At 39.1% G+C, this 286,162-nt stretch overlaps 19 protein-coding genes across 22 annotated transcripts; 10 read left to right on the top strand and 9 right to left on the bottom strand.

The window, feature by feature from the left end:
- Positions 1–413: 413 nt before the first annotated feature.
- tmc2b (transmembrane channel-like 2b) lies at positions 414–12,228 on the top strand. Its single transcript, XM_087795415.1, has 20 exons — positions 414–456; positions 547–588; positions 1,848–2,238; positions 3,196–3,342; positions 3,769–3,859; positions 3,943–4,024; positions 4,091–4,197; positions 4,257–4,355; positions 5,683–5,825; positions 5,900–6,047; positions 6,129–6,323; positions 7,213–7,392; positions 7,708–7,866; positions 7,940–8,068; positions 8,946–9,013; positions 10,334–10,573; positions 10,638–10,763; positions 11,666–11,744; positions 11,812–11,938; positions 11,997–12,228. Exons 1-20 carry the CDS (start codon positions 414–416, stop codon positions 12,218–12,220), a joined length of 2,820 nt encoding a protein of 939 aa, XP_087651541.1. The 3' UTR covers positions 12,221–12,228.
- A 57-nt stretch (positions 12,229–12,285) lies between these two features.
- On the bottom strand, positions 12,286–18,156 carry LOC148088252 (aldehyde dehydrogenase 1A1-like). 2 transcript variants are annotated; one of them, XM_087795434.1, is made up of 14 exons: positions 18,005–18,152; positions 17,534–17,688; positions 17,005–17,109; positions 16,712–16,852; positions 16,497–16,626; positions 16,370–16,431; positions 14,914–15,042; positions 14,731–14,844; positions 14,568–14,670; positions 14,308–14,492; positions 14,084–14,248; positions 13,861–14,018; positions 13,062–13,136; positions 12,286–12,702 (listed from the first exon to the last, which is right to left on the bottom strand). In XM_087795434.1, the coding sequence occupies exons 1-14, from the start codon at positions 18,069–18,071 to the stop codon at positions 12,630–12,632; spliced, it is 1,662 nt and encodes a 553-aa protein (XP_087651560.1). In that variant the 5' UTR covers positions 18,072–18,152; the 3' UTR covers positions 12,286–12,629. The 2 variants fall into 2 exon arrangements, with proteins under 2 accessions (XP_087651560.1, XP_087651552.1); XM_087795426.1 differs by having other exon boundaries at positions 14,308–14,670; positions 18,005–18,156.
- A 17,873-nt stretch (positions 18,157–36,029) lies between these two features.
- Positions 36,030–40,479, top strand: anxa1a (annexin A1a). Its single transcript, XM_087795444.1, has 12 exons — positions 36,030–36,100; positions 36,604–36,680; positions 37,086–37,176; positions 38,039–38,133; positions 38,228–38,341; positions 38,438–38,528; positions 38,603–38,682; positions 39,380–39,524; positions 39,639–39,734; positions 39,810–39,868; positions 39,952–40,074; positions 40,149–40,479. The coding sequence occupies exons 2-12, from the start codon at positions 36,621–36,623 to the stop codon at positions 40,206–40,208; spliced, it is 1,014 nt and encodes a 337-aa protein (XP_087651570.1). The 5' UTR covers positions 36,030–36,100; positions 36,604–36,620; the 3' UTR covers positions 40,209–40,479.
- A 1,294-nt stretch (positions 40,480–41,773) lies between these two features.
- Positions 41,774–61,752, top strand: slc33a2 (solute carrier family 33 member 2). The gene is made up of 6 exons (XM_087795402.1): positions 41,774–41,837; positions 42,251–43,038; positions 50,478–50,625; positions 53,765–53,865; positions 56,650–56,759; positions 59,292–61,752. The coding sequence occupies exons 2-6, from the start codon at positions 42,333–42,335 to the stop codon at positions 59,496–59,498; spliced, it is 1,272 nt and encodes a 423-aa protein (XP_087651528.1). The 5' UTR covers positions 41,774–41,837; positions 42,251–42,332; the 3' UTR covers positions 59,499–61,752.
- A 77,767-nt stretch (positions 61,753–139,519) lies between these two features.
- On the top strand, positions 139,520–158,556 carry rorb (RAR-related orphan receptor B). 2 transcript variants are annotated; one of them, XM_087795391.1, is made up of 10 exons: positions 139,520–139,878; positions 152,016–152,101; positions 152,170–152,311; positions 152,385–152,816; positions 153,721–153,842; positions 153,926–154,058; positions 154,145–154,252; positions 154,338–154,448; positions 154,518–154,630; positions 154,716–158,556. In XM_087795391.1, the coding sequence occupies exons 1-10, from the start codon at positions 139,872–139,874 to the stop codon at positions 154,878–154,880; spliced, it is 1,419 nt and encodes a 472-aa protein (XP_087651517.1). In that variant the 5' UTR covers positions 139,520–139,871; the 3' UTR covers positions 154,881–158,556. The 2 variants fall into 2 exon arrangements, with proteins under 2 accessions (XP_087651517.1, XP_087651509.1); XM_087795383.1 differs by lacking the exon at positions 139,520–139,878 and adding an exon at positions 151,496–151,514.
- A 16-nt stretch (positions 158,557–158,572) lies between these two features.
- trpm6 (transient receptor potential cation channel, subfamily M, member 6) lies at positions 158,573–174,858 on the bottom strand. Its single transcript, XM_087795371.1, is given in 39 exon segments — positions 158,573–158,803; positions 159,469–159,578; positions 160,429–160,480; positions 160,571–160,776; positions 160,852–160,934; positions 161,094–161,392; positions 161,465–161,530; positions 161,593–161,646; positions 161,734–161,759; positions 161,850–161,914; positions 162,032–162,078; positions 162,153–162,243; positions 162,319–162,407; positions 162,823–163,808; positions 163,879–164,011; positions 164,084–164,280; positions 164,351–164,465; positions 164,738–164,912; positions 164,974–165,225; positions 165,320–165,448; positions 165,528–165,683; positions 165,749–165,901; positions 165,986–166,214; positions 166,344–166,615; positions 166,732–166,851; positions 166,937–167,071; positions 167,372–167,425; positions 167,825–167,959; positions 168,874–168,974; positions 169,139–169,211; positions 169,293–169,416; positions 170,854–171,028; positions 171,105–171,276; positions 171,360–171,484; positions 172,581–172,794; positions 172,894–173,077; positions 173,462–173,500; positions 173,698–173,777; positions 174,834–174,858. Coding segments are annotated over 39 exon segments (5,781 nt in total). The 5' UTR covers positions 174,837–174,858; the 3' UTR covers positions 158,573–158,741.
- A 449-nt stretch (positions 174,859–175,307) lies between these two features.
- Positions 175,308–177,043, bottom strand: LOC148088247 (uncharacterized). Its single transcript, XM_087805304.1, has 2 exons — positions 176,623–177,043; positions 175,308–176,113 (listed from the first exon to the last, which is right to left on the bottom strand). Exons 1-2 carry the CDS (start codon positions 176,971–176,973, stop codon positions 175,961–175,963), a joined length of 504 nt encoding a protein of 167 aa, XP_087661430.1. The 5' UTR covers positions 176,974–177,043; the 3' UTR covers positions 175,308–175,960.
- A 297-nt stretch (positions 177,044–177,340) lies between these two features.
- Positions 177,341–180,504, bottom strand: carnmt1 (carnosine N-methyltransferase 1). The gene is made up of 8 exons (XM_087805170.1): positions 180,367–180,504; positions 179,432–179,627; positions 179,205–179,368; positions 178,952–179,092; positions 178,692–178,870; positions 178,487–178,600; positions 177,994–178,097; positions 177,341–177,913 (listed from the first exon to the last, which is right to left on the bottom strand). The coding sequence occupies exons 1-8, from the start codon at positions 180,498–180,500 to the stop codon at positions 177,710–177,712; spliced, it is 1,236 nt and encodes a 411-aa protein (XP_087661296.1). The 5' UTR covers positions 180,501–180,504; the 3' UTR covers positions 177,341–177,709.
- A 704-nt stretch (positions 180,505–181,208) lies between these two features.
- LOC148088245 (alpha-1-antitrypsin-like protein CM55-MS) lies at positions 181,209–184,835 on the bottom strand. 2 transcript variants are annotated; one of them, XM_087795351.1, is made up of 6 exons: positions 184,817–184,835; positions 183,064–183,684; positions 182,928–182,998; positions 182,668–182,861; positions 181,529–181,676; positions 181,209–181,450 (listed from the first exon to the last, which is right to left on the bottom strand). In XM_087795351.1, exons 2-6 carry the CDS (start codon positions 183,674–183,676, stop codon positions 181,256–181,258), a joined length of 1,221 nt encoding a protein of 406 aa, XP_087651477.1. In that variant the 5' UTR covers positions 183,677–183,684; positions 184,817–184,835; the 3' UTR covers positions 181,209–181,255. The 2 variants fall into 2 exon arrangements, with proteins under 2 accessions (XP_087651477.1, XP_087651485.1); XM_087795359.1 differs by lacking the exon at positions 184,817–184,835 and adding an exon at positions 184,436–184,537.
- Positions 184,836–185,662: 827 nt separating this feature from the next.
- LOC148088244 (dual specificity protein phosphatase 26-like) lies at positions 185,663–187,383 on the bottom strand. The gene is made up of 3 exons (XM_087805049.1): positions 187,171–187,383; positions 185,947–186,158; positions 185,663–185,878 (listed from the first exon to the last, which is right to left on the bottom strand). The coding sequence occupies exons 1-3, from the start codon at positions 187,347–187,349 to the stop codon at positions 185,682–185,684; spliced, it is 588 nt and encodes a 195-aa protein (XP_087661175.1). The 5' UTR covers positions 187,350–187,383; the 3' UTR covers positions 185,663–185,681.
- Positions 187,384–187,983: 600 nt separating this feature from the next.
- Positions 187,984–192,465, bottom strand: bag4 (BAG cochaperone 4). The gene is made up of 5 exons (XM_087795336.1): positions 191,662–192,465; positions 190,424–190,543; positions 190,084–190,314; positions 189,272–189,538; positions 187,984–189,199 (listed from the first exon to the last, which is right to left on the bottom strand). The coding sequence occupies exons 1-5, from the start codon at positions 191,662–191,664 to the stop codon at positions 188,750–188,752; spliced, it is 1,071 nt and encodes a 356-aa protein (XP_087651462.1). The 5' UTR covers positions 191,665–192,465; the 3' UTR covers positions 187,984–188,749.
- A 115-nt stretch (positions 192,466–192,580) lies between these two features.
- On the top strand, positions 192,581–195,211 carry lsm1 (LSM1, U6 small nuclear RNA associated). The gene is made up of 4 exons (XM_087804922.1): positions 192,581–192,712; positions 192,826–192,894; positions 192,998–193,113; positions 194,739–195,211. Exons 1-4 carry the CDS (start codon positions 192,667–192,669, stop codon positions 194,907–194,909), a joined length of 402 nt encoding a protein of 133 aa, XP_087661048.1. The 5' UTR covers positions 192,581–192,666; the 3' UTR covers positions 194,910–195,211.
- A 1,334-nt stretch (positions 195,212–196,545) lies between these two features.
- grk5l (G protein-coupled receptor kinase 5 like) lies at positions 196,546–229,363 on the top strand. Its single transcript, XM_087795322.1, has 16 exons — positions 196,546–197,000; positions 217,587–217,682; positions 217,757–217,869; positions 222,350–222,427; positions 222,693–222,790; positions 223,871–223,963; positions 224,437–224,500; positions 224,584–224,724; positions 224,792–224,982; positions 225,551–225,588; positions 225,668–225,757; positions 225,819–226,027; positions 226,093–226,230; positions 226,353–226,490; positions 227,229–227,360; positions 227,433–229,363. Exons 1-16 carry the CDS (start codon positions 196,949–196,951, stop codon positions 227,514–227,516), a joined length of 1,755 nt encoding a protein of 584 aa, XP_087651448.1. The 5' UTR covers positions 196,546–196,948; the 3' UTR covers positions 227,517–229,363.
- A 3,042-nt stretch (positions 229,364–232,405) lies between these two features.
- On the top strand, positions 232,406–235,244 carry star (steroidogenic acute regulatory protein). Its single transcript, XM_087804807.1, has 7 exons — positions 232,406–232,494; positions 233,148–233,255; positions 233,330–233,460; positions 233,545–233,703; positions 233,771–233,955; positions 234,742–234,835; positions 234,956–235,244. The coding sequence occupies exons 1-7, from the start codon at positions 232,431–232,433 to the stop codon at positions 235,073–235,075; spliced, it is 861 nt and encodes a 286-aa protein (XP_087660933.1). The 5' UTR covers positions 232,406–232,430; the 3' UTR covers positions 235,076–235,244.
- Positions 235,245–237,426: 2,182 nt separating this feature from the next.
- elmod3 (ELMO/CED-12 domain containing 3) lies at positions 237,427–248,228 on the top strand. Its single transcript, XM_087795309.1, has 13 exons — positions 237,427–237,480; positions 238,783–239,373; positions 240,551–240,622; positions 240,695–240,769; positions 240,853–240,922; positions 241,833–241,895; positions 241,966–242,054; positions 242,191–242,314; positions 242,392–242,514; positions 243,076–243,206; positions 243,944–244,020; positions 244,118–244,245; positions 244,315–248,228. Exons 2-13 carry the CDS (start codon positions 239,338–239,340, stop codon positions 244,542–244,544), a joined length of 1,218 nt encoding a protein of 405 aa, XP_087651435.1. The 5' UTR covers positions 237,427–237,480; positions 238,783–239,337; the 3' UTR covers positions 244,545–248,228.
- A 4,220-nt stretch (positions 248,229–252,448) lies between these two features.
- aebp1b (AE binding protein 1b) lies at positions 252,449–265,836 on the top strand. The gene is made up of 22 exons (XM_087795297.1): positions 252,449–253,089; positions 254,243–254,404; positions 254,474–254,524; positions 254,584–255,201; positions 256,245–256,319; positions 256,690–256,749; positions 256,945–257,028; positions 258,949–259,020; positions 259,098–259,207; positions 259,798–259,937; positions 260,011–260,095; positions 261,672–261,816; positions 261,882–261,970; positions 262,519–262,642; positions 262,706–262,902; positions 263,641–263,817; positions 263,883–264,046; positions 264,103–264,617; positions 264,715–264,854; positions 264,924–265,023; positions 265,079–265,245; positions 265,313–265,836. The coding sequence occupies exons 1-22, from the start codon at positions 252,876–252,878 to the stop codon at positions 265,679–265,681; spliced, it is 3,858 nt and encodes a 1,285-aa protein (XP_087651423.1). The 5' UTR covers positions 252,449–252,875; the 3' UTR covers positions 265,682–265,836.
- A 105-nt stretch (positions 265,837–265,941) lies between these two features.
- On the bottom strand, positions 265,942–270,196 carry pold2 (polymerase (DNA directed), delta 2, regulatory subunit). Its single transcript, XM_087795271.1, has 11 exons — positions 270,104–270,196; positions 269,794–270,026; positions 269,603–269,724; positions 269,423–269,546; positions 268,623–268,737; positions 268,360–268,558; positions 267,545–267,625; positions 267,308–267,465; positions 266,383–266,510; positions 266,216–266,317; positions 265,942–266,127 (listed from the first exon to the last, which is right to left on the bottom strand). Exons 2-11 carry the CDS (start codon positions 270,017–270,019, stop codon positions 265,967–265,969), a joined length of 1,416 nt encoding a protein of 471 aa, XP_087651397.1. The 5' UTR covers positions 270,020–270,026; positions 270,104–270,196; the 3' UTR covers positions 265,942–265,966.
- Positions 270,197–271,333: 1,137 nt separating this feature from the next.
- nono (non-POU domain containing, octamer-binding) lies at positions 271,334–272,893 on the top strand. The gene has a single exon (XM_087795283.1). The coding sequence runs from the start codon at positions 271,417–271,419 to the stop codon at positions 272,707–272,709; it is 1,293 nt and encodes a 430-aa protein (XP_087651409.1). The 5' UTR covers positions 271,334–271,416; the 3' UTR covers positions 272,710–272,893.
- Positions 272,894–273,230: 337 nt separating this feature from the next.
- On the bottom strand, positions 273,231–285,740 carry npc1l1 (NPC1-like 1). The gene is made up of 21 exons (XM_087795258.1): positions 285,623–285,740; positions 284,471–284,632; positions 283,515–284,396; positions 283,144–283,437; positions 282,855–283,078; positions 282,694–282,794; positions 282,449–282,621; positions 281,190–281,318; positions 280,784–280,966; positions 280,587–280,701; positions 280,242–280,507; positions 280,075–280,164; positions 279,812–280,002; positions 278,529–278,656; positions 278,102–278,231; positions 277,977–278,032; positions 277,755–277,905; positions 276,423–276,654; positions 275,162–275,275; positions 274,933–275,095; positions 273,231–274,004 (listed from the first exon to the last, which is right to left on the bottom strand). The coding sequence occupies exons 1-21, from the start codon at positions 285,662–285,664 to the stop codon at positions 273,805–273,807; spliced, it is 4,026 nt and encodes a 1,341-aa protein (XP_087651384.1). The 5' UTR covers positions 285,665–285,740; the 3' UTR covers positions 273,231–273,804.
- Positions 285,741–286,162: the final 422 nt, after the last annotated feature.

Genomic DNA, 286,162 nt, shown 5'->3' with positions numbered 1-286,162 from the left:
TTGTCATTTAGTAAACACAACCTTGAGTAATAAACTGTTTTATGAATCACTAACAAAACAGTCCATGACAGAGACTGGACTTTAATTATGTTAAAACCAGTGGTAGAGTCGACAAAAATGAATAAATATGATCCATTATTGTGAGAAATGTGTATACAAATGGACTTTAATGATGATTCAGGGTCAGCTAATTGATTCTCCGTTTATCATCCGAGCCAGATCCTTATCTAATAGAGTCTTTTGTGGTTGTCAAGGAGTCAAGTCGACTGAGCCAAACAATGGAATAGTGTGTGTGTGTGTGTGTGTGTGTGTGTCAGTTTGTTTGAGTGAGATGGAGAACACGCACCTCTCCACAGGGACTGATGGATTAACAGAAGAAAATACCAATCTAAGATCAATTTAATCAAATCAAGATGCCTCCCAAGAAGAGAAACGTCATAGTCGATGTTGAAGACGGTGAGAAAAAGAAGAATATTGTTTTTTTTTTACATTTTCTTCAGTGAATCTAACTGCATATTTCTAATGTGGATTTATCTTTAACTTCAGTTGGGATGGAGGTTGATGGTGGGGTTGACAGTGGCAGCGAAGGTGAGTCATTTTGATTATTACCTCAGTGTATTTGTAATGACATCTTTAATTATTTTATGATCAAAATTCCTTTGACTCAGACCACATTATAAAAACCTTTTTAGTTTAGAATAAAACAAATTTAGCTTTAACATAATGGCAATATAGCAAATCTGACTGTCATTCTTCCAGTTTAATATAAATGATAAATGTAATAATATGTGTTTAAATCTTCTTGACGGTCTTATGTTTTTTTTTCAATTGGTTAATGGTAAGATATTGCTGTGTTCTATTAAAACTAAATTGCTTAAGTAGTCAATCCATTCTAAAAGGGGCATGAATGTTGGTGTGCCTTGACTATGTCCCAGGACTCCACTATAGAGGAGTTGCATTAGTTGATGCATTAGTTGATGCATTAGTTGATGCATTAGTTCATCTGCCTCTATGAAGTCCATCCATGATGTTGTTCTTTAGGTTTCGACACAAACCTCACAGCTGAAGGTTGGAACATCGATTGACCGATAAATAAAGGGCTTTGCTTGTTAGCTTAGCCATATCAGTGGTCCTGAACCAAATGTGTTTTGAAAACAGTTACATTAGTCTCACACTATTCACGCTACTTTGGTCTAATTTACAAAAAAGGCGCCTGTAATCTAGCGAAAATGAGTCAAACAAAAACTCTATATAGTTGTGGAGAATCCAGTCCAGATTGATTCAGCATTATGGTAACTGTTTGTCATTAAAAAGACAATGTCTGTATAAAACTGGTGTTTCAAAAAGGCTGACACACAATTAAAGTAAATTCTAATTCACTGTTTAATAGCATCATGAGGGTCAAAAACAGAAAGTGTCTGAAGTTTCATAGCAAACTACGATTATTGGTAACTTCCAAAAAATGCACTATGGACTATCTATAAGCAATAGATAATGTTAGTCTCAATGGTATAATATCTGTTTTCATTTAAGAAGAGGTGCCACTTTAGACAAGTACATTTGCTTCAGCCTGTGACTTAGAATATGAACACTTTGGCCGCTTTGGGGATTGAGTTTGAGACACAGAACAATACCTTAAGATGCTTCATCACATGTTGGATCTCTTTAACCTGGACAAGATATTGGATCTTTTTTAGTCTTGTACTTGTGATTCTCTAAGCTGTCTCTGACCAAAGAGGTCCTTATTTAATGAAGCGAACATGATGACAACATTGGCATCAAGCGAGCACAAGGCAAGTGACTCTTACATCTAACACTCTTGTCTGCCGTGCGACTCCTTGTCCTAGATGAGGCCAGGAGGAGAGCTAAAAACCGAAGAGCCAAACCCCAGCGGAGAGCCAAAAAAGCAGTGAGCGATGACGAGGAGGACGAGGACGAAGAAGAGGCACCGAGAAGAAAAGTGAAAAAGAAGAAGGCAAAGGTCATCGACAGCGACGATGAAGACGAGGAGGACAGGAAGAGCGTGAAAAGTAAAGGGTCCAAAGCGTCCAGGAAGAAAGCAGCGAAGGATGAGAGTGACGAAGAGAGCGAGGAGGAGCGCGGGAAGAAAAAGAATGGGAAGAAGGCGACATCAAAGAAGGACAAAGAAGTGCAGAACAAGGATAAAAAGCGGATGTCTAAGGACAAAGGCAAGAAGGGAGGGAATGGTAAAAGTGGAGACAAGAGGAAAAAAAGCAGGTGCAGTATTCTCTGACCTCCACACACCAGCCCTCCTAGACACACTTTTCTACTGCCTCACTTGTGTCAGATCTTTAATAAAGTATGTCTTTTTGTAAACCAACAATGAAGTCAATGAAACATATCTTAATCTTTTTCTTTTCATTTTCCATTTCTTTCTGCCATTGTGGCTCAGTTTGCAATACTTTTGTTGTTGATTTTGTATAAGCCTATTATTATTATTGTTATTATTATTATTATTATTATTATTATTATTATTGTTATTATTATTATTATTATTATTATTATTATTATTATTATTATTATTATTATTATTATTATTATTATAGTCGCAAACTCAAGGCCACCAGTCATTGTGACCTATAAAGAAGTCCAGTGTCTAAAGTAAGATAAGGAACATAGCAATCAACTCCAACAATTATACAGATACGTCCAATAAAAGTCAAATTGTTGTTGAAAATGAATTTGTTTGGATAGTGTTTTATGAAGGAGGACAAACATTGTTATTGAGCCTCAAAAAAAGGCAATATTGAAATTACAGTCATACATGCTGGAATATATAAATTTTTTTGGCCCAGGAGTGAGACACCTCAAAGGATTAAGAGTTTAAGCTTGACATCTTTTTGAATGTTTGCCCTTTAATATCTGTTGATCAATGTACTGATAGTATCTTTAGCTTATCGGCAGTACTTTGTTAAGAACAAATGGTAATAGAAGAGGGAACTTCCATTTCCACTTTTCCTGTTATGCTTATGTCCTAGAAGTCGACATAAATCTTATTTATTTTCTGTATTTGTTAGCCCTAATAATGTACACAAAAGCTTTTCTATCCACTTTTTTTTTTAATTTCACCTTATTTAATTGATAGGGAAACATTAGAGAAACAGACATTACACATGTACTTTCATGTTGGCGTGAATGTAGCCACTGCTACGTGACAGATTTCTGCTTCATCAGCTCCTCCTCATCCTCCGAGGACGATGAAGACTCTTTGTCCGAGGGGGAGATGGCAGCGTTGAAGGAGGAAGTGGAAGAGAAGAAGAAATTAATCGCTACGTTGAGGAACAAACCCTGGCGCATGAAGAGGAGGCTCGTGTTGCTCAAGTAAAGATTGGAAAACAACTTGTTTTTTTGTTCTTCAAGCTCTATGTTTTTCGCTCAATTTCCTGAAGCTCGCCATCACTTATGTCCTGTACATGTGATGATAACTGTGACATTAAAGTTGATTTTCTGATGCTTCACCTGCTTCTTCATATAAACTATGATTCCAACTCAAAGTGGACTCTTATATTCGAGTGCAATTCCTTCTCCAGTCAAAGAAACCTGTCACACGTCACACTCATGGCTGGTTCTGACTGTAAATGTATCTTCTCTGTGATTGAAAGAGAAGTGGCAGCTCATCCCTCCTCACTCTTTCATGAGCTTGACTGTGTTTAATGTTACAGTAGCCAACCTGTCAACTCCTGTCATCCATCATTCCTACCCTCACTGTAACGGCCCACTAGAAACAAGAGCTTCTGCTTCTTCCAGGGAGGCTCAGGGGTTTGTCGAAAGGTTCGAAGGTGCTCTGGGGAAAGGACGAGGCAGGAAGTTGTATGCCTTCAAAGTCATGATGACCAAAGTAAGACACATGTTTTACACCTTCTAATGCTTTGTTTGTAGTAGAGCGTGGATTTATTTATCATTAATTTAATTGTTTTGCAGAAACTAATCAAGTTCAAACGGGACTTTGAGAACTTCAAAACAGCATGTATTCCCTGGGAGAGGAAGATAAAGGATGTGGAAAGTCCGTGACATCATTGTCAGAAATACACATTTTTTGGACATTGATTTAATTGTTGTTGACACACAGGTCACTTTGGATCATCCGTGGCCTCCTACTTTATATTTCTGCGCTGGATGTACGGACTGAACCTGGTCCTGTTTGGATTCATGTTCGGACTGGTGGTGCTGCCCGAGGTACACATGTGATCAGTATGTGCTGTGGGTTCAACCTCTCAAATGCCTTCTCGTTGTAGCTTCTAATGGGTCTTCCATACGGATCACTTCCCCGGAAAACTGTGCCACGAGAAGACCAGGCAAAGGCCATGGACTACTCTGTGCTCTTCGACTTTGGCGTGAGGACTTTTTATCTTTCAGTTGTGTGTCTGTGAAGCAGCATGATAGGGGATTTGTGAGATTAATAAAATAGAGTTTATTCAAAAAATAAAGTTGAAATAAAATGGCAAATTTATTGCATCCAGAGTTGCCCCCAATTCACTTTTGAAATTTAGTTTTTTGTAAATATCAGCCACCGTCTTATTTGATTTATAGATGTCGAGCAAAACTGAAAAAGTTGTGTTTAGATTTTCATGTTTGCGTTGCTTAGTGCTTTGATTTTAATGGTAATACGGATCAATGTCTGGACACAGGAAGGATTTAAGTTATTTATCATTGACTTGTATGGCTGCTAGCAGCTGCTGCTGACATGCCATGCTCCATTCACAAAAGAAAAAAACCCCAACAGAACTACAGAACAAAACATTAACCAAAAAAAATACCCAAATATGTTGCCGATCGCTTCAATTATTTTGGGAAGACATTCATCACTATATCACTTGTTGGTTTGATTCCTGGTCAGGGCACCTTCTTTTTTTCTGGGCCAAAAATGTGACAGTGACGATGCAAATCTTACCCTATAAGTTATTTAATGATTTATATGGTATAATAATGATAAAAGTCATAATTATGTTGTTTTTCTTTTACGATTTTGATTATTACACTTATATAGCTTGTAAGCAACCAAAAATGTAAATATAAGAAAAATCATATCTACGGTGGCTGAGAGGTGCAAAACAAAATAAACAAATTCAGAAATATAACACACACTCGCTCAAACAACTTGACAAATTCACAAAACAAAACACAAAATCAATGAACAACAACCTAAACAATTCACAGTAATAAATAAACTCAACTGTAGTAACAAATTGCTTCATTATTCATTCAATTCAATTCAATTAAATTGAAAACTAGATTCCATGGTTGTGGATTTTTGACCCAAATGCATGTGGAAACACCAAACAACAATGGAGCTGTTCACACACTAACTATTAAGAAAAACAAAAACAAGTCCAGAATTTCAAGTATTCAACTGAAAATATAGAGAGAGTGATGGTGAAGGCAAACACACACATAACCACCAATCAAAAAGGCACTAGGTGAACCAAAAAACAACAACAAATGTACTCCAGATGATCAAACGAGGGAGAGATTGAAGGGAAATGTTCTGTATTCCAATAACAGTATGATCCGCGACATTCGATGGAGGTATCCGGTCACGTGCCTGACACGTCCATTAAACTAAACGAAGTTGTATGAAATAGTTTAACTTTGTGACACAGCTGTTTATAAAGTTCTATAACAATGTAAAATGTCGTCTTTATTTTTACAATGCAAAACCAGGGCTACTGCAAGTACTCCTTCCTGTTCTACGGCTACTACAACAGCGACCGAACCATTGGAGTGCTGCAGTTCAGGCTCCCGCTGTCGTACCTTCTGGTGGGCGTCGGAATATTTGGATACAGCCTGATGGTCGTCATCAGGACGTAGGTTGCACACACACACACAACCTTGCTGTCTCTGTTGGAAGCTTTTCAGTGTCTTGAACAATGGCGTGCAGGATGGCTCGGAACTCAAACGAGGGAGGTGATGGAGCAGAGGAGGGAGAGTTCACCTTCAGCTGGAAGATGTTCACCAGCTGGGATTACCTGATCGGCAACCCGGAGACTGCCGACAACAAGTTTGCTTCCATAACCACAAGCTTCAAGGTGTGTTTGTTGATGAATACTTCCTGCTTTCCTTAGTTCACGCTATAAAATAAAGGTGCTTAACTTCTCCTTTAACTCCAGGAATCTATAGTGGACGAGCAGGAGAACCAGAAGGACGAGAACATCCATCTCCGTCGCTTCCTTCGAGTTCTTGCAAACGTCATGATCTTGTGCAGCCTGGGAGGAAGTGGATTTCTCATTTATTTTGTGGTGAAACGTTCTCAGGACTTTGCCAACATGGAAAACGACAACCTCTCCTGGTTTGAGAAGAACGAGGTGCGTCCATGTTGAGGTTTTAAATATAAATAGTTGGAACTTTAATTCAATTCTTGATTAGATTGCGACTTATATTAAAGTGCATTCAAGTTTCAAGGAGCAAGTAAGTAAGTCAGTAATTATTATTTATTAAGTGCCTTTCACAGACCAGGGTCACACAGCACTTAAACAACTAAACAAATTTAAAAACTTTTAAAGGTCAAAACAACATGGAGACAAACACAGCAGACCCAAGTAAATTACAGAAAAGCCTGCACAAATAAAAATGTCTTAAGATGTTTCTTGAAGGAGTCAGTAGATCATCAAACACAGAGGAAGATCGTTCCAAAGCTTAGGAGCAACAGCCTGGAAGGATTTCTCTCCTCTGGTCCTGAACCGTGTTCAGGAACCATAAGTAGATTCTGATCCACAGACCTCAGAGCCCGAGCTGGGGTGTAAGGCTGGATGAGATCACTGATGTAAGGAGGAGCCTGACCATGAATAGATCTGAAAGTAAGAAACAGAATTTTAAAATTGATCCTCAAAAGAAACTAAGGATCGGGGAAAATGTGAGTCCTCCTACTAGAGCACGCCAGAATTCTTGCAGGAGCTGATTCAAATTGTGCTGTTTTTCTCTGCACACTTTACTTCTTCTTCTGTTTTGTTCTATTTTTTTTAAATCTTTGTTGCGTCACTAACAATTAATAATAATAATAACATACAAATAATACACCAAATATTTTAGGCTAACTTTATGTAATTTCTTATCAGAATTATGTGCCATCGAAAGTATATAATCAAAGATAATTCTAGAATTAAACTTAATCTTGGACATCAAACTTCCCGCAATTGGTCCAAGGGCTTCAGGTTTGAGACCTCTGCTCCACTTCTTATTTGTCCTCTTTCTTAGGTGGAGTTTGTGATGTCTCTGCTCGGCCTGGTGTGTCCTCCTCTGTTCGAGACCATTGCAGAACTGGAAGACTATCACCCTCGTATCGCCCTCAAGTGGCAGCTGGGACGAATCTTTGCTCTCTTTCTGGGAAACTTGTACACGTTCCTGTTCGCCCTGTTTGACGAGGTCACGGCAAAGGTACAGCTTTAATACGATTGTTTACATAGATCGACAGGCCAAAGAGAACTTATATTATATTTTCATAGTTTATGTATAATCTATTGTATTTAATGAAGCAACATTTTGCAATCTTGTCTTTGTTCAATTTCAAAATATGTATATTTTTCATTGAACATTTAAGGTCTGTGTATATTTTTAACTTGTGTATATTTATTTCAAACCAACCGTACACCTTCTCAGGTTCTCACCGACCCATATACTCATGTATCTTGTTAAATAAAACCTTAAATCGAATACATTTGCTTTTTCTAATGACATTTTTAATCCTTACAGTTGGAGAGCGAGAAGGCCATCAAGAACACCACAGAGTGGAACCTCCAGCAGCACTATCTCAACTACAGCTCCTTCTACAACACCACAGACGTCCCACCGCCCAACATCCACCCGGCTGATGTCATCAGAGGACCGTGCTGGGAGACCGCAGTGGGAATCGTGAGTGGTCGTTCTGCTGTGACGGTCAAAGGTGTAATAATGCTTATACACATCCCTTATGTCTTTGATTCAGGAGTTTGTGAAGCTGATAGTGTCGGACATGCAAGTATCGTATCTGACCATCCTGATCGGTGACTTCGCCCGAGCTGTCATTGTTCGCTTTCTCAATTACTGCTGGTGCTGGGACCTGGAGGCGGGATTTGTGAGTCGTCCGAGCTTGTCAAGGGTCGAAGCAAAGATATAAGCCTTCATCAGGCTGGACTTTTTTTCCACAAAGAAAAAACATGTTTAATCACGATGTTCCCTTTTTTGAAAAAAGTTTTCCCTTTTTTTTCACACATTTTTGATAACGATAAAGATAACAATGACATATACTTTTTTTTCAACGTCTTTTACTAAGCTGGTTTTCCATGAATTAAATAATAATCAACATTTAGAGACAACAATTGAATGCCCTTTTTAGTTATCTTATTTATTAACGATTTAATATTGTTTTGTCTGTTTTAATTGTTGTTTTTTAATTCTCCTTAAAACATTTGCAAAAGTTTTTTGTTCGTTAGTATACTATTTACTTTTGCTTGTATTTAAAGTTATTCAGAAATATATATTTATGTAGTATTTAGATTGAGTCAATTGTTGATATAGCTTCATGTGTGAATACTTAGTGAATGATAATATGATATTTTTAATTTTCAATAGTGTTTAAATATATCAAATGTACTTTTAAAAAAAAGGAATCCTGAAGAGTTTACTGTTCCAAATAAATGCAAATCTAGGCTATGATGCTGTTTGGAGGCATATAGTCAACTAATTGTTTTTCTTTTAAAATGTAGTTATTTCAGTTGCATGATCTTGGTTGGACTGTGAGAGCCTCAGGGAGTAGCTGGTTTATTTTTCACCTGTTTAGGTACAACTGCGTCTCGTTTGGATCCGAGTCAACCCGATACTATAGAAAGACATCTGGTCAGACAGATGATCCTATGAGCGAAACACGACACACGCGTCAACTTAATTACAGGAAGTCCATTCTTGTCAGACCAGCTCATTAATTCAGAATAATCCTGTTGTGTGGATTTCAGCCGTCCTATGGAGAGTTTGACATCAGTGGAAATGTGCTCGGACTCATCTTCAACCAGGGAATGATTTGGTGAGTTAACATCGACACAATACAACTCAGATGCTACATGATACACAACAACATAGTTAAGAACAACATAATGTCAACTTACAGTAACAGATTTTTGTGTTGACTTCGGTTATTATTATAAAACACAACAAAGATTAACAATACATATATCAAACATATCACAACGAAACTCTATGCAGCATATTACAGAACAAAACTAATAAACACAAACAATACATGAGTAAGCACCAAACCAAAAAACAACAGCAGGGGAGTGAAGATAGTATTATATGATCTTGGACATTCATTTAACTGTTGAACATCTTTTCATATTTCACTTGTCCCTGATGGAACCATAGAAAATGGTTCATATCAGCGAAAAGACACATGTTTAGTTACTGCAGTTGCTCTGATGCGTGACGATCAATTATATCTGATGTATTGAGTTTGATCCTTTACATTCCAATCCTTTAAACCTAACAACACTCATGCAACTTGCACAACTCATCCCTTTTATTCGGCTAACTGATAAAAAAGTCCTGATACCTGAAAAACTCAAATGTACGGCTTAGAATGTATGTTACTGTTGAACTTTCATTTAATCGTTTAATTGCATGTCAGATGAGGAAGTAACACAAAGAATAGAACTCAGATCTGATTTAAAGTCACTCATTTTACTTGTAAGTGAGAAAGAAAAACACAGAGTTTACATGTCTTCCTGAATTCTTTCTGAAGCACAGAGCTGTTTGTCCACTGTTGTATCCTTATTATTTTTACTTTATTCATCTAACTTCAAAGGTTTCAACCAAACAAAAACTTGTATCAGTTAATATCGCTGAAGGTCGGGGGCTTAGCGTTTACTCCTTCAAAGATCGTACCTGGCACGGAGACATCTTTACTCCCCACATTTCTTTTCCACACAAGCAGCGAAAAAAATTAATTAACATTATATGTGGTACATTTTATAAACATACTTTGGCTCAGGACTTTTCCACCATGATTATATTTACTCAAATGTACAACTTTAATAACCAATGGAATTTATCTTGTCTTGTATTATATGGTGTCACTACCGTGCTGTACTAATGTACTGTGTATTTTTCTATTGAACGATGTTTATTTAGTTGTGTTTTCATGTAAATCAGCTTGTGACTACTGAATTTCCAAAGGTGCTTCTCTAATTCCGGAGACTAGATGAAGTGCACATTATTGCCCCCCACAGGTCACAAAAGGAAATGAAAGTTTTACATCACCAAGACAGCCTTCATTGTACACAACATAATTACAACACAATAAAACACTTTGCAACACGACATTAACCTGGTGCTGTGTGTTCTCCAGGATGGGAGCCTTTTATGCACCAGGTCTGGTGGGTCTCAATGTCCTGCGCCTGCTGACCTCCATGTACTACCAGTGTTGGGCGGTGATGTCCTGCAACGTTCCTCATGAGCGAGTCTTCAAGGCGTCGAGGTCCAACAACTTCTACATGGGTCTGCTGCTGCTCGTGCTCTTCCTCAGCCTGCTGCCCGTCGTCTACACCATCATGACGCTGTCGCCATCGTTCGACTGCGGACCCTTCAGGTCGGTCGGAGACACCGCGTCTCCACAGAATCTACCTTCATGTTCTGAATGTCAATCATTTCAGTGGGCAAGAGAAGATGTACGACGTCGTCATGGAGACAATAGATCAGGATTTACCCGCTTTCATTGGAAACATTTTCACCTACGCCACCAATCCAGGGCTGATCATGCCGGCTGTGCTTCTCATGGTGTGAGTGTTACATGTCAGACACAATACTACAGTGGTTTATGTTCTGATGTGTCGTACGAGTGGGTAAACTTTTCGATTTGACAGATTTTGTTGTGAGAATTAGAAACCGATTTTTGTACATGATAGTAATAATAATAATAGTAATAATAGTTCTGTGATATATTTTCAAAAACAGGTGGAATAATCCAAAAAAAAAGTTGCTATTCTTGATTAAAGATGAATAATTAGTAATTCACACACACTTTTTGTAAATTATCAGATTTCAGTACAAATTATATCAGAGCTTAATGCTTATTGTCCACTTGATGGCGCAGTAGAGGAAATTAAGCCTCATAAAGATTTGGCCCAAGGATACTACTCGCAGTCAGATGGAAGGCTTCAGTGGTGGATTAAGTTTTATCGCGTCAGGAGTACTACAAAGCGACCACTGTAGTTTTTACTTTCTTAAACATTCGTCTTGGTTGTTTATTTTGTTTTATTTTTCCGTCATTAACTTTGCATATCAAGTGCCATTCCTTTAGACAACCTTCTCAGTATCGGTGACTTGAACAGCTCTGATAATACTTTGCCGCCCAGCCAACCAACACAGCTGTCGATCACATAGCAACATGGACATAAAATTGTAAATACAGTATTATAGCGACCAATCATGGTGCTTTGTAGAAAGGCACCATGGGAATTCACAGTTTTGTTGGCCCCATAAGTAAGGTAGGTGTTGTAATTGGTGTCCCCCCACTAGGCTTTATGGTTGTGTTGTAGATTATCCACAAAGTAAAACAGCGACACCGTGGAACATGGTAGTTTTGTTTCAAGATATCATAGTCATTTTAATTACAGTGCTGGACAATCAAACGACAATATTTGTGGTAACTTATGTTGAGCTTTTCTATCCTGGGCTTCAGGCTGGCGCTGTACTATCTTAATGCAGTGTCAAAGGGTTACCAGCAGGCCAACTCTGACCTGAAGAAGAAGATGCAAATGGTTTGTTAAAGATTAATTTCATCCTGTCCTTAAATGAACCGCTAACTCACCTAATATGTCTCCTTAGGCTCGAGATGAAGAGAAGAACCGCCGGAACAACAAGGACAGCACGAACCAGGTCATGAAGGACTTGGAAGACCTGATGCCAGACAAGTCTCTGCAACCACCACCCACCGAAGAAGAGCCCCCTCCTGGTACTGCTAACTCAAACGACCATTTTTCTCAATAACAAAAATGATCTTCTCCTTTCAGAAGTAGTGGTTGAAAAGCCGGGCAAGTCTCCGAGGATGAAGCCGGGCGCGGCAGCGAACGGCAAAGGAGTTAACCTCCAGAAAGAAGTGTCGCTGGCTGCTTCAAATCCAAGAGGACCAGTGACCCGTGCACCCGGTGCCAGGGGGGGACCACCAGGGAACCCCAGGGGGCCTCAGCCGGGAGCTGGCCGAGGTCGAGGACGAGGGGCGCCTCCAAGACGTTGAGGTCAAATTCAATATTTATACCAAGTTGTAAATTTATCATGGAAGAACATGTGAACTCAATTTATTTTAACAAAGATCAAATGTTTCTGTTCTATCAGAAGGAAAACAACAACAATAATAACGTTTTAAATGTATCAAATTGTGTAACGTGAGACATTTATTGACAAATGTATTGATTTCTTTCTGAAATCTGTGTAAAAAATGTAAATTGTGGAATCTTTTTGTACAAATGACAAAACAATAAAGTTGTAAACATGTATACAGATATATGTCTTGTTCTAAACAGAAAAAAAACCTCTCCAAAAAAAAAGAAAAAAAAGGTATTAGGTGTCAAATTTGACAACATACAGGGTAGAGACATAAGTTACAAATGAAATAAAAGGAAATAAATTAGCATCCATGCTGGTTTTTATGAGTTCTTCTGGGAGATCTTAATGGTGACAGCCTTCACCTCAGTGTATTCCTGGAGCGCATATTTCCCCCTAAAAATGATGAATACTCGGTTAAAAAGTACACAAACTTATATTTATAATACCTTTTTTAAACTAATGCAGCGCATAATAAGATTATAGGAATTCACAAAACATCAGATGCTGGAAAAATAGACATATTGTCTATATGTTTATGATTTCCTATATTTTACTTTACCAAGTTAAGACCAGTAAAAAAAAATAAAAAAAATAAAAATCAATCCATAAAAATATCGGTCTGGGTATTCTTTGAGGATTGCAATAAGATCAGAAATGTCAAGATGCAACTTCAATATTATATTCTTACATTCACTTATTGGACACTGTTGGCTGAACAATTTCAAATTGATCAAACATCAATGATCACTCACAGTTCTCTTCCGTTTCCAGACATCTTGAATCCACCGAACGGACACTGAACATTCATGGCATTGTAGCAGTTCACCCTGCAGGAAACCATCGGTTATACTCATTAGAAACAGTCTCAGAAGTTTACGATGTTTAATCCGGAACACATATTTAGTTTTAATCTTTCACAAGGATGTTAGCTACTGCTGTGCATTGTGGGTAATACTACATCAGGCAAGACCAAGATACTATCAAGACCAAGACCTTTTCAGACGAGGACCAAGAGACCATAAAAGTATTACTTAACACATAATATTCACAACTTATTATATTATTATTGGAGTTGATTTTGCCAACATTATGTCAATAAATATCAGTGTAGTGAACAATTGTGTCATGTTAATTATCAATATTATGAAAGTAGTTGTAAATATTCACAGTCCATTATAACTCGAGACTGAGTCAGACAGAGAGAATCCCAGACCAAGTCAAGTGGTCTCATGACCAGAACGACAATAATAATGATAATGATAATAATATTAATAAAATATGTCTTCTTGATTTTGTACGTGTATTATTGTTTGACTGTGTAAATGGAATTGTACCACCATAAAGATTTGCTTCATACTGTCTCAGAGTTACCCTTGTGTTATCTATGGGTCAAGGTGACCCAAAGGCCAGAAAACAAATGTGTTTGAGGTATCCCTTGTGTCATCTCTTCAGGCCTTCGGGTCACCTTGATCCTGAGATAACACAAGGGCTGAAGATACTTCACAACTTTAGATAGTTCTTGTATGAAATGCACAAATGTGAAGTGCTCACCAAACCATGCCAGCCTGAAGAGCAGAGGAGACTCTGAGAGCTTTGTCGATGTTGTTGGTGAACACTCCAGCTGCCAGACCATAATGTGTCTCATTGGCTCTTCGGATGACCTCGTCGACGCTATGGAAACGTAGGATCTGCTGAACTGGACCGAAGATCTCAGGAGGAGATAAATTCTGGTAAGGAAAACCATCTGGGTCGGTGATCTAGAGTTGGTCAGTACCTCTTCCTGAGCGACGCGCATGTCATCGGTGACGTTTGAGAAGACGGTCGGTTCGATGAAAAGTCCAACGTGACCCCATGCGGACCCTCCACACTCCAGCTTAGCCCCTTCCTGTTTCCCACTCTCTATGAGATCCATGATCTTATCAAACTGCCTCTTGTCGATCTGGAGAAGACATCAGTGTCAATCAACAGTTGAGGATGGTCCGAGTCATCCAGACAAACCTGAGGCCCCTGGTCGACTCCATGCAGCAGCGGGTTCCCCAACACTCTGGCTCTGGCTTTCTGGACGCTGCGGTGGACAAAGTCTTCGTAGATAGGGTCTTCCACGTACACCCTGGACCCCGCGATGCAACATTGGCCTTGGTTGAAGAACAAACCACTGTGCGCCTGCTCCACGGCGTAGTCCACTGCGACACACGCGTGTGCGACTGGATGACTCTCCGTGTCATTAAATACATGAAGATCTAGACGTAGATACTCACGATCACAGTCCGCAAAGACGATATTCGGGTTTTTCCCGCCAAGTTCTAAAGTGACTCTTTTTAAATTACTGTCACCTGCAGCCCTTTGGACCAACTTCCCGACCTAGAAAGAGAAAATTAACAAAACAAAGGGATTTTTTATTTATTTTTAATTCATACTAACTTCAGTTGAACCGGTAAAAGCGACTTTGTCGATGTCCATGTGGTGAGCGATGGCACTGCCCGCTGTAGGCCCATAACCAGGAACCACGTTCACGACTCCCGGAGGAAACCCGGCCTGAGTACAAATGTGTCGTCAGCATGTTGGTTAGCTGTACCGTAGATGAACTGAAATACATCGATATACCTCTTTAATGAGGGCAGCCATGTGGAGGGCAGATAAGGGCGTCTGCTCGGCTGGTTTGATGACAACCGTGTTTCCACAGCAGAGCGCTGGAGCAATCTTCCACGCAAACATCATCAACGGAAAGTTCCACTGCAAAACATCAAGAGGCTTAAGAGACACAGATGCATATTTGTTTTGCTATTCGGATGATAAAAAGTGTCTAGTTTTGATGGAGCTAATAAAAGATAAACAGAAAGGACATTTAATTTACTTCACCTCTCTTGTCACTTTTTACATTTTATTTTTGTGTAGTTATAGATGATATTAGTCTAGATTGCAGTGTTTTAATACCAGCTTTATAAAAGTTATCAAAATAAAACACAGTAGGATAAGTAGAATGAAGTAATAGAAGTGGAACACAGTGTCAACACAAAAAACAATGTTTTTAAACACTCTGGACAAACTGGAAAAAATAACATAAAAAAAATGTGTTTAAAAAAAATGGTCGTGCACAGAGATGCACCTTTAATTAAGGGTTGCCAGGTGTGAACAAAAACCAGTTCAACAGAACAAAAAACAACTTCCACCATGAAAAAAGTTAATATTATAAAATAAAGGCTAATTTTCTACTCTTTTCAGCATATACTACTGCCGAGATCAACCAAGTATCTTCTCACATAACATTCAAAACACTGCTTGTTCCCTGGGTCTGGTGACAATTGTACGCACAAGAAAGAAAAACTCAGCCAAAATTTACTGCAACAAGAAAATGTATATAGTATGTTTAAAATGCGTTTAAAGTTTCACAAAGAGTGAAATTAATAATGAAAGATATTATCTTAGATCATTTAACTTCACTTTTTGCAGGAATTTAGACATAACAGGGGATTGATTTATCTTGGAGGACTGCAAAATGTCAACGATGTGATGACCAAGATGATACATTTTAGGACATGTCGGAGAAATATTCTCATCATTATTCATTATTAGTTGGTTAACAGTGAGCAATAAGTGAAGAAGCAGAATCAGATGAGTGAAAGCAAAATATAAAACAAATGTTTGACGTGTTATTCTGGTTAGAAACCATCGTGCTTTCAATGTTTATTTTCCATAAATGAAATGTTCTTTTTATAAAGATGTGGTTGGTACAGTTTATCTACAAAACAAAGTGCTAGGGAAATATTGCGGTGTAGGGTCTGAAGTAAAGATGTGGAAGAGCATGAGACACAAGAAAGTTTAAAGACAAATGACTAGCATTTTAATCTCTTCACATTAATATTCATGCTTGATATGTGAATAACTTGGTCCTGAACAAACCACCAGTTGTGTTATATTTCAAAATTGTCAGGATAAATGTTAACAGATATGGAGCTATTAACTTTAGGTAACACATTATTTTATTCTCACATTAGTTGTTCTCTTATAACTACTAATATATGGCTCCGTGAAATGAACTGAACATAACGTAACGACTCACCGGGATGATCTGGCCACACACACCAATCGGTTCATGCCGAGTGTACGTGAAATATTCTCCATCTGAGAATATAATTTATACTATTGAATGTCAAACTGCAGAGATGACAAATAGTTGCACAACTTACCCACTGGGATGGTTTTTCCGTGGATCTTGTCCGCCCAACCGCCGTAATACCTCAACGTTTGAATGGTGGCCTTTAGATCCACGAAATACGACACGAGGAACACTTTGCCAGAGTCCAAAGATTCAAGTGTCTGTCGGTCATATTTAGAAATGATTCAAATTAATAACTCATTTCATAGAAGCAAATTTAATGTGAATATTAACGTGTTTGTTTACAGCCAAAAGTAGTCGATCCCTCTCCACCAGATCCGCGAGTCTGTTCAACAAGTGCCCACGATACGAGGCGTCCATCGATCGCCATGGTGACCCCAACTGGAACGCCGCTCTGGCACTTCTGACGGCCTTGTCCACATCTTCCTAAAACAGTTTGAGAGACGGCTTTTGTAAAATACATAAAAAGCACCACATTTCAAGACAAGTACAGACATGTTTATTTATATTATTATCTTATTAAATGGACAATTATAACATGCTGTTATCAAGACTTTTGGCGATACTGAAATACGTACTGTGTCGGCCTCCTCCACCTCACACAACACTTCACCAGTCGCTGGGTTATAAACAGGAATCTTTCTCCCGCTGCATGACCTCTGCCACTCATTATCTATGAACAACTGGAATACAAGTGAAGCAGATGTTTCATTGATGAGCACAAAATTTAACGTACTACTAAAGCATACACAACTTTTGCTTTTGCCTTTTTCCGCTCTGTCTTATATTTTATCCCATTTTCATTGTCATAATATCTTTGCTTTTAGAGTATGTGTCCTTTTTTTAACATTGTGTTATTACTGTATAATAGTTATCCACCTTTCATCTCCATTGCTGAAAGACTGATTCAGGACAGCTCATTTCTTTGCATTCTCACTACTAATAGAAAAGGTTTAAACATTGATCATTTATCTGTGAATTATAGTATGCTATATGATATAACTCTTTTTTTTAATCTTAAAACATATAGAGATTTAAAGAGATATGTGAAGAATTATTTCAACTTTTGTTTCTTTGATCTCTCGATTTCTGGTTAGGTTGACTTACCTGAGTGTATTGAATAGTAAGATCTGTTACCGGTACAGGCAACACATTTATCGCGGGTCCATTTTCATGACTTGTTCTCGACTTGTTGTATCCGATGTCAGACATCTGATGATGGCCGCTGCAGGGCTCGTGGTTCATGGAGGCATGATTGTCGTCTGGAGGAACACACATCAGAGACAGCATTTGTTTTAAGAATTTTTTTCTGCTCATATTGGCATAAGCCACTGTAGAATCAAGTGACTAATATGGGTCTTAAATGAACTTTTCTCACATGAATTTATCAGAAATAAAAAATCCTATTCTCTATTACAATTTGTTGTCCATGAAATTTTGTAAATTAAAATAAATATATACTGAACAAATAATTGAAATCAAGTAGGAGTATCTATGTACGTCGAGCCTGTGGTTAATATTTTCTAAACGGACTACTTAGAATGAAAGTTTCTTAATGATATGGAAATAAAAATGTACCTGTGGAGGACGATGGGGAGACTCCGAGGGTCTGGTGTGGTCCTGTGTTGGTCCCAGGCATTTGCATGAGCTACTCCGACGACTGAGACTGAGCTGAGGAACTCAAGGTGGGTTTTTATGTTCCGATCAGTGTGAGAAAACTAAAATCGGCAGCATGGCTGAACCCTGCCGTCGCCCCGGGAGACCACCCCAGTCCAGGAGACTACACACGCTAACACTGTGGAGGCGGAACCAATCTCCAGTTCACCCCACGTGCCCTCGATGCCATCATTGTGACCACAAAAACCTTCAAAGCAGAAACTATGCAAGGTCCTAAATATTCTCTGGTATAAGTCATCTTTTTTTTTATTGAATAATCTTCCTGAAACAGCGTTCGTTGATACACCAGAGATCTGCAATAGTTTAGTAACATCACACACCAAGTTTCAAATGACCGTTTGAAGTAACATGTGCAGAGACACTAAACAAGTTGTAAATATTCTTAATCTTTTCTCAGAAACCTGTTATCAAGGGGTCTGGCATGACATTTGATGTGACATTTTCAAATAAATGTGCCTTTATTTGGAGTAAATTTTGTTTATTCTGTTCAGACAGGTAGTCTAAAACGTATCTTTACCGTTTAAAAATTAACTATACTATGGTATAATTTACAATACAAAGCGGAATGAAAAGATAAATAAACAACTAGGATAAGTTATGAAATTGTAAATCAATGTTTATATATTTCAGCACAACCCAATACATTTTATGATAATGATTTTATGGCTTTAATTATTGTGATTGAAAACTTTGATTACCACTAAGTAAATTTTTAAGGTAAAAAATACTTTTTGGATCCTACCTTTAATCGAAATATAATACAGGCCTATGAGAATTTCCAAAAAGTCTCTCTTTTATGTAACCAAAATGGATTTAATCTTCTTCTGTAAATTAGAAATAGGCAAGATTGAAAATGTTGTTGTCATTGCAATGTCGTGGCTCCTCTCCTGCGCTTTTGCCCCACACTGTATGTGCATTTGTCCCAATAAACCCTCATTTATTTTCCTTTTACTTGATATGAAAACCCTTTCTTTGACCCAGTGTTCCAAAACGAGTTTGGTTGTCACATGACACTCATAAACTCTACAGGCAAAGTTATGTAGTAAAGAAAATCTTTGAGATAATAGCTAGAGAGTTCTTCTACATGAGCCATGACTGGTCATAATTAATCTAATCATAACCGAAAATATGAAAAACTCTAAAAAGTCAACATGTTATATGACGCTGCTTTAAGGCATGGATCTGATTCTGATATTTACTAAATTATTAAACATTTAAACTTTTGCAATAGAACCTTTTTTTTCGAGTTATGGTCCCTTTATTGTCGCCGTCTCTTCAAAGCCTCTACACAAGCATAATTGGGAAGATGTTTGCTTTGATAAGAGACCTCCTGCTGCCCCACTGTCTCCCGGGAACAATGTGATCACATAACTTTGTCTGGTGCGCCTATTTTGATCCAGGATGACTGGAAATACACACAGCCCACTGAGAATAATCCAACCTCTGTAATTAACCCCTCGGCTCAATGAAAGGATCAGTGGGGAGCAAAACATGGAGGAAACCATCTTCCCATACTAACGTGTATCGCCGCGCTGGAGCTCGTAGCCAGCAAGTCTATAGAGTAAATAGTCTTCATTATGAAGTGATTGATTCAGACTGTGCAGCCGTAGTTGACAACAGGAGACTTGTGTCTCAGTGGGAAATTGTGACTTTAATTATCGTTTGATTGAGACTTCATTCATCCGACATTTAATTCAGGGGCCGCCCAACTTTTTTTTCAAAGAGGGCTGAATGTAACGCAACTGTTCTCCCCAACCATTTTGAAGAAGACGAACATCCCGATGTTTTCAAATGAGAAAACAACAAGATAAAACTGTTTGTAACTAAACTTTCATTTATGTTGTTTATGATCCCATATTTATGTTAAATGTCAATAGTGACAAAACTATCCTCGACATAATCATACGAGGATATATCTTTTAAGAAAACCACTTAGAACCTCTTCAGAGGTATCTTGGTGGTCTTGCTCCCCAGAGTCATCAAGAAAATGCATGCCACAGTAAGACCCCATTGGTGGACCAGCAGGTCAAAGGAGCTGTGGCCGGGCCTGACAGGAACGGGTGTAAAACAGGTTGAGACTGAGCTACATTGACGGCCAGACTAATAGCAGAAGGTGCACTGACATGGATAAGAAGGAATTCAGACCTAAATAGGGAACTTTTCGGGGAGGAGCAAGTGTACAGAAGAATAATCTAAATGTTTTGCGTTGTTTAAAACTGTATGGAGTTTATTTTCATATCTTTGACATCATTTTTTAAGGGGGTTTAAGGAATTTAGAAATGTTGATGAAGCAATCTTTGGAGAGAAAACTATCCTAAAGTTGTAATATTAACAAACACTTCAATGCAATAAACTGTGGTTGTTTTATAAAGCGTGTGTCTGCTAATGTAAGCTTACTTTTGGCTCGTCCTATATACAAATACATTTCAAATAAGTATTATACATATAAACCATTCATAATGAGCTCATATAATGAGAGAAAGTTCAGAGGCTTGGCGGAAGTCTGGGCTTTCTCAGCCTAACAAAAGAATTGTCTGAAACTTAAAACTAACTAACTTAAACTAACTAATTTTCATTTCTCCAGAAATCTGTATCATCCATCACCAGACAGAAAAGAGTGCCCCCTTGTGTCAAATAAAAGGTCGGTCCATTAAAAATGTTCAAACCTTGATGAAATCTGTTGAGAAAAACAAGTTATTGTTGAAATAAATGCCAGTCTTGTCTGTTGTGATGTGTGTTACTTTTATGAAATTGAATTTCATTTCTACGACAGAAGCAGCTAAAGGAATCCAATATTTTCTTTCACAGGAAAACTTTTTTTTTTTTTTTATTTCCCTGGAAAATCAAAAACTTTCAGTTTGTCTGGGATTGGATTCACTATTCCAATTGGGGTTAAAGAAACATGGGAACAACACGTTTTTGTGTTATTCTATTTTATACAATCAAATTTAGAAACCAACAATATCTTTAATGTTCTTTTATAATCAATATCTTTAAATATCTGTTGTAATTGTGTCTATATGTATCCAACTTCTGTTATATGTGGTTGTAGAAGGGAAAGTTGGTATGTGAAAAAAATTAAATATTATGACTTACACAAACGATTAAAAAAAAGTGTGCTTTTTGGTAGTTTTAAGGATCAGGGAAATGTGAGTTCTCCCACTAGAGCCAGAATTCTCATGTTTTGTAACTGTAGGCGAGACAGCTGCTTCTTGTTTAGACACCAAAATAAATAATACAATAGTTACAATAGTCTAAACGAGAAGACTCAAACGCATGGATTATAAGATCCAGATCGTGTTGTCCCACCATTTTCCTTAGTTTAGAGATTTTTCTCAGTTGAAGGAAACACTTTTTCTGGTCAATTTTTGCAATAGAACTGTGAATAAGTTTAAACAGATTCCTTTGAGCAAAAATCTTTGTCCCTTAAATAATAAATGAAGGAACAAGCTTTACAAAGACTGTGGAAATATTTTCAACCACATTCATCCTTTCTCTTTAGGTGATGCTTCGGCTGATGTACATGCCAGAGTCCCATCATTGGAAAGTGTCTGAATTACTCTAAGTTTGGTTATGAATTTCACGCTGTACTTCCCCACCATTGATCAAAGGCACACTCGTAAGATATAGAATCTTATAGTCTTCTTGTAATCCAGAGGTGACCTGTGTCACATGATCAACAGAGGCACAAACCTTTAGTAAAGGATCTGGTACAAGAACAAAGGAATTGTGAAGGCAAAATGCCAATACATTTTTGAATCAAACAAAAAAAGAGAAGTAAAACACACTAATAGAAATCTCTTTACTGCCTCTCAGTATAGGGGAAGATTTCAGTTTACTGGCAGGCTGGGTAATGTGATCTGTCGGCAGTTGGCAGACACACTCCAGCCTCTTTATTGGAAGAGCTGGACAAAGACAGCAGCTAATAGATCTGTCATCCCTTCACTTCCGGGGTGATTTGCATTTCTGGATGAATCTCCTTCCTCTTGTTGACACCATGAATACGTGTCATCACACTTTGTAGGTGATAAATGAAACAGGAAGTGTGTGTTTATATATAGAGCTGCAAGTCTAAACACACATCCAGGTTAATTATGGTCTCAACTGTCAAAAGGAGAGACAGGTTTTCAATAGAGTGGATCCTGGCTTCAATTGCTTCTAGACTAGACATCCAGAGGAAGCACTAGAACATTTCAGTCACACATTCTTTCAGTGTTACTGTTGTCTCGCAACTACAAATTAAGAATTTAACCTAAACACAAAGCCTAGATCTCTTGAGGACACACACTGGTGTCTCACAAAAGATCAGCAGATCACAAAGATATATTTAACACACTTCAAAACATCATGAAGGTACTTTGAATTCCGTTTCTTGTTGGAAAACCAAAGCATTTTTGTGGTTTTCCAACAATGGTTCTTGAAAGGTCACTGATGCAATTTTTTTGTTTTGATTTTTTGATTTTTTAAACGTCATCACTTGCCTCTATCTAAGCAACACTACAGGAAATATGTGTTGAACCCACCCACCTTGAATGTACTGGTCTCAGTACTCAAAACTAGTTTACTTTAAATGATATTTGTGATGTCATTTAAAGCAACATTATTTTGGTAAAACGTATCATATTTCGTTGTCACCATAAATAAACATAAATAAATAGGAATGTATCACTATATCAATGTATCCAATGTAAAGGATCACATGATCCATTTGTTCTCCATATGAAAGACTCAGACGTCCTCCTCGTCCACGGTTTGTCCGGACCTCAGTCTCATGATGATCTATGGATGTAATTTAAAGGAATCACGGCTTAAAACCTAATTTCGAAATTTTAGTTCTAAATGTGTATCTTACCTCTTTCAGCCGAACAATCTCTTTGCTTTCAACATTTCTCTGAGCACTGTTGCTAATGCATTTGACTCTTGTGGCGTAACTGTTGAGGTAAAACATGGAGAAAATGTAAAAAAAACAAACGTAATTACGAGTGATTGATGTCAGACGTTTACATCAGCGACGTGAGAGTTTCCTCAAGGTTACACTCTGATGGAGCGACATTGACGATCATGAGGGTTTTGGAGTTTCCGCCCAAAGAATCCTGCATCACCTGCGATAAACACACACTGATAAAACATCTCAATTCCAGCTGCATGGCAACTACAAAACCTGACTTGTGTGAGTTTGCTGTTCCTGTACGGAACATGAGGCAGCTCAGCTGACAGAGCGGAGATGACGTCGCCCAGTGCACTCAGAGACTTGTTGATACAGTTGGCCTCATGCAAGAGAACACATGAGGCTTGACTTATAACCACTGGAGTCAGATGTATTCTTTCACTCATGACAAACCTTCAGCTGGTGGTCTTTGGCTCCGGTCTTGGCCGCCCTCTCACTGCCCGCCAGGTCGACCAGACTCAGCTTCCCTGAGCTCACGCTCCCATTGGTTAGATTCCTGCTCTCCACCGTGACGCCCACGATGAGGTGAGAACGAGAACTCTCGACATTCATTTCTGAAAAGAAACATTTTGCTTTTGGATCAAAGTGCACTCGGTACTCGGATGTGAATTTTCATCTGGCATTACTAATGTATGTAGACAGCAAGTTAAGAAAATATAGAAAGCCAAAAATCGGACTTAGATAAACAAACTCCAAGAAATAAATAAAATAAATAAATCACCTTTCATGTGACTGCGGTGACAAAATGTAGAATTATGTTATTGTTGTATAATTAACAGTCAAGGACTTGAAAAAAGTCAAGCTACTATCATTGGTGGCTCAGTGGTTAAAAACCCTTCAAGTCGCAAGTTCCAGTCCCAATCTGTGTTGTTTAACATCTTAAGGAAAACAAAGTTATTATTCTCTTAGTGCACCATAAACATTAAAGTCTAAGGTGAAAATATTTCCTTTAATACACTGGTAAATAGGCAACGACGAAAATATATTTTTAAATAGATGAATGCAAGATATTTTTTCTGATGAAACAAGTGAAAATTCAGGAAATTCAAATTGCGGCTTGTTGCAACTAGTGTTGGGCAAGTTACTCAAAATGTTATTTTTTTACTTATAACTTATAAGTGATTATTTACATTACAGTGTCTTTAAATAGTGGGGTTACACTAAATGTATGTTACTTTTTCATTACTTTGGCAAAAATATATTGATTCAATATAGCAATATGACGGCTGCAAGTATGATTCAAGGCAATAGTATTGTGAAAGAGATACTGTAACTGATGACACATAACACGTTAAATCAATAGAGCTATGACCTATTAGTATTGGTCATTCATTCGGACTCACATGAGAGGAGAGATGTGGATGCAGGGAGGATAAGAAACCGCCAAAAGTAACATCGAATAAGAACAACCTTTTTTACATTTCCCTTTTTCTCTTCAGAGAATCCAAGCAACATGCCCTCTTGAAAAAAACAAAGATTGGTCCTTAGCTTCCAAAGAAAAGTACAAAGAAAGACGTAATAAATGTCATATTTTAATGAGGCGAAAATGGGCATTAAGTTGAATCAAATTGATTTGGTCCACTGGCAGACTTTAAACAAGTATATTGACAGATGTAGAATCCAAACTAACAATCTCCTTATTCCTCAAACTTGTTCCTGAATCTTAAGACTTGACTGACCAATGCTCACTTAGTTTGCTGATTCTTTGGGAACCACTCTTGGTAACAAGTAGTATCCCAAAATGCCTTGCGCATCAAGACTGAAATCAATGGCGGCAAAAACCAGGAAAATACAGAGTTACACGTTACTTTATTTTTTATGTAAAATGACAAAAACCTCGCAATTGTCATAGTTTAATTTCATTTTATAGATCACATGCATCTTTGTAGCTTCACTTTTTGTGTAGTCAGGTGTGGACAGCAATGAGCTATGACCTATATCTCACTGAAATGTAACTCTTCAGGTGACCATGTATTCTGTTACGTTTTATTAGATATATTGACCAGAAATCAAGAAAATACTAGGTAAAAAGTTGAGTATTTGCAGTGCAGAAGCCTCACTTGAGCTCACTTAAATTGTCTGCCGTGCTACTTTCATGAGCCTGCACTTTGTTTCCTTCAAAGCTCCTTCACCTCTTTACTGACTGTCACCAGCATCATTCACGCAGACTATTCAACAGGAAGCCGTTTAGCTCCGGCTGCACAGCAGCGTATAGTCGATGAACTCACTGGTGGCAGAGCTGTGTCTGTTGGCGCAGGCCTGCTGGAACAGAGCACTGAGCTCCTCAGGACTGGAAGCCTCCCTTGTTTCTGCTCCTTGTGCAAACACAAAGCCTTTTCTGTTCCGTTTGAGCTCCACCCTCCTGGACGCTCCGTGGAATGGCTGCTGTGCTTGGAAATCATCCGACGGTGGGACCAAAAGATCCCCGAGCCGGTCGTTGTAGAGCTCCAACATGTAGACGGAAACCTGGAAGACACGGAGGATGAAGGCGAGTGAGGACATTGCTTTTCGGGTCTGCAGACCTTGAAGAGAAATCTAGTGGAGTTATCTTGAATGATGTCAAACAACATGGTGAAAGCTTTTGGTATGATCCCAGGCTGCTTCTGATCCTTGTCTCCAACCATAGTGTAAGTCTTTCCAGAGCCAGTCTGTCCATAAGCAAAGATGCAGACGTTGTAACCATCAATCGCTGACTGGATCAACCTGTAGAGATCAATGACTTTGGGTTTCCTCTTCTTATACCTGTGGACAAATGTTGTTCTCACCTGCTGGTGTCCAGAAAAAGGTCATCTTGAGAAGCTTCAGGACCAAAAACCTGGTCAAAGAAATACTCTCTTGGGCCTCTTGACGTCTCTATTGTGACGGTATAGTCGTCGATTTTCTTCAAAATCTCCGCACCGCCTTGTGCACCTTCTGCAACAGTCGGTGGTCGAATCCGGCAAAACACTCTGATTTTACCTGAAGATATGAAACTATCACCACATTTGTTTATAGTTAAACTTCTTTAGGTTTACCTTTCATGTCTTCCACCATATTGTAGTATTTCTTCCTCATGGTCCTTTCAGAAGTGTAGTTTTCAATGATCTTCTTATTTTCTTCTTGTTCCTGCCTCAACTTAAAGATTGGTTGGATTCATTAGTGACAGTAAAGGAAATATTAATAAGATACAAACATTGCTGAAATGATTGTGCTTTCATTCATTCATAAAAAAACGAACCATTGTGTGCATCTCTTGTGCATCCATTCTTGACCTTCATTTAAAACGTAACCCTAATTTTATTGTGTTTTCATTCTTGACCATAATTCAATAAAACCTTTTTTTTTAATCAAATAAAATAATTCAACTAATTTTATTTAGTTCAACTTAATTCTTGACTTTGGTCCAATCAAACCTTTTTCTTTCTTTTTTTTTAAACATAAACATACTTTAGTTGTCCTTTAATTTTTTTTACCTTGTTCAATCAAACTTTGTTTATAAAAAAAAAACCTTAACCCTAATTTGATTGTCTTTTAATTTTTTTTTTAAACTTAGTTGTAATCTTTATTTGTTTATAAAAAAAGTTTAGTTGTGCTTTGATTCATGACCTCGGTTCAATAAAACTTTATTCATAAAAACATTAACCCTCGTTTTCATTTTTCACTTTTAATATGTGTTCAAAAAACTTTGCTTGAAGATTAAAAATAATCACACATTACAGATGGAACTAGATGCAACAATAATAACTAATATTCATATTAGTAAGGACATATCAGAGGCACCGAAAAAAAGAAAAGCCACTGATAAAACATCTTACCATTTAAATATTAGACATCAGATCTTAAAACTATGTCAACAGCTTCAACTGCTGTTGTACATTATGGGTCATGGGAGAGTTGGGCACTTGGTAAATATATCAGATGCCACATATGGCTCACAGGCCTTGAGTCTAACAGACCTGATCTTGCAACAAAAGAACTTGATGTCCGAGGCGCTTTGCTCCCTCTGTGGTCCTGACAGCCTCCCAAGGTTCAGACTCTGCTTCACATTCTGTGTATGGGTTTATAAGTTGATATCTAAACTGCGATCTTACTTCAAAACACTGATATTGAAAGAGATTATTACGTGTAAAGGGGCATTGTCCAGTTTTGATGCACTCCAGGGCCATTTCAGAGACTTCAAACTCCTGCACAGTGTCTTGTAGAAGAGTCCGATTCATTTCAAATCCATTCGAACTGTAACACGGTGGGAGAATATTTCAACATATGTTGGGTTGATGTCCATGATATCTCACCCAGAATCGGTGGCGTTCACTATTTGATCCAGCTTCTTTCTGGTTTCATTGAGAATGACTTGGTTGTTGACGACCATCTGGTTCAAGAGAGCCCTGGACTCTGACACTGACGTGCAAATCTCATGAGACTGGAAGTGAAAAAACAACAACATTTTAACCAGAAACATTTCAGATGTAAGCATTTGTGTTTACATTTTTGGTGTGTTAACATTCACCTTGCTGATGACGGCGGACAGCAGGACACCACAGGAAGGCTGACAAGTCCCTTGTGTGTTTTCTAAAACCAGCATCTGAGTCACTTCTCGCTCATTCAGCTCGTCCAGGCTAGCTCTAGCTCCCTCTAGCGGTGACTGTGGTTCAGCTTCACACTGGTGACAAACCAGTGCCAGCTCAATATAACCACAATGTTTTTCCATTACAGACAGTTGTGCTTTTAATACAAGTGTTGGATTCAAACATATAAGAGCAACAGTGACAGCATTACAGGTCTTTGCTAACACTGGCTAAGGATTGTTCTGCTGGTAAATTCAATTTAAATAAACACAACAAGCATGTTTTAAACACAGATAAGATTGGGATTTAATGACTTTACATGTAGTAATGTTTTGTGGCTCAGATGTAATTATATTTTTCAGTTTTTATCCCTTTATACTAAAACTATTTTGTGTTTTTTTTTTTTGTTTGTTTTTTTATAAATATCTGTTATTTAAAACATATACACATGTTTGTGTACCTACCTAGAGAGAAAATAAGAAATATAAATCAATTAGAAATGCTGTCTGGCAGGTCTTTTGTTTTGAAAAAAGTAAATTGTATTTTCTCTGAAATAACATTATCCTGTGATTCTTCACATGGCAAGAAGCTTGTTTTAGTCAAGTTAACTAAAAAATAAACCTGTAAACTAGTATAAAAATTATTTTATATGAAGGTGGCTCCGTGAATGTAATGCTCAGATTAAACATTCGCTGTGATAACAATGTTAGGAGTCCTTGTTTTATCATTATTATTTAGTCATATGGGCAGTTATAGAATAGAGCTGGTTACTATGAAGACCCGTAATGTTAGTATAAAAAACTACCATCTACTATATTTGACATACATTTGTTTGCTAATGCTGTATATATATTCATACTGTATGGAAAGTCAAATAAAATGTGTGATTTTGGTGCAAACATCGCTGTACAAACATCTTCTGTGTTGTCCTCCTCTTCAGGGACCACCAGGGCCGAGCGGATCAACATTTCCTGCACTCTGTTGAGTTCCTGTCTGGCCAGCTGGAGCTCCTGTAGAGCTGTCAGAGACTGTGTGAGATCACACTTGAAAAAAAAACAACAGAACATGCACACTTACTGGAAGTTTGCTGACTATAAAGGAGGTCCAATCTGTTGGAGAACATCTCCGACAAGTTAGCCTGAAAAGAGAGTTCAACTTGAACAGTTCCACGAGGTGGCGCTGTAGCGCCTCTGAGAGCTCATGATGACTCAACCTTCTCTTTTTGCCACAGCTGGGCCTCATCTTTACTCCTCCTCCTTTCTTCCTCTTCTTCCTTTATCAGCTGCTTATTTTGGTCAGTCAGTGTCTGAGGGAGCATTTCAGCTAAATCATCCAGAAGTTCAGTTCAATGTTTGAGTGAAACTAACCTGGATCTTCCTCTGCCACGCTTCACTCCTCCTGTCAACCTTTGCCTGGTAAAGGTGCAGGATTCTCCCAAGATTGTTAAACTTGTTCTGATAGTGAGCTTTGATCCTCCGCAGAGTCCACTCCTGATCACACGTAAGAGTCTCTCACCCCCCTGCATGCATGTGGACTCCAGGTGTGGTTACCTGGTTCTCTTGGACTGTGATGTGGAGGTGCTCCTCCAACTCCTGCATCTTTTCCAGGTGTCTGCTCTTCATTGCTTCCACGTCTTCTGCTATCTGTGGTAGATAAATCAACAAGAGGTGCTCGGAGAAAAATATAATGTCTTCAAGCACAGCAGGAGAAGAACCATGGCAGGCATGTGATGGGAAAACAGTTACAGTGACTTCATTGTGTGTCTGCTGACTGAGAAGATACACAAATAGTTGGTTCAAATCTAGATACATTTGTCCTTTCGTTGCTAATAATGTGACTTGTTTATTTGTCCAACCCAGGGCTTTTCTTCATGCATGATCTCACCTGCGTGATGCAGAGTTCAGCAGATGTATAGGGGATGTAGATCTTAAGGTCTGGTGGTGTCATGTGATCTGCTTCACTGCTACCTGACAGCTGAGATTCTGACTGGCCTGCAGACGAAACACCACAGCTGTCATCAACACGCCCCTCAAGCAAACACACACATCATCCTCCTGCTTGCATGTTTGTTTAACTGCACCTTGCTGTGGGCGATTCCCCCGATCAGCTCCGATCCAGCGCCTGAAGGCCTCCCACCTCCTCATCAGACGGCTTTTGTGTCGGACCACCACTGGACACAAGAAAGGTTTCTGGATAAGTCAGCCGGTAGTAACGCCGGTCCCTCACTGCGTTATATCTCAAATTATACTTTATTATTTCATAGACATTTTTGTGAATAAATTATGTATTGTGTTGACCAAGATACCCTTAGGAGCTTTAGGAATGTGTTGTGATTGGCAGCTGTTGTGTAACTACACTTCAGGAATCTTGATGACAACGTACAAAGGAACCAAATATGCAGACTGATGATCATTTCCTGTTTGCCTCTGACCCAGGTCAGATGTTTCAATTTGTTTACATTTTCATATAAAAAAAAGGATTTTATTTTGATTTATTTATACATAAAAAAATAAATTCTTATCCATAGGCCTGTTTTATCTGTATCCAATATATAAATTGAGCAAAACAGAAAAACTGACAAAGAAAAGCAGCCTTCATATGATTTTAAAAAAGTTCTACAAAAAAGCAGTAATTTTATAGATTTTTAAAATTATTATATTATAATTTATGATTTCAATAAATAAAATTTAAGAATGACAAAAAAATCATTTCAATTTGATTTAGAAAAGGATATTATTTAAAAAACATTTTTCTTTTGATTTATTTTAGAGAAAAATAAATAAAAATGTATACCATTGTATAGCTAATAAATACTGATTTTTAAAAGTAAATAACTAGTTTGTGAATAGTCAGAAACAGTTCTATATTTACTTTAGGTTACTCTATGCTGCACTTTACCCAGGTCTGTGAAAGAAATGTAAAAAAGTTTCTCTCTCTTTTGGTTATTATGTTGTGATTTATATTTGCGTAATGATTTTTCAAACCACTGTCATTAGGATGTTTCATAATATATAGGAGGTCTAATAAAGGAAGCTGCATTTCTTGTACATAAAATACATAAAAAGTGCATTAAAAGAAGATTAACAAGGATTATGAAGTATATCATAGACACATCTTACTCGAAATACAAGATCAATTATTCAGATTTTTTTTTAACAGTTATATTTATTAAGTATATTCTAGTTAATTTATTAAAGCAAAAAGACCAGTTAAGGAAGACAACCACGGTGGTCAATAAGGACATGAGGAAGGAAGTGTTTTTGTGGCAACCTCTGATGGGAAATGCCAACAGAATACCTTAAACAATGCCAATGTAAAGGAAACTTCAACAACAGAGTTCATTTGACTTTGGAGAGGTTGATCAGACAGTAGGTATTTACAGGCAACAAAACTTAGGCCTGAGTGACAATCACCTTCTCTACAGATCTATCTTCAGATCTTTACAATAAAAAGCAAATGTCCAACAAATTACACATGAAACAACAAACATTTTTGATTTTATTCTTCAATAAAAACATACATCGCTCAGTCACCTTATTTCCAGTGGTTATGAATTATTATATGAGTATAATTTACAGGACAAGAAATCTTGACACATTCCATGAGTTATCAGCGTCATCTTAATATTTCATCACCCTGTGTCTCGTACATTCCCATCCCACCCTCTCCCTGCTTTGTTTCCTCTGACAGGAATGTGGGCGTGGCGTCATGCTGCCACTTTTTTGCCAGAAACACCTTTTAAAGGAAACAGGAACATTTGGATTTTTTTAAGAGATTCAAAACATTGTTACTGGAAATGTTTGACCCACAATGCAACAGTGATTATGGTTCATTGCTGAATGTTTATGTGAGGTGTTGCTCTTCCTCTCTGACCTGCTGTGTTGTCCTTAAACTGTGACGGGTGAGTTATGATCCTCTCGGGCCTGAGCTGTGGGACGCTACCTGGTAACTCATCAGGCTCACAAGAGATTATTTGATCCTGCCGAGACTTCTGGGACACCACTGGCTCCTCCTCGCTGGCAGGAGCGTTCGAGACCTCCCACGCACCTGACAAATAAAATACACATATCAGATGTATGACGATACAAAATGTATGCATGTATGGTGATGATTGCAGCAGGCAACCAGATGGTGATAGAAGCTGCTACAGTACTTACTGAATTATTCAAACAAAAACAAAAAAGGAATAGATTTGGAGTTTCATAAATTTGAATGTACAGGGTTTTTCTGCTCCGTAAGAGATGATAGATTTTTTTTCAGGACATCTAGTGGATGCGCCTCTGAATGTTTCCAACTGAGAAGAGGCAAATCTTAAATGCAAAGAGACAATAATACCTGTTGTCCTGTGGAGAAGAGATAAATCTTGGCTTCCTAGTTTAGCATGCTAACCCTTACCTATTTTACAAATTAGTAGCCTATGAAAATAGAAAATATACAAGGTTTAACAAATTATTTACGATCATAGGAAAGCAGGCTATACTTTATAGTTACACTGTTCTGACACTAGAGGGAGCTGGAAACCACTATTTCAATCCTACATATTGGGGCTATAGGTGGCATAATAAATGGTTGGTGAATTGGGTTGGAAATGTTAAATTTAGACACCAAATTAAAGTATTTGCATATTTAATTGTATCATATTGACTTGACATGAGTGGGCAAATCACACATACATTAAAAAAAAGTTTAAATTAATACATAATAATCAACAGCCATCTTGAAGAGCGCTAAACTTATCTATGCTGTGTTGTGTCTACAATGATTGGAATGTTGTGTGCTCTACAACACATACTATTATATTCTTGTGTGACAACAGTGTGTCACTGTTGTTCTGATACTGATCCACAAAGGCAGCTGAAATATTTAAACCACATCTGGTTCACATGTCTACTCACCGGCGCTCCATCCTCCTGATACCTTATTGACCGTCAGGCGATAACGTTGATATAATCACTGCGAAGATTACGTAATACAAACGTCTTTGGTTGACAGCTACTCACGTTGCTTGGCTTTGGGGGTGACAGCGTGATGTCTTCCCACTTTCTTTCCCAGGAATGTTAACGTGTAGGAGCCATGGTTACCACCAGCAGGGTTTACATACATTTTGTTGAGAACTTTTTATGCAAATGGTAACTTTGATTTGTCCGGAATCTAAAAATAAAAAGAAAACATTTTAAAATAAACAAGATTTTGCATTTTTGCCAATTTAACTAACAGTTGAAGATCAAGAAAGTGTCAAAGACTGATTAAATAATTTTCAAACATTTGGGGTGACCTACATCTATAAATAAAATATAAAAAACAAGATCTAAAATGATATTTACCTGTGGTCAACAAGATGACTCCTGAGTTTGGGTGCTGCCTGTATGACCAGTGTGACCAGGATGACTCGATCCCAGGCTCTGACGGGAACCAAACTCTCGACAGTCTTTAAATATTAAACTTACACAGATGAGGTTTCAGCACGTCCTGGCTCAAAAGCACGCTGGTAAAAGCCTGTGCGTAGCTATTGATCCATCCTCAGGTTTCCTGTGTGTAAGTTGGAGATTGTAACTGGATGCTGCCAAACTAGGATGTTTGTTTTTGTTTACATGGAGATTTAAGATATTTAACATTATTGTGACAAAGTAGCTCCACATATAAATGAAGAACATTTGTTTTGTCAAAAGAAATATCATTAAAGATGATTGTTGATGTAGACGATGTGACAAGAAGACAAGAACGAACGTGTGTTATTTAAAGAAATAAAAAAACAACATGATGGAATAAAATTTAATTATTTAAAAAATACTATAGCTATAGTGCAGCCCATCGACACTGTAGTCGCTTCTTTATCATCATATGGATTCACAGCATTAAAAAAATAATTTGGAAAAGTTAAAAGTAATAATAGTGTCACATTACTAGAGAGTGTTCATTTTTCACTATTCCTTTTTACAAAAATAAAACAAGAATAAAATATCACTCTGATGGGTGCAACTTCATGATTCCAAATATGTTTTTTAGGACTCCCTCATTTTTCTAGAGTCCTTGGACTCCTAATACCTCCACATGGAACACCGAAACTATCTTATTTTGCAAATCAAACCAGTTTTATACAGCAAACAATGTTTGATTTAGAAGTAAAACATTGACACACTTAAAACACATTTGACTAAATGAATGGTAGCTAATAATTACCATGTTGAAAAAACTCGTCTTTTCCAGTGTTTGGGTGTGTGCTGAGGGCATTACGTTTGTGTGTGTAAGAATGTGTCAACATCCTGGCTCTTTTGTGAGAAAGTCGTCCACTCTGTTGACATACATGTAGCCTACAGGTAGAGTCAAGTCCACGCAGTCGCCGTAGCAACATGTCATTCCTTGGATGTATGAAGTTTCTTAAAGTGTGGACCTTAAAACTATAAGCCCAATTTGTTTCACAAACATGTTTTTAAATATATTTTTTAGGAATATTTTCTTACGACTTTCAGTAGTTATTGTCATTTTATTCCAAATTTGCATTTAAGTTTTTAACGCTTTAAGTCTTGTGTAATCTCAGGGTCAAGGTAAGTAAGTAAGTAAGTAATAGTTATTTGTAAAGTGCCTTTCTAGAACCAGGGTCACAAAGCGCTTGAACAATTAAAAGCAATACACATTTAAAAATGTCTACAAATTTAAAAACTATAAAAGGCCAAGACAACATAGAGACGAACACAGGAGTCCCAGAAAATTAGGAAAAAGCCTGGAAGGATCTCTCTCCTGTGGTCCTGAATCGTGTGTTCAGGAACCATCAGTAGATTCTTATCCACAGACCTAAGAGCCCGAGCTGGGGGGTAAGGCTGGATCAGATCACTGATGTAAGGAGGAGCCTGACCATGAATAGATATGAAAGTAAGAACCAGAATTTTAAAATTGATCCTGAAAGAAACTGGCAGCCAGTGAAGAGATTTAAGGATCGGGGAAATGTGAGTTCTTCTACTAGAGCGGGTCAGAATTCTCGCTGCAGAGTTTTGTATTAACTGCAGGCGAGACAGATCCTTCTTGTTTAGACATGAAAATAAACTGTTACAATAGTCCAGACGAGAAGACACAAACGCATGGATTATAAACTCCAGATTTTGCTGTGACATAATTTTCCTAAATTTAGAGATTTTCTCAGTTGAAAGAAACCATTTCTGGTCAGTTTTCTGCAGTGTTGAACAAGAGACATGTCTTTGTCAAATACAACACCCAGGTTTCTCAGGCTCAATTTGACAGCTTGGCCTCAGTCACCAAAGTACTGACCCAACCCTGGAACCTTATCATGAGGAGCAATAACCAGAGTTTCTGTTTTTTCTACATTTAGCTGCAAAGTATTTTCGCTCAGCCATTGTTTGATCTCTATCAAGCAATTGACTAAACTGTTCAGCTTCTGGGGCTCAGGTGACCCAAAGGCCTGAAAACAGTTGTGCGTTCACCTTGTGATAACACAAGGGTCAAGGAATCAAAGGCCTATTTCATTTTTTTTAGGTAGGAAAACTGATAATCTCTTCATCTAGATCAGTAAAACTTCCACTGAAACATGATCAGTTGACACCACTTGAACTTTTCAATGCTTACACAAGTCTTCTCTGTCTCGCTGTGTCCTGGAAAAACACCAGGAGCTCGTCACAACCCAGTCTGCATGACTTTAAGTGACGATCAAGAAAGGAAATCAACATCTTTGTTTTTACGATTGAGCCTGCAGATATAACCCACCAAAGCCTATGAGGAGCAGAAGAAACTTCCCTGCATTCCTAACTCCTTTAGCTTACATGACCGGATGAATAAACCTGTTCAGGTCTGGTCTGATAGCGGAATACCACACAGGGCCGGTGGACTTGAAATTGGCTTGTAAAGTGAAGGTACAGGGTGACCCAAGAAATGTTTATTTTATTTATTTTAGATATAAGCAAATCCTTCTTTTTATGTCCAAAAAAATAATGTTAAGCATAATTTATGTCTGACCTATCAGTCATCCAATGTAAAAAATATTTAATTTTGTACTTTATTTGGGACACCTTTCCTTTTACATCCATCCTGCCCATCTGTTGGCTCAACAACATTAAAGCTGCTCATGCTTGTTGAGGCAGATAGACATGATGTTATGGCTCACCTGTGAGCAGTTAAACTAACGGTTATCGAGGAAACCACGTGCAATTACAACGATGGTCCCACCCTTTAGTTCTGTCTATCATAAACGTGACAGTGTCATAAAAAGAAAGAGAGATCACGTCAGCTTCTGTGTCTTCTCGTTCTAACCTGCTCATGTTAAGTGTTGCAATCGTCGCCTGCTTTCAATCGGCGGTTTCTATCTTTTACAAATCTCTCCTCAGACACATGTGCAAAAGTATGCAACTCCTCGTCCAATAGCAGATGTGGAGTGGACAATGGGCAGGGCTAAGTACTAGGTGGAGTTTAAGTCCTGTATAAATGACCGCCCTCTGCCTCAGCACAGCCCCTGGAAACTCAGAGCTATTTTTTCCTTTTCATTCTTGAAGCTTCACAGTAAGTTGGTTTTTTATCATTCTTTTAACCTCTACTACTGCTTACAGTATCATTTGAAAGTCATAGTCTGTTCCTCATTGCGTGTGTGATTCATTCTTTTCTGTAAACATTTGTGCAATCCTTGTGGGTGTGGCTGTGACACTGCACAATGAAAGAGTGATTTGAAAGGAAGATTATTTAACAGAACAGTGATGGAACACTGGGGGAAAAGCTATAAAGCTATTTATGTATGTGTGTATTAACTTTGAATGACGATCCGTGTTAGTTTTTGGATGAGGGTGTGGTCAGTTGTCTCCTCATTACAGCTTTCATAATGGTGAGTAAAAGCCAAAGTAAATATTTTAGGACAGAGAGTTACTCAAATATGTCTGCTACAGATGTAAACAAGAAACCAGAAACAAAAACAACACTTTTTTTTAATTTGTTTGTGTTTTTTTTTTACTTGTATATCTTTTTTTGACTTGTGTGTGGATATTAAAACAAAGCTTTCTACTCTTTTACAGACTCCAGATCTCCCACCATGTCTTTCATCCAAGAGTTCATGAGGCAGACCGTCTATCTGGGCATGCCTGATGACTCAGTACGTAACTGTGTTCTGTTCTTGTTGCTAAGGCCAACCCGTGTTATTTTTTTTCCTTTTTTCTCTCTTCCTGTGGTATGCTTGGGTGGAACATTTCCATCAGGCGGAGTTTGGAGTAAAGGAGAAGTGTGTAGAACGGTATGAGTGGGAAGTTAGAGAAGGCAGAATGAGATTAGAAGAGGGCAGCCATAAAGAGAAGGCAATAATCATTTACGCTGTGAGAAACCATCCAAAGTCTTAAGTGGGTGACTCATAGAAGCAGGACTGCCTGACTGCTACTGCTCATTTCTCTTAGTCTGGAAACAACCAGAAGCAAAAAAACATGATGTTCGACAAGCAGAAAAGAGGAAAAGGAAGTGGTATCTAAAGTGAAAACTCTTCTCTTACTTTTATTCATTCGTTTAGCTCTTGAAGAACGAAGGAACAGTGAAAGCTGCTGCCAACTTCAACGCCAGTGCTGATGTCGCTGCTCTTGACAAGGCCATCAAGACAAAAGGTGACCCCAAGAAAGACCCATGGCTTGTTGACGCATGTTTGGACTGAGCTTTTATTGAAAAGTTCAAGAACGTTGCGCCATCTGCTGGCCGAAATGTAGTATTTCCACTGCAAATATATACAATTTAATACATTTCCTGTAAAACGTATAGAAAATAACAGGCAAAAAGTTGGCAATAAAGTGCCGTAAAAGTTAGTCGAAAAATGAATGAAACATTGCTGGATACTTTTTCCCAATTTAATTTTTTTTACAGCAATATATGTGGGTTTTAAATGCAATTTAATGTAATTCATTTTTAATTCATTTACAGTTCTTTCACAGTGCTTTACTGGGAACTGTTTTGTTTGGTCTTTTTCTGTGAATTTTACAGAAAAAATAATCACAGTGGGGGCTAATGCAGGTCGCTACCGTTAGCTTAACTTAGCATTGCTAACATTAGCAAAGCTGTGGAGTACATAACATTCGGTATAAAACATGATTAAGATAAATGAAACAATGTGAAATACAGTCAAACAAACAGGGAATGAAATGTAACTGTATTGTTTTGGAGCTTTCTCTTAAGTTTGACACTTAGAACTTTGGTCTATGACAATTCTTTTTTTTAACGTGTATTCTACTTGAATCAGATTTTAATATTTTAAGTTAATAACTCACCTACACTTGACTCACCTGCAGCATGTCTTCGTCTTAGCCTCCAAATAAACAGATAAATAATATGTATTGTTTAGAGTAATCCCAATCGTCCTCCAATTACTTTGACTCACCCAGAATGCAATACAAAGTAACACTATAAAAAGGGTACTGTATTAATGTTACTTTAGAAATGTGTTACAGTGAAGCTAAACTGTTGGCATCTGTGCAGGTGTGGATGAAAACACCATCATTGAAGTTCTGGTGAAAAGAAGCAACGAGCAGAGGCAGCAGATCAAGAAGACCTACGAACAGAAAGAGGGGAAGGTAAGCAGACAGTGTGCTAGAGAGTGTGCCAGAGAGTGTGCTAGAGAGTGTGCACGATATGTGGTAACTGGTTGAACTGGTCGCTCCCTCCCAGCCTCTGGATGCAGCCCTGAAAAAAGCTCTGAAGGGAGATCTGGAGGATGTTGTAATGGCCCTGCTGAAGACGCCCACCCAGTATGACGCCGAGCTGCTCAAGATGGCCATGAAGGTAAGCAAACATACTACACATTTTTCCCCTCCTCCCATTTACCTCATGTGTCACCCACACTGTGTAACTATCGACGTGCTTGAATATTCACTCCAGGGTCTGGGCACAGACGAGGACACTCTGATAGAGGTCATGGCCTCTCGTACCAACAGGGAGATTCTGGACATAAAGACTGCCTACAAGGAAGGTGTGTATTCTTGGGATTGTTAATGCAACTAGCTGAGATATGTTCATTCAAAACGATCTCTTTTATTATACAAGAGTACAAGAAGGATCTGGAGGAAGACATCAGGTCTGACACCGGAGGAGAGTTCAGGGCCGCGCTGATGGAACTTTGCAAGGTATGTTGTCACTTTAACTGTCTTTTCTTACAATGGAAAGGCCCTCCCCGACTTCTCTGATCTCATTCTAGGTGTTTTCAACCTTAAAATAAAACTGAAACAAATTACAACTTGAATATACAAAAAATGGGAACACATTTTTACAATCAATATACGTTACTGTACGCTTGTACAATAGAAAGAATAAAAGTTATCAGACAATTAGATGACAATTCAAAATAACTTCCTATTTGTTAGTAATCACTTCTTTCATCAAAATGGTAATAACAATTTCATAAAATAATAACTAGGGCTGTAAAATAATATTCAATCAATTTTGTATGTTAGCACATAGATGAGCAATTTGTTATTTATATATACGATATTATTAACTGTGAAAATAGCTTCAGTATTACACAACAAGACGCTTTATCTTGCAAACAAATGTAAATTCTGTATTTGTCGATGAAGCAATACAGATTTAGGGCATTGCGCATTACACTTTTCTGACATATAGGGGCGCTAAAAACATTAATTTTTAATCACACATATTGTTGCTTTATCGCTTTGTATGATACAGTGTCATTTTCAAATAAATGAGTGATGTTAAGAACAAAAATGTTTCAAAGGACGTCTTACAGAGCTAATTTTAAAAACATTTATGGTTAAAATAATGATGTGATAGAATATTGTTTAGTAACTTTTTCTGTCCTCACAGGCTGGCAGGACTGAGGGAGTGTGTGACCAACTGGTGGACAGTGACGCTAGAACTCTGTATGAGGCAGGAGAGGGAAGGAAGGGAAAAAACTGCTCCGCTTTCATTGAGATCCTTACCAGCAGGAGTGCTGCTCACCTTCGTCAAGGTAAGCTCACATGCTAAGTTTGTGTTCATTGTTTCTTCGGATCCTTAAAGACAGTGATTAATAAAAATGATATGGAAGCTAAAGTTTTGTTTTCATCTTCTTGTTTACCCTCAGTCTTCGAACGCTACGGAAAGTACAGCAAAGTGGATGTAGCCAAGGCCATTGACCTGGAGATGAAGGGGGATATTGAGAAGTGTCTCACAGCAGTGGGTAAGTATCACATTTCTTTTAAGTTCAATCTCCCGAGAAGCTAATAGAATGAGCTAACGGTGTAAATATTTGTAGTGAAGTGTGCCGGGAGCAAACCTGGCTACTTCGCTGAGAGGCTCAACTTGGCCATGAAGGTATACTATTAAAAGCTGCTTTCAAAAATAATATATTATCAAGAGTTAAGCAAATTTATAATGATACTATTGTTTCTTCCCAGGGGTCGGGAACCCGCAAAAACATCCTGACCCGCATCATGGTGAGTCGCTCTGAAATTGACCTCAAGAAAATCAAAGAAGAATACAAGAAGAAATTTGGCAAAACACTTCATCAGGAAATTCTGGTAAGAACCAATAAGATTGACGGCTTAGACTAAACCAAGAGATGTGTTAATCATATCATTCCATTTGTTTCCAGGATGACACTAAAGGAGACTACGAGAAGATCATTCTCGCTCTCTGTGGGTCAGAGAACTAATCAGATTGTCTGACTGCTCTTGATGTCATGCAGCTGACAAATGAAAAAGAATCTCTTGACACATATTGTGCCTTAAATACTCTTGTGAAGAACCACAATGTTATGAATTAACAGCGAGACTCTCATAGCGCACTCTAGTATCAGCGGCACTTCAGTATTACATAGATATTGTCCTTTGTTCAACACCTTGACCAGATATACTGTATGATCTGATGCCCGTTGTTCATCTTTAGGAAGGAAGTTTACATGCAATAAATGCCAATTTACTGTCTCTGTGTTCTTTATTTTATTATGAAACTCAATATTATGGACTTTTGTTAAGTCCAATACATTTACTGCTGCTTGAAAATTCCAATTTCTGCATCCTCACTAGCATTCCTCTGCTGGTCCTACATTGTGAAAGGTGCTTTACAAATGAAAATTACTTACTTAATCACTTAGATTATAACATCCATGAAATATATTTACATCCAGTTCCAACATGTTCCAAACCTCTTTCCTCTCCGAGCGTTTAGCAATATGTTGTAAGTGCCATTCAATTAAATAATGAATTCATTATAATCTCAAACATTTATAAAATATGTAATTATTTTTACATAGAGAAGAGAGAAATACAAATAAAAATAAATCATCGAACACTGTGATCACAAGAGTAGGAATAAGTTACAGTACTAAAGTAGTGCCTATTTCTACACAAATAAAAAGATATATATACATATTATACAGTATAAGCACTCATAGCCTATCAGAACCTACATAAAAAACATATAAATTGTCTTGTCTCATATTATCTGTATTACTCAATATTAGAATCAGAATCAGAAATTACTACACAAAACTTTATTGTGAGGAATGTAAATAACAAAACAGATATGGTAAACACGATTTAGTATAATATCAATCCATATACTAAACACATTTTAATACATAATATATACACATACATGCTAGATTATTATTATATTATTATCCAAGTACATTTATACCACATGTTGTTTAAATTGCAATACAACCATCAATACTATTTCTAGATGTATCGCTCTGCCTCAAACTCAAGTATCACACATCCTCCTCCATATTCTTGTTTAAAAAAATAGATTTATTTTACTTTGTTTTATTTCGGTCTCCTGGATATCATTGTTAATTCAAAATCAGATAATGTATACAATTGTATCGTTTAACGTTTGTTTTCCGAAGAAAAACAACAACAACAACAAAAAACCTGCATATTAATAAGCAAGCATATTGATTTAATATAATCATCATTATTAAATATCTTGGGGAACTAAAATGGGAACTCAGGATGGAAACGTCATAAGGGGAATTGGAAAGAAGGGCCGACTCACAGTTGCCAGGTACGTTAAAATACACGGGATCATTTTTGCTCAAATTGCAAACCTTATAATTTACAAACATCTAATTTGAGACACCAGAATACTAGAAAATTCACTATTTGGGTCTATTTTACTATTGAAAAGTTTCAGTATCTCTGTTCATTATGTTACTTTACATCACAAACGGGGGATTTTCAGTGAGGGCTATGGCAACCTCCAGTACTACCCGGCCACGACTGTAAACAAGCTAAGTTTGCAGTTCCTCACCGTTCAGACACTTACATGTGATTTCGCAGTACGTACATTGTTATTAAATATATTGTAAAAATGATAACTACTGTGTAAGATAAATGTGTCAATGCAATTACACAAAATAATTTCTGATTTCGCTTGACAATATCAGTGAGATGTTAGCGGTTGTAGCAAGTGTCCTCGTGTCATTTTGACTATACGTGGTTGCAGGTGAATTTACAAATGTGTGTCAAAGTACCTATAAAGACTGTAAACATTCTCACTCACGTGCAATTAGCAGTCATTGCGTTGACACGACATGAAACCGGGAAGCTAACGCTAGCATGTGGCTCTCAGGTGAACCTGATAGCTCCCTGACAGCACTCCTTGTATAGATCTGAATGGTTTGTGTTTATTTATATTCAAACACTTTGAATCTCCGATTTATTTCATCTACTTCTTTTTCCTTGTCCCTAGGGCAATATATTTTCAAGAAATCTGTCAACTCTACGATGACGTGACCAATGAACCTGCAGTGTCCATCACTACCTGCCTTCTGATGTGGATCATGAATGATAAACTGGTCTTCTTGGGCCTGCTGTACTTCGTCCAAGGCATCCCCTATGGTCTCCAATCTTCCTTGCTTCCCGTCTACCTGCGTGGGGCAGGTCATTCTCTCACCCGCATAGGTTTTACGAAGATCCTCTATTTCCCCTGGGTTCTAAAGGTTCTCTGGGCCCCTTTGGTGGACCGGGTTGCAACCAAACGTCGCTGGTTGGTAGCGACGGTGTCGGGATTGGCCCTGACATGTCTCTCCAGTGCCGCTCTGGCCCCAGAAGCACATATATGGGGGGTTGCCGGGACCCTATTAGCCATGAATACTTTGGCGTCGGTTCAGGATATCGCCGTAGACGGTGCAGCCGTGGGGTTGTTGAAAGGTCGCGGGGAACTGGGTCTGGGTAACACGGCCCAAGTTGTGGGGTATAAAGCTGGATCTGTGTTCGCGGGAGGGGGACTGCTGGCAGTGATCGACGTTGCAGGATGGAGCTGGATGTTTATGCTGTTGACGTTCGTTTATGCGGGCGTAGCACTCTTTGTGTGGGGGGCCCCGGTGCTGGATGATGAAGCGCTAAAGGCCCAGCAGACAGATGGCAGCAGACGCGGACAAACCCTTGATGCCATGAGACCATGGACAGTGTGGAGAAAGCTCCTTGCTGTCCCTGGAACCGCCTGGACAGTCCTGTATGTGCTCACATACAAACTAGGTGAGTATGGAAAAATCGGTACACAATGACGATGTGAATCATAACGGCAAATATGATAATATTTGACATTGTAATCACACTTGGATTACAACATCAAAGCTTGTTTGATGTGCATTTTTCCATTCTCTAACTGTTCACCCAAGTGTTCCACCCTTTTTCTCAATTTGTTTATGATTTAAAGGTGCGTAAAGGTCTGCTTATCCATTTTTAATTGCAAATGCACAGTTTTAATTTTTAAAATCAGTTTTATTTCATGTTCAATACATTACAATGATAATGTGCAAGATTGCAGGTCAATTTCCAAAATTTGAGTCAAAAAACTTTAGTTATTTTAGTTTTATTTTTGTGGCCAGCCAGATGTATTCAATTAAAAATATATATATTCATTTTTGTGACCACACACATTTTGTAGTCACATATTTTCTCCTTTATAATTTAGAATCAATAGAGACGGTAAAGATGAGGTTGGTTTGGACTAATGAGGTGAGTATGTAGGGTTCAAAGTCGACCACTAGATGTCTCTGTTGTCGTGTATGTGAATGCGGTTCAGCCTCGAAAAGTTTTTCGATACTAAATATTCTGTTGTCTATTGAAGCTTTCCTCTTAAAGTTTCCAAAACAAAAAGTAGTACAACAATAGTTAACAAGTTACACGCATTTCATCCGTTCCTGCAGCCATGATTCTGTTCCAGAAGAGGATCTAAAAGTAAATGTAGATTATGAGGAGCTGTGTAAGTGTGTGTGTTTGTGTGGGAGAGAGTTAATATGACCAGGAGTTTGGTGTTTGGTAGCAGAAGGGGATTATGACGGGATTAGACTCTTTGTGTCTGTGGTGCTGAAATGCAAGAGGGTGCATCATGGTGGTGTTAGTGTATGTGGGTGGGTGCAATATAATGGTCTCTTCACATATGCATATCATAGACGTGTGCATGTACGTTGATCTATATGCCTTTGTTTTTAAGTGGTGAGTGCATGTGTACGTGGTGAGGGTTCTGTAATCGGATGAGCCCCGGCAGACAACACCACTAGACAAAATATGAGGGCTGGCTGGAGCCCCTTAATCTGTCTAGAGAGCACCCCCCTTCTGTCTCACAGCACTCTCTCCCTTGTACTTAAGCACAGTAAGAGACTGATGCTGCAGATTATTATTTTTGATTTGTAATGTCTTTTTTCCTGTGTGTCAGTGTCATCAATTGTTTGCTGTCACACTGGCCCGAATAATTCACCACACTTGCAAAGACGCTGTGTTATATTTCAAATGAGACCAGGATGTCCCGGCGTTGTTGCCAATGTGAGACAGTATTGTTTTTGTGCAAAGGGGTGTGTGTACGGGTGAATCTGGTGATACTGGTGATGGCCCCCTCCCTATTTTGGACACGAATGGAAGACACCCCCCCCCCATGCTCCATCATGAACTTTTACTTTGCACCATGTCTAACATCGTGAAGCGCCTTGCCTCTGAACTCTGACCCTTTTGAGTCCACAAGCATGATGGGATACTTGTCTTGTTAGGGCAGCTAACCAGGGATGATCGACAGTGACAAAACTTAAAACAGAGTTTCAAAATATTACAGTTTTTAAATATCTTTGTTGCTACAAAGGTATTTTTTGTCAGTGAAAACAGCAAATACACAAAGCAATTAAAGTTTAACCTTATTGTCTTTTAAGACACTGCCGACTGGAGTGTTGATCATTATAATAAAACAGCATGAGTGATACAATTTAACTGCTCATCAAGTGCCTTTGAATTAGAAGCCTTTGTGGCGCCAGATCTCAATTAGTGTCAGAGTGAATGTGCAAGAATCCAGACTTAAAGTCTAGGCCTGGAAGGTGTGAAACCTTCTAAATCGTTTCATAATTTGATTAATATTGTAGAACATTCTACCATGTGATATTTACAACTAATTTTCTAAATATTGCTCATTTATAATATATAAAAAGGTGAATGTTCTGTGTATTATCTTGTAATTTTAATTGTAACCCATTTATTGATGAGCTATATTCTAGACAAGTCTTGCAATGTGGTTTTGGGGGAAGGTAGAGAAGATTGAGAGGAAAACTTGGGTGAGAGGGTGGAGGGCATTTTCCAGAGGGGAAAAAGCAGGAAGCTGATGGAGGGAATGAATTAATGAACAACCGCCACATGGTGCTCTAATAGCACATGGCCAAAGATATAAATGCATTTATCCTCACAGTCCAAAAGAAGATACATTTGGTTTGTGATTTTGAAATGCAATTTAAAGTGTGAATCAATTTATCATAGTATAGTTCTAGATTTACCTGCTCAAATCGGATCAATTTAACAGTTCAGAGTTTCAACCTTTTCTTTTGGCTCCATATCTTGTATGTATCAAGTTTTCAGCTTCAACCTTAGGGACACCAATAGATTATAGAATCTGTCTCTCTCTATTTTATGTACCAAGGCAAGAATAACTTCGCATTAACATGGTATTTACGAGAAAAAAAAAATTGTAAATGGAAACCTTACCACAGGGCGGACCAAACACTGTTATACCCTGTGATTGTGTTTTTGTCGCTCTCTTTGTTACTGGTAAGGGTAGTAATATTAATAATACAACAAGTCAAGCTACGTGTCATATTGGAGCAGGTCGTTTTTTTTTTATCTCAGCCTGTCAAAAAACTAAAAAACAAACACATTTTAATTAAGTTTATGGTTCTGATAATGGAACAGAAAAGATTATTAAATTGTTTTTAAATGCAAGACAAGGTATCAAAATATATTAATACCGTGGGACAATAATTTTCGGTAAAAAAAAACGTTATCTGCTTTTTTAAGCTGTATTTTGTATTTTTCAAGAACAACTTGGTAATATTATTTGACAGTATTGGTCGGTCTTTAAGATGTGCATTTGGAATTCTCAAGTACTGATCAATGCACAAAATCTAAAAGGATTTCAAATGGAAAATAAAAAAAACTCAAGCTAATCACTCATACCAGTTTAACTTTACATTTAGTGATCAGCTTAATTAGTTGTCGCATTTTGAGATTCACAAATCTGAAAATAAATAATGTTATGGACATAAACTCCTTGACATCTGAAGTGAAGGAGAAGGTGAAAAAACTGATATTCAAGAGCCTATGGGCACTTGCATTGTTTACTTTCAGGGAGCCTAAGTTGTAAGTGTAGTGGGAGGAGGTGTGTGTTTTCCACCATGTAGTATGTATGAAGAAGCCTGTGTGTTCAGATGATGTAGTTGAGCCGGTGTGTCCTCAGTGCGCTTGCCTGAGTTGTTTTCTAATCTGCAGCCTGGACGAGATGATTTGACCCCACTGTCCTCACCGACCTCTTACCCTCGCCTCACCCTTATCCCCCTCTGTAACACCCAGCCCCCTCTCACTGCACCCAAACACACACATGCACACCCAAACACACTCAGGACATCTAATCTTAACTCTCTCACCCTATCACAGGATTAACTCCGTCACACATTTAATAGCAAAAGTATCGTTTTTTCTTTGTCTTTTGACTTACAATTGGGTTTAAATTTGGTTCGAGTAGTAAAGTAAAATTTAGAAGTGATTTAGATTTGATTAGACATAATATTTGGGATAATTCTGCGACTTCCCTAGAACATTTAACTACATTACTAACCTGCAAGGTCACTGGGACGGCACGTCACACTTTTAGTCCTAGTCTAGTCGCAATCGCAACGACTACTAGGGGTGTGTATTGGCAATAATCTGTTGATACAATGGGTGTCACGATACAGGGGCAACTATAAAATATATTGCGATATATTGTGATACTATAGGAACAAGGATATGTTTGTAGTATTGTCTGAGTACTTGACTCTTGTGTTGCAGTTTTTGAAACTAAAATATGTCCAAACATCAGCTATAAAAGTCTAATCTAAAGTCGACCGTATCCTCTCATCCTCAGTCATCGTTTTTCAATGTTCCTTCAACTGCGGAGGATGTAATGACTGCTGCCATCTAGCGGTCGGAAATTATTTTAACAAACGATTAACCATAAAAGAGCTATAGTAATAGATAAAATATAATTTCAAAGCCAAAAATGAAAAAAATCGATACAGTGCTGTCTAGGTTCCAGTATTGTGGAAAATATTTTTGCAAAATGTCGCCATTTTGACATTTTCCAACACACTTGCCTTGATTTCTTTTCCTTTTTTTTGTTTTTTTGTGTGAAGTGTCTTGTGTACACTGTTTTTGTCAAGAGATATTATTTATTGTAGGAGTTAACCATCCACACTACAAACTTTGTTTGTTTTCAACTTGTATTTTCACAAGCACTTCTTCACCAACAAAGTCTGTAACCAATCTTCCTCATCTCTTTCCTCTAATGTCTTCATCCTGCCTTCTCTCTTGTAATTGCCAGTTTTTGCAGCGTTGTGCATTTTTGTTATCCACCTCTCTTGTTAACCAATGCTCCGTGTTATCTCTCCCTTTCTAATTTTCTTTTTCTACACACACAGGCCTTCCTTTTCTCTTGTTCCATGCTTTTCTCCTTCCCCTCTAATCCCGCTTGTTTAATCTTAGCGGATGTCTAATGAAATCCCTGCTGAAATGGACAATTGGTGCTTTGAGAATATTTATAGAAAGGAATAATCAGCCTGGTTGTGTTTGTCTGCACGCGCCCCCCCCCCACCCCCTCTCCAACTCCAGTCTTTAAAGAAATAATTAGTTGAAGGCAGGACGCTGAAAGCACCGAGCTCTGAGCTAAACATGCAGATGTGCACAGTTGCGAACAGCCATGGGTAAACAACCCGGGCATCATGGGTACCACTGCTGCCAATGTTTACCTTGTTATTGCTAATATGGTTTCAGCAGATTTGAAGCGACTTGAAACGGATCCACACAGAAATCTGTAGCGATCCCACGTTTTTAGCATCCAGCTATTTTTCAGGGTATGTTTATTAAACAGTGTTGCAATTACTATTATTTTTTCCTAGAAAGAAATACAACTGTAAGCTGGGGATGTATATTTTCAAAAATCTGGCAATACGATATGTATCACGATACAGGGGTTAACAATGGGATATATTGCAATATATATTTGATACTGTATAGTATATATTTGTAATATTGTCCAAGTACTTGACTGTGGTGTTGCAGAATTTACAGACCACATGACTCTTCAAAAAGTCATAACTGCTTTCATTTGTTTTGAAGCCAAAATTTGCTAAATATACATTTTAAACGCTCCTGGAGTCAACTGTATCCTCTCGTCCTCAGTCATTTCAGCAACTCGCAGGATTTCAATGTTCATTTAACCGTAGAGGATGTAATGAAGATTGTAAATTGTAAAAAATAGAATTATTTTATTTTACACACACATTATTGAACTTTAAACCTTAAAAACTATGGCAACATCTTAAATATGAGGTGCAAGCCACATTCACAGCGATTCAGTTCTCTCGAATATTGATGCAGTATCTTGGAAAAGATTATCCGGATATGTCGCCATATCGATAATTTTTAACACTACTGTAGGCTACAGAAGTAAACTGAGACTTTTGTTTAAGAATTAAATTAGGAACATTCAAGGCAGTAGATCTGTAGAGAAACATTTCTGCGATTATCTTATTGGGTTTTTAACAGTGTGACAAAACAAGAGGGGTTTTGGTTCTAAAATATTGAGAAATGACACAGGTTACCCCCAGAAATAGTAAATAACCAAGGGTTGATGAGGAATCAACATTAATTAATAAATTAATTCAAGAAGTTGAAATAACCTAAAGGAAAGCAGAATAACACTTGTTGATGGATAGTTTTACAATAAAAAAATAACTCTACTTTCATTTTAATGCATACATGTTGCCCTTAAAGTATTTGTTAATATTTATTTGTTTTCAAAATCCACAAACGCACACAACCATCTAACTATATATTTTCTTTCACAAGTGACTACAAAGTACCTGTCCAAATGTACTTGACAAACATGGGTTTCACTGCTTTGCTTGTAAACTGCCAAGACTGAAACACAAATGACACGACTGAGAGGAGAACAAGTGTTTCCTTTTTCAAAAATCCTCACATTTCCTCCTCCTTGCTGTTGCCGGGTTGTCACACACGTCTGTGACACTCTTGTTTCGGCTGCTGCACTCCCAATCACCGGGAGCTCCTCAGTGTTCTCTTTTATTGTTTCTTTTTTTCACCAGAGTCTGTTTCATCTTCTCTTCTCTTCCTCTATTTTTGTTTGTCTCCTGGCTGACTGAGTGAGTGAGTGAGTCGTCGGTTGTGTTGCCTCGTCTTTTGACAGCAATCTGGGAGCTGAGCTGTCACTCACAGGCGCTCCTTGGTCCCACTGTCTTTCTGAAGTCAGTCTCCATTAATATAATAATGGCGTATTGTCTGCGCCACTGAATATTTTACTGTAGTGTTCAGCAGAACATTACCCTCACGCACAACACCACACAGAGAAAGTCATAGCGCCTGACAGAAACTTTTCATTCTGACTGAAATGTCTTTGAGCAGTCTGATTCATCTTTGGAACTTTTTGGTCTTTTGTTGTGTCGTGCTAGGCCTTCGTTTGATAAAGTGACTGAGGGTTTTTTGTTCTTGTCATTATGTATTATTGACACTTTCCAGGAATAGGTCTAGGTGTGTCGAATGTGCAGTTTTTCTGATTCACCAATCGTCACGTCAGGAAAAACCACCTCGTTCCAAACAGCCTCCTCATCAGACTGGAGCGCTCAGATGCATCTGTGGAGGCGTCTTTCATTGTTACTGTAAAAGACACATGCTTAGTCAGAGACATCCCGGCAGTTGTCAAATTAACGGCAAAAGGGCTGAATAAATGTAGAAAGAGATCTTTGTGGAAGTGAATATTTGGATGTGAATGAGGTGAATCGCATGTCAGGCTTTGTTTCCACCTGATCTCAGACCAAAACAACACCACGAATGTGACAGAGCTTCCTGGATATTTTACTCACAACCGCCAATTATGTTTTCCTCGACTGCTGAATATGCTCTCTACACTTGAGAGGGGACTTTGACGAACACGATCTAGAATTCACACTAAAGTCTAACATTTTCCATTCCATCCCATCTATAGGTTTAAATAATGACAGTAGTTTAAAGTTTCAATCAAGTATTTCTCAGATATAAACTATGAATAAAGCAACAAACAACAGAGCAGGGGTCTCAAACTCGACTGGCCACCAGAGAGCAATTCTTGCAGGGACTGGGACATAGACTGGGGGTCTTTTAGAAGTCTTTTAGACAAATTTGATTTATATATATTTTTTAATTAATGCAACACTGTTTTTTCTGGATTCATACTTGTTTACCTGCTGTGATTGGTTTCTCAGCATCTCAACATTTGAAGCATGTGAGTTAGTCAGGAGAGTTGAGTTTTCACGTTGGTTTAACCACCTGATGTTGAACAAAAAATGAGTCCCTTGCTCTGCCAACTCCCTTAAAAAATAAAACTTAATACTTGTCATCCTTCCCCCCAGGTGAGCAAGGAGCTGTGACCATGTTTCCTCTCTTCCTGTTGGATCATCACATGACTGCCAGGGAGCTCGGCTTCTGGAATGGCGTCGTCGCAATGGGTTTCTCCATCTGCGGTTCGTCTTTGGGAGGTTTGCTGCTCGCCCAGTTCAGGTAGTCCTTTTTTTGTCTATCATCATGGTTTTACCAATCTCTTGAGCCTCAGACTGCGTACATTTCAGCCATTACCCTTTTGTTTTGAAAACAGGAAAGATAAAATAGAAACAGAATCTCATTAACACTTAAATAGAAACTGTTTTTTGTTTTTGTATTTAACCCTAGTGTTCACTGAGTCAAGGTGAACGACCTATATGTATTTTTGGAAGACACGCAGGTCGTTCATCTTGACCCAGAGACAACACAAGTGATATGACAAGACATTTGTTTTCAGACCTTAGGGTCACCTTGACTCTGCGATAACACAATGGTAAAGATATCTTAAACTATCCGATTTGTTGTAAACCAATTGAAGATGGTTTTATATTTGAAGATGTTTTGTTGAACCAGAAATTCAAGATTACCAAAACACTAGCACAATGAAGCATAAACATTGACACAGGACACACCACGATCTATTTTCTTTGTAATTAATTATTCAAAACTATCTCTACACAACAATCATTTCCGGTTCAATATTTTCAGCATAAAATAAAACACCAAGTTTCTTTTAAAGACTTTTTCTCTCTAATTATCTGTTTATATTATTATTTTTAATTAACTGATTAATCACATCAGAAAAGCCGATAACAAATTGATTTTGTTGTTTAATTTTACTTGTTGACAACTGTCAAAGGCAAACGGGTCGATTTCTGTTTCCTGTTTTCAAAAATAAAAATCAATTAGCCGCCACAAACACGGACCAACGTCATTTGTGTGTATGAACGCCTTGTTCACTGAGGACACACTATACTTTTGATGCAATTGTTGTGACTTTGTCCACATAGCTTTGTTTGGTTGGTAATATTTTGATAATTCTAGATTGGTTGTCCCAGCACAAACGTAATAATGATAAATAACACACACATCTAAACGTTTCATCAGTGTTAACCTCAACCATAGTTAATAGTTGCATAAGCTGAAGTGCTCTTACCTCATTATGGTCTGGCCCATGGCTAGCATGACATAAGATAACTATAAATAACATCATGCTCTAATGCAAAATCATATAGTTGCTCGTTCTGCAAGAAAAGAACGTATTTAATTGATGTGGATGTTTTAAATAAAACCAGCACTTATGTGGCTGCATTGCTTTTATATCCACAGCTCAGAGTTTTCTCTCGGCAATCTGCTTTTAATCCTCACGTAAGAGTGAAACAGACAAACACAGAAGATAAAACGCCTCTTCAATGGAAAGCGCCTTCTAAAGACATTTCTGGTTTTACCTGTCTTTTATTAGTTTAACAGAATAAGCCTTTAATGTGTTTACTACGATAGCTTACGTAAGAAAAGTGCAACATCAGTGATTGTATTAGTGTTTGTTTTACATTTTTTCTAGGTACACACACCACAGCTGTGCTTCGAGTGTAAAGAAATTCCTCTCAAATCCCTTTGAAGCATTTCTTCCCTATACTTGCACACACACACACACACACAAACACACACAAAGGTTTATCCAAGTGTACTTCTACCTTATATCTTAGTCGAGGGTTTTTCCTCCTTTTATAAAAAACGGCTGAGTTGTCAGCGACCCTCTTTGCGAACAGAGCTGGCAACTTGAGAACGCAACTATTCTTATCTGGGCCCGGCCCGTGTGCGGTGGCAGCCAGGCGGCTTCTCTTTCTCACACTCACGCTCCCCTCAGCATCTCTCAAGACCGTGATATGAATGGCTGTCATTGAGAGGAGACACACAGGAGCAGCAGTGAGGAGAAAGTGTTTAGCATGTGAATGATGCAGGATTGGTTTTCCTCGACTGAGGTATGGAAAGGTTTGAGGAAGAGGAGAGGGATGAAGGAGGTCCAGGGAGGTTGTAAATTACTGTAACAAGACGGTTCTTTTTTTCTCGCCTGTAGAAGTCTAGTGCATTTTCTATACATTCTACTGCTTTTATCAACAATAAAATATACCTTCTCAATTTAAGAACTTGCTCTAGATGACAAGATGTTAAATCAAAATCTCGCTTGATATTTAAACATGTTTATTAGACCTGGGCAAAGTGTGGCTTCGGTATTTGGCCCTCATGATGTATGAGTAATACTGAAGAACCGAAGTCCTGACAGTTTTTTTTATTCATTACTAACTCTAAAAACATGTTTGTTCAGAGAGAATATTAATTTAAAAAAAGTTTATATAAAATAAATTAATATCCAACTGAATGATGATTTGGGGGTAATTAAATGTTATGTCATAATTATACTTTTATATATTTTATCCCTCCAAGCTTTTACGTAATATTAAGGCTCTTGTATTGGTCCCGATGGCCCCTCATCGCTGTCATGGATTATAATGTGATCTTTTTAGAACCGGGTTTGGATTGTGTAAGGCCCTGACATCAACTACATCTTTCTTTATTCCTGTCTCTGGGTAATGAAAAATACACCTTTTTTTTTTTCTTAGAGGAAAGCCCTGAAAATCTCTCATTTTATTTATTTTATTTTACTCTTTCAAACCCAAACTAATGCCATTTAATGTTGTCATCACAGACATTTTATGGTAGAAGCTACTGGCGCCTTTAAATGTTTTTTCAGGATTTCACTGTGAGGATTATATCTGGTTAAGGCAAGTCTTCCTGTAGTGACTGACTCACAATCCATTAGCATGAGAGAGTGATTATGATAACTAAGGGTTGTTTTAACTGCTCCCTGAGACTATTTCAGACACAGTCGTTTTCCATCGTCTGCTTTTTTTCTCCACCTTAGTACAACAGTAATTACATGCAGAAATATAAACAAACACTCTCAGCTCTTTGAGTGGCAGGTATCCTCTGGGTGATTGGCATTAATCCCTAATGTCACACAACAGTGTGGGTGTAAGTGTGTGTCTAAGTGTGAGCCATCAGTGATTAATTATCTTGCTCATGCTGCGGATTCCTCAGGTTATTGATTACGTCATGAACCAAACCCAGAGGGGGATGATTTTCTCACCTTAACAGGGAATCAATTAGCGTCTGGGGACTTGTTTACTCAAGCACGTGTGTGAGCGCTTGGTAGTGTGTGTGTGCATGCTAATGTTCGTGTACTAAAAAGAAACGCACAAAATGAATCAATGCAAGAAGTTGTTGATGGTCTTTTTTGTGTCTGCTCATCTGTACCCAGCATCGGCTCTATGATGCGACGCGTGTTTGTGTTGAGGACCATCAGCATGGTGTTCCAGAGTTCCCTGCTCACTGTCCTAGAGCCTTCTCCGTTAATGAAAGGTGAGTCTGTGTTCTACACACTAATGATCTTGGGGTCGACATGACGGCAAATGTGAACGGGAAGCTTCAGAGACAAAGCTTAAGGAGGTCAGGCTCGGAAAGTTTGGACATGTGCAGAAACTGGGGACATGTGGGACGAAGACTTTAAAAAAAGTTGATGCCAAAAATGTGATCTGACGGGAACGTTTTTTTTTTCCCTGTTTGTTATTAACTCTTCCAAGCAGGCAATTTTTTGGTTGTGCTACAACGTATACCAGACTGGGGAGGGGCCGGTTCCTCGGAAAAGAAACCCCCAAAATTGTAAGGAAACGTTGATAATGGAATAAGGAACATGATGAGGTAGGGTTAGTCAGAGTCATCGTACACTTGTTTGGATTCTAATCCTGTTCTGAACAGAACAGTAGATTCAAGTTAGGTAATCTCTTAGTTCAGTTATCCAACTCAATTCTTGATATCAATAAGTTGTTTTAATTAATTAGTTATAAAGTCATGTGGTATGAGTTCCTTGGTGGAGGTATACATTGTCTAAATGCTTTTCCCCTTATTTTTGCACGGGTATTCCAAGTTAATTGGTGTACATCTTTTCTAAAATGTACACGTTATTGTGTGTCTGTGGTGTCTCTGTTGCCTGATATTATTATACATATTTTGTCTTAAACCGGTTTGCTCTGCCAGACTTTTTGGCACGTTTGTAACAATAGAAGGTGAAAACAGCTGACGCAACAGAGGATTTTCTTACCTTTAGAACCTTTAAATCTTTCTGAACAGTTTTGGACAACCTCTCCGTCCAGTTATTTAGCCGTAAGAGTCATGGTTTGTCGAATCCTGTTTCTACCTGGGAAAGAGCAGTTTTAACCAAATTATTTGCCCTAATCTGAATCTTGTTACACCATTTTTAAAGTTAAGTTAAAGCCAGCTATAATGACATCTTGCAGCATTGATGAAACTAAGTGGCTGCACTCAAAGCAAGTCTTGCATATTTCTAAAGAGCTGAGACAGCGAGCCACAACATGCTGGAAAATGCATTTTGGTGATATCGCCTGTGGCATGGTGCGGAGGCATTAAAATAGAAGTAACACTTACCTTAAGTGGATGGCTTCTGTGTATTTGGATTGGCTAAAGCTAAATAGCTGTGGTTTCTTTAGCCTTAATTAAACTTGTGTAACTGTATCAAGAGAAACAGAAAAGTTGCCAGGGTTTGTTTGTCCAAATGAACAGTGTTGCTCATAGCTTCAGCTCTTGCTAGCATCTTCTAATAAACAACAAGCTAGCTCTCTACAGGATCAAACTTTACACATGAAGCTGGAAATGGAAAACAAATCCACTTAATCTGTTCACTCACTCGATATATTAAGATATTTTGCGATATTGTAGGAACAATGATATATTTGTAGTATTGCCCTAGTACTTTCTTCTGGTGTTGTAGAATTTACAGTATGACCCTTGACAAATTCTTCACTGCTTTAATTTTTTGGGAATTCAAAATATGTCTATATAATATCAGCTTCGTAAGGTGCTGGAGTCACCTGTATCCTCTTGTCCTCAGTCATTGTGGGAGTTCATTGTTCCTTTAGCTGCAGAAGATGCAATGACTGCTGACATTAAGTGGCCGTAAGCTTAATTGCAACATAAAAATAAATGAATTTACACACTCTTAATTGAACAATAAATCATAAAGGAACTATGGTAACATATAAAATATGTTTTGCACGCCAAAAAGGAAAAAACAATTCTTAAAAAAATAAGATACAGTGCTGTTGAATATCAATACTTTATCGTGGGAATAGGGTATTAATGTGTAGTAACGGTTGCATTTGTATTCTTAATGAGCGAGCTGAGGTACATAACACCTAGACACCTTTAAGGGTTTGGCTGTTACTTCAAGTCTTAAGCAGACTGGGAGTCTAATCCAGGGCCCTGTGGAGACGTCTTAATATCTTCAAGTTAGACCTTCATGAGGTCCTTAGTTCTCTTGTGATCAGCACAAATTCCAAATATCATAAACATTTGGTGGTAAAATGTCACGACTTTGAGACGAGTCTATGCCTTGATGAGTGGGTTATTTAGCGTACAATGATTGACAACTTGTACGTTCCTCCAGAGAGACGTTCAGTGGTTAACGCGTGAATGACACGTCTGATTTCGCTGCACAGCCACTCACAAAGCACTCGAGATTCACAATCCTGCCCTTCATCTCCGCCGGAGGTTTCAGTTCTCCGATCAGTCCTTTCAGACTGAAAGTTGAGGCCGACCCTCCCCCCACCCCCCCACTATATACGCAGAACAAAGATTTCAGGGAAAGTGAAGTGAGGAAAAGAAAACAGAAAAACATTCAGTTTGAGAATTTTCAATATTACATGATAACTCTCCGCTTGCCACTATTCTAGTCGGATCAGTCGGCGTTATCCGTGTGACTCCCACAGTCTGGTGTCGCTGACTGAAGAGTCTTATTCTGCAAAAACTCTGGCGGCTCGAGTGAATAATTCAGTGCAAGCAGGAGCACAGACAGATCGGCTCTGTGGTTCCTCTGTGTTTCCCACTAACAGCGCTCCGCCACTTCCCCTCAGAGGATTCACTACATGTGTTTTGGGGATGAGGCGGGTGGTAGCGCAAGGAAACAGTTGAGACTTTTCATCAGCTCGCTTTTTCCAAGTGCTTTGTCTCCTTCCTACTTCCTACAAGAGCGTCAGTCGCGAGCTTAACTTGTGAAATTCTCTTTCAGCCGTTTTCCCTGTCACACTTTCCTAATTTCCGCCTCTGAATTAAACTTTTTTGTGTCCTCAGCCATGGCCGTCCTGAGCATGGGCATCCAGCACTTCCTGGGCGGACTCATCACCACGCTTACCTTCACCACTATGATGCACTGCACACAGAGGGCAGAGGAAAGCATTCAGGTACAATTTTTGGGTGTTGAAGGTTTGACATTACTTTTATGAAACCAATAAAAATGGTTTGGTAACTCTTTCTATGATGGTATAGGGTTTAATCCATATGATTCCTTTTGTAAGAGTGTCCTTAAGGCGATCACTTAAAGCACGTTTTTACAACATCTTCAATAAAGTCTTATCAAGGTATTCATAATGTATTATACACAAGAATTTCATAGCAAGTGGTACAAATGTTTCTTTTTAAACTTAATTACAATATATTCTAGACACTCACAAGAAAAACAAATTAGAAATTAGTTTGATTAAAGGCTGAACGGAAAGCATTGCTCACGGAAACGAATATCAAGCTCAAGCACCAGACAAGAGGGAACAAGTGACTGAGAAATGACATGACTAATAATCTATAATTATGATGGTAATTAATTAATTTTTATTTATTTCATAATGTTACATAGTTGCTCGTGCCTATATATATATATACCTGTATATATATATATATATAAGTAAGTAAGTAAGTAAGTAATATTTATTTATATAGCGCTTTTCCAGACCACGGTCACAAAGCGCTTTAACAATCAAAACAATACTCAAAAAAGTATATACTTTAAAGATCAAGATAATACTGAGAACAACACAGGAGTTCCAGAAAATCAAGGAAAAGCCTGAACAAATAGAAACGTCTTAAGATGTTTCTTAAAGGAGTCAGTAGAATATATATATATATATATTTTAATTCTGACCTTGTAGATTAAACGTGACCATTTGAGCTGCATTATTCTTGATGTTACACAGACTTGTACAGTCATGGTTTATGTCTTTATATGCCGATGACGATTCTTGCTTCAATCACGCTATTTCGTAACGTTCGGTCAGTCCCTTCAACGCCACACCTACGATCACGTACTGTCGTCTCCTCTGCCTGTCACTTCTCATCAGCTGTTTCCACCTGGAAAATTTCAAAAGCCGTCGCAGACCCACTTTCTATTCAGAAAGTCTTTTTTCGCTTTTGTCCCCCGATCTCTCCATATGTGCCCCCCCGCCCACCCTCCACGCCTTTGTCACGCCGTGGTCCTTCTTTCCTCACCGACTTTCTCTTCTGCTCTTTGGGTTCTCTCTTCTTTGACATAACTTCTTTTGTCCCCCGTCGTAACTGGGCCATCTTTGCCTGGAGGTGGTCGCGGTCGGCGCAGTCGCTCACTCACTCGCTCCCTGAAGGTGACAAATTATCATTTAAATTGCTGTCACTCCTAAAGTGGCCTGGGCTGCTGCACACATTACAAGGATCCACCAGCGAAGTACGCGAAAACCGGGACAGGTTTAAGACGTTCTCAGGACACATGTACGGGTTAGCTTAAGTCTGTGTACGCGCATGGAGAAGCATTAGCCTCCGTGTATTGAACGCGGTGCTATCCAGTGACAGAAAGCTGATCGTGTGAGTGCTTGTTAACGATCCCCAGGAGAAAGAAACCAAATCTGTTAAACAAGTTGCTGAGGATAAAGGCACTCCACTTAGATGTGGTCACGCAGGATCTGGGTGTTCTGTACCTGGGCGGCTGCGCCACAGACAGTCATCAGTCCAGAGAGGTCCATGATCAACACAGACTTAAAAAAAACACTGAATTTAGAAATGAACTGGTATGAGCCTCTGATTCTCTTGAGCTTGTTGTAGTGCCTTTGGTGAGAGGAGGTAACAGGTTAGGTACGATTAGGTAATATCGCTCCTCCAGTCTTTAAAAAAAAAAAAAAAAGCTCCAGGCCGAGATCAGATCTTCGTCTCCACTTGGCCTTCGTCCATCGTCTCATGTCCCGATCTCACGCTTTCTCTTTCAGATCTTTTGTCAGTTTTTCTGCATCACAATCATTTCCTCTTCGCTCTGATTTCAAACATTTCCCATGAGTCTGCGAGCACGAGCACGTCTGGGGAGAGTGACATACTGCATTAAACATGTTTATTGCCCGGGTTACGTTCTAAAAAAAAGAAAATTTAACAAATACAATTTTTCACTTTCTCACTAAATTCCCAATATTCATTGGAATCTCAGGAAAACGATGTCACAACACAATCCGATGCTTGTAATCCATGCGTTTGTGTCTTCTCGTTTGGACTATTGTAACAGTTTAATTTCGTGTCTAAACAAGAAGGATCTGTCTCGCCTGCAGTTAACACAAAACTCTGCAGCGAGAATTCTGACCCGCTCTAGTAGAAGAACTCACATTTCCTCGATCTTTAAAACTCTTAACTGGCTGCCAATTTCTTTCAGGATCAACTTTAAAATTCTGGTTCTTACTATAAGAGCAATTCATGGTCAGGCTCCTCCTTACATCAGTGATCTGATCCAGCCTTACACCCCAGCTCGGGCTCTGAGGTCTGTGGATCAGAATCTACTGATGGTTCCTCGCACACGGTTCAGGACCAGAGGAGAGAAATCCTTCCAGGCTGTTGCTCCTAAGCTCTTGGAACGATCTTCCTCTCCCTCTGTGTCAAGACCTATTTCCCTCAGCTTCATTTTTTTTTTGAATGATTTTCTTTCTGTCCAGGCGACCCACTACAGTTTCCTGGCCACCCTGGAGGTCCTGGGTAAGCTGACGTTCGGCGTTCTGGCCGGAGGAGTGGTGGACATGTTTGGCTTCCAAGTGGCCTTCCTCTTCTTCCTCACCCTCTCGGCCGGCACCGCCCTGCACGTGTGGACCGCCACCTTCACCGGAGCGCTGAGGGAGCATCAGCTCAAAGACCAGCCCAAGTGAACCAGGACAAGGCTTTTCTTTTTTAGGTGCTCACCGTGGAGATGAACGCTTCATAAATATGTTTACTTTTTTTGCCATATTTAAAGGATTTCAGCCATTTGCACATTTTTAAGTTTCTTAGCGCTGATTTTTAATATTAAGAGCAGGGAAAGTTGATGAATATTTGTGACATACAGTATAACAAGGGAAATGTAAAATATTAGAAATGTACACTATAGCTCATCTTTAGAGGATAATATAAAGGGAAAAGGATCACATGTCATTTATTTTATATGTACTACTTATCATCAGGTAGAGACAAAGATAGGGGTAATAGAAATATATGATTTATTTACTTTTTATTTTCATATTTAGAAACATTAAGAATATTTATTTTTCTTAATTGATTATATATTTTTCACACAATTTTTTCTTTCTGAAACTTTTTTTTTCAGTTATAGCAAAAAGTCATTATAAAGAAAGATGCATCTTTTTTTCACCTGTAAATAATCATCGTCACTCATCTTCCTCCTCTCGCGTCCTAATAACGATGCATCTGAGCCTTTATTAGTGTTTGAGCAGCAATAAGAGCAACTACCATGAGGTGCGCTGTATGTGAATGTTTCAAGGTTTACAGTGACTCCACTACCTCGTATCAGCGTCGTGTGGTGCGATAGCAGGTGAGAAACAACTGTCACGACGATGTGCTGTGCCAGCTGTGATCCAGCAGCTAATCCTGCGCCATGCTAAATGTTTTATCAACATGTGGATGTATTTACAATATCAACAGCTGTTCAAATGAATGGGTAGTGATTAGGGGTGTAAGAAAATATCCGTATGCCGATATATCGCGATAATCTTTTCAACGATACTGTATCGATTTCTTTTTCTTTTAAAAAATACATTTTCTTTTATCATTTTCTGGCCTGCAAATAATACTTTATGTGCAAGTCCAATCAGATGTGTTTATAATAGAATAATTCAATTACATAATTTTTTTATTTACACATAACATGCAAATATTCATACAGCGTTTATTTTTGTGTTGCAAATTAACCTCTGGCCGCTAGGTGGCAGCGTTCGTTACATCCTCCGCAGCTAAAGCAACAATGTAATAATGTGAGATCGTGGCCATGATTGAGGACGAGAGGATACAGTCGACTTCAGCTTCTTTTAAAGCTGATGTTTGGACATGTTTCAGTTTCTAAACAAATGAAACGGTAACACCTTCGTCAAGAATCCTGCGATTTGTAATTTATGCAACACCAGAGTCAAGTACTCGGACAATACTACAAATATATTCTTGTTCCTAAATTATGGCAATATTGAATCATTGTCCAAGTACTGGATAAATGTCATCGCTAGAATTTTGCCAATATACACCCCTAGTAGTGATAAGAAATTATGATTAATAACATAATAGTGGAAATTAAAAGTTAGACTCGACTGAGATCAAATATATGTAGATGTAGCTGTAAGTAATATAAAATAAAATGTTGATCAGAATTAAAATGAAAAACTGTTTTATTACAACTGTGTTGAGTGAGAGCTCCGGATGATGATGCCAGTGACTCATATTAAAAGCTAAAGTACAGGAAATGAAACCGTTCAGAAAGTTTCCATTTCTAGTACTGTGACGATGAGTCAGTCTTTTGCAATAATCATTTATCTCATGTAAAAAAAAAGACTAGAAAGTACACTGTAGCTGTTGATGGAACTGTATATGAGATGCATATTTAAGGTAGACGGCACAAGACAAAGCTGTAGCTGAATGTATTGAACATAGACTGCACAGATGTAGACTTCAGTTTGAATTCACCTGCACAAATAGAAGGACGCATCAACTCGGACGGACTGATTTGTCCCGACTAGTCCAGCACTTGTTGCAAAGCACATGTATTATCTCTGTCACATTAAAGAAAAAAGCTGCTGAGTGAATGTGAGTGTGTGTGTTCTTGTGTCTGCGTGACCTCTGATATTTGACCGCCGTCACCGGCTCCTCCATCCCCCGAGGCAGGGCTCTGTCTTTAAGGACTGTCTCACCTTTGAAAATCCAGCCTGGATTATAGTGGCAGTGAACACAACACTGGCTGTGAGCGGAGCAGGCTGAAGGCTAGCGAGGTGAATAGACCGTGTGTCACAGGATCCAGCAGCAATCCAGCTCTAATGACACAACAAATGCTGTGAAGGGGGATTAGGGCAGATTACACAGCCCCTGAATACACCTCCACTTTACACTTTCTCACCAGGCCTCATTATTTGGGAGGGATGTTTGTATAGCGAGGAGGGCCAGAAGATTTACTCTCATCCCTGCAGCACAAGTCCTCGCCGATTCTATCCATTTGTTTGTCTTCAGGATTAAAACTTTCAAAAACAAAAAGTGTTTTTTTGAAAGTGCCATTTCATGATCTTTATTTGACAACACCTCATAGATGAAACCTGGTTCATGTGTGTTGAATTGTATTTAAATATACATATATTAGAATCTAATTAATCTTCGTAATTTATTGATCGCTCTGAACCAGTCTTTTTTTTATCCATTAACTAAACGGACCCATTTTTCAAATGGTGTTTAATATGGTTTCTTTAATAGATACTGAAACCAGAGTGACGTTCTAAATGTTGTTTTATCCGTCATCCTAGCTAAAGACAATGACAAATCCACTTTGCATTAATAAAAAATATACATCCATTATTTAAGATACAGAAAAAACCGACGTGAACCCTGTCCAAATTTGTTTTATTGTGACCTATGTCCAAAATTGATGTTATAGTAAATTTTGTTGCATATTTACAGAATTGTGATACTTATTCTAAACCAAGATTACTAAATGTAACCGTGTGGTAGGTTTTCACCTCAGAAAGACTGCAGCTAGCACTGCTAACAACAAGCTAAGCTAGTAACTAAAGTGTTCAGTTTACAAAAGTTACGTTTACAATCCAATCTTATGGTGAAACATATTGTATTTTAGATCTTAAAAGTATTTTTAAAGGTATTTTTATAGTCCAACTTGGAAAAAAACCCATCCTATTCTTGAACAGCACCAGTAGCTTAAATGCTAACGTGCGATGATAATAAAGAAAGTCTAATATAAGGTAACAAATCCCTCTTTATACATGTTTGTAACATGATGGTTCTTGTTGCTAAGTGATCGTTGCCTCATGATATACATCAATTGCAGCGTAATATCCGTCTCCAGATCTTAAGTTTCAGTCCCTAACAATCGGACCGGGCCGTGTGTCTGGTCCGGTCCAGACTCTAATCCTCGATGAAATGAAGTCTTCACAAAGTGTTGATTCACCTGCGCCAGCCATGATCTGCTAATCAAACTATCACACACACAATGACACACACACAAAAGATCATAGGAATAAAGAGGAATATTTTATGATCTGCCAAGAATGGAGAGAGCTCGCTGACAGCTTCATCTCTCACCCGGTAGAGTTACCTCTGGGGACCTGAGAGAGAGGCGAGAGGATGGGAAGGACGCGTAGAATGCAACATGTTTTAATCTCGGCAAACAAAGGTGTTGTATCGCTTTTTTCCTTCCTTTGTCTCGCAGCTCCTCCAGGGAGAGAGGTGTTGGCTTTTTGCGCTGCTTTTGTCCTTCCTGGCCGGCAGAATGGCCTTCTGGGAAACCTGAGTGGGCAGGTGGAGGAGCCACGGTCGGCATCCAGTTTCACCGTGTTTCCTCCGCTGGTGTTTACTTTTTTTGTTTATTTGCAGAATGAGAGACATGAAACCTCTTTCTCTATCTTGTCTCCCGAGCTCAAGTCTTCTCGCTGGTCCCACAGCTTTGTCTCTTTGTCTCGTCCTCGTCCTTCACGCACGGATCAGTAGATGTTGCTGCTGAGCTTCATGATAGCAAATCGCGTCACGACTTTTAATCACTGATACAAACTCATTCTTGATTGAAAAATATCAATAGTCAAATCTCTACTTTTTCAATGTCTATGAAGTCCTAAGATTGGTTGATTGACATTCAAAAGATGGAAGATTAGAAAAGATAGAAGTTTGGCTTAAAGGTCAAATGTTGTCAAGAACCAAACCCAACTCAAGTGTACTTTAGTAAATCCTGTAAGTACCATGGCCGAGATAACTGACAACCTACACCAGGTATAACTAAAGTCAGGGCTGCCATAAACTGTATAATTCAACCAGAGATGTTTCAAAAGTAAACTTAAAGATCACATATAATCAAAAATAATCACATCATAAAGCTTCTTATTCCCAAATATTTTTTTCCTGTCTTCAATTCTCAATTTTTTGTGTAAACAGTTAAAGATATTTCAGCTTTTCATTTTAAATACGAAAATCTTAGTGAGATATCACTGTGTAGATTTGACCCACACTCTTTCTCTGTTTTTCTTTCGTTTCTCTGAATCAAATGTCCTCGAAAACATTCTGGACACCCCTGACCTGTACACACCTTTCTATACAGCAGTGCTTGCCTCAAAATCATCCATCACAGGTTGGCAGTTACATTTCCAATGAGTTTGGGGGCAGGAGCAAAGTGAAAGGATGATGTTGATCTATGTTAATCTTTGTATTCTTTTCTTTGTCTTCTATCCTCTGATCGATGTTTTTTATATTTTCACTTTGTCATTATTGCGCTTTGTTCTTTTATTTGCGCTTTGTTCTTGTTCTTGCTTCAATGTAACAATTGTCTGCTGTGTACTTGAAACACAATTTCCTGAAGGAGATCTCCGGAGGGATTGATCAAGTCTAACTAACTAATTAACTGACTAACTAATAAATATGATGAAGCATTATTATGGAGAATAAATTAATAAATAAAAAAAACCATCTCTATATATATATATCTTTTAATATCGTCAAATGCATTTTTCTATGCATTTAATAATATTTCTCTCTTTATATTTTTAATATTTTTAATTTAAATACTAAATATAAAGGTTAATGAGTTACAAACAAAAATATAAATATATAAAATATATAAATTATACATGTTTTTTTTTTCATTTTAAAGGGCAATACAATTTCACTTAAAGGTCAATGGATAAAGAAATGCATTCCTTGTTAACTCATTGTTTAACCAGAGAAAGATAAAAAAAAAAAAAAAAAAAAAAAAACAGAACTTATATTTGTAGTTTAAAGAATAGTAATTGATCAACAAGTACAAAGTAAAACTGAAGGAAGGCGTTTAGCTGCAGGAAATTTGATTTTAATAGCTTAATAAATACAAATAAAGGGACACCAAGCCTTGCTTTGTCAAGGTCTGTTTCAAGTGTGTAAATGTATCGATCCAACCTGAACTTGATGGATTGTTAAGGAGGTCGCGGAGCAGCTCGGACTCTCTGATGAACGACTCTGCTTTGAATCCATCTTCTACTCTCAGGACTGTCAACAAGGTCCAAGAGACACTAGGACCTGTAAGTAGCTGCTTATGTGTAATAAACATCTGCTCAAAGCAACACATGATAAAAACACTTGATCTCGTAATTAACTTGATCTCATCTCAACTGCATCATAAAGAATGTGTTTCTCATGACAATAACATCCCTCTGTGTGAAGCAAAACTGTCATCCATGGTTCTTAAGTGAGCACCATCCATTCTTCACTTGCACTGAGAAGTCACAAGTTCATCAGAATCCATGTGTAGCGACTCTAAGCCCTCGAACCTGAATAAGTCAACTTGAGAATAAATTGTATGTTCTGCGCTTGTTTCATGAATTATACACCGCTCATTTTTCATACAGCTAGTAGCTAACGTAATCATCATTTATTTTTAGACGCACTGGCTTTTAATTGGCATGAATATTCAACCGGGAGGCGAAGACGTGTAGGTTGAAGACGACGCAAACAACTGGAGGGTAGAGTGCTGCGCAAGCTAACGATACTTCGCGTTATCGCCAACCGCAGTCTCACCCTCCGTTCCTTGTGTCTGCTCGAACAATATACTTTTAATAAAAGTACTGAAAAGTATGATATTTGATTTTTGTTGTACATTTGTTTTTGTGAGTGCTTGTCTGTCCGTAGGTGTCCAGTACCAGGCCTCCTGTCCAGGGTGTCCCTGCCTCTGTAAAGTACTTGTAGTAAATTAATAAACTGATGAAGGGAAACTTTTGAAAGGAATGTGTACTCATGCCACAATTACTAATATAATCATTCATTTTTTTTATTAATACACCATATTAACGTGTGTATTTGCAAGTAGTATTTTCTTGTCTGTAAAAATGTCGAAGAAATAAATAACCTCCAATAAACTAAAATAATGTATGATTGACTTATATTAGAAAATGACTGTGATTGTAATATTTATATAATATAACAAGAAATACATAAAATTAAAACCCTTTCAATTTGACACTGAGTTTTGCAACTGACCTGTCTTACCTTCTCATCCTCCATCATTATCTCTAAAGTTGAAAAGAATAAAAGTGTTTCTAGTTACCTCTGCACAGTCAAACTCCACATCATGTGAGTGAGTTGTTGACTATCCTGTGTGTTGGTGTCTGTTTTCTTTACATTGAATATCCATAGATAAAGTTTTGTCACCTGAAGAAAATGTTTTATTTTGTTAAAATATTGTGTTTGTCTGGAATCTGGTCGTAAGTGATGGACTGGAATGTGACAAGCTGCCAGCTCATATGGTGCTGAGTCTGAGTCACTCAGCTCTGGTCTCCAGCTTCATAGCCCTTCAGCCTGCTGACTGCATCCCCCTTCTCGGCCTCCTCCCCCCGCCTCCCCCTCCTCCCCTCCGATCCCCCCTCAGCCTCATTTGGACCATTAGGGCCACGACAGACGACGCCTCGGTCCTCTGCTCACACCCCACTTCTTCTCTTTTTATTTTCTGGCTATCAATTTGCTGACACTCTCCATCCCTCCGTCTCACAGGCGGACGACCCGTCGGGACTAGTTGTTGACGGGGGAGTTAACATCGCGTCGTGATGGCGTGTAAACGTTCTCCATGACTGTCTGTCTGACTCCAGGGCTCCTGGTGATCCAGCCTTTTAGGTCATTTCCCCTCCTCTATCTATCTATCTATCTATCTATCTATCTATCTATCTATCTATCTATCTATCTATCTATCTATCTATCTATCTATCTATCTATCTATCTATCTATCTATCTATCTATCTATCTATCTATCTATCTATCTATCTATCTATCTATCTATCCATCTATCCATCTATCCATCCATCCATCCATCCATCCATCCATCCATCCATCCATCCATCCATCCATCCATCCATCCATTCCATCCATCCATCCATCCATCCATCCATCCATCCATCCATCCATCCATCCATCCATCCATTTTCTCTATCTTGCCATCATCCTTCCATCAATAAATCCATCCATCCAATTTTCTCTATCAACCCATCATCATTTCTCCCCCATCTATCCATCCATTCATCCATTTTCTCTATCTTGCCATCATCCTTCCATCCATAATCCATCCATCCATTTTTCTCTATCTACCTATCATCAATCCATCCATCATCTTTAAATCCATCCATCCATCCATTATTCTCTATCTACCCATCATCATTTCTTCTCCATCCATCCATCCATCCATCCATCCATCCATCCATCCATCCATCCATCCATCCATCCATCCATCCATCCATCCATCCATCCATCCATCCATCCATCCATCCATCCATCCATCCATCCATCCATCCATCCATCCATCCATCCATCCATCCATGCATCCATTTTTCTATCTTTCCATCCATCCATCCATCCATCCATCCATCCATCCATCCATCCATCCATCCATCCATCCATCCATCCATCCATCCATCCATCCATCCATCCATCCATCCATCCATCCATCCATCCATCCATCCATCCATCCATCCATCCATGTTGAGATCCATGTTTCTCTGAGCTGCATTTGACAGACGGTGTTGTGTATCAGCAGGATATCATTTTCAGGATCTCTGAGGAATACAGTTCTTTGGCAAACTTTGTTAGAGGACAAACCCCTTTGTTTGGCGGATTGGAGCGACACAATGAAGTCTCATGTTTCTTTCAGTCTCCTATCAGAGGCCCTTTGGTAGGAAATTAAGGCTTTATTTAAGTGGCAAATGTCAAATTTGTCCTGCTAATATGAGTGACAACAGAATTGGAATATTATGCCTTGTTGTTGTTATGTGCTTCTGGAGTGTTGTTGTTTGACACTAGAAAAGCACCAATATACACACTTCTGCCAATATACTTGATTTTATATATAAAACATAAAATTAAAAACAAAATTTATCATAGTTTATTTATTTATTCACTTATTCATTTATTTATTTTTCCAGCTCTAAAAGTAGTCAAGTCTATGAACAGAAGCTGTGAGAGGCCGTACAAGTGAATGGTGATCATTTAAAACCTTCTCATAACATCATCAAAATGTTGTGATCTGTTCCTTTGCCTCATTATTAACATTTTCTGAAATTCATATTTAAAACATTTAACCTTTGTGTTGTCTCTGGGTCAAGATGAACGACATCCCAGGACAACGGACAGACAGAAATAAAATAAAGATAGAAAACTGACCAGAAACTGTTTCCTTCAACTGAGAAAAATCTCTAAACTTAGGAAAATGCTGTCACAACATGATCTGGAGCTTGTAATCCATGCGTTTGTTTCTTCTCGTCTGGACTATTGTAACAGTTTGTTTTCATGTCTAAACAAGAAGGATGTGTCTCGCCTGCAGTTGATTCAGAACTCTGCAGCGAGAATTCTGACCCGCTCTAGTAGAAGAACTCACATTTCTCCTGTCCTTAAAACTCTTCATTGGCTTCCAGTTTCTTTCAGGATCAACTTTAAAATTCTGGTTCTTACTTTCAGAGCTATTCATGGTCAGGCTCCTCCTTACATCACTGATCTGATCCAGCCTTACACCCCAGCTCGGGCTCTGAGGTCTGTGGATCAGAATCTACTTATGGTTCCACGCACACGGCTCAGGACCAGAGGAGAGAAATCTTTTCAGGCTGTTGCTCCTAAGCTTTGGAACGATCTTCCTCTCTCTTTGCGCTTGATGGAGTCTACTGACTCCTTTAAGAAACATCTTAAGACGTTTCTATTTGTGCAGGCTTTTCCTTGAATTTCTCGAACTCCTGTGTTGTTCTCGGTGTTGTCTTGATCTTTGAAGTATGTACTGTTTTGAGTATTGTTTTGATTGTTAAAGCGCTTTGTGACCCTGGTCTCGAAAAGCGCTATATAAATATATATTACTTACTTACTTACTTACAGATAAACACTGACAAACAGAAAGTCCATCTTGGAGGCTAAAAAATGTATTGTATAATGCACATTTGTTTGTATAATCAAATATAAACACAATTCCAGGCCTTAGAATCCATCCAGTTTGTTTGGTGAAACAATGGATTTCAATAAAATCTAAAGGTTGATTTTGTTGTAGGAGTAAATGGTTCTGTTCAGGTGCTATTATTACAATTGTTCCTCATTTAAGCAGGATATAATGTACGTTACTTTCTATTCTTGTTCTTAACTACAGACCAGTCCAGGTAGTCTCATTGAAACTAGGGTTTTCTAGTGTCCATGTGACCCTGGCTTTCCAGGAAGAATGTAGGATGTAGGATATACTATTGCTTTGGATGTCATCTCCCAAATGAAGGTATTATTAAGTTATATCTATCCTTCCATGAGTTGTGTGACGCTGTTTTCACACAAGGTCTACTGGTCATAGCGAAAAGTGTGGAGTAGTCAAATATTTGACAATGGAGGGAGGGAAGCAGAGCAGCCAGAGGAGAGTCGGTGAGGATAGACTACAGAACGGAAGAGGGAATACAACCATTACTTCGCTCTTTGACATCATCACAAATTCAGCCCCGGGCCTGAGTGGCTAATGGGGGTCTCTCTTCCTCTCTCCACATCCCCCACCTCACTACACACACCAATGACATTCAAACATGTAGAGATATGACTTCGTGCATGCTCCACTGACCACAGCTACACATGTAAACATCCATCTGCACACACACACACACACACACACACACACACACACACACACACACACACACACACACACACACACACACACACACACACACACACACACACACACACACACACACACACACACACACAGCACCATGTTCCGTCCACTTAGTTAAAATAACAAATCAATACTTCCTTCAAGCCGAAACCTAAGATACCTCTGAACCGTAACTCTTCATCTAACTGGGTCTCAAACTACAGACCAGAGGCAGCGTGAGGTAGAGAACGTGCCACAGTTTTGGAGCAGAGCTGTGCCGACTGACTCAGAAAGCCGGACATGCATGTATTAATCCAGCTAAACGGGCTCTGCCCAAAACATTTTCACCAAAACAGCAGCTCCCACACAGAGGTTGTGACAACCCGAGACAACATGGGACAACACTGAGTCTGTGTGTGAACACGCCGCTAGAAACAGACGTGTAGCAGAGTGGAGAAGACAAGCAGCCCCAACATTCACACTTTGAGTGGACGTGAGTTTTTTGGGTTATCTTGACTCTGAGTAAATTAAACTTGGAAGTCGGACAAATTCTCCGTTTGGTACAGAATAATCTGACACATTTTCTGATAAAGGATTTATTTTGTATTTCTTAACTTTCCAGATATGAAGATTATTGTTGTCTGTTTGTCCTCTGATTAACCCAAACCCTAACCCTAACTCCTACCCTAACCCTAACCCTAACCCTAACCCTAACCCTAACCCTAACCCTAACCCTAACCCTAACCCTAACCCTATCTCTGCTATTCTAACCATGACTCTTACTCTAAGCCTAACCCTAACTCAAACGCCTACTTTAACCCTAACCTTAACCCTAACACTAGCCCTAATCCTAACTCTAACCATAACCCTAACTCTGACCCTAACCCTAACCCTAACCCTAACCCTAGCCCTAGCCCTAGCCCTAGCCCTAGCCCTAAACCTAGCCCTACCCTAACTCTAACCCTGATAAGCGTAAGCCCTAAGCCTAGACTAACCCTAATGATAACCCAAACATAGTCACCCCAACTCTCTGCTCTGTTGTTTCAAACTCTATTCTTTTTTAAAGTGCAGGAGAAATATTTTTTTTTAGTTTAGTTTTGTTGTTTTGTGGTTTGCAAAAAATATTTGTGCTATGATAGTGCAGCCATTACTTGAGGCTACAGTGGTTAAAACTGTACTCACAAGTCAATGAAATTGCCCCTTATTATGCAAAATTTAGGAAAGCTGATGAACAAGTTTTTTAAAGAATTACAATTAGATTTATTTTTTGTCTTTGTGTGTAGGTGATTGTCAGTCTTTCTTCAACTGCCCTCAAGTAGACACTCAATGAACTGTGGCTTTTGGTTCTCATTGTCTTTGTTCGTATGCCTTTTCTACTCTTTCTTTCCACTTCATTGCAACACAACAAGTTTTAAAAATACACAATCACATGAAGCCAACAAAATAAATTAAAATGTAGAACCCTGGACAGCACCTCCGACCAATTATGTTGTTGAACAGTATATAATAACAGGACTGGCTATAAATAGAATACATTTCACACGAAAAACAATCAGAAATAAGAAGTTTGGTATCAACATTAAGATTAAATACGTTGACGATCAAGTGAGAGCAAAAAAGCATGAAAACTACATACCTGTAGTCCATTTGAAAACACTTAATATCGTTTATTGTGCGAGTAAGAGCAATCCATTTAGCCGTGTTTTAATACATGCAAATGAATTTTACCAAAATATCTACATCACAGCCTTGTTCACTTGGACCTTCTAAAATGTTTCATGTCACCTACAACTGCTGTATGTAGAGTAGAGTTGAGATTTAATTTTCTTACAGTACTTTAAGTCAAGTCCAGTATTTCAGTGTTCCAGAGAAGAAGAAATAGATTATGGATGTTAACAATAATGCATAGACCTCCAATAAGAGTAGAACTGATGTTTAAGTAAAGACATTTGATGGTAATGTTTGATAAAAGAGGACAAACAAATAAATAATTAAGATAAATTGAGACACAATAATGAAAAGAAAAATGTCACAATCAGACTCATACTTCCTGCAACAGACATTTTAGTTAATATACATTTAGTTTGGCTTGAAACAAAGACAGATTTCCTTGAGGCAGCTTAAATATGTGTTGTTATTCATTTGGCAATGAACATGAACTATCTGTCACTTTAAAATTTTTGTTTTCTAAAGATGTACATGTAATATAATTTTGATATCCTATTGATTCAAGGTGCTCTAGGTTCTCCTGTCTATTCTTGGTTTTATAATTGATACATCTGTGCAGAACTGAGTTGTTGGTTGAGCAGCTGCTTTGTTGAACATTGTAACTAGCAGCAAGTACTGATTGATTGATTTGATTGATTTGATTGATTGATTGACGTCTCTTGAGCAGAGTTACACACATGATACTCACAAAGTCACCTTGAAATAGACAATTATGATATAAAGACAAAAAAAAAAGCTTATTTAAAACCTGAATTAGAAATGTTTACTAAAATAGTAAGAGTACCATGAATAGAAAAACAAAATTGAAATAAAGGTGGAATTAAATAAGTGAAAATGCATGTAAATATAGAAAAAAATAGAAAATACACTAGATTCCCATTTTATTTCTGAATTGAGGCAAAATCAGTATTTGATAATGTTGCGTGTACTTCTTTAGTAAATGTTACTATAGAAAGGTAGGAAAATGAATACACAAACATATACAAGTCGTATGAACAATGATGTCATTGAGCCACTGGTTATTTAGACGTATTTGAAATGGTGGCGCCTCCGTGTGTGTGTGTGTGTGTGTGTGTGTGTGTGTGTGTGTGTGTGTGTGTGTGTGTGTGTGTGTGTGTGTTTGTGTGTGTCTGGCTTGACTGGTCGTGTCACGCAGGACGGTTGTCGACTCTTTCAGACAGGCGGGCCGGGCTCTCGGGGTCCCGGGACCCGGAGCCTGTGATGAGAACGTTGCTTAATTGGGGTAATCGCTGCGCTTTTAGGGACCAGCCTATTACAGGAGACACCCCTGCACACGGACGGACACACACCATCTCCTCTGCAGGGACCTGAGGAAGGCAAAGTGACAGATCCAGCTCTCCGACCAGCGCCACGTCCGATGCCTGGGTATATAGGCTGCTGTGTGTGTGGTTTAATGAAGACGTTGGATTCATCGCTCTCCCTTCAGCGTGATCCTCAAAATAAGACTCTTTCTTTCACTTATTGTGCTTCTGGTTCGAATGTGGAGCATGCTCAGTGCGAGAGGGCCGACAATGAACAACACTTTTATTCATTGTCTTTGACAACAATGAGCGCGACTGTTTTATCTTGTCTCATCCTGTGTTATTGTTTTTTTAAGAGGGAGAGGGATGTGAGGATTAGACAGTGTCTGCCCCCAGACTCACACACACACACACCAACACACACACACACATACGCACATTAACTCAAATCATATACAAACTTTTTTTTAAATCAATTTGAATAACAAATAAACGAAGATATTTTGTTGTTATTAAAGTGTTTCTGATCTCATGATGCTACAAAATTGTCTATTGTTTTACACACTCATGATTTATTTATAAAAAAAAAACTTCCTAATTACTCTTTCAGGAGTTGATGGGAATGTGGTTTCCTTCTCTCCCTCCTCACACACTCACCCCAAGACAAAAGGCCTTTTATGTTTTTGGGGTGTTTTCCGCTGGTCCGACACGTAGAGAGGTGGCTGCGCTCTGACTCCGGGTCAATACATATTGTTTATGAAAAACAAAAGGATGATGACGTGATGTCATGTCTAGACTCAATGCTAATGAACAAGGTTGAGAAGACCTCGCACCAGCTAGCGTACAGTATTTTCATGTGACAACAACACACACACACACACACACACACACACACACACACACACACACACACACACACTGACAGAGTGGCAGACAAAGTAGGAATGATTATGGTAATGATAATAATGGTGGTTGTCATGATCGTGTCTTCCACCATGTTAAAAATTAATCTGAGTTAACGGTAATCCACGTCTACTCATTAGATTACTGGTGTGTGTGTGTGTGTGTGTGTGTGTTTGTGAGCGAGGGGGCGCTGAAGGGGGCTTATCGGCCATCTGTACATCATTAATAGAGTCTCTGTGACAGCCGCTCCTCAAACTTACTCCGTTTCCATCTCGAGTCGTAGATTCATCAGCCTGAGGATCATCAGAGCTTCTACATACATCTCTGCAGGTGGATGAGGGTCAGGTTCTCTTAAGGCTTCTGCCTCAAAGCTGCCGCACTTTTACTACTTGAACTTGAAAGTGAAGTCACTGGTGTTTTTATTTGGTAAATAGTGTCTTTAATTGTGTGAGTTGATCATGATCTCAATCATTAACAGTCCGAGGTGGAAATTAACAAATCATGTTATACCAAGAAAGTCTATTTTTTGTTTAGTTTGAGTGGATACTGTACTAAAGTCACACAAATAATGTAGACATTATTCTTTTGATATAAACAACCAGATGGATTTATATAAATCTCCCCTTGAACTACATTAAACTCCTTAATGTTAGTTTAAAAAATCAAATTTTACACTAAATAAATTTTAAATCATCCACTTTTTTGCTTTAGTTTCAGATCTATTTCATTACTTTGCCTCTTACTTGAGTAAAATGTATTCAGTACTTTTACCTGAGTAGATTTGTAGGTTGGTAAATTGACTTGGTGAATGTATATATACTTGCACTTAAGTTAAATTTCATCTGAGAAATAGTACTTTTACTCAAGTAACTTATTTTTTGTAAGTAAAACATAATCTGTCTAATAATACTAGCTAATGTACTTGTGCTGTGATTTCTGTAATCATATTTTCAGTTAATCTCTGGGTCAAGGTGACCCAAAGGCTAAAAAACCAATGTTTTTGTGGTATCCCTTGTGTTTTCTCTGGGTCACGGGGACGGACCTCCCTGGCTTCCATTAATACATATGCAGCGGTAGAGGTCGTTCATCTTGACCCAGAGACAACACAAGGGTTAAGTAGATTTCAACAGTGATTCATATACTTGTACTTAAGTAAAGATTCAAGAGAGAGAGTAGAGTTATTCAAGAGAGTAATAGTTATTTGACCTGATTAGAGTTATTGGCTCGTTAATTGAATTTACTTAAATACAATGTTATCTTTAAAATTGTGCTTTTACATGTGTTGATTTTCTTTTTTTGTGTTACTTTTTTGAAGTAATATAACATCAGATTTACTTGAGCAGATTTTTAGACATTTAAATTAACATATACCTAAAAAAAAACTTTTATTGATATCAGAATACTTTTTCTTAACCCTATTTTCAGCTGGTGAATGTACTTGTACTTACGTAAAAGAAATAGTACATTTAGTACTATAGTACGGTATTTGTATTTTTTTGTAGTACATTTCACTTTCTTGTGTATTTACTTGAGTAAAAGCTAATCAAGTGTAGAAGAAGTTTATTTGAGTATATTTTTAGGTTAGTAAATATACTTGTGCTTAAGTAGAAATGCATCCAAGAAAAAGTACATTTACCTGATTACCTCATAATTAAGTAAAACTTAATTTGTGTGATAATAGTCGTTTTTAAAGCTCTTACATGTACTTGTATTTAAGTAATGATTCATTAGAGTAATCGTTATTTAACCTGTTTTTGGCTTGTTAATGCAATTTATTTAAATACATTTTAATAAATGTTCTTGAGTAAAACAACATCAGAGTTACAGTACCTTTACCTTAGCAGATTTTTAGACTAGTAAATTAATATGTACCTAAAAACATTTAATCAGTGTCGGAATACTTTTCCTTTAATCCATTGTTGGGCTGGTGAATGTACTTAAACTTTAAAAATACAACCAAGTATAGTGCATTTACATGTGTATTTCAAGAGTTGTATTCTTGTTGTAGTACATTTTACTTGCTTGTTTATTTACTCATACTTTAGTAGAAGTTCATCAGCATAAAATAAGTTTTCAGGAGTATATTTTAAGCTTGATAAAATTGAATGACAGTACAAGTACTGTGTTCGAGTCCACGCTCCGTCGTCTGCACAGAGGTCGGGGGTCGGCGGCTGCAGCTGGGAGCTGGACGGGGAAGTCCAGCAGAAGGACGTTGTTTTCGCATCACCTTCAGGCTGCGCCGCTGTCAGGAAAACAAACTAGCAGCGGCAGAAAATAAAGCTGGACACGTTCGTCATCGAGTCATGTTGTACACATGAGTGGAACGAGCTCAGACAGGAGGGAGACGAGGAGGAGAGCGAGAGGCTGAAGGGCATGAGGAGGAGGACGAGGGGCATATGGAGGTGCAGGTGATGGTGCAGCTCTAACAAGACTCTGTAATTAAAAGAGAGAATAGACTGCGAGGCCCGTCATAATTGATAACATCTGTGCTGCTCCTCTGTGTGTGTTTGCTGTGGGCGAACATTCTTTTTCTTCAAACCTGCTTCACGATCGTTTCGACAAGAATATCAGCTGATCAGCTGATCGGTCGACGCTCCCAGAGATCCTCCCGGAACGTTCGCCTCGGAGGAAACAAACGCAAAAGTTCAGCTGCTTGTCCTCTCAGGCCTCTTTGTGTCCGTCACGACCGGATCGATCCCTCTCTCCGGGCTGACTTTGAGGACCGTCGGGAGGTGGAGCTCGCAGCGGTTTGGGTGTGTGTGTGCGTGTGCGTGTGTGTGTGTGTATTGACAGATGGTTGTCATTGGTTGAGAGCTGGTTTGCACATTCATGTAATGGAGGCAGAGAAACACACAAACATATGTAGCGGACAGCAGGACTCGTTGACTGGAACTAAAACATGCACGTTCACAACACACGCCACACACACTTCCTCGGCGTCAATCACATGCGTTTGTGTGTGTGTGACGCGGGGTTGTGTGATCCGTGTTGTGTAACAGAAAAAGTCGTTTTTTTTATGTCTAGATCTTCAGAAGGTGGTAAAAGCAGGAGCGATCTCACAAACATGGAGTCGGGAACAAGTGCTAATTTGTCGTCACCAGCGTGTATTTGTGTGTGTGTGTGTGTGTGTGTGTGTGTGTGTGTGTGTGTTTGTGTGTGTGTGTGTGTGTGTGTGTGTGTGTGTGTGTGTGTGTGTGTGTGTGTGAGTGAGACTCCCACCCCTCCGCTCACTCCCACTCTCTTTTCCCAGCAGCCTAACCATTCCTGACAGCCACTGGCTCATTACTGCTGTTCCCTCTTTCCACCTCATTCCGCCCACTCCCAACTTCCCTGGACCCCCCAACTCAACGTGTGTGTGTGAGTGTGTGCGACTCAATGTGTGTGTGTGAGTGTGTGCGACTCAATGTGTGTGTTTGAGTGTGTGCGACTCAATGTGTGTGTCTGTGTGCAACTCAACGTGTGTGTTTGAGTGTGTGCAACTCAATGTGTGTGTTTGTGTGCAACTCAATGTGTGTGTTTGTGTGCAACTCAATGTGTGTGTTTGAGTGTGTGCAACTCAATGTGTGTGTTTGAGTGTGTGCAACTCAATGTGTGTGTTTGTGTGCAACTCAATGTGTGTGTTTGAGTGTGTGCAACTCAATGTGTGTGTTTGAGTGTGTGCAACTCAATGTGTGTTTGAGTGTGTGCAACTCAATGTGTGTGTTTGAGTGTGTGCAACTCAATGTGTGTTTGAGTGTGTGCAACTCAATGTGTGTGTTTGTGTGCAACTCAATGTGTGTGTTTGAGTGTGTGCAACTCAATGTGTGTGTTTGAGTGTGTGCATATTATGTGACTTTATAAAGCACATCATTGAATAAAATGTTGCCCAATGTTTAAGAACAATGTTGTCTCACAACAAAAACTATGTTTACTGATGAGTTATTAGTTATTGACTGAACAAAAACAATACATTTTGATTTGAGCAGCGGTTAGAGGCCATACAAGTGAACAAAACTGTTGTGTTTCCCTTTAGGTTTTACTTTGGTTTTTCACTTCCTGTCGTCTGTTCCTTATGAGTTTGATGGATGACACACAGCTAAAGCTGATCAAGAAATCAAATCACCTGCAGTATTTCTACCACCTGCTTCTAGTATGTCTTCCCAAAAAGTTTCCTAGCGTTGGTAACTGGTTGGGTTTCGTCCTCTAGTGTTCTGTGTTTTCCTGAACTTTGTATTTTGCTTCTCTGTCCCAGTGTCTGTGTGGGTTTTTATCTTCTGTTTTATTATTGTATTGTATTATTGTATTATTATTAATAGATTCTTGTTTTATTTTCCTGTCTTGTAAACTTCTTGAGTTTTGACATTCTGTAGAGATATTGGACCCTCTGTGTATCAGATGTTAGACTCTTGTATATTGTGTATTTGGACCATGAATTGTTTCTTTATTGTGACTCTGTTTGAGAGTCTCACCTGCGCTTAGGTTTTCCTTTTTTTAAGTCCTTCAAAAGCATCCCAAATCCATCTAGATCTTATAATATTAGAATTTTTTTTTTTTTTTTAATGTATTGCCGTGTACTTCGGGCTTCATTCAAAGTGTTTGTTAATTTGCTAATAACAGACTTATATTTTTACTTACGCCTTTTTTTATTTATTAAACCTGTATGTAACCAAAATAAATTTGAACGGGTAAACGGCTGACTTTACCTTAATGAGGAATGCAACATTTTAAAAATAATCAAGGTTCATAAAAATACATATATGTACCACAAACTGTTTTTACACACAAAGTAGATCCAATAAAGTCATAGTTATGACAATGATATAATGGCAGTGAAAAGTGATTCAGCAGATCAGAGAAAAATAAATCATTTTTTAGTAATGAAAAGTTAAAAGTCCAGTAAAGAAAATGTCATGAAGGCCGACCTGCTGCTCTTCACTTCAGATGTTCTCAAGTTGCAAACAAACATTTTGAGCGACAGCTGGACATCACAGATGATTAAATGATCGTCCGGCTGATCAAGAACATTATTGACCTTAATCCTCTGAAGAAAGTGAAGCAGCGACTGAACTTACAGTCACAAGGATCTTCACAGAGGTGTGTGTGTGTGTGTGTGTGTGTGTGTGCGTGAATGTGTGTCAGCTGATTCTTCCCCCCCGTGAGTCAATGAGTCATCGATCACAGTGACAGTGGGACAAACATCAAGGACAAACGACTCACGGATCAATAGTTGCTGTGTTTTTATGTGCTTCTCTGTTTTCCACACTAAAAAAAAAAGTCTGGTATAGAAGTGGTATCAGTCTCTTTGAAGCACCTCCGCTCCTGACTGAAGTTCGGTGGGAGAGAAGTTGGAGTCAGAGGAAGGTTGTGAGGTTTGTTTGTTTTTGCACGAAGTTGTCGTCCTCTCGCCAAACTCCAGCCCTGTTTTTGAGGTTATCTTCTGTAAAGTTGTGCCTTTTGGCAGCGAGCAGCATTGTGGTTTGGGAGTTTGATGCTCGGTTAAAGATAAACTTCAGGTCTGACTGAAGAGTTCACTCTTTCTCGCTCCTCTCCTCCCTCTGCCTCGCGCTCGCTTCCCCTCCCATCGCTGGCGTGGCCCCCAGAGTCACAACAAGAGGCAGCAAACAGCTTGTGCATCCGCCGTACCAAGAGAAAATGCCCCATTTTCATCTGTTTGAATCTGACATTTTTGGCACATTAAATATTGGACATTAATAAATTAAATGTAATGAACTGACATGAAAGCGGAAAAAGTCCGATGGTACAATGCAAGAAAGTATAAAAGGCAAGAGTGGGAAAGAAGAAGCACAACAACAACAAAAAAGAAGAAGAAGCGCAAACTTCTTTCTTTAATTCCAATTAACTATTGCCTTCTGCAGCCATTGGAGATTATTTTTCATGTTCATTTATTCAAACAAATATTGAATAATTTATAGATGCGGGGAGAACAACACGAGAAATCACAGGCACTCGGTGCCAGTGGAGGGACCGCGGTCCTTCTGTGAGGGGAGTCGTGGAGGAACCGTCTTAATAAGTTTGACTTATTGGTCATTTAATCTCATTAAAACCTCCACTGGGTGTTTTGTATCATTGAAATAATCATAACTGCTTGAATGCAGAGGCATGCAGCTGATCTGTGACCAGCTAAGATCGGGTTAGTCTAGTAACTGGACTCTGTGTAACTACTGTTTTAATAAAAGAATGTTTCTGATTCCTTAAAAATCATCTTTATTTATTGTACCAGGTGTGTCCAAAGCTTTTCAGGAGACGCTCACGCTCGATGATGTGAAAACAAGCAGAGGTCAAATGTCTAAAGTGACATCAAAGCACCTCATTCAGAAGTTCAAAATATAAAACACCGTTATCATCACTTCAAGACAACATGGACGAGTTCCTTTTTTTAATTTACACTTCTTTTAATTTAGATCATATTGCTCTTATGATCTAAAAATGTTTGTATTTCACATTCTTTGCCCCTATGAGTATAATATCCAAATAATATCATATTTAAAACTTTATACTATTGTATTTTTTTGACTTCACTAGAAAGATTTTACCTCGATGGTGAATATTCATTTTATTTTGATTTATTTTTCTCTACTGAATGTTAATGTTCTATTATTCTTAATAATACAACTTTTTCCTTAAATTGATGGTAACTGGTTCTGTTTAGTTAGAACAGAATTCCCTCTTTTTTTCAGTACACATCACTTGTTTTAAATTAGTTGTGTATATAATCTGAGCCGTGAGTGTTGTCCATGATTCCCCTGTCTCTCACCCTGAGTAGCTGGGAAAAATCACCAAAAAAAAACATTAGTTGACACCTGCTGTAGTCTGCACAGAAAGTCCATCTATCATTTTTTTCAAAGTTACATTTAAACTGTTAAAATAATAAATACTATAATATAATACTATAATGATATCATTATGTTAAACTATGGATCCTGAGAATATTTATTAATCAATTGACGAATCTCACTTGTCAGAGCGTAACGTGACAGTCAGATGTACAAGAGTCTCATCATTTTCAATAATCACAGCCTGATAATCTTCTGCAGGTCATTACTGTAATTGATTGTGTTTCCTCGTCGACAAAGAGAACTCTGAGTGTCTCAGTGGATGCGACTGATCCTGTTACCACCGGCCGCATGCATTTTTAACACCTGCACCTACTCTGTGTACGTCGTTGAGCCTCATCCGTGTCACGGAGTGTATATGTGTCATCGGCCTGTATGCAACATGTAGGTCGCGGTAAGTGATACTCAGGGTCACACCCCACGATTATGTTGCATAACACGTCCACTTCCGAACATCTCGACGTACATACTGACAGTGTGAGGAATTTAAACAAAAAAAAAAACCTTTGCTCATAGATTATATTGGATCCAAAAGCTGATTTGAAAAACCATAGATTCATTCTATAAATCGTTTATTAGGATCTGATGACATTTTGTTTATCACTTCATTACCTTTTCACTTTTTAGAAATAAATGAAAACATTTTCATTCTGCTAGAGTTGAGAATCTATTACTTCAGAAAAGTGGAAGATCTGCCGGCTGACCACAGAGCTAATGGCTACAAGACCACATGTGTGATTCTTCCATCTTTTCATTCACATTTGATTCCTATTATCCTCTCCTTGGCAGCAAACAGGCTGTATCTTCTTCAGTTCATAAATGTATTTTATCCAACAGAGTAAAAGCATCAACACTGTAAAGATTTCCAAGATGCTCTGAAGTCATATTTGCATCGCGTGTCTAATACCGCACTGTAAATGACGCGGAAAAAAGGGAAAAAGTATTGTTAATGACATTGTTCTTAGATTTAGAGGCCTCATCTTACTTATTTAGACAGTTTTAGATCTGGAATCATAAACAGTCAAACTCCTGAGATTCAGCTATTAAATCAGTGAAAGACTGAAAAATCAACACTTGTTAAAATAGATAAAATAACTATAAATACATGTGTAAATACATGTGTAACTATAGTAAAGTGATATATTTAAACCTTGTTTTTTTTTCTGTGTTAAGGGTTATGTTTTCACTTTTATTTTGTTCTCTCGCTTCCTGTTCTCTCCTTTCCCATTTCATCCAGTCAACTAATGGTAGACGGCCGGACCGTCAGCAATCAAGATCCCGACTTCAACCACCTGAGTCCAGACCTGTAAGTCCGGATCAAAATGTTTAATGTGCTGGTTTATAATGGTTTCCTGTTGGATTTCTGGTGTTTTTCCTCTTTTCCCTCAGTTTATTCTTTATTAGCAAGTGTTTTGATCTCCTTGTTTTATTCTCTGATTCAAGGTTCCCTGTTGTTTCCTGTTTTTTGGACATTTTGACATTTCAAGATTTTTAACCGCAATATAAAATATTTTCATGATTTGTTAAAGGTTTTCTAAAAATGTTCTTGGTTCAATTAACAGCTCCCTGAGAGACAAACCTAAAGCAGAAAACACCTTTTTGTGTTCCAACCGTTTTTATGCATCTGGAAGGTTTCCCAGTATTACCTCTCATGAACATTCCTGAAAATTTTTATTTTTAAATATTGTGGTCTGTAAATCAGAATCCTGATTAATGTTATTTCTTCAGCTTGTTGTCTTTGGATTTTCAAAGCTGTAGAGCAAGTCCCGGCTTGGGAGAGGCAGAGGACACCATCATGTCACAAAAATAGTATTCAACCACTTGTACAGTTCTACGCCAATGCTGCTCTGCCTCGAATGCATTCATAGAACCGTGGTTACGTTTGGTAAACTTGGGTATACGTACTCATGGTCTATGGGAGGAAACCCTTGCAGAAAGGACTTAAATTTGCGCAAATGTGTTAGCATTAAGTGAAGCAGTCTACCATCACATCATCTACTTTAGCACAGAAGCTGAAACATGACGCTGCCAGATATCATGACGTCTTCTGTGCTCTCATCAAAAATCCAATCTCCATTGAACCAAATCCATCCATTCACGAGCTCATCAGGATTGATGTCAACACACCGATGAGAGCAGAAGAAAAACATGCTCACCTGAGTCCTTGTTTATAGGACAAAGATCAGTTCTGTTTATGTAATTAGGTTTGAAATATCCGCCGCACATGTCCAAACATCCGAGGAAAGAACTCATTCACAGGCTCTTAGAGAGACGAACAATAAAGCCCACAATAGCTGACAACACAACAATATCTGAGTTTGTTTCTATGCTGATGATTGATGGTGTGGGTGGAGTGGATACATATCAGACACTTCACACTGTTTTTGTTGTGTGTTCCATACCACACTTGCATCATACGTTTTTTTAAATTGAGATTAGAAATCACATGTTTTGGTCTTCACGCCAGGGGTGTGGGGGGATTGAAAGATACACCTATAGCTGGTGAGAAATGTCATATACTTTTAATAGTTTAACGTTCTTAGTCCATATCAGCCCTTTGTGTAACTACAAGTCCTAGTTACTCATTGAAAGGTTCTTCATGTCAGAAGCTTATTTTAGCAAGTCCAGCGAGAGTGTTGCTAGTTTTGCAACCACACAGATTTTCTTTTTTAACTTTTAAAAATGAAACACCTTTTATCTACTTATATTTTTTGTCATTTCAACTTCAGGTTAATACTGTGATCCTCTGTTTTTTTTCTTTTCATAAAATAATGTATTCTATGAAGGAATAATCACAAAGAAATGGTTGATAATAGATTTAAAAACCAACAGTAGTTAAATTTTCATGAGTTCTGGATTACCATCTGGAGCTAAGACTCCTTTGAAGTATTTGTCGCAATGTGTAATGTTTTGTGGTATCAAAGTTCGAGACTCACCATTTTAGAAAAAGTATTTGTTATGTAGATAAATAAGACATATTTTGAACAATAATCTTGTCTTATCAAAACATGGGTGGGATCAGTTAGATGGAGGTCTGTGTTTTCTGATGCTTTTTTAAATTGTATTTTGTCCTCATTTGTCAGTGTGGTGGTTTCTGTGGTTCATTTTCTCAACCAGGAGGAGATTGTGTTGGTAATCATGTGTTCTCCCTCTCTCACGAAACAACACTGCAAGATATTCTTCACCACTTCTCGCTGCCATTAAACAACACGAGGTGGTAATTCTGTCTCTCTTGTTAGATTGAGGAGGTGTGAGACATTAGAGAGGCTGATGTGTGCGAGTGTGTTTGGACCAATTATCAGTTCCTTGTCATCCTCAGAGGTCCATGAAGACATCACGGATAGAGCGGAGACCAATTAGACGTCCCTAAACTAATATCAGCAGGTAGAGCGGTGACAAGTCTCAGGTCCATCTGCATCTCGCGGCGACGGTGCTGGAGAGATAACGCGAGTCTAACGAAGCCCTCAGGTACGCTCCGGAGTCAACTGTGACACCAGTGAAGTGGACCGGGTCGCCGCGGACTCGCAATGTTTCTGCTGCTTGTCAGGAAGTGTGCTTTAATAAAACAGTGAATATGATCAGATAAAGGTCATTGGAAAATGTCACGTTTGTTGTCATCATAAAGACTGTTACGAGCATTAAAAAAAGTAGATTTATGCAGAGGCTGCTTTGTCAGAAAGTCTGCTTCAATTCATTGAAGTAATTTCGTCTGCAATTTCGAAAAAGGCATCTGAGAACCATATTAAAGCCCAAAACACTGCCTTAACTTTCAGGTTTCTGAGACTGTACGTCACCATGGGCTGACATGAAGTAAACTCATAGTAAGGACCACTGAGCTGTGAACCAAGACACCACAAAGATGAAGACCCAATTAAAAATCACAACATTAGTTTTCAGAGTAATCTTTTCCTTTTTTAGAGTTAAACAAAAATATAAATCCATTTAAAAGTAGCAACTGGTGCTCAATTTTTCTGCACCCAAAATACCTCCTAGGTGCTCGTCTGTAATCCCCAGGAAGAACTCTGGATAAATATTGTAGCACTATGACCACCGACCACCAAGACCATCGACACCCAAAACCATAGACCACCATGACCATTGACCACGAATACCATCGACCACCAAGACCATCGACCACCAAGACCATCGACCACTAAGACGAACAACCACCAAGACCATAGACCACCATGACCATCGACCACCAAGACCATCGACCACCAAGACGAACAACCACCAAGACCATAGACCACCATGACCATCGACCACCAAGACCATCGACCACTAAGACCAACGATCACCAAGACCATCGACCACCAAGACCATCAACCACCAAGACGAACAACCACCAAGACCATCGACCACCAAGACCATAGACCACCATGACCATCGACCACCAAGACCATCGGCCACCAAGACAATCGACCACCAAGACGAACAACCACCAAGACAATCGACCACCAAGACCAATGACCACCAAGTCCATTGACCACCAAGACCATTGACCACCAAGACGAACAACCACCAAGACAATCGACCACCAAGACCAACGACCACCAAGACCATTGACCACCAAGACCAATGACCACCAAGTCCATTGACCACCAAGACCATTGACCACCAAGACGAACAACCACCAAGACAATCGACCACCAAGACCAACGACCACCAAGACCATTGACCACCAAGACCAATGACCACCAAGACCATTGATCACCAAGACCATTGACCACCAAGACGAACAACCACCACGACCATCAACCACCAAGACAATCACCAACATAAACTTGCACAGTCCTATAACCCGACAGAAATTGCAAACATCTTTTGGAATGTAATTTAATTTTAAATAAATGTGAATTTAATTTTTTTTTTTCTTAAGAATCCACCATCGTTTTTGCAATGACCTTTTAATGATTTTACTAGAAAGGAAACACAACATAACCAACCTCCAGTTCTAGTCAATACATCAGCCAGATCTAAGCTATTGCTCCAAGGCACTACAACCAAACCAGGAAGCTCGTGTGTGTGAATGCGGAGAATAAGTGGTTTCCAGAGGAGGAAACCGGGAAGAACTACAAAAACAACAACAGCAGTGGCAAAACAAACAAGTGGAAGAAAGAAGCGCGAGAAGAAGAAGCACCCAAGGTCCTCAAACTAATTAAGATGATTTGCATTTATGTATGAGCTTTAATGAGCAGCGTTTCAATAGTTTGTTTTCCCCTAATATGAATATTTCCTTTTCATTATGTTACATCGACGGAGAATCTCATTCTTTTCAATAATCACATCCAGGATTCTCTCAGAGTGTTGGTGTCGGCAACCTCTCGCTCCCTTGCTCACGCCTGAACAACAATATCTGCTCTTGAAAACTGTGAAAAACTCTCATCCAAACTACAATAGAATCATAGAGTATAACGCGCACACAGATGTTTATTTAGTAAAAATGCTTTCAGAAATAACGTGGTACACACAACATTATTTTACAAAATTTTGTTTGTATCAACCTGCATACCTGCTTGTGGCGACGTTAGCATTCAACGAACCTATGTCTGAAAAGCGATGTTGCCAGGTTGGTTCGTTTTTTCGCCCAACTTGCCTCATTTTTTAACACGTTGTGCTGGAAAAATAAGCTTTTCTTGTGTCCTATTGTTAATTCTTTTTGCGGGTTTTTTTTGGTTGTGTTTGGCCTGGAAACTATTATTGAGATCTGGCAAGTCCAAATTTTTTTCTGCTCATCTACTCAAACTGTGACATTTTAGACAAAGAAAATCTTGGTTCTCTCAGGTTATAAGAAGGCCTTTTTTTAGGGTCAAATAATTATAGATAATAATATTTGAGTTTCTCTTAAATAGATCTTGGACCTTTATTGTACTCATCATCAAATGAAGTGTCTTTCTTGAATTCTCTTGTGTTATTGCTGGGTGAACCGAAGACAAATGTGTAAGCGGTATCCCTTGTGTTGCCTCAGGGTCAAGATGAACGACCTCCAGCACTGCATATGTATTTGCATATGTGTCTGTTTCGTACAAAACTCTCTTAAAAAAATACTAACATTAGAAAATGTGCTTAAGCCCCGCACAATGAAAACAGTTTTTCTGTAGAGATGAAATCTCTTTAACCATAATCACACCCACTCTGCTGTGATTGGTCAAAAATCAAGGTTTATCACTGTGCGTCACCAATCCCGTAAGTCTACACCTCCAAGGGACTCATTGTGTAAACAAAGTGGGGAGTGATTACAGCTGGCTGGAGGAGTGAAGACCAATATTACGTCATAATAGACTCTGCTCTCGTAACCTCTCGTTCGCCGAGATTTCAAACGGGCGAGAACTTTATAAAGTAATAACTTAAAAACATCATCATGATGAGAGACTTACTGCATTCTGGAGATGAAGACTTTAACATTTGAAACATATGAGTGAGTCAAGAGAGTTGGGTTTGTATGTGTTAGTTGCCCTTTAAAGGTTCTATGCAAATATCGTTTTAGATGCCACTTAGTTTTTCCTTATTTTAAAAGTAGCAACACACCAAGAATAATGGTTAACCGCTCTGGTGGGTCATGTGTTTTTAACACCAGGATGCAGCACAAGGTAAATTCTCCGTCAGTGTTCAACAGCCAAGCAGAACCAACAGCAAACAGTAATGCTCTGTATGTGACACCTTTTCTCTGAGAACCAGTGTTTTCAGAGGGGATCGTATGGGCCGGTCCTCTTGCATCAATGAGCTCTGGCTGACAAAGACCCTCTCTCTGTTCAACAATCAAAAGGGATCAAGTTAAAGAAACACGGCCGCAAAAGGTCACGTGCAGCTAGATATGCTGCTGGTGACCACGAGTGTTCGGAAACAAAAGAGAGGATGCGACAAACCCTGAGATGATAACGTAATATTTGATTTATAAATGTGTTTCTGTAGATCCAAGATCGAAGAAAGGACCTCAGTTCTGGGTGAACCTCTGTAGTGATGTTCTTTTCATGCAGAGGAAGTGTTCCTTTGGAGGCTTTGATCCGTTTCACATTCCATTAGAAGGATGTCTATTTTCATACTTTCCAGGGTGTCCTTCTTGTTTCACCTGATGACCATACGTCCTCTAAGCGAGAACATCGCCAGAGAACAGGCTCCTGAGTCAAGAAGAAAACAAGAGATGATCCAAAAATCTATGACATGGCAAACATGGTTGTGAAAAAAAATTAATGAAAGGAGACAGCTTAAGTAATGAGTTTAATGAGAGGGAGTCAGACGATGCAATAGGAGTGCTGGACTCTGAAGATATAGAGTTTTTAAAGGCTGTTTACTCAGCTAGAAAATTAGTCGTAAAGTTGTTTATTTAGCTATGTAGCTAGTAACTCTGTAGCACACCACCTAAAAACACACACATTTTGCAAATAACAAAAAGTGATCAAAGGCCAAGTGTGAAAGTCAAAATAAACATGTGATATACTTTCAAAGTTAACATTTTCATTTAGCTATTTCCAGTTCTTCCCATGTTGCAAACTAAACTTTTAAACAGCAGTTAAAACAGGAACATAAAAAAAACAACTATAAAAGCAACAAAAGGACACTCACTTCACTCACATTCGACTCCATTAGATACCAATTCGACCGTCATTAAATTAAAAAAACAAACCCAAAGCTACCGTTGTAGAAGTAAAAGATAAGTGCACTTGGCTTATTTTTAAAGCTGATTTTACATTGTGATAATGATAGAGTAACGTAGACTATTAGCAGCCATGATTCTCCGCAGCTACTTTCATTCACAAATCAGATTGTCTCTGTAGCTTTGTTTTGTCGATATGAAAGTCAAAAACACCCTCAACTCTCTCAGCCTGGAGTGATTACTTCAGCATCATAATCACCATTAAAAAAAAAAAGGAGACAGAATCAATGAGCAATTCCCAACAGCTGTTAATCAGAATCCTGTTTACCTCCTGCTGCATCGTGGCACAATTGTCTGATGGTCATTAACAAAAGTCGCAGTAATCCAGCCACGCTGGTGCGGCCGGATCTCACCGGGAAGCCCCGCGGCTGCTCACACACATATCAATCAATGATGATCGAATGAATCCACAGCTACGCTATCGAATGTTTATTCTCCAGTGTGTGTGTGTGTGTGTACGCCTGCGAGTGCTCGCAGTCTCAACCGCCATATGGTGTTATTAAGTGTGCGTCGGGAGAATGTTAGTGTGTACTTGTGTGGGTTCCCTCATGTAAAGACAATTTAAACACCTTAAGTGAAACACACACGATACAATAAATAAATTGTCTGCCATATTCACCTCTTAATTAGAGGCCTATTTTATATTGTGAGTTCCAAATACCATCACAATTCTATTACAGAAGCACATCTGGAGGTTGTAAAATAATTATAGTTCTAGTATATCTTGTGAGTTCAGCTCAACATGTGATGATACTGACATGTAAAAGTGACAAATAATTAAACAGAAATTAAAATGATCTTTTAATATATTTCCTACTATAGGGTTCACAGATATAAACTACAAAAAAACAAAAAAAATCAATAAGACAAATAAAAATTCACCATTAGGTCACTATCATGTCTTGATTTGTGTGTTTTGACGTATTTATTTTTAATAACATTTGCATCTTTGAAAATCTTGTAATCATCCTGATTGTATAAGAGTGTGTAGCTGATTGTTATGAATATATAAGCGAAAATAAAATCTTACTTAGTTAAATTATTATTTGTATAATAATAGATTAAAAAAATATAGCAGTCATGGTTTTGAAGGTGGATTATTGTCTTTAATCAATTATATATTAACGCTAAAAATTAAAAAAGAAAATCAAGCGTCATACAATTAATTAATTTGGTCAATTATAGGCAAATGTAAAAAATAATAATATTATATATACAAATGTAAAAGAAGGAAACTATACGCCTTAGCATATTATTTGTATTAATATACACTGTTTACTCTCACATGATACATTTTCTTCAGATGATTTTATTGCAATTTGTTCGCCTGTTTTGACCAATTTTCCGCACAGAAAATAAAAATAAAAACCCATGTCAGTGTCTATGAGCTTGAACTCTAACAAGAGTGTGTAGATCCACTGTAGTCTTGTCTGGGTGAAGATGACGGTTGTGGTTCCTCAAAGTGGTGCAGAGGCGATTGTTGAAAACGTGTCTCACCTCCGTCTCACCCCGAACCTCATGATGTCATCACGCGCTCACATATTCATGCGCAGACCCACGTGTGAGTTTCTGAGATATGTATGAGTGCATATATTTTACACAACTGTGTGTGACCACGAGTGTGTGTGTGTGTGAGGGAGATGAGTTGTGACAGGTGTTGTGGCCTCTAGTGCTGCAGGAGGAAGAGTTGAGGAAGAGGGAGGGAGGGGGGAGTAAACGAGAGCAACACAGATGATTATTTAATTACTGTCTAATACTGTGTAGTACCCTTTCCCCCCATACTCACCCCCTCTTCCCTCTCCTCCCACTCTTGCCCTTCGCTCGCACACACACACACACCTCAACCCCACTTTTTCATCCCTTCTTTATTAATGAACAATCCGGGCCTTTCTACAAATCTGCCGCGGCTTACTCTACACCCCAGATAGTGTGTGAGGTTGTGTGTGTATGTGTGAGGGTGTGTGTGTGTGTGGGGGGGGTGGCTTCTCTCTGAGGAGGGTAGCCCTTCCCCACTCATCTCACACACACACACACACACACTAGTGAAGCACCATAGCTGTACACACACATTTCCAGACTAATCAACGAGCTGCTTCTTTCAGTCTCACTCCTGCATTGTGTCTTTTATTTATGTCAACACACTCATGCAAACTGTGTTGTGTTGTTATGTACACAGTTGTGTGAGAGAAGACACTGCTTATGAACCTCTCGGTGAGCTTCACTTCATGTTGTGAGTCCAGACCGAAGGAGCGTAGCAGATGTTTTTTTTTGTATTTGTGTTGCATTCTTTAGCATTTACACTTGTCCAGAGGGGCCTGAGGAGAGAGGTCTGCAAGAGACCTGCTGAAATTGTTATTTACGCAGTTTATTGTTTATTATTCAGACATTAGCGATGCTTCCAAAGAAATCACTTTAAATAGTTTGAAAGTATGAGTTGTTCTTGATCTTTTCTATATATATTTTTGTCTGTTCTGTCAGTATTATTTTGTGGATAAATTGTGATAAAACATTTGCAACATACCTTAACGTTGCAAATGCCTTGAGAACTTAATAATTAAAGACTACAAAGTGTTTGGAATGTGTTTTTATTGGTTTATTTGTGTTTCCATCAACTTTTTTTAGGTAAAGTGATTGAAACTCTGCCTCTGATCCCCACATACTCACGTAATGAAATGTGTCAATTATATTTAAAAACGTATTTTGTTTATTATTTTGCAGTTTTAAGAAAAAGATCATTCATTTTTTTGACCGTCATAGTGTAGAACTTTATGAAAACATTTGTCAAACCCAAGTATTTGGTTAACCCCTGTCAATGGGATCTTAAAAGAAAGAAAACACACACAACGCTCACTCTTTTAAAAAAAAAGAAGCGGATGCATTCAAAACACACATGAATTTTGTAGTTGTGCAGATAAAAGATACACAAAAGAGGGAAAACTTAATAAATAAACATCAGCTAAGCAAATACACATCAAATTTCCTCTCTTTTCCCTCACAGTTCTTTACATGGAGCCCTGTTCTGTTGAGGTTTCTGCCTGTTAAAAGGACGTTTTTTCTTGCTACTGTCGCTCTTTGTGATTTGCTGGGACCTTCTTCCTCTTCTCTAATATAGTGACATTGAAACTGTGAGCTTTCTTTAGATAACTTTGTTATGATTGAGTTAATGTGCACAAATAATAACTTAGAGAGCAAAATAGGTACTTAATTATACATATCAAAGATGAAATACACAAAAATACAAAACTAATCATGCAAAATGAATACGGATATCTGAACACTATAACATTAGTCGTAAGAGTAAAGTGTTTGAATCTGATCTTCCCGGTACTGAATATTTGTACACAAGTGTGACGAGGCGGCTCCTCACGAACCCATTATCAACGAGATTCTCCCAAGAACTGAGAGGTTTCATTGTCGAGGAAGAGATTCCGAAACCTTTTTCACCGTCCAGTTCACTTCCTGCTCTCATCCATCATTCTTCCCTCACCCCGGCTCTCCACTCTTCTCACCTACTTTCTCCTGCCTCAGCTCTCCTCTCACCACTCCAGCACATCTCCACACCTCCTCTCACTTCTGCTCTCACCTCCGTCTCCTCCTCCTCCTCCTCCTCCCGCTCTTTAATAATTCAACAGCCGAGCACACATGAGTGGTCATCGCGCGGCTTCACAGGGGGGATCTGGAGGACAAATCAAGCATAAGGGTGGAGGAATTAAAAACTTCCCCACGGCTCGACTACAGGGCCGGAGGAATCTGCCGCCTGGTCGCCCGGCTGCAGCCCGTCTGTGCGTTCCTCAGACTCTCTTCCCCCCACACCGCTAAATGTTAACACGCCTGTTCCAGGGCGGGCTGGCTTTAAATGCTAAGCATGCCCTGAGTGGGGAGGTGGCAGAGTGGGGGACCGCCTGGTGACATTTTGTTTCTTCACACAGCTCTTCCATCAGAGACTCTTTGTGTTGCTGCGGACGCTGTAGTTGAAGATGACAAAGAGCAAACACTAAATGTAGCACATGTACATTTTAAATCCACTTCCTGATCTTCAGAGTAAATGTGTAACAAAAATAATTATCCTAAAAGAGTGACTGGTCCAGAAACATGAACGTCTCACTTCACTTCTAAGACTTGATTCCTTCTTACGGCTTGTTTCTATGTTCTTCCTGCTTATACAGGTATTCTAGCACTCTGATTTCCTCCCACGCTTCATCTACTTTTTGCTTAATACAACTAAATGTGGACAAAACTGAAACTCTGGTTATTGCTCCTGATGATAAGGTTCCAGGGTTGAGTCAGTACTTGGGTGACTTAGGTCAGTCTGTCAAATTGAGCCTGAGAAACCTGGGTGCAGAAAACTGACCAGAAATGGTTTCCTTTAACTGAGAAAAATCTCTAAACTAAGGAAAATGGTGTCACAACATTGGCTCTGAGGTCCGTGGATCAGAATCTACTGATGGTTCCTGAACACGGTTCAGGACCAGAGGAGAGAAATCCTTCCAGGCTGTTGCTCCTAAGCTTTGGAACGATCTTCTTCTCCCTCTGTGTTTGATGGATCTACTCCTTTAAGAAACATCTTAAGACGTTTTTATTTGTGCAGGCTTTTCCTTGATTTTCTGAGACTCCTGTGTTTTCTTGACCTTTAAAGTATATACTTTATTGAATATTGTTTTGATTGTTTAAGCGCTTTGTGACCCTGGTCTGGAAAAGCCCTATATAAATACAAATTATTTACTTACAACTCATCATAAACAAGGCAACATTTCCAATATTTTTCCAGTTTTAGTGATGGATTTGTACAGGGTAATCAGATACAATTCTGTCTGGTAAAATAATTTAAGAATAAAGTAAAAAACTATATGACCAAGTCTATGGATGATAAACAAAAGGTAATACATAGTCTTGTGATGACATATCTTCGACAGTCTTAAGTGGACGGCATGTGAATGAGACGTTGCTGGTTGAATCCCTGCTCCAGACATCATTGTGTTCATGTGCACTTAGCTCATGCATCGCAGCCTACTGCCATCAATGTGTGATTGTCTGGGTAAGCTAAGTGTAGAGCATAGTCAGGATAAGCATAAAAGCACTTAAAAAGTAGAACCATTCACAATAGTTAAAAAGCGATTATTTTTTATTTGATATAGGTTCAGGTCTCACGACTATATTTTGGTGGATGCAGCACCACAATCTCAATAGCGGGCTGTTGCACACACATTTTTAAACATTGTATTCTGAAGTAAAAAAATTATAAATCAATAAAAAAAATTGAATCTACTTGGAGTCACTTTTACTTACAACGCCCCCAAAACACCACTATACCATTCGAAGAGAGTAATACAATTTCTAATCATAGGCCGGTGGGTACTTTTAAACCCACCTCTGACCCTGATACATTTTATTCCTTTTAATTGAGGGGTTTTTTTTATTTAAGAAACTCAGTGAAAACAATAAGTTTATTGTTTTATGGGTGTTAATGTTGCTCGGCGAAAAACAAAAGTGTTACTCAAAAGAACTCAAGTGTAGTTTCTGTCAAATGATCATAGTATTTTTTTAAATTAAATAATTGAATTTTGAACAATTTAATTAAATTGAAACATAAAGAAGCTAATTGACCACTATAGCATATGAACAGTGTTGATGTCTACATGTGTCTCTGTCCAGGTCGTCACTCCTCACTTCAGATTATCCAGGAAAAATCATTTTTTAAAGATGAAATCAATATTTCCGTGTCCATGTCTCTGTGAGCGAAGGTCGTATTTCTCTTAGCGCTGAAAGTGGCAGTTGTTCTGTGAACTGGACCCTGAAGTGAGAAAGTGTTGTCAGCTGCTGTCGACAGCATCCAGAAGACATATGAGGAAAAAAACGAGACAGATATATGAAAAGGTTCCATATAATAGTCTCCATGAGAATCTTTTGTCGAGCAATTTGTTGGATTAGTCGATAGTTTAAACTGCAATTACTTTTTACTCAATATTTACAATATTAATATAAAAACAATACATTTGATTTAAAGGCAAGTTTCTAAGTTTACAGACTTCCTTACATTTTCATTCTACATGTTGTGTTTTTATGTATTAGATATATTAATTTCTTTGATTCATAAAACCTTTCAAAGAGAAAACATTTTGTTTATTTTGAAATTAGTTAATGCAGGTTATCATATGTTAATTTGTTCTACCAGGCAGAGTGAGCAGAAAACTGACATCTCCACAATGAGCAAGTAAAAGAATAGAAGCTGCAAAGGTTCAATGACGCCTCCAGATAAGACCTTGGCAAAGAGTGGCCCCGGGGCCACATGCAGCTCTTTGACTGTATTTATAAAGACTTCCTGACCTCGGAGTAAAACCACACGACTGATCATGTACAAATGTTTGGGGGCTAAGTCACGTTTTTACAATTATTTGATTTTACAATTCAACTCCACATACGTATTTTACAAGATTTATTTTTTATGTTTTATATTTTGACTTGCTTGTCTTTTTTCCCCCCTTTTTTTTCATCCATTTCTAATGTGAGCAGCAGTTGTCACTCATAACACAGTGTTTTCAAACTGTTTTATCGCTGGATCAAGGTGAACGACCTTCAACACTGCATATGTATTTATGGAAGCAGGAAGGTCATTCACCTTGATCCAGAGACTCACAAGCGATACCAAAAACACATATATTTTGGGACCTTCAGGTCACCTTGACCCTTTGATAACACAAACATTAATGTGTTTTGTATTGAGTTCCCATATAAAATATATTTCAACAAAATAGACTATGTATAATTAAACAATAAAATGTTTTGCTTTTTTTCAGAATGTCATTTCATATATATACTTATTCAGAGCCATATTAACTAAGCTTTATTTTATTTTATTTTTTTGTTACTAAGGTTTATTTACAGTCACAGTATATAATGCGGACAATGAGGGAATGCAATTGTCCACCTTTGATTTACATTTATTTCAGTATTGATTGCATTATATATATTCTATTTCCAGTCAGCTGTTTTTTTGTGTTTTATTTAAAGGTTAATTCTGAGCATCCATTATTGGTTTTCTTTTTTTTTTCAATCCTTCATATCTGGACAACAATTTGGGGTCCTGTTGCAAATATGGTCTGGATTGAAATGGTGGATAAGGATTCATGAAGCTCCTGCTTCACTAGGTCGCAGCTCCAACATATTTGTCGCCCTGTACTCAAGTTTTGTGCGATGTGTTTTTTGTGTGAAGTCAGGTGTGAACTCTTGCCAGCTGCTACCTGGGTCTGACTGTCGTCTGGTGAGAATAAAAACAATAGAAGAACATCACCTTCTGCGCAGTGGACCATCACACGTGTTGCCTTGAAGACAAACATGTTTTCTTCGTTGTCTTCTAGCAAAACATTCAGAAGTGTACCGACGACTGACTGTGAATTGCCGACAACAACTGGGTGACACACTGTCCGATGCGCTCAGGATAATTCGTCCACACATCACCACGGTAACGGGGCTGTCAGTCAGGGAGCTGAGGAGAAAGACATATGTCAGTGCACAATCACTATGGCGATGGTGAGTCTGCCCATGACTCATAGTGACAACGGGAAGGACAACAAACAGACCTCTGGCATGTCACGCACACGAAAACACACACACTCAAATAGTGTGAAGAGATGGATGAGATTATTTTCAAATCCAAATATGTCAATAGTATCCTTTCAAAAATAGTAAAAGGTGTTTTTTAACAGATTACTGTTCAAAGCTAAAATTCTAATGCTAACATGTTTGTCCACAGAGGCCACTAATATTCCTCATGACTCATATCACAGCTCCAACACAAGGACGGATGAAAGATGTCGCTCAGACTGAAACTCTCTGCAAGGACCAGCAGTCGTCGCTGAGTCTTCCATTTTGAACCGTATGAATCACCGACATCCAGGAATTCCCAAAAGAGCCGCAATGTTGAAGGTGCTTCTTCTCAGTCGGCACAATTTGCTTCTCGTCTGAGTTCTGCGATTCATTGTCTATTTCTGTCTCCTTCCAATTATTGCCGTGAGAAGGAGACATCAGTGAAAGACGATTTTTTTCATTTTATTTTGAATTCCCAGACAGCCGGCACCAGCACTGGACTGACTCAGGTGTTCATAATGAACTGTTAGTGATGTTCACGATGTTTCTCATGACTCCTTTAAATTATCACAGGAGGGAACGCAGCTGTGTTGCATCAGGTGCTAAACTATATTAACCTAGTGCTTTTGTGTCTCTACAAACTTGCCATAATATATATACATATATATATTACTCAAAATGTACAACAAAAAAGATGGTAGAAATAAGTTACGTCAGTAAGACTCAAGTTTGGTTCAAGGGACGTTTAGATCTCATGAAGACGTTGCTTAAAAGTGTATTATGTAATGAAGGAAGTTAAAATAAAAAGTATAAAAATGGTAAAAAAGATACAACTTTTTAAAATTCACACAGGTAAGGTAAGTGTTGATGCTAATAAATGAAAAAGGTTTTTTGTCTTCATGTTTTCCTTCTCTCAGAGAAACTATTCTTGGTTTATTGTGAGGACATCGATCAAGCTGAACTCTCTCTCTCTCTCTCTCTCTCTCTCTCTCTCTCTCTCTCTCTCTCTCTCTCTTACATTTGCGATTCAGAATTTGTGTTTGATTTCAACCAGATTTAACGTGAAATATTCGAGCTTGTGAATGAATATCAGAGTGAGAAGTGAGAACAGATGCGTCCAGAAGAAGTGGCTGAAGAAAAAGATCCAATTGTTACTGGACAAGTTAAGAAGCTCTTAAGCACTTGGATCTTCTTCGCGTTGAGATGACCCACTCTTAACATCCTTCTTAGAGACCAAATGCTCAGTGATCAAGTCGCGTCAGTTATTTACTTTTCCAAGTAATAAAATAATGAAAAAAAGTTTTATTGAATGACAAATTTACTTTTTCCGCAAACATCTGTGAGTTTATAGTATTTCTATGACTTTACCATCTACAACCCTTGGCATTTACGCACTGCAACAATTCAACATGTATGAATTAAAAAACACATTATAACTTGACAGTTTCTACTCCAATAAACCTAGTAAAACATGTACCGCTACAAACGCTCCCACTAAGAGCTTCTTACAAAGCTTCTTTGGCTTGATCTTAAGATATAAAGATGTAAAGAAGGCGGCTGGGAAACACCCATATCGTGGAGCTTCTTCTTAGCCAAACCATTTTTAACAGTGTCCTTATGTCCTTGAAAACGATCATATCTGGGAAACCAGGCCATTGTCTTTTCCTGAGAGGGTGTGCGGGTCAATGGTTGGCAGCGCCATGTGTGGTAGTAGAATTTGGCTGCAGATTTCTGAGATAATCTGGCTTGTAATATAAGTACTTACACACCTGCACCTTTGTGGCTGAAGTGTAACAGAGAGAACGGTTCGACTGTGCCAAAGAGGAAGTATCACGCAGAAGATACCGGTGCTTTCAATAGGAAAGTGCTTCTCTGTAACATCCTTCCCATAAAGGTCTGTTTACTCCGAAGAACATATTGAAACTTACTTGTCAGGATGACTAATGGACTCATCTCAGGAGCTTTCTCAGGAGACGTGAGGATTTATACTGGGAGGAGCCCTCGGGTCAGACCAAAGGCATGCTGGGTACATCATGTCTATCAGTAGATCCTGATAACTTCACCCACAAATCAACTCCTTTAAACACATATTTGGGACAAAGTTGAGGTCCCATATCAAACCGTTTTATAGCTTTAGACAAAGTCATTGACACCTTTTGGATTATATTATAAAAACCGTGTCATCGCTAAAACACTGGACATATTTAAATTTTAACTGCAGGTGTTTTGAACCGCCAACATATTAAGTTTTATATTCTTATGTAAAGATGAGTTTAACTGTATATTTAGAGAGTCGTTTACATTTTAGTCAATTATATTTAATGGTTCACATTCTTGTTCATTCAACTCTTTTCCACTTCACTCTCCTGTTACTGATACATCTAGAATGTAAACTCATTCATTCATTCATGTTCTATCAGGTTTTCAATACTATGTGAACTGAAAGATAAAATTCAGAACAGAGTGGCCTCAGGGCTTCATGTGGCCTTCTGTCTATATTTATCTGCCCCTCATCAGGAAACTGAACATGTTTCATGTGACATTCATGTTGTAAATTATTTCTAATTTAAATGTTTTATTCATCAATTATATTTGTAGTATTTATAATGAAAAAAATATTACAAGGTTTTCTTTTATTTCTATGCATTCGTTTAAATTAATTCAATTATTTTAGGGAATTATGCATATTTGAGTTTACAAGTTGATGTTTTTTTTTGAGAATAACATGTATGTTATCTTTATTATATAGTTTATTATTATATCTGTTTTCCTTTAAGTGCTACAGACTTATTGTCAGAAGGTTTATTCCAGTTTGAAGAAACTCCTTTTGAATTTGTATATACTCCCTGAGCTTGGGTTTTCTCTGCTTCTCACTCCGGTTTCTTCCCACAATTCATAGCATAGGGAGTACTTTGCGTCTCTACCAAAGTAGCTGGGATTATTTTCCGTTGTTCATGTAGTGTTGTCAGCAGCAACAATGTGTATTTTCTCACTGCAGTAGTTCAGGCTTGTGTATGTCATGATCATTTGACTATAGTTATAACTGTGTAATGACTGAGGGGGGGGGGGGGGGGTGTGACCTATTTTTTGTCCAAAGATTATGCGTAGATTAAGATCTCTCCACTTCTTTTAATATTTTGTGTAAAATGTCAATTCATCTTAAGGACTCTGTCAGATAAACTAGCATATCACGGGACCTTTTACATGCTTAACTGGCTTGGATAATTTTGAGGCGTAAAAATGTCGAAAGAACATTCGACATCAAGCCGAAATCCTCGCCAAGGTTTGAAGCGAGGCCTCATTTAAATTTGATCACATCAAAGTACAGTAGGAGCTACTGTACGGCTCAGGGAGGGAGAGATGGGGGAGTCTCGGGGGGAGAGAGGTTCACATAAGAGCATATGAATGAGCTCTACATGGAGGTTTGTCTAGACACTCAGGACACCTCTGAGCACAGATGGAGCACTTTGCAAGAGAGAGAGACACGTCTTCCAGTCTCATCCTGCAAACACGCATACATTTCTCTCGGCAGATCTGTCTGTTTTAATCTCCTCCTCGGGCCACGAGAGGAACCTAAAAACATGTTAAACTGCAAATTTTTGGATGTTTTTCACAGACCAAGTGTCCGGATGAACGCGTGGGACGGACGAGGACAGTGTGAGGGAGACATCATCCGTCGTCACCTGAAATCAAGCCTAAACGTGGCCGCACACAAAAAGTGCAGATGTTTTGTGAATTCATTTGCAATTCAAATCAGAAACATCCAGACTACCGTCATGAGGTGTCTGACGAGAGATGCGTGGATCGAACGGATTGTGTCGTGTGCAACATTACCAACATGGAAGTGTAGAAGAAAAATATATTTGTATATTTAAGACATTAATGTTGTTACACAAACCTACTCGTCGTGCATTGTTCAGAGAGTGAATGGAATCAGTGAAATTCTTTTTTTTTTTTCAAAGAGCAACTAATCTGTTGATGTAAGTGTGTCTTAAATAGATGTTGGACTCTATTGTATCATCAGTATGTGTCTGTTTTTACAAAACTCTCTTTTCATTGAAATATTTACATTAGCAAACGTGATCAAGCCCCGCCCTATGAAAACACTTCAACATATGATCAAACATATAGGTTTGTCACTGCGTCTCTTCAATCCTGGAAGTCTGCACTTCTAAGGGACTCGTTGTATAAACAAAGCGGTGCGTGAATACAGTTGGCTGAAGGAGTAGTGAAGACTATTATTACATCATAATGGACTCTCGTAACCTCTCATTTTCCCAGATTTCTGACGGGGGAGCACTTTGTAAAGTAATGAGGTCAAAACATGGTCTTGATGAGAGACTTACTGCATCTTGGAGAGGAAGATTCAATGTTTGAAAAACGTGAGTCAGGAGAGTTGGGTTTTCAAATTAATTGACCTTTAAATATGTATTTATATATAATATAAAGAATGTATAATATATAGTCGCAGTGGAAATTGTGTGCCCTGCGACCGACTGGCGTCCTGTCCTGGGTGTCCCCTGCCTCTCTCCCTGCGACCCCGACTCCAGGATAAAGCGGTTGTCAATAAATGAATAAATCATTTTTTTTTTTTTTTTTTGTGAATAGATTTTACGACACTTTTTATCACACATGAAGTATTGATATTAACAGAAAACTATTTGTAAATGGGATCATTTTCCAAGTCTGTTATTTTTGTCACTTCCGTCATCACTCAAGAAACTGTATCAACTTTTATTAGACAAGTATGCAACAGTATTTGTATTGTATTGTTAAGTTAAAGATAAAAGCAGCAAATATGAAATAGCTTGACATAAGTTTAGTCCATTAAAAATGCATCTTATCATAACTCTGTATTTTCTGCAACAACAATATGTTTCCATATAGAGTTTCTCTTCGACCTTTTTCGTAGTTTAAAGGCTTATTCTTTCAGTAAAATCCCTCAAAGCGAGAGTCACAGGTTAATGTGACAGTAGTAATCGATACAACGGAAATTATAATAGTTGTTTCTTTCTGTAAGGGCCTGTCACTATTGCCATATGTACCTGTATTGGGCCCCGGTGATTAGCAACCACTGGTCCAGTCTACTTCGCTGATGGCACCAATTGGCTGACATGAAATAAATGTCACTATTGAAATGTCTTTCGTTTCTTTGCCGTCCGGGCCTGGTCGATCCACCCTGAAGCAACGAAACACACTCAGCCCAAAGTAGTCGATCTATTGTTTGATGAGTTTTCTCCGCGCTGCGGCTCAATTAGATCATTTAAGAACGATCAACTTTCATAAATATTTTCTCGGCGGCAACAGAGGAAGGAGACTCACGGCGCGACGAAGTGTCGGCGTCGACACAAAACTGATTGAACTGCAGGGTTAAATCGTGTCATAATTGTTTGTGACAGTGGAGGTGAGTTGTGTGGATTACACTGTGTGTGTTGTTGGCATGTGTGTGTGTCGCAGCACCATGATTGAAGTGATCCATTATTGATGATGTCCTGATGAGATCAATCAAGCCGGAGTCTTCACGTCTTTTGGCTGCTGAAGCTGATAATGCCGTTATGACATACTAATCGTCATGTCATGAATATTAAAATCACACAGAATAGACATTCCATATTCATGACCTCAGTGTTTTTGTTTTGCTTTTCTCTCTCCAGTCTGGAGCCCCCCCCCTCCATCACAGCTTCCTTGTTGGGTTTATTTGTTAGTGTATTTGCACCACAGCGATGGCCTCCTTCTCTGTCGCTTCACGACTGGAGATTGTTCTTACAGAATCTCACACGTCTGTGTCGGCGTGCCTGCGCTCGCCCCCCCGTACCCCCCATCAGCCGTGACCAGAGGTCCACAGAGAATCCAATCACATTTCCGTTGGATCTCTTCTGTTCTGCCTCTCCATTGTTGTTTTATTTACCTCAGAGACAAACACTATATTTATTCATGACTCCACACAAAGTGCTGCTAAAATAAACATTTGTTTCCTCCTAATGAAAAGCTTGTTTCTGAAATGAGATGTTTTGTTTTCCGTTCGACCCCAAACCACTCGCTCTCAATAAAAACACAAGTGCATTTGAAAATAAAAAGGTAATAATGCGACTGGTTACAGTGTAAATGCATTTGTTCCAGCGATGATCCAGTGGAGGCGGGCGGAGCACTAATAATTTATAAACAAAAGAGCTCGCCGTTTTCATTATTCATAGCAGGAGAAACATATACGCCAGCCATCGCTAATGCGCCGCGGAGAAGACTTAAAGAGCAGAAAGCACTTTTTGACTCTTTGAAAACCAACATTTGAGCTTTATTTGTATGGAATGAACTTATTCTAGGTTTGTTTCTTCATCTTGATGAACATCTGCTCCCTTCATATATTCATCAGGAAACTCCAGATCTACCCGACTCCCAATGCTTCTTTATCCATCCATCCATCCATCCATCCATCCATCCATCCATCCATCCATCCATCCATCCATCCATCCAGCCGTACATATGTCCATTCAGGTGCTGCCGTCCATTCTTCTTTATGTCCATCCGTCTGCCTGTCTTACAATCCGTCTGTCCATCCATCCATCTGTCCATCCGTCCATATATGTGTCCATCTGTCCATCCATCCATCTGTCCATCCATCCATATATGTGTCCATCTGTCCATCCATCAGTCTACATGTCCAACTGTCTATCTAAATTTCCATCAGTCCATCTGACCATCAGTCAATCCTTCCGTCCATTCATCCACCCGCCTATATGTCCATAGATCAGCCTGTCAATTTGTCCATCCCTCAGTCCGTCCCTCTGGCCATTCAGCCGTCCTTCCACTAATCATCAATCCATTTATCTATCCGACCCATTCTTTCTTAAGACTAGAAATATCCTCTAGCTCTTCTGAAAGAATACTGACCAATCCTTGATACTTGCCCTATCCACTGAGTCCTGGACCTGCCCTGGTTTCTGCTCCCACAACACAACATGGTAAAGGTGTCCAAGAGGACTCCTGAAAAGGTGCCTGAGACACCTCAGAGGGATCCTAACAATGTAGAGGAGCCGCAGTTCAAATTCTTTGAAATTCGTTTTCTTTAGTGTTTGTTAATCAAAACAAAAAGTTTGTGAATATAGATGAAAATAGAAAAATAAATAATTTTGATATTTCTATTCATATTTGACCTCTCTGTCAAGTTCTGGAACATTTAAAGCTAGCAGACCTCCTCAACTTAATATCACTTCACTTGGAAGGATTCACCACGGTTTCCTTAAGAAAAAAAATCATGAACAAGCCTGTGATAGGAACGAGAGCATTTGTATAAAGATGGATGTATAAAGATATATATATCTATCATTTTGAAGGCCATAACTACCATCCTGAGTAGCTAAATAAACCTTATTTATTAACCTTGTTTATACTTTATTGAATATTGTTTTGATTGTTTAAGCGCTTTGTGACCCTGGTCTAGAAAAGCGCTATATAAATAAGAATTACTTACTTACTTACTTATTTATAAAATGTAAATGTACAGGTGAAGATGTTTGTGGGTCGACATGAATGTTAGAATCCAACATACAAACATGCAATGATAATGCAGTATGATGGTAAATACAAGCTTTTCATCTACAGATGACGGAACAAGAGCAGCACGAGTTAGCTTGAGAGTTAGTGACGGAGGTGTAGGTGGAATTACATCACTTTACAAACGGAGATCAAACATGAAACATGTTGAAAAAAACTGATACGTAATCGATTCATTATTTCTGATGTCATGTTGGTGTATTTTGACCCACCTCGCCTCATCTGCCTGTGCCTCGTCTGCACAACACACACACACACACAGAGCAGCATGCTCGCCTGCACGATCACCCCCTACTTTTGATAGGCCAGAGGGGGTTCCATTAGCCCCCACCTCCCGCTGAGACACACACTCATCCTCTCCACCACTGCACACACACACAGTCGTCCTAACATCTCTCGCATGTGTCTGGCCGACAGGAAAAGACACGAAGCCAGATGAACTTCATGTTGTAAGAAGATTTGAGAATAAGTCAGGAGCAGGCTTTGGCGTGAAGGATTTACCTCGTGTTAAAAATCTTTGGCAACATATTTTTCACGTGATTGAACCAGAAATATTAGATTTTTATTCGGTTGATCTTAAGTCACAGCGCCACCTGGAGTATCAGAATGTGTCGAGTGGGAGTATCACACTTTCATTAAGAATTCATCCCCTTTTCGAAAATTCCTTTTTCGTGAAATTATCGCCCCTTAATGCACTTCCTCGCCCCCTTCCCAGCCCACCCTCCCCCCCGATCCCACACCCTGCGCTGCTCACTGGCTGTGGCGAAGACACGGCGACGCGCCGCAATTACTCTAATTGGTTGTGACTTCTTCATTTACATGACAAGTGCGCGGCGGTCCTGGGAACCAACGGCCTGCTCTCTGCTCCCCGCCGCCGCTGTGGTCAGCCCGGGCCTGTGGTCCTGGAGGTGAGGGGGGGGAGGCAGGGGAGACAATGGGGGTCTGGCCCTGTCCGATGGGTTCTCCTCAGGGTTCCAGAGGTCCCAAGCTTCGTGATAGAAAAAAGCATGTTTGGATAACTTTAGATAAGAAAGGAGCGAGGCCCTCGTGGGAAGATTGATTGTATGCAGACGACACCACGATCAGAAGTCAGATGGTTTGAGTCCCCTTGAGGGTCTATGAGCGTCAGAACTTTTAATTTATCGTTGTTACTAATGGACATGTTATGATGGATTTAATAGAATAAATAAAGATAAAGAAGCATTTGAGGCAATAAACTTGAAAAGTGCTTCCTGAAAAGATGAAATGTTCTAACAGGCAGATTTTTCACTCCAACATACTGGTTAGCTTGACGTCAATGACCATGCAGAGGTCTTTGGTTATAATCCCACTGAAGTTATCAGCCTTAGCCCTTCGGCAAGGTCTTCTCCGTTCTGGATTGAAGTGCTGCTGGATGACGTGTGATGTGACTGGTGAGGGCATCTTTAACCCACACTTCAATGTTAGCAACTCCCTCTCTTTATCTAGTTACTTTAGTAGTTAAAGTAAGTAAGTAAGCAATGGTTATTTGTAAAGCGCCTTTCTAGACCAGGGTCACAAAGCGTTTGAACAATCAAAAACAATACACAGTTAAAATATATACTTTAAAAGGCCAAGACACATAAGACAAACACAGGAGTTCCAGACAATCAGGGAAAACCTAAAATGTGTTAAGATGTTTCTTGAAGGAGTCAGTAGATCCATCAAACACAGAGAGAGAGGAAGATTGTTCCAAAGCTTAGGAGCCACAGTCTAGAAGGATTTCTCTCCTCTGGTCCTGAACCGTGTGCGAGGAACCATCAGTAGATTCTGATCCACAGACCTCAGAGCCCGAGCTGGGGTGTAAGGCTGGATCAGATCACTGATGTAAGGAGGAGCCTGACCATGAATAGATCTGAGAGTAAGAACCAGAATTTAAAAATTGATCCTGAAAGAAACTGGCAGCCAGTGAAGAGTTTTAAGGATTGGGAAAATGTGAGTTCTTCTACTAGTTAAAGTAAGATTGTTAGCAAATATATTTAAAACAGGAGAATGAATCTTATGTTAAAAGAAATTAATGATTTCATTGTGGATTTTGGAGAATATTTGGAATATCATCTGAATCAATTAGCTTTTGAAAGGTTCGTTGGTAACTGTGTAAAGAGTGGTGCTGTATGTGTGTTGTGCAAGCAAGTTCAGGAATGCCACTGTGACACCCTGTCCTGTTGAACTCATTGCTTTGTACGATAATTAAAGTGTTTCGAAGTTATTATGTAAATAGTCGTGTTAATCTTACAATTGGTATTGAAATACCAGCAGCTTGGCAGAGGTCTGCACTCTTTTAAGTGCCTTTCTGGGTAGAACATTATTATATATATTGACACAGTACATCTAGACAATAGCTGAGTTACTATTTTCATTTTTCACCAAATGAAAGTGATTTTTCTTAAATGATGAAAAACAAAAGTTCCATTAAAGGTTGTTTTTAATGGAAATGTTCAGAACTCCCTTGATCAGCTCAAATCCTTTTTGCCAGGCAGTTGCTTTCACTTCAACAGATGAAAACTCAGGTAGAATAAAGACCGCTTGTAAAAGATATCTGTGAAAGGATTTGTAAACACAGTCAACTTCAAATGCTGTTCAGGCTTATTATCTATATCTATGAAGGGCACTTGAGTCTGGTTAGTCATCGTCTCAAAGGTCCTACAGAGATCTTAGGCTCAAAATGATTATTGACTAATCTATGTCTGGACTTAACATGATTTCTCGTTCTCGGCCTTGTTCTTCCGCGAAGGCCAAAAAGGCCGAAACAGTCGTGTGCTGACTACTCCCTTATTATTATTGCTACAATCGGCTCATTTTATTCTCATTCTAGTACAGATTTTAAACTAAATTAAAGCTCTGTAGCTCAAATATTTAACAAGGTACAACCCTCTTTTAGCCCTAAGCAACCCTCCTAGTGATTTTTTCGGAACCGGCCAAAAATTGTCGACACCCATTTTAAGTCCATGCAAGCATTTCAGAGGGACAATTAAATATTTAAAGCTAGATTACATGGCCATGTGGTTTTATATCTTATAAAAGCCTCAGCTAGTTTATTATAAAGGTTGTTTTTTTTGCAATACAAATTTCAATATAAAAAAGCCTGGAAACCTCATGAACGAGTTTTTATTACATTTTTTAGACTTTTAAGAGATTGATAGACATTCTTCTGCATACATACGATCCATCAGTATGTCACTGTAATCCACTGGATTAGTTTCATTGGATCACAAGCTATTTACCTTTGATATGTTTCAACAAAACACGACATGAATGGATTTTTTCATCGGACGATTCTCTTGTGAACCGGGAACTCAACTGACCTCACGACTTTCTCTTCGTAATAGTCTCACAAAGTCCAACAATGATATCTTTTGACTTCCTTCTCCAGACACTTATTGATGTTAAGGTTGTGTAGACGAGACTCCACAGAGGCTCCTGGGAGTTTTTCCAAACGTAGACGACTCGTGGGGGGTTCAGGGTGGTGGGAGTACCGGATGGACGCTGCAGAACAATATTGTCTGCTTTTCTGACATTCCTCCTGCTCAATCGTCACGGTGACGCTGTCACCACAGCCGACAACCCGGACCGGGCAGCAAACAGTGAAACTACTCATTAGTGTGTCGGGGGTGTGGGTGCACACGCACATGCTTGTGTGTGTTCGGCGCTGTTGGTTTAAGCATTATGAGGGAACTCAGCTGAGCCATTCTCATGCTAATCCAGGAGCTAGGTACTCAATCGGGTGGGCGGCTCCGATGTTTGCCTTGCGAATAAAAAGGCTTTTTTATTGCCAGCTGAAGTTCACTTGTCAAGACTAATCTCATTTAAACAGCCGATCCAGGGGAGACAAAGGCCAGCGGAGACATTTGGACGTCAAAGCAACACATGCTGCTGCTGCTGCTCACACTGCGGCCAAGAAAGTGAAAGAGTGATGTTTGAACAGAAAGAATCATTCAAGAGATTAGTGCGGATCAACAAGTGGCTAAATCGTATACACGAGTAAAATAATTCAAAGTAAATCGAAGATAAAAGTACCTACATTACATACGCAGAAAGGAGAACAATATATTATTCCTTAAGCTTTTGTAGACTTTTCTATTTCACTGAATAGAATGTTTACTTCATAATAAAACACAAAGAAAATCTGAATTTTTTACCAACATTTAAAATAAATGTTCATCCATTCTATTACCAGTGAAAAACAATAATAACAATTACCTTTTTTCTTTTCTTCTGTTGGACGGTTAGTCTTTCTTTCTTCAACTTTTGTATCTAAGTTAAGTGTGTTGAGGAGGAAATATTGTCGTCAACGAGCCTTTATCACGTTACAAAAACGAGTAGAGTAAGAGTAAAAAGTAAATGCTTGACATGTGATGATAACTATGATGAAGGAATTTTTCCCAAGGGATCAATGAAGTTCTCTCTATAAATACTAGATGAATTATCTCTTAATTCACATTGACCAAAAAAAAAGAGAAAACATAATTTAATTTTGTTTAAAACAAGTTGAACACACTTTCTTCTCATGTTAAGTGTGGTGTGTTTAATAAAATTAATAAGACAATACTCACAGAAGATGACTAATTCATTACATTTTTAGTATAATCTCTTGGCGAGATCTGGACTAAAATGTAAACAGCTGTCTAATAGTTATTGACTGGGACATTAAAAAGGTACTTTAGTTCAACTGAAACTGGACTAAAAAGAGGATGGATATGACCCAAACCAATCAAAAAATTAAAAAAAAAACAACACTAATTTGTAATACAAGGTCTGATGTTACTGTAAGGCCAGGAAGTCCTAGCTTCGCCCCTGGACCCGGGCAGTATATAAATACAGGACCTGGTGTGAGCGGGTCTCATGTGCATCACTGGGTGATGATACGTGATGACATGGAGGTAATTTAAGGTCACAAGAATAATAGATCAAGAAAAAGTACAGGAAACTTCTCTTTAACTGAGATACTATTTAAATAAATGATAAAGAAATTTAATTATAATGTTTATCCTGGTGATCCTGCTCAACGCAACACACTCCTGTTGCCATTCATTCTTCACGTTTATTCAACACCGAAAACTAAAAACTCACTAAATCTTTCCAGCTCACGAGCACCGACTCTCAGCGCTCGTGTGAGTCGCACAAAAAAGCTCAAGATTGACATCGACCCCACTTGTTTTGTTGGCTCCGTGACGGTGTCCAGGGGGTCTGACCTGCAGTGGGGGTCAATGATGTCAGTGCTGACCCCTGTTGACCCCTGCAGGGGGATCATGACCCGAGCAGGTTCGTGGGTCAGAGAGCGGAGAAGAAGTGGCGATAACGAGTCGTCTCTTTCAACTTGATGGTCTGATGGATCACAGGAGACACGTCGAAGCAGAGATATCAGGAGCGAAGGAGACGGAGAGAGGAGGGATGTTACCTCGCATGTGATCGGCGCTCCATGTGACGAATATCTCATTAGACTTTTTTCAATATACAACTCCAAATCCAATTAGTCCACACAAAAACGGAACATTATTCTCCCAAGGTGGCGATGGATTAAAATAGATTGGCAATTTCAGCTGATCCTTTAAAACATCCTCCGTCTTACTTTTTCTCATTACGGCTCTGCTGTCAAATCAAAGCGTCTCTTTCCAGCCACCATCAGCACCATCAACCGCCCTGACGCTCCCGAGGAGACACAACTTTTGGCTTTTCATTTCACACGCGCTTTGAAAATGGATCACGGACCGAAGACATTAAAGAAACTATAAGATGTCGCTTTATTATGAACAGGAGTGTGTCTTATAGAAAATGTATATGCAGTCATGCGTAACACTCCAATCACCAATTCTGATAAAGACCATATGCAGTCGGATAAGTGTTATTTGGACACCGGAGATGAGTTCTATCCACTGGTACCAGGTCTGGACATCAGGAACAGCTTCCATATAAACAGGAATAGTTAAGAATATTTAAATTTAGGTCAATCTTATCAGTTGATGAATGTTTTACTTCTGAGTTTTTTAAGTTTAGGCTTGGTACTGGTATATAAATATTTATGAATTGTGACCAATTGTTTATTTTGTGTGACCTTTTTTAATGGTTCTCAAGGTCCTGCACAGTCTCCCGTTCAAGGTCAATTCAATACAGTAAATGAGTAGCAAGTAATATTATAAAACATAATTATATCATTATAAACAAAAAGTGTTTTGAAAAGTTTCCACTTTGTATATACTGTAGGTCTCGTTAATTATGCATTAAAACACATTCATAAGACAAAATTATGCATTTATAAGGTTTTGTATAAGAAGTTGTTTAATAATATTTTTTTCATCTAATTATTGACTTTATTAATTACAATGTTTATTAAGTAGTATAAGTGATAAGTGACAATGAGAGGTTTAAGTAAAGTGGGAACATTATCTTGTAATGACATTGTAATTACAAATAATGGTGTATTTAGTGGAGTCGTGGATCTTTTTAGAATCTAATATATTTAAATTGCAATTACAGTGTTCTCACTTAATTTAATTTGTATTATACGTTTCCATACATGACAATAACATACACAGTCATACCTTCTTCTTTAAATTCTTGCAAATGCATTATAACAACTAATTAATGTGTTAATAATGTTTTATTCAAATACTGATTTGACTCCTTAAATAATATAATCAGTAAGAACTAAAATGGAGAAAATAATTAAATCTGATATTGATAGATTCATACCTGTAAACCCTCAGGTGAATCTATCTAATGACTTCTACTTTCAAGGTCAAGAAGGGGTTCAGTAGAAAGAACAGTCAGTGTCACCAGAAATGTGTTACTCTGTAAAGTTTGTTTAAGTGTTCTAATCTGAGATCATCCAGGATGATCCAACTGTCCATGTTCCCTCGTAGAAAAAGCCAAGACACAACAAAGTTCACACATAAGAATAGAAAGTCGATCAACAAGTCTTTCTGGCTCCTGCGTCCTTTTATTTGTGTGCTAAAAAAAATAATAAAATAATAATCTAAATCCTTAAAGAAGTTCAAATTTGAAACTAGTAACATCTCTAACTTGAATATCCAATTAACTGGTTTCTACCTTTTGACCCTTGTGTCGTCTCAGGGTCAAGGTGACCCAGAGGCCCTAAAATAAATCAGTTTGAGCTATCCCTTGTGTTGTCTCAGGGTGAAGGGGAACAGGGCAAGTGTTCAGGGCAATGCAAAGGATACTACAAACACATTTGTTTTTGGGCCTACAACAGAGACAACACAAGAGTTGAATACAATTATTTTTTTAACGTCAATAAAGACAAAAAATGTATACGTCAGCAGAAATCGTAAAGATCTCAGGCATACCTTTAAATCAATCAAACCAGTAATCACATTTCAAGTAAAAATAATTTCAATGGATACGTCTGGACGATCTGTTGGAACAGCAATCCGACAAACATCTAGTAAACAAGCTGTTTTTATTGGCTCATTGTGATCATGTGATCACAAAGACTCCAGCGATAGCGCTGAAATACACCTGGTTTGTGCGACAAACATGAGAAAACAGACCATAATTGGACCACAGCTCATGAGCTCGCGCACCGACGGGACCCTCAGAGGCGCGACGGTGATCTGCTCGACGACACACATCACCTTTGATAGCTGCCGTCTGACTGTGACCTGCTTGCCAGCGGTTTGCCGTTGCGCTGAGGTTGCATCAGCGTTTGCGCGCCTTCCTCACTTTGAGTTAATGCAGCCATCAAAGACGGCGGCGCAGAAACTCTCTTCTGAGAGAGTGTGTGGCTTCGTTCAAACAATCACCTTCAGGTCGCACTCGTCACCTGCATCTGATGAAGACCCAGACGCTCGCCTGACAAAAGCACAATAGCAGCCTCACCTCCTGATGCTGTGTGAGGTGTGTGTGTGTGTGTGTGTGTGTGTGTGTGTGTGTGTGTGTGTGTGTGTGTGTGTGTGTGTGTGTGTGTGTGTGTGTGTGTGTGTGTGTGTGTGTGTGTGTGTGTGCGTGTGTGTGTGTGTGAGGTAGAACACTGTGTGACTTCTGTCTTGTTGCCAGAGTGATAAAGTTGCACATCCTCAGAGAGAGAAACACAACGAGGGGAGAGTTAACGACAAAACTGTGAGGTACTCACACGTGATGATGGACGCACAACAACAAACGCACACTCACACACACACACACTGCACCGACTGCCAAAAATCCCTGCTGAGGGAGCCAAGGATGAAACCTAAAGCTCAAGTGTGTGACCACAGCTGCTCCGCTCTCACGCTCCCGGAGGTGTGTCCCCGAAATACAAGTCTCACCCCACTTCTCTGGCCAGTATTAGTTATATAATGATGAGTCATCGATATATTTTATCAAATTATTCACAGTAACCATGTGTGTGAACGTCGCTTGTGTTGTTTTTTTTGTACTCTGGTTTCTTCCATTTAGGCCTTAGTCTGTCTCTTCAGGCCCTGTTATTTCCTAGCAAGCTTTCCAGCATGTCCCTGCCTTCAAGTTGACTCTTCCATTGACCATGACTGTTAAGTTAATAAAGTCAATCATTTTTAAAGAAAAAAATAGTAAATATTGAATCAGAGGTTGCTGGTGTCAAGTTTATTGATGCAATTGTCCCTGTTTTGAAATTGTTTTATATCTGAGAAGAAAAAATAATATAAAACAAATAAATAAAGTTTATTTTTATTTTTATTCTGATTTTGACACAAATAAAAACTAAAACTGTTAGAAAATGCTTACAATTTTTGAAAGAAAACTTGAAAAACAATAAAAGCATATTTAAATGTTATATATATACTATATATTTATTTTGTTTTTAATAAGGAGAACCTTTGAATTCTCATGGAATAATTGTACGAGGGTAATAACAAAGTACTCTCCATAATTATTTTTTTTATTTTAAATAGGAAAAGAACTTATAGATCATGTAACATGATTTAAACTACACACATTGGGCAAATTAAAAACCAGTTAGAAGAACATACTTGAGTTTTTTGATTTACTAAAACAGAATGAATGAAAAATATACTGTAACAGTTCAATTCAATTCAATTTTATTTAAATTTTCTTATCATAAAGTTTTCTCAAGACACTTTACAGTTTAATTAAGACTATATTTGAGAAAAGAAAAACATATCCCAGTAACTATGAATGAATTACAGCGAGGCAGAGGCGAGGAAAAACTTTTAGAAGGCAGAAACCTCGAGCAGAACCAGACTCAGTGTTGACGGCCTCCTGCTATTAAAGTCAAAACAAATGTAAATGTAACCAAAAACATCGGTGTAGATTTTGCATCCTTTGTCTGCTTCCTCGTTCCTCCGCACGTCCTCGTCACAGCCAGCCAGGGTTCAGGGCAGCTTCTCCTGCGACTTGTCTCGGTGGAGACCCGGAGTCGTGTGGTTCCTAATTGCCGCGAGCCGGAGAGACCTGGGGAGCCAATCAAAGTGGCCGATCTCTGAAGACGAGCAGAACTCATTTGTGGGCGACATATTCCGGCGTGCACCTCTCACTCCGCCGCCCAAAGTTCATCCCGGTGCCACGCTGCTGGTGACCTCTCCCCGTCTCACTCCCCGTCCCTCGTCCGGTGTCAGCGAGAGTTCACGCTCACCTCTCTCCGGTCCTGACCCGGGTCTTGAGTCGGGAGGTGATGAAGAGAGGAGGAACGTGACTTTGGATCCCAATTAACGAACACATCTCTTTTCTAATCATTTTGAATCAAATGTTATTTTCTTCAACCCTTTTCCCTCTGAGTCACACTTCCCTCCCGCTGACTGCAGCTTTATCTCGCTTTGCAGCGCAAAATGGGTGTTGAAGGTGATGCATGTGTGTGTGTGTGTGTGTGTGTGTGTGTGTGTGTGTGTGTGTGTGTGTGTGTGTGTGTGTGTGTGTGTGTGTGTGCGCCACTTGCTCATTTCCCGTCAGGGGCTGTAGGGCATCAGTGTGTGGTCACTGCACCCTGCCTCCCCCTCTGTCCTCCCCCCCTCGTCACCCACCTCACCCCTCAACAAATCTAACGCTCTGTGACATTTCCACTCTCCAGATTTATAGACACCATGAAATGAATCAATCTGATCTCGTCTCACTGCGACTCAAATGGGACACACGTAAACATGGTCGATCCACATCGAGTGAAGGGTTCGGCAACATGTTTAAAAAGGGAAAAGATGTATTTGATAATGAGATTTAATGGTAGTTGGTTACACTCTTGAGTTATATAAATATATTTGTTGCATAATATGTTTGCTTTATTCACGTTAAATTACCCATGAATGTAAATTTCAATCCGGTTTCAGAACAAATAGAGTTCAAAATTAAAGATTTGCTTGAGTACAAACAGAAGGATTATTATTATTACTTTTATAAACTTCGAAACAAGAGCATCTGCACAAAAATGTAGTAATATAATACGATTATTGATCTTTCTAATTATTATGATCATACATATGAAAAATAAATGCAGTTTGTTTATATTGTTTCTGTTAGGAAATTCAACATATATGTTACGAGTCAAAAAGAGAGATTAAATGCATTAAATTGATTTATTAAATTCAAAATATGAAGTATGTCATGTTAAATTTGTTTGATTTCAGGAGAAATTAATGAGTTTCTCTCTGCTCATCATTAGCATTTTGGATAAATAGTTTCAAACATTTTCGACAGAATATTGAGTGACGTCGAAAGTTAAACTTGTTCATCTCAGCAAAAAGTTCTCTGCATCGCGAAGAAAGTTGTGGAGAAAGTTCCTCTGAATCCGGTGACATGGGTGGCTTTTTAAGTCTTCTTTATTCATGTGTTATTTGTTTATGCGGATGAATAATTAAAAGTTTGGTGCGTCTTACAAAGGTTCAAGTCTGCAGATAATGATTTCTCTCCGTTCTCTCCCGACGGGCCGTGTTTGTAATTTTCTTGAATATAAAAGTTGCATAATTCATGTGTATCGGCGGGACATATCTATTAATTATGTCAGTCTTTTAGGTGTTCGTGTCTTTAGTGCGTCTTCTTCCCGTTTATTCTCCGCTCCCTCGCTCCGTGTCTTCCTCTTCGTGGAGTGAGGAGAGCAATAAAGCCGGTTTCTCTCCCCGTGAGTCTCTCTGATTAGGCGGTTCACGCAGGTCAAATGGACGGCGTCCAAGTTTGAACTAGAAAAAGATGAAAGGCGGAAAGAGTGGGGAAAAGGAGAAAAGTTTCGACGCTGCTGTGATGTAAATGCCCTTATTTAGTAATTTATAGAAGAGGGAATTGAGCACAACTCTGTGGAGATTCATAAACTATTGATGTGTCTAATCTTTTAGATCCTGCCAACATGATGATCATGATCTGTGTTAGCGTGAGACGCTTCAGACCCCCCCGCCCGCCTTCTGCTTCCTCTCGCCCTCCCCTTCCTCTCCTCCCAACCACTGTTGTCACCCCCTTCTTCTTCTTCTCTATCATCACTTTCTCTCAAATCTTGACATTTTATCAAGGAAGGATCTACCCGTTTCAGTTTGTATCAGAGCAGCGAGGCATGAATAATCAATCGCGGATGAGAAGATCGATAACAGTCGCGCGGGGATGAGCCCGAAATCTTGGCTTGGGACACCCTGGACAGTTCATCGAAGGGCATAGACAGACCACCACTCACACACACACACACCGAGACAATAAAATGATACATTTCTAGAACCCAGAGGAGACATACAAACTCCTCATTTGCTCTAAATCAAAGGTTTATTCAACCTGAATTCAAAGTTTAATAATGTAGCAATAAACACCAACATCTTCAGTAACTTCACAGAATTCAGAATATATTAAATTAGTTGTATAACATAGTAACGTTAAAAATATAATTACATGAAATAAGATCTTTGTATTGGTTGTTAATATCTGAAATGATTAAAAGTCAGCAGAAGATGGAAAATGCTCCTTGTGGCATAAAAAAAAGAAACAAAAAAAAAACAATACTTTTTTAACAGCAACTAAAAATTTAACGTCAAATAATTCATTTATAAGATGATGGTGTTGATGTTATTTGTTAATATTGAAAAAATATAATTTTGACAAGAGCAAATATCATAATACATATTATTTATGATGGTTGTTATTAATATAATATGGCAAGAGGTGAAGGGGTCAATCTGAACAGGTCAGAGGTCAACAGGCACCAACATTACTTCACATTTACATTTTTTACTGCTTCTCCAAAAGTTGATTAATAAAATAATTTAAATGAATCAAGTATACATATGTAAACATAAGCTTTTTTAAAACACAGGGGAATATAATTTCCTTTATAGGCTCCACACAACAATATGCAGAAGTTCATCAGTCTCAAGTGGTATAAATTCCAAAGAAAAGAGAAAATAGATATAATAAATATAAACAAATGGCAATCAATGCATTCTTTTTTGCATTAATATATCATTAACTTTTATGACACGTTGAGTTTTAAATAAATGTTGCTCTTTTAAATGGATTCCAAAAGGATGAAGAAAAAAATCTGTCTTATAATAGTAGGACATTTTAAGAGGATTTTTAAAAATTTAAACTGTTCTATTGGAAGTCAGGATTGAGAAGTTAGTGATAAAAAACCATAGCAAGTCTTCCAAGTTTTCCGCGACTTCATTATGTTTTTAAAATCTACAGCTGTCGTGAGTTAAGAATTCTTTCATCCATCCTTCTTTTTAAATAAAACTTTAATTATTCACGTTTGTGTTGTTATGCAGAGGGTGTACTGATCTTTGATGCATGGTAAAAAAGAAAAGATAAAAAGGATCATAAAGAAAGGAAAAGTAAGTTTTCACCATTGATCTCGCCAACATTCAAAACTGGAAATGAAAGACACATCCTCCTTCTCTGACCTCCTAACCTCAGTGGTCTGAGAATATATGACCAACAATAGCCTCAGAACAAACGCTTTGAATCCAGAGAGAAAAGAGTCTTTGCTGTGAGAAAATCTGTGCAGGAAAATGATACTGTATTGACACGACCTCTGACCCCGGACAACCCTACACTTCCTCCGATCACGTCTCTGCAGATAAACTCTCTAAATATACATTGATGCGCACGTGTGTGCAGGAAAACTCTGACGATGTCAATATGTTTTTCCAGGCCTGCGTCTCTCGCTCATTATAAATCCTGTCAGATGCGACAACAGCGGCACAATCAGACGCAGCGACACGAGGAAGGAAGAGAAGAATCTCTGCACGTCTAAATAATACAAGCGTCAGTATATACGCCAACTCTCCCAGGCTTCTATCTCCCCCCTCAGGGCGCACGCCGAGAGCTGATTTGTATACAAAACAAATCTAATGTATGCTTTCAACACATATTTAACATATGCCACTCACTGATGAATAATTCAGGAGAAGAAAACGATTAAATTTTAATAACCGATGATTCTTCTTCACAATAAGTGGTGGGGAAATGGGAGGACAATAGGTCCGAAGAGAGAGACGTTGAAATGTTTTGTTGACATGAATTAAGTGTAACAAGGATGTCATATAATCCACTAAGAGATAACATCTAGAGTTTCTGTTTTTCTTGATGATTCCTGACACTTTTTGCATTTGTATGACCCATTTCTCTGCTTCTATATCTCCTTACATACCAACCATACATGAGGACTCTGATGCTGGTGGACTTTCAAACTGTACCGGGGGTCGACTGACTCAGAAGGATGAAGGTTAGTCGTGTTCAGGAGGTGATTTGTAACACGGATGATTCACCATGTTCTCCAGAGTCATGTTCTGAACTCAAAAGTGTCGCCTGGAACCTTAAAACTAGTTCAAGCGTCTGTTGTTCTATTGGTGAAGCTAATAAGTTCTGGTGATGGTCAAGATGTCTCCTCCTTGTGTGGCTGGATTTTAATTCAAGTTAAGATTCATTATATGTTTGCATTATATGCCATTAACTATTAATCAGCTTTTGCAAGTGCAAAAAGAAAGATAGAATATCTTGCTTTTCCTTCTATTGAGGAGACTGATTGCTAAAAAAGGTGCATCAAACAAAAAAAAACCTTTGACTACTTCGACTTCTACTACTATAACAGGCTAAATCTTAACTCTCTCTAAGTCTCTGGGTCAAGGTGAACGACCTCCTTAGCTTCCAGAAATACATATGCAGTGGTGGAGGTTGTTAGCTTGACCCAGAGACCACACAAGGGATAAAACAATTACATTTGTTTTCGGGCCTTTGGGTCACCTTGACCCCGAGATAACAAAAGGGCTTAGCAGGTGTTTTTTTTCCACATTGGCCATGTTTCAAGTGTAAGAGAATTTGCTGTAATGATTTCTGTCAGAATTATTGTTAATTTGAACGAGTGAATAACAGGCTTTACTCTGTGAGTTCAGCTGAAAGAATATTTCTTTATTTCATTATTTATTAGGTTGTCACGATACTAACATTTGAGACTTGATGCAGACAAAATACTTGATACTGGAAATCAATTTCTCAACACAAGGATAAAAAAAACAACTAAATTAAAGATAAATATTCTAGTTAACGAGAAAAACGCTTAATAACCTCTGTTACATCATGTCATAATTAACAGATCCACCCATTAAATATTTATGTTAAAAAACAGTTGTGCGAAACGAAACTGCAGCTATGATTTTAGGTTTGAGTAGGAGAAAATTACCTCAGACAATATTTTGAAGTGTGTATGTCGTGCACATACAAATATTTGGCGAGCATAACTGGTGGTATGGATACTTTCTGAAAATGAGTTAAAAATGGTTAAAAATATATATATATATATTGTGGCCACGAAATGATAAACTAATAATTATTCATAGGTTCTGTTTGAATATTCAGATAAATAAAAGAATACAATATAATATCCCTATTAAACGAACAAAAATGATAACAAATGATAGAAATTTTAAGGTACTTAAATATTAAGGTACATTCTTCAGAATAAACTCCAAAAATGACATTAACTAGATTTTTTTTTACCATGTCATGTCGGGGGCTTCGTTCCATTAAGATTGGTGCCACTCTCTGCCTAGGACTCCATTCGAAAGTTCTCAATTTTATTTTTGAATTTCTCGTGAGAGACTCATCAACTCTGTGTAGAAAGAAAAAGTTGACATCATCGTTGAAGTGTCAAAGGTTTCAACTTTGGTCACACATTTTACATGATCGGTTTGAACAACATGCAGCTTCTGTCCGTCCCTCCGACCACGGCATTCCGCTCACGTGACGCATCACCGATCTCTGGGGTCCCTCACAAAAAGGGGGTCCACATACCCCGAGGGTCTGTCATATGGTTCGTAGAACCAGGCACACCTCCAAATGTCCTCACGGCGAGCCATCCCACCACTGCCACCATATGTAGTAAAGAGAAAATAACAGTTTGGACCAGAGGCGGTAAAACCTGCCCACGGTCCGCAGAGCCAAATATTTGATGACGCTTTCCATCACCGATCTTCGTGCTGTTCATAAATGCTCAAGATAATTTGCCCAAAACATTTACGGACGGCATAAAAAAAAAGGTGATTTCTATCAAATGGTGTGCGTGTCAGGTGAAGGTGAGCGCTCGGTGTCAGAGAAGCCGGAACCTTCTTCTAGTAATTTGCTAATTCAATCTCCAGGAGGAGCACAAAAGGTAAAAAATGAGGATCCATTCTTTGTTCTAAGCTCCCCCCGCCTGTGTTATTACCTCCACCCTCGGGGACCCTTTTGTCATTCACTCTCTCGCTAACTACTCTCGGGGTCTCTCCATTTGTACCTCACTTCATGTCACTCTCTCTTCTCCGTGCCCTCGTCTCTGTGGGTGAGAAGAAGGAGCAGCAGTGCTATTCAGTCTGGTAATTATATTTCTGTCTTTTGTGGCGGCAGAGTGTTATTATCCATTAATGGTGGGACAGATTATATAAGAGAGTCTTTATGGGGGGGATAATGGTCGGGGACGAGCTGGTGAATATAACAGTGTTGCTCTTTTCACTGAGGGGCCACGGCGGCGCTTTCATGAGATCCTTGAAGAGTGCACACCTCACCCTTCCACACACACACACACACACACACACACACACACACACACACACACACACACACACACACACACACACACACACACACACACACACACACACACACACACACACACACACACACACACGTGTTGAAGGAAACCTCCTGGATCAATCCGGTCCATCATGCTATGGGAATGACATAAGGAGTGGCTGGACTCATTCAGGCCATTCACAAAAGTGCAGAAGTAGGCCACGGTGATATGCTGATGCAGAGGTTATGCCCACTTTCATGACATCATTTATTCATCTGTTGTTTGCAAAATGCTGCATGAAATATAGATGGTCTGAGTTTGGCTTTAATGTTTAACCATGACGGTGGGAGGCTGGGAAACGGCGGGGACGGACGGACAGCGTTTAATGTGTCCACGTCGGCTGTCAGCGAGGGGCTAGTTACATATTGTGTTTTAATAATGTAGCAGGCGCTGGTTCTCAGCTGGACCGACACATGCAGCTTAAACACACATCGTCTGAATTCATGTTTACCTTCACACAGGATGATGTCTTTAAGAAGACAAGTTTCTACCTCTTTCTACACTTAAAATCATTATTCCCACTTAGGTTTTTCCTGCGTTACACAATTTGTAATTCCTGAATTTACAAAACATACTTTCGTGTCTAACAATTTCACAAACTCAATTCATTGTAAATATAAATCTGAACATTTATTTGTATTTTTTTATGTAGAAAAAAAACTGGTTTTCTGTTTTTTTCAAACAAATCTTCATTGTTAATATTACACTCTTCAAAGGTCACAAGCTGTCAAATTTTATTTGATTTATTCTCTCGTTTTGGGAGTTGGAGACATAAAAGGTGAAGGACATTTCAGGCTGAATGTTACACTTGCAAGCTTAGCTAGACGGTAATTTACCATACCTGAAAAACACTTGAAAACTTGAACAATTAAAATTGTGAAACTTCAATTTCAAAAGTTGATTATTTTTTTCTTTATGAATGTAAAAAGATATAACAATATTGATGTTGTCGTTGACAAAGTTGAGCAGTTTAAGCTTGAAATTAGAGATTAAATCCCTGTTGTAATTAAGTAAGTAAGTAAGTCATTTTCATTTATATAGCGCTTTTCCAGACCAGGGTCACAAAGCGCTTAAACAATCAAAACAATATTCAATAAAGTATATACTTTAAAGATCAAGATAAAACTGATAACACAACAGGAGTTCCAGAAAATCAAGGAAAAGCCTGAAAAAATAAAAACGTCTTAAGATGTTTCTCAAAGGAGTCAGTAGATCATCAAACACAGAGAGAGAGGAAGATCGTTCCAAAGCTTAGGAGCAACAGCCTGAAAAGATTTCTCTCCTCTGGTCCTGAACCGTGTACGAGGAACCATCAGTAGATTCTGATCCACAGACCTCAGAGTCCGAGCTGGGGTGTAAGGCTGGATCAGATCAGTTGTAAAATGTATAATAATGTAACTTTTTAAATACATGTGATTCTGTCTCCTACTAATAAATGACTTTTTAATGGTTTAATCTCTCTTTTACGAAAATGAAAGTTTTTTTTTTTTTTCTGTCTGGTCCAGGGGTCTCTTGTAGTCCTAGAGTAGATTCCCTGCAGTTTCACTTACAAACTATGTAAATGATCATATGAAATTCACAACAGCTTCTCAGATCCAACAAGTCAAAGTCAAACACCACAAATTTACCTGTAATAATTTACTTCATAAATAGTGAAGGTGTTTTTTTCCATGTCCCTCTGACTCATTTCATGTTGAACTGGTTGACGATATAGATATTTAAATTATTTTAACTTCTGAAAGAGATAACTCTTGGTACGCTGTCACATTTGGCCCCCGCTTGTTTTCATCAGACGTGTCCCTCAAAAGTTTGGATATATATTTGACTTTATTGACACTAAAGTTGAGCTATTGCAGCGACTCCTTACACACACCTAAACACACTTGAACAGCGAAACTCTGAGAAAACAGAACGTGTGTAAAGACCATGTTTGTCGCCTGTTACGATTCAACACGATGACTCGAGGTGAACCATCTGTGGGTGTGTTTCTGCGGATCTAAATGTAGAGACGACTGTTCAGCGGGACGATGACTAACAGGACGCTGGGATGTATGGTTGGCTTGTGAATATCATTGATTGTCTGCAGCTGTAGTTTTCCCATCGGGGATCAATGTGCCAGCGAGTCGGAGGAACCTACAGCTGCTGCAGCATCTCATGAGTGACGCCGGCTGGGGAACTCCACGGTTGAGAATGCTTTTAAAACAACATTGGATAAAAACTATAGTGGAGAGACTCACTTATACTGGCTGGGAAAACAAACATAAAGCAACAGACCACAAAGTCATGTAGCATCTCTTCTGTAACATGAGCAATGCATGATGGGAGGTGACAGAGCCGCCCGGGGCGAGAGGGAGGAAAGAGACAGAGATGAATAGAGCGAAGGGAGTCAGTGTATGAGCTGTACTGTTACATCAGTGTACGTACAGTAGCAACACACACTTGCATTCGGCCCATTACAGTAAATGAGGTTAGAAGGGCAGAGGACGAGTGACGAGGAGAGTCGACGCTGAGGGTTTTCCTTCTCAACACTAATACAAATAAATAAAACACTCTAAACCAGAGGTGAGGAATCCATTTTTCTAAGGACAAATAAAATCTTTAATTTTAAATGATATGAAAATGTAAAAGTTGTCATAAAAAATGACATCAAACTAAGCTGTCGTTTATATATTTCATATTCAAAATACTACAACAAGGTATACATTTAAAAACGAATGATCAAAAAGTACAAAATTAATTCAGGGTTAATAGTTTTTAGATGGCCTGCACTTAGCCCAATACCTTGTTAAAATAAATCAAAATGATAATCAAATTCAACCAAAAATGTCATGATAGTCCTGAAATTACTTTTTGATTAATCATTGGAAAACAATAAAAATAAAAACTCTAGACAGGAATATAAAGAAGATCTGATGTTAGTCTTTATATGGTCTAGAAAGGCGCTATATAAATAGAGATTATTATTATTATTATTATAATGCTGGCATAAAAAGTCAAAAATCCGGAAAAGCCTTACGAAGTTTTCAAGTCTCCTGGGTCCATTATGTTTGCTGCTGATATAGTGATTTGTTGTTTGATGACACATTTGTAATTCATCAACTATGACCCTGGGATTTGGGAAAACATTAAAACAAAATTCCGATATCTTCACTAAGCATGGGTTTGTTTAGATTTTTCAAATGGTGCTAATGTTTAAACAGTGCCCAAAGCCCAATTTAAAGAATGGGGAAAGTAGTTTCTCTGTCACAAAAATTAATATTTTTTGCCCAAAATATGTTTTGTTTTTTTTATTTTAGCTTAATGCTATTAGGCACAGCTTAGCTTATGCATTTAAAGTGTAACTTTTTTAGTCACAATAGATTATGTGTAAATGCTTCCCAAAAAATATATAGTATAAAAAACATTACTCCATTGTGAAAAATGAAACCAACATTTTCGTTGCTGTTATTTTCTATATAAAAAAAAAATCTTCATAAGCATTGTTGTTGTGTTTGTTTCCAAGAGCTTCTGTGTGATTATTTGATTCTGCCGCTTCCAAATGAAACCTGAGAATCTGTCGACGCCTCGGATCCTAATCTGCCAAAAATCTGTTTAAAAATAGGGAGAGTGTGACCTTTGTTTGCTAAACATTACATATGCATGACGTGTAAGTGAACATCCACCCATGCATGTGTGCATGCCTGTGCAAGCGTGCACGTGTTTACAATATGTGTCAAAACGTGGATGAACTCAAAGCTAAATGATGGTCGACAATTATGTTCCAGTACAGGTGATCCACACACACACACATGATAATTAACCGCCGCACCATCACTGGAGCGGCTTCTGCTGTTTTCTCAACACATGGAAACAAATCTAACAGCGGAAATATGAGCCTTGTTAGTCACCTCGGTCACATAATGGATCATCGACTTAACCAATTAAATTAATTATTGAGGACCTTCGGATGATTTCAACAATGGTTAAGCATTCATAGTAGACATTAAAAAAAAACTTTTCTGGACACAAAAATAAATTCAGGGTAAGGTTTCGCTTTGTGCAAATATATATTTATATAAATAATTTTTGTTTTGTAAAACACCTTTCTAGACCAGGGTCACAAAGCGCTTGAACAACGAAAACAAAACACATTTAAAAAATATACTTTAAAGGCCAAGACACGTAAGAGAAACACAGGAGTCCGAGAAAATCAGGAAAAAGCCTGCACAAATAAAAATGTGTTAACATGTTTCTTGAAGGAGTCAGTAGATCATCAAACACAGAGGGAGAAGAAGGTCCAAAGTTTAGGAGCAACAGCCTTGAAGGATTTCTTTCTTTCTCTCCTCTGGTCCTGAACTGTGGAACCATCAGTAGATTCTGATCCACAGACCTCAGAGCCCGAGCTGGGGTGTAAGGCTGGATCAGATCACTGCTGTAAGGAGGAGCCTGACCATGAATAGTTCTGAAAGTAAGAACCAGAATTTTAAAATTGATCCTGAAAGAAACTGGCAGCAAGTGAAGAGTTTTAAGGATCGGAGAAATGTGAGTTCTTCTACTAGAGCGGGTCAGAATTCTATTAACTGCAGGCGAGACAGCTTCTTTTTGTTTAGTCACTGGTGAGTTAAGAAATACATTTATTTTTAAACACTGATTACTACAGTCAAACTCAATAAAAGTTTGCTTAAATTTAGATTGTATCACTTAGAAAGCCTGGAAGCTATATACGTTTTTTTCTCTCCTCACATCAAACGATTAGTCGTCTTTTTAATCTTTAGGGTTAGAATTGCTGGCTGTGTACCTCCCTCACAAAAAGTAGAACTTGAGTAAAATAAGGTGAATTTTGTCAGTAGATTATAAACATCATGATCTCATTATAGCTTTAAGATACATTATTAGTTATATTGATGGTGCTGCAGAAGTACAGCTAAATGCAAAGGTGTTTTTTTTTGTAATTTCTGCTTTAATTTGAAATATCATTTAATGTTTTTTAATGTATTTGCATTATTTATATTCCTATTATGTGTGTTGTTTGTACACACATTTTTTGATTAAAGTCAAGCACATAAAGGCCCAAATATGAGTATGATTCTGATATTATCTTTGCATTTCTTTAACTTAATTTATCTCATCGATCTCTCTGTTTGTCCTTCTTACCCAAACATGTTTATTTTCTTTTAACATCACCTATTCTTGCTAGTATCCATATAATAATAGTCAATTAATTATAATATAATAATGGTCCTTATCTTATCTTAAACACTTAAACACCAACATGAACATTGAGCTACTTTTTAATTTTGAAAACAACTGGACCACTTAAAATAAGTTATAATAAGATTTGGGCCTTTAGTTTGACACATGTATGTGTATTAATTCAAACAGCTGACGACACTGTAAACACTTCTCACTCTTACACATATCATCCTGAAAAAGAAAACCTTCCTTGTGTAAGGAATAATCTTGATACAACAGGATCACAAATAAAAGAGTCGTTCTTCCAACTCCACCTTGTACATGTGTTTGTCATGAACGCCGGAGTTGAAGTTGCCAGCGTGTCGTCTCATTAGCGGAGAAGAAACGTCTTTCATACTTTTAACCCACCAGACTCTAAAGATGAAGAAGACAGGATGACAGACGAGGTTTCCACTCAGACTGAATCCACATGCGAGCGCGTCAACGAAGGAGGAGGGTAAACAGAAGAGAGAGCAGTACGAGCGAAGAGGTCGAGGCAGACGGGCAGACAGTAGGCATCACATTATTTATGGGCTGGGAGTAAAGAAACATGAAGCTTCATCACAGATTGGATTTATCTTCTAAAAAGCCGAGGCGAAGGCCCACTCCACTCCTGTTCCCCTCTTTTCTCTCACACGCCGAAAAGCACATACATGCTGACAACACACACACACGGCTAATCCCGTTCATCTATCAATATTTCAGCGGCGCGGTAAAGCCTCTGTTACCGGGCAGACTTGGAAACAATTCTTAATAACTCATAATTAGGGGGAAATGAAGGGATCAGACGATGGTATCATGCAGACTCTCAGACTGTGACCAAGCAGAGTTTTTGAAGAGAGGATGGAGCGACTAAATGAATCGGTATCCAGGGAGAATCCAGGGGGGGGGGATCACATCTGGACCACGGGCTGTAAGAGAGTAAGTGGGAGACGGAGGGGGAGGAGCCTCTGATGAATGAATCATTGCTCACACACACACACACACACACACACTCGTCACCCCATCTACCCTTCCCCACAGCATGTTGGACCCCACAGCACCCACTGCCATACAGCTGCCCCCCCACCCCCTTACTCGTGTAGTTACACCACACACGTTTATCTGCCTTCTGGGATTAAAGTACTGAAGTCGATATTATGATGTAGTATTTGATTAAATCTATGTAGAGATTAAAATACACCACAATAAAACAATCAAACGTTTCTTCTTTAAAGGAAAACAAACATGAGAATGCGGTGTTTACGGAATACTGTTGAAAAGGTTTAAGAGGAATAAAATATCACTGAGCGTCAGAGATCATGGTCAAGAACGGTCAGGGGGTCACATGTGGCCCCCCGACTGAATTAATGAAGCCCTCATAAGCTCAGAGTAAAATATTAAAATGATCATTTATACATTTTCTGCCGGCGAACTTTAGTATTTAACTCACACAAGATTATATTTGATTTCCTTGTTATTCTTTTCTTTCTTTTATCTATCTTTATTTTGGGGGGAATACTTTTGAAAATGTAGTTTCTTTATATCCTATTTGAAAATTAAATCAAACAATAAAATAGATCATTTTGAAGTGTTTTATGATGGCAAAACTACAATGCATCTTCATTGCATTTGGTCTTATAAAATGATTAAATATAAAAAGGTTCTGTTTAAATAAAATTAAAAGCAAATTATATAAAAGAAAACCAGACTATTAATTATACAGAATACTAATTGTATTTTTTGACATATTATTATTATACATCTGACAGGTTTTCCCATCATATTGACACTTCTTTTATTTGTCACTTTATTGACCCCTGAAGAAATCGAACCCCTCTTCAAGTGCGTTAAATGGTAAATGGATAGATGAATTGGAATTGGGGGCCAAATCCGGTCTGGAAAAGTCGTTTTGTGTGGCCCCCAGATGCTCAACATTAACCATCTGTAATGTTGATGTTGGCGACCTATTAAGATGCTGGTGTCTAAGATAAGATAAGAGACAGAGATTATGGATGACAACAAGAGAGAGAAAAACTGGAAAAACAGATAATAAAGACAGATTGAGCCTCAAAGAAATAAAAAAACTAGTTGGATTTTATGTCGTTTTAAGGTAAATATACGTTTCGTTTTGTAGAGCAAATCTCGACTGAAACACTGAGCGATCAGATCAATCCAAGATGACGCCTCTGGTCATCCTGCAGTAAATACCATCTCCTCACTAATGGCATTTCCTCTGACATTTCATCAACGTCGCACGACTACACTCGGAGCGACGGAGCATTTATGTGAAGCCCGGTCGCGGCCAAGCCTCCTCAGAAGCCCCTCAGCCTCCAGTGCTGCGTCCCACACAGAGCAGTCAATGGAGGCGGTGATGGCGCTGGTCAATGTGCTGCACTGTGTGACTGCATGCCCCCAAGACTGAGGCTGAGTCTAGACACGAGTCAGCCAAGCCGCCCTGCTGACCTATATCCTACAGTTACACTAAGTGAGAAACACAGAGCGAGAGGACGTGGAAGAGGAGAGAGAGAAGGATGGGGGGGCAGGAGGATGCGGAGAGTGAAAGCCTGCCATAAAGTAAAAGAGTAAATTGAGAGATCGGGAAGAGACGGAACAAGAGGCAGCGTGGGCTAACATGAGGGCAGCGGAGAGGGGGATGGAGGGGAAAGCTAGAGAGCGATGCGGCTATGGATAATTCAGAGTGAGTTAAAAGGGGGGAGGGATGGAAGAGGAGGAGAGATATGAAGTGGCAGCCACTAAAGCAACGATGGCAAAGTACAGTATGTAAAGTAAAGACGCAGGAGAAACATCCCAGGAGGCAGATCGTCTCATTATCAGCCCAATATCAGCGTCCACTGCAGACGTGATGGTATCTGCAAACTCTGAACTTTTGAACTCACTTTTCCGCTGAACTCGGCTCCACACTGGGGGAAATTCCGCTCCGAAAAAAATTTAAGAAAATCAAGATTTTTTTGCATGTAATAAGTGAAGACAACTGCAGATGGAACAAGAGGAAATTCTCTTGAAATCATACAATATATTTGAGCCTCGCGAGATCATGAACAATAATCACGCTGAACTTAAGATACTCTATTGTAAGTCATTATAATGCACCAAGCAGTTACAAGTACAGTCCATGACTACCAAGTGTATTTCTTTGAAACAAGATGATTCTTGTTCGATTCAAAAAGCTTGATTCGTCCGAGATGTGACTATAATAAATAAATAAGATGCTTACGAGAGTTTACCTCATTGCATACTAAGGATGCACCATCTACAAAAATATATATTTTCACTCAAATATTACTCTCCAGATGGTTTTGTCTTATTAAGTATGAGATATTTAGAATAATTATAACGATGATGAAAAATCTGAATAATATACTATAATAAATAATTTGAATTTTTGCTGCTGGAATATACCAAGACTACATTTTAATTCATCAGGAAGTTTTAGTTAGTTTCTTGTGACTCCAACTTGACTGGAATTGGCCCCCAAAATAATTTTGATTCATGTTACGACTTAATAGTACAACATTTTATTAAGGCAAGTGCTGCAGCATCTAAGCAAGACAACCATAAAGCACGATACCTTCTATTTAAAGTCCAGTTTGAAGGACAAAATTGTTGGTTCTTTACAGTATCTGTATATTTCTCTTTTCTTGTTTTGCTCACACAAGTATACAGACAAAAAAAAACATGTTTTTTAACATCGTCTGCCTGAAATGTTTCACAAATAAAAAGTGTAAAAAAAAGTGTCCATGACAACAACAGTAAAATCCATATACATTTAGCATGAGATTTTCTTCATTCCTCAATATTTTTTTGTTGAAATTAGATCGATAGATATGAATATATTGGTCCCTTGGTAATTTTCCTTTGGGAAAATATGAATGGGAATTATGAATTAGAGCAATAAATAAGCGAAAAAACGACCCTAAGACAGCGCTTAATGATATGTCGAACAGAAGACCTGTCATTAATTTTCAAAAAACTCTCACACTTTGTATTTGCTCCTGTGATTCTTAATCCCTGTTCTCATTCCCAAAAGTTCATTTTAAATTTCAAACAGATTCTTCTGTACGATACTTCATAAAGAAGCTTCTTAGATCAGGTTTCCCCAACCATTTTTGCACAGCGGACCAGTTAAATGTCGGGATTATATTCACGGACCAACCTTGAGATAGAAAAAGTAAAAATACAATAGCATGACCAGCAAAAAAGTACATGAAAAAAACCATTTCACCATAACGCTGAATCAGCAAGAGCTCTAGACTGGTTACAACAAGACGTTGTATTTGCTTGTATGTATGTTTGTTTGTATGTTGACGATGTTGGTCTGTATGTGTGTCTCTCTTTCTTTAAATTAATTTTTTCTGCGCGGCCAGGTAACTTGTGTCTCAAAGGCCAGGGGGTGGAAAGCACCGTCTTAGAGTATCACATAGTAAAACACGGAACACGATTTTCACCAACTTCTTAATAGTTTTTCACCTTCTCAGAGGTTGGAAATCATCGGACGATATCAGATAATTTCAGAATGAACATTAAGGCTACACTTTTTCACTGATCTTTTTACGCTCAATTTAGGTCTTTTCTTGTGTTTTCTCTTTAGATGTAACATGTTTCTGTAAAATATGTATTTTTAAAAGGGACATTATTCAGGTGAAGAGTGTAACAAAAACACAAATCGTATTTTGGTTTAAGTGTCTTTAAGAGAATTATCTTCAGACAAACTAACTGAATTATCAGGAGAACGAACACATCTGGCGAGTTTTTGCAGAAGAAATAACACATTTAAAAAGAACGTAACACTGAACATGATGTGCTCAGATAAAAAGTAAGAGGACACTATTTTCTTATTGCAGCTGAAGTGACCTTGAAAAATGTTGTCAAGTAACGTCTACTAGAAAATGAGAAAGAAACTCTTTATGTTGTCATTAAAAAAAAGTTTAAAAAAAGAGAAGTTATGTTTGTCTTAAAGACCTTTCTCTAGATTTCTAATGTTTTTGATTATTTCCAGGTTGCTCCCCATGGAGCTCTCTGGTCACCCCTGAACCTCAATGGTCAAATCATCACGTATGTTTCCAATTTTCCTTCTTTCTCTGTTTCCCATTACTGTTCCCTCCATCTATGGGAGAATGAATAAGCCCAGACAGAAGAGGACAAAGACTTAACATGTTTTTCTCTCTTTTCTTCAGTGCATTGAGAGGATGAGCTGGACTGTACTAATAGTCTTTGTGTGTGTGAATGGGACAGAGGGCTTTTTGTGTGTATGTTCCAGACAGCGGCGCATAAGGCAGGACTTAAGTAGATGTTCGCCAAAGCGTACGTAATGCCAGAGAAATATCAACTAATCCCTACACTCTTCTATCGTAGACCCCTCCCTCACCATCCATTCTTATCCTCCTGCTCCATCATCATCTCCAGCATCAGCATCAGCCCGGTGACCGACGGGAAACTGTTTGTTTTCCAATCATCACTCGCTTATCGACAAAAATCAAAACTCAAAGATGGGCGCCACACACACACACTCACACACACACACTCTCTCTCAATCACTCACACAACACAAACTCACACTCCATGGGGGATTTTTGTTGTTTCTTAATCCCGGTGGATTAACAGACTAACAGACTCATTTTACCTCAGTCCAAACAAAGAGAGATGTCAAATCATCCAGCCAACGCTGAAGGTGATGATCGTATTAGCATGATGAGGCTTTACGTGGCGACATGCAGCAACAACAATAAGTGAAACACTCCAAACACCTGTTAGACCGTGTCCCCGAGTTCACTGCCTCAAACTACAGAGACGACGTCCAGGGGCGTCATCGAAGCGGAGTCTGGCGTTCTGATGGCGGCGCACGTCATTAGCCGACATGCTAACAGTAATATTCTCACTGAGCTGTGAACGTAAACTGCTTAAAGACGTAATCGTATACACTCTGTAGGAAACTCGGCGCTCTGTCAAACAGTGGTGCTGCACTGTCCACTAATCCACATGCTAGACTCCAGATTAACGGGAGGGGATGGAGAAGTGGACGAGGGAGGGGTTAAAAACATGCCGCCCCGGACCCACTACCCCCCACACCATCATCATCATCATCATGGCACGCACACACATACACACAATCATCCCCCCTTCCATTCAGATTATACTGCTTAGTGCTGCCCCTGCACCACAGACAGTAAGAGGATCTCTGAGTGGCGTCCCCCAGGGCACCGTTATTGGTCTTCTTGAAAAGCCCCCTGCACTGGACACCTACATATCATCTGCAGGTCAAGGGCTGATGGCGAGGGGAGATGAGGAAGTTATAGAAGATATATCTGTTTGTTTGGACAGGAGGGATTAGTGGGATCCAGCCCCGCGGAGAGGGAATCAGAAAACAGCTTTAAATTCACTGATTGAAGTCTGATTAGAATTAATTCTACGCAGACATAACTTAAACACAGTCAACATGGAATATTCCGCCAACACGACACGTCTACAAATCAAAACAAGCAAATATAAGTGCAGAGAAAACATGGCAAATGACAAAATCTCTCCGAATTTCACCAACCTCCCGTGAATGTTAAATGAAGATGCTGATGTGCAAAGCTGTTGCTGTATTCTCCGTTGGGTTCTATCATTACCAACCGCTTCGCAAAATCAACATAACTATCAAGTAGCCTTGAACATGAAAGCCGCACATGAGTCCCAGTTTGCAATTTGCTCCCCATTTCAACGTCGGCGTTTATTACGCTCTCCCAAAGAAATCAACGACGAGTGAATTATTTTGAGAGAGCGCCTCAGGCTAGCAGGCATGTTCAATGTGGCAGCCAAAAAAGTATATATTAAAAGGAACAAGGAGAGAAAGGGAGGGGTGACTGAGTCTAAGTAAAGCTAGATTTAATATCTTAATGGCTTTTGTGTGGAGGAAAAAAAACAGATAATAGAGAAATCCAATTAAAATCTGGTGATTGGCACTGTGAGGTGGAGACATGTCTTTTTGACTGACTTTTCTATTTTTAGTTCTGATTAGACGATTCTTAATGACAGACGGCCAGAAGGTATGTTTTAGTTTATTTTTAAAAACACCCAATGCTGAAATTTGAATTGATGTTGATGAAAAAGTACTTGAAAAACTACAAATTTTGAGTGTCAACTTCCAAAGATTCTAGATCCTCATACTTTCCCTTCTTTTGCAAACTTAGGGAGACTAGACACCCATCCTGTTGGCATATACAGTTTATTTATTATAGAGAAAGAAATATGGAAGCAAAAAAGAGTTCTACAGTAGCAAATCTATAGTAAAAAAGGTTTTTTTAATTTTAAATAGAAAAACTTGAGTAACATAAGAAAGTGTTCAAGTCACAATATAAGCTATTGTTGTAATTAAGCAGTAATAAGCTGACCTGAAATTCAAGGATATTAATTCAATTTTGCGTTTTGGAATAAATTGAAAGTTACATAGTCAAGTTTGATCTATCACTCTGTTGCTTTATTCATGTATCTACTTTATTCAGCATCATTTTAAATGTTGGTTACATGACCGTTTTAGGGTGCGGTTCAGGTGAGGGGGGCTTAATCATGTTTTACCCGGTAGTACTTTTACACTTGTTTTGAGATAAACATTTTTAATCTTACTGTCTAGCGTTGTACTGTTGTGTTTTTAAATTTCTTAATATTCTACTCTGTAGCACCTTGAGATTTGTTTTCAGATATAAAGTGCAATATAAATAAAATATATTATTATTATTATTTTTATTATTATGTCATTAATAGTAGTGAAGTTATCGGAAAAGCTGGATGCTAGTACTGTTCCATAACTTGATTTCACAACACTCACAGTACGAGCGAGCAAGAAAGGGAGTGATTATAGCATCTGTCAGGATGATAGACACAAATCAATTCTGATCATCATATCATCTTCACTAGTTTTGTCTTGACACACATGAGACTGTTAACCAACCCTCGGTCTGGTCCACACACAGCCCTGAATCTGGTGTTGCTGTCCATCCATAGCTTCATTCAACAGTCCGAAAAGATTTTTGTTAAACTTTAAACACCTTGAAATGTAAGAAACTTCTTCTTCTTCTATAACATTTTTAAGCTAAATTTCGAGTTTTGTTTGATAATAAAAACTACTCCATTCCCGCAAGTATAGCACTGTAATGAAGGTCTATGTGTATGTGCATGTGTGTGTGTGTGTGTGTGTGAGCGTCTCCTTTAATGCCTCTCAAGGTGACTCGGCCTCCCTCCTTCAGGGCTTTCCTTTCAATTCTTCTCGGGATTGGAATTATGATGAAGTAATTTTTCTACAGAAATTGCCTATGTCACTTGTGGTATCTCTTGGCAAATTTCTCAAGTGTATTTCCAATCACTCCCTCCCTCTCTCTCTCGCTTCCTCATTTGGCGTCCTTCTACCTCTCTGATCTCTCGCTCTCCACGTGTCAATGTGTCAATGTCAAATTACAGCCGAGCAATATACCTGTTTGGCTGCAGGAAGTAGAGGAGGCGCCTTCCTGCTCCACGCAGAGACACTGGAGCTCCGAACAGTGGTAGACGCGTTTGTGTATAAAACAACAAAATATACACGGCAATGGGACAAAAATACCACGGCACCGACACGCACAGGGATGAGCGGATGGTAAAACAAAAGCACCTGCTTGTTTCAGGGGGAAACAAGAATCAGTGTGGGACTCGTCGTTAGATTGAAAAGGAAGATCCCTCAGAGACCTGTGGCCTAATTTCTTATTTTCAAGAGGAAACTAATTATATATAAGTTAACTTCCTAGTGGTCGATTCAAGGGCAGCGTTCAATGATAGAAAGGATAAACCTTTAAAAGAAGCAGGGCGCCTTGGTGCCCCCCTTTTTGACTTGTCTTATCTATTTACCAGACCATCACATCCCCGGTGACTGTCTCGCACAAGATGCTTGATCTCTCCTCACGTGGCGGAGCACGCCGCCGCCACCATCATCCTCCAAAATAATTGCTGCGTTCAAGTTTGTTAACGGCTGAGATGCTAGTTTTGAAGATTTTCTTAATTTCAATTTGTTTTTTTTATTATTTTTTCTATGGCAATGATGGTCAGTCAGTCCTGGCTTGGTGTGTATCTCTTTACATCCTGAAGAACAATGGATGAGAAGTAGGAAACCACATGTGGCTACTCTAAAACTAACACTAAAACATATATTTGTCAAGTAAGCACACAAATGTTTGTGTCAAACTAAGGGGCGGTTAAATCGTGTACTTCACCGTTATATACATGCATTTTTTAAATGTGTTTAGGAAAGAGAAAAATACAATGAATATATTCACCTAATTTTTTAACCCTTTAATTTAGAAATGTCTTATTTTTAGCAAAGTTTCATTGTATGTACAAACAATTTAAATGTGATATTAATTGTAGAGAGAAAGATGTATTTGGTAATTGGAAGTGTCTGTCTTGGGCATGTATAATAAAGCATTGAACCTCAGTCTGTCCATGTATTTTCTGTTGGCATAGACATTTTATAGCTTTTGTTTAAAAAAACAATAATATTAATTGCATTAACCACAGTTTAAAACCTGGAAACATGAAACGATGAAAAAAAGAACCAAACAGAAACTGAAGTTTTCTCATTTATGAATCAGTTTAATGTTTAATTTGTGTATTTTTCATGACTCAAATGCTGCTAAATATTACCTTTTACTTGCGCTGTCCTTGGTCCTACAATCACGGAGAAAATTATTAGCCATGTTTTCCTCAATTCTACTAAACTAACGGTACATTTATTTTTTCTCATAAAATGTTTTCATGTTTCTTTTGCATAATAACACTTCAGCTTAACCATTGTGTTATCTCAGGGTCAAGGTTATCTGAAGGCCCAAAAACAAATGTGTCTGTGGTATCCCTTGTGTTGTCTCTGGGTCAAGGTGAACGACCTCCCTGGCTTCAACAAATACATTTGCAGTGGTGGAGGTCGTTCACCTTGACCTGGAGACAACACAAGGGATACCTTAAACACATTTATTTTTGGGCCCTTGACCATGAGATTGCAAAAAGGTTAAAATCAATAGCTCAAACATTTTTCTGCCAAAAATGGCATTAGAATTAGCAAGAGATGTGTTAGTCACATGGTACTGGATCTATCAACCATTTTTTGAAGAAAACAAGTGTGGTCTAGTTTAGTCCACAACGATACGTTGTCTGGAATGGCTTCTCAAGCTTGTGTCTCTCAAAACTGGCAAACACACAATGGTCCATTTCATTAAACGAATATTCAACGCTACATGTAGACTTTTTTAATCGGAAAGAAACCGACGTTAGCCCCTCTGAACATAGGGCTACATAGCCCATGCTACTCAAAAAAAGGGATGTTAGTTCATCTCAGACTATCAGCACATGTAAAGAAACATTTTTATGGTTTTAATCCACATACAAATATTTTCCCGTCATATCATATTACAAGTAACAATAAACAGTTTGGATTTTTTTTTCTTGGTTATATGGATGAAGGCAGTATGTAGGTTTTGGGTTTATGGCGGTCTTGAACATTTTCAGATTGATATAGAGTTAGTAATGTTTTTTGTTTTTTTTACAATTGTAACTTTGTAATTGTGTCTTGGAAAATTTTACATTGTCAGGAATCCCAGCATATCTACTCCCATCAGACAAAAACAAGCTGATTGATAGATAAATATTAATTCTCAGACTTAACTCTGTTATTGTTGAACATGAATTTACCAGATGTTGCATAACAAGGTCGATAAAAATTGAGGAATAACTGGTTTCAGGGTTAACTTCCACTTACGCTTGAAACCCTTCGACATAGTTGTTTGACAAGGCGACAATTACTTTGACGGGAAGGTAAATAGCCATTATGACACTTTGCTCGAGCATAATCATAATTATCTGTCATTACATTACAGGTTTGTTCATTCATTTTCATTGATGTGAGACTCAGAGACATTAAGGTCATTGGAGAGAGAACACAATTGTTAGACTTGAATGCATTAAATTGTCAAACTTTTTAGTGAACTTGGATACTGATATTTATAGTAGAGATTAAAAACATAGACTTAAGCAAATGTGATGATAATAAAAGTAGTGATAAATGCTTCTAAGAATATATCAATACTTGAGTGAGGAGTCTTGGTTATACTAGAAGGTAAATCCACGTCCGCCTCTGTGTTCTTTGATACATCAACGGTTTTCACACTAAAATCACAAGAGTCTTGTGTTCTCAGCTGGGGGTCAAAGGGCCATGTCGAGAAATCCCATCGACCAATAGAAGCGCGAGGAGCAAGTGAGCCGAAGGACCTGCAACAGCTTCCCTGTGCGGAGCTCCGCTCTGCTCCCTCCATCACCTCCCTCAGGCATGGCCTCCTCGGCCACTCCTGCTCCCTCCCTCCACCATATGGAGCACTAAGCTACTCCCAAGTGTCTCTTACATACACCATGTTTGTCATGTTCGCTATTCTTAATCAACATGTACATTTTTCATCGTGTTTGAGTTCCTTGGCTGTCGCTGCAGTTCCATTGACTACACAGATTTTTTTTTTATTCAGGTCAATACGTACTTAAAACCATACATTTGAATTCATTATCATCAAATCCTAAGATAAGTAAAATGTAAACATTTAAAACGTCGTCATTTTTTAACTGGTTCGTTCATTTTCCGTGGAAATCGTCATATACTTATGATGGTCCTTTTGCATCCAAAGTAGTGACCTCACACTGAAGTCGGCCGAGCATCAGAAGATGTTGGGAATTTTAAAATAAAGTGATTTAACGAAACATAAATAGTGGAAGTTTTGAATAAATGCTTAACGTTTTCCTTAAACAGCTCTAGACAGAGAAAATCGAACATTAATCCCCAGTCATGAGACATAACATAGTCTTAAAAAATAATAACAATAATAGCAATATATATCATCTAAATTAAAAGTTGATTACCATATTTCAATTTTGAAAAGGATTAAAAGGAAAAACCTTCAAACTAGAGAAGGATTCAAAAACCAACAAGAAATAAGTAAATAAAAGTTTGGATGAAGCCAAAATAACCATCGGTTCAATTTTAATTTTTGAAAACTATTTTGTTTTTATAATAATACATGTACTGAATACTCTAGTAATGTAATCAACACCAGTCTCCACACCTTTATTCAAAAGTAAACTGACTAAAACAAGAGTTAGTGAAAAAGAAAATGGGATGATTGCATTAGAAACTATTAGCGAGCCCCCTCCATCACTTTAGCCTCATGTCAGTCACTCACTGTCTCGCCTCCATTGTTCGTCTCTGCCCGTCTCCTAGTTTCATGCTGACCAGTCTGGGATTTGCTCACGCTTGCTTTAGTCATTACATCACAATTACGGGGATGTTGGTACAGGAGAAATAAGAGATGAACAAGGGAGGAGTGGAAAAAAAGCGACAGATAAAATGTAGGTCAGTGGAGATGTGCTCGGGGCAGTTTCCCTCGCTGCCTCTCTTCCTCCCTGGGCCAAAGCTAAAGAGGCTAAAGAGACCGCGGGTGAAAGTGGTCGTCTCTCTCACACACCTGCCTCCACGCTACCTCGGACTGAACCTCCACGCTGTCCCTTTGAAAACATCTAATGACAGACGCTTCAGCGGCGCCGCCGACGCTAACCGTGCGTGACAGCGATGACAACAGGAAAGACTCTTTTCTGTCCATTCATGACTCCATCTTTCTCGTATCACTTTTTATTTGACCGCACACCAACGATTATCAAGTCACTTATAGTCTACTTTAAATCCCCAACCAGTAATTTAAACTTGTGAACATTCATTAACTAGTAAAAAGTTGTTTTTCTAACCCTTAGATCTAGTGGCAGTAGGTACAACCCAATTTTTTTTACGAGTGTCAGGTTTAAATCCAGCTTTAGGAAGCCAATGTTTTTTAGGGTGAATTTTGGTGTTTGCATCTCCAAGCAAAAATGCTGAGTCTGGATTATCTCGCCTGTTTCTCTCCTCTTCCCTAGTTAGCTGGGATAGCTCCAGACCCCTGATAATTGATAAGTCAATCAAAGATTGCTGATATCTTTAAGATATTTTATCTTCCATCTTGAAAACGTTCGTCTTCTGATAACGAAGATACAAGTCTCCGATCTCACGAGAGACCGTTAGCATAGTTACATCTTTACCAGTTAAAATGTGTGCGATGTTAGCTACGAGCTAGCTATTGCTTGTACTAATGCTACCTTATATTCGGACTGTATTAAGTGAATGGTACGCTTTTCTGGCAACAAAGTTATTTTGCGTGAATTGTTTAGTTTTTTTCTGAAAAGAATATTTGATGAAACAGCCACCATGGGGATGATGTCCTTAAGGATTAGATGTGGGGGTATTGGTGGGGTGAGGGGCCCTCTCTCAGGGCCAGCCATGTACATCTGTGCTGGCTTTGTCTGGCGACGTTGGCTATGAATCTCATGTGTTGTGCCAAGTTCGATCCTGTTTTTTATAAACAATTCTTGGTTTGCCGGTTGATTAGGGTGTAGTTGTAGTTTTGAGAAACCGTATAAGTGGGACCTCAGTCAGGGGTCAAGAGTCGGCCCGTTGAAATAAGGGTGGCATAGTCATGTGACAGGTGTCCATCACACAACTCCATCCACTCATACAGAAATCTTAGTTATCCACTCAACCAATTGTCCACCATTGAAAATTCTCCATCAATGTACAGTGGTTTATCAATGGCCCAGTGTTCTGCTTATTAAAATACGCTGAGATTGGTTACCATGGTTTCCCAAAGCCATAAACATGGAGGATGATTTTACTGACTTGACGGAAAACTTTGCTCGATCTCTACATATGTACAGAACCATCTTGAAATGTTTCAATAAAACATGACAGAGAAGGTTGAATTGAATCACTTATGCCATCAATAAATGTTGTTAGCAAACATCTCCCATCATGCACTCTGTGGGTGATTGTTCAGCACCTGTAACTACATCACTGGGTCAGCCTTTTGTACAGTGGACTGGTCCAGTGTGAACTTCTTTTCCAGGTCACTATTTCTCAGAGGAAGCTCGAGACCCCACCCTGAAAACCATCCTAAAGACACTGGAGACGTATCCAGTCATTGGATCTGTTCTTCTTTCTGTGACATAAGATCTTCGTACATTTGTATGTGCAGCTATTTGAAGACGTGTGGGATAGACTTGGACCTACAATTGATCGATATCACATCCAGAGTAGAAGTTGTGGAATTATGACTTCACTTTTGATGTCATAGACAGAATGTTTTAACGTATGTTTTAAAAAAATATTCTACCAAGAATTTTCAGATCAGCTTAGATCGTTGTACTTATTGTTAATTTAAGAATATAGAACACCAGTAAGTTACTAAAATACATTTGCAAAGCGCCTTTCGCAGAATAGGGTCACAAAGCCCTTACAAAACAAACCATATACAAAAACAATATGGTTAAAATACATACAAATTTAAAAACTTTAAAAGGTGAAGACAACAGAGTGACAAACATAGTAGCCCCAAGAAAATAAATAAAAAGCCTACATGAATAAACAAGTCTTAAGATGCTTCTTGAAGGAGTCAGTAGACTCCAGCAAATGCAACACACAAAAATGAGTTTTGGCTTGAAAGACTTTATTTAAAAAAGTTATTAAGAAGGAAGTTCTGGAGGTTTTGTCCACACACATGTTCCGCTTCGGGTGGACTTGTCCTTCTCGCCCTGGACTCGGTTCAAACCTGAATCCTTGAATGGATATTATAACTGTATAAAACATACTTACGTTAACAAATGAAAAACAATGAAAAAAATAAACCAATAATCTTTAATTCGTTCAAAGTTATGTTTTATTTTGTATAAAACTTATGTAAATATCATTTTTATTATATTATTATTAAAACTGTCACGCAGTGATCAGATTTTTCCTTTTCAGTTATAACCTTATAGTTGAATCATTACACTTTTTAAATTAATTTAAATAAGTAAAGAAATGTACACAATTCCTATTTTTTATTTTAATAAACCAATCGACCTATCATATAGTATTAAAAAAAAAATTACAATACAAATACAATTTCTGCCCAACGTATGAATGTTGACTTATTGCGTATTCTTTAAAATATTTTTAAAAATAATGGAAGAAAGATTAATGTTTTAACTTGATCAATCCTTTGATTTAACACTTTTTTTTAAATTATTATTTCTATTAAAATGAGCGCAAAGTTGTTATTATTGTTTCGTTTTCTCTTCTTAAAAATGACACAGTTGTGATTAAACGTGAGGTCTGATATTAAAACATGGTGAGTGTGTGTGTCGTCAGTGTGTGTGTGTGTGTGTGTGTGTGAGCAGGAGAATGGGAGGAGCAGAAAGTGCTCCAGTCCAATCCGGGCCGGCGGGTAAAGCCTCTCTTCCCTCCCTCAGCCGGCAGAAAACAGTGAAACCCTCCCGCAGAGGTGAGAGCGCAGATGTCATGAGAACAGCGAGCACACGACCACCGACGCACCGACGCACCGACGCTCCTCCGCCCGCCTCCTCGCGCCCCAGCCTGGGATGCTTTTAGCGCACAGACGCCGTCAAAGCCGGGGCAGGACGCCGCGAACCCACCACACTTTTTTTTGGCTGTCATTTTTCTTTTTCTTTTTTTTTTTTTAAATAAGAGAAGCGAGGAATCCTGAGCCCCGAGACGAGCCCCGTGTTATCCCAGTGTTTATGTTTGTTTCTTCATGACTGCTGCTCCGGGAAGCGAACCCTCACCACCATGCGAGGTAAGACCACCACAGTGCCCGCGGACTTCACCCCATCACACACACATTCAAATCCTATTTACAAGTTTAATTTTGCCACTTTTTAAAACATAAATCACCTGCTTTAATATCTGCGCTTCTTTTTAATTTCCCTTTATAATTAAAATTTCTGACAGCAAAAAGTTGTGCTCGTCAGAAGACACACGCACGATATAATGTCGCGCGCACGTTGCGGTTTAATAATAATGCTGGATTAAGTTTTGGGATCATTACGTCTGAGACAAAAAGTTGTAACACTTGCTCTACTGGATGATCTGCTGGAGGAGCTGTGGCCCTGGCGCCTTCTCAAAAGTTTCAACATGAAGTCGAGGAATTAAAATCACTTGAGAAAAAAAAAACCAAACAACATATTTGTAAGCGATCCATCATCCACGTCTGTGACGTCACGCCGTTCGTTAATGACATTATGATAAACGCGCATCATCGTCTGCTGTGTAATGAGTTGAAATGTCAAGAGCTTCCTCAGCTCCAGGCCCTCGAACTTCAGGCTCCTTCTCTCTCCTGCTCGCCCTTATTCAGCAGCAAAAAACTTCTCAGTCATGCGTCTTGTATTTTTCACCACTTTTTTTAAAGGAGCATGGCGACCACTTTAGTGCACGAGAGGCTTTGGGGTGCATTGGAAAAAAAGCTCCCACTTTACAGCCGTGGTGGGCAGAAGAGGCCCCTGCAGCGTCTCTCTCTCTCTCTCTCTCTCGCCCCTCTTTCTCCATGTCTCTCCTCTCTCTCCCTCTCTTTCCATCTTCCTCTTTCGCTCTGCACGCCCCAAAGGGTTTTGTCAGATAGAATTAAATCAGAGTGGGCCGCGCGCCCCCCACTCTCAACCTGTGTGTGTGTGTGTGTGTGTGTGTGTGTCTGCCCTTACAGAGAAATGTGCTCGCCACCACAAGGTTATAAAAAACAGAGGCCCCTCATGAGCCGTGGTAATTATCATTTAACAATAGCCAAAACTCCAGAAGTTCTGACCCGAGATGATGTCACCCCAGCGCCCCGGCTGGAGAAGACAACAGGACCATCAGCAGGGTCTCAGTCTGTCCATAAAAAGAGCAAAAGCTTCCTCTCGTTCCACAAGGATCAGATTTGTTAGAAGATATCAACAGTGTAGTGAATTTAATCCATGTTTTTATAGTATATTTTGTGTTATTAATACTCGTGGGCTGCAACTCGTATACAAGAATTAAACAAAGTACAGTTTAATGAATAAGATTGTATTATAAATGAAATTACAAAGATAAAAATGATTAAATAAGTCACATTACTGGTCAAATAATTAAGGAGGACGTTTGAAATAAGTTGGCATTCATCACTTGTCATAGTGATGATTCGTTATGACATGTAAAGGTCAACTTAATGGATTAAACAAGCATAATTGGAAAAGTGTATGAACTGAAATATAAACTAAAACAATTAACATTTAATTTAAAGAAATGGTGACTAACTTAACATTGAACCAAAAATAAAACATTGCCATTTGTTCTATATTTTATAAAACTCCTAAAAAATGTTACAGGTGAGATTCCAAGAGTTGGTTCCATGCCACTGGTTAAAGATTGTTTAAACGCCCACTCATTAGCGCGAGCACTTGTTTGTGTTGGTGGTAAAGCCGACAAGTTTTGACACCCACCCAGCATCGCCGGGGTCAGACAGGTCAGGGAGTTCAGCGCAGGGAAGGAGGAGTCGAGGGGTGGTCAGAGCGCCATTTGATCTCCTCCGTTTGCAATATGTGTCAATCACAAACTCCCACGCTCCTTCAGCCAGGAGAGGATGGGGTGATGACGGGAAGAGGAGGAAGGAAGTGAGGGAACAGCAGGACTGGAGTGATGCTGCGTCCCGAACATCCACAGTGGAATCAACGGCTCCAGAGCTGCTCCGTGGCCTCCAGCCAACAGAATTAGTCCCATCCTGCTTTGCGTCGGCGGCTTGTGTGCTCATTGATTTGCCCGATTTTAAAGCTTCCCAAATCAATGTTTAGTCAAAGCCGGTGGAAGCAGTCGCTTTAGATAAATCTGTGGCACATTACTTCACAGGCCACAGATAGAAAATAGAGGAAAAACTATCTAAATCTATCTTCATCTGGAAAAAGGGTTTTTTTTAATCTCCCCAAAAGTTGCATTAAAGTCTAATGACAACTTTTATATGTGTTTAAAAATTCAATCGTGTTTGTCACCGTTCACTGGAAGAACATCTTTAATAAAAGTTTTTAAAAAATGAACCATAGATTAGGCTTTAAATAATCACTTTAATAACTTTTTATTTAAGTTTTATAACTGAAATTGTAGTGAACCATATTTAATTACCATTTATAAATGCAAATAAAAACGTTTTTCTTCATGTGAAAGTCTTTAATAAAGAATAAATATTAATTACAACTAAAATAATTTATTATTTTATATTATAATATACTTTATTATGGCAAGTACATTCAGTTCAATACTACACAACTAAAAGTAGTTTTTTCAGATTAAAAACGAAAATTAGTTTGACTTTTATTTGATAAAATGTAGTAGCTGAGCAAGAGACTTTTATTAGAGCTCAACCTGTTGACACTGGGAATTGAACCTGCAGCCGTCAGACTCGTAAACCTTTTACAGAGGGAGGTAAAATAAAGTGAGAGGTTTAAACAAACATGTGAAATGATAATGCTTCACCAACAAAAATAATTATCGCTGACCATTTAAATGTGAACAAAACTATTTTCCTTCGATTGTCGCTTTTAAACTTTCGAGACAAATGAAGGATCTTGTCTTCCCCTGATATGTTCATCTCTCTATCCATCCCTTCATTTCTTGGACGTTCAACATCGGTCAGATGAAGAAATCACTCCTGCTTTTAGGGATTTTCGGGTGAAAGTGTGCGCTCCGGGTTGTTCATTGTGTTGTTTTGTGTGTGTTTGTGCTGACTAATGGCCTGGTGTTACGTAAGTGGTGAGGAGAGATTACGGCGAGCCCATGCAGGCCACACTGTTAATCCGTCCAAGCAGCCCTACTGACTGCTACACTTGCAACACACAGACACACAATCTCACTTTCAGGACTCCTACTGCTCCTGCACGAGTCCCCACAGTCTGCTCTCCGTGTCCGACATGAATGTGGCCCGAGAAAACTCTTGAGTGTGTGTGTGTGTGTGTGTGTGTGTGTGTGTGTGTGTGTGTGTGTGTGTGTGTGTGTGTGTGTGTGTGTGTGTGTGTGTGTGTGTGTGTGTGTGTGTGTGTGTGTGTGTGTGTGTGTGTGTGTGTGTGTGTGTGTGTGTGTGTGTGTGTGTGTGTGTGTGTGTGTGTGTGTGTGTGTGTGTGTGTCGGCCATTCAGAGCCACTGAGCTGCTATCATGGCTCGTGTTTGTTCAGCCAGAGCTGGACGCACAATGTTGGTTTTATCCTTTTGTGGCCGTCTGGGGGAGTCTCGGCAAAACCCATTCCCTTTTTTCACTCTTTTCGCTTTTCCCTTTTTTAATCTTTGTGCACACAAAGCGTGGGCTCGGCGGCACGCTTGGGTTTGTGTCTACACTTTATCTCAGCCGGGAGGGATTTCAGCCTCAACCACTCCCTAAACTCTAAATCTGCCTTCAAGTCATCAAGTCCTCCGACGGCTTCTTCTTTCCCCGTCTTGGCGGTCCCACTGATCCATGAAGGCACCGCGTGTCTCGGCGGAGCCGCGAGGACGCTCACGTTTTGGATCGAGGGTTTAACTGGCGGTGAAGTGAGGAGAGTCTTGGTTATGATAGACGGGAAGTGATGTCACAGCTCAAAATTTCGAGTTGGCTAAAAAAAACTGTCACGTTGACAACAACCACCGTCCACAGGTTACGACTCGAGGAACACTGATTCCAAAGTTCACTTGGTAGATTTCAGTTACAAGCAGATTAGTCCACATCCCTGAAGGTGTGTCGGTGCGACAATCCTGCCAGTATTTCACTTTGAATCCAAGTGCTTCAGAGAAGCTGCAGCTAGTGCTGCAAGTCGTTGACGAGAAGGAGTTATTCCACCTTTTCTTAATGACATATACCAGCCCGTTTTAGCGCTTCTAATCCCATTAAAATACTCTTATCAGGTCGGCTGATTCTTCCCTTCCAAATCTGAGTCACCTCCTCTGACCCGAGTGCGTCAACAGCTGCTCGGGTCCACATGTTCATCTCAGGACACGCAGTCGAATCCGTCGTCTCAGAGAATTATGAAATCTTGCTCGTTCAGGTTTTTTTTCCGCTGGTGCAGGTGAAGAGCAGGACAGGGGCCCAGTGGTTTTCGAGTCCGACTCTAGAGCTCGTCTTTGTGATCAATTCGCCTCCGTTAGAGATGCCCCTGGGGCCACTTTGGGGAGAACCTTGTTAGGCTGAGTTAAATTGTTGCCCGAGGCGAGCTATTAGCGGCCCGTCCCTGGGAGAGGGACGCACACACACACACACACGCACTCACACTCCACGGAAGCGCACACATGCATCCCGGAGCCGTTAAAACGGAGACAAACTCAAACAGACTCTCATTCATATGCTCCTGTTCTCTCGCCAGCAGGCAGCCCGGCTCACTAGAAGGAATACATAAACTCATAACAAGTGTCGGAGGACTCATGAGCCGTGCTGATAGTCTGAAAACACCAATATGCAAAGCTAAAAGGCAGCATTAATGTATGCATGCCGCCTTTACTTTTTCAAGATTAGGGAATTCCCGAACAGCCAAAATCCGTAGGAGGCTGAATCATGCAAAAATATTACTACAGGCCTTTCAGAGTTATTTTCAAACGATACATTTTTGGGGGGCTCTTATTATGCAGGAGAGCAAATGTCAGGCTAACACGGCGAATTATAGATTCATGTGTAAAGAGCGTTTCAATGTTATCCTCGATTAAAGTGGCTCTAAATTATTTACCCGTGCTGTAGATTAATCTATTGTATCTACAAATCATGAATTATTCCCGGCTCACATTAGACAAATCAGATCAGGTACGGTGGGAAAACCTCTCAACAAACGAGCGCTCGTGTCGCGAAGGTTGTTCGCTCGTCATGCACTTTTTTTCAAGAACTCGGAAAATGTAAAAACTTTTAATTACGCCTTAACTTTTTTTCGACTTAAATCGACATCGGGATTTAAGAATAATCCCAAATTTCAAATCGCAGAGGCTGCAATTAATAGGAAATAAAACGCTTACACTGACTCTACAGTAGGTGGCAGCAGAAACAAAAGTGGACCGAGACGAAGCGCTTTACACATGTTTTTTTGGTGTTATTTTTCACCATTATTAAAAAGTGCAAAAAAAATCCATTAGTGTAGCCAGTTTTATTTAGATTTTAGCAATTTAAAATTGTTTGTCGTTAACTCAGAAGATAACATTGTGTTCAAATCAACTAATAAATCTTATTTTATCAAAAATATGCAGGTCTCACCTATAGAAAGTATTATATAGTTGATTCTATCAAACGTTACTTCGTCATACTTTACAATAACTTGAATAGCATAGTGTAGAAAAAAGAAAATCACAATCGTAATATTTAAAGAAAAAGATCGTTCAGCCGTACTTTTATTAAAATGGACACAAATAATGAATCTAGAGGAAAAAAAAGCAAACAAAGCATTTGCGTTTTTAGTGTTTAATAATGCAATAACTCAAAAGTACTTTCTGTCTTTTGATTTAAAACGTCATTATTCAAGTCCAGACGGTTCTGCCGCGTGGCTCCGATCAGTTATCGACGACCACGAGAGCATGAGACTGTGGCGGAGTCTGAATAAAAGAGCACAATTGTCCGTCTGTGTCTCCACGGATGTCCCACTCCTTTTATTTTTCTCTATAACCTTTGATGGCCATCTTTTCTCTCCCCACCCCCTCAAAGACTCACACACGCACACACACTGTCATCTGCAATTAGACTCAAGGCCGAACTCTGTGAGAGGAGGAGCACCGGAGGAGGATGATGATGCAAACGCATTATTTCATCGGCATATAGAGATATCGTCGCCCTCGTCCCGACGACACTTCGACCCTCCCTCCTCTTTTTTGTGTGTGTGCACACATGCATGTGTGCTGGCGTGAGAGAGACGCAGACAGCTTAAAGCCATCGTGCTTTTTTTTGTGTGTACGTTCCAGTGTCTCCTCGTAATGACCAGATGCAGACCTCTCACACTTGGACTTGTTTCTTACGCTCCGATGCACCCGCTCAATCTTTCAGGGGAAGAGGGCAAAGGTTGCCAGGGTCCTACAGGTCACCCAGGGGGTTGCAGTGGACGAGAGTGTGTGTGTGTGTGCGTACAGTGACCATGAGAGGCAGATCTGTGTAGGCAGATGGGCAGACTGGGTGTGTGTGCGTTCAAGGTTTGGGTTTACCCTGTGGATTTTTTCCCACGCCTCCTTCTCTTATCCATGTGAGGACACATGCTGCTGCGCGTGGGTGGGTGTGTGTGTGATGGAGACAGAGGGCGAGCACACATACTGTAAAGTCTGTTTTTTTTTTTTTATAAAAGCAGTTTACAGTAATGTATGCATCCAAGCATGTCTGGAAGTGTTGCGTATGTGTGTGTGTGTGTGTGTGCGTGTGAATCGATGCACTGGATGGCAGCCAGAGGCCCCCTTCTGTTCCCTCTACATGGCGTCCAATCACGCCGCTGCACAATACTCTATGAGCAAACCGCAGCTGATCCCAGACCTGCTAGCTGAGCAATTACCCAGAGTGCTTTGAGGCCGCATGGCAAGCTGGACGAGCTCATGCCCTCTGACATGAAGCGCTGGGGGAGGGCAAAGACTTTTTTTTTTTTGCCCTGACTGTTTGTACGCGAGTGCACGTGTGTGTGCGCACACTGCAAGTGTGATGGGGCGCTGACAATAGACTGATAAGAAGATTGAGGGGGAGGGGGCGGAGTCGGTATTGGTTTATGCCAATGCAACTATTGCAAAGTGGACGATGAAGTGAGTGGGGGAGGGGAGGGGGTCCAACTACATGAAATTCATCAGCAAGAAAAATCAATCTTTGAATGACGCACAGTCAGTTTAGATGATAACGGAGACGTCAAAGGTGTTGTTCAGAGATACAAAAACAGAGCATCTCTCAGAACGTTGACACCAAAGTCACACATTTGAACAGCAAATGTATTCAAGAGGAAGTAACGCAAAATGTAAGACAAACTCGCAGGTACACGAAAAAGTACGACATTTACTGTAGCGTTAAAATAACTATTAGTCTGGAAATTGTGCACATTCAAGACCTAAGAAAAAAAATCAAAATGGGTTTAAAAAATAATGACCACCTGTTTGGATTTCCAAACACAAACACTAAGAATTGTGTTTTATTTTGGCCGTTTGTTCAAAACATTCCATGAAAAAAAACTGTGGCTTACAACCCAAAAACTAACCCAAAATGTACCGTCCTTATACAGGCCTTATAATAATAGATACTGCATTCAATTTTACCAGCTTTTCTTTCACTCCAGTGAAGCGAAATATTTGTATTGTTAAAATAGCCTAAAAATATTGAGCAAAAACTTTAACGAAAGTGACAGAAATGGGATTTGTCTTATTAGGCAGCGAAGACGGACCAGCATCCCTGAGGACGGGAGAGATCTGACAGTACACAGCTAAAGTCCATTTGAATACAGCAGCTTCTTTTTTTCATTGATTCTAATGGGAAAATATGAAGCGAGAACTTGACAGCGGACACAAGGGAGACAAACCCAAACACTGGCGCTACATTGCTATTCCCAGCTGTGTGTTAATTCAGTCGGCAATCACCAAAAGTTTCCTCGCTGTTTTTCATCATCGGCGGGGAAGAATCCGGCTTGTTCCTCTCCGAGGCTCGACGAGACAAGAAAGGCTGAGGGTTGCACTGTGTGCGATGGAAATAGATCATGAAATACAGAAATGATTTCCAAGTCGCACTTACAGACAGCAGCAACTAAAGAGGAGGAACTCAAACAGAGTGGAGAGTGAAGAGTGATAGCATAATTCACAGTGTGTAGACTTCTAACGCGAGCGCCGGAGTTGTTGGAATTTAACAAGGGGCTGGGAGGGTGGGGGGGGTAAAGTGCTCATCTCCTTCATTCTCCCAGAAGATGTGGAGTTAACTGGAAAGAAGCTATATGCATATTTTTATTTAATGAAGCGGAGATACACCCACATCCCCAACAAATCAGCCCCTGGGACTTTAGTAAGGAGTCGTGTTTGTATTTCTGAAGATCCTAACATTGACAAAAGTTATGCTGGAAAGTGATTCCAACTGTTCCATAAGCTGTGATACAACGGTAGCAACCTCAAGTGTATTCAGGCAAGTGTGTGTGTGTGTGTTGCTATTGTAGTCCCTAAGCCTGCGGCGGTACAAATGAAACATGCATGTCCGGTCTGCCTCATTTGGAACAACTACATACACACTCGGACACAAAAATAGCAACACCTAGTGGAGTTCATTTGTTGTTACAGTATTAAAGTATAAAATCATTTACATTTGATCTTCCTAAGTTGTGTTTGACAAACGACAGCTAAGATCTCAGAGCCAAGGAGCTGCTTCTTCTCCGCAGATGAAGATAATTAGGCTTCTATTTCAAGAGAGGGCCAGCTTTGGAAATACACAGGAGTTTCTAACTTCATTAAAATTCAATTATCACACGTACGAGGGGCTGTCGAGGCCACGCCCAGACCCGTGTGCACTTCAACTTGTGCCGAAGTCGCTCCGTATCGGTCTGTCTTTCTGGCATTAGAGTCTGATCCTGTAGCCGAGGAATAGCCAGCGCTGCAGTCCGCTCATTACATAACAACCTCGGGATAAAGCCCTGCTCTACCATTGGCCGGAGAAAGCTGTCACTCACAGAGGCCCGGCCTGAGTCAGGTGACAGAGACACAGAGTGCGTGCTGAGGAGGTTAGGGTGTGAAAAATGGTTTCGTTTTTATGTCACTCAAATAACTACAAACGTCATCCTTGAGAAGACGCTTGATTTGTGGCTTTTCAAAAGAGAACATGAAAATTAGTTGAGTAATGAACTAAGAAGACATTTAGTTTAACAGCTTCATAATAACATAATGACTAGAGGGGAGAAAAAAAACTCACAGCTACTAAACGTCACATGCTGATGAGAACAAGATATAAAGTTAAGAATTATGAGAATAAAAAACATGAAAAGTAGAAAACAAATTAGAAGAATTAAAACAAACTCTTGAGAATTGCACCATAAACATAACTTTTTTTTTATAGAGTAAAACATAAGTTAAAGACAGAAGAAAAGATGAAAACTTGACAATAAGTCACCAAATTAAAACAACTAAAACAAATACAGCATATAAAGCGGCTTTTGCGACAACAATGGTATACAGGCATATACATACTGCAGCTTTAACTCCCACCAGTCCCATCTGCATCTCACATCAAGGCACAACTTCACAGGTAAAATTATCATAAACTCCCCAAAAACAAGGACACCTTTTCGTCTTCACGGCCTGCAGGTAGAAAACATAATTCCGTCGCCGAGGTACGACAAAGCATCAAACAGATATTGTCCAATGTTTATTTGCCGAAGCCTTGCTGAGAGGGCAACAGGATGAGCGTGACATCACTTCCTTTACCAGTGTGACAGCTTAGCGCATCATCGTTGTGACAGCCAGACGAGTGCAATGAGTGGGTGGTCACCTTGGCAACGGCGATGCTGTCATGACCGTCTCTCTATATCCTACCTGACAGTCGCCGCCGGCTACGAGCGAGACACACGCGCGCTCGACAATGCACACGCCCACACACACATTCAAGCGAGACACAGACATGCTCACATATTTCAATTTATGTGTCTTTATTCGTGGGGGGACTCACTCGAAAACCGTCTATAAAACACAAACGTTTGTTTTGGAATCTCACACCAAACAATGCGGGCGCACCACGTTCCTGTGGGCATATTTATCCATTTCTAAAAAGCAACAAGACACGTTTACTGGGGATAATCGCTGCCGAGTGTCCACACACACGCAGAGCAGGAAACTACCATCAAAATAATAAGTATGAATATTCACATCACAGCAGCAGAGGGAGATGAACAATGAGCGCTGGAACAAATGCCTACAGTAAGAGGATTGACGGGAAAACAAGTGTCGGTCTGCTCCTTTACGTTGCTCATATAATAGTTGTTGGTAAAAAAGTGGAGACCTGGGTTCCACTGACCCGTTTACCAGATTATTAATAGCATGTTTAAAGAGGCCACGTCCACTGACAACTCTGTACGCATCGTATGTGCATCGTCAAAGTCCAGTATGCCACTGCGACCCAGTTTGGTGCCAGTTGGGCAGAAGTCTTCGGAAATGGGTCACATCTTGAACTGGACCAAAGCTAGCGGCGACAACATGATGATCTCGATACAGTTTCTGTGACCATCATAAAGAGTCAGTCGAACAACCAGCATCATGGAGTCAATTGTTGCTCTATTTAGGTGCAGCTTCTACAGGTGGCATCACTTCAGACCTCTTAGCCAATGACAACATTACTCTTGTCTAAGAAATGTTATTTTTGTAACATAATTACATACTTATACACAAATATACACCAGACTTATAATGATAATGCGCCTTATTAACAGATGTCACTACAACACGTTCTATCACACTTGACCTGACTAACTATTGAACGTCTAGAAGTTACAGTTATTAGTTATATTAGTTAGTTATTGGGCCATGGGTGGACCATTATTTATTTCTTATTTTTCTCTTATCTTATATAATATACTGTGGGTCTTGTGAGGGGTGGTCAATCCTTAATATGGAGAGAAAACTTCTATTAAATATAAGATAAAACTGATAGTTTATTATCATCAAAACATCATACCATAACAAAGGACACAATATTTTACAAAGATATGTTTCAGGCATTTGTTTTAACAGGATATTCTCATTGAGAATCCGCCGTCATGCGAGTGGTTTAAGATCTCTATGCTTTTAAAAGATAATAGGTTTCTAGCCCAGCACCTGTCTCAGCACATGAAACAGTAAAGGTCCTTATCGGTCAAAAAGGGGTCAGGGTTCATAGACAGCAGTCAGTGTTCTTACTCAGACAGCCAGATCGGTCTCCATTGATCCTCAGGAGGGATTATATCGTGATGAAGATTGAGAGTTTATTACCGTGTAGCCAATAGTAAATCAATCAACAAGATGACGCCACACTTGTAAACGGAAGCTAAAATGATAATAATAATACTGTAAGTATACGACATAAAGAAAAGGCAACACGATTAAGGCAGATGGAAGACGAAAAAAATGTATTTCTATCTCATATGCAACAAGGAAACAACCATATCGACACACTTTATTGCAACATCTCATTTTAAATACAAAGCCTCAGCTACACACGAGTAGAAGACATTAAACTGGCAGAATTTCCTACAGGCGGGTCTATGCAAGTAGATTACAGGTGAATGGCTATTTCAGCTGAGGCTTAGCCAGTGCTCAGCAGAAACAGCTCATTGGGAAATAATTTAGGATTAGATAGGCTGCTAATCTGTTTATGGAGTGTGCCACCTCAGCAGACATACCTGCCTGCCTCTATGACTTAACAGCTTTCTCTGCCGGGCTACGATGTAAAGCTTGTGTACATTTTGACTAGTGGATTGTTTGAGCTTGTGCTATTGGTTTGAACCTACATGGAGCTGCCTATACACAGTGAGTACAAGCTGACGAGTGTGTGTGTGAAGATGAGTGAAGTCGAGGGACTCGATCCAGTGTGTGTGTTGCGAGCGAGAGAAAAGGGAAAGCCGGAGAGCAGCTATAGTCAGCCTGTGATGTAACGGGTTATCTTGTTAAGAGCACCTCTCTGGTCACCAAGGGTCTCAGCTTTAACACAAAGAAGTCACACACATACACACACACACTCAAGCTACATGCATCTGTGCACGTATGCACTCCTTCAAGTCGCAGTCATTAAAGACTAGTCTAGATGTCGCCATGCCCTTGTGAAATGGTTTTCTAAAAACTGAAACGCTCTGAAGCCTCAATCAGATACCAACAAGTAGGTTATGTGCCTTTTTAGACCCTAAAATTAGCCCACCAACTGCGCTCTGAAGTCTGTGTGCTGGTGTGTCTAAATCAGGCTGTGGACAGTCAAGCCAGCTATAACTGCCTCTCATCAGAGCACTAAGGGTGTTTCTTCTTCTCCCCCGGCAGCCCAAATCGAAGTTATACCATGCAAAATTTGCGGAGACAAATCATCAGGAATCCACTACGGAGTCATAACGTGTGAAGGATGCAAGGTAAAGATGTCTTTTTTTAAACAAACAGGGAATCTGTATTCAGGTTTTTTTTTATCTACTGTTAACAGGGATTCTTCAGACGAAGTCAGCAGAATAATGCTGCCTACTCCTGCCCGCGCCAGAGGAACTGCCTCATTGACCGAACAAACCGGAACAGATGCCAACACTGCCGCCTGCAGAAATGTCTAGCACTAGGAATGTCCAGAGATGGTGAGACAACAAACACAATCGAGACCGTCTGACGTCGAATTCGCCTCTTTAATGCGTTTTATTTCCCTTGCAGCGGTGAAATTTGGCCGCATGTCAAAGAAGCAGCGTGACAGTTTGTATGCAGAGGTCCAGAAGCACCAGGCCCGACTGCAGGAGCAGCGGCAGCAGCAGACGGGAGAAGCAGAAGCTCTCGCACGGGTTTACTCCTCCAGCCTCACGAACGGACTGTCTACTCTCAACCATGAGATTGGAGGCACATATGCCAATGGTCACGTGATTGAACTGCCTAAGGGAGGTCACGGTAATGGAGTTGGAGTACCAGGGGGTTACTATGGGATGGACTCAACCCAAGCATCACCAGACCAATCGGGTTTGGACATGTCCGGCATGAAGCACATAAAGCAGGAGCCCGTGTACGACCTGACGCCGGTACCTAACCTGTTCAGCTACGGAGGCTACCAGGAGACTCAACTGGGACCTAACAACGCCAGCATGGGAGAACTGGGTAATTACAGAGATACTAAAACATGTGTTGGTGACAAAGCAGAAATAGGTAGTCACCTGTAGCAAGCTAGGTTGGTTTTAGTCCGACTATTTGAAAAAGAACGTGTTGTACTGATGGGTTGATAAGGTTTCATGATGTAGTGACATCATCGTTGAAGGCCAATAGATGGAACTTTCTGCTGTATTATCTTTTTCTGAAACAATAGCCCAATTTAACCTTATTTTTAACCCTTGTGTTATCACGAAAACAAATGGGTTTGAGGTATCCCTTGTGTTGTCTCTGGGTCAAGGTGAACGACCTCCCTAGCTTACAGAAATTCATATACAGTGGTGGAGGTTGATACCTTGACCCGGAGATAACACAAGGCTTAAAATTAAAAAAGAAAAAAATGTTTCACAACCACCAACTCACCGCAAGTGTGTCCACCGATAAAGCATTATAAATGAACACAGGCACATTGATCCTTGTACTAACCTACAGAATGAAATTATTTTTGTTCAAAATGTTAAGCTTGTATTTCTTGAAAAGCATCTAGCAGATAGATTTATAGAATATGTCTGTGGTCACCACAGTGAAACCTGTAGGTCAACATAAAGCAATTCTTTCCTTTGAATGAAAAAATTGTAAAAGTCGTCAAGACATCGTGAATAAGTTGAATTTTCTACCATTCACCTATTTAACTCTTAACTTCATAATGTTATCGATCATGCTATCAACATGCATGGTATGTTCTATGTATCTAGTTTTGATGAACGAAGTACATATTTAAAGCCGGATTTAGCCCCCAGTCTTTGAGTTTAACACCTGTTCTTTAAAAGTGTCTAGTAAGTGTATGTTAACTTGAGCTACCCACTAAATAATAATGATAATGGAAACATAATGAACCTCTCATGGTTTCTTGTAGACCGTATCGCACAGAATATCATCAAGTCCCACCTGGAGACGTGTCAGTACACAACAGAGGAGCTACAGCAGCTGGCCTGGCAGACGCACTCCTACGAAGAGGTCAAGATGTACCAGAGCAAGGTAACATCACACATTGAGTCTCTCTTGCCTAGTTTTGTCTTTTAAATAAAATAGTCCTTTAACATTGACGTGTGTGGTTTTAGCCTCGCGACGTGCTGTGGCAGCAGTGTGCCATTCAAATCACCCATGCCATCCAGTATGTGGTGGAGTTCGCCAAGCGCATCTCAGGGTTCATGGAGCTGTGCCAGAACGACCAGATACTCCTCCTCAAATCAGGTGAATACTTGCACTCAAGACTGAAATTGTGTGGCGAAATCATTCATTCATCATCAAGTCTAACTGATTTCTTTTTGCCATTTCAGGGTGTTTGGAGGTCGTCCTTGTAAGGATGTGTAGGGCCTTCAATCCTCTCAACAACACTGTGCTCTTTGAAGGAAAGTATGGAGGCATGCAGATGTTTAAGGCACTAGGTAAGGCAGAACTTTAATTTTTTATGAGTTAAAAAAAAAGGTTTTGATGGAATAATAACGAAGTATCTTGTCTTCTATCTTCAAGGTTGCGATGACCTAGTGAGTGCAGTGTTTGACTTCGCCAAGAGTTTGTGTGCGCTGCAGTTGACAGAAGAAGAAATCGCCCTCTTCTCCGCTGCCGTCCTCATTTCCACGGGTACAGTCACAAGCTTGTTTTCAAGGGTTACGACTCTCATGTACTGACGTGATCATCATGACTCCACAGATCGACCGTGGCTGATGGAGCCTCGAAAGGTTCAGAAGCTCCAGGAAAAGATCTACTTTGCTTTGCAGCACATTATGCAGAAAAACCACATGGACGAGGACGCCCTAGCTAAGGTACGTCACGCCCATATAGATTTATTATCATATTTAGTTTGCCATCACACTCATTTTTTTTTTGTTTTCCCTCTTTTTCTTGCAGCTAATCAGTCGTATCCCAACGCTGTCCGCCCTGTGCACGCTCCACACCGAGGAGCTCCAGGCTTTCCAGCAGCTCCACCCAGAAACAGTCAACATTCTCTTCCCGCCGCTCTACAAGGAACTCTTCAACCCTGACCCAAACTCCACCATGGTCATGCCCAAGTAACTGCCGCCAACAGACTTGCAAGGACCACGTTCTTAAAAAAAAAAAAAAACTAATGCAAGGCATGAAAAGAAAACCGCGTTTACAGTGTCATCTCGATGGCAAATTCATATTCAGCAAAACTGGGCTGACGGTAAAGGACGACTGCTAACGTACCACTACTGCCAACAACAATAGGAATGTCCAGCACTTATCCCATCCTGTTCACCGATACAGTCTGAAGAATGTATATACAAGCGAAACACAACATAAGTGGGTCTTCATCCCGTCTAATGAACTGAACTGACTGACCAGAAATGTACAGACTTTATGAATCTAGGAATAATTTCAAGCTGTCAATCCTTAAAGAAAATGGGTAAGTTAATTTGTTTTAACTTTAAAAAACTTTTTTTTTTTTCACACGATGGCGTTGTGAAGAAGAAGGATGGGGAGGTGAATTTAGAGAAGCTATTGTAGATATATCGCAGAGGTGATTCCAGTATTACTTCTTATTCTGGTCAAATAAGTTAGCCTAATTTAAGTATACAGCTGTCTGCGTTGGCTGATTATACCTTGTCTATGTGTTTTCATTTGACTTGATAGTTTTCTGTGTACAGAATTTGTAAAGATGAGACTTGTCATAGAATATGGGGTTGTAACCGGGAGTCAATTCGGGTTTGTTCATATATAGGAGCCTTGTCTGGATTTTGTTCATATGTAAAGGAGGCAAAGCGCCCTTCTGACAAGAACTTATAAAAATGTAAAGAGAGCATATGAAGGATTTAAAAAAGAAAATAATGGCTACTACTTTTCAAGGTGAAGATGTATACATAAATATTCTATTTTGCAAGAAGAAAAAAAAAAGAATCTGGCATATTTGCCATCCTATCTCTAATTTAATCGTCGCTGCAATAATAAGGTCCATTTGGACAGCTTTTGAACAATCAAACCGATCAGAAACCAGGACCTCGACAATAAACCCCACCCTCCCCACTCAGCCTCCGCGTGAGATTCCAAGATATTCATTCATTGAAAACGGACATTTACCTGCTCTTCATAAAAAAATATACTGATAAAAATCATCCTGTTACTATTTGCACAATCCAGTCCTTGGAGGACAATCGCTCCGGGCTGCGAATATGAAGGACCCTTTTTCTCTAGAGAGCAATAACTTGTACAACTGCCTTTTCTAATGTTGACCATCTCCCTCGTAGCCGTTGAGAACAGGGTAGCAATTTATACTCGAATGCACTACAATCGTTGAGAGATCTCGACGCATCTTCTTCAGAACAATTCAGGGTAAGGACAAATTTGTAAGAATCTTGAATTTAAAATTCATGTTGAAAACTGTGCTAGACAATCACTTTATACGAGTCTCTTGGTAAATACGTATTCATAAGCACTTAGAAGTAAATTATATATTTAATCATTCAATAAAGTTTGGCCACTGTGTTCAAATATGGCAATAATAAATTAAACAGCTCTTTGCTGTGTGTAATTCGGGTACATTCTGATTCAAATTAATTCACAGTGGCCAAATCAAACCTATAACATGAGCAAAGATATGCATTTATTTATATGCGAGCAACAAATGATCAATTTAGTGATCTGCTGAACATTCCAGTTTGCTCACTGCTGCCTTCGGAGACTAAATCAAGGGTTTGTTCAAAGCCTAGGATCTACTTTTTGACTCCTGACCCCAACCACGATCAGAGGCCGGTGACTTTAAGACAATCACTCATTAAGGCTTGATGCGCTACACAGCATCTCTCAGGGAGCCTCTCTTTTTGACTTTGCATTAGAAGAGGGTTTAATATGTTTTGCGAATTTCAAAAATAAAACGACTTGTTAGGTACTTAAGGTGTATGACAATGTGGAATCTGCCCAGACAAGGCTTTGAAAAGTGTCTGTGTGGATGCAGAGCATGAATTCACTGTCCGAATCTCTTCAGAATTTATGACGAGCATTGTTATGTCGCACAAAAAATACTTTGAATCAGCGTGCTCTTGTCATCGGCGCACACTGGTGTTTACTGCTGACATTGCTGCTTATAGGGACGGCGTGGAAAGTAAGCTGTGAATCATGGGACAGTGAATTCTGACTCTGAAAATGAACTTTTTGCGTGTGATGTTTTTATTTTCCCTTTTTAGACTGTGAATCAGAGGGGTGGGATGGGGTTGTGAGACGGGGGGTGCTGGAAAAGAGCAAGTGGCAACACAACACTGTAAGTAAGAAACTGTAGCAATAAGAACTGGAGGCATTTACTACTGTCATGTTTGCATTGTAAGATTATTTTTTATTTTATTACTATTTACTATTATTATTGTTCTTATTATGACTACTATTCTTCTATTAATATTAGCCTATTGTTGTTCTGTTCTATTTGCATGACGTTTCATTGCAATGAAACATTTGGGAATTATTTGTGTTTTCTCTTCTAATCATATTGTGGGACGGGACGTCATTGGCAGGGCGGGAAACGGGTTTTAGGACAAACCTCACGTCAATCCAGTCGGTTCAAAGCGGATTTATTTTTTTCATAATCTGAAGAACTTTTGAAATAAAACTCTCTTATTTATACAACGGATTTAAAAGATGTTGTTTAAATTGACTTTTTTTTTTTTTCAACCTTTGAATGTGTGAGTTAACCTGTCAGTGAACGGCTCTTGCTGAACTGGCCTTATTGAAACCGGATTAGAGACCCTCGGACTCGTGTGGGAGACAATGAGAAAGGGTCATCTTTTCTGAATGTTATGGAGTAGCCTGTTCAGTGTGAGAGGCTGAACACATCCAGAGCCTTTACCATTCTACTAACACATCGCAGAACGCACAATAGCACTCGTCAACAGGCGACGAGATGGTGCAGACGACCGGAAATTTTCCAAATACTTTTTGTACACATTGTTAAATACTGTACACTCCAATAAACACTGGTCCAGGTGCGAGCGAGAGAGAGACAGTGTGAGAGAGACTTTGCTCAACCATTGCTTTGTAAGCTTTTCTTGATGTGTGCACACACATGTGTGCGATTGGAACCGAGTTGAAAATTGTTAATTTATTGTTTAGAATGTCATTTTTGCATCCCAGAAAGAGCAAATAAAACAAAATGTAGCAACCGTAGCAACCTGTATCCAAAACCTGAAATGGTTATTTGGTTACGGAACCTCTTTGTCAACAGACTAACAAAACAAACATAAAAAAAACTTGATGTGTTTTCTTTTGTTTTCAAAGTGCCATAGCTAGTCAAAAAGGACAACTAGCAGATTGATGCTTCACTGTGTGAGTTTACTCGAGGGATCAATCGCAAAGGGGTAATTCATGAAATCTGTGTACTTGACTACACTGACAGTCAGCTTTTTGCTTTTTTTATCTGATGAAAGGGGGATTCTGTTGGACTCTGAGCTCCACTCACCTGTCTGTCCTTGGTCTTTTCACGGCAGTTTTCATCTTATGCTTGAGAATTCAAGCACGAGTGTGTATGCCTGCATGCTTTTCTCCAATTAAGAGCCGCAAATATTCTCGTGTGGCGGGTCTGAGTGGGTACAAGTTCAGAGCTATGCAGGACCTTCACTGAGTCCTCCTTTGAAATGTACATACAATGTTAAGGTCTGAAGTCATTTTTGTTAAAATTCTATATTTTATCGCTTTTGTAGACATTTTGATGTGGGAAGACGAAATAAAAAGACATTTTATGGGTGAATTCCAGAGTCATTTTTTTCAATCACACAAACACAAACTATTTTTATAAACATCCTTTTCAGCGCATCACTGAAATATATTTCAAATCAACAGTATTCAGACTTAAATGTTTAATATTTTTCCCATAAATGTGTATAAATAGCAAAGTGTACAGTGTGTTTTTCCTACTTCCTGATATGAAGGCATTTATCCTTCATCTGAAGCGCTCACTGCGTTGCCGCTTTCTCGATCTTGTTCCAGAGGCCTCCCTAAATCAGAAAGCAAATGTAAGCAATATGTCACTCCACAAACATGATCATTATCACAAGAAAGAGCATACTGATGGGCGAGCGAGGAAGTCATGCATCCAGCATGAATAATTTGGTCTGATTGTTGGAGAAATCTTGGAGAGGACACAAGAAGAGGAAGAGGAAACCCACCTTTGAAATATCAAAACAACTCTGTCTGAATGTGTTTGTTTGCCGGGCGTGTTTGTTTTTGCGCACAGTTTCTTTCCGAGCAGTTATTCTCCAGATGCTGGTTTCATGTCTACCCAGAGACATTAATTAATAGCTAATCAAAGCTAATGTCTCAGCAGCACATCACCAACACAAAGACATGATTAATACGTAATCAAAGGCTGTGTAGCGCAACGCACAAAGCAGGGCCCACCCCCATCCTTCAAACATGGTGTTGTTAGAGCCATAAATGAGCACTCATGGCTTAATTAGTTGGTGGAGGGAGTGTGTTGTCTTCAAATGAAGTAGTCAGGGATTTATTTCCGAGCCAAGGTTGGTCTCATGAGTGACGACTCAGAGGTGACACATAAATACATGCATGAGAAAAAAAAAACATATATAAATCCTATTCTCTTGTAATCTATCTACCAAATAAAACAATACAAATATCAAATAATTGTGTTGACTACTCTTACCTGTCAGGCCAAGTCTGTAGCAGACGGAACTACACAAGTGTTTTTGCAGGAAACCATGGATGGCAGCTTCGCCCAAGTTATCAGCTCCAAACAGCATCTCATCCCTCCTTCTGCAGCAGAAATGTCATACAGACAATGCTTTATTTACCCCTTAGTAATGTATAAACTAATGTACTTTATTTAAGGAAATGATTTTACCTCTTAAAAATACACTTCTTAAATAAAATACAATCACTATATATTAAAGTTTTAGTTTATTACTATATGAACAAGTTAATGATTTTATGTTTGCAATTTTTCATTTCTTCACCTTTAAAAAAAATATTAAATCATAAGTATTATTTTACAAATACTTTATACTATCTTTTCATATCAGATTATTTTACCTGCTGGTTCCACAAATATGCATTCATATGACAGCAATGAAAATGTTGTTGATATATTATATATTAAATATATTAAAATGTGTATAGATTAATGAAAACTTTTTTTTTAATAACAGGACAATGAACAGCTGCTCAAAAATGGATAAACTAGCATATGTATAGTATAGAACCTGATGTGGCACAATTAGATGCATGAGAAAAAAGTATCATGCTTGCATTAAAAAACAAATACTCAGTTTAAACACGAACTGAACAAAATCTGTAAGAGGCTATAAGTCAAGGTCTATTGTATCATTTGTTTATTTGACTTTTGACCATTTAGTTTTTATCTGTTGAAATTAAAATGATAGATATCATTAGTAATTTAATTTATTATTGACTATCTATCTATCTAAACAAAAGAGGTACTTAAGGATTTGTTTATGTCTTTTTGCACGAGTGCATCCATCTGAACATGTATGTTTGATGTTCGGAGCGGTTTGTGTTTGTTTCTTTTGTCTTTGCCAAGTACTTTGTTTTACAGGATTAGTTTGAAACGTCCCATTTCTGTAAAGTTTAAATGAAACATAAATACCTTTGATCAGCCGCCATGACGACTGTTGGATCAGTTAACTCGTCTGCCACTCCTGTCAAAATGATATAAATTAAAAATTTAAATTAAAAATATAAATATTGTACATGTATATATTGTATTGTACAAACGTTACAGGTCTAACCTTGTAGATCAAGCACCAGCATCTCTCTGCTGGAATACTCATAGGTCCAGTGAGAAAAGGCTAGTAGCAGCTCTTCCAGAAAACCCGCTGGTCTGATCTCCTCCCCTGTGTTGTTGTTGTATTTAAGAAATCTTCCAGGCAACTCTCTCTCAATGGTCACCCATTGACCGTTCGAGTGCCAAAGGACAAGAGACACGTCGATAAATCTGTTGACAAAATACACGTGTTAAAAAATAGCTGAAAAAACTGAAAAAGAAACAAATACAGGGTTGAAGAACTACCTTGGTGAGTAGTGCATGTCAGTAGTTATAACTTTGTTGAAAGCCTGCATCATTTTCTGCGCAGCTCTCTGCTGCTGGATCTCCTTTAGATTTGGAAAACACAGTTACTTCGACAAGTCTGTTTGTTTAAGAACTATGTCCATGTAAATGATCCAGATGCTAAAATCTATGACTCTGTCTTGACTGGTTTATTTCATGAAACAATAATTCGACAGCTACTTGAACACATTTCTCAAACTTACTCTTAAACAGAGCTGCAGGGCCGCACTACCATGGAAGTATTTCTGCCAAGCATCGACGACCTCGGGTCGAAATGCTTTGACCACATAAACAAGTCCGGGTCGGAGGACGCCAGACTCAGCCCAAGTACAGAGCACCCTGCAGCCCTGTCTCAAGCCCCCGTCCAGAGAGCCCTCCGCACTTGTTAGGGGCTGCAGCACGGCTGAAAGGCCTTGTGACGACCACGAGGAGATGACCAATGATTCAGAGTCAGTTGCCGAAGGCGTCTCCATCAGTGAGTACACGCTCACTTCTTCACCTCCTGTAAGAATTGATGATGAAATGTCAAGCATCAATTATTGTAAAGAATACCCAACAAGAAGGAAACACATACCAACAAGAGAGACCGGGGTGAAAGGAATAGTGTGAGCCAGTCTCATTAAGTTGTTTCTTTCCATAGCTGATGGCAAAAAAACATTTATAGATGCTTCTGTAGTAGTATGTGTAATTCCAATACAATACCTGAGTAATGTGGATATAAATCCTCACTGGATTGAAACATAGTGCTTTTGAGTCCTAAAATTGAAAAAGGAAAAGCATTAATATAAAAAATAATAATTACATTGACAATTTTTTGAATAACCTCATGTATTTTTGTTTTACCTTCAGACACACTTCCACTTTGTACACTATAGGAAGTAACATTTTAAGGTCAATGCTTTTGTTTCAACTCTACAATCCATGAATTTGATTGACGGTCTGAATAAAAACGTACTTACGAGGACCTGGGGCTCACAGATCTGGCCCAGCTGTTCCACGCTGAAGGATTGGGGCTCCAAACCTCCTAGAGGCCAATTACAGATAATTAAAGCAACCTAATTGATACACAAATGATTTTTCCCCGATGTCCCGACATATGTTGCCATAATTAATTATCAACACGACCGACATAATTCTGCACCTGATGAAAAGACCTCTGCTTCTGAAGGTAATCCATAGGCTCAAAATCTAAACACAAAGCAATCATCGTTAGTGAGTCAGCATGTCAAATGATAATACTTTACGATACAAAGTAAACATACTGAGCTGACTGAGGCTGGTGGAAGCTGACCAACATGTAGCTTTGCCTTCGAACCTCTGGCGTCTCCTCCAAGAGGTATCAGACAGATTTGACTGTAGATAAGCCATTTTACATGTTTTAATGTAATGTCAAGTTCAAAATCAAACACAAGTGACAATAGGTCTTACAATTTCTTGTATCTTGACTGTCTTTCGTTGGTTTCGATTCGTTCTCCTTGTTCCAAGCAATTGAGAAAAGTCTGAGGATTTTGACCACTCTGCAGAAACAAATACATTAAACAGTTAATGAAACCCTGAAATATCGTCCTAAGTATAACTACTTATGATGTATTCTCACATCCTAAGCAACAATTAGGCTCAATTAAGCTGGCACATGTGGCAAAAAACACAATCTTTATTTGTTTTTACCATTTCCTTGGTTATATTGCTAAAGGCCCTATCCATAGTTTTAAAATGTTCTGCCCCCTAGTGTCACATTGATTTCCTGACGGGTTGCCCAGTTAAAGTTACGTTGTAAAGCCAACAGAGAGTAATTATAATCACAAGAGAATTCTACTAAATGAACCATGATTGTTCAAAATGAAACTAATAATCGCAAAAGATGTGAAAAATAATGTCAAAATGTTACAAATTGCTGCTTTCAGATGATTTGGCTGTTGACTGCATGTTTACCTCTTCTCCTGCTGCATTGTAATGAATCGTCCTCTCCAATAGTCATCACATGATCATTGCCCTCAATGTGAGGCGATGATTCTCTCAGTGAACTGAAGGACGCTCCAGATAAGGTCATATTCTCCACACTGGCAGACAGAGACCTACAATGTCGATAGAATCCAATCTTTGGTTGAAACATCATCCGAGATGGTTTAAGGGAAGATCTGCTGCAAGCTTTTGTTGGAATGTTGTTTATGCCGTCATCCAGACTGAATGCAGGATTTACCAGACCCTCATATAAGTCTGTGTTCTTGGAAAGAAGCAAAGCAGTGTCGGATGTTCTAGACAATGGCAGACTCAAGACTTTTTCTACTTTTTCCACCTCTATTCTTTTGTCAACGTTATCCAAGTCATCATATTCCTCTTCTTCCATAGACGGGTCCTCCTGGCTGGGCTGCAAGTGTAGCGCTAACCGCTCACCAATCTTTTTGGAAAGTGAAGATCCACAGCGTGATGTCCCATAGAGGTTCTGATCCAACAAATGGTTGGATTGAGGTCCATGTGAAGAAAACGTAGTCACAACAGGTTGCTGAGTAGATAGCTGTTGTTTCAGGGAAATGAACCAGTTTTAGAACATGTACAAAGTTGTTGTAACATAACATACCTTTCCTTCTTCCATCTCCTCCCTCTCCCGCCATACAAGATGGCCATCCTTGGATACCTGCCTACTGGACATGAGATTGTTACCGTTGAGCAATGAGGCTGGTGTACTTTTGCACTTCTGTGCCGTCAGTTTTTTCATAATCGGAGACTGTGCTGTCTCATGTTGGAGACTGTGCTGAGATGATCTAATGTCCGAGGCAGATAAAAGGGTCAGTGTGTCTACAGCCAGCACAGAAAGGTCCTGTAGTTGTCCGAGTTGACAGTCCAACTGTGAAAGGCTGTCCTGTATCATGCCGACCCTCTCCGCGACCTCTCCCACCATCAGCGACATCTCCTCTGTGCTGCAAATTTAAGTTGAATAAATCTGAGGTACTGACAATGAGAAAAAAACATATTCACAAACTACTTTACCTCTCGGCTGTGATTCTGATCCTGTTTTTCAGGCTGCATTGTTGCGAGTCACTTTTTCCATAGAAAAACTTGCGCACACATCTTTCTTCAAATTCATGAAGCTTCTTACGGTCTTCATGACTGAGGTAGAGCTCTAATGTGCAGAACAAAAGAAGAAAAAAAAGGTCTGCACTAAAACACCACATTTGACTTGAAGATAACTCACTGAGTCCAGTCCTTCTCTCCTCACGGCCTGTTTGACCCCTGAGCTGCCTATAGACGGCTCTCAAGAAAAGGGTCACGTGACTAAAGAGGATCAATGGCGGTGGCAGCCACGACCTGTCCTGATAGGTCATTATGAAGCGATAGCGGTTGTACTTCCAAAGCTTGTTGGATGTTGATGCCATGTCAAAATATATGTTGCTGTACAAATGATTTCAATTCAGACCATCTGTACTCAGATTCAAACGTGGACATTGCTGATGGTGCTTACTTGAAAAAAGCAATGAGAATGTTGACCATGATGATGTACTGCACAAACATGTAGACCGCCTGTAGAAATGGGGTGAGGAAAGAGGCAGGAGCACAGGCATGACCATCTTCACATGCTGTGAAACAAAGATCAAGTTGAAGAATGAACGATATACTTTACATCAAGTATGTTTGAATAAAAAGGGAGGTCATAATCACAACAAGAATTGAATCAAACTCACTAACGAGGAACAAAATAATTTAACTTAACATTTGTATATTTTTTATTTGTATTTTCGGTTATAGTTGTGTTCACCCTTTTCTGTTAAGTGGGGTCGCCAGAAACAGTATTGTGGATCTAACCTATTGTCATTTTTTTAAGTTGATCTATACTTAATAGTCTACTGACGGTCTATTTCTTTGGCGTAAACCTCTCCATAGATCATCCAGTAGGGCTGAAACACTACATCCCGAGCCAAAGTCCAGGACGGCCCCTCGTCAGGGGACAGGACAGCTTTTCTGGACACTCCATAGGCCAGCAGCACGATGGCCATCATCACCACAATGAAGAACATGTTGCTGGTCTGTGCAGTGGAGCAAAAAAAATCATAAAGATTTCTTTCATTTTCAAGAATCTCTCTTTACCATTTTGGTGATCATAGTGAGGTACGGCCCGGCATGTCGGTTGACAGCCAGCAGATCCAAAAGCCTGACAAACCAAAATATGATGTCCAAGCAGTAACAGATGCGTCCAGCTGTGCGGAACGGATCAGGATGCCAACGAAAAACTAGTCCTGCCAGAAAGAGGAGGATGGCAAGTAAATCAGATCTGTTCCAGTACTCGGCAAACCAAATCTTCAGCTTGTGTCTCAGCTTTCTGGGCTCAGACATTACAACCTAAGACGAAAGATGAGATTTAGATATATTGTAGGAGTCCTTTAAAAATATTGGTTATTCAAGGCCAGGGTCGAATTTTAAATATCTAACTTACCTCTCTGGTTTTCTCCACTGCAGTAGTCAGGATGTAAACAATGACCAGCCACTCTGGAACACTTGGTTCATCACCCATCTTCACCAAGATGGTGTAAGAAAATAGCACCAGAAATGCTAAGTAGGAGATCTACGAACATAAATGTTAAATAATGATTATACATTGCGCGAAAGTAAAAATAAACGGCAGTAGCATGAAGATCACCTACAGTGTGGAACCAGAACTTAACCACAGGAGCTGTGTAGACTTCATAGATTCTCGTGACCCCAGTAAGAAGATACACGGTGCCGGTGGTGACATTTTCTGACACAGTACTGGGGCATCTATCACGCAGTCCTCCACAAACCCAGCCATGCTCAGTATCCTGTGGAAGGAGAGAAAGGAAGATGTAATAAAGTCCCAAAGCTAACTAAATTACAATTCATGTACCATGTGATCTTTTTCCTCAGTGGTTGCAGGCGACTTTGGAAGGTCACGTCCAAATAGTAATGCTTCATGGTTCTGAGGCACATGGCACATTTCAGCTTTGCTTTTGAACTCCAACAGCAAAGTAGCAGGAGGCAGCAAGAGGCTCAGAATGATCTAGAATAATTCATGATTGGTGTTGTCAAATGCTTGTAAAATAACCATCATTTTAGGAGTTTATCAATTTATATTGACTATTACCTTCAGAAAAGAGTTCTTCCTCATGTTAAGGGGCCCGGTCCAGAGATCCTTGAGGAGGGTCTGAGTGCAGGAGTGTGAGACCAAAGCTCTATTATTGGAGGAGACAGCCATCTGCAGGCAGGTGAAGTGGCTCCATGCCTCCATCTCAGAAGTCAACAGCTTCATTGCCATCTGCTCGCTCTGACGAAATGCGCAGTCTAAAAAATCAACAGCCAGCTGACCAAATTCACTGAGGCACAGAGACAGAGCAGGAACATTAACAACCGCAGCATTATCATGCTACAAAGACCACAAAAACAGACTCATTAAGATCAAGGAGCTAGTCAAGAGAAAAACAAACAGCTGAATGGATACTCACAGTGAATATGTGTTGAAGCGCTCGACGATGTTGTCATCAAGACTACTCTCCCGGGCCTCAAAGGCCATGGAGCGGTAGAGTTTACAGGCGACTGCGGCACGTACGAGTGCCTCCTCGCCATGTTTCCAGAGAAAAAGAGCCATTTCCTGTCGCTGCTGAAGCACGGCCCACACAAAGAGGTCGTTGAAGTTGAATGGTGCCAAAAGAGGGGCATCAATGAAGCCCGGATTTGAATCAAACACTTGAGGTTTGGTAGGTGCTGTTTCAGGGTCCTGAAAATGTTAAGAAATTAAAGGTGAACTAGTGGTTACATAATTCTGTTAAACTCTTATTTCCATTTAAGAGAATTGAAGGAGTTATTAAGCCTGATGTTTACATTTCTACTCACTTTTTGTTTGTACGGCTGAGCAGTTCTAAAGAAATTCTGTCTCTTCACATTCCTGCTGTGCTTCAAGTTTGTAAGGAATTCTCTTTGTCTTGACAGTCTAGAGGAACTGTCTTGTCTTTCCTATGATAAAACATAACCATTTCAACGAGGAGAGCATATTGATTTATTTTATTACAATTCGAAGAAGTTTATGACAGTAGCTCACCTTGTCCATCAAGTGACTGTAGGCCGCCCTGAATTGTTTCCTGGTGTAAGTGCTACAGTAACCTCTTCCAATCAGGTACTCGATCACCAGGCCGATGTCAATGATAGTGAGACGATAACCAGGCAAAAGAGAAGTCTAAAAACATACTTACACATTAGACATGCAGCGAAAACACACAAAAAGCTCTTTTATTCCAAAATGAGCTAAAGTACCCGTTGATTCCCCGTGGATTACAAAGCAGAAACAAATAATTTAGATTTTAAAAAGTAGCTATTAAGGGCTAAAAGAAGACTTACAACTTGTAAAATGCTTAAATAAACTTAATTTAGTTAAAACCTTCCTTGGAATGAGACAAAGAAAATTATACTAGTAATAAGGTAGTAGTTATTGCAGTTTGGATATAGATTTACAACTGATGTATCCCAACATAATCACCTGTTTCGCATCTTCTACAAGGTGGTGAAGGAAATGGTGACTTTGGCCTGATGGCTAAAAGACAAAACAATCAAATAAAATGAGGAAGTGATGAAATAAGTTAAAGCATTTAAACAGATGCATGATACAGAACATTATAATGAAAAAATGGGAATATTTAAACTGATATATGTTTACTTAGCTTGAACAGCAGCCACTGCTTGCTGCGGTTTTATTCCATAAATGTAATAAATGTGCCTTTAATTGAGATTAAAAGGAGCTGTGAGGTCTTAAAAACAACAGAAATAAATCCAATTCAACTCAGCAATTAAATAAAATTAACCAGATGCTATGCTAACATTGTAATCCCTTATTCACTGGTAAGTACTTCAAAACTTAAATCTATTTAGTCATTTAAAAAGTACATATTGATGAAATTGCTTGGGAAAAATGCAGGATTACATAAAGGATTACCGTATTATAGAGCTCCTCCAGACGGTGCACGGTAAGGAAGCGATTCATTGTCATTCCATTGTCGATTAACAATTTGACAAAAGCGACACGGTCCATTGCTAAAGCATCCAGCAGTACCTTCTCCAAGGAACCTGCCTAATGGGATATGGAAAATATATCTGTGGTTTAAAAAACTTTTTAGCTTTAATACTTGTTCTGATCTGTTTGATACTGAACCCACGTTTTTTTAAGCAAGCCAAGACTATATCAGGCTCTTTTTAGTGTCTCTTCAATGGTCTTCAAGGCAGGTTTTAGATATAATTTCAAAATCTTGTGGATCTATTTCAAAGCCTCCCTTGGCTTCCAGTCACATTGCTGAATTACCACTTTGCCATCGGTCTGGGCACAGCTTCAGGTCCTCGGGCAGGAGTCCCCGCTCAACCTTCAGTCCCTGAAACTCTGCCGTAACATCTGCTGGCTTTTACTTCTGCTTCTTTTTCCAATCTTTTTTGTATTAGTTTTGAACTGTGTGTCACATGCTGACCACTGCAATGGACAGCTATTGAAAATTCATTTTCTCCTGAATACAACAGTTTCTTTGAAGGAGAGTAATGACAACAATCATGACTCTCTTTCAAAGAGGCCAAGAATGATGTGGCTGAAAACACATTGGTGCTATTAAAGTGACAATTTCAAACTAGTCCTGAATACACGGAGAGGGAAACTGACTGAACAATGTTCTTTTTGTTGGACATTTTAAAGAGCTTTATAGCAAAGCCATAGGCCAATACATTAAGTTAGAACAAGTGCATTTTATTTCTCATGTTTTAATAAAAGCTGTTCTTATTTAAATGGATCACGTGGCCTTGTCTATTCTCTGCTTGTTTATTAAAAAAACATTTATAATGAGACAGATGTATAACGGGACAACATAACATTGGTCAAAATGAGAGTGTATTCCAGCTATATGTATTATGATTGCACTGCAGTGAAAGTATTGTTTTTTTTATGAATTCATTGTTATTATAAAATAAGCAATTACACAAAGAATTATTTTTTAACTGCCCTACCTTCCAGTGTTGTCCTGGCACAAGAACGTCTTTCTGGGCAATATCAGCTCTGTTCCAGGCCAGAGTTATGTTCAGCTGCGCTGCAGGACTGGCATTGGTGCCTTTAAAACATTATAAAACAGGAACTGTCACCAGAGTTTTTGATGAAATCCGACTTCAACCATCATATCTTTGCAAAACTGTTTACACTATGTATGCATTCAGTGAAGCTTATCCATAAATAAAACATTTATTTGCATAGGAAAATTAAAATTAAATAAAAAACCTTTGAGCGTTGACGTCAAAATAGATGCATCTGGACCAATCTGCTCATCTGACTCAGAGTCAAAGATGGTTATCTGTGAGTGAAAAAGTGTTATTGTTTATGGTTTATGGTTGTTTAAGTTCTCAGCCTTCACAACTGATTTTGTGTTTCTTACCGACTGCCTGTGATCCATACACTGCAACAGGAGTGAATACAGGTGAGAAGCTTCGGGAGCATCTACTCCAAACACAGCTCTGATCCTGACAAGGAATCCGTCCTTGATATCTGCTTCTAAATTTCTGTAAGTACAAGCTCATTCGGTTCGATTATTGTGTTGTGTTGTATTTACATTAGAATGATACATTTTGTTATTTACTATTGATGCATTTTATTTTTAATGCTTGTTGATGCTTGTTATTGATGCTTGTTATTAAAGTACAATTAAACTGGGGAATTAGCAAAAGAAAATTAATAATAAAGAAAAAACAATATCAGGTGCTTATTTTTATTTTCTCAGAAAGATAAAAAAGGAAGACGATCATGGGGTAATTTTCGACATGATTATTGAATTGTTTCGCTGATGTTCTTAGTTATTAAGATCTAGCACCCTCTAGTGGACATTTATTATGATCGAACTCAATACTGAAGGATTACAGCACAATCCAAAGATTATACATGTTACATGCGATGTTCTCAGAGGTGATCTTGGTCTTTGATTTCAATCTGTCGATGTAAGTATGATCCTCAGGAGGCCCGACACCATTTGGACAAGAATATTTCTACACTGAGTGCAGTGGCTCCGGTCTGAGTACCTATTTGATGGATTTTTTCCACTATGGCTTTTCATTGCTTACAACTCATTCCACAGGTTTATTTAAAAAATGAAAATGGAATCCGACAAAGTTATTAATATTGTGTGTTACACTGCGTTAGGTTCTCACTAGACAGGTGATGACACCGAGTTGGAACGGGCCTGTAATCAACACCCGTGCATTCACTAATAAAGATTCCTGGTTACAGTCTGTGGTGTCAGATTTTGTCCCAACTGTTCAAGAGTTATCCATGAGCAAGTTCTTGTTTTGAACTTCCACCTGCTCTCTCACTTGTTTATTGCTCCTGCTGCCGTACGCATGTTGACCACTGTTTTTTATTTGTTTCGTCTTTTACTTTATACTTTTGTTGTTTGTTTTTTATTCTTCTCAGTGTTCTGTGATCTTCTGTATTTTCATTTTTTGAGGCTGTTCCCTCAGTTTACATTCAGTGACGCCTTGTTTCCCCTAATCGTTGATTTTTTGTTATACATGTGTAAATTGTTGTAAAATTAATCTTCTTCTATCACATCTAACTGTCTAACAACACATACTAGGTTGAGTTCAGAAAAGATTCATAAAATATATCAGTATATTTTTCATATTACTATATTGTAGGTAGGTAGGTAGTTAGAACTTTATTGATCCCTCAGGAGGTCTCCTTCGTTTTTTTTCCAATTAACTACAGCAATACAGCAATTATTCATAAAAATAAAATAAGAACAAGAACAAAGATTGTATCATCTTGTTCTTTCTCTTTATTTCTCTAAGTCTAAAGATAAGATAAAGAACATAGATCATTATATATATTGTGTTTACATGTTGTGTTTAAATGTTTCTGATTCTGATATTGACGGTCGGTACAAACACTAGTCAACTATATCAGCCAAGACAAAACAATCAAAACCAAAAGATCAAAGTTCAAACCTGTCCACGGATGTTAACTTGTGTAAGAAGGAAAGCAGGTCGGCTGCTTTTCCTGACCCGTCAAACACAAACACTGGTATCGGAGGAATATTACTGAGATAGTCCAGCACTGTGGAGATAATAGAAGGGCCTCCTTCTAACACCACACACACCGCCGGAACTCCCTGGTTTAACCCTAGAAAGAAGGGAAAGAAAGGTTGAGTGGTTTGATATCTGTTAACAATGATATATTATGAACAAACAAGACTGACGAGGATGTATTTTCTGCTGCTGGATGAGTCTCTCCAGCTTCCTCCTGAGGTCTTGCTGGCAGCCATGTTTCCCCATGGTTCCATCATCCACCAGGAGGAAGTGAGAGTGGAAACTGTTAAGACAGGCGCGCTTGCTCAGTGGGTTACCCAGTGGTTGATACGGCCGGAAGACCTAATTTAAGTTGAACAAAAAATCACATGACGTTCACATCAAGAGAAGTCGTGTCTTCCACATGTCGAGATCATCGCACTCACATCTCTGCCTACGAGGTCAGCGTGGTTGTCAATCACTCCCCACGGTGGGATTCCTACGGTGTGCCTCTTTCTCAAGTCATGGCTTCCAAATGTTTTCACTGCCTCGCCGACATACTTGGACACACCTAGTGGATCGTATAAACAGCTCGTTGCTTACAAAACCACTTCTTCTGCACAGGAAAATGACACTGTTGAGTATTGTTCACAACAAAACTGTTTATAATTCTGCCATTGGGTCAAGACGTCTTTCCGTCCGACAAGGGATTAAACTGCCAGGACTCTATGAAAGTATTTACATGCCATCAATGGTTTACATTTGTTAACAAATGTTGAAACGTGTCATTTTTATTGAAATGATATAGTTTATAAAGCATTTTTCTGTATTTTTTTATTGAATTGAATACAATTTCTATATTACAAAGTTGAATTACTTTTTGTCATAGTTTTATGAATTATTTAATTAAAGAATCAAATATTTTCTAAATTAATTAATGTTTTATACACAGTTGTAATTTCCCTTTCTAATCATTCAAAAATTACATATTAATTCAATATTTTTACATTTGTAGTATTTTAAATTTAATATAATAGTGCCATTATGAAATGGGTTTTTTTTACACATAGTTTGATATTTTTATTTAAATAATTCCAAGATAAATGTTCTAAATTCTATATTTATTTGAATTCATAGTCTTTTCAATTCAATATAAAGTGTTTGTATAATAGTGCCAACATTTTAAGATTCTTTATTTTTATACAATTATAAAAATAATAATAATAATTTAATCTTTAAATAGATACAATATTGAATTCAGTTATTTAAACATTTCAACTAACCTTTGTGTTATTTACCACGAACATGTTTGTTTTTGGGTCACCTTGACCCAGATATAACCCATTTTTAACCTTTGAAATAGTAAATTAAACCTTTCAATATTCTAATGGCACTGATGTTCTTCCATGGACCCCTTTTGGCCAAATTTTCTGTATTTAGAAAGGTAGCCTAACAACAGGAGGACAAAGAACATGTTGTCAATGTAATAAATATGGGTAATAACTGTAAAATGTTATGTTACAGGATTATTTAATCAAAAGTGTACATGATAGCCACAATAGGACATTGGGGACAGTTTTTAGTATAAAGAATGAGTATAATAAACACCAACTGTATCCAAAAGATTCCTTAAAATCAGCAGCCATGTCGGATACTCAAAGATTCACCTGTATTGATGCCATCAGTCAGTATCCAGGCTCCTGTGCTGACTGCAGCAGTCACCACACCTTTGCTGAAAGCCTGTTTGACTTTAGGAGGTAAATGGAAGTTTTCGGAACCTCCCTGGACAGTGATCAAAAGTTTGGGTCTCTCCATCTGCCACTCCTTAAGCATGAGCTGGAGCATCAACTCTGGTTTGGAGTCCACAGCCAAGCGAACATACTGTGATGAAAGCACGTTATATGAGAGTTTTTGTGATGATGAGAACATCTTCAATAATCAACTTGTTAATTCCGATCAATAAATCTTGTAATCACACACTTTGGCTCTGCAAACACGTGTTGCTGTGTCCTCGAAGTCAACGGTTCCGAAAGCGTCGGTAGAACTGGCTCTGGTGTGACGTTCAATGGACCACTCTTCCTCCACATCTTCCCCATGACGCACTGATACGGGAGGAAGCGACTCCTGCCAGGAGTGCTCTACCATCAGGCGACCACAATAGCATCTGCATGTTAGAAATACAGTTAGATTTCAGGTACATGCAGCTTCTTAGGTTGTTTAAAGCGTAGCATTCGTAGGATTGAAAAGATAGTTTTCCCCCCGTGTTAGAAGAGGGTATCAGCAATGTTGTGCAACCTCCTTTGGACACTTGCCCATACCACATGTGCATTTGAATACATAACATGATTTCAGCTCTTGTTAGGTTCGTTTCCTGTTTTAGCTCACCAGGAAAATTTGTATTGTGATGATTTTTTTCCTCCTCTGATTTCATTATGTGTTGCATTTCACAAGATTTGATTTATATGTTTAATTAGGTCCACAAAAGCAACTTCTTATTACACATCAATGAAGCATTATGAATACACAAACACATTAGTATGATGTTTACCTGATGAGGTTTTGACACACTTGACAAACTGGGGAACATCTGAAAATGACAGGAAATTACACATGAATTCCTTCAAACTGTCTCTATTCCTGGAAGTAATGGTTGAGTTCCAGACGAAGCAGTTAATAAATGACTGACACAACAATAACAACTAATTTAGCTGTACTGAGAACAATCGTGATGGTAATTTAAAATGATTCCTGGACACTCATCAATCCAATTAGTCTCTAATGTACCTGTGTAGGTCCCGAGTTGATGAAATAAACTTCACACACTCTCTCTTGAAGAAGGTTTCCTCGATCCAGGACTTGCGTGACTGGAATAACAAGCGGGACGCATGATAAGGAAAACACCGACGATTAAACAAGAATAAAAATCCCAACAGTTATTGGATGATAGTAGCATCAGTGACCTTGTCAGGAGAGGTGGTTTTGACCTGCATGCTGAATCAGAAGAACAACGTGAAATTCTTAAAATCTAAAGCACTCGTCCAATAAGTTGAGCAGCTTTCTGGAGCTCCCTCTTGTGAGTTTCCAGGAACATTCAACAATGGCATCGCAAAACAATTCTGGTGGGAAACAAACACGCATCCGCTTCCTGATGTAAATGAAAGTCACGTCATGTTTACCTGCCCCACCAGCACACAATAGCTGGTGCAACAATGCAGTGACCTAGTGTGAGCCAAATATTTCATGATTCAAATATGAAGATACATTTTATATTTATTTTAAAGTAGAAAAATAATTGTAATTCAATGCAATACATAATGTATTTATATTACACAGTTTACATTTTAACAAGTGGGAAGAGCGTTTGCAATAAAACACTTCTTGTATTAATACGTGTTATTCATTCAGACAGGAGTGACACTATAAATACACACTGTCTCAGTGCAGTGTGTTTTTATACCACTGAGAATATTCATGTACATCTTCTGTACATTATGGTCAATGGATTTAATTCAGCAGAGCGTGTGCGATACATTAATAAATATATATTTTTTTCAAAATACAGGATGCTATATTGCATAATATTGTGTATTTAGTGATTTGTTCTATATATTTATACAGTTTATAGCAAAACGTTGTGTTTTTATTTCTCCCTGATAACCTAAGACATGTAGTATTGAGTGTATTAATTTAAATTTAAGAATTCTTGTAATAAAGTTATAAGTTGCATTAACATAAACTGGGGTTTTGACTCAGCAAACTTATTAGCAAACACAACATACAGCTAACGCTAATAATGCTATTAGATAGCGTGAAGCTAATAATTAAACCAAAGCTCAGAAGTTCGATCCATTAACAGGTGAACAGGTGTAACAGGTGAGTTCTGGTCACAAGAATAAAGTTCAGTAAAGCAAAGTACTCACCATGGTCGCAGGAGCGTTCGAACCAAGTGTGGTTTGGACTCTCAGGGAAGTCTCTTCATCTCACTCCTCTGACCTGAAGGTCTTCTGTGGACTCACTGCAGGTCCAAAGTTCAACAGGTTCTTCGGAACTTCACAAAGGCTTTCACTCAGTTCAGTCAAGACATGGTCTGGAGAGAATATGTTGAAAAATATCTTCCGTTTCTGATGCGTTCATTTCCTCTGCCATGAAGCAGCGGAAGCCATTTGTCAATGAATGCAAAAGGTTAAAAATGGATTTTAATTTTCACGATGGTTAGAACGAGCTTATTTTCAAGGTACTCGATTTAGATGGTGTTGCATCATGTCATCTGGATTTTGAAATGCTTGAAGGTTTCCTCATTCATTTGAATAGCTTCTTAAAACCATAAAAAACAATATATAATCAAACCACAAAGACAAATCAACATATTGCTGCAACAGATTAGAAAACTTTTATTTCCAAGAACACACATCTCGAATCACAGGAGCCGATCTATTCATTTGACTTCCACCCATTTGTATGAAGTCTCTGTGCTTTTCCCACTTTGTTCTCCACTCCACAGCTCTACGGATCATCTAAAAATCTGTGGACTGCAAGACTAATTCAACGGTTTACTAAAATATCTACAGAAAAAATAAATCAGGCGGAAAAAATCTAAACATTACTTTTGTTTAAGAAGTTTATCAAATGCTACAAAAACATTGTGAGTTGACCAGCAATAAAACTTCCAAGAATGATTTCTTGCTAAACATTTTTGTGACAATAAGAAAAAGGGGATAAGAGGAATTAAACGGTCCAACCTTTCCAAAACATTCTTAAAATACACTCCAACTCAGTTGTAGTCCAGAAAACTTCCGAAAGAGGAAATGCTTCAAAAGTCTTCCTTATGGGTAACTTTTTCCAGGATGTTGGGAATGTTTTTGTTCGTGTTTAAAAAAGAAAAGTACATTTTCCCCCAAACCTACAGCTTGTTGCTGACAATGTAAGGATCATCTCGGAAGAGTCCGACTGCATCAACCTGAAAGACATCCACGTATCTTCAAGTTGCTTTTTACCACCTGGAGGAAGAACCAGAGATAACAACTTCAGAACTACTGCAAGAGTTTCTTCAGGTCTCCATTACATCTGAAGGGTTTTTTGTCTCTGGGTTTGCACGCGTCTGGTCGGTTGCTTCATCCAGAAGAGACATGTCGAGCTCTGGCAGAGGAATCCTCCAGTATTGAAACGAATTGTAATCTTCTGGGTTGTAGTCCTGTTCTGCCTGAAATGACAAGTGTAGAGAGAAAATATCTGTTATTGTAAGACAGCCAAGATACGAGAAGGAAAACATGCATTAATGGAAATTTTAAAAGATGTTTCATGTACTTTACATTCTTAATACGCATTTGTATAGTATTGTGTTTTTGCTTTATTTTTATATGATGTATTATGTAAACTGTCTGCATCTTTGTTGGAACTACATATGGAAATATTGTGCTAAATCTGGTGCAGACATCTTTTTAATGCAACAGTGTCCTTTTAAATAAACTGATATTTAAATATTTTTCAGAGGGTGAATATACCAGTACCATCAGGGCCCAATGGAACTGAATTATAATGTGAAATTGCTAAACAATAGACTTTCCGAACTGATTTAAACTTTTTACTAATGTTAGTCAAAGCAATTTCAATCAAGAGTGGTGCGATGGCGACATCTAGTGGCGACACGGTAAACCTTCCACAATGTTTACACTATTGTTTCAACTGGGGGCTTTGAAATACGCTACTTACGGGTTCTTCTGATCCGGGATCTTGGACTCTGGTACCGACTGGATCATCTCTGGGTCGTTTCTTCTCGTTAGCACGAGTGGGTTTTTGCAAACTTCCAGGTGACCACGCGTCTGATGGAGGCTTTCCAGTTGTAGACAAGTCTCTCGACAGTGGATGACAAGGTTCTCTTGGCTGCTGATCCTCGAGTTCCATGAAGCAATGTGGTCTCTTTCCTCGTCGTCCGTCCGTCAGAACATGCGGTGGAGCCGGAGCAGCCATAGTCTGCAGCGGCGTGTCAGCAGCGCGCACACCCCTGCTTCGTTTGGAGGGCGAGTTGCTGAAAGAAGACTCGTCGGTGGCTCTCTTCGACATTAAAAAAGTAGCTCAGAACTGAGTAAACTATAGCACATAAGAACACATTTGCGAGAAAGCTTTTGTCCCTTTTCACAAACTGCAGCAGACACCGGTAGTAGTTTCAAGAGATTGGCCAATCAGATTCGAGACCAACTCGTTGAGCCCGCCCATTGGAGGGCAGCATCACTTTCAGGTAGCGGGAATTTAGAGCTCCCGCCACAATTTTTGCCTTCTATTATACATCTATTAAAAGTATAAAACTGTTTATCACTCCATACGTAATGGATTAAAAGTGTACATTTATATGCGTTCAAATGTACTCAATACCTATTATCGTATATATCAATTCATTAAAATCAGTCTTCACAATATTTCGAGATGACAATGTTTTGTATCAACTTTTTAATTACATTCACTACAATATTAAACAGAGTTACATAAGAATATTTAAAAGCTGTCAAAGCGTGGTTAAAATTATTTATTGTTGCAATGAAATAAAACCACATAAAACAGAAACATTGATTTTAGTTTCAGATCAAAGTGTAAAAAGTGTTCATCTCTATTCACACAATTCCTAAGGCAATAGTCAGCTCATTTGACAGTTTTTTTTAAAATATGGTCTTGATTGAGCCTCAATCGGTGCAGCGGTCTCCTGAACAAATTATATTTAACATCAATCCATATCTTTATCTTTCAATGTTCCTGATCAGATTTCAAAGTTAACCACAAGTCTTTACTAGTTGTTTTTTTCCTGTCACGTTGGGTAGTCTGGATCTTCCATTCGTGGTGACTTGGCAGCCGGTGGAGAGTAGCTTTGTTCCTCCTCTTCATCTTCATCATCACAGTTAAAATAAAGATCTCCGGGTTTCCGTGCCACAAAGAAGACACAATCATACACGTATCTCAACATGGAGCACTCGTTTTCCGTATAAGTGGTGTGCATAGATGTATTTTCCACCTAGGAGGAACATAAACTCCATTTTAAAACATGCATTTTAATTTTCAAATAAAAACTAAATACATAAGTTTGGATCTTACCTCCATGTGAAAGCCCAAATTGACCATCGCAGTTCTTATGTCATCATAACTGAGTTCAACTGAGAGCTCATTGGCCATGTTCTCAAAGTGGTAAAGGAGAGGACCTGAAGAAGTAGAAAATATTGAATGTTTTCGTTTCGTTGAACATAACATAGGAGACGACAAATGCTTCCTCATTTACTTATATATGAAAACAGAAAAATGCAGAAAGTTTGTCTTTGAGAAGAAGAATTTGACTTTTTATAGCACTTCCTTCACTGTACTTTGGGATTAACCACTATTAACAAACCAAGCCATAAGCACATTAATTTGATACATGAAATGATCGACTAGGGAATTTATGTGATAAAAATAACATTTAAAATAGAGGTTTGATCTTTATGCTACTATAACTTTACAAATATTACAATGCCGCTACCTAAAGGGTGAAAAATGTAGTTAAAGTAAATAAATAAGGGATTATTTCACCTAGTTCTAAAACAAAATTACTGACCAAGGTTGATCCACACCCCACCAGGCTTCAGAATCTTCCAGATATTCTCAACATATTGTATGACATTATGAGCCGTGTCGATGAAGAAACATGTAGCCACACAGTCCCATGAAGCTGAAAGAAAATAAATATTATTTAAAAAAAGACTAACACCACCAAAAAGAAAAAAGGTTAAGATCAACCAAGACTATTTCGGTTCACTGACCTGGTTCTGAGTAGACCTCCACAAAGTCTCCTGCCACCATCGAGAAATCTGAATTCAAAGGCAAACTTTGTGGATTCACATCAGGAAATGTTATTGGTCGGATCTGGTCAATGGACTTCTTGTTGTTGCTATACTGGTGGATCCAGGGATAGAGGGTCAACGAGTTCAACTGTTCACACCTAGTGAAAGGAATTTCATTTACTCTGATTAGCTGCATCTTAAGTAACAGATATGAACAATATATTTGTTTAGATATTTACCTATTTAGAATGAAGTTTGAAGAGAAAAGCATGAAAAAGCTCCACTCGTTGCCCTGGCAGGTATAACCCAGCCTTGCGATCTCCCAGGCTAGCCGACCCAGACCAGCACCCGGAACCAGTACACTCACCTTAGACACATCACTGACATGATAAAATGCATAGGAATACACACATCAAATAGAAGAGACCAACTGAGACAAACATTTTTGTATATGTAGTTAAAGCATGCATTTTTCATGCATCTGGTCCTTACTAAAGTTCAGTGGGGAAGAGTCTTTGGATCTCCTGAATGATGGGTTGGTAGCAGGACTCCCTCTCAGCACGGCCTGTTTCACTCCAGTCTCTGACAAACTGCTTGATTGTAGACTTTAGCTTGTCCATGTCAAAGGTGGAGGCACGGACTTTCCTTGGGTCCTCCTGAGAACGGGTGAATGTTCATTTTTATTCATCTTTAAACTATATATTTTTTGGTCTACTCACCCTCTCACCATACTCTATGTTCTCAAACATGTCGATGCTGTTTTGTACGATGCTCTCCAACACTTTTTGGTTGTGATCAGCACACTGGCTTATCCGGGGTAGATTCGTTAGAACACAAGGCACCAAATTCTGGTGGTGCTGTGGAAGACTGCGAAATTGGCGCTCTGCTCGCTTGACCTGGTCCTGGACATGGATCCTGATGAAAAAAAGACAATCTATACATTTGGCTTATGATCATCTTAGACTGTTGGTACTAAGGATGTTGACTGGCAGCTATGTAGGTAGATGAACATGCATTTTTCTCACAGTAATTTCAGTGTATTAGGACTGTTGAGAGGGACGCAATAGAACGTGCTTAAGATTCCATAGATAAGTCTTACACATCTTAAATAAGCATTACAAATAAGAACAATTGTTACTTAGACACCAAGTGCTTCAGGCTTCTGCCTCCATCACAGAGGTAGCACGAATGAGAAATTTAGATTTTCTAGAGCAGATTCAGCAATCTCTGGCTTAATGATCCCAAGATGTTCCAAAGCCAGAGTACAGCGACCTTCATATGCCTTATGATCTACATTGAAATTATTATATTTAAAGATCCTTTTATCCCATCAATTTTGTAATATACGAGTAAAGTATATTCAAACAAATACTTCAGTGTACCTTTTCAAAAGGTTTAATTTCATTAAACTGTATTTAAACAAAAACTGGTATATCACGTGACCTTAGGTCTATTAGATATGTGGATGATCGGGCGACATTCAAAATATTTCGTTTGGTATCGTATTGGTGGATAACAACGACGATTACATATGAAATATAAATATCTGGTTAGAATTCAATTAAAAGACTGAGGTTTTTTTATTAGAGTCAGTACAATGTGAGACTAGCTCCCGCTTGTTGAACCAACTGACGTTGAAGTGAATCCGTCGTACCTGTAAAATCTAAACGCATCGATAATCCTCCAGAAATGTTCTCTTTCCAGTCTGGCCTCCTCTTCTGGGCTGTATTTTATTTTTTCTTTGTGAAAACATTCTTCTGCTATAGCGTTTTCTTCTGTTTCGGCCATGTTTGAAACGGACAATAGACCAATCACGACGAAGCAAAAGACTTCTTCGTACCCGTTTAAATTTGTAACTGTGCATTTGTATGACCTGCTTCTGCCATCTACTGGACACGATTAGAAATGCAGTGGCAGATTTATTTATTTTTAATATCACGGTCATTACAATTTCATTTAATGAGAAAAATTCAATGTGAAGATTCATGCTTTTTTATTTTAATGGTCTGATCGGACTGATCTACTTCCATGTGCCCTTTCCGTGTAAACGCATTACAAATTCAAACTCTTGCATACATTGGAATTTTTCTTGCGCAATTTTTATAACAAAAAAAAACAATAATTCTATAAATTAATGTAAAATAACTTAAGTTAAAGGTTTTATGTGATAACTTTAAACAAGTGAACAGATTATTTTTATTAAAGATTGAATAATAGTTTGTCTGTGGTCACTTATACTGTATGTTCGTGTTAAGACATCCATTAGTTACCATTATTACTGTTATGGTCATAACTAAACTGAATTTAGGGGCAAAAGATTCTGATTTAACTTCAATTTATGGGTTTTGTCTCTCAATTACTTCACTCAATTCGTGGTCATTATTGTAGTCATTCTAAATCATCACCAGACCACTCTCACGCCCTTAATAACATTATATTAGCACCTTTGGTTAAAACCAGACAGCATGTTTTTATTTTTTTTAAAAACAGACAACATTTGGACAAAAGCTTGATTTTAATATATAGAATCGTCCATATGTTCTTCAGATGTTTGGATTTACAATTTTTCCCATGAACAGAATGTCTTCAGTGGCCTCTTCGACAATGAGAACCATGAATTGGCGATTGAACTTGAGAGATGCAGCCGGCTGGAAAGACATCAGTGTGATTCCGATGCCGGTGGCAGCTGTAGCTTCAGCTCCGGCTTCGTCCACATCCAAGGTGGCCTGGTGAACGACCTAGAAGGAGACAAAGGCAGGATGATGCAGAAGCAGAACACACCATCAACGAGAGGAATAACTTTTTTTCCTCCTTACTCCAGAGACAGCAAGTTTCTGTCCCTCTGCAATGCCACTGAGATCTGCTTTGGCACTGAACATGTCAGTCATTCCAATGTCAGCCAACACGTCGTTCAGAGAATAGGAAGTCTTGATGGAGAATTTAGGGAGATAGACATCATATCTCCTGGAAAAAAAAGATGCTGTAAGTTAGTTTAAAGAAATCGAGCAAAGAAAATGTTTGCAGTGTGAAACTTATCACACAGAAATGTTAAATCACATCATCTTTTAGGCTCAAATTCTTCATCCCAGATATTTTAACTTTTGTTAATATAGTTCCTTTCCACAAAATTAAGTAATTATCAGCTTTTCCTGCAATATATTTATGAAAATTGTATTGATATTTTTATTGATGATGTTTTTTTGTTTCATTGTTATCCAAATTATCTGCTGTTTTATATTGCAGATCAACTGTATTGATTTTAAATTGTTAAATAATCATTTTGTAGTTTATACTGTTTTATAATGTTGATGCTCAATCACACTTTCATTCAGATTAGTTTTAACCAGGGTCATGGGGAAATTTATAATTTTAATGCCTCTATCAATACCTTTGCAGCGATACTTTTAACCAGAAAATATCTGGGGTAAAGGGTTATTTGTATTAGTGTATATTAAAAAAAAATGCTGTTCTCATTATGTGAAAAAACTACATAATTACATTAAATAAACTTTTCTAGTCTATGTTTCTAGTCATTGAAAGTGAAGCATTCAAATTTATGACTTGTGTTATCTAAATTAGTGATTTAGTAAGTATTTCATTGATTTTCCCTACTGTATACTCTCCTCTTTACTCTCACTGTATCCTCCCTCACTCTTTTCTCCATCCATCTGTTTACTCCTCCCTCATCCACCCTCCGAGCCCGTCGCAGCAGGAGGCCGTCAACACCGAGTCTGGTTCTGATAAAGGTTTCTGCTTTCTAAAATGACATTTTTCCTAGCCACTGCCACACTGTGGCTCATTGTTGAGTTGCTGGGATCTGTTTTTCTTTTTTCCACTATACTGTAAAGTGTCTTGAGATAACTTTGGTATGATATGAGACTTTAAATAAAATAAGTTGAATTGATTTGATAAGTTTAAAATACTGTACAATACATGATATTGATCATGATCCAACCTTGATGTTGACCACTTCATCCACTTAGCGATGTGATTTGGACAAATAGTGTTTTCCAGCTCAGTCATGTCTTCAGGCAGAAGCAGAAGCATGGTGTAGGAGCCGTTGAACGGGAGGCGGAGGACTGTGGTTTTAATTCCAATGTCATAATAGCTGTCAAAGTTGCCCTCTTGATTCATCATCTGGACAGGAACCTGGAAAGAAAAGATATAAAAGATTAAAAATCAGAACTCAATTTGTTCAGTAGGTACAAGTGAAACCTTTGTGTTGGCATCTACTGTGAAGTTATCCTCCCGAGTGCGTCTAGGGTTGAAGGACTTCACCCACTTTCCTGTTTGAGAAGAAACGTTCAAGGACTTGAGTGTTAATCAATAAAAAAGATTAGGACAGAATTACCTTTAAAGTGAATGTAGCTGATGAGATACATGACTGTGCTTGGGTCCAGGTCACTAACTAGCTTCTCAATCTTGCCATTTGTCTTGTCCTTCACGTATTCATTGATGGTATTAGCGCTTTCTTCAGCTTTAGCGAAGTCAACAGTGAAGCCGTCTGCAAAGTAGGACTCCTTCAGGGTCTGCAGGAACTCAGGTCTGGGCTTGAAAAGGTCGTCTACGAACACAGCCGTCCCCTCGCTTGAATCTGCAGAAGTCTTCTTGGTCTTATCAAGCATCGTTTGGTAAGACTGATGAAGGTCTTCTGGTGTCATGGTGGTGTGGTTGTAGCCCAGACCCTTGAAGATCTGTCTATGAGTCTCCTCTCGTGCTCCTGCAGACAAGGCGGCCAAGGCCACTGACACACTGGACGGAGAGAAGAAGATATTCTTCCCCTGATTGTCGGCATGTGCGGACAATTTCTGGTACAAACGAACGGCGAAATCTTTGTTTCCGGCCTTCACCAGTGCAAATTTGTCAGAGTCCAGCTCTGTGTCCTGGACGGCACTGTGGTTGCCATGGTGATGGCCCCATCCCAAACACGCCAGGGCCGATAGAAGCACGAAGACACGCAGCATGGTGGACTCTGGGATCACAAGTGCAGCTCGGTTACACAATGATTGCCATCAAAGTTTCACAATAGTTCATTAAGACTCTGCTCACACTGATAATTATATTGAGGTGATTACGTTAAAATAGGATTCAAGAATACAAGTCCTGTCTTCTAATCTCTTCTGTTGACCAACTGTCATCAGTTCGGATTGTTTTATTATTATTTTATTTTTTAACTACCTGCTGATAGTTTCTATTAACACTGCAGATTATATATATTTTGGGGCAAAGACAGAAATATATATATTTTTAAAGTTTTAAGTCTTCACATCAATAACTGTACTATTGAGAAGTTGTTTTTTATAGTAGAGACATTTTGATGCTACTGGTTTATACACTCTGCCCCACCAAGATTCTGACATACAGTCTTTCTTCTTTCTTTTTTTAAACATGGAAACTAAACCGGTCTGATCTTTTTGGATCTAATGTCATCAGGGGGACAACAAAAGTAAATTCAACACAACAGTTATTGCACCTGGAACTGCTGTGACCTTACAAACGAAAACAAACAAATATATTAATGATTAAACTATGACACTTTGCTTTTCTATCTTTCGGGAAAGTGTCTTATTGTGTTGCAACCATTTATTTGAGGGCTGCGCATTTCGACAAACATTTAGCATCGTAAAGCTAATCACACTTTTAAACACAGATCATCGTAAACAAAGCTTTTCATTTTCACTTCGCGGCTCGAATACATCCCTGCACATTTTTTGGACACTCACGCTCCTCTAGGTAAGGCTTGACATGACCAGATAAGTGACTTTATTCTTCTTGATCAACGACTTGAATCGTAAAAAAAAAACCTCCACCAGGTGAGTGTCGCGACTCAGACAAAAATAATCAAACCCAGAGCGCAATGATCGGATCGCATATATGTACTTATTATTAATCATAATTTTACTAATACCACGTCATTTTTTACAATAACTGTCTTTGTAATTACATTAGCTAAATTATTTAAAAAACATTTTATGTTTTTGTATAATTTATTATCATTATTTAATTTCATCGTGAATTATAAAGTCGTGTTTGTAATAAAGCGTGCAAATATTGAAAGTTAAGCAATAAAAGATGAAGGAAAAAAGTGAACATTGTCTACTTACTTTTAACTCCTGCTGAAACCACAAAGACCAGGCAGAGTATTTTTCCCATGGATTTATAAGTTTTTCTGTGACAACTGAACTTTGTCTTTGTTGACTTTCTCTTTGCCTAGCGATTGTATTTATTCAGTCTAATCATTGCTTTAGGCCATTAGTTCAAGTGAAGTTGCAAATACATGTTTGGACTGTACTACACCCACTTAAGTTTACTGGAAGTTGCTTTTAAAACATTACTAGTCTGTGTTAACATGTTCATCACTTTTATCGTCAGTGAAAAGTCTAATAACCAACATGTTGAATGCTGAAACTCATTTAATTATTGTTTTAATCTATGAAACAAAAGTATATGTATCAAGAGGAGATAACTATGAATACTTTCAACGATTTAACTCTAAATCAGAATACAAAAAAACGTTTATTGCTAATACTTTTAATAGTGTGGAAAATAACATGTATTTCATATAAATAAATAAATGAAACAACCACTAAACAAATTAAGTATATGAAACAACATTGATATTCCTGTAAAACATCTACAAATCACCCACATATTGGACCAGCATACTAGTACATTAGTCCGATTTCAACGCACTTTGTTCTTCCAGGTCAGTCACCCGGACTTCATAAACTAAACACTGCCACCGAGTGTTCACTTTTAGGTAATATTTTTAAACATAATTATGTTCATATTATTCTTGGTCCCCCCATAATGTGATCCCTCGCTCAGAATGGTCCCCTAAGCCTATTTCTAACCTTTATTCCTAAATGATAACTCACAAGCAAGACTTTAAAAACTTTATTCATTACTTGAACTTGAGGTAATTATATAAAAAGCAAAAATTACTGGATTATTTTTTATTTGTTTACTTCAGGGATGCCTCCCAAAGATTTGTCTGTCTAGTTGTATGAGTTGTCGAATGAATCCACGATTGGGGATTACCCCCCTGTTTTCCTTAACAGCACAAATGGCGTCTACAAGCGTCAGATTTTGCCTCAGCATCAGGTAAGCCAGGACCAAAGTGGCAGATCTGCTCACGCCAACATGGCAGTGCACTAAGATTTTGCCTGTAAAAAAAAGTAGAAAGTTAAAACATGTTGACATCTTCAAGGAACTAATAAACGGTAGGGCTCACCTCCTCGGCTGAGGGCCGCGTGGATGAAATCTGCTGCTGCCTGGAAGTGGACGCTCATGTCGAAGTCACAGGCGTCACGAGCCTCGATGCCCATATAAGTGACCCCCATGCTCAGGTAGATACCCGGCTGCCCCTTGTGGTTGCTGTGGGCCGCGTTGAGGATGTGACTGATTCTGTGGTTGGTGAGGTCTGCCTTGTTCTCCGCACTGTGTCTGAGAAGAGGCACAATTGTTTTACAAAAAGTTCACACGACCCGACTAACAAATAAATAAATCGTATCACTAATGAAAACCCAACTCTCCTGACGCGCATCACATGTTTCAAATGTTGAAGTCTTCCTCGCCAAAAGATGCAGTAAGTCTCTCATCATGATGATGTTTTAAAGTTATTACTTTATAAGCTTCTTCCCCGTCTGAAATCTCGGCGAATGAGAGGCTACGAGAGTGAAGTCTATTATAACGTAATAATGGTCTTTACTTACTCCCCTAGCCAGCTGTAAACCCGCCCACATTGTTTATACAACGAGTCCCTTGGAGGTGGAGACTTCCAGGGTTGATGACTGGCGATGACTAACTTCGATGCTTGACCAATCACAGCAGAGTGGGCGTGGTGTAGGTAAACCAGATAAAACAGTGTTTTCAGTGGGCGGGGCTTAATCACATTTTCTAATGTAAATATTTCAATGAAAAGAGAGTTTTGCACAACAGACACATACTGATGAGTACAACAGACGTCCAACATATATTTAACTAACATATTATTTGTGTCTTCACCTTAAAGAATCCCAAATTGTTTTGACTTTCGCCAGCATTTGTGCGATTCATTTAGAGTTGTTTTTTATCTACCTTTAGCAGACGATTTTATTCAAAGTGATTTCCCATTCACACACGCAATTACATGACATATACAGTATATTCTTTAGACGTTAACAGCAACAGAACAGTGATGGATTGACAGTGTCCAGCCTGGCATATCATGACAAGCTTCCCTGCTGCGCCGCTGCGAGGAACTCTCACATTGCTCAGGTGTAGTTTACGCAACTTTTCAAAGTGGAATTCAACTGGAGCGTCTGAAGTTACTCAGCGGTTTATCATGATTAATGATCACTTCCTCCTGCTGTGAACCCCAAGCGTTCACTTATAAACAGCCCCCACCGACTATTGCTTAACTCACAGTATCGGAGTAATCGATATTTCAGTGGTGGTGGAGCAGGAATCTACTCACTGATCTCCGATGAAAAGCCGTGGCCAAACTTCATCTGCATGACTGATGATTGCTTTCCCTGTGAACAAGAGTCTTTCCAGCTGCACCACCGCTAACCCGGGCGAACTCAGGTCAATCTCCACTTTCCGAGCAGGAGGCCCATCATTCCAGGAGGCAGGGAGTTTGGACGAGTAAGACATGGCTCTACACAAGAGGAAATATGACTGTCTGGGTTTCTTCTGGATTCAACCCTTGGCTCCGCAGGCTAGCACTGATGGGCCGAAGGGTGCCCCTCCTAAGTGCTGTCTCGTCATTTGAACCATGCATTAATCCGAGACCCCAAGGGTGCTGGTGTTTGGATTTACATAGCAGTCTATTTAAAGCTGTGAAAGCATGCAGAAGTTTCCACTCGGCGGGACTCACTTTCTCCTCTGCAGTTCATTCACAACAATTCAATTCACAAGAGCAACTCATTGTTGCTTGTGCACCATCGATCACAGATTTAAAAAGGCTTGTGAGCCTTTAAGTTGCTTACGGATGAAGATACTCAATTTATTTCGAAACCACACATCTTTGGAAGCTTGTAAAACCGCAACAATAATTGCTCGTCGCCTCCAAATTCACTATATTTTATCACTTTTCCGACTTGAAGGTGTGAGTAAAAGACATCATTACATCACTGGTTGAAAAATATACTCACATTTATTATATTCTGGGCGTTTTTTTCTTTTTCTTACTATGAATAATAATAATTCTCAGGCAGATATTTCCATCATCTGGAAACATGCATTACATTGGAAACAGCACAACAAAAATAATGGACAAATATAACAGATGTTTTGTTTTTTTACATGCAAAGCTGGTATTCATATTTTATTATCAGTATTTCTTTCCATAATACAAAATATGAAATGAAATATGGCACTCCGTTTCTTCTAACTAAAACACAACAGGGGATGATAATCTACTGGACACGTAACTCCGCAGTTTGACGGGGACTCAAGCCAGAGAAACAGTGTTGTGGTCCAACATGAGCTGGTTACATTTTTATTGTTTTATGCTTAAGGGCAGTGATACGTTCATCCATATGTAGGTCTGGCTCACCAAAATAAACGTTATCCATGAAATTGGAGTAATAATTAGGGCAGCAACTATCCAGGGGTTCATTCACCTCAATTAAACTCACAGAGAAGTGGGAAGTACGTCTCCCTGAAGAGCAACAAGACTCTCGGAATACTTTTTAAACAAGCTGTTAGAGGACAATATGATCATCATGCAGGTGGATGATTGAGATTGATTGTTTGACAGCGAGGCCAGATGAAGATGAACCATGTGGTAGGGGATCAGAACCAAGCGACTTTTCGAGGGGGGGGGCGCAGAATAATGGTCGATGATTCCAGAGCTGTGGATTTACAATTAGCTGTCCTTTTTTTACTCTGTCTGAGGAAATAAAATCAAACCCTCACTGAGGCCGGAAAGTCAATTAATGAGATTCATGGTCTTGAGATCAAGGCTCTAATTGAATTAATAGAGAAGAGTAGTAGAGAAGAAGAAGAAGAAGACGAAGGAGGAACATTTTCCTGATTCGAAGTCTGATGAATCAGAAGGCCTTTTTCTCCAGGCGGTCCAGAATGGACTGGATTTTCTGCACGGCCTCCTTCCGGGCCAGCCGCACAGCCTCCTGTCCCTGAGTCTCCACAGAGTCCAGCTCCAGTAGCTCTTTGGTCAGAAGTTCCTCCAGACATCGGTAGCTCTTGTCCGTTTTGTGGCCCACAAACTCATCCACATCCTCCTGTAACATAAACACTCGCGCCATGGAATGCTGGACCTTAGCCATACTGGGGTTGTCATATGGGCCAATTTGTCCAGGAGCCTGGGCCGGGGCAGCTAGAGCAGGGTCATCTGGTAAAGGGTTTGGCTCAGCTCTTCCTGTTCTGGTGTACATTTGGGGAGGTGAACTGATCTCTGTTGAACCAACGTTGGGTGGATTCTGGGAAGCCATCTGCTTGGGCTTAGGGCCCGGCTGAGGAGGACGCTGGTGATGCTGGTCCTTCAGAAACAAATGTATTTAAACACAAGAGCCTTTTTGACATTTAGGTTGATTAAGTGAGCAACTTCTTACCTTGGGTTGGTAGGGCGGGGGTGCTCCAGTTCCAGTGCCTGGCCACGCAGGAGGATGTGCTGGACGCATGTGATTTCCATAATGGTTTTGTGGAGGCTGCTGGCCCGAGTGCCACGGCTGCTGTGAGGCTGCATACCCAGCCTGGTGAGACCAGGCCTCGGCCTGAGAGCTGGGATGCATCGACTGACCAGTTGGGTAGGGAGGGTTCGGAGGCATAGCATGACCACTTTCACTGTAGTGCGGATATCCAGCCGGATAGCCAGGACCCTGAATACACGAAGATCAATTATTCAGCTTTATAACGAGAGATTCATGTGGAAATTCTAGAACCACTGGCGGCGTTAGAACATATTGATACACTTAAATACTGCAAAGGGTCTGCATCACTATTTAGCAGCAGTGTACCAATTTTTTTAATTACAATTTTTAAATGGCTGACAATATTCACAAAATATGCTTATTTTTGTGATGCAATTACAATTCTTTCTGCTAGATGGGAGCGCTCATTATGTCCTCCGCAGCTCAAGGAACAATGAAATCCAAGAGATGACTGAGGACAAGAGGATACAGACAACTCCGGCAGCTCTTAAAGCTGACGTTTACACATATTTTGGTCTTAAAACTTAGAGTCATGTGTTCTATAAATTCTGCACCATCACAGTTAAGTACTCGGGAAATACTACAAATACGTCCTTGTTCATACAATAATAGCAAGGTATTGTATTGTTGCCCCTGTATCGTGGTACGTATTGTATCGCCAGATTATTGCTATTGCAAATCCCTATAAACTACTATTTTAGATCTACACATACCGCTTGACAGTGAGGTCCCGGGTAATGATGGTGCTGGTGCTGAGATGGAGGCTGTCCAGGCGGCCCACTGCCCTGCTCTGCTGGACATCCCTGGCTGGGATACGGACCTGGACCTGCTCTTTGAGGGTCGGCACAGTAGAATGGGTTCGATGGGTGAAATCCACTTGCTGGATATTGACCCTGACCGGGACTGTAGACACCATGGCCATTTGGATAACCTCCAGCTATGACCTTAAGTTACAAGAAAATAGAGTTCATATGGTGTAAAGCACGAAGGCTTAGCATTTAGAAGCGGTCTCCGCTTAGAAGGGCTTAAGATGTGTTGCGTCACGAGCCCTACCTGCGGATTGTACTGCTGTTGCACATCCGAGCCAGAGGGATAAGAGTTTGCATAGTGTCCTGTAGACTGGGACTGAGGGTACCAGTAGTGTGCCGGGTAGCCGGTATACTGAGGACCATCCTGTAATACACAAAAAAACACTCAGACAAGTTATTGGGGCCAAATTTAGTGATTGTTGTGAGTGGGCCATCCAGCCAACAGAGAGGAACAAAGAGACAAAATATGTAGGAAAAAGTAACAGAAGAAAGAATAATAAATATATAATAAACCTAACAAAGTATGCCAATAAACAGTACAATACTTTTAAGGCCTACTTTGTTTACAACACTGGCAATACAAGTTTCTGATTCTGATTTAAAAACCTTTTCCACCCCAAATACGATCTCAAATATGAATTAATTTATTTTAAGGGGCAAGAACGATTCACAAACAGGACAGAACAATATGAAACAATTAACTAAAGAGAGCTGTATTTGGAATTCACACAATAATTCACACAAAATAAAACTGTTAGCTGTCGGAAACATGTTCTACACCGATCAGTTCTACCCTACGATACGATGAGGGTCACATAAATACAGTTAAGGGGGTTTGCACGGACACACTTTGCCCATGTCTGGTTTAATGTGTTTCGATGCATTTTTGACTAAAGTCTGATTTTAGTCCAAGTAAGAATTGTATTATTTATTCATTTTAGTGAGTTGCTGCAACCTCAAAGACAAATGACCCAATGACGAAAAACACACCTCATACCATAATATAAATATACACCATAATAGCTGGTTTGAATCCTTTACTGGGCATCTGATTTGACGTATTTTCACTTATAAATATGTTTGGTTATTGTTGTAAAACTAACCTGAGGACAGATTCTCTCTCATACACGTACTCATCACAGTTCAAACACTGACTCATTTAGCCATTTTCCATGTTTGTAGTCGAGATTCAGGGCCATTTCCAGGTGGAAAAAAAACGGTACAGGCCGAAAGAAAACAAGTGATGTTCAGACGCGGCGGCTGGATCAACAAAATCGACGTGACGTCATCGCCAACGTGACTGGACGTAAACTCGGACAGTGAACTAGCAGGGTAACTATTACATAATAGCAGCTAGCGCGGTTAGCCGTCCAGTTAGCACGGACGCTAACCCACCGAGCCTCACAACAAACACTAGAATAACATAATACATTCAATAAAAGATACCAACTGTGTGAGTTGGAGACATATAGCCAGACGTACCATGATGCTGGTGTAGCTTTCGACGGGTTTTTCCGCGCAAGTCGAGGGCCAGCCAGGGTTGAGATGTGACTGTGTTCAACTGCGATGGCGTGCCAGCTAAGCAGAAGTCCAGTCCCCCGACATTGCCTGGAAACACGTCAAACAAACCGCGGTGTTCTGTGGCATGCGTCCCTATGGTACCATCTGTTGATGGCTGCGGCTCGGTTCGTCTGGCCGCGAGAGATGAAGTCAGGAAATGACTGAATGACAATCCGCTGCTGAGACACTGTCTCTTTAAGAAGAGCTACTGTAGTCAAGAGGTCTCACTCTGTTGTCGTGTGCGATTGTTTACTTTACTAGTTTACCTCTAGAACAAAAATGAAACCATAATATAATAACAATGCATATTATTTATGTGTATCTATGCAGGTCAGTTGGATTTTTTTTTAAAATATAAAGCAGCAGGTATAAAGAAAAGTCAGTTTACAATACAAATAAGGAACCAGATGTTCACATCAAAGCCAAAGAGGATTCACAACAACACATCCACGAAAAAACTAATATAATAAAATAAATAAGAATAAAGAATGGGCGACCGTACGAGCGTCACAACAACAAAATGTTGTCCTCCATGAAATGTGTCGTTCAAATCGTGGGCTCATTCAAACTCCTTACGATACTACTGAAGTGGTTGCGTGTTGAAATATACGATCTTTGGGTAAGCGTCTCGTCAACTGAGACCGTAATTCTATTTATTACTTTGATAAAACAATAAATGTAACTATAATCATTGTCCATATTGTGAATTGTGCGAGTATATCCGAAATATTAAAATATTTACTATACTCAACACTAATGCGGTTGTTTTTCTCGTGGATTACAAATGGTTAACAGAAACCGGAAGTAAACCCTAGCGTTTATAAATACTTCCGGTGCTTGGATTTTTTTGGTTAAAATCACATTTTGGAAAATCGATGGCTTCCCTTGTCCAGGAATCCTCATTCTAAAACAAAAGAGTCGATCAACATGAATTACGTACCCGGGACGGCGAGTCTCATCGACGACATTGACAGTGAGTTGTGTGTCGTTAGCAGCAGCTCCTGAGATGTTAGGACCAGTCGTGTGGATTTGTTGATTCAAAGTTGCTTCATAAAAATGTTCATCTAAATTCTCTTCTTCCTGCAGAGAAGCACCTGGTCCTGCTTCGGGATGGAAGAACACTGATCGGCTACCTGAGGAGTATTGACCAGTTCGGTATAATGTCACAATCGGATTCTTCACTTCGTGCCTAAAAGATTAAACTTGACGTTATCATTTCTAAACTGTCGAAGTCTCACGAAAAAAACTTGTCTTTCAGCCAATTTAGTGTTTCATCAGACTGTTGAGAGGATCCACGTGGGAAAGAAGTTTGGAGATATCCCGAGAGGAATCTTCATCGTCCGAGGAGAGAATGTAGTCCTTCTCGGAGAAATAGTAGGTGCACCTTGTTTACGAAGTACATCATTGACGGATCTGGTACTCGGATTAGAACCTAACTGTTAAAACGTCGAACCATTTTACTCTTGTTTGCATTAACCAACTGTTCGTAAAATCGTAACCAGTCAGGTTCATGTGACCTGCTCTAGTAGAAGAACTCACATTTCTCCGATCCTTAAAACTCTTCACTGGCTTCCAGTTTCTTTCAGGATCAACTTTAAAATTCTGGTTCTATTCATGGTCAGACTCCTCCTTACATCAGTGATCTGTCCAGCCTTATGCAATGTTCTTACTAGGAAGATGTTAATTTTTGTTATACTTTCACAAGGAACTAGTCAAGTTAAGCGCTCTTAGATTTGATTGGGTTGCACTATTTTAGATGTGATTGGTAAAGATGCTTCACTTTTCAATTATGAAGCTGCTTTCCAAATTAAAGGCATATTTTAAAGTACAGGAATTGCATCTTGCATCCAGTGATATCTAACATTCCGGTTGTACTTCATTTTCCGCAGACACCCAAGTTTCATTGCTTCGGGTCAAAACGGACCACACTATGTACAGAAAAGACCCGCCACTGTGTGTGTATTTATGGAAGCCAGGGAGGTTTTTCACCTTGATCCAGAGATGACAGAAGGGATACCACAAACTTTTTCAAGGCCAAAGGGTCAACCCAGAGGCAACCCAATGGTTAAAATTACATTTGGAAAAATCTGAGGGTTCACTTGTCCAGGCATCCTTGTACTTTTTAAGCAAATCCCTTTGGAAGAAATATACATTTTATTTATTTATAGCATGTATTGAAGTTACATGTCAGAATTTGAACATGGAAATATGAATCATATGTGTCATAAATATTGCATGCCTCCTACATTTTTTTCTTTCCAAACAAAGTATTTCTCTACATTTATCTAGTTCTTATCTTATATATCACAAATGCACCCACAATGATCTCTGTGTGAATGCAAATGAGAGCATTTGTTTACAAAATGAGAAAAATGCTCTTGTTGTCTCTGGCTCTGGCAATAACAACAAGGGATGACACAGTTTCTGACCCTTTTGGTGGGTTGCCCCGGCAAAGTAATCTTGTGAAGAGTTCTACGAGTTATGTTCAAAACAAAACCAATCGTAACAAATATGAAGTGAAAAAGTTGAAATGTTACTTGAGTAAAGCAATAACTTCATTTTGACACGTTTGTTTATCCTGCATGTCTGCACAAGTTTTATGGGACCTTATACTTTGCTGTACATTTATTGAATATAATCCCTTTTTTAGAATTTCCTTAATAGCAATGACGTCAATAAGACAGCAGGTGGCAGTAAACTTATTGGTACAAAACGGGTTGAAGGGGAGCTCACGCTGTAGCTCTTCTGCACAACAGAGAGTGACGAATCAAATAGATTCAAATGCTCTTTCACAACACCACCATTAATTAATCATGCATTTCTTGTCATACTTTAATTTCCTGAAGATGTGTTGCAATTAATTTATACATTTGTAGTAATCTTTCAATCCATCAATCGCATAATCTCTTTGTCAGATGACGGAAAAGTCTGAGGTTCTGTATCACTTCTGTATTGTCTTTGAAAATACAGTATTGATGGGCGTGATGTTCTCTCACCAGGACGTGGATAAACCATGTGACGGAGTCTTGCAACAGGTGCCGATCGAGGAGATCCTCGAGGAGCAACGACTGAAGCAACAGGCTAAACAGGAAACGGAAAAGGTCAAAATGCAGGTCCTGAAAGACAGAGGCGTGTCCATCCCTAAAGCTGATAACATGGACGAGTACTAACCTGCCTTTGAGTTTCTTTTGTTGCCAGTTTGTATCAGACTGACTATTATTTGAAAACACATGAGTGTATTTTATGAGCACTTGGCCTCCATACTGAACTGTACTGTGTGAATTTCATTTTAACAATTAAGTCATAACTTCTCAGTTTCCATGATCGCAAGTTTGTTTCTTGGGGGTTCTATAATTTAAACTTTCGTTCTTCGGCTGCACGTATTGTCAGTAGTGTGTAATTATTGGAATACGCTTTATTTGGAATAAGAGTACTGCTTCAAGAACGCTAAATTAAAATTGGGCTATGGTTATCTTGTGTCATTATTTTATTTACATTGAGGGTTTGTTTTTTTTGTTCTCAGAATGCACTAGTCTCAAGTCAAACTGTTTTGATGAAGATGCTCATGGCATTTGGCATGACAACCATCTGACAGATTCATGACATAACTTGGGAGATGGAAGTCCAAATTTCAACATGGATAAACTGGATGAATACAAAACATTTCTTTGTATCACAATTTACTACAAGTTGGTGATGAACTATAGCTTGGACTTTTGGCATTATGAACCTGTTGCATCCTCATTTTATATATATGTTTATTACAAATGCTGTTGATTTAAAAGGACCTTACATGACTCTTAAAGTGAAATTATAAAATCGCAACGCATTCTTAAAGCCTTAGCATAAAACAAGCGCTACAAAATAGGTGAAAGTAAAGGGAAGCTTCGGGGCGAAATCGATACGGAACAGGTGAGTTTTTAGTTTAAACTCATAGGGGTTTAAATCCAATGATTCAGTCATGCATTCAAATAAGGCCATTGTTCAAAATGTTTAAACTAACTCCACTGCGTTACTTAAAACTATAGTTCATATAAAAATAAAAGCCGTTATTTCCGACATATAGTTGGGGAGGTGTATAATCTCGGAAGGTAAAAAAAACTAGAAAGAGTGCATTTCCAGAAGAAAATGCAGTGTGAATGCTGGCCGTAGCTGTAGCTGTGCAGTAGTAGTATTAGTAGTAGTATTAGTAGTAGTCGTGGAAGTGTTAGTGGAATTAGTAGTTGAGGTGGAAGAAGTGGAATTAGAAGTAAAGATAGAAGTATTAGAAAAGTAAAAGTAGTAGTAGAATTAGTAGCGAAAGTATAAGTAGTAGTAGTATTAGTAGTAGTAGAATTCGTCGTAAAAGTAAAAGTAGTAGGTCAAAGTGGAAGGAGTTGGACATGAGTTGAAGATTTTCCCCATTGAAATGAATGGGGTAGAAGCAGAGGAATAAAAGAAAGAGTGGAAGAGATAAAAGAAAGCTAGAACATATCCCACATTTCGGAAACGAGCTGAATTGATAAAAGTTTGAATTGTTCAAATCGGATAAAATTTGTGGGAGGAGAAGCGGCACAAAGTTTAGGTCAGAAGAAAACAGGATCTCAATTGTGTGAATGCTTCCCACAACAAGTTTCACACCAGTGTAATCTGCACTGAAATGAAACAAAAATCGGATTTTCCAACAAATCTATTCGAGTCGAGGCGCTTTGAAAACGCAGTCGTGTCCTTTATTTTGGTGAACGTTTGCCTCCACTTCCGCCGAGGACGCCGCGCTAACTTGCCACACCAGCCACAGGCCCAGCCCAGTTTGATTACGTACCGGGAGAGGTGATGTCCTCTCTCAGCACCGCTTCTAACGCCGAGCCCGTCGCGTCCTAGAGAAGAAGCGACCGAACCCGAGTCGAAGAAGAAGAACCTGCTGCTCGTCATCCTCTCGTCCGCGCGGGGTGGGTTCCTCAAACGCCTCCTCCTCCTCCTCCTCCTCCTCCTCCAAGCCCGCGCATGGCGATCTTCCTCGGGGTCTGGAGCAGGAATGGAGCTCAGCAGCAGCAGCAGGAACCAGAACCAGAACCACGCTCCGCGTCTCTCACATCCTGTTCCAGCCACTTCGACATGAGGGGAAGGTGTGTGGGTCGCGACCAGGAGTGAGCGCCGCCGCTGAAGGAGACGCTGGTCTATAAAACCCTGCAGAAAAAATCTCCCCGCGGAGCCTCCAGGATTGTCTTTGATGGAGCTGGAGAACATAGTAGCCAACACTGTACTGCTGAAGGCGCGAGAGGGTGAGTGACACTGACGCGCGCGCGCGCGGGCGCGGGTAACTAGGCCCTGGATCTGCCTCAATTTTTTATTCATTTTGTGGACTCGTGGTGGGGGGGGGGGGGGGGGGGGGGGGTGATGACAGCAGGTAACCCCCCCCCACCACCACCACTGCTGCAACTCCACGCACGCGCTTGTCAGAAGTCAAGACGCACACGCACGCGCGGGTGAATTTTCACATTCCGATCACGAGCGTTTTCTATCAAATCTATTCCCCACTGTCTCGCATCCGCTTCCACGGCGCGCGCACGCGCATTTCGCAATGATCTTCCTCTACACGCTGGGACACACGCACTTCACACGCCAGTTACGTCATCAGATCACCTTTCAAACTGAAGCCTACACTTGTTCCCACTGCACAAGTGTGTGTGTGTGTGGGGGGGGGGGGGGGGTGAGTGAGTGTGTGTGTGTTATTATGAGCAAGACAAGGCTCTGTGGGCTTTTTTTGTTGTTGGTTCAAATATTCACGTAAATCAACTGTCGAGGTTCTTCTTCCTTGGACCGGTTCAGATGGAAACACATTGAATAAATGGATGGACTGTAAACAAAAAAAAACTAGCAGCTACTTCCTGCCAACATGTTGATGATCCGACATGTCATCCAGCAGTTCTATATATTTAGATGTACAGCCAGAGTTAGAGCGAGGATGCATGTGACTTCAGACCCTTCATGCAATTACGACTGGAAGTTCCTCAGCCAGGGGAGGAAAGGTCCCTCCTTGGTAGTTGATCTACTCCTTCACTTTGGCTGAACATGTCTTCTTAGTAAACAAATTAAAAAAGTTAGTTACATGTGAGGCTAAAAAGATTGCTAGCTGAACAATTTTTGTTAAAAAAAACGTGAAAACTCTTTTTCACACTGTTTTTTTATTTTTATATATTGAGATTATAATGGAATAAAAACATGCAGGAATAGCTAATTCAATGCAGACTGTTTTTTAATAACCCATCCGATTTCTAAAACAACCACCTACATCTTGGACCTGGCTCACCTGTTTGTCCAATGTTTCCTGTTTTTAATTATTTATTAATCGTATGTTTTGTGCAGAAAATTTTGTATCATCATGTAAGCTCAGCATTTGTTGTGGTTTTCGTAAGAAAGATTTTTTTGATCCGAGCATCAGTTTAGTTCATTTATCTGGTATTTTGTAGGGTGAGCATATTCTGAAACTACAAAAAGAGGACACGACCACTTGGAGTTGACGCAAAATTGTCAGGGTTTTTGAGATCGGGTCAAGTGTTGTTTTGTTTTTAATGTAGTTCTAGCTCGGTTAAAACACTTGAATCTGAATTACCAAAATGCACTTTGACCTCTTGGAGAACAAAGCTTATTACAAACTATATCTTCGTCTATCTACAGCCTTTCAGAAAAGTATCACCAATTATAATATTTTCTCAAGGAAATCACAATCATTCTGTAATAGTTCGGTATAAATATTCAGATTTTTAACAAAATACAATGTAATATTTCTCTTCTAGTCTGACAAATCTAAGAACAACTGAGGTAGTAGATTCTTAAATAAACTCTCTTGTGTCAATTTTGTAAGAATCTAAATATTGCCTCAACAATATTAAAATATTTAGTTGACCTATTCCTAAAAATAATTTCTCTTAATATGGCAAAAATATAAAAATGCTTGGAAAAATCACAACGGCGGCTAATGGGGTTGAATCTCATCTTCGAGTTCAAGATGGTTGTGGTCCTCCAGTTACTGAGTTAGTGACGACAGTAGATGGTAAGGGATGATTTAAAGATGGATAGTTAGATTGAGCGTAAATATTCCCAGACATTTGAAGGCTAATAAATACCCTGGACAGGCTGCAACAAAAAGAGGACATGTCCAGGTAAAGGATGACCTATGGTCCCCTTAAATTTTATGACCTGGATTTCTTAAGGGTCGGAGTATAAATAGGAATATAAATTGACGTTTCTGGAACGCACTTGCTTCACATAAAAGGGACTCAAAGTTAACCAAAATCTTTTCTCAAAAGTGGCCTTTTTTAAAAGTTCAGATTACTCTGAAAATAATCCCAACCCTTAGTTGACATGAGGCTGAGTAGAAAATGAGAAGTTTGAATTTTGGGTGAACTATTACTTTAAGCAAAAATGAATGCCAAAAACAACTTGTAAAAAGTTGTGTTAAACCGTCATGATGGAACTAGAACCAAGCAAAGAAACCCTAGTATGCTAAATAAAATAATAACATCAGGGTTTTTTTTATTTTTGGTTAAGTGGAAATCGGTCCGTATTTGGAGCAAAACAGTAGCTAAAGGTCATACAATCATGGTTACAATTATGAAAGCTTTTGGTTATTTGACATTATTTACTGAAATTCAAAGTCATTCAGCTTGTATTTAGATGTATGGAGTTTATCAAGGATATCCGTAGCTCAGGGAAAGAACATTAATTTATGAATGCATAGCTATGATGCATTGAAGCATACAAGGCCTCGGGGGGGAAAAATCTTTATCGTATTTATCTGTCCATTATCTTTGATCTGAACTTTTGGATGCATGCATATGGCCCAGAGGAACCTCAATATACGCACCAAGTATATTCACATGTCGGTGGAAAAATGGAATTTACACTTGAGGGTCCATGACGGCAATAAAACCCATTGACTAATGCCCAGTTTTAAATTACACTCACATCCAGAGATATTGAAGTAGAATGTTGTTTTTTACTTCATGTCAAATTAATGTTGGCTGTTAAAAGATTCTCGATCCCGGCAGTGCATTATGGGACTTGTTTGAGTAATAGTGGAGCCCTGATCTGGCCCCCAGGCCTTGACTTTAGACATGCTTTGAGTACGATTTGTTAAAGTCTATGTGGCAGATCTCTGTGAGATGTATTTGTTGTCTGATCTGGCTCAGAATCAATTTCTAATGCGGTCGATCTGACGCTCACTATCGACACCCACATTTGTGGTTGCAGCTCCATGACCTCAAGTGAAGTCCGTGTTATGACGCCCCATCATAGGGAAATAAAAAGGATAGTGACGTAAAGCAGGCGAGGAAAAAAAAAAGAAGCGACTCCAGGTCACAGTCGGTGATCGTGAAATAAGCTGCACAAATAATTAAGAACAGTTAATGACTCGTGACAGAACTTTTCTTGTGTCTGTTGGTGCCGGTCCAGTCCCTCTTCTGTGCCTGCGTTGTGGGAGAGAAAAGGCCTTTTTACAACCTCGCATCAGGGATGAGACGACCCTTTGAGTAAACAGCTGAAGCTTTTCTGAGGCAGCCTGATCAATGGTTCCAGTCCGACGACCAACACCACTCGCAGCAAAAACATGTCGCAGCGTTGTTATGAGTGAGTTATCGATCCTGGCACCAGGGTTTTACCTTACAGCCACTTTGAGTGTGTGCCGCTGGTGGTTCCTCTCCCACGGCTGAGCCAACTTTGAGGTCACATACTATCAGCAGTAGGAGAATGTGAAAGGAGGGAATAAAGAGTGTTTGTTTATGTTTGCGCATTGCTGAACCAAACTCTTTTTTTTTTTTCTTCCTTTTTTCTTCCCCTAACTCTTCCCGGAAAGTCCAGTTTACTCTGCAATCTCTCAGTGTTTATGTCGGCATCATCACATTTTCCCAAATGGCCGGTGAGGCGAGCAAATAAAAAAAAAGCTATTGATATCTCCAAAGTGAATGTGGTGAAACGGATTTGACACAATTTTGCGTCATCTCTGGGGTGAGTGACAAACCCTCAATGTTCCTCTGATAATTGGAGTTGGCTGGTGCACAGGCTTCTCATACGTGAGATGAATTTAAAAAAGACCCCAACAGTAACGCCACAGACTGCTTCAGGAAAGCTCAACTGAGGCGTCTTTTTGTTTTGCCTTAATAACTTAATAACCCGACTGCTTCTTTTAATGGACACCAAGATCGTTATAAACTAATAATGCAGTCAATATATATATATTTTTATTCCTACATTTAATCTAAAGATTCCTTAAAAGCTTATTAGCTGTTGTTCGAAGCAACAGTTTTCAGAGTTGTATTAGACTCAGTGTTCATGTGCACAAAAGTAGTTTAACATTGTTTTAGAGATTTTATTTTTGCAAAAGTGTATTTAGGAGTCTTGAAATAGTTTCTGATTAATGATATTTTAGCTGCTTTGTAGAAGATTAGTATCACAACAAAGAATATTGATGTTTGTTTCAAAAATGTTCCTCTGGCTGTACTTTAGAGTTATATTATTGATTGAGATAGCAGTTCATTCCTCTGTTGTACTGTGAAATATATCAGAAATGTATCAGATGGTCCAAATTGCAGTAGCGATGAACTCTTGTTGTTTATTAGGGCATCGTATCGATCGAAAACTTTCGCAACTGGTACTGATATCGATGCCTTCAATTCGATACTGGCTTCAGAACGAGACTTTTTTCGATACCAGTTTAATGAGATCAATTCTATTGGAAAAAAATGACATTACACTTGGTACTTATTTGTCTTTTTTTTGTTGTAAAAATAACGGCTTTAAGTGGAATATTAGCAAAGCTGAAAATTGAAACTCAAGATAATTTCCAGTGCAAAAGAAAGAAAACTAACTAAGTCACAAATCAATTTCATGTTCACTACCTTTGTCACTTGTTAGTTTTTCTTGAGAAAAATCCACACATCATCAAGTTTTTGTCAGGTGTGGGTAACGAAACCTAGCACCAAAAGACAAAGCATATTTTGATACTCTGTACTACCGAAGCATTTTGTCGGTGCCTCCAAAGAACCCAAAGTTCGATACCTAGCCCTGTTGTTTATATACCTAATATCAAGCATTTTTCTGAAGATTTGTCTTCCCTCTTGTTAATAGATATTAAAGTATATTGTTATACTTACAGGAAATATATATTCAATGTCCACTCATGTATCAGGCTAAACGTTGTATCGCCAGATTATTGCCCTATTGCTCACAAAATGTATTTAATGTGTTAAAAACAAATGTGTGCACTATTGTTTTAGCAGTGTCAATTTAAAATCTGTTGGGTGTTTACTGCAGTTAAATATTTAAAGTCATTATTTGTCCTTGATCATTTGTCTTGTGATGGGGTTTTGTAGTTGGCTGTAAGCAGCAATGTCAGAACACTTACTAGAATGTTGTGAAGCCTCTCTTGCGTAGTTGTCAAATACCACAAATGTTGTTTTTTTTCTAAACAAAACAAGATAAAGGCTTTTGCTGTGTCAGGACCTCGTTTTATATTCCTGGTAAGATTAAGAAAAGTCTCTCAGCGTTTTATATAAATACAAGGTTTCTGACCCACTGCTGTAAAGCGGGTTGGTTGCACGGTATAGAGCATAGTTTAAAATATATAATAATAATTTACATAGTGCTGCTTTAATATCAGGTTAATTTATATAAAATTCTCGCAACTAAATTATATGAAAACCTTTCTTACTAAGGGTGAAGGTACTTTTTGTAAAACTAAATTATAGCTTAAATATTGAGTCATTTAAGAAGTTTAAAATGAGAGATCAGACATAAACGGTTGTGGGAAGCACATCTTAATACCACCAGTATGCCAGATACATAAGGTCGTGATTATTAGAAATGTCGTCTGGTCCTCTCTGGAATAAAAAACGATCAGTTCTGCGTTGATATTTAAAACAATACATTATCAGGTGGATGCAGCGTTTAATGCGATTGATGGTTACATAACGGAGTGAGGGGGCTGCTGCCATCCCAGCTGCATCTTCCTGTGAAGGAGACACTTCACAGATGATGAGAACGCACATGGAAACACCCTGCACTGCAGCGCGGTCATCGGTAAATCACCTGATGGCCACTGTCGTAGGAGGAAAACGCTCCAAACTCTTGTTATGTAAGCACAGAATATTCACGCTTGACATCACTGCCGGTGTAGATAGAAGCAGCGGCGGCTCTATTAACAGGCCCGGCTGTGTTAGCAGATGTGGGGTGTGAGTTTCCTCTGTGACTGAGTGTGTTTCTTTCCCTGCCTCCCCATTCACAACTCGCTCTGGCAAGCGCTCGTAGATTCCGAAGCCAAGCAGGCGAACGTCATCAGCTGTCTGAGTGAATGAGAGTAAAGGGGAAAAACTGCACGGCTGCATCCAGATGCCTTTCTTCAACCGAAGGTTTCCACAGACCAGGGAATTTGTTTGGGCTACTTTACTGGATTTCTGGCTTTCTCATTACCCTGTCATGTTTTCAATGATGCCGTTGAGCAATCGCCGAGCAGATGTCCGGGGCTTTTGTGCGTTTGGGCTGAATCAAAGCGCTCGTACTTTCATGGAAGACTGTTTATGTTTAGGGAGGGATCCATACTTCTTTTTCATCCGTGATGGAGTGTTGGCTGATGCATCATTGTAACCATTAAATGAAACTTTTAAAGAGCAATTACACAAAATGTTAACGATAAAGAAGGAAAATGGGCTGATTGCCAACGAGTGAGATCGACTTGGACAACGTGCAGAAGTCTGGGATAAGATGGTAAAAATATATTCTTAGGTTTAATCATTCGGGTTAAGTTCCTCCTGGAGCTGGATCCAAATCACATCTACAGCATTTTCATTTTGAATATATGGAAATGTATTCAAAACGGTCAAACTTGGGATCCAGGGGCCAAACCCTGACAATTTATGTGGCCATGCCGGAAGGTTCACTCAAATCCAAAGCGGACTTTGTTTCATGTTAATATATTATAGATGTCAACAATAAGAGTAAATGGATGTTGAAGGAAAGATAACACGGATATTATAAAAATGGATCAAGCCAATAAAACGGTTGTTAAACTTACACTTTATTTGGCTCGTGAACTGAACTGCTAAGGATTTTTGGTCCCTATTGTGATTGAGTTTTGACACCATTGCTCTGTCCACATGTTTCAATTTTTTTGTTTTGAAAAAGTAGTATAAATTTGTACACAGAACTTGTTATGTTATGACATCATCAATGAGTGCCGTAAACATATTTTGAGACTATATTCACAAGGTTCTTCTTTTTGATGAGTATGAAAAAAGGGAAAAGTTGGGTTTTCAGCGCTATGGTGTCACAACAAGATGTTTGCAACAAGGCTGAATCGAGTACTCTCAACTCAAACACATTTTAATAATCCAAACTTTTCTAAATTGGACCCGATATCGATTGATCAAGCCACTTTAACTAAAAAGTATATTAGGAATTAAATCTGAGCGTAAAATTGCATAAGTTTCTGGTTTGACAGTAAAGTTCAATAGACAAAAAGGATGTAAATTCACTTACACTAACATCACATTGTCCTCATCAATTGTGAATCCAAGAATAAGCACATGATCCATTGAAGTGGTTCGAGGCATGTACTCTTTGTTTCAGTCAACATCTTCATCATGTGACCCCCATGACAAGTCGCAGCAAGTTGTCTGCTGACGAGTGGTCTCGGAATGACTTACTTTGGTTTAAGTAAGTCTTCGCACCACTTCCAACTCTTGTGCTGTGACGGCGCTCCGCCATGACATCATGCCTCACGCTCATGTCGGCCAGACGACTGGGGAGCGGTAATAGGCCGAATAGTTGGCAGAGCCAAATCCACATGAGGGTCGTTTTCATCGCTGGGCTGTTCTGACGGGAAAGAAGAAAAGGAAAATCCGGGAAGACGCTTGATCTCACACACCTGCAGGCGTCTTTCACACATACAGAAGCACTTCACTTTGATTATTGCAGACGTTTTTGTTTTTGTTTTTTTTATAACTTCCACTTCCTGTCGCCTTTACTTTCAAAAGAAACCACAACATAGCTTGACTCAACCGTGAGAAACTAGAGCTTGAATATTTGTTTGTAACCATTTTGGATTCAATTTGATTAGACATTAAAAGGAACACAATTGCATTACTTTTCCTTTTTTATTTATCTAAAGAAATGTTATCATCTAAAAGTGGGTTGAAATCCTTTAGATAATATATTTCACTAGTTTAGTTTGTAACTGTTTTTGTTTCAGAATATCTAAGAAGAATGAAATCCTTTTTTAATGCATAGTGTCATTTTAGTTTTTTATTTGTTTGACTTCAGTGTGGCTTCACTTTGTTGTTTCGCTCAATCGTTGTTGCTCTGGCTGTTGTTTGACTAGCACTTGAAAGCCGACCCGCCCCGTCATTTGACCATAACTCTAATTGTTGTGTGGACATAATAAACTCATGATTGTGAAGACATTCACCATAAACAAACGTTGTCTTTGAAACCACAAATAGAAGTCAAGCCAATAATGAGATGACTGTCTGCGCTGGTATATGTGTTTAATGTTTAATTTATGTTGAACGTTCTCAATGCAAAGCATTTTCTGATGCCATTTTTTGTTTTTGTTTTATTTAAGGTCATAAAAGTCAGTTAATGATAAAATGTATGAACAAAAATAAAAACGGATCCCTTTTTTCATCCCATTTCCGCTTATTTTTTCCAGAGTAACATAACATTATTTTATCGTGGTACATTTTCATGTAAGAAAAGTCGTATTAAAGCCCATCTTTTTATTTTGAAATGTGACAAAAGAAGCACCTACTGTTAAACCAGAATTTAATACAAATACATTTTTATATTCTGTGTACTGTTCACTTTGCTCCTAAATTCTCAGTCATAGTAGGGCTGTGTATCGAACTTTGATTCTTCTGAGTTTCCGACCGGATCTTTCTGTCCCAAGTTTAGGTAACAATGCATGATCTAAACTTGATAATGTGTGGATTTTATTGAAAAATGATCTGATAGCTGTTCATTTCCTTTGTCACTTGACACAAACACTTGTATTACTTGCTAGCAGGTGTTCGTTTGGAATGGAAATTATTATTTATTTATTTTCTGCAAGAAGAAAAAGGTTGCTGTGGAAACTTACCGAAGCTAACTCAAGATTTGTTTTATATAATTTTCTTTCTGTCGAAATGTATCTTCTAAAATTGGTATAAAAAAAAAGAAAAGTATTGTAGGAACCTGTATCGAAGTGAATGTATTACAATTTTTGGATCAATAGCCAGCACTAGTCTCAATGTAGAGTTGGAGGTGGCAGGTTGTTCACATAATAACACACTAACACACACATTGAGACAATGCAGACTCATTAAGTAACTCATACTTTGTATCCTCACAATCTCCACATCTTGAGTTGTCGCGTAAAAAAATGTGTGGGAATATTTCTGTATCATACACAAGCTTGGATCAATCGTTACATGATAATGGTTGGGTTTTCTTGATTCATAAGAAAGCGGGTGGCATGTCTTCATTGACTCCATCTTCGGCTCCTGCTATCAGTTTGCACGAACAAACGTTCCACAGCACAATCAGAATTGAGGTTTCTCACGGACGATGCACCATAAGGCTCTGTGTTGTGAGTGGGAGTGTGACTCATTTCTTCTTGAGTGGAAAATTCATTTCTCTGGCACTCTGGCTTTCTCTATTGTTATTTCTGCCTCTGCCCACACATACAGTATATGTAACCACGCTGGATGCAACAAGTTCACGCTTGTTCTCCGGCGCAGCCCTGTGGAATTCTGGGAAATATTTCAGATAATTATCTAAAGCATATAAGATGGAAGGCAGAAAGGTGGAGGGGAAAATCCCAAGAATGCACCGCAGTAGCACTAAATACTTAATCTCTGCAGACGTCCAGGTGATCGCTGACGCACTCTTTGATTGTCTGTTGCTGCACTTCCTGTAATATTTCTTTAATGGAGCTTCCGATGAATATTTCATGTGTGTTAATCGGGGGGGAAAATCGATCTTCCTTGCTAACAACTGCTGTGAGAGGAAGTGAACAGTGCAGCACACATTACAGCCGTGGCCTAAATGCTAGGATCCGACCGTGACACGGGTTTAGCATGACTTTTGCATACATTTTGAAAAAATACAAAACGTTCAGGACATTTTAAAGGTCAAATTGAATCACGTAATCGTTGTTTTTCAGCTGCTCAACCGTTCAAGTCACATATGGCAGTGGTGAGCCTTGTACTTAATATTCATCATTATAAGGTCAAAATAAGTGGTAAGAAGATATTAACTTTTAGTTAAGAGCATCATGCTGCATTGAAACAACACGTTGCTACATGACAAACATTCTGTGAAGTGAAGCACAAAACCAGCAAATGAATATCCACACTGTAAATATGTGAATAAGTCACAGGATCATCTGGAAATCAATTATATGTGCAACAATTTTCATTCAGGCAACTTAAAACCATTGATTTGCCCAATAAAACTGAGGTATATTATCAGAAGTTGCGAATATTAAACATGCATTTGAAGAAAATAAACATTATTTTTAAAGCTTATTCTTAGGTCCATCGAAATCTTTCCATGAATTAACTTATTTGTAGCGTGCAGAGGTGGTGGGCAACACGGATCTGAAAAAATTGCAAAAAAAACATTTTTCAAATGTTTCTTTTTTAAAAAATATATTCAATTGATGCAGATTTTGCAACTAAAATAACAAATAATAATCACAACCTGAGACGAAAGGGTAACAGAAAATACAAAAAAAACACAAGGAATCTGGAAGAAAATAAAGTTAAATTGACAAAAGAAAGAAAAATGAACCACAACTAAATGTTCAGTGAATAAGTAGAGTCTATTAAAGCTTCAGTAAATCATGAGGAAAACTTTTTTAATGAGTCTGCTTGTCCAAGCTTTGTCTTCCAACTATTATCTATTGTCAACTACTTACTCAGTATTTAACATTTCCTTTTTGACTGTCAAAAATGGTTCTTTTATCCTTGTTTATTTATGTATTCATGAGATTGTTTTATCGTCTGAAATGCCACTGATTCACAAAAAAAAACATTTTAAAAGCTTACAAGCAACACTAAACAACATATTAGAAAATACATATCACAGTTTAAGATGAATTTAAAAAAATTAAGATTATTTATCAACATTAGTAAAAAAAAAAATTGCGTTTAATGTATGTATTTCTAATAAAATAAAAATAAAGGAATCAGATTATATTGCATAATTAAACTATGGTAGACAATGTACCCATTGCGGTGTCCCAACATTTCAATAACAAGCCAGCCACGGTTGGTCTACTTATTCCAGAACTCCCTTTTATTTATGTTAACTTGTATTTAGGCGGGTATTTATGTGGAATGATTTTAAGAGGGAATACATTTCATAGACTGCTTGCCATAGCAGAAGGTATTTTGATCACATGTGCATGAACATTGTGTATACATTGCTAGCTGAAGCAAATGAACCACTCCTAAAATGGAAATTTCATTTGATCGGAATAAAAAATCCCATCTTTTCCTGGACTGGTCTGCATTGTCCAAAATAAATGATGGGAAAATGATGTAGTACGTATTCTTGCGTAACATATACATGCTCAGTTGTCGTCGTAGTTACCAAGGGAACAAACCGTCTTTTTAGGCGATAAAGATGAAAAAACAAGAAGAGATATTCCTTTATACGTCCCACTGTGACGAAACGTGTGTCGCTGCCATGTTTGTTATGTTGTAGGAGGCGTAACGTGCGAAGCCCTTTGAAGTCAATCCATGTTGACCTTAAGTTCTGAGGAAGCTCTGATGTGGAGAAATGTCAGGTGTGATGATGTCGGCGTTCTCTCCTCCCTTTTCTTCGGCCACGGTGTTGCCATAACAGTGACCAAAGAGCGGCGAGCGTCAATAAGGGTTAACCACGAGTTTAAAAATTTCAAACTAGAGACGGTGTAAAATATCCACAGTGTGTTTATCAACCAAAAGCACTTTCTCCAGGAGAGAGGGTAGAAGAAGTCGAGGCGGGGATTACGCGGCCATAATGGTCGCACAATCAAAACATTTACGTAGGTGAGCAAACACACCGACGCCATGTCGGCCAGGAGGAGTGTCCTGTTACCACTCCGGTCATGTGGACTCTGCTCCGTCCTCGTGTCGCTTTATTGACGTGCAAACAGCATTCTTTAGGGCGAGCTGACATCCTGTTGTTATTTAATTTGTACGTATCACTGTGAGCTTGTAGCATCACAATCACAAGTTGATCATTGTTATCTCTTCTTAAAAACATGCACATGGAATTCAAACACACACACACACACTAGAGCAACTGTCGCAGCTCTCTGGCGCTGAGGTCACGGACCGGTTTGACCACCTCGCTTTGTATTAACACACTGCTCCTGCCCTTGGGCTGCCTGCTATTTATAGCACTTATGTTTACAAGGACATAAAGAGCAGAAAATACTTGCCCGTTTTTTTTTTTCTTCGTGGAAATGAAGCCGTGGGAAACAGCAATGTGTTTATCTTTGAAATCATCATCAGAAAATGCCTAAAAAAAGAATTTAAAACGACATTTTATTTTTTTACTGAGACCTACTGGTTGAATTTCTGTCTAAAAGCCGTCAGGTGAAGTTTTTGTTTACACGAGAGCGGTGATAGTGCTGATAGGAACCCTCTCCCCGCTCTATTGTTTTCTGAGTGATTTGAGTTTATGACCCCACATTAGGTGATACAACATATGACCCTCGCAGCTGCAGCACATAATCGTGCAGCGTTGCCAGGTAAGAGAATGCGTCATCATCCGTGTTCGTGGAAGCAGATGTAACATCCCCCGATCACGCCGCTATTATTGTGCTAATGAGGAGCGAGAGGAAGGAGGGCGGCTCGTGACGCTGCTGCGAAGCTCAGGGAGCCACATGACATCATGGTGGAACGAGGCAACAAAGAGTATCTTCCTGCCATAGTCCTCGCTCTCTCTCTCGCTCGGTGCTCGGGTCTGGGCAGTGTTTCCTCTGGCTCACACTCACACACACACACACACACACACACACGCTCATGCACTTCCTTTAATAACAACCCTTTGAAGCTCAACAAGTGTTTTATATTGCATCAACAATGTTTATTTTTAATTAAGCGTCTTCTTAAGCTAGCATAAAGCTAAAGGGTCGGTTTTTACGTATCAAATTTGGAAGAAAAAGAAAATCACAACTATAATTTTAAGTAAGATAAGTAAAGCCAGTGTAAAATATGATTCAAATTCAATAAAATAAAACTGATAAAAGGTTAAGGACATGGAAATATAATGAAATTAAAGATGTCTCCTCTTTTTATTTTAACTGTAGGAAATCCATAATTTAATCTAAATTTATACTTCTGCATTAGTCCCCAAATTACAACTGTTACATCTTAATATTTTCATGTATATCCAGTCTAGTCTATATTTTTATCTCAAAAAATATATTTGATGTTTACATACTTTCATTTAAATTAATGTTTTACGTTTACTTTCACTTTTGATCCATATTTATTTGCTCATATATTTCATATGTATTCTCTTATATGTTTATATAAAGTATTTTATATCGGTAAATACATATTTTAGTTATTTTACTTTTTTATTTGATGCCACGTTAATTTACTTTTTATCTATTTAGTTTAATTTACCCTATTTCAATGTTTAATAGTTGAGTACATTTACATATTATCCATATAAAACTTTTTTATTGTTTGTTTTTTTTGTTTGGTATTTCCTAATATATTCTAAGCAATTACATTTTATCAGCGAAGTATTTAACAGCGACGTCCCATATGTTTATGTTGTAATATATTTTACCAGTGCCGTAGTTATGAATATTATTAAGTTTTTATAATCAATAGAATTATATTGATATTAAAAAATAAACCGCCAAAAACAGAAATATTTAATCCGCAAAATAAAATGTAATGATCACATTGTTAATTAAAACCTATACTTTTTGTATTTTGAGGAGCAGACGCAGCACTGGTTCTAGAAATGTGATGGAACTTTAAAAACAAACTAAAAGAAATTGAGAAGAAGCCGATATTTCAGCCCACAAGAATTGGATCATGTAGTAGTTGGGCTGAAACACAATGCGAAGGTGGAGGTTGCTATGGCGACAAATCGCTCATCAAAAATACTTGTTCAGATTTTGAAGGGATTTTGTAAGTTTTAAATCTTAACTGGACATTCCATTTGTATGTTTTTTCAAAATCATACAAGGACCTATTTTTTGCTTCCGACTCATCCTTCTGTACTTTTGCTCGACGACCCCCTGAAACATTATATGCTTCATAAAAAGGAAGTTTGTTTCCATAAACCCAGAGATGGATGTATGGAAGCTCTCTGCCTTTTTCCATCGTCACTCAAACCCTGGGAACACACTGCCATTATGATGAAGAGAGAAATGATTCTCAGGAAGTGGAAGATGCCAGGAGTCGGCCTACCAGGAACGTATAACCGGATTATGTGAAGTAGCTTCTAATGAAAAGATGTCACGTAACATGCAAGAGAAGATGCGTCGTTCCAGCCACCCACCGCCGGTATTGTAATGACTCGGCTCAAAACATAACAATAGCAACAACATTAGCATTAATGGATCAGAGGAATACATGATTAAGATGGAGGAATATAGTCACATTTTTAAACTAATACATCAGAAGTATTAGAAGTTGTAATACTCTTATTTTACCATAAAATTATGATTTTAAATTCAGAATCGGAAACTTCTATTGCCAGTGTTGATAACACAGCATGGGATTTTTTTTTGTGGTGGCAGTACTCAAAAATGTATAATCCAGAATGCATCTTAGATTTAAAACCAACCATTTTTTTTAAGTAAAAACGGTCTGATCTGACTTTATTTTAATATCTTGAAATTAGATTTTCTTTTAGACTTGTCAGGTGAACAAGACAAAAACAAGCCCTTAATTCCTTTAAAATAAATTAAAAGACCATTATGGTTAAGTCCCTTGTATTTAAACAATTTCTTTTTAACAAATACACTTTTTAAATAAACAGGTATTTCAGGCTGTCTTTTTTTTTTTTTACATTAGGATAAGACCATTTTCTGGACTATTCATGTGAATCCAAATCATCACATAGTCAAATAAATCAATGAAAACAAGACATGAACACTTTAGTTCTTGTACCCAAAGAATCGTTGAGCAAAGTGGATGCAAATCCTCATTTTTGCAAATCACGTCTTCAGATGATTTACCTACGATCGTCACGACAAGTTGGTCCGCCGCAAGAATCCAACTGCGTTGTAGCTTTCCAACATTTGTACATTGTGGGAGCCTTAAAGTAAACATTTGTGTGGTGGTTCTGGTTCTTCGCTGACCACGAGAGCGTGACTCAACCTTGTGGTCGATATTTAATAGATCAGACAAAGGAGATGAGAACTGAATAATCGGTGAGACGCTGAATAAAGATGAAGTTGTCTGAGCGTTTCATATGGAAATAAATTATATCACTTTATGGAGATTGTGTGTGTTCTCACAGCCGCGGTGATTCATGCCGCCTCTGTTCGCATCAACTTGCTGCTGCAGATGTTTGTTGTGAAGCAGCTGCCAGATTTAATGTTTGACCATCTATAGTCGTTCACAGTGTTCTTACCCTATTAAAAAGTCTGAAGTAAATCCTTTATTGAAATTATTATATTTTAGCTTGAATACAATGTATTGTATCCATTGATATACAATGTAACTGTTTCAGTATTTATCTGGTGACAAAATTGATTTAATTATTTGCAGCTTTTAAAGCTAAAACTCACCTCAACGTTCTCACCTCAAATGTCTTTTTTCATTATTGACTGTACCTCAAAAACATTGATAAAACATTGTTTTTTCAAATACATAATAACATTCATTTCCACTTCCTTCCTGTCCTCAAAATGAAAAAACAAAGCTGAAAAAAAACAACCTAACTCAACCACAAAATACAGTTTTTATGATTTGAAAAACACATGTATAAAGTTAAGGAGAATAATAATTGAATTAGAAAAAAATGAAAGAATAATTAGCCCATATACTATCAGAACATACAGTTTTCTCCAAGATAATATTGTTTTCCATATCAAATAAAAGGAGTTTGTGTTTCCTCTTGTGGCATATTGCAATTTCCTGTGTATAGTTTGAAGAACGTGAAAGTTTCCATTGAGATAGAATAAGACGCCTCGCCACAGTAATGTGGTGAATGATACTGTCTTTTTAAAACCAACGTTTAGATTTAGGTCTTATGAGACACAACTATGGCAAGTGTTGCAAAATGTTGTATCTGTAAAGAAAAGCATCAAAATTTCCAAATAAATAAATATATTTATAAATATTTTAAAATATGAAAGACATCCCAGTAGTTTGATACTCGATAAAGAAGCAAAAAAAGGTGATTTACAATACATTATGGTAAATGCTATCAGACTCCAATCATGTAGATGGTTTTTAGAAATATTTAAAAAATAAATTCACCAGATCAGAAAGGATAATTAAAACATTTTCAAGCGGGTTAATTCAAAACAATACATTTATAGATACACCATGTACAACACAACAGTTGGTCATTCATTCTTGGCCAAAAATGACCCCAAAGTAAAAAAAACAAACTGTTTTGCATCAAAACATTGTTAAATTAAATTATACACAGACAAAGGTTTAGTTAAGATGTTTATTGTGTTACAAATACTGCTGTTTTAGGCAACTTTAGCTTAGATTGTTTCTTGTAGCGTCTTAGCTTAGCATCGCTAACTAATGAGTCCACTCTCTTGACTGTTTACTCACCTGTTCTGGTCACTTCCTCTTTTGAAACCCGCTTTTCTTTCGTCCATCCATACTTCATCCTAATTGTCAGTATTAGACTTGAAAATTATTAATTAATGTGGCTTTTTCATTGGCGTCAATCGTGAAGCCGTTTTGTTATGTGTCTGACCCACTTCCTGTTTGTTTGTTTTTCTCTAAGGAAGTGGCAATTGACTTTTTTATTCACCACAGAATTTTGAATAGGAACAAAGTGGTCCAGCAAAGTGGTTGAAAAAGATACACGACGTATTCATAATCGGTGAAGTAGTTTGTATTACCGAGTTAAATCGGCAACATCTTACTTCAATAAACTAAATGTTCCTCGGTTTCCTCTATTGGGGGGACACGACCTTTCAGCACCGGGCTGTACCCAGACGACATCTGTGTACGTGTGAAGACTGTTCTATAACTAGTGCCGTACGAATTAAATACGCTACTATTACTTAAGTATTTTGCAATGCAGGTAATGTTTTGGGGTCACACGAGGCAGAAGATGGTATGTTATTCCCCCGTTTGACATCAGTGGCCTGCCTGTGATGATGTCAGGGCTGCTAAGCAGAAACATAAATAAAGGGCGGCGACCACACAACCCGCATGGAACAAGTTAGTCTGGCAAGTTCCTGTACAGGGCAACACATATTTCTGCTCGTGTGTAAGTGACAAAACTATGAGATAATTGGGAATAAAACTAGGGCGAACCTGTGGGAACACCTCTGGGTTTTTTTGGGTTTTTTCATCCAACACAGGAAGTACTCTACACACGATTTCCTCACATAAACTCGCAGTGTTTAGGTTTGTTGATGGTTACTATCCTCCTGTAGATGTTATTTTTGACGTCCTGACTTAATAATTATCATCCAGGAAGCAGCGATGATGCATCTGACGGGCACCACCGAGATGCAAAATTGATTAACGGCAACAGAGCAATGGACCCAGAGACTAGACAGGAAATGACATGTAATGGTAATATGTGATTGTGGCAGCTGCTGGGCGTTTCCTCGTGCGCATCTTTGAGGGAGTTTGAAAATGTTTCCTCTGATTAATCAAAGTATTGGCTTTGTATTTAACTAGGCCAATGGTGTGCTCTTACCTAACCGCTCCAGAATGGAAGTTAAAGTTTAACTAGAAATTAAACAATCTAGGTTTCACTTTTAATTCTTTATGACTCTTTACCTGGCGGTTCTGAAGCGCTGCAGATATTCTTTTAAAAGATGATCATGGTATTGGGATAGGTTAATACATCGTTGATCTTATATTGGGCAAAGAAACAAACAAGTTGAAATAAATAACTTTATTTGCATTTCAAAAAAGTAGATAAATACAGAAAATATACCAGGGTTAAATTGCATTGAAAGCAACTTATTGAACATTTTATTGTATTACTCTTTTTTTTTTTTTACTATTTAAGCAACATTCTTGTACTTTTTTTGATGCAACTTGACAGTCGTTTTGTGGGTGGAAACCAAATAAATCTCTGAATAGTAGCATTTGGTGTGAACGCACCTATAAGACTCTATGCAAGTAAAGACAAAAAGTATATACTGAAAAGTAAAAGTTACATTTTAAAATGTTGAGGGGCTCTCTTGAGTAGTACAATAAAGAAAAAAATAGTAATCTCAATCCAGATTAGGGGTCACTAGAGGTTAAGACTGGGCCACCAACTGGACTAAAGTCTCTTGCGGCAGCATCACTGAATTTGTAAACCTAGTGGTGGGCTGCAGAATTGCATACATTAGTTTGAGGCCTCTGGTCTAGATGATAAACTCCCATGTCTTTTAGTTCAAGTAATTGATACACGCTGGTGTAAAAGTAAAATTACCGTTCCAAATTACCTTCTTAAATAGCAGAGAACATTGAAAAACGACTCAAATACAGTGGACGTGGAAACCATTCAATCACAGGTAAAAAAGAAGTGATGCACAGCTGAAGAATCAGGGAGGAGAAGAAGAAAAGATGATGTGTTTGCTGAGCGCTGAAAGAAAACAGGATGCAGACTATAGAAGGAGGAACTTGTATTATTTGCAGTTGTGTCTGCATTGTGCAGAGTTTGAATAGTAGGGCGTGTGACTCACGTTGGCTACAATCATTTGACACGCTGCTGACCCTTTGCAGGAAATCAATGTCATTCGTTTGACACTTTCATCCAAAATGGACTCTCCGGTAGCTTAATTTGGACGTCGGCAGGATGACCCCCCCCCCCTGCTCTCTGTGTCGGTGTTGTTTTTAAAATGAAAATTTTCTGGACCACACAAAACTTCATGTATACTTCTATGTAAACGTTTTTCTTCTCCTAAACAACTGGTGGTTTAATGAGGAAGTGCAACTGTTATTAGTTGAGTCCTGGGTTATGTTGAAGAGAAGCAGGTGCTCTCACTTAATGATTCTCTTAGGGGATATTTGGACGCTGGTTATTATTAATACATTCATGCTCCATGTTTGTGACCAAATGGCGGCGACTCTTGAGTCAGCTGCTTCCTATTTAAATACCCTGAGAGTAGTTAACCTGTTCTTCAAGACTTTTAATGCAATCATAAGTATTTTAGTCTCTATTGCCTGCAATTAAAGTTGTTGACCATGTAAATAAAAGAAAAGAAATGAAAGAATTTCCCCCTGTTGGTGCTTTTTTTTTTTTTTTAATCTTGGGTAGTGCTTAAGGGAACCAGTTTTATTTCTATATCCATTTCTTACTTTATTGTCTGAAACTTTTTTTTATTGTTATTTTTAAATAAAATATGTGATTTTTCTTTTTATATTTCCTAAAATATCTTTTGTTTTTACAACCATGCAAAGTCAAGTCCTTCTGACAAATGTATAAGTATATTTTTGTGTGAATCGCAATTCTTTTATAAAGAAACTTATTATTTTATTTATGAAAGTAGACTTAAAAAAAAGAAACACAAAAAAATGGTGAGTTTCCTGTAAGAATTAAACGTATAATAATGAGCTAATATATCCGCTTATATTAGCTTGTGACGATTCAATCATTTAAAATATATATACTAGCTAAGTACTCAGCGTTGCTTGGGATTTTCATAAGATGCTAAACGGTAAAAATAACATTTTAAATGAAAAATGCAAAGGCCAATGCTATTGTCATTTTTTCGGCAGATCGCGACAGATTACATAAAAATTATTTGGAAACTGCTAAGCGCTAATGGACAAGCCACGAATGTTGGAGGACCTGTTAGTTTAATAAGGCTGTAACTTGTTTAATGTTTGAGCCACAGAGCTGTAATTTAGTTTAAAACCTTCTTTAGAATATGAAGAATAACTAATAACAAGGGAGTAGCTGGTGCACAATCGTTTTTAGGACCTTTTATAGCGGATGAACAAGAGCAAAAACTAAAAACCAGGCTTAGTCTAGACACAAAACATTTCATGGGAGTCATTTTGAGCCAAAGAAGAGCTCTGTAGGACCCCTGTAGATCCCGTGAGTAAGCGAGCTGACTCAAGTGACCTTTATAGATATAGATATTTATAAACTTACTGTAAGAAAAGGGGATGTTTTTACAGTAAGAGTGGTTGATAAAGGCTCACATGATGACATTGGTTTTGTTTGGTTGTTGTGGCCTGTGGCTCTTAAATTAACATGATGCTTTTTTTCCGCCTCTCAGAAGGCTGACCATGTACAGGAATTCCCCCTGTTCTCTTATTTTCAGCTTAAAGTGTTAAAAATAGAGCAACAATCCTGTAAACTATAAGCATTCACGACATGCTGGACGAACATTGTGTTTTTGTCCTTAAGGGTAAAAGAGTTATTTGTGGGAACATTCCACAAAGCAAACTAAAATAAGAACCATTTGATTAGTATACGTGTTAAAATGAAATAAAATAAGAATAATGTAGATATTTTATTGCAGGTTTAATCAAACTTAAATTCAGTTTTTATACACTATTTAAAAATAAAATCTGGAATATCAAATTGATATAAAGAAACAACATTATAACATTTAAAATAAATCTTTAGTAATGGATTTATTTAGAGTAAACGTGTGATGTTAAAATTGTGACTCTTGTAATTAAACTTCATGATGTTCCTTTTCTCTGGTGTTGTTGCTGCAGGTGGAGGAGGGAAGCGGAAAGGGAGAAGCAAGAAATGGAGGGAGATCCTTCGCTTTCCTCACATCAGTCAATGCACTGAGCTGGGAAACATCATCGGTACGCTGACGCGTCTGTGAAAGTGATGAAATCGTGTGCAGTGCTGTTGTTAAAGAAATGCCTTTCTGTTGCAGACAGGGATTATGTCAGCGTTTGTGAGAAACAGCCAATCGGACGACTTCTCTTTCGTCTTTACTGTGATACCAGACCCAAACTACAACGCTGCATACAGCTGCTGGATGCTATGGTACACACACACACACAACCACACACACATTTTGACACCACAATGTATGCATGTGTTCAAGATGGAAACTATTTATGGCTTAGATGACAAAAGCTACTAAAAAAAACCTAATTTATTCTTATTAGTGTGACAGTTATTAGAATGAAAAGTATGATTTTTGAACGTATTAATGCATTAAAAACACAAATTCAAGTTCTATTGTAACTGTGTCCATCCATACTGTGAGTTTCATACTGCGTCTGTATCTATATATTTGATGTACACAACATACTTGATGCTGTGTCGACAGTATTTATACTAGCACATGTTGAATCAGCCTCAATATTTACATCAGCTGTGACACTGAGAGATCGCCTCAACGATATAGTAACAAATGAAAATCTACAGATCATAAGAATGTAAGATTATGAATGATGTTCCCAGACTATCCTCTCTCCAGCTACATCTTCTTAAGCTGTAAAAAGGTGTGAGGTACAACTTTTAATAACCATTTACAACCATTGTCTGACCGCAGACGACAGCTGAGTATAAAACACAACAAGAATGTTTAATAAATCTGATATTTAATTTCATTGATCAGTTTTTTTTCTGTCACTGTTGCTGCCATAGTGTTCAACAGTCTACACTTTTTTTATCTTACTTTTTTATTTCAATTACCCCATTGATTTTCAACTGTGCTGTGAAAAATCCAGTGACATCTAGTGGTGAGTTTATTTACTTCGGTCTTCCTTATATGCCTTTGTCAGACTAGTACGTAAAAGATGAAACGTTGTTAATCCAGGACAAGCAGTTTAATGCTGGGATTTAAAAATCAACAATTACATTTTTTTTTAATGAAATTTGTTTTTGATATATTATTGAAAATTTTTATACCACTGTGTAGACCAAATTATATTTACACTAATGACAAATATAAAACATCAAGTGTATTAGTGTGTTATTTTATATTCCTTTAAAAAGAAAAAATCACACTTTATTTTTGATCATAAACGGCTGTGTTGCAAAATATTTCTTTGCATTTAATGATGATTTGATAACGATAATTACAACAATTTTCAAATATGTATTATCCCTTTGTTTTAGTTGTTAATACAGTAAAAAAAAAAGAAGGAAATAAAGGGTGAAAAAAAGATTTTGTCAATTTAACTTTACTTTCTGTGTAATCGGGCTGGACTGGTATTAAATCTTGTGAATATTGGTAATATAAAGTTTCTTATTCAAAGCAACAAAAGCTTTGTTACAGGAAAAATATCACTCCTAAATCTCCTGATATTCACCTGATTCTTGAGTAAAAATGTGGCACAGCATGTTCACATCGTAGGTGAAGCTACTTGTGTTAATGCCTGGAGCTGTTTTGTTCCACACCGTAGCACGCCGCTCACAACGACACCCTGGAGGGTCTTTGTTTGGTTCTGTGAGAGCGAACAAAACTGGCGTGATGAGGGGGTCTCCTAAACCGCGGGCTCGTGGGATCTCTGTGGAAAAGCGGCTATTGTGGCTTTATTGGGTGTTAAGTGTCAGACTGTTTCTCGGTGATGTGCGCTGACTTCCTGGAGTCCATTCGTCGGTCTGAGGTTGCCTGGGAAACTGCCTGCTGGATGTCATTGGTCAAGGGAAAGACTTCATAATCCTGTGTGATCGGCCGGGGAGGGGGCTCTTCACCTGCGGCGGGCAGGTGGAACAGTGCGTGTAGGAGGACGCTCGGTTCACAGAAGCAACCGTATCAGACCAGATCGGTTCACATTCTTTGGATTAGAGCGTCAGTGGTGCCGAACCATCATCACAGAGCGGGCAATTAAACCCAGTTCTGATTATTCAAACAGCCAGTCCTGCTCCCAGCACCCCCCCACCCCCCTCGCTGCGTCTAGACGGGATACCTCCCACATGACACATTTAAGTCTTTATCTTTGCCCAGAATATCTTTGCGGGTATGTGACAACACAGAAAGGCCAGCATTGTTTCCCACACCACGCCATCCAATCCCGACAGAGCCCCTCCTCCCCCCCCCCGTCCTCCTGCCAAACTGCTCCCTAAAAGTGACCGCCACCCTTTGCGAGAGGGAAACCTCTTACAAGTTGGCACCCGAGACACATGTTGTAGCTAATTTTGACAACCATGTGACCGACCGGAGAGGCCGTGACGCTCTTGGACTGTCGCTCTCAACACTCAAAACAATAAACCGGATTTACATGTAATTATTTCACAGTCGGTGTTGATGCCTTCTGAATACAAAATGAAGAAACCATAAAATAAAGTTGAGTCACAGAAACGTATAAATTCTATTCTTTGAGCTTAATCAAACACATTGATCAGGCCTTTGAATCATTAATCTTGTCTTTAAAATGATAATAAACTAGTTTGACAAAGGACTAAAAACTATATTTTTTTATATGCATGTGTGTTAATGAAACAGAACACCAGTGAACACAACCATTTTTATAAATAAATGTACTGATCTATTGAATCACCTTCTGAAAACTAATACATACACTACACACATATGTATTGTGTGCAATGAAGTAAGAATAAACTCTATGAAAATGTGTTAAAAAAAACAAAATAATAATGAAATTCATCATTCTTATTAAATTTTAAAGCATAGTAAATAAGTTAAAAAATGCCTTTAAACATGAATTTTAAGTTTTATTTACGTGGAATTAATTTAACCTCATTGAGCTTAATAAAAGGAAATACCTGAGGCATCTTAACGTTTTACCTTTTGTCCCCAACATTATATCTTTATGTTCAAAATCCGACTCTACAGCGGCCACTAGAGAGTTTAAAGATGTACTACAATGTTAACAGGTACATGGAGCCACCTTCTTATTAACTTATTGAGTGTGCCAACATGCTAATCTTAATAAATATGTTTATTTAAATTAAATATAGTTTATAAGAATATTATTATTTTTTCTATTATTATTAAAACAGAAAATAAATAAGTAGGTAAATAAATACCATTGTTTTTTTTGCAGTGGCAGTTAAGAATAAATGAAATAAGATGTAACTCTTAGCAGCTCCTTTGGATATTTTTTGTTAGAAAGAAAATCTTAATCCTATTGAAATGAATGTTCTTGAACATTTACCTTCATGTATTCTTGATGTATTTACCCGTGGCTTTGTCCCGAGGTGTCAGTGACGCCGAGGCTTTTTAAAGCCAGAGTTTCCTAAAGCTGCTGGCTTAGGTGTGTACGTACTGTTTACGTGTGTGTGTGTGTTTTGTAGTGGAAAGCTTCTGAGGCTGGTGTGACACACTGTGACACTCCAGGACCTCGAGGAATCCTGCCGTGTTTTCCGTATGGTTGCCAGGCAACAGAGGGCAATGCTGAGAGAGAGAAAAAGTGCTGAGAAATAAAGATAAAACGGAGCGAGGATTAACCAGCCTCACGTGTTTCTCATATGAACACTGCTCTCTTTTGGAAAGTTTGAGAGACGCCAGGATTGTTTTTAGGAGGTGAGTTACGTGAGGCGTCCAAGGCAGTCCATCCTGCGCTGGTGGGTTCAAACGCGGTGCTGGTGGGATCATGTCTAATGGGATTTTAATTGTACAACAGAAAATTAGCAATTGTCTGTAAACCACAGATGGAGGACACGTTTTTTAAAAATGCATTATCACTATTTTAACATGTGTGTCAGTCTCAGGAATAATATAAACAAATAATGTCCCCAATTTATAGTTATATTTCTAGACGTGTCTAGAAATGGTCATTAAATATAAAGTTCATGTTTGAAATCCTTTGTCGAATCTCAATATTTAATTCTCATTTCCTCTTAACTTAAACCCTGTGGTATCTCAGGGTCAAAGTGACCCAGAGGCCCGAAAACCAATGTGTTTGAGGTATCCCTTGAGTTGTCTCTGTGTCAAGGTGAACGACCTCCTGCCTTTCATAAAGACATATTCAGTAATGGAGGTTTGTTTTCGGGCCTCTGGGTCACTTTGACCCTGAGAGTCTGACAAGGGTCGATAAACAAAACGATAATAATAATAAGGTAAAACGCTCCAATGAACATAGTTCGAATCAAATTGAAATTGTACATACAATTAAATATAAACTTTCAGAGATAAAAATCCATAAATAACAAATATTTTATTTCAATGTTTTGCTGACTATGACTTAATGTTTAAGTGAAGAACTCAGTGAGATCTATAAGTAAAGTATGTATGGTAATATACAACTAAATATTATTTTCCCTTTCATTTTGAGGGGCCACTGAGAAGAAATATTGGCTTCACTTTAGTTTTTACATGTCAATTAGATAATATTGGGTCTGGGAAGGGTAAGAAATGTGGCAAAAGAGCTTATATTAAGAATTTAAATTATAACAACCAATAGGAAATCGCTATTGCAAATGTAAATGTTTTCTACTCTATCTCCTCGACAAGGACACTTTTGTAAAACAGCCTAAACATTTGTTCCAGGAGTGAAGCAGCTACTTATCTGTTATTGTGTTTCTGTTTCTATTTTGTCTGCGTGTGCAGGAAGACTATGAGGTAACACCCGACGAAAAGAGAAAAAGTCGAGGGGACCAGATCATCAAGACTTTTCTCTCAAAGCAGGTACGTTGCATGAGTCGGTGGATGATAAATGACTCACCTGAGGCCCGGAATAATAAGTGCAGCTGAATAATGACGTAGATTGTGCTGCACTTCACACGGAACATTCGCTGCTGAACCATAACAAGTGTCAGTGTTGTAGCCATTGCTGTGTGAGACGGGTTTATCACCGACACGCCGTTTACAGCTTAAGAAACGTGTGAGTGTTGCAGGTTGTGTGTAATAAAAAGTAATGTATTTGTGCCTGTCTGTGTGTTTACCGACGTAGTCGCCTCAGCATGTGGACATCGCCGAGGTCTTTGCGGACCAGTGCCGGGAGAACCTGGAGCTCAGTCCATGTAAGGAGATCTTCAGCTGCTGTCGCAAGTGAGTTTGTTTGAATCTCTGCTCACCTGTCGACGTGGAGCTCACCTGTCGGCTCTTCATGAGGCCTCCACTTCACTCGGATATTCTAAATGATTAACAATAGAATAGGTGAAACAATTGTGTGCATTACAAATCATTATGTGTGATGACAAACATGATATTATGATTGACTTGAAAACGCATTATGTACACTTTATCAGATGTTTAAAAGTAAGTAAGTAATATTAGTGATAATTTTAATTATTATTTTTTAAGTTGACGCTCCACTGCATTACTAGTTGTTAAATAAATAATTAGCAATGGAATAAATTGTATTAAGGATATCATGAAACCTTTTAAAATTAATTGTAAAATGTTTATTGCGGGTAATGATGTGTGAGTAGATTTTTTTAATTGAAATATATTAAATTCAAAATGCCAAATATAATAAAATTTGATAATTGTTACCTAAATATACCAATAATACTTTTTAACATTATAAACTTTATTTTTCTCATTTTTTGTCTGTATAAAAAATAGTAGATTCAAATAATTAATAATACAATACTTTTACAAAACAGGTTTATTATTTATCTTCTATCTAGTTTAGAATTTAAAAAAACGACAGAGAAACACATTCAAGTTAAGAGTTAAATTACATCCATTGTTGGGAAAGCAAATAATATTTCAAGTAATGTATTATTTTACTTCTTTTTTTTTACCTTGAAACATAGCCATTGAGCTATGTTAGCAATTTCTCATCTTAGCTGTGTTAGTCATATATTGTAGTTCGTTTTGAGGGGGATTCAAAGCTAAGCTAATTAGCCTCAATGGCTACCTCGCTACTGTACCTCAAATGCTAAGCTAACTATATACAGAGGCGTCTTGTAAACAATACTAAAGCAAAAAGTTGCAGTGAAACCCAAGATGAAATTAATTTGATATTATTAAATGTTTATGTTTTGCTTTCATCCAAAATCATATAGCGTTTTATAGCTGCCATTTATAACTTGTATATATTTTCTTATAATGCCAGTGTCCAGTAAATCAAATATTTTCTTGAACTTTTCTAACTGTAATACTTCTTGTGTGCTTGAGCAGGGCATTGCACGACTACCTGAGCGCTGTACCGTTCAACGACTATGAGAACAGCATGTACTTCGATCGCTTCCTTCAGTGGAAGATGCTGGAGAGGTCAGTTAAAACTTTGTGCTCGTGTGATTTAAAGAACTTGAATTATTATATTTGAATTTGTTTTTATTATTTTATGAGTTATTTAATATATATGTGTATGTTTGTTTATGTGTGTGTGTGTGTGTATATATATATATATATATATATATATATATATATATATATAGATGGATATCTGTTGTGATATTAGTCATATTTGTCTCCACAATCAAACTTGCCCGAGGGATCATGAGAGCACATTATTTCGATGGAAAACTATAAGCACCAATATTGCAGCTTACTGGTAGTAAAAATGCTCTCAGAGGTTCTTAATTGAATCCGAGTCTGGAAAGTGAAACTTTACACGAGAGGCACCTCCCTCTGTACAGGAAACAGACTCGGGATGGTATTGAGTTCAGGAGATAACATCTGTGCTCTGATCAATACTATCTGGGACTTTTATTAATGGATCCTCTCTGTCTGTGTTCTGTCAGGCAACCCATCACTAAAGACACTTTCAGACAGTACCGGGTGCTGGGAAAGGGAGGATTTGGGGAGGTAAGTCATCTCTTTGATACAGATAAGAGGTCTCGTTGATGTTGATAACCGTGAGCGGGGTTGATTTATGGTGTTGTTCTCAGGTCTGTGCCTGTCAGGTCCGAGCCACGGGAAAGATGTACGCGTGTAAGAAGCTGGAGAAGAAGAGGATCAAGAAGAGAAAAGGAGAGTCCATGGCTCTTAACGAGAAGCAGATTCTAGAAAAAGTCAACAGCAGATTTGTCGTAAGCGAGCAATTCTGTCATCGATGAACGTATTGACCCTCATATCGCTCTTCGATCACCTCAACAGGTGAGTTTAGCGTACGCCTACGAGACCAAAGACGCCCTCTGTCTGGTGTTGACCATCATGAACGGTGGAGATCTGAAGTTCCACATCTACAACATGGGCACGCCGGGTTTTGAGAAGGGCAGGGTCCAGTTCTACGCTGCTCAGATCTCCTGCGGACTCGAGCATCTGCACAGAGAATGCATCGTCTACAGGTAGTGATGTCGTTCCAGTGGTGGGAGGTGTTTTATGTCGTCTTGCACTTCACGTCTGCCAGTTTGATGCTCACTTCTATAATCACTCACTATATTCAAGTTGAGTTTTATACGATACTATGTTGTACCAAAAAAGGTCAAAAACAGTCGTACCCGTACCTTCATTATTTCTCCATATCCAGGAGTTTTATCATTAAAAACATCACACAATGTCAGAATTTAGCTCGCAATGTATGTGGTCCCCTTTGCTCAAAATCAACGTAGATTAATGTTTACACAGTGACCTATAAAGATTATGGATGTCAACAATACAATAAATAGTTCTAGTGAAAAAGAAAAAAACACAGCGACAAATTAGGATTAATTGAGCCTCAAAGAATGAAGAAAGAATTAAGTTTGGCCCCTTGTGTGATTGATTTGACACGCCCTGGCTGAGAGGCGCTGTTGAAGTCAAAAGGAGAACGAAATCATCTTCACAGTCACAGATCCTGATGTTTAATTCTATAATAACTGAAATGACAGACTATCTTTGATCCCTTATTAAAATGTGTGAATGATTGTTTCTCAGGGATCTAAAACCAGAGAACATCCTTCTAGACGATAACGGTGAGTTCAACTGCATCTTTTCATCAGTACCTGTGTGACGATACAATTGGAAAAAATCTAAATAATTTATCGCATGCAGGTCACATTCGCATTTCTGATCTGGGTCTTGCGATCAAAGTTCCTGATGGCGAGCCGATCAGGGGTCGTGTGGGGACAGTGGGCTACATGGGTAAGCACCTAGATTCATCATATGTGAGAGGGTGTTAGCAATGCATGGATTTTTTTTACAGCTCCAGAAGTGATAAACAACGAGAAGTATGGGATGAGCCCCGATTGGTGGGGCCTGGGCTGCCTGGTCTACGAGATGACGGCAGGAAGATCACCTTTCCGTGCACGAAAAGAGCGCGTGAAGCGCGAGGAGGTGGAGCGGCGGGTGCAGGAGGAAGAGGAGGAGTATAGCGACAAGTTTACCGAGGACACCAAGGCCATCTGTCGAATGGTGAGATGCTCGATGAGTGGATGACACGTGATGGAAGCTCATTTCTGCTCGTTCTTCTTCTTCAGCTGCTGACCAAAGACCCTAAGCAGAGGCTGGGTTGTCAGGCGGACCGAGCAGCCAGCGTCAAAGCCCACTCCTTCTTCAAAAACATCAACTTCAAGAGGCTTGAGGCGGGAATAGTGGATCCTCCGTTCGTGCCTGACGTAAGTCTCGATTTCATAAGCTCTCTTCTAAAAGCTCCTGAAAGATTAATTTTTTCTGCACACTCTGAGTTAAAACAACTTTAAAGTTCAACTTCCTTCTCACGGTCGTTGTCCTCCTGCAGCCTCGGGCCGTGTACTGTAAGGATGTGTTGGACATAGAGCAGTTCTCTACGGTCAAAGGAGTCAATTTGGACCAAACTGACAACGACTTCTACTCCAAGTTTGCCACAGGCAGCGTTTCCATCCCATGGCAGAATGAAGTAGGTGCAACTCTGACCTCCGTGTAAGATAACTGGATGTAAATGTTGTGAGGTCATCGTCTTTGGATAAATCAGAATATAAACAGATCATCAGTTCAAGCTACATAAAAATATACATAAGAATCATTCAGTAAAGGTAAGGTAAGGTAAGGTAAGGTAAAACTTTATTGATTAATTGTTTAAGCTACAGTAAGATTCAAAATATTCTTTCTGAATACCCCTCATGTTGGAAAAACTGGAGCTGGGTCTTTGATGCACCAATGCCAAATACAGCATGTACATTTTTTACAAAACGTGTAGTTTTCGTCAGTTTTTAGTTCTATCTTCCTGGTAAAACTACTGATGTAAAGCAGTTTGGTCATCATGTGGACAGGTCATCCAGACAAAGTTTTGTAGTGAAAAATATCAATAAAATCATATCTACAACGTTTTTACTACATGAGTCATGACTGTTCCAAATAAAACCAATATTTATAGAAAATGTGAATTTAAAAATATTTTTTTGCTTTCATAATACATTCATTTATTTGTAATGTGGAGAAGAATGCATTTTTCTAACTGTTTTTGAGGTTGTTTGTTGACAAAAATTGGTCTTGATTTCTGCATGTGCATATGCAACCACCGTCTCCTTCAAAGTTAAAAGTATAAAGACAGAAAATATGTAATAAAAACGGTAAAATCTAAATGTCTTTAGGACCAGTTTGCTGATTTCACACCAACCCTCCTTCTCTCCTGCAGATGATAGAGACCGAGTGTTTCAAAGACTTGAATGTGTTTGGACCTCAAGGGACGAGACCTCCAGATCTTGACTGGAACCAGCCACCAGAGCCGCCCCGACGCAGCCTGCTGGACCGGATCTTCCGCAGACATGTACGTGGTCACACGAAAGTACATGAACTCTGAGGAAATATTAACATTATAAATCTGCCTTCCCCCCTCCAGCACCCAGAGGTGTCCATTTCCCACACTCGCGTCCAGTCTTCCAGCGTCAACTCTGTGGACTCCATGTCCAACTCCGCCCCCTAGTGGCACTGTATGTGAGAGGGAGCCTCACACGAAGGGAAGGAGCTCTGAGGTCTTCCCCGCTGCTGATTGGTCCACAGTTGGAGCCTGAGCAGCAGCAGGAGACAGTCTAAAGCCAACATGGTCAGCCCACCTTGGGGGGGAGGGTGTAACAAGACCCTTAACAGTACCATGGGCCTTTTTTTTAGGACGGTCAATGTCGCTGAGGCGTTGGGACTTCAAGGTAGTTGGACTATTGAACAGAGAGCCACTGATGTTACACACGGATAGAACGCACGCTTATATTCAGGGGATCCACTGAATTACAGAGACCACCACAGGGATTTGAAGACGGGGTCTTGGTGAAGTTTCTTTTCCCTAGTAAGGAATTTCTAACACCCTTTCTGGCCTGTTTCTCTCTCTCTCTCTCTTTCTTTCTCTCTTTCTCTTACCTATAATCTATCTATAGTGTCTACCTGTACAACACTGACTGTCACACTCTTTTTTTTTCCTCCGCGCCCCCCGCCACTCGTACCTCAAGATCACTCCGAAACATTCAGAACACGTCGCCTCAACAACCTCATGATGTACATCGCCTTGCATACTCTCAGGCCAAAGATTCTGATTTGTGATACTGTTGTCATTTCTTGATTTTTTTGAAGGGTTTTTAGCTGTCACGTGGAACCACAGCGGGTCAGAGTGTGGGTCGCCTGATTCCGTTTTTTTTACGCATTTCTAAATGTGAGGCATATCTTATAGCTTGAAGCACACACACACACACACACACACACACACATAACATAGACGGATAGACAAAATTGTGAGACTTGTGTTGTGTTTTCATTGCATGGACAAGTGTAAGTATGGACAGCTTCTGCATACCTCATTCCACTTGTGTTAGCATTGTTCACCACACAGCTGGGTTTACAATGTCACTTTATATTTGAGTGGAGTTTAAAAAAATACAAATTGATATGCTGTATAGGATCTTTGGTTTGATATATCCCCCCCACCACCCCCTTTATTTCTACTCAAAATGGCTTCGAGAGGAAAAACGCCCCCTGATACAAGTTGCACAAGTCAAACATGTTTTACCTCTGATCTTTAAGGCACATTATTGTTTTTGCTTCCGCCACAAACCGCTTAAGTTAAGTGTCCAAAAACACAAGTGTTCTTGCTCCTTTTTATGCCTTTTTCTTCCATGTAAACGATATTGCTGCATGACCGTTGTTGTCACCAACACAACTCTTACATTTACATCCTCGTCAGAATGCCTTGCCGATGTATAAGGTCTTCCTCTTGTGTTAGTTCAAAGTGTAATTAAAGACTTAACCGGAGGTTTCCATGAGCTGCAGTTTGGTTCCTGTCTGAAAGAGAGACACCAGAAGAACCCACAACATAGAAGTGGCCTTTTTTTTGTTCCTGCAGCCAATTAAAAAAAAACGTTTCAAGAATGTTTCTCTGGAAAGAACAATAGCTGTTTCATCAAGTAAATTAATGGTTTGTATCATTCTTATACAGTTTCCTCCCTCAGTCTCTGTGTACTTGAAATGGAGAAAATCAGACTGAAGTGCCTCCTTGTTGTTGCTGTTGTTGTTGTTGTTGTTTAGCTTGATCTCCCGGACAATGTCCACAGAGACATCAGCACTTTTATTCTCTGACCGTCATGCTCTGTTTATTTTAATGGGAAACACGTCACCACAAAAACTCCCACAGTTATTCGCAAATGAATGGAAAGAGAGGAATAAAAGGAGGCGTTTGGTGAGGGACTGGTGTCGACTCCTTTTTAATGTGATGTATAGAAAATTGCTGACTGCATGTGGAAGCCAGACCCACCTTGTCCTTCAAGTACCAATAAACTCTGTGCTCTAGTTTGAGTCTGGCTCGCTGTTTTGTCTCCGTCCTTGTCACTTCTGGAAGTGTTACATTTCACACACATTTTTGCTAATCCTTACACAAGACAAACCACTTTGCAGCATACATGTCTATAACGTGTTTTGAGTGTTTTTTTAAACCTGATATTAATAACCTACATGTATTAACGCCTTTGAAATATTGTAGATTAAAAAAGCTTAGAAAGTTTTCTCCCAACTCAATTGCACAACATGCAGAATGTGAGCACGGGAGATCTTCCTGAACCACAGAGAGTGACAGACCTTTAATATGTAGAAGATCCAGATGGTAGTTGAACATTTGTTTATTATTGTTATTCATATTATATCACTAGCTCTTTAGAAGTCGTGTGTGTGTATATATATATATATATATATATATATATATAGTGGAAGCTGTTGCAGTACATTATGGGGTTTGTATGGTGTGTGTGCTTTTTACCTGTAAATAATAAAAGACAATAAAAAAAAAAGCTGTCATGGAGCATATATAGTTATATCATGGTTTATAGAGCAGGGCACCTTTAAATTCCCTAATTTTCTAATTTATATTTAGTGTTATTAGGTTGTAAGGTTTACTGGGCCTCTTATCAAAGTAGCTGGGATATGCTTACAGAAATAATCGCAAAATTATTAAAAAATATTTTGCAGTATTTTTAATTTTTTTTTGCATTATATTAAGTGAGTACACAGTCAAAGGTCTAAAGTGAATGTTTTAAACTTGTTGATTTGTTATCAGATGTGGTGGTTACAAGTAACTTTTCCCTTCTACTTGTATCTGCTTTGTTATCATTCAAATCCCGCCTTTTACTGAGTCAAAATGTTTAATACAAAAGAAAATGTATGTAAAGTAATTATATTTTTTTTTTAGTGTTTAAAAATGTATAGTATGTTCTGTTGATTTTTGGTCATTCTTTTCTAATCTTATTCTGAGGTTTAAGGTAAAACTATTGAATAATAGGACATGCAATGTGTTGTAGTTTTGAAACAGTAAATTAAAACATCTTTGTCATGAATAGCTTCTTTTAAATACAGTTTTATAGACATTTGTCTAAAGATTCAGTCAAATAGGTATATTATATAGGTGAATTACAGTATATATAGATATTTAGCTATAACAGTATGTTTGTTTGTATCTGTGTTTGAATTGTCTGCTTGACAAAGTTGGGAAGATGTTAGGGTGGAGAACCCGCCTTAAATTTTAAATATGTCCAATTTATTATTACCTATTCCATACTTAGTAAGGAAGACTTACAGATTATTCAGCTGATTCTGTTAATTGTAAGAGTGAGTGTATGTGAGCGTTTGCTAAAGGAGGCAGAATGCCCCCTAGAAAATAGGTCTACTGAAAACCATATTAAAAACATGTAAAATAAGGATGATTTACACAATTTAATTTCATTTTGGCAATAATCAACACCAGTTTAGTTTGCAAATGTTTGTTTTTTTTACCCAGGCAACACTAGTTTTGCAGCAAGTAGTTTTTAAAAACATTAAGATGCCACAAAACAGTTACATCTTAGCTGACAATGATAAGAAACTTACATTTTTAGTCAAATAAAACCCTCGTCTTCATTTCTTAAAGATTTTTAAAGATTTTTTTTCTTGTTTGTATTCATAAAGGTAAGATTTCGTCAAAAAGGGGAAGGCTGCTCATTAAAGTGTAATGCTGGCTGGAAATCTGACCCAGATATTCAGCGTGGAGAGACAGTCTGCGTCAGATAGTGGCTGTTCTCATCCTGCGCTGGAGAATTCACCCTGCAGAAGTTCAGGGTAATTCCAGCCAATTGCTCAGGGACACAAGAGGTGCTGGTGAAGGCGACTCCCATCATCCTGCTGGATTTATTAACGTGTTTCCCTCCCCTCTGAGTGGTGACAGATTTCACCCTGCACTCTGTTGACTCACTCGGGGCTGATGGCTGAAACAATATTAACGTTAGATAAGTTCAATGAAACTTGCTGGAGTGGCGAAGGTCGTGGAAACATAAATCAGACGGACGATGACGTTCCACGTCACAGTTCGGTTTGATTCAATTACACTGACGCAGGATAATGACGTTATAATCCGCCTCAATTATTCATCCTTCCTCCGGGGTTGACGGGTCGATACTAGATCTCATTGGTCAGGTATGCATGGACGGATCATCGTCTTCTATCGGCTTCCATAAAGCCACTTTTACATGTTTCTGTTGCTCTAGATCACGTGTCAAACTCCTCCTGGTCGTTTTACGTGGCCCGCCAATTATTTATGTACTAGTAGATTAATGTTCATGTTGACCTATAAAGATGCTAATGTTTAAGATAAGATAAGGGACGGAGATTATTGATGTCCACAAGTATAAAAAGGCTTCCTATAAGAGTTAAAAAATTGGTTTGATGAAGGATAAACACACAGATAATGAAGATATATCAAGCCTCCAAGAATAAAGACATCGTACATCCTGGTAAAATCACATTATGTTTGCAGGACGTGTAGGCTTGAAGATTTTGGCCCCTTGTGTGATCTAGATTGACACCTTCACTCTAGATCTCTAAACACAAGATCAGCCACCATCATCATACATGATTAATCACAATAAACACACACCTCTTGCTAGCATAAAAGAGGTGTCTAGATGTAATAAAAGTGTAAAGTTGGTCATTAACCACGATGAGCGTAAGATGACTTCATCTGACTTGTCATTTGGCCTCTTGACAAATTCCAGTGTGCTTCACTCAAAGTACGTCCAGAGAGTCTGGATGAGTCACCGCAGGTCTTCTGACCTCAGTCACCACCATCTTCGTACAGTCGGCCCGAGCGCTGGACGTTATCTCGCGCCGTGTTTGTGAGAGACGTGTCCGTCACTCAACCTTGGTGAAGTAGCCCTTGGAACAGTTTGGGGATGCGTCTGTTTATCTTCGTGGCGATTGCACACTGGCCTTGTGGGCCCGGCTCTACATATACCGGATCACTCCGGCGACCACAGACACAGAATCTCTCCTGAGCGACTGAAGATAAGAAGGAAACAAAGTTTTGTGTGAGATCAATTGAATAAATAACTTCAAAATGCTGCCTGCAACTTTCAAGCTTTGCGCTGGAATCTCCTACCGACACATGAGGAACATGACAGGTGAGACTTTTACTTCGTATTTTGAAATTTGAAATTAAATATTTTTGGTTTTGCATCAAACCAAGCAATAGAATCTATAATGTATACGACTCTGCTCACACCTTATTTGTATGAAGATTTAATGGAGTTTAAAAGGAAATAATAATATGTTTTTGTCTAATCTAACCGAGTATCTTTATGTTATATCAAGAAATATATACAAACTTTAATTTTATATATTAGTAAGTAAGTAACTAATTATATGCATATTATTTTAATACATGTTTTATTGATCATTCAAAAATGTTTAAATGGTTGATGTTAATAAAATGTAAGGATTTCCGTTTCCCGGTTGCATTTTTTCTTGCAAATTCAGTCAAATTAACTACAAGAAATTTTCATTTTAAACACATTGTACCTTTAAAAGTTGTATTTATTGTCAGAAAAAAAAACATTTTTTTCTATTAATAAGTAATTTTTTTGTCCACCTCTAACATATATAGTATCTATAGTAACAAATATGATGAACAAAGATGCATTAATACGACCAAACAAATCCAAATCCTTTCACATTTAACAAATTGACTTTTTTGACTCAACTTTGTAACATTTAGATTCAAACAGATTTCGCAATTATAAGGAAAAAAAATGACGTCACACATCCGATCTTCCAGGTATAAGAAAGAACGCCATGGTTGCTATTAGCCACGAGCTGAACAGACTAGCGGGACCAGGACCAAAGAACTGGATCAGCCAAGTTCGTAGAAGAAGCTCTCTCCTGAGTAAGTTGATCAATAAAGTTGATTGTATCAAAAAAATGGTTCAAAAATATTCACAGCGTTTTTTTTATCCAAAGGTTCTCGTATCCCTGAAAACGAGGGTTACAGCGAAGGCGAGATGTTGTACGTGAAGCAGGGGGAGGAGGCGCTGCAGAAGGCCATCAGCATTCTCAGCGACCAGGAGGGCTGGACTGTCGAGACCATCGCTGTGAGTGTTAGAACCAGAGGAAACGAATAATGATCCACCTGCTTCACCTGGGCTGGATCTAAAACATTCCTTTTATTATTTTAGGCAAACGGTGATAAAGTCCTGAGTAAAATGTTACCAGACATTGGGAAAGTGTTCAAGCTGGAGGTGTTGATGGAGCAGCATCCTGACAGTCTGTACGGAGAACTAGTGGGAAACATGGAGCAGATGGGCGACTGGAACCCAAACGTCAAGCAGGTCAAGGTGAGAAACACGAGAGTGACTTTAGTGCAACGAAACAGTCCTAATGTTCCACCATGATTTCACCCAGATCCTTCAGAGGATCGGTCAGCAGACGACCGTGACCCACGAGTTGTCGGCCGAGACCCCGGGCAACGTTGTGGGGCCCCGAGACTTCGTCAGCGTTCGATGTACAAAGCGACGAGGCTCCTCCTGTTTCCTGGCCGGAATGTCGACGCAACATCCAAACATGCCTGAGCAGAAGGGAGTCGTGAGGTGAGTTATAGCAATACTGGCCGTGAACCAGATATTCTAAAAACAACAAATAATATATCATTTGTATTCCTGATGAAACATGCTAGTTGAAATCATCTTTGAATGTTCAATGTTTGATTTTATTCTTTTTGTATCTCCTTTTTTAATTAAGTTAAGACACATTAGTATATTGTATTGTACTGTACTTCTTTAAACAGAGGCCCAGGGGTCAAATGCAGCCAGCCAAGTTATTTTAAGTGGCTTTAAACACTAAATGAACTATCATCCTAACTTGCAGCTACACTTTTTCAAAATCTTTAAAACAAAGTGGTGTCTTATGAGGAGAGAGAATAATTCTGTGCCTTTTTTCTTTGCTGGTTTTGAGTCTGGGACATAAACATTTTTGTACCTGGTCCTCAGAAGAACTATTTAGTAAAATTAACCTTTGGTGACTAAAGTGTAGAATTACAAAAACCTTTAAAATTTCGGCCCTTGCATGATGGAGTTTAACACCCCTGGTATGGAAGGTTGTTGGTTTGAATCCCATTGGTGTAGCTTATATTTGTTTAGTGATTTCTGTACTTCTGCAGTGTGTGCATGTTTACTAATTATATAATCATTTTTATTTTATTATCGTATTATTGTTATTTTTAATAGCTTTACAGTATCTCTCTCAGTAATTTAATGTGTACATAAGTTTAATCTTTTAACGACTGCTGTGACAACTTAATATCATATTATCATTTGGATGAACAGGATATAAACGTTATTCAAGTTGTAGGTTCTAAGTCCATGTCTTTATTTCAGGGCAGAGAACGGACCCACCTGTATCGTCCTGAAGCCGTGTGCGGATGATCCCAACAAGACCCAGTTCACCTGGTTACTAAATATAGACCTGAAGGTAATTAACTTCCAGTCTACATCTATTGACTATCACGGTGTCTGAGTGACTGCAGCATAATAAATCATGCGTCTATAATTGGATCTATCTGACATCGACTTCTCCTCCTGGCGTCTGCAGGGCTGGATCCCGAAGACCATCATAAACAAAGTGCTCTCACAGACGCAGGTGGACTTTGCCAAGCACCTCCGCCGGAGGATGGCGGACACGGTTTCTATGGAGATGGCTCAGGCCTGCTGACACCAGATGATTCTTGAGCTTTGGCACGGCAGCGAGAATAAACTCTTCCAAACAAAACCGCATTAATCTGCTTTATCTGCTATAAATAATCTGGAACAAATTGGAGGAGATGAGCTAAAGATGATATACGCCGAAGAGCTTGTCTGAGCACAAATCTTTTTCTACAGCTTCATTGTTTCTCCGTAGACTATTAGCAGCAACATCCTGTGGTTTTTAATTCCACTACATCTGGTTTACTGTTCACTGCTCATGACGTCTTCTTCTATGTTTATTTATTAACACTGTCTGTCACATGTTGCCATTTAAAATGTGATTTTATGATGTCCAGCTATAAACCAAGCTATTCTTGTCTGATGCATGAATACTTGAATAAAAACTCTAATAACCTTCTTTTGTTGATCATTTTAAAAAACAAACATGTTCCCTCAATAATTACTAAACTAAAAATTACTTTTTTTGGTAAATACATGTTTTATTAAAGCGTGTTTTGGCAGGAAAAAACAATCGTATCTGAAATATGATTTTGAGGGATAAACAGAGTGATGATTAAACATGATATATACGAGGAGTTAATCTCAAGAACTTTACAGTTTGTCAACAATGAATCAACAATGAGTGAATCAGAAACCTCGAGCAGAACCGGACTCAGTGTTTGCGGCGTCCTGTTGTGACCCTGGAACTGTGGGACAGATATTTAATTTAATTTCTCATTTTAGAATTTAAGAAGATTTGATGGATTTTAAACATCAAAATGTATCTACGTGTATATACGTATCAATTTATATTATCAAAACTATAATAACCTATTTTTAAGCCTCTCCTCCAAACAGTTGAGTCCTCTCGATGTTCTTTTGTTCATCAAGTTATATTATATATAGTAATATATCTGTTTATTTTGGCTGTTTAAAGTGGTTTTTAGTATGATTATACTCCAGTTATCTGCTTAATAAGTCTCACGATGTTAATGTGGCATACAGTCATATCAGTTGTTATGTCGTCAAATCCAACTATTTTTCACAGTATGGTGTTGTCATTAAAAAAACTAAATAAACTGAGAAATTATTCATCTTTTAATCCCAGAGTTGTCATTAGTTTCCCAGCAATTTGTTTTCTAGATATCGTTTCAAATTTGACCAAAATTTGTTCATCATATTAAGTAACAGGAAATAACTAATCAACAGCCAAATACACTATATTCAACATATTCATGTGATTGTTAGCATTGAATTATTGTTTATATTCAGTTGATGTTGACTTGTATTTCATGTAACCTTCTCTCTTCACTGTTTTCTTACATCCAAAGTTCCAGACATAAATCAGTTCTTTCATTAAGCCGAGGACAATCTTGTGCCTTTGAATTGCAAAACAAACTTTTTTTCAGTTCAAGAATGTTCCAGAGGGTAATAATTGACATCTGCTCAGAATCCATCCAATCTGAACACAAGCAGATGTGTGGAGCGCTGCGGCCAGTCAGGGCTGGGAAAGTCAAGGGTAGGATTGCATGATCTATTACATGATCGAGCTGAGAAGACAAAACAAGTCAATGACTCTCTGGAAGTGATGACAGCCTTGATTAAGTCTCTGCTTTTTTTCTCTGATCCGACATCCGCCAACGTCCTTGAGCCCATGTGTCTGCTTTATATCTTCTCAGAAAATAATATGGACAAATTAAGATCTTTATTAGCAATAACATGTTTTATTGATTTTTTTTCTTTTATAATAATAAATCAATGAAAAAGTAATAAGGGGATTTTAGGACAAAACATTCATGAGCAAATTCTTCCTGTTAATAACATTGTTATATTCCTTCTTTTGTCAATGTTTCAAAACAATAATTTGAAAACATACTTTGATAAGTCTTCATGAAGTGTTCTACAATTTCATAACAATTGCAAATGTATTTAAATCGTTGAATACATATATTTCGTAGTGATATTACCAGTTGCAGGTGAAAATAAAGGCTATTCATTTCAGCTCATTTAGATTATTAACGTCCGCCTACTTACCAACTTATAGTACACTGTATAATATGCACATACATTTAAACTTATATACAAACATATTTGTTTCCCCCTTTTTCTATTATATTATGTATATAAATCTTAAATATAATGCACACAATAATGTTTGAACTCTACAAATACGTTTTCAATTACAGTCATAACTACAACATAATAAATATCTACATCCATTTTAATGTTCTTGTATTAATAAATCGAGCTGAAATAAAATGTCTGATCCAACTTTTCCTCGCTCGCTCCTGAGGAGGAAAGGAAAGCAATGACGTAATGATCTAAGGTTTTTCAACAGGAAACTCTAATTCCCATGATGCATCTGTAATTACCGTGGCTACTGGACGGGGGAAGGGAAGCTGAGATTGGAGGGAGAAACAATCACCAAGTCAGGTACTTTTAAATGATTCTTTTCATTTATTTTTGCTCGAACTAACCACTGCATGTGACGTCAGGTTGCAGTAGAATTATGACCGAATCGTTCAAATAGATTTAGGCTCTTTTTAAATTTAAAGATTGACTCCATCCATGTTAACTTCCAGTTAGCTCTGTAGTTAGCCTGACAGCTGGCTTTTCTGTTGTCGGCAAACGCGTGTATATTATTCTACGAGCGTGTATTTATATTTGCTTTCGTATTCCATTGTCTGCTGCGACGTGAGCCGTCCTGTGGCCCGAGAATGCGATGGTTTCAGTGGGGTTTGTGTGTGGAGAGGAGCTGCGTCTTTGTGCCTGCGGGGCTGCTAGCTTGCTGGATGCTACAGATCACGTCAGCTACTGTGGCGATGTTACTGTGGGCAGCTGTCAACTGTCAAACACTCACTTCTTCAGCCACTCGTCTGCTCCAACTCTCACCCTTTTTATCCTCGTGGACGTGTAGAATCTTTAGGATGATCACGCTATTTTTGTGGAATCTCAACTGCAACCTTACATCTTTTTTTTGAAGACTTTTCAAGTCCTTTATATTGGCAATATTCAAACAAAGAGGATTTATTTTTTAGACAAGAGCAATATCCGTTTTCAATTGTGTTATTAAATATTATGTGATAAACATTGCCAATAACTATAAACCTTTACATTTGCATCATTATTTTGAAGTTTCAAATTGTCTTTTCTCCACCATTTTAAAATCATTTTAACCGACTTGATGCATAAAGAATCTAGTGATAAGTAGGCTTGAACGTATACTTTTATTCATTTGTTCATTCATTCATTTTCCACAGCTTATTACACAAGCACTCGAGTAAGAGTTTTGACCAGAGATGGAGATGTTTAAGGCGAACAGTTAAACACAAGACACTATGAGTTTTTATTTGTGTGATGTGTAACATAACGTCATTTTCAACTTTACATAATAAACCTATACCATTTAAGCATATTTTATTAGTAAATCTACTTGTTCCAACCATCTTATATTTGACTCCACTTGGCCTTTATCCTTGAAATGGTGACTTGATGTTTTTATAAAAACAATTATTGAAAGACCTTTTTAAAGACAAAGTAGCTCATACAAGACAATTATTTTGCTTGACTCCCTACATCTGTAGCACTAATCTGCAATAGCGGTTAATGCTGTCTATGTTTGCCCTGGTATGTTTATTTTGTTATGGATGTCTGACACATGCTGAAATTATTTGAGTTTTTTAATACATTTTTTGAAATTCAACATATTCTTTCTGTTTTATCCTTCTTTTTCAGAGTTAAGTCCCTCCCCAGGAATAGATTGGAAAGCAGCAAGTTATGAAGATTTGTCTGTGTCTTGAAATCTAAAGTGATGAAGAGAGAGCCCGGCCCTGATCAGCAATGTCATTGTCACCGCCATCAACCAGGTTTTGTGCACATCTGATGGGGCCGAGGAGCAAGCTCACAGAAAGAGAAGATCTGTGGAGAGGAGGGAAGCTGGATGATTCCATAGAATTTTTATGTTAATAGCTGGACATATACTCCAGCTCTATTGGACTGATACTTTCACATTCCTCTCCAAACTAGGCTGCAGATTGATAGTATGAACTCTGAAACATGGACCTATATGATCAGTGACAGTCTAGAAGAATCAAACTGATAAAAGGGACTTTTTTTCTCGCATGCGGGAAAAGAGAAAAAGGTCTTAGGAACTTGTCGTCACTACACATGTACACTACAGGAATCATGGTGGTCGTTCCGGCAGGTCATAAGCCATGGTCACTCCAGGACTTCAAAAGGCTTTAGAGGCCAAGATCTTACTCACGTTTGCCAACCAACAAAATCCATGCAATGGCAGAAGATAATGATGTCACTTCTCATCCTGAGGTAAAGTCCTGCTACGTTTGACCTTATAATCTGATTTATTATTATACTTAATCTCACCGAAAAACTACTCCTGGTGTTTAAATAATGGCTTCTTCCTATTGTCACCATGACGATTCAACCCATGATAATCTCCCAACGTGTTTTTTAATCGTCATCAATCAAGTGCTGATATGTTGCTGAAGTACTGTCACATGTGTTTAAAGACCTAAAGTCTCTAATCCTTGCCGTGGCTCTTCTGGCATGATGCCGTAGCGGCAGCTGACAGGGCATATCTCTTATCCTTGCTCGGACTTTATAGTTGCACCTCTTGTACACCTTTATATCTGTGTGACACTTTAGAAACATTTCTACAAGGCTCAATTTTGCCGTTGATAATGAAACTCCATTATATTTGTACTTCAACATCAAAGAAAATCACCATCTTAGTTGAAGTTAAAAAAAATACATATATTAAAAAAATTGGGTTCAAACTTATGGTATAGACTATACACATATATTTAAATGTTACTTATGTTATGGTTTTATTTCCATTTTATGTATTTGTTTATAACTACAAACATTCATTAAATTCAATATTGATAATAACAAACACCTTTAAATGAGTGTGTTGAATTTTAATGTGTCAGATCAGATAGTCAGATAGTGTCCTTCTTGGGTAAAAATGTTTAACACATCTCAACCAGGTCCTTTAATGTTTTACTATGAAAGCATAGGAAAGTTCTGATGTCAGGAGTGGATAGCCAATCGTTAACATGAATTCATGACAGCCAATGAAAGCACTCTGTGATCGTGGAATATTAATAATGAAAACATGATTTAGCCAAAAGACCTATAACTTATTTCATGTTGTGTCTAAACTGTATGTATTTGTGATCAGTAGAAAACAGGCTTAAAACTCCTACAGATAAAAAGCGTATAAAGTAATGCAAATGTATATTTTATCTATCACAAAAGTTTGAAATTTTCTTGAAGCAAAGTGAATCTCTCAGAAGTCGAACTCGTATGTACCTTTTTTCCTGTTGTATGTGTCAATTTAAACTGACAAACATAAAACGATGTGTTCCACTTTGCCATGGCCTTCGATTTTGCAGGGTTGTATTGAACTTTTGGTCAAGACATCAGTAAAATCATTGATGTCTTCTTGTCAATGATCTCCTTGTGGTTGACCTCTGTTTAGGGCCTAAACGGTTTGTACCATGAATGTAAACCATCAGAGGAGATCTCCAATGGACACTCCAACTACAAGCCTGTAAGCTTACTGCACCAAGCATTCACTTAAAACCATTTAAAGCATTTGTACATTGAACCTGTTCTCTTCAAGGTCATGAATGGACGGATTATTGGTCATAATGACAAAGATCACACCAATGGCAATGCACCACTCAGATCCCTGCCGGTAAAACATTCATCTTCACTATATCACACTGATTCTTGCTGATCTTCACACTTTACAAATCACACTTTTTGGTTATTGTTTAGATATCAACTCTCAAAGAGAATGGTGTTCTCCAAAGTCTGGCGGCTGGAGGGGAGCAGACTGAAGCTGAAGGTAAGATACTTCTTCTCGCTCCCTTCCGTCTCCAAAGATTCTGTCTCATAGATACCAGTAGGTTGTAGAGAAACCTCCCTCGGGTGTGTGATTGTCTGCTCGGGGACTGCAGGAAGTCCCTGTTTGTTGAAGGTCCCGCTGTTGGAAAGCATTTGTTAATGATTGCTGATGTGCGTTACAATATTTCCTCGTAGGGACTCAACCCTATTGTGCCTCATTTAAACATCATTATTTTTCCTTGCCATGACCATCCCTGCCACCGCCATGACCAGTAATCTAGTTTCCTGAAATAGTTTTATGGAATGTTCCTGACATCCACAACCAACATTCTTTCATCCAGCGTTTTACACATTAGCACATGTTAAATATTTGTAGTGAAAAGCTTTCATACGTTATGCTACTAAAGCAGTTCTGACTTTGTAATGACGTCCCACGACTGTCTGAACTATTAAAGGGATCCTTGTCTTTAAAATTTCAATTTTCTACTTTTTGCTATTTAAAACTCAGGTCATTAAGTCCTGAATAACCTAATTATGTAAACCTATTAACCCATTATTGGTAACACGAACATTCATGCTGTATGACGAACTCAATGTGACTCGAATCAAAAACACGAGGTTATGTTTCCACGCGACTGATGATAACTTAATGCAGTTACATGGTAAAGACACGACATCTGTCTCTGTCTCTTTGAATATCTGTTCATGACCGTGAGCGAGCAACGTTTGATGTGTCCTCAGGAAGATTATCAAGTTTATTTTTGTGATTAAGTGTAATCTCGTTATAGTCCCACACTTAAGCACCTTACTACACCTATTTTTAAGCACATAGTGACAGTCCTGGAAAATGAGAGATTAATCAATGCAGCTTTTAACGTTATGTTCGTAAAACGCTTCATTTTCCTCTTCAGAAGAAAACTCGGAGTTGGAAAAGGCTAGAGAAGAGTGGGATGCTCTGGAGAACTTTCAACCAGGTCAGGATTTATGGAGTGAAATATTATGAGGATGAAGTTTATGTCTTTGCTAACCATTTGTATTCATCAGCTCTAACAGAAGACTCCAGTCCAACATCACTCATCTCATTCAACGAAGCCTTGCAGTACTTCCAGACCACAGACCTCGGTGACTTGCTTGTAAGGAGCCTCAGTATCTTCAAAACATTATTAGTGTTTTCCTGTAGTTCTTACACAGTAACTAAGTCACATTGTGAGCTTGCCCCCAGTGTCCTGGCAAAAGTGTTTCAAAGCATATTACTTTACGGTTCCACAGAAGAACATCCAACCAACTATTCGTAGAACGGGACTTGCTGCCATCACGCACTTCCTCTTTGGACCACCTCGCCTTCACAGGGAGCTCCTGGAAGAGCGAGATCTGGTCTTCGCCATTGCTCAGTGTAAGACCCATTTGTCCAATCATCCAGGTTAAGGTTTACCCAATAATGGTTCTTCTTATTTTCCATATGCAATGTAGGTCCTGTGGACAACAACCAGAGTGTCCACATGCGTGTCCTCCAGACCATTTATAAGCGTTTAGTTGGCAGCAGGTTGGACTGTCCTCGCTATGGGACACACTGGGAAATCATCGGCTTTCAGGGTAAAACATCAACTTTTACTCTCTTCATGTATGTGTATTTATCTCGTATAAAATGGTGTTGAATTGTTTGGATTAGAAGGAAGTTTATTTTATATATGATTTAAATCACAAGACTCAAACTCTAGGCCCAGGGGCCAAATCTAACTTAATTTTTCTCAAAAAGGAGGTTAGTGTTCATGTTGGTGACCTACAAAGTGTTTTTTAAGATCAGATAAGGAATAGAGATATCGAATTAGAGTTAAACTGAACGAAAGTAATTATGATAACTGAAATATAATTAACCAATAATATCAGATACTTCCTGTTCGTAACTTTAGATTCTGTTCGGCCTGAAACTAAGTCTGCTAAAGGATTGGCCTATTGTATAATTGAGTTTGACATCCCTGCTTTAAATGCATAAGAAAGTTATACATCTTGATGTAAATAGAAAAGTATATGGAAACTCTGTGTGAGTGAAACATATTTGGCAGGACTCGTTGGAATCGTTAGCCTAGCTGTAAATGTGTAAAGTTACACACTAAAATAATTGAAAGAATTGGGATGTATTTTCTCTCTTTCAAGGTACTGATCCGGCCACAGACCTTCGTGGCACTGGTTTTCTGGGACTGATGCATACACTTTACTTTGTCATGGACCCGGAGACTCTACCTTTGGCTCGAGATATTTACAGGTTATCTCAGCACCCTACTCAGGTATTGACATGTCCATCTTTGACTCTTTGCTTTGTAGTTTGAATTTTTGCTAAGTTGTGTTTAAAAAGCATTTTTCTCCTACAAAAATGCTATTAGCAAGGCACACACAGACCTTGGGAAAAAAAGAATCATGTCAATTATAGAATTTTGCTACCTTTAAATTATAGAAGAACACATCTATGATATAGTATTTTTGTATTGAATTAGTTGTTCTCTTTAAAAATATAATAAATTAATTTAAATAATATTTGTGTGACAACCTTCACCAGAAACCCAGCATTTTTGTAAGGTTAAGGTGACAAGTTCCTGATCAGGGTCTGCTTGTTCCAGCTTTATTTAGAGGAAGCCAGACACACTCTCTCTTTCACACACACACAGTTTTTCTTTCTTTTTTTTGCTCAATCATGATTTTTTTTCTTTTCAAAAGTTCTTAAATATACCTCTTGTTAAAGAACCCATTCATGCAACTCTTAGTTACCGGAATATTTTATTCAAAATTCTTGGAATTGACGCTTAATAAGTTCACAAACATTTACACTTGTATCAATCCCTGTCTCTGAAAAAAGATCTTTAACTGATTGTTTGGCCCCCTTGAGTTCGACACCCCTGAATTAAGACAATTTACATGGCTCTAAAAATCTAGAAGCCAATTGTTTGAACATCTTTTTCAGATAATAAATAAATCCAAAAATCTTGGGCGTGTAAAAATATTTTCCTTTTGATGTCCTGTGTTTCAGAACTTTCCATTCAGTGTGATGTCAATCAACATGACCCGCATTGCTCTGCAAGTACTCAGAGAGGAAGCCTTGTCAAAGTGAGTCACTCGTCTGCTTCTTTGATCTCCACCTTCAGTGTGTGTTGGACCCTCAGACCTCATGAGCTTGACTTGTTTTATTCTTTTGGTCGTCCAGGGAATGTAACCGTCGTCAGCAAGTGGTCGGAGTGTTGAATGAGTTTTTCGTTGCTACCTATTTGCACCTTTATCAATTGTGGAAGAGCCAACAAAAAACTATTGCTGATTCTGGCTTTGTCATAAAAGGTCAAAACTTTTTTTTTTCTTTTAGTATTACATTTCCAATTTCTTAACTTGAGTTCTATTACTCTTTAGAAGTCGAGCTCTTCGCCAAAAAGAACCCGAAGCAGATGCTCCGTCGACTTGAGGTCTTCCTGAAAGAGAGACGTTCAGGTGGAATACCTCGTGGAACGTCGCCAGACCCACAGACCCAGCAGTCCTCCCCCAACCTGGTGGAGCGAGGCAAAACCAAGGGGAAGGAGATGCACTTCACCGGAGTGTGTGATCTACCGCCAGACATGGAGGGAGAGGCCAGACTCATCTAAGCTAAAGTGTGTGTGTGAGTGTGAGTGTGTGTGTGAAAGAGAGAGTGTGTCTGGCTTCCTCTAAATAAAGCTGGAACAACCAGACCCTGATCAGGAACTTGTCACCTTAACCTTACAAAAATGCTGGGTTTCTGGTGAAGGTTGTCACACAAATATTATTTAAATTAATTTATTATATTTTTAAAGAGATCAATATACAAACTATCCAGGTCAGAAGAAAGAGAATGTTGCACTTTTGTGTGAATTTAGTAGCCAAATTAAAAGCTGCCATTTCAGTTAGAATATCTAGAAGTCTAAAAGTCTATATAGCTGCATGGCATGGAGCAAACTATTTCCGTGTAAGCGCTCCGTCAAATGAGCATGCTCGTGACCACAAACTAAAATAGGAGGTTCAATTTATCTTTTAAAAAAAAGAATCATAAAGATTAAATTATCTATTGATCACTCTTAGTGGAATTTCAAATTAGCGTTGTGTTGTCGAAGTGTGTGAATGAATTATATGCTATAAAAGATGTGAAGAAATGTGAGAAGCTGCATTCCAAACTCGCTGTGTTATATCGAGGAAATCAATTCTAACTGTGACTGTTGTCTTCACAAATAGTGCAACTGTCGTGTTGTGTCGGAACATTTCGCTGGCTGGTTGATGGATAAGTGAGCATGAGAAGGATTCTTAACACTCTGTCCACATCAGATCTTGTAAGCATTCTTAGTTGGTCACGGATCAAACCATTGAGATACTCTAAAGCGTAGGGCTTGACCTGGCCCCGGATAGTCTGGTTTGAGCTTTCTCTACATTCCGTTATGAAGCATGTGATTGTATTTTTCATTTCTAAAGATTATTCCTGTGTGCGTGCGTGTGTGTGTGTGAGCGTAAAAGATGAGCGGATATTGATGAAGGGTGCCTCTCCTCGGAGATGTATGGTACAGTATGCAATTCCAGCTCTTACTCAATGATAATCAAAACGATCGTGTCACAATAGACATCGTTCCTAACTTCAGGGTTCGTGTGCAAGCTAACGTTCTTGAATGGCTGTCTCTGTGAGAATATTGTGTTGATCTCGGTGAGGATGTTTCCATCCGGCCTTAACCTCTGCGACTCGTTCAAAAGGGCAAATCTAGGTTTTTTGGAAACAGCAGGTATTTCGAAGCACTTCAGGGTCAGAGGTCAGGGCACGTATGTTGTCAAATGTCCTCACTGTGATGTGTGTATGCTTGTGTGAATGGGACAGGAACGGACTACAAATGGGGTGTTTTCCTTTGCACACAAAATACCAGCATTACTAAGTACTTAACCCATCTAGCTGCCGTGATGGTACGTTTGTTTTACCTTTTTTAAAACATGTTTTATCTGTTAATCTGCAGCCTCAGATGGGTGGAGATCCTCAGCAAAGCTGGCTCTTACTCTGTGCTCAAGTCAAACCACCATTCCTGTAGTCTTGCTCTGTAGCATGTTCAGGTAGCACTAGTACTGTAGCATCTTTTAGCCTCCTCTTTTTGGTGAATGCTTGTTGATGTCACATGTCAGCGAGTCTGCAAACTGTTACTACTATAATAGCACATTCATTTCATCTCTGCATTACACTACCTTCGCCTACAGAGGGCGCCGTTGTCCTGGTGTTGCTGCATTCCATTTGTGCACCGTAAGAATAGTTTACAGTGTATTACAGAGAATCAGATTAGGGTAGTACTGTGTAATAATGTAAAAGTTTGGCCCTTGAGTTGATGTATTGTGCGCTCTCATGCTATTTTTTGTAAGCCAACCATTAGCAAATAACAGGGTGAACTAAACATATTAACATATAAAAACATCAGGAATATCCAACACTTGACTCATTTTACTTCAGTAAAGATTGTTTTTAACCCACATCTGGGTGGAAGAGACATCTAGGGTCTGTAGCATCAATGGCTACTTATTCAAATTTTTTATAAACACATTTTTTATTGGTCAGATTATTGAAATATTTCCTTTCCAAAGTTAAGCCTGGATTTCTATTGAAAGCTTCACTGACGGTTATTTCTTGCATCAAATTTGTGTTTAAGAGATTAGATAACACTTAAAATATATTTTTTAATTTTCATATGATTAGTTTGATAACAGTTCAGTATAATTGTATCAAAAGTAAGACTTGACATGGAAGCCAATGGGGCTAATATGTGCGATGACTTTGGAATAGATGACATGATATTTCCATTATAAACATTTTTAATTGGTTACCCTCTGACCGAACGTTCCATTCTCCCCTCACTTGGGAACAACACGCCAGGAAGATCATTTTCATTTGGGAATTCGTTGTTGACCTACACGGTAACTGAGGCGACTTTTGTGGCGCTTCACTTCCACTTCTGAGGCAAATGGAATGCAGCACTAGATATGAATGGGATGTCGTTCTCAATGTAACATTTAGCCGCATCTTGTGTTATAAGAGCCTGTGTGGAAGAGTTTTTTTACTTTTATTTCTCTTTTCCCTCTTTACATCTTCGTCAATGACATAAGCTAAACAAGACATGAAGGGCATATACTTTAAAGTACCACCTGAACGCGAGTTTCCCTTTGATAAGATTTGGCATAACCCCGAACACAAACGTTTTGCCAAACTCTTTGCAGGTGTCTTGATGGGTCTGGAAAATTTTGCACTGTAGATATTTGACATGTTTGTGTGTGACCAAGCGAGAGGGAAAAAAAAACTTCAATAGCCATATAGTTGATCATCCACACTAGATCCAGTCATGTTTTTGGTTCCTTCACTTCAATCCCAGGAGCAGTACAGTGTATGTAAATCAGGAAGTTTGTACATAGAGAATCAATGATTGTAACTGTATGATTGTCTGTAGGGCATTATACTGAAACACATCACTTACCTCAACACTTCAGACAAATATCTTTCCTTCCAGCCATCTCTCAACTTGAGCCTTCTGTCATTCCAATCAGACACATGTACAATCCAAACACAACAACTAAAGCTTTACTCAATGGCAAGCTCTCACGAAAAAAAGCTAGTCGATGTTGCGTGTGTGATATTTAGAGAATCTTTATTATCACTATATAGGCCGACACATTATCGGACGAACCGACTAACGGATATCTTAATTGGCTGGAGTTCGAATAAGCAGTTTCCATGTGGCTTCAGTGATGGTTTTCTTATGCTGTGTTTTAGTGTTTGATGTGAAGAAAACAGGCAAGAGTCAACCAAACATTTACTGCTGCCGTCACAAGCTGGCTCCACCGGCTGTCACCCTGTGCATGTATCTGACAACAAGGCCTGATTTGCACCAAAAGTTGTACTTTCGACTCCAACTCTATGCGTTGATCATCATCATCATCATCATCATCATCTTTAGGAAACCTCAGTTGTGAACCAAGAGAGAAGGAGCTAGAAAAACATCACGGGTCCCTGCTGGACGTGAGATGCTCTGAGAGGTGTGTGTGAGTGTGTGTGTGTGTGTGGTGTGAAGTTCTTTCAGCAGCACCTGGACTAATACAATCACTTCTCTCAATCTCCTGCGCTTTATATGAAGGTGTTTTACTGTTGCTGTTGTCGTCATGTCCCTCAGAGCGTTTTATGACTGTACCTTGATTGTAGAAGCCCTATTTTATACCAAGAGTTATTCCAGAATACACTATGTGCTGTCGTACATTCAATGTATTGTATGGAGAAAGCTAAATAAATGCTCTTTAAAAATCAATGCTTGTCTGACTTTGACGTTTATACTGTTGTAGTACAGAATACTTCACCTCGAACTAACGTGGATTATTTGGTTAGATTTTAGATGTACTGTTGCCCTGGAAGATATATATAAATACGACTGTATAAGGTTTAATTCTGCTTATCACACTGAATCATATCATAACAACTGTTTGAACTTTATTTGCGGATCATACAGGGAAGGGGACGTCAGAAAAAAAATCGTTTTGAGAATAATTTGTGTATTTTATAAATTTCTTATTAATCATGTCAAGCAATAACGTGTTTACGGTACCTACTATAATAGCCACTAGAGGGCGAAATTGATCTTAAAAATAAAGAGAAGAGTTAAGATTCTAAATCTAAATATTCGAATTATTTGAATAATTCTTTTCATTGTATAAAATTAACCCTTAAAGTAAGATGTTTTTTACCTTAACACATTCTGGCCATTGAAAGTAATGTGATCTTTAGTGGGGAGAAGCCTTCTGCTCTATCTTTCCTGTCTGCACTGGTCATTACATTTATAAATGATTCAGATTAAAAAACAAAGAACGTTGTTCCTTTTTTCATTTATTCTTGAAGACACGCAAACTAGTCTGAACACTTCACAGCAAAGGACAAACTATGAAAGAAACATCTGTAAACACATCTATTATTGCGGTTTCTTATTACCCATCGCATATCTGTATGTGCATCAAAAGGCAATAACAAAACACATTTGACATATCTATTTCTATATTCCTTTTATTTATACACGTCTTTATTTATTCTCACATTTATTTCCTAATTATGAAATTCCTTTGATCCTATAGTCTTAAATCAAAACAATTACTTTTTAATATTGCACTTATTACTTGTATTTTCAATTTATAAAAAACATTCACCCTTTATATGTAACGGATCTGAATAAGTATTGACTTTTTCTGATTGAAAAGCTTCTTCCCACAAAGTATTTTGTTATTATTTTATTTTAAATAATTGAAAAACTGTTATCAGCTCAAGTGTCAAAGCACATTTATTTTTCTTTGTCACCCACTCCCCTCGGTGCTGGGTCAGAGATCTTGGGCTTCCACCAAATGAAACTTGGTTCTGCTTGTTAATACATCTGTGCTCAATCAGACTCGCGGCTCCATTTTCGCGGATCCAGATGACTGGACCTGCTGAATCACCACAACACACACACACACAAGATGGAAACTGCAGATGACTATTATTCAAATAAGATATTTAACATTCTTTATTTCTTAGTCAAAGGTATTCATGGACAGCAAATGTGGTCAGTGGACAATAATAAAACTATTATCTCTGAGGAATCAACAGTATTTCACAGTCCATGGTGTATGAAAGAACCTCCATGTGGACCTGGAGAGCCTGCTAGAATCCTGCTCTTTCCTCTCAGTTACTGGTCCCTCCCCCCAAACCCCCTTCTCTCCTTCTCCCTGATGTCATTGTTTCCTGCTCAGGAGACGCTGACACTCACTAAAGTAGAAATATCACCTTGAAACTGTTTTTCAAACCTCAGTTTAAGAAAGTTACTCCTTCTATTTGTTATTTTAGAAGCGACAAACTTTACGATAAGCACTAAGTTTCCCTAAAAATGTTTACACATATTCTTTTCACTTGAATGATAACTCATGTTGAACCCAAACAGATGAAGTGTTTACCTAAGAGCTTCATATTCTTTCACAAGTATGGTGAACTTGTTTGTTGATTTAAAGATCATTTATTAAGCAAATACTCTTCACTGAAGGTCAGGCTTAGCAACCATAAAACATGAATAACAGCCATAATAAACGCTAGTGAATCAAAAAAGGTAGATGGAAGGAGGTTTTAGAGGATCCCGTCGTAAACAGGATACTGTGGTATAATGAGTTAGATTTCACAAAATTAAACAAGACAGTAGAGTTTTCAGGGGAAACTTTCTGCTGACGTTGTTTTCAAGCTGAATATGTTTGTTCATGTCAAACCTTTTTAGTTATTATAAGCCGTGATGTTCATGAGTTGATGAAGTTTTATTGTGCCTTAATTTTTTTTAAGTATCTAAATGACTTAAACCGACTCATATGACTTAGATTACATGTTGCAACATATTTCAGAACACATTATATTTTTAAAAGAATATATATTATATTGTGTCAATACAACAAATGAACAAGACAAGGAAGCAAAAAAACTGAAATGATAAAGTTTTATTTCAAAGTATTTTGATAACAAACTACTTCTGTTGACGACTGTTTAGCTTGAAAGCTAGCTTTACCATAGTTAGCAAGCGTAGCACATTTAGAAAAATGTACTCATCATTGTGGATTTATTTCTCTATAAAATATAAAACAAAGAGGCTCACCAGGTAAACCACTTAACAAAGTTACAACTTTTCATGTGTATTCTGCTTTCTTCTCGTTTATTTTAGCATCATGCTAACGGTCCATGGCTAACTATGCTGGATTAGCAACAGGCTAAATGCTAAACCGGTTTGTGCAGCCACAGAAAGGTTATGAGAATAAAAGTAAAAATTGTATTTTTTTTTCTTTCTTAAAAGAAGCAAGTTAACAAGCAGCTCAAAATATGAAAAAGTGTTCTAAAATTGTCATCTCCAACACTTATGTTGGTGAGTTTAATTGAGCTTTTAACTTTTTTAACTATTCGTTTGCGTCTTATTTAGCAAAACAACCTGATGTTGTGACATGATGTTGTCATGTTGGAACAGTTATCTGTGTCTGGCAGTCATGTCGTTTGTTATGTTTGTATTTTTATTTTGCCATAATCTCACTGTATATGAACAGTTTATATACAGTGTGGAACAAAAATACAGTACTTTGTCCAATGATTATTTCCATAGCCAAGACAGGAAAATCCCCAACGTTCTTCTTACTGTGTTTCTATTGTGTAACCTCTTTCTAGAAGGGAACGTACTTTCTGATATTTGTCTTGACTCCTCTTCTCTGTTTGCTTCAACTGTAGTCTGAATTATCTTCTGCATTCTTCACAGCCACAGTCATCATGTCCCCCGCAGGTTCAAGAATATGTCGAGATCCACTATGTTTTAGCCTCATAAACAGAACCAACCCCTAACATAAATAATCCAACTTGGCTCCATTATATTTGTATTTCAACAATCAAAAGCACGCACATTTTCCAATAGGCACAAGCAACAAATAGAAACCAGGAATGTTTTGTGTCTTCTGTTTGGTTCTCTTCTTTCCGAAATCTAGGTCAAGCTCAGAGGTCATGAAACTTGGATGGAACAGCTTTATAAACAAGTAGAAGACATTTTTTCACTCTTCTTCTTCTCTGTCTTTCTTTTGTGTACGTTTTCAGTCTGATTAAATGAAGGTTTTCACTCTTAGTTTATTAATAATAATATTAATACACAGTTAAATTACCCATTAAGAATATTTTATTGAAAGTTAAAGGTCATTTGTTTTACATGATGTAAAATTAAACTTTTATTTCAACAGAAACCAGCTCTCTCCAAGTCTTTCTAAGTCAAATGTACTGTCGTCAAAGATAGTTTCTTGTGAGTAGTAATAAATGTTGTTTATGAGACTGGAATCTTAAATGAACTAATTAAATATAAAGTTTAATCTGGTGACATCTTACAACTTGAATGAAATCCCTGTATCTAGAGAAGTAGCAGCTCAGGACAACATTTTAAGACCCTACAAGCTTTGCCGGACAGAGAGTGATTAGTTAAAGGTATCACCAACCGTTTTAATGTTTTTCAAAGTTTAGATATAGTTTATGAAGGCCAGGATAGGGGGTATGTTGTGGGTGGAGGGTGGTCTGATTGTTTTCATTTTAATTTAATTTAATGTATTTCTTTAATTTGTATTTTTATTTGTTTTATTTGTAATGTTGAAAACAGGGAAAAGAAATCAAATAATTTTGTGTATTGTACACTGTGATCTAATTTCCAATAAATATACTGTATATATTTAAAAATAGCTTAACTCCACATCTCTGAGCAATGACTCAGCTCCCCTGGACTTAAGGGAAGAAAAATCTAGATTAAAAAAAAAAGATGAATGAAACAATGCAATGAAACCAAGACCATGTCCTGTCTTAGGATTCTGGTTTTCACTAACACAGGCAAATCCTACCTTCCCTGACCCCTTGATCCTGTTCTCATCTCCCTCCTGGTTCTTCCCCTTTCTTTCTTCCTCCTCTGGAATTCATATTCCCCGGAGTCTCTCCTCACTCCTGCCGCTCATTTCTGTGCTGCAACAATCCTAGCCGAGGAATTCATGAAGAACACAAGAACCTAAAGAATCTGGACGTATTCTGTCTTTATTATCACCCGGCCTCCCTCATCCTTCCCCCCCCCCGTCCGTCTGAGCGCTGCACCTGTTCTGACTCGTCGGCCAGGTGAAGGGGATTCTCTGCTCTGTTGTTTCAGCTGACCCTGGCTTCGGGGCAATTAAAGCTTTTCATTTGGTTGGATTGCGGCTTCGCTGTGTATCGCCGCCTGTCTCCCTCGAACCCACCTCCCTTTCCCTCCCCGACACCCCCCCCCCCCTGCAACTCTGTCTAGCCGAGTCTGACTTTTTCTGGACTAACTGCACAAACTCCACTGCTGGAGTGATAGAAGCTCACAGGGGGGAATAAAGGTGAAGCTTGAGCTCTTCAGTCTGGAACTCCAGCAGCGATGAAAGAACAGACTGTGCTTGTGTCTGTGGCTCTACTGGTCCTTTGCTGCCTGCTGCTCCCCAGGAGAGGGGACAGTGCTGGGGGGATCTTGTCTCTCCAACAGACTCGTGAGGATACACCGGACTCACTGGTTGACTTGGATAACTCGGAAAGCTATAATGGAGGAGTGGTAAGCAGGACCATAAGGGATACACAGGAAGTGGGACAGACAGGTAAGTTATCAACTCATACCCTATTATTTTATCTTAAATAGAAATGTGACATGCAGGACTACAGACAGTTCAATACAGATTAATAATTCAGTATTTATGGTCATCAATCAGCAAGTGAAAATGCACATTAATGAAATTATGTTGAGACTCCAACAATGGAAAAAAAATAAAGTGCCATTTGATTCTAGACAAATAGAATGTGATTGTCATGGTGCCAATGAACCTCCAGGTGTAATAGTCTTTACCGGCAGTGAAACTGCCCCTGAGTCTAGTGGTTTGGTTTAGATGGTTCTACATCGCTTCCTTGATGGCACCTAAAAAAATGTGTGAGTCAAGAACCCGTTTGATATTTTTTGCTGACTGTGAGCAGGAAGGTCCGGGGCAGAGCCCACCTGCTTTCAATTTAAAGTTGTCACCATCACCTGTTTTAGAGAGTTTCTATATCTCTTGTGTATAAAGTAAAATCTACCCACTGTTAAGTGCTGCGTCAGTTAAGAGAAAGAATTTTCCAAGTGCATATAAACTTAGTCTTATAAACACACAGATTGTAGCAAACGTCTGACGAAGCCTCTATTGCTCTTCTGGCAGATTTTAATGCAAATCATGGATTCAGTCACGGTGTTGAATTGTTTTTAGTTTATAATGAAATGGGTCAGAGCGAGGGAAAATGTATGAGGGCCACAGAAAAAATACTTTTTTGTCACTCCCACACACTTTTCCTCACGGAAAGATGTACTCTCCCTGACTCAAGGCTTTTCCACTGATAGATGCTGTCTCCGGTCTGCATTAAGAACAAGGCAGGACCATTCTTAAGAGGATTAACTGGTCCTTGAAACCGACTCAAGCACCTTTTTTAATAAGTCGTGTCAGTAATAACTGAGGTGACAGTGACACGTTTATTAGCAGTCTGGACGTCCGTGTGTCATCGGAGGGAAGCTGTGGTTTCTTCTGCACAAGCAGCGGAAAAATTAGCTTTCCACAAATATGTCTGTAGGAACAGTGAAGCACCTCGAGCCACAGAGGAAATACTTCTGCCCTCTTTGATCCTTTGAAATTGTATTTGTCATTCACATCCTCTAACTGAGCTCTTCATATGAACCATGTACATATTATTAAACTTATTAAAAGTGAGCCCCTTTCATTGATTTTGTAGGGAGAGTCCGGAGAGAACCACAAGAGGGCAAAAAGAAGAAAGACAAGAAGAAGAATAAAGAGCCCAAAGATCCCAACGCCACCAAGAAACCCAAGAGTGCGAAGAAAGGGAAGAAGAAGGACAAACAAAAGACGACCACAACACAACCCCCCACCACAACAGGTGAGGGGGGGGGCGATTGTTGCCCGTAAATGATCAGAGATCAGTTAATAATGTTTATGTTGTCTGCAGCAATCCCAACTGTGCCCCCCACAGAGACAGAGACTTACGTCTACCCTGACGGTAAGTGAGACAACAGTGGTCTCAACGTTGATGGCTAACTAACCAATTTTTCATAACAGGTGAAGACTACTGGAAGGGAGAAGATGACTACTGGGAGACAGACCCCACACCAGCCAGGCCTCAGCCCAAAGCCCAGACTACAGATCTTCCATATTCCTACTGGAATCCAGAAGAGGAAGAGACTGTCGCTCCAGTGACTGACGAAGATGGCGACTACTGGAACCCGGTCGACAAAGAGACAGTCACGAAAGCAACAGACGACGATGGAGATTACTGGACACAGGAGAAGGATCCGTACGGCTCCGTCACTGACGGCTATGATGATTTGTGGAAGCCTGAAGAAAAAGAACCAGAACCTACAGCGACTGATAATTACGATGACTACTGGCCACCAGAGGAGAAGGATCCGTACAGCTCGGTCACCGACAACTATGATGATATAAAGCCGACAGAAAAAGAACCGGAACCCACAGCGCCTGAAAACTACGATGACTACTGGCCACCAGAGGAGATCGACCCTATTTCAACTGGAACTGACAACTACGACGACTACTGGACGGAGAAAGATCCATACGCGTCTGTGACCGACAGCTATTCAAAGGTGGACCCGACGCCTCTGGTACCGAAGGTTGATGAAAATACTGGGACAGATGACGGCGATTACTGGGATGCCACATGTATGTCTGCTGTATTTATTCCTTGACTCATCTTGACTCAGCTTTGGAGGTTTTATAGAACACAAGAAGGGTCGACAAACAAGTACCGAAAACCACAGACCACAGCACAAAGAGCCAAGACACATAAAAAGACAAATTGTCTTACAGATGAATTGAACTGCTTTAATTCCATGCACGTTTGAGGAATTTGTCTGCAGCCTTGATTTAATTGTGGGTGGAAATTTTCCACATCCCACTCAGTAACCACAACTAATCTACAAGTTAGGGTTAATGATGTACAAGATTTAAGGTGTGCACCATGAAAGTTCTCCCTCCAAAGGGTTCAAAACTAGTCACTGTTATCTTTATGCTGAATCCATGTCACATATGTTGTTGCTTATTTCAGCTACCAAAGCAGCACGACTTTATGTTCTTAAAAATCAAAGAGAAACTAAAATCTGAAACATAATGATTTGTCTATTTTACAAAACTTTAGTTGTAACATTTCAAATTAATATCATAGTTGTAGGGAAAAACATAAAAAGGTTAAATGTGGAAAAATAAAAGGCTCATAAAATGACAATTCCATACTAAAAAGTCAGGAAAAACCTAATGGATGATTCACGAGGAAACATAAAACACAAAATCACTGTAAAAGAATTGTGTTTTCATGGAACAAGTTTTCCTGGGCTTAACCTCTGAACCATTTTAAAATGATACAAATGGATGATAGAACCTTCAGAACCTTCTCATATCCAAATGAAACGGCATCAAAATGGGGCGACAAAATCACTTAACCAGAGATGGTCATTTTTAACCAATGCTGATAATGTAATAATAATCCATTCAGGCTGTGTGACACTGATCCAAGATAATATACCACCATTTAGTCAGCCTTACTATGACTAGTTTTCCAGGACTAGATCCCACATTGCATGAACATCCTCCTATTACTGCATGTTTCCAGAACGCCTCTCCATATTTTAGCCGACATCTGCAGCCAACATCTTTTCTATGACTTACTCTAATTGCATTATTTTTCTTCTGTTTTTCCTCTATTTCAGTTGGAGTTCCTGATAACCTTCCCTTCCCAGACGGTAAAGAAGTCACCCCTGAAATCACAGTAGAGAATCTACCAGGTAAATAAATACCATCACTGAGAAGTCAAACCTTCAAAATTGGAATCTTGTCGGGGCGAGCAAACGTGACCTACTTTTTCAAACAACGGTAGTCACCACAGTTTCACAGGAACGAACAAAAGCGTGTCATCGGCATATAAGGAGTGTGTAGATGGTTGCGGAGGCAAATGAAAGATGGACCGGCCGTAATTACACGGCTGGCGTTTACATTGTCGTCAACAGAGAGCCGTCGCTGCGGTTGAACAAATCAGACTGTAAAGACTGTAAAGAACAGAAAAGAAAACAAGTTATCTCATAAAATCTCTCTCGTAACTAAGACGCGTCTCTGTGGAACCAGTCGTCTGACTGAGAGTTTATTGTTTTTCTGCAGAGGAGCCCACATCGGTCCCTTCCAGAGAGACGTGGTACGACGACTACGACGACTATTCAAGTACGTGCATAGAATCCCACAAGTCTTATTAAAATCAACTGAGACTTTCTGCCAACACAGCAGAGAACAGTCGGTGGATATATTTCCAGATGTGTGAATATGAAACGACCTGACATTTTCAGAGTCCGTGACAATTGGCGTAACTGAGAAAACCGGTGAAAACTCTGTATTAAATCTTTCTAAAACACTCCCCAGGTAGGAAAGTGGAAGAGGCTGAAGAAAAATGGATGGAGAAGGAAAGAGAGAGAGCAGCCAAGGAGAGGGAGAGACAAGCCAGAGGTAAGACAATCCAGATGTGGACTCTTGAAGCAACACAAGTTTTAATCTCTGCACCGTGATCCCGTGTTTTGCTGAGACCTTTTGCGACGTGAACGACCGATATTCTACATAAGAGAAGTCACATTTAATTTCCCAGCATGCATATGGCATCAATTTGAATTCCAGAGGGAGAGGAGGGGGAGCTGACCACCTCCTGAACTTTGAACCCGTTAAACTCATACTTTAAGATTATTCAATGAGCATTTTGAGGTTTCGAGTCGACTTTCCATTTGGTGCCCGGTGACATGTTCATCTCTTCTGACGGGTGCTGTCAGTCAGAGTAGAGGTCAGGTCGGGGTCAGAGGGCTGGAGTGAAGGTGGACATGATCTACAACACCTCCAGAGTTGAGGTCAGAGAGCACTTTCTTCGTGCTGGGCTCAACACTCAATATGTTGAAGTTGAAAAGCCTTTTTCTGTTCAATATAAGTCCAAGATGGAAGACAGCTGACGCTCAGAGCAGAGAGAGTTGGAAGCAGATGTCTCCCAAACATGTGTGGAGACGATGAAAGTAAAACGTGTTTGTGGATTTGCAAGTGGAATCTTGTCACTTGAAAGAATGTCCTGGAGAGAAAATATGTGCAACGTCACTGCACATGTGGCCGATTTCCTATTGATTTAAAAAATGTATCGTCTTAAATGAATGGTTCCCAAATTTGACCGCAGCTCAATGACAGAGGAAACTTCAAAAAGATGTTGGATTTAAAATAAATGCTCATGGTTATACCTTTGGCCCTGCTTTGGACCTGCCTGTGTGAGCAATAGTAGAAAGAGAGGACACTAACACAAACGCACAGCATGCACTACACACTTTGTTGCCAAGGTCAAGGACATCGAAAGCGTATGAAAAACATGCTCATTTGCCAGACTTGAAGAGTTTTTGCGAGGAGGAATGTGCTCTTGCTTTAATTTCTTGTCTCAGAAATCTGGAACACATTTCATTCCTCCACGTCTAAAAGAGATAAACATTAAAAGAACAAATAAAAAATATATTTATAAACTGATAAATGAGAAGCAAAATCAATGAGCACATCGTGGAAAATATTGAAATAGGAGTACATACAGCGTCATCCAGTGATTTTTCCTCCTCGCATCATGTATTTCCATTTGTTATGCCTCGGTGAAGATCAGACTTGAACGTCTCAAAACCGTTTTCAACAACGAAATACTTTTTGATTTGTCCATGGTAGGTGGTGTGTTGGCAAGGATCTAGTGATATGATATGCATCACGATACAGGGACAAGTATACGATATCTTGCGATACTGAAGGAACAAGGATATGTTTGTAGTGTTGTCCAAGTACTTTACTCCGGTGTGTCAGAATTTACAGACCACATGATTGTTGACAAAGTCGTAACCGCTTTCATTTCTTTTCAAAACAAAATATGTCCAAACATCGGTTTTAAAAGTGAATACAGAGTTGACTGTATCCTCTCATCCTCAGTCATCGCCAGGATCTTGCTGGATTTCATTGTTCCTCTAGTTCCTTTGTGGAGGATTTAATAGCAACACAAACATTTTTACAATATTGATATAAATATATTTACAGTATAATATATATATATATATATATATATATATATAAAAATCGATACAGTGCTGATATTTCCACGGCCTATGTATGAAGTTATTTTGTAATGATTATAAAATAATGAATAAATTTCTTTATAATTCAGAGCACATGGTGCCTTCATGAGGCTTATTTCACACACACTCAGGAAGTGTTTTAACAACAGCTTCATGACAGACATGTATCTGGTTTAGTGCTTTACTGTTGGCTGGACTTGCCACAGGATGTCACTACAGCTATCCGACTGCCAATTGGATTTACGAACAGTTCCTGGATTTTGCGTTGAACAAATCTGTCATGGCTTCTTTCCAGAGCGAGCAGAACGACTAAAAGAGGCAGAAGAACGGGCCAAGAAAAGACCAAAGGTCTTCAAAGAGCCAAAGAGTGAGTTATTCCCCGTTTAACAAGAGCTAAGGTGATTCAAGTTGTGCTCATTAACATGTCTTATCTGTGCGTTTCAGAATGTCCTCCTCTGGGGATGGAGTCCCACAAGATCGAGTCAGACCAGCTCTCTGCCTCCTCGGTGTCTCAGTACAGTTTCTCAGCTCAGAGGGCTCGTCTCAACATGCAGGTACATCAATCGGGGCTGGATCTGAGCACACACACACACCGTTACTTACCTGCAAATAAAGACCGGCCAGCAGACGCGTGCCTGAAAATAACTGCTATTACTACTAGTCTTGAACTTCCTCACTCATTTCCTACTTTTCAAGTTTCCGTTTGATAGCAGTTCAAAAAGGTCAGAGACACAGACATATTAGTCGAGATGAAAAACAGAAACATCTTTTAACACGATTTTCAAATGTACTTCTACGAGGGCAGAAAATAACAAAAACAGCAGGTGTTTTTCTTATTTAATACCAGAGGAGAGAAATCCTTCCAGGCTGTTGCTCCTAAGCTTTGGAACGATCTTTCTCTCCCTCTGTGTTTGATGGATCTACTGACTCCTTCAAGAAACATCTGAAGACATTGTGTTGATTGTTTAAGCGCTTTGTTACCCTGGTCTGGAAAAGCGCTATATAAATATGTATTACTTACTTAATATATTGTTTGTATTACTCGTTTTTTCTTTCCTACTTTATATATATTTTTTTAATGTTTTTAGCCTCTTTTGTGATACATGTTTAAATGAATCCATGTTTGTGTGTATGTGTGTTTCAGGGCTCAGATGATGAGGACAACGTCAGAGGTGGCGCCTGGTGTGCAAACGCAGAAGACAGAATCCACTGGTACGAGATCGACGCACGCAGAGAGACGGAGTTCACAGGAGTCATCACTCAGGGACGGAACTCCAAAAATGAGTAAGACACGAGGAAACAGTGAACCTCATACTTTAATTTATTTTAATATAAGCTAATCCGTCTTTGTTTCCAGGACCGATTACGTAACTTCCTACTTCCTGGCCTTTAGTAATGACAGCAGAGAGTGGACCACCATCCATGACGGCTACGCAGACTGGGTGAGAAGAAAACCAAAATGACTTAGATAATTATTAAAGTTATTAAAATATCTTAGTGTATATTTCATTGAATGACAACAGCTATTAAATTTAACGATTGTTTGATTGCTATTTAATGTTCAAATTAAGCAAAGGAAAATCGAAAGAAACTCCAAAGATGTGATATATGATGGTGAACAAACTCCACAGTTGACAGCAAAGATTAATGTATCTTGATCGTTTTAATTGCATAAGAAATATTGACCTTTTTTCACATATAGCTTTTCTTCATAACTGCCTTAAAAGTGAGAAAAATAAATTTCCTAAGGATCAACTTCATCTTCTGTGACTCTAGTGAGCGGCAGACAAGTAAAATGATGAGGATCATTAATATGATGAGGGGTCCTACAGAATACAACTAAGGAACAAGGGAAAACACAGGAAAAAGAAGATACATTTTAAAGGATTGAAGAAAGGTAACACAAAATAAGAACCACATGAGAGTCACATGTCTCGGTCTGATCTATCTTACCTACTATGACTAGAGGGATATATTTACATTTAACCCCCAATATGTCTTTAATATTGTAGTATTTTAAATCTCAGCTAAACATATGTCCACATGTTTGCTCGATGAGATCACAGTTCTGTTTTCTAGCATCTGGGTTTTAAAACGATCAACAATTTATCTGGAAACTTCCAAAAAAGGAACATTTGATGCAGAGGAAAGAGAATTTGATGAAAGATGGAAACATGAATGATGTTTGTTCTTCGTAGAGAACAGAAAATTCTGTTGTTGATTGTTTTTGGCTTGATAGCCACTCTAGCAGATTTAGTGTTTGAGTCTGAAGACCTGGAAAGTCTTCTTCTTGATGTCATACCACATTATACTACTAATGTGGGTTATATTGCTGCATGAGGGATTTAGTTGCATCTGTAAATCAAAGCTATAATTGTGTTAATGACAAAAGACCAACCAGATCTGCAAATATGAAAGGATGTAAATGTACATTTACAGAAGAAGATTTGAGTTTGTTACGTTTCATTCGCGTTATCATATATTTTTTTGCTTTAACATGTGATGATGTTTTAAAGTTATTACTTTGTAAAGTTCACCCCTGCATCTCAGCGAATGAGAGGTTCCAGGAGCAGAGTCCATTATGATGTTATAATGGGCTTCACTCATCCTCCAGGCAGGTGTAATCACGCCCGCTTTGTTTATACAACAACAACAACCCTATGGAAGTGAAGACTTATGGGATTGATGACGCATGGTGACAAACCTTGGTGCTTGACCAATCACAGCAGAGTGGGCGTGGTCATGGTAAAAGAGAATTTAGCTCTAGAAAAACAAGTGTTTTCAGTGGGTGGGGCTTAATAACATTTTCTAATGTAAATATCTTTATTAAAAGATAGTTTTGTACAAACAGACACATACTGATGAGAACAATAGAGGTTCAAGATATATTTAAGACACACAAGTCAACACATTATTTGCTCTTTAATGAATGAACCAAGTGCAGCCAACAAATCGGAAGACATGTTATCGTTACATACTTCTATACATGATTGTTTTAAAAGTGTTTTTCTTCTGCAGTTGTTCTTCGGGAACAGTGACACAGAGACTCCAGTCATGAACCAGTTAGCCGCGCCGGTGCTGGCTCGCTACATCCGGGTCATTCCACAGAGCTGGAACGGGACCCTCTGCATGAGACTGGAGGTCCTCGGCTGCCCCCTGCCGGGTCAGTGTCGACACTGACACATGCGCCATGAAGATAAAGTACCAACTTCTGCTGCTCTCTCACAGATCCAGACTCAGCCCTGCACAGGCTGAACGAAGTGACTCCGGTGGACTACTTGAAGTTCAAACACCACAGCTACTCAGAAATGATTTCGGTGAGTTTTCTTCTCTCACTTCTGCAAACACTTTCATGTCTTTCTAGACCAGTGGTGGGCAATTAAATTTCCTCTGGGGCCACATTATATACTGTGACTGTTGTGAGGGGCCGTCAATCCAAAGGAGAGGAGCGAAGAGCTAAAATATGACAGAAAAACTTTGAAAAAACAAAGCAAGTAAGAATAGTAAAGAAAGAAATATCAGCATAAAATAAACCTGGCTATGTCAAAACATTTTTATAAACCTTTCTAGTAAAATGATGGGAAAATAACCTATTTCTCTAAATATGATGTCAATAACTTTGATTGGCAAGACATTTTCATAAAAGTAAAAACAAAAAAATTAGAAAGGAAAAAAAAAACATATATATTTAGAGTTAATACAATAATAAACTCAATATTAAATTGAAAGCTGTCGGAAATAATGTCTATGTTCTACTCTGACCTCTTGAGGGCCGCATGAATACAGTCAAAGGGCCACATGTGGCCCCCGGGCCGCACTTTGCCCAGGTGTGCTCTAGAAGATAAACATGATGTCTCGTGTGCAGCTGATGAAGGCGGTGAACGACGAGTGTCCCAACATCACGCACATCTACAGTCTGGGTCGCAGCTCCGGCGGGAAGGACATCATCGCCATGATCATCTCTGGGAACCCAACAGAGCACGAGATAGGTTGGATTTATCTCCGTCCACGAACTTTTCATGAGTAACTACTAAGATGGTTCTATCCTGCAGGGGAGCCAGAGTTCCGCTACACAGCCGGTCTCCATGGCAACGAGGCGGTGGGCCGGGAGATGCTGCTGCTCCTCATGCAGTACCTGTGCAAGGAGTACAAGGACAGGAACCCTCGAGCCCAGCGGCTGGTGGAGGGGATCCGCATCCACCTGGTCCCCTCCCTCCATCCAGATGGACACGAAAGAGCCTTTGAAGTCGTAAGAAAACCATTTTCATTGTTAACTTTTTTCTGTAACGAGTGAACCAATATTAATGAGGACATTGGATCATCTTGTTAACTTGGTTCTTACTCGAGCCTCAATATCCAGACGATCATTCGCAAATCCTCGCGTGCGTCTCAGTTGAAAGCGACATGGTAAACAGGTGTTGTAATACAGTATTCACCGGCAGGTCGCAGCATTTATCAAAATTACTTCCGTTAGTTTTCATAATAGTGTTTAAACTTAAATCACCTATGACATTATTATTATCTTAAGTCGCTAAACGAAGTCCGTGTCTGGCTTTACTCCTTTTATCATGACATTAACTAGTAAATAAATGCAGAAAACAGAAGTTTATTTGTGTTTGAGAAGAACCAGATGTTGATTTCTTTTTCTAGTTCCTCTCAGAGTCGAAATGTGACCAAAATAAAAGCATTTATTTACACTATGGACTGAGGAAGCGGGAAATTGCAGCTAAAATGCATTTCTATATTAAATATAGAGTATATATAAAATATATATAAAATGTTTTCTACCCATCAGATGACATTATTAGATTGTACTGCGTTTTTTGTATATTATTGGGTTTTAGCTTTATTTGTATGTGATATATTATGTAAACTGTCTGCATCTTTGTTGAGGACTACAGATGGAAAGTAGCATTGTGTTAAATCTGCTGCAGCCATCTTTTTAATGTAACAGTGTACTTTTAAATCAACTGAACTGTACCTGCAGGGGTCGGAGCTGAGTAGTTGGACCACTGGACACTTCACGGAAGACGGTTTCGACATTTTCGAAAACTTCCCCGACCTGAACAGCATCCTGTGGGCGGCAGAGGACAAAGGGCTGGTGCCCAAAGTGACCCCGAACCACCACTTGGCTATACCAGACAACATCGAGACCAACAGCTCCGTAAGACAGAACCCGCCAGACTTCATCAAAAGTTTGGTACTGAATCAGAAGGTGATGATTTCCAGATCGCCGTGGAGACCAGGGCCATCATCTCCTGGATGAAAAACTACCCGTTCGTGTTGGGGGCCAACTTCCAGGGGGGGGAGAGAGTCGTGGCGTATCCCTACGACAGCTTCCGTCTAAACAAACCAGCCGTCGACTCCAAACCTCACAGCCGCAAGAAGAGACAGTAAGAGTCCGCGCTCGTGAGACCAGGTTCAAGATCATCATCATGACCTGTTTCAGGTACGAAGACGAGGAGGAGGAGGTTGTCGACGCATCGGAGTGGGGGAGGGGCTACCAGGAGGAACCCGAGGAAAACTGGGGAGGGAGGGGTTACGCCGAGCCAGTGGATGAGTGGAGGGGCCAGGGGTACGAGCAGGGTTACGACAGGGGTCACGACCCGGGTTACAACCAGGGTTACGAGCACGGGCAGGACCCAGGTTACGGGCACGGGCAGGACCCAGGTTACGGGCACGGGCAGGACCCAGGTTACGGGCACGGGCAGGACCCGGGTTACGGGCACGGTTACGGCCAAAGGGAGGAGGAGGAGGACACCGGAGGAGCCGGGTACCAGTACTCCGAGCCAGAGGACGAACCCCGGGTGATCCCCGACGACTCGCTCTTCAGGTGGCTCGCCATCTCCTTCGCCTCCACTCACCTGGCCATGATGCAGAACTTCCAAAGCTCCTGCCAGGGAGAGACGCCCGCGGGTGCACACGGCATCGTCAACAGAGCCAAGTGGAGGCCCGTCACAGGAAGTAAGCAAACGATTACTATTTGGACTATTTGTCCATCGTAGGGACTTCTTATTGGATCAAGTCGGAGTTTTAAGGTGCGTCTGTGACCTCTGTGCAGGTATGAACGACTTCAGCTACCTGCACACGAACTGCCTCGAGCTGTCCATGTTCCTGGGCTGCGACAAGTTCCCACACCAGAGTGATCTTGCGTACGAGTGGGAGAAGAACAGAGAGGCGATGCTCGTCTTCATGGAGCAGGTTAGTTTCAACGGTCGACGTTAAGACGCGGTGACGACGACAAGTACGAAATCGTCTTCGTTCTTCCAGATTCATCGAGGCATCAGAGGGATCGTGAAGGATCAACAAGGAAACCCGATAGCAAACGCCACAGTATCCGTTGAGGGGGTCAACCATGATGTCACTACAGGTTTGCTCGAGCTCTAGTTCAAATCATGTCGGCAGGACGATGACGTCTCTCTCAGCTCCCTCAGGCGACTACTGGCGTCTGCTCAACCCCGGGGAGTACAAGGTGACCGTGCGAGCCGAGGGCTTCTCTCCTGAAACTAAGCAATGTGTGGTGGGATACCACGCAGGAGCCACCACCTGCAGCTTCAACCTCGCCAAATCCAACTGGGACCGGATCAAGCAGGTGAGCCCGGAGTGAGGAGGACGTGCTGACCAGCAGATGATCGACTGACTTCTCCCTTCGTCCTCAGATCATGGCTCTTCACGGCAACAAGCCCATCCGCCTGGTGAGCAACGGCCACAGGAGGGTCCAGTACCCGGTGGTCCTCAACAGCAACCGACGGGTGGTCGCCCCGGGAGGACACCTGAGCCACGAGCAGAGGAGGAGGCTCCGGATCGCTCGGCTGCGTCGCTTCCGACAGGAGAAGCTCTTGAGATCCATGACGACGACGACGTTACCGCCCACCACCACCACCGTCGCCACGATACCCACCACAGCCGCGACCACGCAGTCCTGGTACGACCCGTGGTTCGTGGGGGAGGGTCAGTCCTCCACGCCGGGCGGCTTCACAGACTCCATCATGGACTATAACTACGAGTACAAGATCGACGACTATTAAGACACACGCACACTTTTGTAAATCAGCACCCCCTGGTGTCTACCTGTAGTGGCATGAAGGAACCCCAAAACGTCCAGCGTGAGCTCATTCACTTCAACTGTATGATTTGTATAGTACAACCATTTCCTACTATTAAACAGAATTACCTCTGAGAAGACGTTTTATTTCCTGCTAACCTTTGATGAGGTCACTTCCGTCCAGAGGTCACGACAGCAGAGGCTTGTCACGTAAAAAAAAAAACATTTATTTTTGTGCGCACAGGGAACAAACATCGGCATCAAACCCTCAGTGGCTGATGTTCATCTCACTCTCCTCGTCGTCTTCAGCAGAGAAGGCAGAGAAACTGACCGGCTCACACTCCAGCGAGCACAGGTTGACCAGGCAGGCCGTTTGGGTTTTGCTGAACTTCGGAACCGTCACCAGCAGAACCTCCTGTCCCTCTGGACCTGTGGTCACCAGCGGGAGGACCACATGTTTAGCAGATACAGAGGCGCAAAATCTTAACCCCCCCCCCCAAAAAAAACAACAACTGACCTTTGACGACCTTCGACCCGAACGATGGGGCGTTGCTGCTGAAGTACACGTGTGGACACTGCTCCATGATGAACGGGTCTTTTTGGTAAAATGGGTAACAACCTGAGGCGACACATCTAGAGTATAAGTCGAGTAAAAACATCAACAGGGCTCGGGCTCAGTCTGACCCAGCGTGTCGGGTGCGGTGGGAGCCAAGTGTCGCAGCCTCAGGGTCTCCTCCAGGATCTCCAGGTGATTGTCCAGACTGCTGTAGCGCTCGATGTCACTCACGTTCTGACCCGACGTGCCCAGGAACCTGACAGGACCAAAAACTGATTTTATTTCAAACAATCATAAATAAGAGGTTTGGTGTCGACAAGAATGATATTAAATAGGAACGTTGTCTACTTGGAAAAAAAATGTCTATTTGGAAAAATGAAGAAATATTATAGCAATAGAAAGTAGTTTAAGAAGGAGCTTGTATGCCAAGAAACACAAGTTCTACTTGACTAATGTCGTTCTGGTAAGAACGTTTCAACTTCTATAATATAATAATAAGAAGAAGAAGAAGAAACTTTAGAAGTCTTTCGCCAACATTCCTTTAATTATATTTTCACCGAAATGGTCATATTGTCCTCTATAGAGACTTCACATATCGAATCCTAATTCTCTTATAATTCATTCATATAAGGAACAAATCGCTTTTGAATCAAATTGTATCGTGAAGAGGAGAGAATTATATCGCATCGTATCGTCAGGTAATTTCAGTGTTTCATGTTGTATCGTCCAAGGATTTCTGTGAGTTATCGCATCGCAGCCGGTGTATCGAGAGGCGTATCGAGAGACGTATCAAATCAGCGATTAAACATCCCTAATGTATATACATATCATGGTGTTAACCAGAGTTGTGTCTTGGCAAGACACGATTGCATCTACATTTTAAGTGCGTTTTAACATGCGTCATTGAAATATAAACTATAGAATAAATACAATTAAAAATTAAAACAAAAAAAGATTCAGTTCTGTTGAAATAATGACCCATTATCGTTGTACAAGGAGGCTTAACGTTTCTAAATAAAAAGGTCCGTAGCAGTTTTTTTTTTATAAACTTACCTGACCCCGTCAATCTCGGCCTGGTAGGGGTTAGACGCCAGCATGAGTGTGGGGTACACGGAGGAGAGGGGGAACATGCAGCGGTGCAGGGGCTGCTGTGGGAGGGTGAAGTTGGTGGGATCGTGCTGGCCGGGCATCACGTCCACCGGCACCGAGGCCTGGAGAGGAAAAAAAGAGGAAGATAATCCTTCAGCCACATCAGACACTTCAGCGTGAAGAAAGTGACTTCAGACTCACCACCAACTGGAGGAGCATCTCGTCCAGCAGCCGCATGGCATCGACGCTGCCCGCCTGACTCTTCTTAGTCAGGTATTTGGGCTTTAGAAGAAGAGAGGAAGCAACTGTCATTTTCAGTTTGGAGGATGTTTGGTTTGGCACAATCCATATTTTAAGGTCAGAATGTTCGGATTAAAAAAAAAATAGGACTATTTTGTCGCAAAATTTGTGTTGATAAAAATATATTATTTTTCCGAAGCATTTCACATAGTATATAAAAAGGTTTAATCCCCTCAACAGATTATTGCAGTATTATTATTGTAATAATTGGTTATTACAACGTACTTTGTCAAATCTGGGAAAAACTGAGGCCGTACGTTTGTCAGAGACAATTAGATGTACGAATATAAATAATTCCTTTTAGGTAAAAATACAGAGGTCGCCTGTTGTTCTATGTTCAGTTAGAACATTATGCTATGACAGTTGTGATTGGTTGGCTGGGCGGCAAAGCAGCATGTGAGCTGTTCCGGTTGATTTCAGGTCAGTGAGAATTAACTGTTCGCCACTTAACAATGATGTAATGAAGATAACATTCACACTATTTAAACCTAAAACCCCAGACATTTTAAAGATTTTATAAACTCCAAAATAGAGGACATGCCCCGGTAAAAAAAGGAGTAATGGTCACCCCTTCATATTTCATCATGTTTAGCGAGCTATGCTACATATAGCACTTTTTTATTTTGTCCATTTGGAATTATTTTACTCCCAGACTTCTTAACCCCCATAGTTCTCCATCATGGTCCGACATCATCTGTAATCTCCTCTCTTGTCACCTTTTTTGCAGCTTCTTTGTCCTGAGTGTTTTCACTGAGCAGGTTTCCAGCCAGCAGGACTCTGGATATGGTTGCTGCTCCGCTCTGCTCGCCCTGGTCCCCCAGCTGACCCGTCACCATGTCCACCAGCAGCTGTAGCCCCAACATGCTGTCGGCGTCGGTGCTGCCCAGTCCCAGTCCGGACACCAGCAACACAAACCTTCCCACAACACAGGCGACATAAGACATCATCCAAGACACACAGTGTGTTGTCGTTTTAACACCTGTCAGTGCTGAGTTTGGGTCGAACTGTCTGAGGAGGAAGATCAGCCATACAGAAGTCCTCAACCGTGAACTTCCCATCATTCCTCTCTGCTCCATAGATCGCAATGACACTGCCTACAGGTAGGAGGCAGAGTTGATCAAACGTTCTTGTATTTTATGACTTAACACTGGTCATTGCCAGGCCAGAAATATTATTTATGTTCTATCGATAAATACTGTCAAACTTACGTTTTATTTTGAATTTATTTTTTTGTCTGAAGTAACATCAGAACAGAACGTCAAGAAGCTTGTTTCAGTCAAGTTTTTCAAAACACAGAATAAGATAATAAGCACATAAATTAAAAACAATCATGCTGCTTTTATTTGACATTAAAGACACAATACAATATTCATCAATAAATATGAGGAGAAAGTAAAGATGTTTCAGAAAGAAAGCAGATTATAAAAGCTATCATCTGAGAAGCAATCGAAGAATCTTGTAACGTAAAAATAATTAAAATCATTAAACTCATAATACAATACATTTTTATTCTTTTAACCCTCGTGTCATCTTAGAGCCAACATTCATGAAGCCGTCATGCCATTTTAAATTGGACTTTTAAAGTATATACTTTATTGAATATTGTTTTGATTGTTTAAGCGCTTTGTGACCCTAGTCTGGAAAAGCGCTATACAAATAAAAATTACTTACTAACTTACTTACTTTTAAAGGCCGGTCTGTGAATATATTGCCAACATTAAACCGCTTTGCCAAAAAAGGTTGTGACCCCCATTTTAGGAGATTATAGTCTGGTCTCACCTGTGAAACACCTGTCTCGGTCTATTTTCCCCTCCAGCTTGATCCTCTGCAGCTCGTCCTCCAGGATCAGCTCGTCCGTGTCGCTGATGAACTTGACTCTGGCCGGCTGCGGCAGAAGGTTGTGCTGCGACGAGAAGATGTTTAGGTTCTTGTCATCTTGAAGGTACTAGTCAGCAGCACCTCCTCGCTGATCTCCTTCAGGATGGAAGGCTGCAGCTCCATCCTCTTGAACAGGGTTCCCACAATGCAACACTGCTCTCCGGTCTGAAGGTCACACAGCTGCCTGACCAGCACACCCGACCCTTTGAAAGAGAGAAACCCCCCCAAGTTAGTTTACTAGCTAGACTATTATTTGGGGGGACAGTCCTCACCCCACTTGTGCCTGGCTCTCTCCGTCAGCAGCGGCCTCATCTGCATCAGTCTGGCTGCGTAGATGTGAGCGTACTGGCGGTTGAAGCTTCGGTCTCCCAGCGAGAACTGCTGACCACAGCTGCTGAAGGCTGGAGACACTCGCTCGAACTGCGGGACCTGGTCCTGGTCCAGCGGCCGGGACAGCAGCGACGAGCCCGGCTTCTGCGCGCTCAGGTCCGAGAACATGCTGGAGCTGCAGGAGAAAGTTGTTTTATGACACACTGACCTGGAGCAGAGAACACACGGGGAGTTTATAATGCGAGCAGGAACCTTCAGTGAAGGAGCTTTAAGTGTAAAAATGGAAGATCCTGATGATGTTTATCTCCATCAACGTCGCTGCTGCAGTTCCCGCGAAATCTTCCTGTAGTTTCCGCCCGGCGAGATTATGAAGTCTCGCGAGAAACTACGGCACTCCAACTAAAAATGATATATTTTAAAATTGAATAATAATGTTTATTTGTTAAACGATTGTTTGTTTTTTTGTAGATTGCGACATTGTCACTTAATAACGATACGCAGTATTTTATTGTTGAAGTTGTAAGGTAAGGTAAGGTAAAACTTTATTGATCCCTCAGGAGGTCTCCTTCGGGAAATTGTTTTTTTCCAATAGCCACAGCAAATACAGCAATTATTCATAAAAAATAAATCAAAATAAAATAAGAACAAGAACAAAGAGAAATAAAGAGAAAGAACAAGGTGATACAATCTAAGTCTAAAGATAAAGAACATAGATCTTACACTTCTTGTAATAGATATTACACTTATATATCGATACATAGAGTAATATTACCTGGTAAATAAATAGTAAATACGTAAAGCTACTGGTGAAAAGCAGGTTTCTTTTTTGTATTTTTTCCCTAGAAAACAAAATGGCATGTTACATTTTCATGCTATTTTAATTTTAAAAAAAGAAAAAGAAAAAAGAATATATATGCCACATATTATTTGTGGCATATATATTACAAGACGCAAACGGAATAAACACATGCATACATGAACAATTAATAAATTAGACCCAGTAAGCCAATATATTTAAAAGAAAATACATATGATATATATATATATATATATATATATATATATATATATATATATATATATATATATATATATAAAGGGTGTGAGAGCAACGTTTTTCTACTTATCAATCAAGTTTAAAAGAATGTTTTTCCTCAATGAATTTCAAAGCTGAAAATTAAAAAAATAATAATTCCACAAAAAGAAAAACAAAAGTATATATTCCATAAATATATTATTGTGGATGAACCATTTCCCAAGAAGACGTGTTAGTTTTATTGTCAGTTCTTGGGTTCGAGTCTCCATAAACGTCACAAAAAAATAAGTTAATAAGATAAGTGTTTAAGAAATGTATTTTAAAATGTTACCCTCTTATGTAGAACAAAAAATATTTTTGTTTAAATCTTTTATTTATTTTCAAAACAGTTCGACGCAAAATCTCAGCGACACACTTCCCGTGTCGATTAATAGTGACGTCACAATACTGCCGCTAGTAGCTTCGCCATTTTCGCATCTCTTTGTGCGCCAGCGTTTGTGGCTTCATTGAATCGGATACGAAAACAAAAATGCAGGGCAACAGAGGATCTTATCACAACCACGGACCGAACCACCACCAGCAGCACGGTCCGCCGGGGGACCAGCGGCGAGGCGGCGGTAAAGACAGCAACGGGCAGCAGCCGGAGCCCAGCGAGACTCCGCGTCTGAACGAGGCCTTAACTCTGGACCCGCAGAGCTTCAGGAAGCCCGGCGAGAAAACCTTCACCCAGAGGAGCAGACTGTTCGTGGGGAACCTTCCCACTGGCTGCAGCGAGGAGGACATCGAGAACCTGTTCGCCAAGTACGGTAAAGCCTCGGAGATCTTCGTCAACAAGGACCGGGGGTTCGCCTTCATCCGCCTGGAGACCCGGATCATCGCGGAGATCGCCCGGGCCGAGCTGGACGACACCCCCTTTCGTGGTAGAACCATCCGAGTCAAGTTCGCCACGCACGGGGCCGCGTTATCCGTGAAAAACCTGCCGGACTGCGTGTCCAACGAGCTCCTGGAGGAGGCCTTCTCCGTGTTCGGACAGATCGAGCGCGCGGTGATGATCGTGGACGACCGTGGGAGACCCACTGGGAAGGGGATCGTGGAGTACGCCACCAAACCCGCAGCGAGAAAAGCTCTGGACAAGTGCAACGATGGTGCGTATCTCCTGACAGCCTTCCCCAGACCTGTGACCGTGGAGCCCCTGGAGCAGCTGGACGAGGACGAGGGTCTCCTGGACAAGCTGATCAACAAGAACCAGCCCTTCCACAAGGAGCGCGAGCAGCCGCCTCGCTTCGCCCAGCCGGGCACCTTCGAGTACGAGTACGCCATGCGCTGGAAGGCCCTGATGGAGATGGAGAAGCAGCAGTACGACATGGTGGACCGCAACATGAAGGAGGCGCAGGAGAAGCTGGAGGCGGAGATGGAGGCGGCGCGACACGAGCACCAGGTGATGATGATGCGGCAGGATCTCCTGAGGCGACAGGAGGAGCTGCACAGGATGGAGGAGCTCCACAACCAGGAGGTGCAGAAGAGGAAGCAGGCGGAGCTGCGCCAGGAGGAGGAGCGGCGACGCAGGGAGGAGGAGATGCGGATGCGCAACGAGGAGCACCTGAAGAGGCAGCAGGAGGGGTTCAGGGGGAACTTCCCCGAGAACAGGCAGCAGGACATGAGGATGCACATGGGCGGGCACGGGATGGCGGCGGAGAACGCCCCTCTGATGCCGGGGGGGCCCGGGAACGCCAACATGCCGCCCGGAGCCCAAGGAGGCTTCCCCAGAGGTCTGGGCGGCCCAGAGGACTACGTACCCAGTAATAAGCAGCGTAGATTCTAAACAACAGCATTATTCCTCAAAGCTCTTGTGTAGAGTGTCATCATTTGTTTTTTATCCTTTTTTTCTTTTCTTTTTTTTTACCCTCATCCAGAAATATTTCTTTACTTTTACTGTTCATGTTTTAAAACGTTTTTTTGTTGACCGTCAGTATGTGACCTTTCCAAAATAAATTCTCAAAATTCAACTTTTTTCCATCGTGTTTTGAAGCCGGACAGATGGGCCCGGATCAATGGATCAATGGATCAATAGGATTAGCATGTTACGACCTCCTCCTCTCAAGGAAACTGTTCCACATCATCAGTGGTTAATATCCTCCTGAAGGTCAAAGGTTAAATGCATTTTGAAATGAATTACTTAATACACTTTTTAGAACACTAGATTGTTAATCTTGTTCTCTGTTTAAATAGTAAAACAGTTCTACGAGATTCTAACTTAAGAGTCGAAATGTACAATCAATTACATCATCAATATATTAAGACAACATTCTTGTTTATTATTCTTACAACGTTCTCAGCCTCATTCAAAGTCCCTGAATAGTTTTCTTTCAGGCTATAATGTGGAATATTTTCTGCCACACGGAGGCAGTGTGCTGTCATTTTCCATCACTAACGTCAATTCTTTTCTATACCAACCCCCCCCCCCCCCCCCCAACAGAACAACATCAAGTCATTGTTACATTTTACAACACATAATATAACACTCTGATGAACCTTAAATATACACGTGTGCCCCGCAAAGCCGGAGCCTGTGATTATATAAACAACGAACAGGTACATGGGAGTGACATGGGTCAGAATCTTCAGCACAAATACTTGAAAACTACTTGTTTTCACAAATCACTAAATAAAAATCATAATAAATTCATAGCTTATGACAGACAATACTATTGTGTTTTACAACGATACATACTTGCATGTGTGACAGCATTGGAGGATAATAATAATGTGTTACAGAAGGAGTGTTGAATCAGTGCGATTCTGAATTATGACACTTCTCAGTCTATCTTGCACGTGTGCAGAAGTCCTCGACTCCCCGGTCAGGACTGTCCTGGTCCGTCCACGCTCGACGAGTCACAGTTCAGTGGATGGGAGGTGCTCAGAAACGGTCGATCTTCACCTCCTTACCCTTCTCTAAGAACCTGCCGGGTTTGTGTTCGAGAACGGGACTGTCCGACTCGCCGATGAAACCGATGTTGTCGTAGAAGCTCCTGGCTCTCTTCGACATCTCCTGCTCCTGCTTGTTCTTCTGCTCCTCCTGTTGCTTCTGCAGCAGAACGGCCTTGTTGACGCCCGGACCTGCCAGGATGAAGACCTCAGAATGAATCCGACCTCTCAAGAGCATCTAGTTTCAATAGCAACATCTACCATTGTTGAGTTAGTTGACTTCCAAACATTCTTCTCAACATAACAAATAAATCATTAGTGCTCAGTGACTTCACAGCAAGAAGGTACCAAAGATACTAATGCAGTTAAACAAACCTAGGTCTGGTGTCAACGTGGAATCTATTTGAGGTTATAGTGGCACTCATGTTTCCTCCCACGCTCCAAAACCATGAATTAAAGGTCAAAAATGTCAGTGATGGTCTGATAAAGCTTCAATAAACAGTGTCACTAGATGGCGGACTCTGCACTATTTTCCTTTGTTTTGAACAACCGTTCTAATGAATCATCACATCATTTTTTAAACTGATGGCGCCACCTACTGACCTCTGAATAACATGACACTGTTTCATGAAGCTTCATCAGACAATCACTCCTTCTTTCCATCACTTTTTACACTATTTATTTATATTTATAACCATGACTTCGTGAAATTCCATGTTTTTATCTTCATTTTGATTTATTTATCATGTTCGTTTTATCTTCAATGATGCCAGTAAAAATGTGTTTACAAAAAAAAACAAAAAAAAGGTAAACAACATGAACATCAATCTGAAATGTGAAGTCCAAATTTTAATTTTGTTTTTATAATCAACTTATCAATTCATGTTATTAATTATCTTCATTCTTTATATATTTGTACTACACATCAAACATTTATTTTTGAGGTATTCTTTTCCAATGTTGGACAGACTTCATCTTTGTTGGTCAAGTATTTGACATTTTTAAACGATAATAAAGCCATTTTTCTTTATTCCTTTCTTTCTTCTGGCCTGATATTCTTTCACGTTTTCACATCCACTGATTTAATTCGTCATCATCTTTTGTCTCACACGATACGTACCAAAGAAGCTGAGCGCCACAGGCAGGAAGATGAGTCCGTGGGCCAGACCCAGTAAAGTGATGACCAGGTTCAGGCGGAAGAAGAAGATCTGGATGAGCTGAGCTTTGGCGAAGGCCAGGACCAGGATCCCCGGCAGGTTAGTCATGGCCACTCCGGCGAACACCTGAGTCATGTCAATCAAAACAATGAGTGTTGCAGACGATCCTCAGACGTCTGATCAGTGACTCACAGCGCTGCCCATGTGGGCCGTGGCCTCCTTCGCCCTCTCCACATGAGTGGGTTTGGTGCTGAGTGCAAAGGACCTGGTCATGTGCGACACAAACTCCACGGAGATGCCCACAGCCTGCAACACACCCGAGATAACATCAGAGTCGACAAGCACAACGACGGCTGATGAGGTTGTAAAGATAAGAGATGTTTGCTTTTTTAATCATCATACCGTTGGCAACAACAACACCCAGAAAACACAGTGACACATAAAAAGTTATATTTCACGACCAGTTTAAAAGAGAAGACAGTGAAAGTAAAACACTTTTTTTTTTCTTAAATGGCGGATAAACCGTCCTTCGCAATCTGGACCCGCTCACGTGTGTCAGCTGCCTTTTAGGAGCTCTGAAGGTTACTGGCCTGTTATCAGCAATATATATTTATTGAGTCCTTCCTCAGCTGCGCTGGCACGAAACCAGTACCACCGATACTGACGGGTTTTTGTTTGTCACTTGTGAAAGCTGCTGTTTTTCATGGAGCCAAAAATACAGTTGTTTTTTCAAATCCAAGTTTCAGTCCAAGTATTTAAGTCTTATTTTACTGAGTGCTGTCAAGAGATTCATACAATTTATTTACTCAAGATTTGACTCACGTGTTTTACTTATAAATCTTGAGTCTGTAGTTTAGATTCCACCGGGAAGGTGAATATTGTTGTGTTCTTGAGTCAAAATGATTAGAAAATGAAAATAAAACATCAGGTCACTATACAGTAAGTGGTGTAAGTTCCAAATAAAAAACAAGTATTATATGTAAGGTTGACCTGATGAATCAACACAACTACGACAACCACACGACAAAGACATCTTGCCAACAGAAAAAGTTCCTAAGTTATTTAAAATAGAATTAACATGATGAAAACACTTTTACAGCCCTATTTTTACACAGAATTATCAATGACTATTTACATCTATTTCTAGTCAACAGAAACCAATGACATTCTGTCTTACTGTAGTTAATAAAAATTGTATTTTAGTCATGATTAGTGTTTGTTTAGTACAATTTGCTTCTGTAAACGTTTGTATTTCTTTGAATTTAACTCGTCCTAGGTTTGTTGACCTGGACGAGATTTGACCAAAGTTACGTTATTTTAGTTTTTTAAGATAATACAGATGAATGTTACAATAAGTAAAATGTGTGGTTCACTTGTTTGACAATGATTTGCTGTATTTCAAGAGTATTATTTTGAAAGTTTAGAGGGACAGAGTTAGGACAAGCTGCCTCACCGTCACCAGGTTGATGAGAGCTACAGCGTTGTAGTCGATGCTCCACAGAGTCATGATGCCCATGGTGTCCACCACGATCATGACGATGGTGATGAGGTTGAGGAGACCAGACAGGATGTCCAGGCCCAGCAGCAGACAGCAGACCACGAAGGTGGGAAGCAAACACAAGGAGATGTTGAACAGACCTTCTGGCACGATGGTCAGGTACTGCTCGTAGAACACGTTTGTCACTCTGTGAGACAGAAGAAAGTCAAGTCAGTCTCTCATCCTAAGAAACATCTGATGAAGTCGAGAGAATTAGAAAAATATTTAGATATAAAATCTTAAGAATGTATCCTATTGAATTGAGACTGTTAGAATAATGTTTCATATAAAAGAAGAACATTTTATTTTGTATTTGTTCTCAAAAAGATAAAAAGATATTATTCTTAATAAATACTAGGGCTGTGTATTGGCAAGAATCTGGCGATACGATACTTATCACGATACATGTACGATATATTACAATACTTTAGTAACAACGATATATTTTCAATACTATAGTAACAACAATATATTGTTTCTTTTTTTAAAAAAGGACACTTTTTCTTGCTTTTACAACAAAGAAATGAGCAAATACTTTCTCTGATAAAATGTCAAAGTGCTTGTAGGAAAGTACTTCTCAAAATATTAAATGCAAACTTACATTAACAATAAACAATGAAGTGAATTAACAGTATCAAACCTGGAGCAACATGCAACATCCAGTATGTGTCAGTGTTCATTTTTTAACTTTAAACTTATACTTATACAACTTAAAATTAGTCCAAACATCAGCTTTAACTGTTGCTGGAGTCTGCAGGTGTATCCTTTATTTTCACTCATTTCTGCCATTTCATTGGCGTGATTTCTCCTCCTCCACCACCGCTCAAATCTTCTCTGTAGTATACCACTTCTATCGATACAGTATCGTGAATAAAAAATATTGCGATATATCGTTATGTCAACATTTTCTTACACCTCTAATAAATACACACCTTTCAAATGCTTGAGACTTAAAAGTGTTAAATAGCATTAAATAATTCAAATGAATAAAATATTTTATATATAATGGATGTGATAATGGAAAAGTAAAATTGTAAAAATACACAATGCCAAGTGGTCTTAAGTATGATCGAATAATGCAGTATTAGCACATTAGAAAGGACAGAAACTGTCATTTAATGTTCAGATTCATAAACGATGTTTTTCAGTCCTGGGAAGTGGAATTTAGTAGAAAAATATGAGTATCTAAAATCAGTGCTTGACATTTTTAACTCCATCAAAGAGTGTTTCTCTCTGCGGCCTACATACGTGTAAGGAAAGACTTCAAAGTCTGGCGACGTTCCCGGGATCTTCCTCATTCCTTCCGTGATGTTGTTAGCCAGCTCTCTGGCCTTCAGGAGGGCGGCTGTGAACTCCTGAGAGTTGGTCAGAGGCGTGTGGTACGCCATGAAGCGAGTGGCTGCGGGTCCAGCAGAACAACGTCAGATATCACTAGTAACACTTCTGAAATATCCGGGAAAAAAAACGTACCGATAATTTCACCGTTTTCGTCCATCACCACCGCTTTGTCATAAGCACCGAGACCCCTGAAGGAGAGATTAATCAATATTTAGAGGAGGTGGTTCTGTTTTCATGTTCACACGTGACACTCTTACCCCTTCGGACACTGCAGGTCAGGCCTGTTGGACAAGAAGTGCGGAATATACTTGTTGAATTCTTCCAGGTCGGGCCTGAGAACGCCGTCTTGGGGACTTTTCATGCACTTATTTAAACAGCGAAAAGTAGCTACCAAGACACAAAAGTAGCAAATTTAGTTACACTTAAAAAAACGAATGTAAATTTTAAAACCAGGAATAATAATTATATAATGTAATATCTTTAAACTTTGGTTACTTTAACTTAACCTATTTGAAAACAACTTGTGATTAACTTTTAGCGTATCAATTTGAAAGACTTGTTTATCACATGCCTCAATTTGAAAATGATTCTGAAAGACACGTCATGGATTGACGTCAGTAAAACATGGTAAATATTAGACAAATAGGAACAAAACATATTTAGTTTGATGTAGAAGACGCTCACTTTCACTGGCGGGACAGAAGTCTCCATAGTTTGGAAATGTCGTGTACAGACGACAACACCTGGAGGCAGGATTCAACCAGTCGATGAAGTCGTCCACCCAGGAGTTCGATGGAATGGCTATGTATGACCTACAGATATAGATATAAAGCAATTAAAACAACAAAATAAGAATGTTATCTTTCTTTCTCCAGCATATAATCATAGCTTAGTTTCAATGCTTTTAGCATTTTGCTAAGCTAGCTGCTACTTAGCATAGTCAAGGGGCAACAACAGGTTTAGAAGGCTTATTTATATTAAGCAATTCTAAATAGCTTCACAGTTAAGCAAAATGAATACCGAAAAAAAAAAAGCTTTAAACTAAATTTGGTAAAAGCATCCAGCTGCGTTGTCCTCAACAGCCCTGGTCTGTAATTATTGACAACCTTCCCTCTTGAAATGGCCTCATGCGTGATATCGAGTGACCTGACTTGCTGATAAGATAACTTTTATTATTTATTTCGGGAAAATATAATGTCTTAACTTTATTAACAAAAGGAAAATAAATACACACATTATCGTAATACTAATATATATGACCTGTCCCTTAAAATAATTCCTGCATATAATTTTCTTTTCTTTTTTTTAAACAAAAAGATTTATGTCGTGTGAAAATGTGTCTGAAATCTGAACATACATAATAGATGATAAGTAAACCGTATTAACTACTGTAATTAAACAATCCAGATAAAAAAAAAACGTTAACTCATCCTCGCATATTAATGTTGGCAGAGGATCATGTTTTTGTGTTACATAAACCAAACTACCCTTAATTCGACTTTTCCACACTTTAGTTGAAAATTGTGTTGATTCTTCTGTGACGATTGTGAGGTTTATATAAAATATTGCCAAAGTCACTTGACAAGTTTCGTAAATAAGATTTAAAAATTTGATATAATAGACAGTAGTGCTGGTTTGCTGTTACTGTAATATGTAACAATATAATAATAATAACTGTAAACAAACGATGACAATTGCTACAGTTTCACAGATCAAGTTATGAAATAGTGCTTTAAATGATCCAATCAGTGTCAAGGGTCAAACTGAAATGTGGCATCAGAATCTGTGATGGTTACTACCGACTATCGGCGACCCTACTTTAAATGTGTAACTGTGATGAGAAGTAACACATTCACTTGAAGATGCTTCCATAGCATACTGTACATTCAATATGGTTCCTTGATTCAGGTTCAGATGGAAGAAGGCGGATTTGTTTGAAATTAATGCTAAGGTGGCAAAGAACTCACAATTCTGGGTATTCTGTGGCGTACTGGATCTTCTGGGTCATGGAGAACTGATCACAGCCCACACTAGAGCAAACCCCATTCATGCCTTGCAGGCTGGTGAAGTTATAACCCTTCTTCGTCACAAAATAAACAGGGACTCCAACCTCAAAGTATTTGTACAGGTACTGGAAGTAGTCCAACATGTAGGAGCCCTGCAACAGACCAGAACATTAGACTTCGCGGATCAGAGAGTGTCACAATGAACCCAAGAGCGCTGAACTGACCTGTGGCATTGCCAGTTCCTGATCCAAACCCACTTTTACTTGGAACATGAAGTAGAGGGAAGCACAGAACATGACTATAAACAGCACCATCTGATGGGAAGGATTCATAAGATAAAATTAGTTGGGCTTTGATTTTGACATTTAGAGGGTAATGTCAGCAGCATTACCACAATGATCCTAACGAAGGTGTTCAGCAGGAAAGGAGCGTAGTACTTCCTCATGAAGGGCAGAAGAACACCCTCGTTTGCCTTGTTGGGACGCTTTGTATACACTTTGACACAGCAGAGCAGCTCACAGTGGTTGCTATCTTGGCGCCGGGCATCCAGGGACAACAGCGCCACAAAGGCGGTCATCTGGAGAACAAAGTCCATGAGCACTGCCAGTGCAGCGTACAAGGCGAAGGTCTTGACTGCAGGCATCGTTGACAAGGCGCCTGAGAAACAAAGATCCAATGTTGTCACAAGAGAAAGAGAACGGTGGATACATTTATAGGAAAGTGTTGTGGGCCGCACCAAGAAAGAAGCAGACCGATTCCGAGAGGCTGCAGAGGAGCATGCTGGGAGCCACCGTTCCGAGGACACGACCGATTTGTTGCTCCCTTTTCTCTCCCCTCTTTCGAACATCTCTCTTTTAAAAAAAAAGGGAAGATGCGTATCAACTAAATGTCATTTTACTCAACATAAAACGTCTTCAACGAAGTCAAACACACCTGATACTCTAGAACAAATATGAAGATGTTGTCGGCTCCGACGGCCAGCACCAGGAAGGGCACCACCTGTAGGATCACCAGCGAGGAAGGGACACCGATCCACGAGTAGAATCCCATCGAGGACAAAACAGAGCAGCCGACTACGAGGATCCCGCCAAAACCCACTAAAAACTTGGAGTCCACCTGTATAGCACAACAGAAGTCTTCATATTTCAATTGAACATAGTAATACTATCTGGCCTTGTGTACTGCGTAACTTCGTGACCAGAGATAAGCGACACACGGCTGACCCCGCGACACCTTTATCTTACAGCTCCAGCCAAGCTTATCCCATTCACATGTTGTGTGAATGGGATAAGCATGACTTACAATATTCAAACACGTTAAGAAACCAGTCATGTCTTACCAGTATGCGCCTACAAGAAGAATACTCCCCCAGAGCGACAGCGATGTAAACGAAGATGACAGCGTAGCTAATCATGAAGATTGGAATGTCTTCTGCTGTCGTCCGGTTGATCTCGTCTTCCAGAGACCTCTGTGGAAATATACAATTGACATTAGCAATTGATATATTGAAAATTATATTTGTGCGTCATAACCCCGGGGTTTCAACAGCACTCCTAAGCTCTGGATCTAACTTTCACGCAGGTTTTCGAGCACCAAAGTACTGCCATGTTTCTTTGGGCTTCCTTGATTGAACCATACGTGAAAAGCTGCAATGGCTTTTGTGAAGAAAGTCAACAGACCTCTGACAAGCAGCTCATTTATATCCATGCAGTTTCACCCAATATTATTTCATTGTTTATTAAAAGTGTAATTCCTTTTTTGGCATTTGAATTATCATCGCCAACGATGTGGAGAGGAGTAGTACTACAACACTCGCCTGCACAACACATACAGTATATTAAGAAGAGTTGTTGAAGCTCGTAGTGAAGCTCTTTAGTCAAAGAAAACAAAAAAATGAGATGCGCATCACCATCACCATCACTTAAACCTGATGGTAAAAAGACTGACGATAGTTATGGCAAAGCAGCACTAGATATAATTTTTTTTACAAGCTATAGCTATTCTATAGCTATTCTTTCAACAGTGATCTCAACTCTTTCTTATTCCCTTGAGTGTCAAAGTGACCACAGAACAGCTTAAGGGCTGTGTTGGGTTTAAGACATTCATTCATTCATTTCCATCATGGCCAAAGTATAGAGAGACAGTTCTGAATCTTCCAGGAAGAGGAAATGGGAAACTGACCGTACGATGTCAAAAAAAGCCTTTTCCTGTTTCCTGAATCAACTGTAAAAGAATCCCAAGGCTAATAGGAGTAGCATTTAGAAAACTTAATAGGGATGGTCTGAAGCAGTGACGCTTTATGAAGCAGTGTCATTATTGTGAGAGTCCACTAGATGGCGGTCTCTTCACTATTTTCCTTTGTTGTGAACAACTGTTCAACATCCCATCATTTTAAAACTGATGGCATCACTTACTGAACTCTAAACAACATGACACTGTTTCATGAAGCTTCATCAGACCATCACAAGGACTAAATGCAAGCTTCTAACTTTAGCACGGACAATGCTATGTATCTGACAGGATACCCGGGACCACAACAGCCACACAGGTGTTCCACCACTGCACATAAGTAAAAGGGAGGAGATATAAAAGTTTTACCTCTGCCATGTATGCAAAAGTAAAATTGCAAGCCGGATCTTTCTGGTATTCCTGGACAATTTTAAGGAATTCCGTTTCCCACTGCATGGCAACTTTGAACTTGGGGTCAGTTCGGGGGTAGTTGTTGAGGGAGAAGGTCAGGATTAAAGCCTGGGCATTGGTGTAGTCCTCGTCTAAACAAAAAGAGAGAGACCAGTTTTAGAACAGAATTTAGGCACTAATGGACTGCGTCAGTAAAGACTCACTATCGTAACCGCCGACTGCCAGAAAGGAAAAAACAGGAGCGCCATAGTCTGCCATGCAGCTCATTCCTAAATCTGTGATGTCTTTGAAGGAGAGGGGGGAGCTGAGGGAAGAGACATGAAGAGTCACTTTGAGGTCCAGCAGTAACTTTCCAGTATCTTACCCTAAGCAGTAGATGAGGTGGTCCCTCCAGTCCACCTCTTTGGTCACTCCCAACTCTGTCATGTGCACCTTGGCGTTGATGTTATCCAGGCTGTTCTGGAAGTACTGAGGCATGCTGTTGACCGCGCAGTCCGTCAGTGAGGCGTTCGAAGGGTTCAGCGGCGCGAAACAGACGTCTTTTAAGGAGGCGTTGCTTTCCAGATCGTCTGACCAAAACTCAATGTTCTACGCAAACAAAAAGTCAACATGAGCCGAGATGTTGAAAGTCTTTGCCGGCATGTGCACTTTACCTGTATCCTTTTCTGGAGCTCCAACAACTGAATGAGTAGATCTTTTGAGACAACCCCGCTGAAGTTCTGTTTCCCAAACAGCAGGGAGTCGTAGACATAACCCTCCCTCTGGGGCGCCGTCAAAATCAACTGGTTTGTCCGGAAGAAAGGGTCAAAATGGGAGTCGTGGAAGTCCTTTTCCTGTCGGGCACGGCTGTTGGGAGCAGACCACAGCTCCACCGGGTCAGTAGTGAGCTCGATGTGCATTACCCCCGCGGCAAATATAGACACCACAACAGCAGATGCCAAAAGAACCTTGATGGAAAAATGGGGGGGTAAGTTATTAGATATTTCATTAAATCATTCTGCAGGATTCAGCAGTCATTACTCACTGTGAGAGGATACGTGGCCATGAAAGTTCCCCATCTCTCAAACACAGAGCTGAGAAAAGCTTGAGCAGCGAGGCTGTTCCTGTCGGCACAAGTCACCTCCGAGGGGTGGATGAGTCGCTGAGTCACATCGTTACCATTCTGGTCTTTATTTTTCCTTTTTTCTCTTGTTATTCTAAGAACCCAGGAGACCACCAGGTAGACGAAGAACCACAATAACAAGGCGCACAGCAAGATGATACAAATAAAGAGGAAGCCGTTGATTCCCAAAATGACGAAGGGTTCGGCTGGTGGTTCAGGAGCAGGGACAGAGGGGCAGGCTTCTTGGCAGTCCTGGCAGGAACAGACCTCACCTCCACTAGGAGTAGTTTCATTACAGCGCAGAGCTCTACCGCCATAGGGGACGATACCCTCGGGTACCTTGTCTCCTGGATTTGTCAGAAAAAAATCAATATCCAAGGGAGCCAGACCGTTACTGGAGTCTCCTTGGAAGTCGTACCAGCGCTGAGCAGTGCATAGTTTTGCACCGTACCGGCCACACATGGTGGAAATGGCCAGAGCTCCCGCAGCGGGAATCCTGACATTTTTGCAAGACTGGAAGGAGGCTTCTGCAAAACTGTTGGCTAAGTAGGCCTGGTACGCCACGACATAGTCTTTGGTGATTCCGTCCACTGTGATCGGAATCACCCTCGTGACATTGACTGACAGGCTCTGGTCTGGACTGCAGGTGTTGATGCAGTGCATGTGAGCAAAGTTCTCAGCGCAAGAAGGACATCGGACCAGCACCACCTTGGACAGGGCTAAACTTGTCTTTAAAGAATTGATCTGTTTTGGTGAGCAGCAGGCAAATGTGTTCTCTTCGCCACGGTCCAGCATGGGACACACCTGAGTGAAGACAATTTAACCAACCGTCAGACTCGGCAGGGTTTTGAAACAACAACTCAGTTCAACGCACAAACCTCCTTTAGTAGTTTATAATGTTGGCCCTTCACATTTCGGGCCCTGCTGTAATCCAGGCAGGGGACTAACGGAGGGATGAGTGTCCCGTTCAGTGATGGATGCTTTCCACACTCTTCGTAGAAAACACAATAGCCAGGTTTATGTTGAGCTTCTGATGAAACCTGTAGAAAGAACCAATAGTTTGTAATGTTATTGTTTCCAATTCTGTTGCTCAATTTATCTGACCACTGACAGTGATAACAGCTTTAGATTTTGATTAATATATTTGATATATTTCCTTCCGCGATTTTTCGTTTGTTCTTTTTTATTTAAATGTTTTGTTACCATATTTTGAATTTAAATTAGATAACAATGTACAATACACGACAGTCTTTGATTATCCACATTACAAAGTAAAGAAGAAATACAAATTACAAGAAAAAATAAAAGAAAAAACAAATGCAAAACTAAGGGAATACGACAATGAAACAAAACATTTTAAATGTATTTTATTTAATTCAATGTCCTTTTTTATTTTATTTCATTGAACTGCATATGAATGTGATAAAAGTAACATTAATGCTTGGATGCGGAACGTGCAATAATTATTACTTATTTAATTTTGTTTTCAATATTTACTAATAACCGTAAACTCACAATAATTCTACTATTATTTATTGATTTTTTTATTTCCCAACATTCCACTTATCTAATCACTATTCATTCAAATTTGTAAGATTATGTTTTAAAAAATGTTTTTTTTTCCAAATTGTCAGCTTTACCAATAAATATATCAAATGTATTTTATTACATTTAATCTTGTATCAACCAGTGTTAATAAATGATGTTTTCAGCAACATATTGATGTTATATATGTTGTTATTAATGTCATTTAAATCCAACATTACATGAATATATCTATTGTTAAAGTGACCTATCAACTTATGACTTTACTTTTAAATCTTTCATCAATCATCAAACTGTTTTTTTGCTGACTGTGATCGTCGATCATTTTTCTTGCGTTTTTAAATGTTATTTTCTATTACGGCGGCACTTTGTGATTCTTTTAATTTTACTTTTGTATCATTTAATTGGACTTCGGTGTTTGCTTTTTCTTGTTCATCACAGTTCTACATTAAAAACAGTTTTCATTTCGATTATATAGAACTCACCAGATAAGTGACGAGCAAGACAAGGACCGTGACTCGGAACATGATTCCTCTGGGCAAAAATGAAAGTGTCGACACAAAGTTCCAGATCAGGAGATTCCTTCATGAAACAACAGTTTCAGAGAAGCGTCCCGGCCGGCTGACGGTGTCCCTCGTCTCTGGTCGTAATGTAAAAAATGTCACAACGCCTCAGACGTCAGCGTCGCCGTGATGTCACGACTGTCTTATCTGGTCTGATGTGTGGTCGACCAATGAAAGCTGCTGGTGATCAATTGACCTGTCTGATAATTAACAGGCACTTGATAGTGTTTCCGTGACAACACATAGAAACTAATAGAGAAAGAAAATAATGGCCACACCTCGAGGATTTTCTTTATGTGTAGATGATTAATTATCATTATCAGAGCAGGAACTCGGATCATCTTTGATCCTACTAAACACGCCTGGCGTGTTAAACGTGGTGGAAAGTTCAATAAAAGCAAGTCTTCCTGGATCTTCAATATCTGTCTTATTATGTGGTTATCACATGTCAAGGACACACTC

The sequence above is a fragment of the Callionymus lyra genome, chromosome 1, assembly GCF_982586985.1.
Source record: "Callionymus lyra chromosome 1, fCalLyr1.hap1.1, whole genome shotgun sequence".
Classification (NCBI taxonomy): Eukaryota; Metazoa; Chordata; class Actinopteri; order Syngnathiformes; family Callionymidae; genus Callionymus; species Callionymus lyra.
Note: the sequence above shows the minus strand (reverse complement) of the source record. Positions and strands in the feature narration are given on the sequence as shown.

What these genes read in the sequence shown, in the direction of transcription:
- LOC148088244 (XM_087805049.1), bottom strand. Translation starts at nt 187,349, where the DNA reads ATGTCTTACTCGTCCAAACTCCCTGCCTCCTGGAATGATGGGCCTCCT. An exon ending in CGGCTTTTCATCGGAGATCA is followed by an intron (nt 186,159 to 187,170) that starts GTGAGTAGATTC and finishes GCCTCTTCTCAG; the next exon opens with ACACAGTGCGGAGAACAAGG. An exon ending in CGCGGCCCTCAGCCGAGGAG is followed by an intron (nt 185,879 to 185,946) that starts GTGAGCCCTACC and finishes TTTTTTTTACAG; the next exon opens with GCAAAATCTTAGTGCACTGC.
- bag4 (XM_087795336.1), bottom strand. An exon ending in AACAGCAGTACAATCCGCAG is followed by an intron (nt 190,315 to 190,423) that starts GTAGGGCTCGTG and finishes TTGTAACTTAAG; the next exon opens with GTCATAGCTGGAGGTTATCC. An exon ending in CGGGACCTCACTGTCAAGCG is followed by an intron (nt 189,539 to 190,083) that starts GTATGTGTAGAT and finishes TCGTGTATTCAG; the next exon opens with GGTCCTGGCTATCCGGCTGG.
- npc1l1 (XM_087795258.1), bottom strand. Translation starts at nt 285,664, where the DNA reads ATGTTCCGAGTCACGGTCCTTGTCTTGCTCGTCACTTATCTG. An exon ending in TATTTGTTCTAGAGTATCAG is followed by an intron (nt 280,702 to 280,783) that starts GTGTGTTTGACT and finishes TTTTTTTAAAAG; the next exon opens with AGAGATGTTCGAAAGAGGGG. An exon ending in GCCACAGAATACCCAGAATT is followed by an intron (nt 278,657 to 279,811) that starts GTGAGTTCTTTG and finishes CTATATCTGTAG; the next exon opens with GTCATACATAGCCATTCCAT.
- elmod3 (XM_087795309.1), top strand. Translation starts at nt 239,338, where the DNA reads ATGGCAGAAGATAATGATGTCACTTCTCATCCTGAG. An exon ending in CAGACCTCGGTGACTTGCTT is followed by an intron (nt 242,055 to 242,190) that starts GTAAGGAGCCTC and finishes ACGGTTCCACAG; the next exon opens with AAGAACATCCAACCAACTAT. An exon ending in GGAAATCATCGGCTTTCAGG is followed by an intron (nt 242,515 to 243,075) that starts GTAAAACATCAA and finishes CTCTCTTTCAAG; the next exon opens with GTACTGATCCGGCCACAGAC.
- nono (XM_087795283.1), top strand. Translation starts at nt 271,417, where the DNA reads ATGCAGGGCAACAGAGGATCTTATCACAACCACGGACCGAACCACCAC.
- aebp1b (XM_087795297.1), top strand. Translation starts at nt 252,876, where the DNA reads ATGAAAGAACAGACTGTGCTTGTGTCTGTGGCTCTACTGGTCCTTTGC. An exon ending in ACGAAAGAGCCTTTGAAGTC is followed by an intron (nt 262,903 to 263,640) that starts GTAAGAAAACCA and finishes CTGTACCTGCAG; the next exon opens with GGGTCGGAGCTGAGTAGTTG. An exon ending in ACATCGAGACCAACAGCTCC is followed by an intron (nt 263,818 to 263,882) that starts GTAAGACAGAAC and finishes GATGATTTCCAG; the next exon opens with ATCGCCGTGGAGACCAGGGC.
- LOC148088245 (XM_087795351.1), bottom strand. Translation starts at nt 183,676, where the DNA reads ATGCTGCGTGTCTTCGTGCTTCTATCGGCCCTGGCGTGTTTGGGATGG. An exon ending in ATGAAGTGGTCAACATCAAG is followed by an intron (nt 181,677 to 182,667) that starts GTTGGATCATGA and finishes TTTTTTTTCCAG; the next exon opens with GAGATATGATGTCTATCTCC. An exon ending in AGAAACTTGCTGTCTCTGGA is followed by an intron (nt 181,451 to 181,528) that starts GTAAGGAGGAAA and finishes GTCTCCTTCTAG; the next exon opens with GTCGTTCACCAGGCCACCTT.
- lsm1 (XM_087804922.1), top strand. Translation starts at nt 192,667, where the DNA reads ATGAATTACGTACCCGGGACGGCGAGTCTCATCGACGACATTGACA. An exon ending in TCTCATCGACGACATTGACA is followed by an intron (nt 192,713 to 192,825) that starts GTGAGTTGTGTG and finishes TTCTTCCTGCAG; the next exon opens with AGAAGCACCTGGTCCTGCTT. An exon ending in TAGTCCTTCTCGGAGAAATA is followed by an intron (nt 193,114 to 194,738) that starts GTAGGTGCACCT and finishes TTCTCTCACCAG; the next exon opens with GACGTGGATAAACCATGTGA.
- rorb (XM_087795383.1), top strand. An exon ending in TCAAGATGTACCAGAGCAAG is followed by an intron (nt 153,843 to 153,925) that starts GTAACATCACAC and finishes GTGTGGTTTTAG; the next exon opens with CCTCGCGACGTGCTGTGGCA. An exon ending in GATACTCCTCCTCAAATCAG is followed by an intron (nt 154,059 to 154,144) that starts GTGAATACTTGC and finishes TTGCCATTTCAG; the next exon opens with GGTGTTTGGAGGTCGTCCTT.
- tmc2b (XM_087795415.1), top strand. Translation starts at nt 414, where the DNA reads ATGCCTCCCAAGAAGAGAAACGTCATAGTCGATGTTGAAGACG. An exon ending in GAAGATAAAGGATGTGGAAA is followed by an intron (nt 4,025 to 4,090) that starts GTCCGTGACATC and finishes GTTGACACACAG; the next exon opens with GTCACTTTGGATCATCCGTG. An exon ending in CCTGGTTTGAGAAGAACGAG is followed by an intron (nt 6,324 to 7,212) that starts GTGCGTCCATGT and finishes CCTCTTTCTTAG; the next exon opens with GTGGAGTTTGTGATGTCTCT.
- LOC148088247 (XM_087805304.1), bottom strand. Translation starts at nt 176,973, where the DNA reads ATGTCGAAGAGAGCCACCGACGAGTCTTCTTTCAGCAACTCGCCCTCC. An exon ending in ATCCCGGATCAGAAGAACCC is followed by an intron (nt 176,114 to 176,622) that starts GTAAGTAGCGTA and finishes TTGTCATTTCAG; the next exon opens with GCAGAACAGGACTACAACCC.
- slc33a2 (XM_087795402.1), top strand. Translation starts at nt 42,333, where the DNA reads ATGTGGATCATGAATGATAAACTGGTCTTCTTGGGCCTGCTGTACTTC. An exon ending in TTGCTGCTCGCCCAGTTCAG is followed by an intron (nt 50,626 to 53,764) that starts GTAGTCCTTTTT and finishes ATCTGTACCCAG; the next exon opens with CATCGGCTCTATGATGCGAC. An exon ending in GGGCAGAGGAAAGCATTCAG is followed by an intron (nt 56,760 to 59,291) that starts GTACAATTTTTG and finishes CTTTCTGTCCAG; the next exon opens with GCGACCCACTACAGTTTCCT.
- pold2 (XM_087795271.1), bottom strand. Translation starts at nt 270,019, where the DNA reads ATGTTCTCGGACCTGAGCGCGCAGAAGCCGGGCTCGTCGCTGCTGTCC. An exon ending in GAGAGCCAGGCACAAGTGGG is followed by an intron (nt 269,725 to 269,793) that starts GTGAGGACTGTC and finishes TCTCTTTCAAAG; the next exon opens with GGTCGGGTGTGCTGGTCAGG. An exon ending in CCGAGACAGGTGTTTCACAG is followed by an intron (nt 268,738 to 269,422) that starts GTGAGACCAGAC and finishes TCCTACCTGTAG; the next exon opens with GCAGTGTCATTGCGATCTAT.
- grk5l (XM_087795322.1), top strand. Translation starts at nt 196,949, where the DNA reads ATGGAGCTGGAGAACATAGTAGCCAACACTGTACTGCTGAAGGCGCGA. An exon ending in CCAAGGCCATCTGTCGAATG is followed by an intron (nt 226,028 to 226,092) that starts GTGAGATGCTCG and finishes CTTCTTCTTCAG; the next exon opens with CTGCTGACCAAAGACCCTAA. An exon ending in ACCGGATCTTCCGCAGACAT is followed by an intron (nt 227,361 to 227,432) that starts GTACGTGGTCAC and finishes TCCCCCCTCCAG; the next exon opens with CACCCAGAGGTGTCCATTTC.
- star (XM_087804807.1), top strand. Translation starts at nt 232,431, where the DNA reads ATGCTGCCTGCAACTTTCAAGCTTTGCGCTGGAATCTCCTACCGACAC. An exon ending in TAGAAGAAGCTCTCTCCTGA is followed by an intron (nt 233,256 to 233,329) that starts GTAAGTTGATCA and finishes TTTTATCCAAAG; the next exon opens with GTTCTCGTATCCCTGAAAAC. An exon ending in GGACTGTCGAGACCATCGCT is followed by an intron (nt 233,461 to 233,544) that starts GTGAGTGTTAGA and finishes TTATTATTTTAG; the next exon opens with GCAAACGGTGATAAAGTCCT.
- anxa1a (XM_087795444.1), top strand. Translation starts at nt 36,621, where the DNA reads ATGTCTTTCATCCAAGAGTTCATGAGGCAGACCGTCTATCTGGGCATG. An exon ending in GAAGTGTCTCACAGCAGTGG is followed by an intron (nt 39,735 to 39,809) that starts GTAAGTATCACA and finishes AAATATTTGTAG; the next exon opens with TGAAGTGTGCCGGGAGCAAA. An exon ending in CACTTCATCAGGAAATTCTG is followed by an intron (nt 40,075 to 40,148) that starts GTAAGAACCAAT and finishes ATTTGTTTCCAG; the next exon opens with GATGACACTAAAGGAGACTA.
- LOC148088252 (XM_087795426.1), bottom strand. Translation starts at nt 18,071, where the DNA reads ATGCAAATGCCTGGGACCAACACAGGACCACACCAGACCCTCGGAGTC. An exon ending in TGTGTGGCCAGATCATCCCG is followed by an intron (nt 15,043 to 16,369) that starts GTGAGTCGTTAC and finishes GATGTTTTGCAG; the next exon opens with TGGAACTTTCCGTTGATGAT. An exon ending in GAGTCGACCAGGGGCCTCAG is followed by an intron (nt 14,249 to 14,307) that starts GTTTGTCTGGAT and finishes TGTCTTCTCCAG; the next exon opens with ATCGACAAGAGGCAGTTTGA.
- carnmt1 (XM_087805170.1), bottom strand. Translation starts at nt 180,500, where the DNA reads ATGGCCGAAACAGAAGAAAACGCTATAGCAGAAGAATGTTTTCACAAA. An exon ending in CTCTTCCCCACTGAACTTTA is followed by an intron (nt 179,093 to 179,204) that starts GTAAGGACCAGA and finishes TTATCATGTCAG; the next exon opens with TGATGTGTCTAAGGTGAGTG. An exon ending in TGGGGTGTGGATCAACCTTG is followed by an intron (nt 178,098 to 178,486) that starts GTCAGTAATTTT and finishes CTACTTCTTCAG; the next exon opens with GTCCTCTCCTTTACCACTTT.